The sequence below is a fragment of the Homo sapiens genome, chromosome 20 (assembly GCF_000001405.40).
Source record: "Homo sapiens chromosome 20, GRCh38.p14 Primary Assembly".
Classification (NCBI taxonomy): Eukaryota; Metazoa; Chordata; class Mammalia; order Primates; family Hominidae; genus Homo; species Homo sapiens.
This window is the reverse complement of record NC_000020.11, coordinates 759676-1040822: the sequence shown is the minus strand read 5'-3', so window position 1 is coordinate 1040822 and position 281147 is coordinate 759676. Positions and strand designations below refer to the sequence as shown.

The window sequence follows — 281147 nt, the reverse complement described above, 5'->3', positions numbered from 1 at the left end:
GCTTTCAAGTGGGAAAATGAGAAGATCTATTGGATGCCAGGTAGGTGGGACCACAGGAGGCACCTGGGCAAGAGATGCTGCACATTAGGCCTCTTCCCCACACCCAATCCTTTAATCCCCCCATTTGTACACACCTTGTGATGGGAACTCAGTACCTTGGAATATAATCCCCTCCATTGTTGGATAGTTTGAGCTGATGGAACATTATCCCTTTTATCAGTGACCCTCAAATGTTTTCATCTCAGCACACTTTATATCCTTAAAAATTATTGAGGACCCCAACAAGCTTCTGTTGATGTGGATTATATCCACAGCCAGGACTAGAGTGAGTTAAACGAGGCACTTGCCTCAGGTTTAAAATTTGTGTGCCAAAAATATCAGTAATTAGGACATTTTAATGCAATATTTTGAAAAATTCACACTGAAGCCTGAGATGAAAGGAAAAATCAGTAGTATTAGTCTTCTCTTTATTTACAGTTTTAGTATTTTGTTCATCATGAATGTTTTTGCATTAATTTTTTTCATTGCTATCAGAGTGATGGTGGCATCACATGTCATATCAACTTTGGACAACCCCACTGAGGGTTAGAAGAACAAATAATGTCTTAGTGTTGTTGTGAATATAGTTTTGACCATGTGGATGCCCTGGAATGGTCTCAGGAACCCCACAGATTCTGGACTGTACTGTACTTTGAGAACCATTGCTTTTTTTTTTTTTTTTTTTTTAGACAGGCTCTTGCTCTATTGCCCAGGCTGGAGTGCAGTGGTGCAATCTCGGCTCACTGGAACCTCTGCTTCCCATGTTCATGCAATTCTCCTACCTCAGCCTCCTGAGCAGCTGGGACTACAGGTGTCTGATGCCACACCCAGCTAATTTTTGTATTTTTAGTAGAGATGGGGTTTCACCATGTTGGCCAGGCTGGTCTTGAACTCCTGATCTCAAGTGACCTGCCCGCCTCAGGATTACAGGTGTGAGCCACCATGCCCAGCCTGAGAACCACTGATTTTGATAAAACCAAAATCTTCATGGAGTTTCCACCATTCAATCTTAGGTCTATACCCCAGGGCTCCACCCATGTCTGTCTTCAAGGGGGCAGTAGCTGAGAGGCTGAACTTTAGAATTCATGCTTCTTTCCATCTAGTCCACGCTCAAGGTCTCCCAGAGCATGGGATTCCCACCCATCTCTCCCCATCCCTCCTCTAAACAAACCCCATTTGGTTAATGTTTCTGAAAGACTGAAGGCCCCCAAATTCCCAGGTGTGGCCTGAGCAGTACGGAGGTCCCTGTGGACCTGTCACCTCCCCCTTGAGACACGCCATTTCTATTCCCACCTCTGGGTCTATCTAAGCCCCCAGCCACCTGTCCCATAGTTCCTGTCCCTCATCCCTCCTGGCGTTGTGATTTGAGTGTGCAAAACCTCTCTGGGCTCCTGAAGAGCAGGCATCCTACCAAGAAATAGCAATGCAGGCAAAGAAAACCTCCAACGTATTAAGCTGGCTTCGTTAGGAGGCCAACTTCTGAAAATTCAATTTGCTGGTGGTAGAAACAGGATATTGAGTCTGGCCAGGATGGGCTCTGAGGAGGGCATCTGAGGGGGAAGAAAGGAGGCAGCAACCTGCGGGGGTAACGGTAACGTTGGGTACATTCCTCGGCAACACTAAAACCCACTGCTAATCACAAACAGATTCCTGCCTGCCCAGGGGCTTTCTTTGTTCACTCCGATTTCTCCCTCCAAACATGACACTGAATCCACCAGGCTCTGCCTCTCTTGGACTTCTGTCACTTCTGTGGGCCTCAGTTTCCCTGTGCTATATGAGAGGACTGGGCTAGGGTCTGTAATCCAAGCCTAATATCCCAGGATCTAAACTTCTCTGACTTAAAAGTCCCCAAGAATCTGGAATTCCAGGATTATAACATGCCCAGATTTTATGACGGCAGAATTTGATGAGTCAATGATGGCAGGTTCTAAAGTGCTATGATTTTAAGACTCTGTGGCTTGAAGATCCTGACCTTGTGACTTTCTACGATTCTAAAATTTGAAGAGTGTAAGTCTCAACGACTTTAAGTGTCTGTGAGGCAGTGCTGTGTGCTTTAGAGCCAGGCGGCCAGTGACCCTGGGCAAGTTACACCTTTCAGTGCCTCCGTCTTCACATCTGTGAAGTGGGGGGTCACATTGTTACTACCTTCTGGGGTGGTTGTGAGGATTAAAGGCGTTGATATTTGTAAACAATGTCTGGAGTAGTAAGTACTCAGTAAATGTTTTGTACCTATCATTATTCTAAAATGAACAGTTTCTACAGCCTCAGAATCTGAGATGGACCTCAAAGGCCCCAGAGTTGTAAGTTTCAAAGAATCCATTGTTGAAAGATTCAATGACATACGAATTCTGTCAGCTGGCTATGGACATACCATGTTTGGGCGTCCTTGACCCAGGATCATGGGATTTACCATGGGCAAGCTGAAGAGGCTGGCTGGCCAGCCTGAACCTGCCACTCTCAGCCACAAAACCAATGAGCATGACAAGTTTGGGACCCTCAACTCCTGAGAAGTGCCCTCCTCTTCCCCCAACACTTACCACTGGGGATAACTTGACCTTCTGGCTAAAGGCTCATTGACCTTGACTAGCTCCTGGAATCCATAAAGACACAGGAAGACCATCACTCCCCTAGCTTGGAACTCCATTCCTGAAGGACCTGCTGTGGCTCCCTACTGTCTTTCAAACCAAGTTCTATTTCTCAGTTCTTTTGGAGCCCCTTAATATCTTGTTCACTTCCAGGTAAGTAAAGATAATCCGGAATGGGGAAGGGAGAACTGGGATGGTTCATCGGAAGTTACTTCTAGGTCCAGGTGCATTTGTTCATTCTTATTCACAACACAGATATTAAATATCTATTATATGCCAGTCTCTCTTCTGGGCTCTGAGGACACACAAGTGAATAAGACAGACAAGGTCCCTGTTCTTGAGACCTCACAAGACTCCCTGACTCACTGTAGAGCATTATTCTCAGGGTAGAAGAGTACAGGCCATTTCCCAGCTGCACAACCTTGAACCAATGCTCTGGGCGTCGTTTGTAAAATGGGTCAATAACACTACCTACCAGATAAAGTTATTGCAAAGATTAAAAGAGATGGTAAAGAGCTTGGCACAGTGCACGGCACATAGTCTACAATCCATGAAAGCTGCTTATTATTATTATTGTTGTTACTTCATTTCTACCTCCAGCTCCTTTTACAGCACTTAGTGTGGTGGCTAAAAGCCCGACAGACCTGGACTCAAGTCCTGGGATATTAAAGATGGATAATCATCGTGCCTGCTTCCCAAGGCTGCTTACCTGGCATGTTGGCCATACCCAGCCAGGGCTCAGATGGTAACAGAGACACATTCTCACTTTCCTCCACTCTTTCCCCGAGAACCCATCCCAACCAGCCTCACTACCTGCATCAGGTCCCACACAATGCACAACCTGAGCAACTTCCTTTCCTCTTTGGGTTCCAGTGTCTTCCACATAGGGCCTGAGTAAAACTGGCTCTAAGACATGGGCTGAGACATTTGGGCATGACACAAAGGGCAATAGGGAGCCAAAGCTGGCGCTAGAGAGAGGGAGTGTCCATCTAAAGGGTGTCCCCTGTCTTCCAGTGGTTCCTCTATACCCTTTGCATCTCATCCTCACAGCTGCCAGGGGCTTGCTCCTGCCAATGCTGGCCATGAGTCCCTGGCCTGTTTGGGGGTTAGGTTATTTTTTCATTAAGTTTGTAATTATTTTTAAAATGCAAGTCAAATAGTGATGTGCTGAGCTGAGCAGCGGGGAGGTTAAAGCTTTTTCCCTGCCTGCGGCCTGCTTGGCCCCTATGCTGTTCTGGGTAATGGGGAACATTTTCGGGAAAATAAACAAGGAGGCCTTGATTCTTTGGGGACTTTATGAACTTGACCCCACCCCGACTCCATACCCCACCCCGTTAGCAGGCCTGGTCGCCCTCCCTGTTAATTAAAGGGGAGACTAGTTTCCAGGGCAATTTCAGCTCTGGCCGGGCCTGTGCCCACATCCTTAAGAGGGAGGCCATGGTGATGGGCCGGCTGGGCGGCTGGTGGCCTTGGAGGTAACAATTTGTCTTGAGATGGAATCCACTCCCCTGAATAAAGGGACTTTGTGTTCTCTCCCATTCTCATGCCCCCCTGGTCCCCATGGAGGGATTAGAGGGGAAACATCTGTGGTTCCCCAAGAACAGTGACCGCCATGGTAGGCAGCTCTTAGGCCACTGCCTGGGCCAGCAGGACTTTCTCATGCACACTGGGCCTCTGTCTGTCCTCAGAGCTCTGCCTTCTCATAGAAAACATGGATCCACGCAATCACTGGCTCATTCATTTGTTCACTCAACAACTCTTTATTGAGCATCTACTGATGTACCAGGTGCTCACAGGCACCGAGTGTATGGAGGTGAAAAAGCAAAGCTCCCCCTGGTCATGGAGCCCATGATCTAGTGGGGTCGACAAACCTAAAGATAAATAAGTCAATCAAATCCATTGGCAGGCAGTCAGACATAAAACAAGTTAGTAGAGAGAAAGTGACAGGTGGGTGGGGATCCTCCAAGGAGGTGGCATCTGAGCAGGGACCTGCAGGTGGAAAGGGGTGAGCTGAAAACAGTGGCACTTAGCAGGGACAGGTCAACCTCATGCCTCCACCCCACTTTTCCTCCTCTAAGCTTTTTGGTCAAGGCTGCTCTCCACTCTCTGCCAAGCCAGCAATGACTTATCTGTATTCTCCTTAATACATAATTTGCTATTTTATTAACTGTATCAAATGCATTTGTAAAACTAGAACATGAAGCCACCTTGGCGTATAATGTAGGCTCTTACTCCAGTAAGAGTCACAAAACCCACATTGCTGACACACTTCTGTCCAATATAAGAGGGTGCTTTTTCCATTTAAAACTCTAATGAAATGGTGGCTTTAAGATAGTAGACTAAAGACATTTCTATTCCTTTTCTCTTCTTAAAAAAGAAAAAAACAAACAAAAAACTTCCCCAAAACAAGAATAAGGAGCAGAAACAAAAACTCTGTCTTTGAGGAAATCGAGAGACATTTGTAACCCTGAACTACAAAGGAGGGAAATGGATGAAGTGGCCAGTGACATAACCGAGAGGAAGAAAGTCAAAGCTAAATGGATGGGGTAGGTGACTGCTGTGTGGGTGGATTGCTGCATAGAGAAACAAGCCAATTTGCCTAAAGGCCTCAAAAATTGAAGCTACTAGGTCTTGGAGGAGCTGCTGGTGAAGTGGGGATTGAAAGCAATCTGTACAAGGAGCATGGGACCTCCACGTCCCCAACCCCCATCCTGCCCAGCCAGGTAGTAACCCCACTCACTTCTGGGCAAGCAAAGGGAGGTTTATTCTCTGAAAAAAAGGCAACAAAGAAACTCCAAAACTAGAAACATCAGGCCCAGAGAAGGTGAGATCTTCAGCCCCCTTCACCCGTCTCATTCTAGAATGTCCAACCCCAGGCAGAAAATTATCTGGAGAACCACTTCCAGGACAAAGACCTAAAGATACGGTAATTGGGGGTGGGAGGAGAGTGCATCACAGAAAAAGCCAACCAGCCCCTTTGCACCAGCCCTATGCAACCACCCTGCATGGACCCTACACAAAAGCCTACCAGTCCACCCTCCCCACCCAGTTTCCAGCCAGAGTGGTAATGTGAGTAGACAGCCAAGGATCATTAGAAATTTCTATCATGAAGTGCAGAGATCAAAGCAAACCATGAGGGCGGGGTAAAAGGTCTTCAAGAAAAGAATCCAGGGAACAAGAGAAAACTTAAAATAAATCCTACAATTAATATCCCTTGAGTGATAAAGATATTGCAGCAGTAAAATGTGAACAAGAAGCTCTCTGGAAGGAACAGAGAGTAAGAAACCAGAGATTAAAAATCTGTGCAGTAGATTGCACAAATGACCCCAAGTTTTTTCTGTCCCAGAATGCCTGCCACTTCCCAATGAAACTGCAGAACTTCCCATCATGGCATAGAATCTGGTTATCTATTGTTGCATGACAAACCATCACCAAAATTAGTGGATTAATTTTGTGGGTTAAAAACTGAGGGAGGGTGCAACTGGGTGATGATTCTGTTCCACGTGGTGTTGATGGAGCTCACTTAGTGGTCTTCAGCTGGTGGATGAGCTGGTCTGGAGGGCCCAAGATGACATCACTCACCAGTCTGGCTCCTTTGGCCCAGATGGCTGGAAGGCTGTCTCGACTGGATTGTTGAGTGGTGTGTTGACATGTAGCTTTTCCAGCACGGTGATCTCATACCTCTTCCTCAATGGCTGGCTTACCCCGGAGTGAGTGTCCCAGGAGAACCAGGTGGAAACTGTAGGGCCTTTTCTAACTTATCTTCAGAAGTTATGCCATGTCACTTTTGCTGCATTACTAAGGTACAGGCCCAAGCAAGGGAAGGTGTCATGAACCCTATCTGCTGATGGGACAAGTGTCAAAGGATTGGTGCACATGTTTTAAAACTTCCATGCTACCAGGGGCTGTGCTCCACCAAAAAGAGGAACTAAACCAAGAAGAGGAACCATGAGCTTTTCCTGTGTAACAAATTGCCTGAAAACGGCCACCATTTATTCCCTTATGAACCTATAGCCCAGTAGTGGCGTGGGCTGGGCTCCATGTGGTCTTGGCTGGCTTCTCTCCTGTGTCTGCCGTCAGCTGGTCGTCAATGGCCTCACTCACATATATATGCTGGTTGGCTTGGCACAGCTGGGGTAACAGAGATGATTTAGCCATCGGTCTCTTATACTTCAGCAAACCAGCCTGGGTTTGCTGCCAGCCTGGTTGTGGTCACAGGGTTCCCCAGAGCTGAAAGGGCAAAGGCTCATATGCACAAGTAATTTTCCAGCTGCTGCTTGTGTCATGTTTGCCATTATGCCATTGGCCAAAGCAAGTCACGTGACCAAGCCCAGAGTCAATGTGAGAGGGGCTTGGACAAGAGCTTAGACACAGGCAGGGGAATGAATCTCTGTGGCTTTTATTTTGTAAATTTTCTATGATGAACTGAGATATAGCAGTCTGTGGTTTCAACACAGGAGAGACAAAGGAATTCCTAATGGTATCTGTGCCCCAAGTCTAGAGCAAAACTAGTCCAGATAGGCATCAAAGTTCAGAGCTCCAGAAAAAAAAATGGCAGCAGCATTAAATTATCAGACAGGTTTGTCTGTGAGGAAATCATGTTGAGGGATGTTTTACAGAGTGGTTTTCTGAGTGAGGGAAGACTTGGGTCAAATGTTCAAAGAAAGCTAAACAAACAAAAAGCACTTTTTAAAAGGGTATTGCTAAAGATGGTTTCTTTTTCTTTTTTCTTTTATTTTTTAATCATGCAATAGTTGGCCATATTTGGGGGGTATATGTGATATTTTGATACCTGTATACAACGCTTAAGAATTAAATCTGGGTGATTGGGATATTCATTACCTTAAAGATGTATCTTCATATGTAACATGGGGCAACACATCGGGTTCTCAGTCACGCATGGTGGCTCATGCCCGTAATCCCAGAGCTTTGGGAGGCTGAGGCAGGAAGAACATTTGAGCCCAGGAGTTCAAGGCTGCAGTGAGCCATCACTGTACCACTGCATCCCAGCCTGAGTGACATAGCAAACTCTGTCTCTAAAAACAACAAAAAAAATCTGGTCCTCAGGAGTGTCATGAGGGCCAGATGGGATCATGTGATCAGGCGACCAATGGGTCTTTAAAGATTTAGGTGTCCCATTCTTGTCAGTGAACATTGCCCCCAATATATTTAATATGTACATTTACAAAGTAAAAACATAATATATTATCAATCAATATATTATCATCTTATATGATATACACAAAATGAAAATTTTTAAAAGATGAGATCAAATATACAGATAGAATTACTAATTGTTTTTCTTGCAACCCAGTGGAGTATACTCTGCAATACATGGACTCCACTGAAAAAGGCTGGTCTAGGAGATAGTAAGTATTTAATAAACGTAAGCACTTAAAAATACAATTATTATTGTTAGATAAAACTCTTGTTCTTCTCCTAGACCACAAGCTCAGTGGAAGTAGAGACCAGATAAAGTTTCCCTGAAGTATACAGAATAGGAGTTCAACAAATGTTGTTGGTGGATGTGCCCAGGGTGAGAGAAGTGTAGCGGAAAGAGCACTGGGTTTGGGATTAAACAATCTTGGGCCCAAATTCTAGATTGGTCAAAAGCTCACTGTGTAGGCTGGGCACAGTGGCTCATGCCTATAATCCCAGCACTTTGGGAGACCGAGGCAGGTGGATTGCTTGAGGTCAGGAGTTCAAGACCAGCCTGGCCAACATGGCAAAACCTCTCTCTACTAAGAAAAAAAAAATAGCTGGGCATGGTGGCGGGCACCTGTAATCCCAGCTACTTGGGAGGCTGAGGCAGAGAATTGCTTGAACCTGGGAGGCGGAGGCTGCAGTGAGCCAAGATCATGCCACTGCACTCCAGCCTGGGCAACACAGTGAGACTCCATCTCAAAAAAAAAAAAAAAAAAAGCTCGTTGTGTGACTCTGAGCAGGTCAGTGCGATTCTCTGGACCTCAGTTTCCTCATCTGTTAGAGGAAACTAACAAACCCTCCCTGGTGGGACTGAAGTGAGAGTGACAGGTGTTAATGGCGTGAATGTGCCCTGTTCCCTGTAAGAATGCTATTCCACGGGTATTACCATCACTCACCCAACAAACATCCTCTGTCGCCAAATTGTGTTGAGGAGTGTTAGAGTGCTTTTCGCTACAAGTAACAGAATACTCGATTAAATGTGCCTTAAACCATAGAGATTATTCATTTTTTAATGTTTTAGATTGCTGTATTGCATAAATAAAGCACACGAATCTTGAGCTGTAATGGCTGAAGGAATTTTTTGCAAGTATATGATCTAGATCAAGATGTAGAACATTCTTGACATCCCATTTGGCATCCCCATACCTCCTTCCCAGCTACTGCTCCCCACTGCTCCACCTGCCATTGCAAAGGGTAACCACTAACCAACTTCTAACAGCATAGAATGGTTTTGCCCATTCTTAAACTTCATAGAAATGAATCATGCTGTATGTACTCTTTTGTGTCTAGCTTCTTTTGCACAATATAATTTTAAGATTCATCCATATTGCTACGTGTCAGTAGTTTATTCTTTTTCACTGCTATGTAGTTTAAAAAGTAACTATTTTATCCATGTAGTATTTCCAATATATCCATTTTATATATTCATAAAATAACATATACATCCATTGTATGGATATATCACAACTTACTTTTCTGTTCTTTTGTTGACAGGCGTTGGCGGTGTTTCTTGTGTTTTGCTGTTCTGAATAAAGCTGCTATGATCATCTACATACACATCTTCTTGTGGACATGTTTTTATTTTTCTTGGGTAAATACCTGGTCATCAGGTAAGTCTGTGTTTAGTTTTAGTAGCTATTGCTTAGCAGTTTTCCAAAGCAACTGTCCAAATTTACACTCCTATTATTAGTATTACTAGAGTATGAGAGTTCCAGTTTCTCCACATCCTCACCGACACTTTGTATTTTCAGTGTTTTTAATTTTAGCCACTCTGGTAAGTGTGAGATTGTATCCCATTGTATTTTTTTTTTTTAGATGGAGTTTTGCTCTTGTTACCCAGGCTGGAGTGCAATGGTGAGATCTCAGCTCACTGCAACCTCTGCCTCCCGAGTTCAAGTGATTCCCCTGCCTCAGCCTCCCAAGTAGCTGGGATTACAGGCATGTGCCACCACGCCCAGCTAATTTTGTATTTTTAGTAGAGACAGGGTTTCTCCAAGTTGGTCGGGCTGGTCTCAAACTCCCAACCTCAGGTGATATGCCTGCTTCGGCCTCCCAAAGTGCTGGTATTACAGGCATGAGCCAACAGGCCCGGGCCCCACTGTAGTTTTAATTTGCATTTCCCTGATGAATAATGATGTTCAGACCTTTTTGTGTGCTTTGCTTATTGGCCATTTTAATTTTCTCTTTTCTAGAGTTTCTTTTCAAGTTTTGCCCCAATTTTTAACAACTGAGTTATCTATCATTGAGTATTCTGTATACGAGTCCTTTTCAAGGAGAGATTTCAAATATCATCTCCCAGCACAGAGGCTGCCTTTTTGTTATTCTAATGATGTCTTTTGATAAACAACATGTAACATTTTAATGTTGTTCAAGTCCTAGGGTCGTTCAGAGGATCAACAATGTCATCAAAGTGTCGAGCTTTTACTGTCCTTCGTTTTACCCCTCAGAGTGTGGTAAGGATGTTTCCTTGTGGTCACAAGATGGCTGTCACAGCTCTAATCATCACATTCTCACGACCGAAAGCAGGAAGAAAGAGGGGGTGAAGGTAGATAGAGAGAAAAAACCCCTTCCCAGAAGTTCCCAGCAGACTTTCCCTTTTGTCTCATTGGCCAAAACTCGGTCACATGGCAACCCCTCACCACAAGAGAGGCTGGGAAACTATCTTCCGTTTTCAGCCTCTGTCCTAAGAGATGGGCTCTGCCAGCCTGGGAAAGGGGGAGGAAGGAGAAGCGTAATATACAATCAGTGAGTAATTACAATGTCTACTATGAGAATCAATTAGTAACTAAGGTAGCATGACCAACTGCCCTGGTTTACCTGGGAAATGGGACGTTTTAGAACTCAAACCAGGAAAGTCCTGAGCAGACCAGGAAAAGCTGGTCACCCCTACCTTAAAGAGCTTTCACTCAGCCTGTAGGCAGGATCGGCTAGACCTCGTCTCAAACCTAGATGGAGAAAGTAATCAGATAAGGTTCTAGGAAGGGAGTGTGAGGCTTGCCTGCGTCTTTAGTTACCCCAACCTTAGGCACCAGCCCCCGACATTCTACCATTAGCTCTACTCTAGCCAGTCAGTCTGGCTCAGAATATTGATGTGTGCCTCAGATGCGCCAGACTCTGCCCTAAGAGCTGAAATTCCTGGTTGCATCAGATACAGTTCCTTCCCAAAGGAGCACCAGACCAGTGGGGGAGATGTCAGGTAGACAGACAGTCAGATATGAGCATTGTGCTGGAGGCAGCAGGATGGGAGGACAGAGTGCAGCCTGGCAGGGCTTTCTGGGGAAGGCACTGCCTCCTCTGGGATGTGTAGGAGGCTGACTGGTAGAGGAATAAAAAAAACATTTCAGGTATGAGCACTGTCCACTCTGCAGTCTTCTTTTAAAGATGCTGGGCAGCTCATTCTTGGGAATTTATTTTCTCCTTAATAAGATTTTATTTCTCCCTTATAAAGGTCCACCTTCCATCTGCAGGGTTCTCTGCAAGCCCTTTTACATCCACTTATTTGACCCTCACAATGGCACTTTGTGGGTGCAGAGCTGCAAAGATGACTGCCTCATTTTATGGAGGAGGAAACTCAGGCCCAGAGAGGAAGAGGAGGAGTCACCTACACAAGGTCACATGGCTACTAAGTGCCCAGTGGGCATTTAAACTCAGCTCCATTTCCCTACAGCTGCCTTTTTCTGGGCAGGGCCAAGGTTGCTCCAGTGCTTGGGAGGGGAGAGCAGGTCTCCTCGTGGTAGACTCCTCTCTGCAGTGTCCCCCTGGCAAGAGCACCATTAAAGATAATGGGGGTCTGTGCCCAGATGTGGCCCCAGGACCATCCCATTGTACATCAGCCTGCCACAGGGAACGACTATCCTGTCCCCATTGCCAGAACCCTGCTTAGTCCTTTTGGAAGCAAGAAGCCCTCCTCCCCCTCTCAGAGAAATGGCAGTTTTAGGAGTCCAGGAGAGAAGGTAGCGGAGTCCCATGGGGTCAGCAGAGGTGCTGATGCGATTGGTCACTCACCAGACAGCATCAACTAACCCCACCCCCTGGGAGGAATGGGGTGGCTCCAGGCTCCTTGGTCTCTTAGAAGTGGCTCGGCACCAGCAGGGTCTGTGAAGTGGATTCCTTTCCCCAGAATCTAAACCCTGAAAGCCCTTCTGAAACTGCCATGCACATGGGGCGTCATCACCCACAGACCTCATAAGCAACAGTGTGGATTCACTCATTTATCGACTCACTCATTCATTCTGATGCTTTTTAGCATCTTACCTCAAGGAGCCTGTTAACATTAATCTAGTTCACTGTAGCAATCTTTTCTTGTATAATAGTTCTTTTCTTTTATGATAGTGCTCGCTTCTCAGAGCTGGGGAGACAATGATGGACTAGATTGCCTCACTAAGCCAATGGTGGAGTGAAAGAGACCTTAAAGGGTTAATCCCATCAATATGCAATTTGAGTGTGATAACACTCATAGGAAGAGCGTAGAGATAGACAAAGCCAGATGACTGATTTATTTGGGAGGTGTGGGAGGTTGGCTCACCATAGGCCCCTGGCACTCTTTGTTTGGGATCCCCACCTTGTATCAAATATTTTTAAATGTACCACATTAAATATATTTTTAGCTGTAAAGATTTTAAAATTTTTACCTTTTGTATATACAGGCTCTGAGTGATTTCTTTAATTAACACTTGTCTAGATTATATGACAATCAGCCCACAAGCTGGAAATGCTTTGCAAAGAGAGAAAAATAGAACCCACAAAGGATTTCAGCTCCACCTTGAAATGTTGAATGGGCTGGGGTTCTGTGTAGGGCTTTATTTGAGCAAAGAGATCTGTGGCTAAAATACCTTGAAACCTCATTTCCCTAGAGGCCACCACATGCACCTGGCTTGTGAGGTTTGGGCTGGGTGGGAAAGGTGGTATGGGACAATCTTGAGTGGTGGGGACAGCACTGGGAGCTCAAGGCCATCGTGAATGGGCAGGAGGTCCCTGGTTCTGGAGCTGAGTTCAGTATCCGGGGTATGGAATGGACAGAGAGACTCCCCTGGGTTGGGGATAGGGGGTGATTTGTGGGTGATAACTATAGGATAAAGGCCGGCTGTAATCTTGGCTTGGACCACCTCCAGCTGGCAGCTTATGACAGCTGGAGACCCCTGGGAGTGACAGGAAGCATTTCTGTTCCTTCCCGTGGGCACGGTATATGGGAGGAAGCTCCCTGGCTGCCATCAGAGAAGGAAGGCCAAGCCTATTCCTGGGTTGAGACACAGGTGAATTTTCAAACGAATCCTTCTTAAAGGTGCTAGAGCAATGAAGATTAAAAAATCATTATTATTAAAATCATGGTTCAAGAACTATAGGGCTAAGCTTAAACCATTCAGTTTTTAAAAATTAAACCTTTAAATTTTAGTGAGAAAAAATGATTATCAAAATTCATCAAAAAGGAAAACCGGTGACTCAGGAGCACAGGAATAAATGCTTCCCATTACTCTCAATTAAGAAATTCACATTTTATAAAACACAAACTATAAAAATCCTGGAAAACAACTTAGGCAATACCATTCAGGACATAGGCACGGGCAAGTATTTCATGATGAAGACACCAAAAGCAGTTGCAATGAAAGCAAAAATTGACAAATGGGACATAATTAAACTAAAGAGCTTCTGCATAGCAAAAGAAACTATCAACAAAGTGACAACCTACAGAATGGGAGAAAAATTTTGCAAATTATGCATCTGACCACAGTCTAATACCCAGCATCTATGAGGATCTTAAATTTACAAGAAAACTACCCCATTAAAAAAGTGAGCAAAGAAGATGAACAGACATTTTTCAAAAGAAGACATACATGCAGCCAACAATTATATGAAAAAAAGCTCAACATCATTGCTCATTAGAGAAATGCAAATCAAAACCACAATGAGATACCATCTCACACCAGTCAGGATGGTTACTATTAAAAAATCAAATAATAACAGATGCTAGCAGGGTTGTGAAGAAAAAGGAATGCTCAGTACACTGTTGGTGGGAGTATAAATTAGTTCAACCATTATGGAAGACAGTGTGGCGATTCCTCAAAGACCTAAAGACAGAAAGATCATTCGACCCAGCAATCCCATTACTAGGTATATACCCAAAGGAATGTAAAGGCCAGGTGCGGTGGCTCACGCCTGTAATCCTAACACTTTGGGAGGCCAAGGCAGGCAGATCACTTGAGGTTAGGAATTTGAGACTAGCCTGGCCAACATGGTGAAACCCCGTTTCTGCTAAAAATACAAAAATTAGCCGGAAGTGCTGGTGGGCACCTGTAATCCCAGCTACTTGGGAGGGTGGTGCAGGAGAATCACTTGAACCCAAGAGGCAGAGGTTGCAGTGAGCTGAGATTGTGCCATTGCACTCCAGCCTGGGCAACAGAGCAAGACTCTGTCTCAAACAAAAAAAAAGAAGAAATATAAATTGTTCTATGATGAAGACACATGCAACTGTATGTTCATTGCAGCACTAATATCAAAGACATGGAATCAACCTAAATGCCCATCAATGATAGACTAGATAAATAAAATGTGGTACATATACACCATGGAATACTATGCAGCCATAAAAAAGGGGAGATCCTGTCCTTTGCAGGGACATGGATGGAGCTGGAGGCCGTTATCCTTAGCAAACTAATGCAGGAACAGAAAACCAAATACCACAAGTTCTCACTCATAAGTGGGAGGTAAATTATGAGAACACATGGACACACAGAGGAGAATGACACACACTGGGGCCTACTGGAGGGTGGAGCGTGGGATGAGGGAGAGGATCAGGAAAAATAACTAATGGGTACTAGGCTTAATACCTGGGCAATGAAATAATCTGTACAACAAACCCCCATGGCACATGTTTACCTGTGTAACAAATCTGCACATGTACCCCTGAACTTAGAAAGAAATTCACATTTTAAACATACCATGGCTTTGACAAGGAAAAGGATATTTAATAGATAAAGATATTAAAGTAGCTTCCTAAAATTACTTTTTAATTACAAAAGAAAAAGTAAACAACTTTACAGTGGAGAAACTGGATGTCACCTTAACCAAATGATCAGTTAACACTAATAAAGGGACAAATTGACATTGTGTACCTCTTAATGTGATAGACTGAGAAGAACACAGCATCATTTACAAGATATTCCTGCCCAAAATGCATAACCTCAGTCTAATCATGAGGAGACATCACACAAACCCAAAGTGAGGGATGTGACATTCCATAAAACAACTAACCTATATTTTTCTTAAAGGCCAACATCATGAAAGACAAAGAAAGGCTGAGAAACTGTTCCAGATTAAAGGATACTAAAGAGACATGACAACTACATGCAACATGTAATCCCAAACTAGAAAAAAAGCTGTAAAGGACATTACTGGGACTGAACAAAATACAGACTACAGGTTAGTTAAAATGTATTGGGTGGCTGCATGGGGGGAACAGGCCTTCTGCCACACTGGTTGGAGTGTCAGGCCATTTGGCAATATTCACATAAACAGAATATTGCACCAAAGATGAAAGATACAAAATTGTATCCACTTTTTGATTCTATTTATATAAAGTCCAAAAATTAGCAAAACTAGTCTAGGGTGATAAAAGTAATAGAAGGGCAGTGATAGTTTTCCTTGAGAGGATAACAGTAGGGCTGCTGGGGTGCTGGTCATATCTCTTTCTTCATCTGAGTGATGCTGACAGGGATAAATACAGTTTGTAAAGCTTTATCATTTGCCAACCTATCTATGCACATTAAGTGCATATTATACTGAAATATATTTTTAAAGTAAAAATAGCCCTTTGTGTAAACCTCCACATTTTATTCCCTTGTTCTGAAGAACTGTTAACAGCTTGGTATTTCCTTCTAGATATGTTTCTATTTGTTTATACTGATAGGTTGACCAATGTAAGCGAGTGGATGGATGGATAGATAGATGGATAGATAGTAGCTAGCTAACCAGACAGACTGAGTTTGTTTGTTTGTGGTGTTTTTTGTTTGTTTGTTTTTGTTTGTTTGTTTGAGATGGAGTCTCTCTCTGTCGCCCAGGCTGGGGTGCAGTGGCGTGATCTCGACTCACTGCAACCTCCGCCTCCCGAGTTCAAGTGATTTTCCTGCCTCAGCCTCCCGAGTAGCTGGGATTACAGGTGCGTGCCACCACACTTGGCTGATATTCTGTGTTTTTAGTAGAGACAGGTTTCACCGTGTTAGCCAGGATAGTCTCAATCTCCTGACCTCGTGATCCACCCGCCTCAGCCTCCCAAAGTGTTAGGATTACAGGCGTGAGCCACTGCGCCTGGAAAGTTTGTTTTGTTTTTACCGTAAATGTTACATATTATTGTTCTGTGACTTGCTATTTTCTTTTGATAATGTATCTTGGAGATCTGACCACATCAGTATGAAAACACTATTTTTTTAAAGAAGAACACACAATATTTCACAGTCAGAATAAACCATAACTTTATTAGTGTAGTATTGTTTGGCATTTAGGTCATTTCCAACTTTTGCCATTTAAACAGCACTACAAAAACACTCTTTGACCCATTCCTTTGAATATTTGTATGTCTCAGTCGAGCGTATGGCTAAAGGAGGAATGTCTGCATCAGTGTTTGTGCATTTTCATTCTAATAAATGTTGCCAAATTGCCTGCCAAATATATGACCCCAGTTTACACACTGTCCATTCATTCACTCATTTATTTATTGACTCACATACTTGATAAATATTTATCAAGGATCTACTCTGTTCTGGGCACACTGTTCTAGGTTCTGGGAATTCAGCAGTGATGAGGAGGTAGTCCTTACTCTCATGGAACTTGCAATCTGGTCAGAGAGAGAGATCCCCAACACGTAGAGACGTATATATATGGTGTGTCAGGTGACGAGAAACGCTAAAAGTAAGTTAAGGTGTCTGAGCATGCCTATTTCCCCACACTGTGACCAACACTGATATTACCCATTCTTCTGATATTTTTTTCTAATTTGATAGCTATTTCCCCTATTGTGAATTGTGTTCTTATCCCTTTTTGCCCATTTTATTGATGGAGTGTTTTTTTCCTTTGTCCTTATTGATTTGTGGGAGCTCTTATTTTATTGTGGATTTTAATCCTCCGACTATTAAATATGTTGCAACTATTTACCCCAGCCTGTTAAATGTTGAGCACCTGTAATTTGAAAATCTGAAATTGAAAATGCTCCAAAATCCAAAATTTTTGAGTACCAACATGATGCCACAAGTAGAGAACTCTATACCTGACCTCACGTGACAGGTTGCAGTCAAAATGCAGGTGCACAACACACAGAAAAATAAAATTACCTTCAGGTAACTTGTATAAGGTATACACGAAACATGAATGAATTCTGTGTTTAGACTTGGGTCCTATACCCGAGGTAGGACTGTATATGCAAATATTCCATAATCCAAAAGAATCTGTTATCTGAAACACTTCTGGTTCCAAGCATTCCAGATAAGGGATACTCAACCTGTCTGGTTTTTATATTTGCTCATGGTATTTCACAAAGTCCTTTTGATGGGGAACCACAAGGAAAATTGTTTCAGACTTTTATTCTAAGAAAAGTTGGGCTTCTTCTCAGGAACCGGGTTGTTTTTTTTTTTTTTCCTACAAATCCACGTAACTGCATTTTCTTTTTCTTGCTTTGGCTACAAAGAATCTCAGAACAAACTTGTCTGTTCACCTTTAGCAACTGTCCAGAACTTTACAGCAGGCATTCAATAACCTAACCTCATCCTTGAGTTCACCTTTTCTCCCCCTTCTCACAATTTCATTATCTCTTTCTTTTCCTAATCTCTGGCTTTAATACATTTGTAAGCTGTCTTAAATCATTTTTGCAACAAGGTTGGGCATAAATAAATGATTTTGTTTCCCACTCACTGCAGCCCATTTCACAGATGATAAAACTGAGTCCCAGAGAAGGGCAGCAACCTGATCCAGGGCTGCAGTGAGTCAATGGGGAAGAAGAGACTCTCATTCAACCTCTCCATGCTTGGTGGGTTCCTTTCCTGCTCTGTCCATTTCTGAAGAGATCACTTGTCTCTCATTTGCCAACTGTATTAATCAGAAGTCTGTATTAATCAGAATTGCCAAGTGACAGAAATCCTGTTGAATAAACAAAGAGAATTACTTATTCCCTTATTGCCCCATAAGGTGCAAACCAAATGGAGTTCAGGCATGGTTTGATCCAAGTACATGGACAGGATCAGAAGCAGGCCTCCGTCCACACTCAGCTTTGCATCTCTTTTTGCTTGGTAATATCATCCTTTCCTGCTTCAGACAGCTTCATTCCATGTGGCATAAATATGACACCAGCAGCCCCAAGGCTACATCCTGACACATGAAGATGGAGACCCTCCCCTATAGCCCCAGCAGAAAAACAGGGCCCCACTTGGAAAGCTCTCCCCTGGTAGGCAAAGTGACAGACATCTTGATTGACAACTCCATCCTGTCTCTCGGAGTCAGGGAGGAGTTCCCCAGAGACAGGAACATGGGAAAGTGTGGAGGACAGACACACTCTTCAGTGACCAGTGCCTATTGTCCCAGGGAAACAAAAGACTCCCAATCAGCAGGGGAAAGAGATGCTCCTCCCAAGCACAAATCAGCCAGTGAGTGACTTTGGTCTTTCTTCAACAGAAACTCATCTTCTTCCCTCCTGCTCTTGAGCTCTTGGTGGCTTTCAGGGATAAACTACCACCATCGCCTTCAATAACAGCATCTTTCAACTCATTCTGCCTCCACATCCTGCCTTTTGCTGTTTCCTGTCCCCTTCCTATCACCTAGCCAAATGCTAGCATCTCTTCTTCAGGGATCCTTGCTTGAATAACCCAACCAGGAATGTCTTTCTCTTCTGAACTTCATACCCCATCCAAATACATTTTTTAAAACTAACAATGACTATGTGCTTGGCTTTACTGGAAAAGACAAAAAAAAAAAAGTCTCAGAAGGTGCATCAGATTTGACCGGAAATACCATTTCAGAGGATTGGCTGAGTAGTTTCTGGGAGGCTGTTTTCATGCTAGAGAAAGCAAACAACATACCTATCATGGTCCCCAAGGTTGTTTAGAAGACCAAATAAGAAAATAAATGGGAAGAGAAGGCAGTTAATATTTATTAAACACCTATTATGTACTAACACTGGCAAGCTTGTTATGTACATAATCTAGTTGAGACCTTCCCCAAACCTTGCCAGGTAAATATCAATTTAAAGACAAGAAAACTGATGTTCAGAGAGGTGAAGTGGCTCACCCAAGATCACACAGCCAGAGACTTGAAGAACTGGGATTTGAATTATCCAGCTGTCCTGTTCTCTTTCCACTCATTCCCTAATAAACACCCCCCATTATTAAATGATGACTCACACTACAGAAATGTCTCCTAATTAAATTTGAAAATAGGAAAAGCATTTGGAATTACTCTGAGGAGGCTAGCCTTAGCAGAATTACTTCCATACCAAGAATTTGTTCCCCAGCTATGTAGCAGCTGGATTTTTTTTTCATTTTTTGATGTTCCCAATGAGTGGAATGTAAGAAGCACAGAAGATGACCAGTTTCCACACTTCACTTCCTTCCCAGGCTGCCTCAAACCCTTTGTCCAACAGGGACATATAAATCAATTGATCAATCAAGAAACGAATCAATGAATTAATAAGTCCCCACTTTTGCAAGATATGCTTGTTTGGGGGCATTTATTGACCCACGGTGGACACACCAAAGTCCTAGGCTTTGTCTCCCAAAACACGGTGACAGTCAGTGGGGAAAGCTGGTTTGTCTTATAGCCAACAGTCCAAGAACACATCTGTTGCCAGGCTCCACGTCAAGCCACTGAAATTGTATGGGCGCTTTTCTCTTTCCTACCATATAGAGTTGTAGTAAAATAAGCTGGGTTTGAATATCCTGGCTTCATCCTCTCTGTGATCTGAAAGGCATTCCTTCACTGAGCCTCTGTTTCCTCACAAGTAGAAAGATGGGCTGTGCTGGGTGATTGTGAAGCTGGCCTCCAAAACTGGCCCTGAGTGAATCTGCAACTGCCTCTCACTCTGAGTCTGGTGCCTAGTAGGTACTCAAACAAATAATTTCTTGGGAGGTTGAATCTGAGTGGAGTGAAACGTTAGACTATGGGACTTGAGAGTTGGGCAAATCTGGTGCCACCTCTCAGCCATGTGACCTCAAGCACACACCACATGACCTCTCTGGGCCTCCGCTTACTCTTCAGCAAAAGGGAGCTGCTGATGGCACCTTCAGAGGGTGGTGAAGCTGAACCGGCTAAGGTATGTGAATGGTGCTCACTGACGGTTCGCCCCTTCCTTTCTTTACCTAAGGAAGGACAGGCTTATCACCTATAGAAGCTGAGGCATGGATCTCAGCTGTTTAACCCACAAGTTTTCACAGGTGTAATTGAAAACTGTTGCCAGGGTTGGGTGGCTGATGAAGGAGAGATCGGCAAGTATTGATGTCCAGAGCTCTGTGCCCCTTTTCTGGCAGACGAGCAATCACTCTACTACTGGGGAGACACTGTTGGCCAACTCACTTGAAATAAAGTCTGGTTACTCACAGTGACTGACAAAGCCTGCCATGATCAAGCCCGAGCTGGCTTGGGTTTCCTCCCTCATTCTGCTTCATCCATAATGACCTTTTTGTTGATTCTTAATCCCATCAAGCTGTTTCTATTCCTACCACTGGGCCTTTGTACAACTGTTCTCTCTGCCTGAAATTCTCTTCTCCCAAGTTGTCAGGGAGCTCACTTCCTTCAGGCTTCTGCTCAAATGTCCCGTTTCAGAGACGACCTCCCTGACTACCATCCTGCCTTAGTTACTCCTGACATCACTCCCCTGCTTTATTTTTTCTTTGCAGTACCTCACGTAAACTACGTATTTATTTGTCTGTTGCTGCCATTCACAGCCAAAATGTGAGCTCCATGAAGCAAGACTTTGTCTAGCTCAAAGTCATATCTCAGTGCCTGGAATAGTGATTGGTGGTTAGTAGGCTCTCAGCAACTGTCAAATAAATGGGTGGAGGGTGGATGGTGGATGGGAGGATGGGAGGATGAGTGAATGAAAGAAAGGGTGAGTGGTGGATAGGTGGGTAGATGGTGGATGGTTGGGACAGTGGATGATTGGATGGGAGGGTGGGTGGAGGGTGGATGGTGGATGGGAGGATGGGAGGATGAGTGAATGAAAGAAAGGGTGAGTGGTGGATAGATGGGTAGATGGTGGATGGTTGGGACAGTGGATGATTGGATGGGAGGGTGGGTGGATGGTTGAATGGATGGATAGGAGGGTGGGGGTGAATAGCAGATGGGAAAATGAGTAGGTGATAGACAGTAGATGGATGGATGGGAGGGTGGGTGAATATGTGGATGGGTAAATGAATGGATGGGAAGGTCTGTGGGTGGTGGATTGGAGGGTTGATGGATGGGAGGATGGGTGAATGGAAATGTGGTTGGATGGTAGATGGGAGTGTAGGTACGTGGTGGATGGTAGATGGATGGAAGGTGGGTGAATGGGTGAATGCATGAATGGGAAGGTGGGTGGATGGGAGTATGGGTGTATGATGCGTGAGAGGATGGGTCAGTGGGTAGAGCAGAAAGAGCACTGGGTTCTTGTTCCAGTTCTCTCCCACCTGCTGTGTGACCTGAGCTGAGTTACTCATGCTCTCACCTACTGTTCCCGTATCTGCAAAACACACAAAATTAATTCTGCCTCATGGAGCTGCTGTGAAAACAAATAATAAGATGAACTTTTTCTTTGGTTATTCCTGGATTGTTCACTATTTGATTAGAAGAAGAGCTTTCCATTGGACCATCTTGGGGCCATGTTAGCCATGCATTCTATAATGCTGAACATCTTTGCTTCCCTTATAAGCATGCGGACTGACTGCTCTTTGCATCATGGTTCTAGCAAGTATTATGTACCAAGTGTGAAAACAAGCAAATTACAATGCAATGTCCTTTAACCCCCTCTAGCAATCCTGAGATGAGGAGGCTGAGGCCAAAGGAAAGACTAAGACCTGCCCATGGACACATGTTGGCAAAGACCAAGCAGGAACTCGAGCCAGTTTACCTGAAACCAAGGTCCAGGCATTTGTGAAGGTAGAAGGCTGAATAAATGAAATTGTATAATTATATTAATTCTATTGATTGATTAGCAGCAGGGCTTGATCAGGAGGTATCATCTGCAGTACTTTGGGATGCATTTGGGGCCTTCCTATGGCTCTGGGGTCATTTTTTGCATATCCATCTTCTGAGAGGATGGGCAGAGGAGAGCTGAAAGTGAATCAGGTGGAAAAAATCAAGGAATATCAGCAGAAAGCATCACCTCCCCTGACTTTGTCTCTAGATGGGAGCCCAGACGGCCAGAGGTAAGACCGAAGCAGTGGGGCTGGAAAAGAGTGGGGGTGGATGGCAAAGATATTGGGAAGGAATTGGACAGTACCATTGACTCACTTGATAGAGGGTCTGAAAGAAGGTGGACCCCACCTGTGGAGCAGGTAACTGGAGGGAGAGTAGGACCATATCCCTGGCAAAGGGACATCTGAGTCAAATCACAATGATCCTGGATCCCCAGCCACAGATCATTTGCTGGGACCCCGTGGTGCTCAGAAGGACAGCCCAGTGGTTAGGAGCGGGGCTTTGGAGGCAGAGGAACCTGAGCTCCAGTCCTAGGTCTGTCCTTGCCTTAGGGAAATAACTTCCTCTCTCTGAGCTCTGGTTTCCTCAGCTGAGAAATGTAGGTAATAATCATAGCTGTCCTTTAAGGATGTTTATGAGGATTAAATGAGGCTGTGTGTGAGGTGCCTAGCATGGAAGTCTTCACTGGGGAAACCAGCTGCTGTGTTATGATGAGACTCAGACAGCCCTGCGGACTGCAACCTCCTGAGACACCCTCAGCCAGAACCACCCAGCTAAACCACTCCCAAATTTCTGGCCTTCAGAAACTGTGTGAAATAATAAACAAGTATTAGTGTTTCAAGCCAGGGCCAGGGAACTTCTATAAGGGTCCAAACAGTAAATATTTTAGTGTTTGTGGTCCACGTGGTCTCTTTCACAATTACTCGTACATTGTAGTGTAAAGGCCATAGGTGATACATGAAGAAATATAGTTGTGTTTCAATAAAACTTTATTTATAAAAACAGATGGTGGGCCAGAGTCAGTCTCTTGTCCACCCCCTGTTTTAAGCTAAGAAAATAAATGATTCACTCATTTCTCATAGTGAATTAAAATCATCCCTTTCCTCGTAGAGTTGATGGTCTTGCCTGGAATGCCCAACCCCATGTCCTGGACGTCTTTCGACTGGACTGCCCAGACCTCAGAGCAGGGTCTGTGTTGACTCACCTCATGTCTCCAGCTCTCCCAGCTCTCAGGGCCTTGCACAGAGAAAATGCTAACTTAACCTTGGTTTGCTGAAGGAACAAACCAGGTAAGACCCAAGGCACTATTTGTGCCACATGTGGGGAGCAGATTCTTGGGGCTGTGGGGAACACTCGAAGGATTAATGTGGTCTGAAAGGCTTCCCGGAGGAAGTGAACTTGAGCTGAGTCTTGAAGGATAGGTGCAACTCAGACAAGCATTAAGCAAAGTGATGAATATTTCAGGCAGGAGGGAAGAGCATGAGCAAAGCATGGAAGGGTAGACACATGGTGGAGTCAGCAGGTTGACCTTGAATGCCAGGTAAGGGGTATAGATGTCATCCTGGAGACCAGTGCTTCTCAAACAGAGGTAAAGTGGCTTCATAGATGGACTTTAGAGAGAAGGGCTGTGACTTCCATAAAATTATGTGGCCCAGAGACAATGAAGACACTGCAGTAAACCACTGAAGCCACTGATGCATAATAAGTGAATTGCTAATATGGGCAACGGGAGCTCAGCCCCATTGAGGTCCTCTTGAGACAGTGAAGAGCACACCTCAGGTCTCCCAACTCAGGGCAGGGGGCTGGTATTTATCCACCACCTCCCATCGGTCATTGGCTGAGGGCTGCTTGGGGACTCTCTCTTAGTTCTCCAGCACCTTGGCTTCAGACAGTTGCAGATGTTTGCAGAAGACTCCTTGGACATGGAAAGGTGAGTGCTGAGAGGACATGGGCAGGACAATGACCAGGTGGGGTGACACAATGCAGTATGTGAGGACTAGCAATTGAGCAACTGTATGTGCATTGGGGTGGGGAAGGGTGGGGAAGTGGGGAAGGAGGCTGGGGCCAGGGGAAGAGAGGAGGGGCCTGAGAGGAAGGCCTGGCTCACAGACCCAGCGGGTAGGTGGTTGGGCCCTTTCCAGAGTTGGAAGCCTGCAGGGGAAGAGGCTGAGTTCTATTTTAGACACCCTGGGTTTGAGATGTCCACAGGACTTCAAGTGGAGGTGTCCAGCCAGGTAGATGAAGTGTGGCAACATGTCAGAGCTGGGAAAAGGATTTGGGAGAGCTGGCTGGATGTGGTATCTCATGCCTGTAATCCCAGCACTTTGGGAAGCTGAGGCGAGTGGATCACCTGAGGTTAGGAGTTAGAGACCAGCCTGGCCAACATGATGAAACCCTGTCTCTACTAAAAATACAGTAATTAGCTGAGCAGGGTGGTGTGCGCCTGTAATCCCAGCTACTTGGGAGGCTGAGGCAGAAGAATCACTTGAACCCAAGAGGTGGAGGTTTCAGTGAGCCGAGATCATGCTATTGCACTCCAGTCTGGGCAACAAGAGTGAAACTCAGTCTCAAAATAAATACATACATAAATAAATAAAAATTTAAAAAAGAATTTGGGAAAGCTGCAGAGATGAGGAGAGAACAGAGCCAAAAATGGACTCAAGAAAGAAGCAACAAAAGGGAAGTTAAGCAAAAAAGGAGAAAAGAGTGCAGGCGGGGCCATGGGAGGGGCCACATTTCTGAGCTGACGTGCTGAAGAGCTTAGCACTCAGTAAGAGCTAGGCACTCCCAGTAGTATTATTGATTGTATTATCACTGCCTTCAGATGTGCTCATATGGGCTTACTTAAATGCATGGTATGTCATGGCTGCAAATAAAAATTTGTTTCAATTAGTTAGTGGACATTCTTCACACCATTTTACAGATGAGATCATTGAGGCTGAGAAAGGGGAAGCATCTTCATTTCTGTCCTGCCTGATTGCAGAGCCCACATTCTTTGATTCCAGCAGGTGGTCAAATGTCACAGAGAGTGTCAGGAGGGATGTTGACAGGACAGAGGCCCACAGGGAGGTTGGAGAGAAAAAGTGGATCTCATGACAGAGAGGGACTGGTCCTCGCTGAGTGAGCTACAGAACAGAGCAGGAAGTTGGGGAGAGGCCAGGCTTCCAGAGGGGATGGAGAGAAGAGTGGGACAGCAGCTGCCACATTTGTAGGCAGAACTTCCAAGACAGTCTATGATGAGAGGGAGAAATGGAGTGAAGGAGGGCTGGAGACACTGTAGGAGATACAGGGCAGAAACGGGGGAAAGGAGGGAATTACCAGAGGGTGTGGGAACCCAGAAGTGGAATCAGGCTCATTCAGGACCATCTTTTTTTCCATCACACACAGCCATCTTTCCCTCCATCACACACAGGAAGGACCAAATAACAGACATGCAGAAACAGGGAAGTGGGGGCTGGTGGTTTCCTGCTGATGCTTATGGCAAGGATCATCAGTCATCCCCCACACTCTGTCTCCCTTTCTCTTGAATAATATTCTCTTTATTTTTATCTGAGCACATGGGTGGCCTGCAGAATATTACATTTCCCAGCCTCCCTTGCAGCTGGACATGGCCATGTGGCTGTGGGCTGACCAGTCCCATTCACTGGAATATGATGTGTTTGGAACTCTCTTGGGCCATCCCCTAGAAGCCATGGAGACATTCCACCAAGCTGTATAGCTTACACCTGGGCTGCCCTGGGAGGCAAATGCAGCCGCACTTTATTTTATTTATTTATTTATTTATTTATTTATTTATTTATTTATTTGAGATAGAGTTTCACTCTTGTCACCCAGGCTGGAGGGCAGCGGCATGATCGCGGCTCACTGCAACCTCTGCCTTCTAGGTTCAAGCGATTCTCCTGCCTCAGTCTCCCGTGTAGCTGGGATCACAGGCGTGCCCCACCACGCCTAGCTAATGTTTTTGTAGTTTTAGTGGAGACGGGGTTTCACCATGTTGGCCAGGGTGGTCTTGAACTCCTGACCTCAAGTGATCTGCCCACCTTGGTAGGTCCCTGTTCTTACACAGAATCCACCCACCCAAGTGAGTGTGCCCTCCCACTCTCCCTGCAGCCGGTTACTCCTCTTCCTTTGTGGCATTTTCCACAACTGGTTCATCCCTCCAGCCCCTGTCCAACCAGACGGTCAACTGCAGCAGGGCAAGAACATAGCCGATCTCACAGCTCAACACCCGCAGCCAGCCAGATGCCCAGTGTGTGCAGACAAGTTCTCTGCTTTGGGGGGCTCAATCGTCATCACAACAAACAAACAAGGCTAGTTCAGATCATGGGAAACAGTTCAAAGGAGAGGAAGCAAAGCTAAGAGGGCTAAGCCAAGCGTAGTGGTGAAGGATGGGAGTTTCCATCGCATGGTCAGGGAAGGCCTCTTTGAGGAGGTGACATTTGAACTGAAGCCTGGAATGAGCTAACCATGGGAGACTGGGAGTGTTCCATCCAGAGGAGACAGCAAGTGCAAAGGCCCTGAGAAGGTGATAAGTAGATGTGTTTGAAAAATGGGAAGGTGACCAGTGTGGCTTGGGGCAGAGATGTAGAGAAACGGTTAGGTGGGCTGCCTGTGGGCCTTGCAGGGGTGCTGTTTAGCCTGAGAACAGCAGGCAGCCATGGTCAGGTTTTCCTTAAAACCCAACCCCTTTGGCTCCTTGGGAGGGAGGAGGGGTAGACTGCAAGGGCAAAACAAGAGGACAGCTTGGGGGGCCTTTACACGAGTACAAACAGAGATGCAGGAGGCTGCGGCAGACCTGGCAGTCACAGAGGCAAGGGTTGGAGAGCTATTTTGCAGGTAGAATGGACTAGGCTTGGCAGTTATCTTGGCAGACCTGGAAACAAGAATTCCCGTCCAAATAGATTCCCTGGAAGCCAGTCCCAAAGAAGCAAGCACAGGTGTGATAAGGATCAAGTTGGCAACTGGGCATCCCTCCCACTGGGAACTCTGGCAACAGAACTGTCCCACCCAAGGGGCGAGGGGACTGAAATGTTTTTCCACCAACTCCCATCCTCATCCACTCAGGGGTGCTCCTGGGGGGCATTAACTCATCAGCACTCAGCCTGCCCCCGAGTCAGCAAGCACCTGGATGGTGAATGCAATCCTGGTGTGGGCAGGGCACCCACTGAGGGAATGAGAGGAGAGCCACGAGCCAGGGACCTGGGCCTGGATAACTTTGCCCAGGACATCCCAGGAGCTGAATGATCAGAAGTTTCAAGGGGCTGCAGGGAGGCAGTGAGGACCCCTAGATGGGGACTGGTCCTAGGAATAAGGGGCTGAGGAAGGCCAGAAGGTGGGTGCCCACCACTTCTTCCTCAGTCTGATTTTGGCTGAGCCCTCCAGGAAGGAGGTGGCTGAGGACTTCGTGGGCCAGGGGGAGGCCATGGATGCTGAGGGCTGGGAGTTCTTGGGCCCAGAGGCAGAGGCCAGGGAAGACAGCAGGGAACTCAAGGAGCAGGGGGAGCTGGAGGCAGCCAGATCTGTGTCCTTTCAGAGTGACCTGGAGCAAGTCACTGAACCTCTCTGGGACCTCTATTTTCCCCACCTGTGAAATGGGTTCTTGTAAGAATTAAGGGAGAGAGCATGAAGGACCCAGAACTCCAGCCTTTCTAATGCCAGGGTCTGATCTCATCCCTTCCCTGTCTAATGTCACTCGGTGGTTGCCTGTGGCTTGTGAAGGTTGGAACACCTCCCCCAGCCTTCTCCCGTTCCAGTAAGCAGGGCTTGCAGGGCCCCTGCCCACCAGTCCTGGCCCTGCATCCCCCTCCCCACCCACCTCTGCTTCTCTTCTCAGTGCTTCTCAAAAGTGGCAGCTCCTGCTTCCTCTCCTTTACCCCTCTGCTCGCCTCTCCTTCCCATCTCCTTGGGAATACATGCAGGCGAGTCACTGTGCTCCCACTCCTGCCCTGCTTCCCTCCTACACATACCCTTGCTCCCTCCACTCCCTCCCTCCCTCTGCCTCCCTCGTTAGCCCATGGAGAGGCCTCTGGGCCTCTGCATTTACTGCCCCTCCACCTGGAATGCCCTCCCCAGACCTCCACAGGACTCGTTCCCCCACTTTATCCAAATCTCTGCTCACCTTGCAGAGAAGCCTCCCCTGACCATGTCTGTCATTCTCTATCCCCTCCCCTGGCTTTGGTTTTCATCGCGGCACTCACCATCACCACCATCATGTTATCTAAGTGTGTGTGTCTTCATTGTTCCTGTCTCCCCGGCTAGGCTGCAAGCTCCAGGAAGGCCAGATGTGGACCTGTGGTGGTGGTGGCTGAATCCTCAGCCTTGGGCCAGTGCTCAGTAGATACTTGTTGAATGAATGAATGTTTAACTCCTGTGAACCCTTCTCTGGCCTTGCCCCTAGGCTCCCACAGCTCCTCCCCTGTGCCTGGATTTTAGAACTTACTTGACCTTGTCATCATTGCCTTCTTTCCTTCTCAGTCTCCCACCAGGCGATGAGGGCCTTGATAGAAGCTACTGTGTCTTCGGTTCTCACTGCTCTCTGGCACACAGTTAGTGCTTAGTAATGAAAAAAGAATCAATCAATTCACAACCTGCAAGTAGTAGGTATGCATGAAATATTTTTGAGCAGATAGTAGTAGCTGACACTTGGCACTGACTATGCACTAGGCACAGTTCTAAGTGCTTTGCATGCAGTCATGCATTCGATCCTCACAACAACTCAGTTACTATCCCCATTTTATGGATGAGAAAACCAAAGGTCAGAGAGGCTCAGCAACTTGCCGGAGGTCACATAAGTAGTAAGTGGCACAACTGGGGCTTGAATCCAGGTTGTCTGACTCAGGCTTCCCTGTACCACCAGGTTCTACAGCCTCTGGGCTGGCAAACCATGAATACAAATAATAATGATGGCATCAACTACTATTACTTGTACACCTCAGTGTCAGGCCTTGTGCTGGGTGCTTTGCAGCCACCTTGTCTTTTAATTTCAAGAGTCCTCCTTGGGCAGGTGTTATTGAATCCATTTCACAGATGAAAAAAGTGAGGCCCAGAATTAAGGGCACACAGAGAAAAATAGGCTCCGGGTCCTAACTCCCTCCAGAGTGGGACATTTAGAGGCCTGACCTTGGCTTTTCTCATCCACTGTCCTGGGTCCAGCTCCCAATCCCTATCTCCCCCAGCCCATTACCACCTTTGTGTAGACTGAGACCCAAGGCTGGCCCCCACCCTGCTGTCCCCCAGCCCACCAGAGAACTGCTGTCCCTTCATTATGAAAAATCTCTCTTTGTCCTTCCCTTCTCTTCCCCAGCCAATTACCAAGAAATTAACTTGATTGTGAACATATTTTGAAAATATTTTCACTGTTGTTTTTAAAATTTTTCCTTTGTTTGAAATAGTGTTACAACTTCAACCACAGGAAGAAGAAAAACCCTATCCCAGCTGACCAAAGCTGTGAATATAAAACCAGAAATGACTGTATTAAATAATCAAAACCGAAAACCACCTAAACAATAGAACTCCTCAGAGTTCTGGCGTCAGGAGGACTGGGGTCTTTGAGGCTGTCCCAGCTGGGGTGGAGTTGGAGGAAGTTGCAAACACAGGAGATGAGATGAGGGTCTTGCTTCCTGTGGTGGATTGTAAATTCTGCTCTGGTGCCTGGGCCTTCTCCAAAGGGTGCTGAGCACTTTCTTCCCTACTCTGTTTTTCAGGTAGATGGACCAAAGCCTGGGGAAGATGGGCAATTGGATTTATACAAAAGATTCAAGATGGGGTTAGAGATGGAGTTCCAAGTTAGAGGCTCCCACTGGGGGCTCAGTCTGGGGCCAGAGTTAGGGCACAGTGTGGAATCACGATCATGAGTCAATATGGGACCTGGATTAGGACTCAGCCTATAACAAAGATCAGGAATCAGTCTGAGGCTGGAGTCAGGGCCTAGTGTGAAGCGAGATTCAGAGTTCTGACTCAAACCGATACTGAGGCTTAATCTGGGCTTCAGTCTGTGGTCAAGCATGGGGTCAGAGCCCCACCTGAGACCAGGGTTATGTTGTGGTCTAGGATGAGGTTCAAGCTTCAGTGTGCGATGCAGGATCAGGAGGGCTCTGACCTGCTTTCAGTGTGTGACAAGAATCAAGATGCGTCCCGGATCCTCAAGCTACAGAAATGGGGTCCTGGCTCTACCCCTTCTTGAGATCATGAGCAAGTCAATTCACCTACTGGGCCTCAGTTTCCTCTTCTGTAAACTAGGGGTAATGGGGATAATCACAACCTCTGTCCTAACTCCTTCCATGGCTTAAATGTTGATCCAAATGAGATAGCAGATGTAGCAAGCTTTGCAAACTGCAGAGTGTTGGACAGGCATTTATGTAAACACCCTGAAGGAAACTCCAGAGAAAGCTTATTGTGGGAAAATCAAAATGTCACTAGGCCTCCTGCTGTAGCTTCCATCCTAGTTTTTCTTCCTCCTGGACGACTAATAATAGCTAACAGTTATACAGCATGGTCTTGTGCCATGTCCTAAGAACTTCATGTATATTTAACTAATTTAATCCACAAACAATCCTATGAAGTAGGTACTACTATTATCAGCATTATCAGTTGGGGAAACTGAGGCAGAGATAGATTAAGTAACTTGCTTGAAGTCACACTGAATAAGTGGAAATCTCTGATTCAAATCCAGGCAGTTTGGCTCCCAAGTCTATGCTGAGTGTAGGAGCTGGGGGATGAGGGATGAGTCTGGGGGATTCTTCATGGAGCAGACAGATACGGTTGAGAAGTACAAGTCAGCCCCAAAGACCTAGGGGTGACTTGTGGCCCCCAGCAGCCTGCCTTTGCCCAGGAGGCCAAATCTCCCGGCAGACCCCACTGCCACATGGGGACATAAAAGTTTGGGATTGGCGGGTGGCATCAGGCATCTCTTTAAACTTGTTTGTTTATGGAAAGAAATTTCAGGCCAGCTGCTGAAAACCTGTATTTTATGGGTAATTTTTCAATTTATTTCACACTGGTATTATAAAAAACAACAACCCAACTGACTGTGGAGGCTGGGATTCCACTGGGGTTGGTGAGGGAGGGGCGCTGGCTTGAAGCAGCTCCTTTGTCTGCCTGAGCATCCTACAGGGAGAAGGCTGTTTGCCTTCCCTTGGGAAAGAACAGGTAAAACAAAGAACAAAGGTGGGTTTGCAGAGATTTTGATTTAAGAGGAGAACAAGAAGAAGTCCAGAGGAAGAGGGTGAGGGGTTCGATGCCTCTGTCTTATACATAACAAAACTGAGGCACCAATCATGAAAGTTACCAGTGAGAACTTACTCTGGGTTAGGTGCTGTTCCATGTTTTACCTGTAATACCTTATAGGTTGTCATGAGAATTAGTAAGAATTAGTCTTGGTTTGGGGTTGCCAGAAGCCAACCCTGAGACAAGGATTTGAGTTCAAGAAATTGATTTGAGAATTGATCCCAAGAAGCATAGCATGGAGCATAAGGAGTGAAACAGGAAGGGCAGGCAGCCCATGAAGGACAGGTTACCCAGACAGCACCGTGGGCAACTGAAGCTCAGTCCCTCTGAAGTCAGCATGGCAGGGCTGGGGAATTGTGGCAGGAGACAGCGTGGCATGTTTTATGTGTCCGGCCATCCTGCCCATTCAATAGAGAGTTGGGGTATTTGTCCATCACTGAACTTCTCCACTGTACTAATGAGTCCATTAGCAAAGTTTTTTCCCCCAGTTATGGTATTTTTCATTTCTAAAATTTCTGTTTGATCCTTTTATATAACTTCCATTTCTTTGCTGAGATTTTCTGTTTTCATTTGTTTCAAGAGATTTCATAATTCCTTGCCAAAGCATTTTTATGATGACTGCTTTAAAATCCTTGTCAGACAATTTCAACATCTGAGTCATTTTAGTATTAGCATCAGTTGGAACTTCAGGTCTTATTTCATACTTTAGTTTAGCAGGCAGCAGTTTCCCTGTTTAAATGTAGCATGTGAGTTCTCGTTTACTTTTGTGGGCTTTAGGTCCAATGACAGTAAACTTGTTGGAACCCTTGCAATTATTTATTTATTTTTTTTTTTTGAGAGGAGTCTTGCTCTTGTCACCCAGACTGGAGTGCAATGGCACGATCTTGGCTCACTGCAACCTCTGCCTCCAGGGCTCAAGTGATTCTCCTGCCTCAGCCTCCCAAGTAGCTGGGATTACTGGCATGCACCACCACACGTGGCTAATTTTTGTATTTTTAATAGAGATGGGGTTTCACCATGTTGGCCAGGCTGGTCTCGAACTCCTGACCTCAAGTGATCCGCCCACCTCAGCCTCCCAAAATGCTGGGATTACAGGCATAGGCCACCGCACTTGGCCTGGAACCCTTGCAATTCTATTCTAGTAAGCCTTGTTCTTCTGGTGCTACTGGGGCTGGCATTACCCTGCTACCAAAACCAGACAAAGACAGAACAAAAAAGAGAAATATAGACCAATATTCTTAATGGATTTAGACACAAAAATCCTCAGCAAAATATTAGTAGGTAGAATTCAGCAGTATATAATGGAGAATGGTACACCATGGCCAAGTGGGGCTTATTCCATTGAAGAAAGGTTGGTTTTATACTTAAAAATCAATCAATGTAATACATCGTATCAGTAGACTAAAGAATAAACATTAAATGATTATACCAATGTGCAGGAAAAACATTTGACAAAATTCAACAGCCATTCATAATTTTAAAAAATGCTCAGAAAAGTAGCAATAGAGAGGATCTTCCTCAAGGTGATATAGAGTGTCTACAAAAGTCCTACAGTCTAATGTCATAGTGAATGACTGAATGCTTTCCCACTAAGATTGGGAACCAGGCAAGATTGAGAACAAGGATGTCTATGCTCATCACACTTACTCGGCATATGGCTGGAAGTTCTAGCAAGTTTGATAAAGCAGGTAAAGGAAACAAAAGGCACAAGATCAGAAGGAAAGAAAACTGTCGCTATTTGCAGTTGATATGATTGTCAATGTTGCAAAACCCAAAAAAATCTACAAAAATACTCCTAGAACTAATATATGAGTTCAGCAAGGTGCTAGGATACAAGATCAACACACGAACATCAGTTGTATTTCTATCTGCTAGCAATGAACACACGGACAGCAAAATTTAAAATAGAATACCATGTATAATTTCTAAGGGAGAAAAAAGGAAATAGGTATAAATCTAACAAAACATGCACAGGAGTTGTATGCTGAAAATGACAAAACATTTATTTAAAAAAGTCAAAGAAGATCTAAACAAATGGAGAGACATACTATGTTTTTGGATTGAAAGACTCAATATAGTAAAGATGTGAATTCTTCCCAAATTCATATACATGTTTAATGCAATTCTAATCAAACTCACAGCAAGATTCTTGGTAGATATAAACAAGATTATTCTAAAATATATATGAAAAGGCAGAGGAACTAGAATAGCTAAAATAATTTTGAAAAAGAAGAATAAAGTGGGAAGGATCCATCTACCCAATTTCAAGATTTATTATATAGTTACAGTAATCAGTACAGTGTAGTATTGGTAGACAGAAAGACACATAGCCCATGGAATACAGGAGACAGCCCCAAAATAAATCCATGCCAATATGCCCAATTAATTTTTGATAAAGCTTTTACATCAAAGCATACTGGAGCAATTGGACATCCGCAGACGAAAAATAAAAAATGAACCTCGAAATAAACAAAAATTAAAAACGAACATAAAAATAAACAAACAAAAACATAAAAAAATAAACAAAAATACAAAATGAACCTTGACATAAATCTCACGCTTTGCAAATCACGTAACCAACAAAGAACTTCTATATAGAATATATACATAGAACTCTTAAAACACAATAGTAATGTAAAAATCCAATTTAAAATGTGTGAAAGATATGCACAGACATTTCACCAAAGAGGATACACAGAAACCTATACACAAGTGAGCATGGCACCTTTATTCTTAATAATGAAAAACTAGAAAATACCCAAATGTCCTTCAGTGGGTGAATGGTTAAACAAACTATATTACATTCATACGGTGGAATACTACTCAGCAGTAAAAAGCAAATAACTAATACATGCAAAACTAAAATGAATCTCCAAACAAATTGTGCTGAGTGAAGAAAGCCAAATCTCAAAAAGATGCATACTGCATGACTCCATTATACAATATTTATGTAAAAACAGTTATAGAGATGGGAGGCCAGGCGTGGTGATTCACACCTATAATCCCAGCACTTTGGGAAGCCGAGGTGGAAGAATCACTTGAGCCCAGGAGTTCAAGACCAGCCTGGGAAATATGGCGAAACCTCACCTCTGCAAAAAATAAAAAATTAGCCAGCCATGGTGGCATGCACCTGTAGTCCAGGCTACACAGCTGAGGCAGGAGAAGCTTTAGCCCAGGAGGTCAAGGCTGCAGTGAGCCATGATCGTGCCACTGCACTTCAGCCTGGGTGACACAGCAAGACCCTGTCTCAAAAAATAAAACATTACAGAGATGGAGAACAGATTAGCGGTTGCTAGGGATTAGGACTGGAAGTGGAGAGGGAGGGTGGAGCCATAAATGGATACCATGAAGGAGTCTTGTGATGATGTTTTAGTATCTTGTTTAAGTATGTTTAAATATCTTGATTGTGGTTGTATTATACAAGGCTACACACAGGTCAACGTTGCATCCTAGGAAGCCCCTCAATCCCTGGCAAACCAGACAGCTGGTCACCCTAGCAGATGGCCCCCTAGTAGGGGCCATCACGTAGCCCTTGCATCTCTGAGGAGAAATTTGGTCTTCACCCGATGAATAATACATGTCCTCTGGCTGCTTAAGAAGAGCTTGTAGGGGTCAGAGCAGACACAGGAAGGAGCTACTGCATGACTGGGGCAAGAAATGAGGGTGGCCCAACGTTGGTCAATGGGCCAGATGTTCACCAAATTCTTGCTTTTCCTCCTGTGTGTTGTCTGGCACATGGCTGGACTACATTTCCCAGTCACCCTTGCAGGTAGGTGTGGCCGTGTGTCTGAGTTCTGGCCAATGGGACATAGGTAGACAGGCTCTGTACTTCCCATAAGCCCTGCCCTTCTCGGTGAGCTTTAAACCAGGTACTGAACAGGGCAGAACACAAGCTGAAAGGAATCTGAGTTCCTGCTATCCCACAGAGAAGGATCTGCTGATCAGGAACACATGCTGTGAGCTTAGTGTGTTTCAGCCATTATACCTGTCTTCATCTATTTGTGACAATGGTGCCTTAACTGACACCCTTGGGTGCACCCCTCCCCGCCCCCCGCCAGAGCATGCCATCAGCATCACTAGCCTCCCTGGGCACCTGTATTGGGGTAGGGGAACTGGATAACAGGCCAAGATGCCCAGACAGCCCCCATAGTTAGAGAACCAAACACCCTCTGAGCATCTTGGGGTATGAAGGGCCCTGAGTTCTGGGCCTTAGAACCCTAGAAATATCCAATTCTGGAAGCACTAAAGGGGCTCTCACAGAACACAAAATCCCATCTGTGCCATTGAACAACTGGGGAAATTGAGCCTAAGAGAACAGAAAGTACTTGAGGTCCCACAATGAATCTATGGATGAATGAGTGCTTATTCATTCACTCATTTTTTAAAAAAATCCATTCCACAAGTATGTCTTAATCACTGCAGTGTAAGGCACATAGGGACAAAATAGAAGATTCCTGTCCTCATGGAACTCACAAACAAGCAAACAGGAACTGACAGACATGAACAGGTACTACGGAGGGTAAAGCAAGACAAGAGGATAAAGTGCATGGTGGTGCGTTTTACTGGAGTGGTCACAGGGGGCCTCTCTGAGGAGGCAACATCGAGGGGAGACAAGCCCCAAATCTGGGGAAAGACTTTCCAGGCAGAGAGAACAGCAAAAACCGCAGGATGAGTGACAAGAGTCTGAGAAACACGAGGCTAGCTAGAGCAGAGGCAGTGGGGAATAAATAGGGGAAAAAATTCAAGAAGGGGTAAGCAGCTTCATCCTGCAGAGCCGTGTGGCTGGCTGTCAATTCACAATGCACATTGGACCTCTCTGGCCCTGCTCACATGGAAGCTGTCCCCTTTGGACTTTGGAGACTCCAGTACTGGGGGTAGTGGGGAAGGGAATGACCTCCGCTTTCCTAAGGCTTGATCTTCTGGGGTCACCTCATTTCTCCAAGTACCTGCATTCCATGTACAGGCTGGGAGACTTGTGCATCTGGAGAATTCATTCATTCACCATTCATTTATTTATGCACTCATTATGCAAACATTCTGAGCACCGCTGTGTGTCTGGCTCTGGCTTGAAAGAGATGGCAGTTTGGAAGGAGAACAGACACATCCATTGTTACCACCTGATGTGATCAGAGCTGTGATAAAGAGATTGTGGATGCCCAGAGGAGGCACTGGACCTGGCCTGAGAATCAGGGAAGGCTTCCTGGAGCAGAGGCAGTGAAGAAGGAGGTAGGATATAGGATGGTATTCCATGGAGAGGCCCCACAACATGAAAAGCTCAGAGGTGTGAGAGGCCTGTGGTGTTTGTGAAATATTCAAGGGCTGAAATCTCTAAGGCTAAAGAGAGAGGGGTGGGGCAGTGGGAAAGACTGAGATCAGAGATATCAGAACAAGAGGTCCTTGCAGGCCATGGTGATGACCACAATGGGACACCTGGATGCCCATGTCAGCTCAGTCCTTGACTCACTGGGTGGCCTAATCTAGGCACCCCCCAGTCCTGAAGGCTCAGTGGCCTCATCTGTGAAATGGAGCACTTTGGGTGGGCTGTCTCTGACATTCCACCAAGTTCTCCGTGTTGTCTGCCAGCGTTCTTGGGGCCCCACAGAAAGAATGGCCAGGCCAGGGCTGTACCTTCAGCTGCCACACTCTCTGTGTGTTTCCCCTGCCCCTGCCATGCCTTCAAGTGTCCCTCATTGCACTGGGAGAAGGAGCTGGAGGAGATACCAGCATTTACCTTCCATTTCTTTTGGAGCAAGCTCCACATGTAGGAAAAAAGAGGACAGGCTGGGTGGGGTGGCTCACGTCTGTAGTCCCAGCACTTTGGGAGGCTGAGGCAGGTGGATCACTTGAGGTCAGGAGTTCAAGACCAGCCTGGCCAACATGGTGAAACCCCGTCTCTACTAAAAACTACAAAAATTAGCTGGGTGTGGTGGCAGGTGCCTGTAATCCCAGCTACTTGGGAGGCTGAGGCAGGAGAATCACTTGAACCCAGGAGGCAGAGGTTGCAGTGAGCCGAGATGGCGCCATTGCACTCCAGCCTGGGTGACAGAGTGAAAACCCATCTCAAAAAAAAGAAAAAAAAAAGAAAAGAAAAAGGAAGGACAATTGTTCAGCAAGAGAGTGTCAACTGTAAGTTTCTCTAGGCCTCCCTCCAAGGCCTCTTCCATTCTGATGAGTCTGTGCCTGAGAAGTGGCTAAGAGGGGCAGGCACTGGACCAGAATGGCCACTGACCTGCTGTGTGGCCTTGGGCAAGTCACTTGGCCTCTCTGAGCTTCCCTTTGCTCCCCAGAAAAGTGGAATTACTCAGAATACAAACCCAAACCATTGGGTTGTTTTGAAGACTCTAGTATATGTCAAGTTCTTAGCAATGCCCACCATATATGCCTCACAAATGATAGCTAGCATGATTGTTGTTGTTTTTGGTGGTTATAGTGACAGGAGAGGTGAGCATGCTGTCGGGTTGAAGGAGGAATTTTGCTCTGAAAGGGTTAAACTTGAACCAGCTGCTCCCAGTCCTGGTGATAAGGTTGGAGGAAACACAGTCCAGGTCCCCAGCCCTGTCACAAGTGGATTTATGAGGTGCTGGTCACTTTGAGTCGGAGTAGATGATCCCCGCAGACTGCACAGGAAACATTCAGGGTTAGTGGCCAGAAGGGGCTCAGGCCTCTGTTAAAAGAATGAGACAGAGTAGAGAGAAAAAGAGAAAGCCAGGCAGCAGGAGCCCCGCAAACACCCCACCCTGCAGGAGGGGAGAAGGGGAGAGATGGGGTTGAAGGGAGAGACAGAGAAAAGGGAGAACCAGAGGCCCAGCCAGGAGGACACAGACAGTGAGCCTGAGAGAGAGACGGCCGGCAAGAGTAAAGGATGCAGGAACAGCCAGGCAGGGTCGGGGGCAGAGCAGGGGAGCGCGGGCCGCGGAAAGACCGAGAAAGCAGGAGACAAGGAGTTGTCCTTAAGGGCCAGAAGGAGGAACAGACAGAGAAAGGGGACTGGGGGGAGGGAAAGAAAATCACAGGCGCTGAGAGGGCGCGGGGGACCGTACGGGTCTCCGGGTGTCCGCGCATCTGTACCTGCGCGCGCGTGCGTACCTGTGGCTGGCGGTGGGCACGTGCACGTGCTCGGGGGCAGTGCTGGGGGCGGGAAAGACGCAAGACCGCCGGCTGCGGGACAGATCGAACTCGAGGGCCCCGACCCGGGTGACCCCCGCCCCCTCCCCGCGCGCGCTCCCGGGCCCCGAGCTGGTTAACGCGCCGCCCCCGCCGCGCCGGCTCCTCCCCGCCAGGGCAGTGCCCCGGCTCCGCCAACGCCCTCACTAGACCTGGCGGCCGGACCGACCCGCGCCTGGCGGATGCGCCCGGCGCGCCCACAGCAGCCCCCGCGCCCGCCGTGCCGCCGCCGGGACGTGGGGCCCTTGGGCCGTCGGGCCGCCTGGGGAGCGCCAGCCCGGATCCGGCTGCCCAGATGCGGGCGCCACTCTGCCTGCTCCTGCTCGTCGCCCACGCCGTGGACATGCTCGCCCTGAACCGAAGGAAGAAGCAAGGTACAAGGGGTGGCTGGGCAGGGCGGCCGGGCAGGCGCTGCGGGGCAGACCGGGGGCCGGAGGACCGGGGGCGGCGGCTCTGGGGGCATCTGCCTGGTGCCTGGCGCCCTGGGTCCTTCGCTCCTCCAGACGAGTCTCAACCTCACTTAAGATGGGGAGATTGAGGCTCCAGGGCACCCAGTGAGCGAGCCATTGAGTAGGGTGGGCCAAGGAGACTCACCCAGAAGGGAGAGGGTAGCAGGGCTCTCTGTAGTAGCCGCATGGTCAGCAGAAAGGAGGATGGCTTCGTGCAGAGACAGAAGACTCAAGAGCCAGCCTGCGGGGCACAGGGACTAGGAGACAGACTCAGTGGCGTAGAAGCCATTCCAAGCATCCATGCTCGGCCAGGAAGTGACATAGAGAGCCTTGGGCTGGGCGTCCAGAGGCCCCAGTCCCAGCCTCATCACTCACCCTGACTCCTGGTGTCACCTCCCAGAGGGCAGTGATCCTCCATGGCCCCCCTATGTTGAGTTCAGCCAGACCTGAGACCTGAGTTCAGGTTCACTTATTCTAATAGGGGATGACCTAGAAGAAGTCCAGCCCCTCAGAGAGCCTCAGCTTTTCCATCTTCACCTCTCAGGCCACTAGGAAGATGAGCCAAGGTTCAGATTATAAATGTACCAGGGGCCGCATGCGCTCTCACCTGGGAGTCCTATGCCACAGCCTCGCTGTGAGAGTCAGAACATCCTCAGAAGGTGGGTTGGAGGCTGTCCCTGCAGAGCAGGAGTTGGTAGAGCCTGTGCCTCAGAGAAGGGTAAGCGGGTGAGCAAGTGAGCAAATCGCCTGCCTGAGCTGGGCAGCCCTTTGGCCTCCAGGTGCCACTCTTAAGATCAGCAGCCGAATGCCAGCCACTATGCCACGGGTTTTTCATGTCCTAGCTCATCAAATCCCAACTATATGCTCATGACATAGGGGTCGTCCAGTTTTAATAAAGCCTGGGATTCCAAGGCTCAGACTGGTTTAAATAACTGCTGAATTGTCCAGCTGGTGTCTTCTCTCTTTCCAGCCCTGGCATCGGGTCTGAGCAAGGATAAAGGGGAAGGAAAATGAGAGAGGATGGGTTGCCCTCTGGGGCCTTCCATTTGTGTGAAAGCCCTACAGCGACACAGTCACTCCTGGAACGGAGCAGGAAGCAGACAGAGGCTGTGGGAGAATTGGGAGGTGGGATTGGATGGGGTTGGGGAGACTGTGGCCCAAGAGGCTCCAGTTCTTGCTGTGACAGTGGGACAAGGGACTAGAGAGGCGTGTGGTTTTCAGCTGAGCTGGGGTGAGTTTGGGACTCTATGGGGACACTCCTTTGTGAATGGCCTTTGTTTAGTAGTTAGGGGCATGGGCTCTGGAGCCAGGTCAACTGAGTTCAAATCCCAGCTTCCCCAGTTACCAACTGAGTGACTTTGGATAAGTCACTTTGCCTGTCCAATCCTCACTTTACCCATCTGAGGGTCCTTTAGAAGATCTCTGAGATCTTTCTCCATTCTAAACAATACCAAAAAATCAAACAAACCCCCTTTCCCTTCATCAACCCATCTTTTACTTAAGTATCCTGCTCATAAGGAGGATTGTGGGCAAGATGAGTAGCTAAGGACACAGGCTCCTAATGGGTGCTCGTAAGTATTAATCATTCTCATTTCCTGTCCACTGTGTCTTTGGCTACTCACAGTGGCTTAGTGGAGGGAGGGGAGAGATGCTTGTTTTCTGGATGAGGGAACTGAGGTTCAGAGAAGGAAACTGACTTGTCCAAGGTCGCACAGCAGGTGAGTAGCAAAGCAGGCTCGAATCCCAATCTGCCTGACATAATGCTGAGAAGATATCTTCTGAGGTGTGCTGGTCTTCCCTTCTCAGAGCCTCAGTTTCCTCATCTAAAGAGGAGCTGGTTTAGGCCAGGTGTGGTGGCTCACGCCTGTAATACCAGCACTTTGGGAGGCCAAGGCAGGCGGATCATTTGAGATCAGGAGTTTGAGACCAGCCTGGCTAACATGATGAAACCCTGTCTTTACTAAAAATACAATGATTAGCTGGGTGTGGTGGCGGGCGCCTGTAATTCCAGCTACTTGGGAGGCTGAGGCAGGAGAGTCGCTTGAACCCAGGAGGCAGAGGTTGCAGTGAGCCGAGATCATGCCACTGCACTCCAGCCTGGGTGTCAGAGTGAGACTCTGTCTCAACAACAACAACAACAACAAAAAGGAGCTGGTTTAGAAGACTTTAAGATGCTTCTCAGCTCAAAAAAGACAAAAAAATTAAAGAAAAATGAAAAATTCCTATCCTGCCCCTTTTGCCCCCCGCCCCATCTACAGCTCACCACCACCTCCCCAGGAGCTCAGTGAGGAGGTAGGGATATGGCCGCAATTTGGTGAGGGGCTCTCAGCATCCCTCCTCCAGTACCTGATCTCTTGCCTCTGGGACACACACCTGCCTAGCATCTTCAGAAGAGGCTTAGGGCTCCATTTATTTGTTGGGGTACAATGGAGATAGCCTTGGATTTCAGTCACACCCCTGACCCAGTTGTATCATGTGACCTTGGGTGAGTGGATTTTCTCTGTCCCCCGCCCATAGCCTCAGTTTCCCACTGGCACTGCAGTGGGGACCAGAGCTAGATAAACCCTTCCTGTAGCATATTTTGCAAGGCAGCCACAGGAGTTCTGGTCAAATAGATTGGGAAATGCTGGGTTTAGCAGATTTCTTGGCTGTGAGACTTATCAGAGCATGCTGAAGAGGTGGAGACAGACAGTGTAACCCAGGTGCGATGGCTCAAGCCTATAATCCTGGCACTTTGGGAGGCCAAGATGGGAGGATAGCTTGAGCTCAGGAGTTCGAGACCAGCCTGGGCAACATGGCAAAACTCTACAAAAAATACATTTTTTGTCTCTATAAAAAAATACAAAAAATAGCCAGGCATGTTGGTGGTGGTGCACACCTGTAGTCCCAGCTACTTAGGAAGCCGAAGTGGGAGGATCGCTTCAGCCCAGGAAAGACATCAAGGCTGCAGTGAGCCGTGATTGTGCCACTGCACCCCAGCCTGGGCGACAGAGCAGACCCTGTCTCAAAAAAAAAAAAAAAAAAAGAGAGCGAGAGAGAGTGACCTTTCCCAAACATATTACACATCAGAGACCATTTCTCATAAGGCATCTGCTTGGAAAATTCTGTACACAATCCCTCAGGGTCCTACCAGCTTTGACCTTATCTAACTTTGGCAGGAGAATGTGTCCTGAAAACACCTGGGTATTGGCAGTGCTTCATTCATTCACTTGTTCATTTCACAGGGCAGCCTCTGTGCCAGGCTCTGTGTTGGGGACCTTGGAGATACCCAGGTGAGCAGCCCTGGGCCTGTCCTTGGGGAGCTGCCAACATAGAGGGATGACCCTTTCCCACCTTTCTCCAGCCTCCCCCATGCCTGAGTCTTTGGCCTTAGCGTTTGGCCAGGTCTGCACAATCCCGAGGAATGAGGTGCTGGGCTGGCATCTGCCCTCTCTGAGCCTGCTTGAGGCCTGGTTCCCACAGGCCCATCCTTCCTCAGGCTCCGGCGTCACTGCGTCTTAATGAAGCCCAATTTTTCTGTTTCTAAGAAAGAATGAAGTAAAAGACTTGAGAAAGATTCTTGGATCTCAAGTGTCTCTTACAAAACAGCATGTTGATTAATGAAGTGTAAATGAATCAGAACCAGATGGGGACATTTTTTTGAAACATGCTGGGGTGTCCTGGCAATGGGACAGTAGGGCAGAGTGAGGGGGCCCTGGTTCGCATCCCTAGATCTGGAGGTCCATTTGGGCAAGGAGGAGATGCCAGCCTGTGACTGACTTTCCCTGACATCCAAGGCCTTCTGGGGAGGGACCCCCACATTCACATGGAGCTTCTGGATCTTTCTAGACCTGAGCAAGCAAGGGGCAAAGTGAAGAGCCCTGGGATCAAACCTTGAGCCCTCTCCTGCCCTAGATATGTGACATTAAGCAGGCCACATGCCTTCTCCCGTCCGTGCTTCCCCATCTGTGAAATGGGAAAACTTACACCTACCTCTCTGAGCAATTGGGAAGATTTACTGCAGTCCAAGAGGGAAGGGGGCCAAAGGCACACAGTAGGGGCTTCATAAGGATTTGACCACTTTCCCTTCCCATTTTACAGCAGAGCAGACATGCCCTGGACCGGAAGGGAGTGGGGTCTCACGTGGGTTAAGCTCACCTCTGCCTCTTGCTTGTGGTGCATCCGGAGCAAACCTTCTCCTCTCTCTGAGCTTGTTTTTCTTTATTGTAAATTGACTGTGGCAGTGCCCACTCCAGAGGCCTGTTATGTGGAGTGAATATGATGCTTCCGTTTAAATTGCAAAGCCCCTTGTGGAGGGCCAGGCAGACAGCACTGTCTCCTGTACACAGACAGATGCACCAGGCCCTGGGCAAGCAGGCGCCATCGCTGGGCACGAACAAAGTATGTCCCCTGAGTGCTGGCATCCAGGTGAAGCCAGGTTTAGATGCAGGGGTAGTTCTGAAAGGGATTCCTACAGGGCAGGGGTGGGTAATGACTGGACATTGAGGGCTGAGGGAATGGCGCTGAGTCTTAATAGAATGTAACCTTGGGTCTCTCGGCTTCGGTTTCTTCATAGCATAGGGGCTGGTTGAGAAATGGAAATCTGAATGCTTGGCAGATAGTAGGTGGTCAATCAATTGAGCTCCATTTGCCATCCTTCTTCCACTCAGCGTTCTGAAGCCAAGCCTGGGTGCAAAAGAGATGCTGCTTTTCCATCCCATTGCCCCACCACGGGGGGCCCCACCTCCCTCTCCTGTGGACGGAAACCATCCAACCCCCCTGCCCAGCCACTGAAGGAGATTCAGGCCACTGAGATTGAGGCCACTGAGGAAGGAGGGAGGCGGGCCATGTGCCAGGAGCTGTGCAGGTGGGGCTGCGCGTCCTCACTCTGCCACTGCCTTGTGTTATGCCTATTTCCCAGACACGGGAACTGAGGCTCAGAAAGCATCAATGGCCTGCCAAAGAGCTCACAGCTGCTGAGCCAGGACCTGGACCCAGAGTTTTGGAGGCTCCGAAGCCCGTGCAATAGATATAGAAATGAATCATGCCAGTGATTTGCCAGGGCTGCAAGGTGTAAGTGTCTGAGAGGAACCCCATCGGGGGGAGTAGGATTTAGGATTTTGTCAGGCAGAGGTGGCAGTAAGGTGAGGACCTCTGCAGGATGAGGAGAGAGTGTGGCCAGGTGGAGGGGACAAGGGACTGCGTGGCCGAAGGAAGTGAAGTTCTGATTGCAGATTGGGCCAGAGTCCCGTCATGGAGGGCCTTGGGTGCCACTCTCCAGTCACCATCACCATGAAGAAATACTTATTGGGTCCTTCCTGTGGGCCAGGCCCTGGGCTGGGTATTGAAAAGGACAGCAGAGATGGGTGTTCCTCCATTTCTGCCGCCACAGGACTATTTTTGTATGGCCTTCAAGCTAAGAATACTGGAATAGGCAACAGATCGTATGTGGTGCAAAAAGCCTAAAGTATTTACTATTGGGCTCTTGAGATCCGTCAATGAGAACATCATGGACAAGACCTCTGAGGCTGCACCTCAACACACCCTTGAGAGCAGGCTGGTGGTGGTGGTCTCAGCCTCAGCCGAGGAATCCAAGACAAAGAGGGGAGGTTGCTTGGCTAAGGTGTCACATGGATACGGTTTGTTCATCCATCCTCCCATCTGGTGAAAAAACTGAAGCTCCCATTAGTTTAAAGTTTTCCAAGCTGAGGTTTACAATGCATCAGCAGGTGAGGACAATAAATTTAGCAATAGCCAGCATTTTCTAATGAAATGGAATGGAATGGTAACGGAATGGAATGGAACGGAACAGAACGGAATGGAATAGCACTGACTAAAATAGAGTGGGGTCAGCAAACATTTTTTGCGAAGGGTCAGATAGTAAATACTTTAGGCCTTGCAAACCACATACAATCTGTCATGTACTCCACTCTTCTTAGCTCACAGGCAACACAAAAACATCCAAATTTGGTCCAGAGGCTGCGATTTTTGCCAACCTCCTTTTTAGAATATATCAGAGTGCATTGCAAGTGTGAAAACTATTATTTTGAGAAATGTGTTTCAGTTTACACATATATGTGAATGGGTGTATGAGTGGGTGAGTGTGCATGCACATATATGTGGATGTATGTGAGTGTGTGCATGCATGTGCACGTGTGTACTACTGTGTCTACTGATACCATTGTCAAAATAGTGTGGAGGCTGCTGGACCAGCTGAGCCCATCTTCTGTGCTCAGCCCCTTTCAGTCATGGCCTAATGGAGGCCCTCCTGACAGCTGTAAGGGGCAGATTCCAGGAGGATCTTTATATTATAGATGAGGAGACTGAGGCCCAGTGGGTGGTATAGCAACAGACAGGGGTGCTGGGATGTAAGCCCAGAGAGTCTGTCTCTGGAGCTCCAAACAATTGCCTTAGTTCAGATGCTTGTTTCTAATCGCCCTGAATCTGACAGCTACATCATTCCCCAGGTGTGTGGATTTTAGCTCCTGGAAGGTGGAATGATGTGTCGGGGCCCTAAATCTCCTCCTGCATCAAACACCTCTGCTCGGCCAGGGCGTGGCAGACATTGCACGCTCCTTTCCTTTGGTCCTCACCCCAGTCCTGCCTGGTGGATATGCCTCTACCGCCAGCTTACAGAAGAGGGAAGTTGGTTCAGAGAGGGGAACTGGCTTATCCAAAGTAACGTCGCAAATACATGTGTGAGCTGGGTCTTCTTAATTCCAAAACCCACAGCAAATCCTGCCTACGGTAGACTTCTGAAAACCCATCTAATGCTGCCATTAACCACCTTCTTGTTTGTGTAGCACTTTATAGTTTGCAGAGCAATTCAGCTTTCATTTTCTCTCTGAAATTCTGGAGAAGGGTTCTAGAATAATGAAGTGATAAGGCCAAAAAGGCCAAGTGAGACCTTTGAGACCAATCCTTGTAAAATTGGAGACTCAAGCAGGGAAGTACCTTACTCAAGGTCACCCAGCTGTGAGTAGAAGTGAGGGTTCAGGAGACTAGCGGTGAAGGCAAAACTTGAATTGGTAGAGGAAGGCAGCCTGCTCCAGAGCCTGATAGGTTGAGAGCCTCTCAGAGCCTCAGTTTCCCCCCGCGTGACTTGGAAATGCTCAGTGTGCTTTGCCTTTTTTCCCAGGGCTGGGACAAATGTCAGAAGACAGGATGGAGCCAGGCGCAGTGGCTCACGCCTGTAATCCCAGCACTTTGGAAGGCTGAGGCAGGCAGATCACCTGAGGCCAGGAGTTCGAGACCAGCCTGGCCAACATGGTGAAACCCCATCTCTACTAAAAATACAAAAATTAGCTGGGTGTGTTAGTGCACACCTGTAATCCCAACTACCAACTACTCAGGAGGCTGAGGCATGAGAATCACTTGAACCTGGAAAGCAAAGGTTGCAGTGAGCTGAGATTGCACTGCTGCACTCTAGCCTGGGTGACAGAACAAGACTTCGTCTAAAAAAAAATTAAGACAGGATGGAAGCTGGAGGGCTTTCGCACATCCAAGGCTGTCTGCAGGAATTTCTTAATAATCAGAGGCCAGCCCAGGGCTGGGTGCCTCTTAAGGGCCTCTAGAGTTACCTAGGCAAGTGGAGCCTCTCCATAGGGTCTGAGGTTTGGCTGTGTGATTTTGTGAAAGAGACCAAGCCACGGGGCCATCATGGCCTCAAGGCTAGTCCTGTCCTCAGAGTCTTGGGCTATAGGCACCATCAGGACATAGAACAGCCCTGGGGGTGGACCCTGGGGAGCACACTCCTCACCTACATCTCTACACACATGTATGTTCCCCAAAACATATTTTTTCTTTAAAAATACTTAACTTTCATTGGCATCAAAGGTTTACAAAAGTCACTTTGGATTTTGTTTCGTGGTTGAGCATTTATGTGAGTAGACATGAGGGTGCAGGAGATGCCAGATGTTACCTGCATTCTTTTATGTAACAATTTCAGACACTGTTCTATGTACTTTGTATGTATTAATTGATTAAATTACCTTAATAAACCTGTGCAGTGGGCAGTAGCATTCCTATTTTACAGACAAGAAAACTGAGGCACAGGAAGGTTAAGTAACTTTGCCCAAGGCCACTCAGCCAAGGTTCAAATCCTTCCTTGCCCCAGAGCCCAGCTCTAACTACTGAACTTAATTGCCTCCCAGCCTTATTTCATCCTCACAGCACCCCTCTGAGGGGCCTGTTATTACCCACATTTTACAGAGGAGGAAGCAGTTAAAAGAGAGGCACATTCATTGAAGTATATGCAGTTGCCATTTTTCTAGGTCATAAACAGCCAAATATTAGCAATTTCATGTTTCTACCCCACAGCTTGGCAGAGTAAGTTTGGCAAAAACCAGGATTCCATCCAGACAATTGATTCCAAAGCCTGAGTCCATAACCACCATGCCAGCCCTCCTCCCAGGCTACCCACATTATAGCCCCATGAAGTGGCTTGACCCTATTATTCTCCCTCTTCTACAGATGAGGCCTTCCACATTCAGGGAGGGGAATCAACTTGCCAAGGACACACAGCCAGGCTGGGGAAAGGTCGTGATGTGCTCCCAGGTCTCTGTGGGCTGGAGCTTTTTTTCCTAGCCCGGTGGAACAGCAGCATCCAGGACACATTTGCCCTCAGCCCCGCCCTCGGAGATTCTTCCAGATCCCTTCGGGAATGGTCTGCTTCCCATCTCCGGATGGGTGACGCCAACTCCACCCGGACACTGCTGTCCCATGCTGGGCCGCCACTGCCTGCCCTGGAATGATTTCTTGCAGTAATGCAGCATGATTCATAGGGCCCTTGCTCTGTGGCCCATAGTGGGGGCTCTGATGTGCCATTGCGGAGGGGGTGGGAAATTCTGTTTCACCAGCTCAAAACAGAGGCATTCCCAAGCCCAGAGGACCCAGGCCACATGGGGAAACCACTCCCTTTCACTGGAAGCCTCCACTTTCCCTGGAGCCCGATGGCAGAGCCCACATCCGCCAGGGTGGAGACATGAAGAGAAGGAATGTCACAGTTGCCCTTCTGAGCCTGATCTGGGGTTGGCCAGTGGGCACAGCTGTCTCTAGCAAGTCCCGGATGAGCACTGGGGGCTTGGCAGGCTGTCACGAAGGCTGTGGGCTCTGCCACTTACTGGCTGAGTGACCTTGGGCAGGTCATCTCTCCCTTCTGTGCCCCCGTTGGCTAATTTGCAAAATGAGGCATGAAACATAGACAAACGCATTGCTGGTACATAGGGAGTGCTCATCAATGACGGTTAAAAGGGCCTGGTGCCACGCAGGGAGTGTGAGATTTGGGCTGTGGACAGTCCTGGGCTCAGCTCCCAGTTCTGTTACTGCCATGCTTGGGTGACAGTATTTGACTCCTGAATCTCGATGTTGTCTGTCAATACAATGGGGACAATAAGAGCATCTACCTCATATGGTTTTCAAGATGACTATGCATGTGACGCCCCTGGAAGACAGTCAGTGTTTCTTTAATGGTGATAACTGTCATGCGTCATGGGGGGAGAGGTTGGGCTCTTCCTAGTGTACAGAACGTTCGAGCCTGATGTCAGAGATGGCCCTGCCTCTGTTTGAAAGTGCTCAGCAGACCTAACTCATCCAAAGAAGGTCATTTTGAGCATGCCAGATTCAGAGGATAGGGTGGTCCTAAGTGCTGTGTGACTGTGGCACAGTGACCCACCCTCTCTGAGTCTCTGTTCACTCCTCTATGAAAGTGGACCTCAGAGCCTGGGCAACAAGAGCGAAACTCCGTCTCAAAAAAAAAAAAAAAAAAAAGAAAGTGGACCTCAGAGGACAGCAGTGAGGATGGGGCAGTGAGGATGGGATGATGTAACATGCATCCGTGTGCGTGTGCGTATGTTGCCAGCACATTACAAATGCATAAATGATGTGATGGCTATTTTGGGGGGAAGCCATGATGGGGCCTGACTTCCTGCCCTCTGCCCACAGCGGGCTGGAAAAACCGAATCAGATGCTGCCTGCGGGCATGCTTTTACTTCCTCGTCCCCTCTCACTCCCTACACCACCCCCGTCATTCACTTCCCCCGCCTCCCTGCAGGCATTTGAGCCAATCGGACTCCTTAATTCACAGCACATCATCAGCATCCATCTAGCAAGACCTTGCTCTCCTTTGATGTTTCTATTAGTTTTTCTTTATTCTTTAGATTGTTAAAAATAGCTGATTTTTTATTTTACTCGTAAAAATTCTTTCATGTATTCTTACATTTTTAAATTTTATTTCACTTAAACATTTTACTTTTATTTTTAACATTTTTGTTTTTATTAATTTTAATGTATTTAAATTATTTTACAAATGTATTTTTTATTTGAATGGATTTTTACACTTTATTTTTATACCTTATTTTTAAATTTTTATTTTGTTACTTAATTTCGTTTTTGAATGTTATTTTAACTGTTTAAATTTGTTTTAATCATGTAATTCTTATTCACCTGATTTTTAATTTTAAATTTTATTTTTTCACTTTTTAAACATTTTATTTTTATTTTTCCCACTTTTAAAATTGGAATTCCTGAATTTTTCTTGTCAATTTGTAGGGCTTCCTTGTATTACCTAGATATCAATCCCATGTTCATTTTGACACAAAAAAAATCTTTTTTAATCTGACTTTGTAGAGTCCTCACCTTTGGAGAGTAGAAATCATTGCTTACCATGCTGTCAGTGTGGTCAAATCCATTGGTTTTTGAGTGGGGAGAGGGGGCTTGTTCTGCCTTATGGTCTGGGTTTTCTGATCTTATTAAAAAGTCTGTATGAGAAGGTCTTACAAGAAGTCACCCCAGAGCCAGGTGCATTGACTCTCGCCTGAAATCCCAGCTACTCACGGGGCTGAGGTGGGAGGATGGCTTGAGCCCAGGAGTTCGAGGCCAGCCCGGGCAATGTGGTGAGACCCCTTCTTTTAAAATAAACAAGCAAAGTCACACTCCAGAGTGTGAGCTTGGATCTGCTACTCCTCAACATTGGACCACCCTTCCCGCGAGGGATTCTTCCAAGTGTTAGTGCTGCTGCAGCAGCCCTCGGGCCTTCCTGAGGACGCTAGTGGGACGCTCAGTTGCGACAATGCTCCTCTGTCCACGCCCCTTCCTGACTGTGCCCTAGGATCACAGCCTGCAGTTGGCACGCATCTGCGGAGCATGTGCTGCTAGCCAGACCCTGTCCTTGGGGTCCCCTTTCCCCTACTCTGATGGAGGTAGTAAGCTCAACAGCAGTGAATTTTCCTCTAAGAGAGACATCAGCTGGAGACTCCCTGCCCCTGGAGGCGAGTGACATTGGCTTGAACAACACCCCACAGGGGCTCAAAATCCCCCACAAGGAGAATCCTCAGCCAACAGCTTACACTTCCCGCTCGCCCCTGGCTGAGGGCTGCTTTGGCTGAACCAGTTCAGTTTGTGGATCATCTCATTCTCTTGCATCAACAACTCCCCACCCCAGGAAGAGAGAGAGGGAAAGAGAGAGAGAGACTGAGAAAGAAAGAAGAAAGAAAAAGAAAGGAAGGAAGGAGGGAGGGAGGGAGGAAGGAAAGAAGGAGGGAAGGAAGGAAAGAAGGAAGGAAGGAAGGAAAAAGAAAAGAGAAAGAGAAAGAATGAAGGAAAACATACACTTGGGATGTTTGTGTGCAAAGCCAGCTTTTTTGACTGTCTGGAGGTTGCTACTAAGGGCTCCATCCCTGCAATGCAAACAGTTCCAGACTAAAGGCACTTGGAGTAGCCTTCCCCTCCTGCCTTCACTTGGCTGATATAACTCCTGTCTGCCCCCACAAACAGTTTAGGGTCCATCCCTGGTGTGCCTCGGGACCTGAGAGACGTATGACTTTAAATAGCATTTGTCGGCCTTTGGAAGCCCAGCTGGCAGGGGTTGGCAGGGAGGGGTGACGGACCACAAGGCAGGCTCCTCTCCAGTAGTTAGGAGCTGGGCTCAGTTTTGCATTCCTCCTGGCTCCTCCTGTGAATGCTTGGGCCAAGCCCTTTACCTCTCCGAGCCTCAGTTTTCTCATCCCTGCCAATGGAGTAAGTGTAGCCCCCACCTTGTGGGGTTATGGCAAGTTTTAATGATTTAGTACAAGGACCTGGGTGGCACAGGTCCTGGCACACTGTGAACACTCAGCCAGCATTAGCCTAGTTCTGTTTTTTGCAGTTCTGGTCCCTTTGAAAATCGGCCAGAGCTCCCAGAGGCCCGCGTCTCCAGCTGGGGGTGGGGTAGGACAGCCTGTAGCTGCTTATCTTGGTTCCAGCCCAGAATCCAGGTTATAACTGGGTAAGAAGGGTTATGGTTTCCACTTCGCGGATGAGGAAACTGAGGCCCACTAACAGTGAGTGCAGAATTTCCATGCCTGTGCAGGCCCAGGTCCCTCTAGCTGCCTGGATTTGGGTTTGGTGGAGATAGTGCCCCCAGGGCCAGGAGAGGTTTCCAAGGTGGAGCCCCCAACTCCCTGTGTTCCTGCCACCCCCACCATGCACTGGGTCTCTTTCCCCTTTTCTCATTCAACTCCTCCCTACTGGCATCCTACCATTTATTGAGCACCTACAATGCACCAGAGGCTTTGTATGCATTGCCCACAACCTTAGGATCCTCCTACCTGGTGAGTGTTTGCCATATGAGCTGGGCACACAGCCAGGTGCTCCGCAGGTTATTACCTCACTTTACCCTGCAAGCAATTCTTTAATATCATCATTCCTATTTTGCAGAAGAGGTGCAGAGACTCAGAGAGGTCAAAGGGCCTTCCTAGGGTCAAGGTGGCAGAGCTGGGACTCAAACCTGGGTTCCCTGCTGCCTGGTGCTGCCTCCCATCTCTCTACTTCCAGGGGCTGGGCAGTTAGTCTGGGAGCCTGGACTGGGTGGAATGTCACGGTTGTGAGAATAGGTGACTCTACTACCTATTCTCAACTTGGAAAACGACTTAGGGAGCCACCCAGATACTGCCTTGGGTTTCACACCAGCTTGGGAGATGGGGGCCGGAGGGTATGCAGTCTGCTTAAAATAGCAACTAGAGGAACTCAGAACAAGTACTTCATCCCAGCAGCTGCAAAAGTCAAGAGGCAACAAGAGGTCAAGGAATCACATTTTGAACCAATGACCAGGAGAGGCAGAAGCGATTTGGGGCATTTATGGAGGAGGCTGTGGGGTAGACACAGTCATGGGATTCTAGGTCTAGGCCTCTTAAAAGCTGAGATCTGGCTGGGCGCAGTGGCTCTCGCCTGTTATCCCAGCACTTTGGGAGGCTGAGTCGGGTGGATCACTTGAGGTCAGGAGTTCAAGACCAGCCTGACTAACATGGTGAAACCCCATCTCTACTAAAATTACAAAAATTAGCCAGGCATGGTGGTGGGTGCCTGTAATCCCAGCTACTAGGGAAGCTGAGGCAGGAGAATTGCTTGAACCTGGGAGGCAGAGGTTGCACTGAGTCGAGATCACACCACTGCACTCCAGCCTGAGTGACAGAGCAAGACTGTGTCTCAAAAATAAATAAATACATAAATAAAACAGCTAAGATCTGTCTAGCATGTGCTATGTGCTGCACTGTGGACTGAGTCACTTACCCTTTAATCTTCATGATAACCCATGAGCAGAGCTTGTCTGTCCACCCTCCCTGGATCCACCCACTTCTCATAGCTGCCAGCCTCGTCCAGGCCACCAGAATGACCACAGCCCATACACCCTGAGCTCCCAGCTTCTACTCCTGCCCCACAGTCCATTCCCCTCAGCACCAGAGAAGCTTTCAAGGTGGCAGACACTCCTCGGCTTGCAACCCACAGTGGCTTCCCAACTCACTTCCAGGAAAATCCAGCACCATCCAAACTCATCCATGTGTCCTGGGGGTCTGGCCCCTCTGCCTCCAGACCTCACCACCCACCACTCTCCCCTCAGTCACTGCACTCTGGCCTTGCTGCTCTCTTCCACACCACGTTCTTTGCCGCTTCTGGGCTTTTGTACCCACTGGTCCCTCCGCCAAGAGTGCTTTCTTGTGTATCTCAGAGATGCCCTTCCAGGCAGCCCAGGCCCTCCCTCCTGCCACTCTGTGTACCCAAATTCAATTCCCTGTCGTTCTCTGAAATGATCTCCCTCTCCCACTTAGGATGTAAACTTCATGAGGGGAAGGTCTGTCTCATTCACTGATGTATCTGCAGTGCCTTGAAAAGTGCCTGGCACATAGTAGGCCCTCAATAAATATCTGTGGAAGGAACAAGCTTTTCAGTGGGTGGGTGATTGTGTCCATTTTAATCTTGTTTGTTTTTGAGACAGGGTCTCTCTCTGTCACCCAGACTGGAGGGCAATAGCACGATCTTAGCTCATTGCAGCCTTGACCTCTTGGGCTCAAGCAGTCCTCCCACCTCAGCCTCCTGAGTAGCTGGGACTATAGGCACGCATCACCATGCCTGGCTAATTTTTTTTTTTTATTTTCATAGAGATAAGGGTCTCACTATGTTGCCCAGGCTGGTCTCAAATTCCTGGCCTTAAGTAATCCTCCCACCTCAGCCTCCCAAAGTGCTGGGATTACAGGTGTGAGCCACCGCACCTGGACAGTGTTCCTTTTACAAATGAGCAAACTGAGGTTAAGTAACTGTCCCAGGGAGTAAAGGTGGGGCTGGGATTTGAGAACAGGTTTGTCTCATCCCAAACCTTGGAGTCCTACCTCTACCCTCTAAGGCTGCTGCCCAGCAGGACTAATTGAAAGCTTCCTGTCTAGGAAGGACAGGGTAATCATAAGAGATGTGTCATTTGGAATAGCAGTGCCCCAACCATCCTCAGGCCCAGAGCAGGGTGCAGCAATGGATGTAGCAGACCTGGGCTACCCAGACAGGGGCCAGGGGCCAGGCTGTGCACTAGCCCAGACAGAGAGGACCAGCTGGCTGGAGATAAAGAATCAAAGGTGCCCATCCAGAGGTCTGAGTTCTAGCTCCTCCCCTCCCATGACTCACTGTGTGGCTTCTAACAAGTGCCTACCCCTCTCTCAACTCAGGACACTTCCTGTAAAATGCTGTTACTACCTCAGGCTACAGATAATAGACTCTGCCTAATTGCCTTCTCAAAAGAGGGTGCCGGAGTCTTTTACAGTTTCCGTATCTTGTAGGTCATGGTGGTATTTCATTCTTGTTCTCATCTTCAATTTGAAAATTCTTAGGGAAGTAGAACAGCTTTGCGTATGGTTATTGTCCTATTTGTCTTTCTTTTTTAAATTCCTTGTAATGTCTTTGCCCATTCTCCCTCCACACACTTGGATCATTCCCCTTTTTCTTATTGATTTATAGGAGCTCGTTGTGTATTAAGGATATTCTTGGCTTACTTTGTGTGTAACTGGCTTAATGATGATACTGAAGTTGTAACAGAGGGTTACAAACATGGCATGCTTTCCATGCACCCCCCACCCCCCACCCCCAATGCACAGTCGTATTTTTAAACTCCAATCCTTAATAACTTTGGGCAGATCTCAAAGCTTTCTGGTAACTTTCAGCTATTAAAAAGCCTAGTCCAGTGCTGAATTTTTAAAATACAGGTCTGATTTGAAGCTCTCCTTTCCCATCACTGCTTCCCCATCACTGCCTGACTCAGCTTCTGACTCCACTGATTTGCCCTGTAGGGAGATATGTCATGCTGTCTCATTCTCTTCTCTCCTCCCTCTGGGTTGATTTCTCCCCTGTATGTTGGGGAGCAGAAGAAGGAATGGGGATAGAGACAGCTGTCACTACCCTGATGCTGCTGTGGCCTCCACAATTCCCGGTGTTAGAAAACTCTGGGGCCATCACCAGTGAGCAGCAGGGAGGGACTGGGACTAAATGTTCCTCTGCCTCCATCCATGCCCTCCCCTTTCTCCCACGTGTGGCAGGTGCCTAATTGGTACACAGGTGTGATTACTGAGCAAGGAGCACGAGCTTGACCTCTTCAGATCACCCTAGCTTCCTCACTACCCCATCCCCACTTCAACAGCCTCATGCCCCTTTGGGCTGGAAAACCATGGCTTAGATTAAGCTCAAGAGCCTCCTTCAATGTCCACTTGACCAAATATAGGAAATTGACAGGAAATTGGTCAAATGGTGGCAATGCAGGCTGCCTCTGCCAGACCCCACCCCTTTTGCATTTCTCATTCATTCTCCACTCACTCCCAATGGACACAGGGCAGATCAACAAGAGTGAGTTCAATCAAGGGATGGAATGCCTGTTTCCCTCTGGTTCATAGCTTCTCCCCTCCAAACCATGAGCCCACCTGGGCTTGGGAGTTGGGGGCATGCCGTGCCCTACCCTGCCCCAGTCACTGCTGGCCAATCCTCCTTAGATCCTCTTTAGAAACTGGCTTATATGGGCTGGGGAGGCAGTGGGGCAGGTCAGGGATGGGGGTGACAAAGATAGTTGGCCCCCTCTCAATAAGTCCTAGAGAGGATGTCTGACTCCAATCTCAGACTCGGAGGCAGCTCTCTTTAGAACAGCAAAATATGTCCTATTCATTCTTACATCCAATAAACATTTTACAGAGCACCTAGTAGACATGTGGCCCCATGCATGGCATTGGAGAGTCACTGGTGAACAAAAGTCCTGGGGAAATTTACATTTCCAATCCAGTATGATTTTGTATGTCTTTCTAAAATGTTTCTACAGGTCTGTGATTTGTCTTTTAACTTTAATAAATAAAGGATCCTGGCACATAGATGATATTCAAGAAATATCTGCTGAATGGATGGATGGACGGATAGATGGTTGGGTGGATGATGGGTGGGTGGGTGGATAGATGGATGGATGGATGGATAGATGAGTGGGTGGGTGGATGGATGGATAGATGGGTGGGTGAGTGGATGGATATATGGGTGGGTGGATGGATGGATGGATGGATGGGGATGGATAGATGGGTGGGCAGATGGGTAGGTGGGTGGGTGGATGGATGGATGGATGGATGGATAGATGAGTGGGTGGGTGGATGGATGGATGGATAGATGGGTGGGTGAGTGGATGGATAGATGGGTTGGTGGATGGATAGATGGGTGGGTGATTGGATGGATAGATGGGTTGGTGGATGGATGGATGGGTGGATGGATGGATGGATAGATGGGTGGGTGAGTGGATGGATAGATGGGTGGGTGGGTGGATGGATGGATGGATGGATGGATGGATGGGGATGGATGGATGGATGGATGGGGATGGATAGATGGGTGGGCAGATGGGTAGGTGGGTGGGTGGATGGATGGATGGATGGGTGAACAGTGGGCCTTTAGAAACACTGAGTTTAACCATCCATTTGACAGATGGAGAAACTGAAGCCCAGAGACAGGGAGACACTTGCCTGAGGACACACAGAACTGGACAAGAGTCCACATCTGGGGCTCTCTCCCTTGTACTACTAGGATTTGAGTGTTGAAGAAGGCCCATGGGGAGAGACCAGACCCAGAATAGGGTCCTTGAAGATGCTCACTTTGTGCCAGGTGTGATTACTGGGCAAGGAGCATGGAGCATTGGGCTGGAGGCCCAAACTGCATTCCCAACTCTCTGCCACCCCTTGGAAGCTCCAGGTACCCAGGGTGCTGGCTGAGAAGAACTGGGGCTTTCCCAGGAACACTGGCAGGGACACACTGACCAAGGACCTGCCTCAGTCAGCGCTGACTTTTAGACCTGGCCCCCTTTCCTGATGCTCACTGGCAGTGGGGCCCCAAGTCTTCTCAGCACTGGGAGCTGATTATATTTCTCAGCTTTCTTTTTTTCTGAGACAGAGTCTCACTCTGTCGCCCAGGGTGGAGTGTAGTGGCATGATCTCGGCTCACTGCAACCTCTGCTGCCCAGGTTCAAGTGATTCTCCTGCCTCAGCCTCCCAAGTAGCTGGGATTACAGGTGCGCACCACCACACCTGGTGCAGGTGTTTTGTGTTTTTAGTAGAGACGGGGTTTCACCGTCTTGGTCAGGCTGGTCTTGAACTCCTGACCTCATGATCCACCCGCCTCAGCCTCCCAAAGTGCTGGGATTACAGGTGTGAACCACCGTGCCTGGCCTATTTCTAAGCTTTCTTAGAGCTTAATTATGTAAGGTGAGGAGGGTATTTATTTTGGACCTATTCTGGGGCCTAGACTCTCCCCAGTACTTAAAATAATAATAACTATCTGTTACTAAGACTGCCTGGCTTTGAGTTTGCCACTCACCAGCTATGGGATCTGGGCAACTTACTTACCTTCTCTGTGCCTTAGCTTCCTTGTCCGCAAGACCAGATAATACTACCCATCTTGCAGGATTGTTGAGGCAGTCTGGCCTGTGAAAGAAGAGATCCACAACTGCTAGCAGCTCCCACATTGCTGTGCACCCCATGTCAGCCAAACCCTGTTTTGGCATGCCACACACAAAACCAGCTTACCACACTGTCACAACATGTGAGCATAGTCGTTATCCCCATTTACAGACGGGAAAACCAATGCTCAGAGAAGCTAGTGTGGGAATGAACCCAGGCTCCAGAGTCCCACAAAATTATATCACCTGCCTTGCAGCCATTAGCACTGTGGAACTCTGGGGTTCAAAGGTTCCTTAGGGGGTATCCAAGCTCTCAGAGGCTGCCTCTAGAAGTAGGCAAAGGAAACCAAAAAGACAGCTCAAGATGCTCACCCTCACCCCCATCCTGGCCTCAGCCAAAGCAGCTCAACTCATTCATTTTAGGAATCGATCTCTCATGTCACATTTCATCTTGCAAAAAGGAAGGCTCCCTTGGCTAAGAAAAAGTTCAAAAGTTCTTTATCAAGACCAAGGCTCTGCTTTTCCGATAGGAAACTGCATTCCCAACTCTCTGCCACCCCTTGGAAGCTCCAGGTGCTCTGCCAAAGGTCATACAATGAGTCTGAGTCCAAGGTGGGACAGGAGCAAAGGTCCTAATTCCTAGCCCTGAGCTCTGTTGATTGCAGGACTTCACAAAAAAGTGAAGAAGGTCGTTTGCAGAACAAACTTCAAAACCTGGTACCTTTCTCACTCGGGCTCATCTTAGGAATCAACGAGCTTTCAGCTCCCCTTAGAAGGTTTCCTCCCACCCTTCCTGGAATCCTGGAGCTCACATCCTCCCCAGAGGAGGCCTCCTGGGTTTGTAGCGGTGGGCGTTGCCCCCAATCCCTGTGACACTGAGCATCCTGATTGGCTGGAGGTGTCCTGCCACTGCAGACGTCCTACTCAGCCAAAGCTGAAGCTTCCACAGCCTCCCAAAGAGCCACGAGAGGCCTCTGCTACCATCAAGAGCCCTGAGGAATCATAAACCCCCGACAAGAGGGAGAGGGAATTAGCAGCCAGCATTTATTGTCCCCAGTATTGCTGGGCACGTCATACACAGGCCTCAGGGCACTTTACAACAACCAAAGTAGGCTCAGAGAGGATGCGAGAGGCAACAGACCTACCCGAGGTCACATCAGACCAGCCCACTACGGGACAAAGCCAGCACCTGAAAGAACCAGAACCTGTCTGAGTCTACTTTGCAGCCCTGAGGAGACATTCGGCAAGTACTCACTGAGCACCTACTGGGTGCCGGGCGCTGTTATTACAGGAGCAGCAGCCAAGCACAGTGCCTGTCAGCAACTTTTTCAAAGTCACCCACACAGCAAACCTGTCCCTCATACATGAAAAGAAAAGAAACTCTTCTCCAGTAGTTTTTCAAATGAGTGGCAACTGCATATGCTTGACAACTTCATGGCAGTTTTACCTATAGGACAATTGCATGACAATTTCTTATACAAGGTCACATACTTGACAACATTGTGACACCTTCACACACAAGACAGTTTTGTAACAACTCCACGGACAGATTGGTTGGTAACAGTTTCATGCTCAGGACAGCTTTGTGACAGTTCTGTGTTCCTGGCTAACAGGGCACTAGCTCTGGGCAGGTGGGTCTGGAGAAGCCAGCTGGAGGGTAGACTCTCTGCCCCGGTCCCGAACTCATCTGGCTGCTCTACCCCCAGCACAGCTTGCCGAATGATGAGGAATCCAAAAACAACCCTTTTTTCTTTAATATGATTTTTCTGAAGGTCACCAGTGGTTGCTCTGGGCTGCTCAGCACCCCCAGGGCTCCCACCAGAAACACAAATGTAACTTCTCTTAATGAGTAGCTAATGGAGGGCAGAATAGATGTGGTCCAGGGCAGGTCCAGGAGAATGGGGAAGCAGAGATTTGGTTGATGTGGGGTGGGAAGTGGGGGATGCCAGGCACCAGCAGCCTGTTCTCACTGTGTCAACCCCTGATTTGGGCCCCAGCCGAGCCCTGCAGGACCAGCATAGGGCAGGGGCTCAGGCCTTCTCTATGCTTTAATGTGGGGACAGGCAGATCCTTTAGACAGGGGTCTCGTGTGTCGGCACATACCTGCCCCTGTCCCCCAAACACACACATGTCGGGCACACATGAACCCAGCCCTTCCTTTTTCTGCCATGCTGGGCCTGGCAGGGACTGTCCCCAACTCAGGCTGCTTGGGGAAATGCCCCTCCTATGAGTGGCGAAAGGAGTCAGGTTGCCCATTTGATATTTTATTTTTATTTTATTTTATTTTATATCTTATCTTTTTTGAGACAGCGTCTCACTCTGTCGCCCAGGCTGGAGTGCAGTGGTGCAATCTTGGCTCATGCAACCTCCGCATCCTGGATTCAAGCGTTTCTCATGCCTCAGCCACCTGAGTAGCTGGGATTACAGGTGTGCACCACCACGCCCAGCTGATTTTTGTATTTTTAGTAGAGACGGGGTTTTGCCATGTTGGCCAGGCTGGTCTCGAACTCCGGGCCTCCTATGATCTACCTGCCTCAGCCTCCCTAAGTGCTGGGATTACAGGCGTGAGCCACTGTGCCTGGCCAGGTTGCCCCTTTTGAGTATCACTCCCATTTTCCCGCTCCACGTTCATCATCAGACCAACAGGGTAAGGCAGTGTGACACAGTAGAATGAGTCTGGGGTTTCATCAGCTGTGGGTTTAAATCTAATGCCACCACCTATAATTGTTGGTCTTTGAGCCTTCACTTCCTGAACCGTAAAATGAGGAATGATAACAGCATCTCCCGCCTCGCTTCTTAAAGTGAGTTCTCGGGCCAGCACCTCTGGCCCCATTCCAGAACTTTAGCATCAAAATCTACATTTTAACCCAAGATCCCTGAGTTAAATCCCTTTGTGTGCATATTACAGTTTGGGAAGCCCTGGCTGATCTCACAGGACAGTTTTTGAAGATCTCTGAGTTCATGCACGTACAACCCTGGGCACACCATAAACGTTAAAACAACCGCATGTGTCGAGAGGCGACAGCACCTCTTGTTTTTAATAAGCAGCCTCAGGTGATTCTGATGGGGATTGAAATCTGAGATCACCACTGGCCATGAAATCAACAAATGTGAGTTTGAACCCCGGTTTTACCACCACCCTCTCCACCCCTGCAACCAGCCCATATAGGTCAACGTCTAAAAAGGATTCTGGCCAGAATGTCCAGCAGAGGCTGCAACTTAGCAGGTAATTTTTCTTCATCCTCCCCAAGTCCCAGCTGCGAGGCAGGAGACTCACTCCTGGAGAATTTGAGAGACGGAGTGGGCATTTCACCCCTTGATTGAACACACACCTATTGATCTGCTCACTCTCTACTGGGGGTGAGGGGAGGATGGATGAGGAATGCAGAGGGGGCATGTTCAGTCCTGGGGCAGCCTGCACTGCCACCATTTGGCCAATTTCCTGTCTCAGGTGAGGTCAAGCGGACACCGAAGAAGGCCTCAGCACAGCACTGGGAACTTAGCAAGGCGTCAGTAGGTAAGGGACTCTGCATGGAGGACTGAGGAGGCGCACAGGGATATGTTGAGTAGCCAGGCTGCAGTGTGGCAACCTGAGGATAACCCTCAGGTTCAGAGTCACACTGCCTGGGTTTGAATATCTGCTCCACTTATTAAGTGACCTCGGGCAAGCAGCATCATTGCTCTGAACCTCAGTTTCCTCCTTTCTGAAATGGGTGTGATAATAGCACCTAAATGAGTTTTGCAGCCCCTCTATGCGGAATGGTAAGCAGCTATAAAACAAAGAATTGGTTAAGTGAGAAGGCAGGTGCTGCATAAGTGAGAAGGTCCAGTGTGCCGTGGCTCATCCCTGCCTTCCTGGAACTCATCTTTCACTGGTGGGAAAGAGACAACAGCACTTGCCAAATTTAGAACCTATCAGGTGGGAATAAATGGCATGAAGAACATAGCGACGTGGGAGAGGAATAGGGTGTAGGTGTGGTGCTGCTGCAGGCAAGAGGTCTGGGGGCATCACAGGGAAGGGGTGTTCTGTGAAAGGGCCGTATACATAAAGCGACCCCAAATGCAGAAGGAGCTGGGAAACCAAAGAATGAGGCAGCCAATTCCAATTTGTTGGTAAAGGGTTATTAGTTGGGGAACTTTTGAACAGAGCAAGATTTGGGCAGCCTCAAGATAGGTAGATCTCCAAGCTGTAACTCTCCAGACCCAGGGCTTACATATCTTGGGGAGAAAGGTCTGCGTGCTCTGGGAGGAGTGCACAGGTGACTGACATTGTGCTATGGGTGTCATAGCCTATGCTTCCTGCAGCAGCATCAAGGTTTGTTTTGGAGGAAAAGTGAAACCCGCAGCAAATAAGTGTTTCTACGTAGAGAGTAATGCTTCAGCTAGACATCTTGGAGGCATTACTGGACTCAGGGTTAGTCAGGAGTTGACGTGGCAAATTAGTATCTAAGAAGGAATCACTCTTGTCCCCACAAGGAGACATTTGAGGGAGGGAGCCTTGCGGGTGAATGTGGGAAGGGCATTCCAGACAAAAGGAAGAGCAAGTGCAAAGGTCCTGTGGTGGGAGTGGTCTTGGCAGATGGGGAACATGGAGGATGAGGCCAGCATGGCCAGGGAAGGTGAGTGGTGGGGAAACAGGGCAGGAGCAGGGAACGGGGTAGGGACAGGAAAGGTGGAGAAATTATTCCCAGACATATTTCAGAAGTGGAACTGACCGGATTCCTGATGGGCCAATAGTAGGATATGAGGGAGAGAGAAGAGACAAGGATGCCGCTGAAGTCTTTGGCCCTGAGTGGAGTAGCCATTGACTGAAATGGACAGGAGAAGCAGGTTTGGAGGGCAAAGGATGAAAAGTTTCCATTTTGGATGTGTGCCTATTCTTACTGTATTTTGAGGGTCTTATCCATTAGCCCCTTAGGTGTCCTGTATTGGCACCTTAGCGGGGATTTGCCATCTGCTCCTTGCTCAAGCCCCTCCCTTTCTACCAAATGAGTACAATATCATCTTGTACTCACCTCTCTTAGAAACCTTTCTTCCATCTACACAAACTAGTCCTGCTCCTGGCCTCAGCTTCTGTCCCCACATCTGCCTCCCTAGAAAACCACCCCTGATGTCTCCAGTCTCTGGACTTTCACTCCCACCTTGCCTGGGTCCTTCACTTGTCTCTGAGCCCTGCTGGGCAGAGGTCATCAGCTTTCTCCACATTCGTATGGGCCTGGTCCTCCCAAATAGGCTGTGAGCCCCCTGAGAGCAGTTTTTGAGAACCTTTATTGAGCCACCGTTCATGCATTCATTTAAGAAATAATGAATGGGCATAATGGGTATAATCACAAATGGGTAGTCAGTGGGCACCTACAATGTGCAGGGCCGTGGGGATTTAAAGGTGAGCAAGCCAAGCTGGGCCCAGCCCTCAAAGGAGCATCTCTCATGAATCAAGTAGTAATGGAGTGCTCATTCATCTGCCGTGAGCTGTGCTAAGCACTTTGCGCAGATGAGTTCATGGCATCCCCACAACTGCCTGGGAGGTGGTTGCTACTATCGTCCCCATTTTACAGAAGAGAAGACCAAGGCTCAGAACAGTAAAGCCACTTGCCCAATATCACCCAGCTAGGAAGTGGTGGTTTGTCAGGCCCCAAAGCCAAGGCAACCTCAACATTCTGCTGAATGTTCTGCCCTGCTGGTCCCCCCACCTCCTGAGTGCTGAGAAGGGTCCAGTGGGCTAGCGACCTCTAGCCCTGATCCCAGGGAGTCTCTAAGCTGGGAGTCATCTCCAGGGCCCACCCCCTTGCTAGAGATGGTGCAATCTACCCCTAGGCAGAAATGTGCTGGGGGATCTTCTGAGCAAGCCTCCAGCAGTGGCGACTGCCTCCCATATGTGGAGGCCTGAGTGGGCAGGCGGGTGCCCAGATGTTTTTTATTTCCCTTGGTCATCGGTGACATGCGTCCTGCACTGCCAGGCGGGCATCGGAGGATGCGCTGCCCAGCACTGTCTGTGTAGGGCCCTCCTGCATGGTTCTGGGTCCTCCCCAAGGACAGAGCAGGGACCTCAGCAGGGGCAGTGGTGTCTTTCTCTCTTTCCCCATCCTTCTTAGCCCTGGGGAGTCCTCCAGGACAGCTGTATTAAATCCTTAGTTCACCATGACATGATGTTCTCATGCAAGACACACTTCCCAGGGCACACCCCAATTATGAAGAAACTCTACCCCCAAAAATGTTGGCATCAAAACCAAAAACTCTGCACTGATTGTCAAAGCAGTTCCAGGATCACAAATGCCAACACAGGCAGGGCAGGTGGTGATAATAATGGTAGTAACAGTGATGTCATGGAGACCCGCTTGACTGTCAGCCCTGCCAGGCCCCCACAGCACACCTGTGAGGTCAGCCAGGAGGATTCTTGTTTTACAGATGAGAAAACTGAAGCACAGTGAGGTTAAGGCACTGGGTCAAGGTCACATGGCAAAGGTAAGGGGCAGAGCTGAAATTTCAATCCAACCAGTCTGGCTCTTAACCCTGTTCCACACTAGTAGTTCTCAAAGTGTGGGCCCAGGACCAGCAAAGGTCAGCATCACCTGGGAACCTGTTAGCAATGCGGATTCTCAGGCCCTGCCCAGACCTAATGAATCAGCAACTCTAGGGTAAGGCCCAGCAGCCTGTGTTTTTAACAGGCTCTCTAGGTGAATCTGATGCATGCCCAAGTTTGAGAACCCCTGCTCTACATTGTTTTCTATTGTGAGTGAGTGAAGTGGGTGTTAAGATGTAGCTCAAGGATGATAACATAGGGCAGCTGACCTTTTCCCTCAGTATCTGAAATACAATAGGGAGGGGTAGGGTCTGCAGTAACCTGGGGAACATATGCCTTATTTATGTAACTCTAACCACTCACTGCCCTGTGACAGCAGACCCAGTGTTGGTAGATGTTCTGACTTTTTCCAGAGAAGTTCAAATTCCAGCTTTTTAATGTGAAATCTCTTGATTTTTTAAATGCTAGAAATCTATCCAAATTAGTCTTGTTTTTTTTAAAAAAAATGTATGGGGCTAGGCTTTCTGGCTTGGGTATTAAGGAAATTTCAATGACAGATTCACTGGGCTACTGAGGAGACGAGCTTGCCTAGGAGAACATGACATTTTCAGCGTCCCAGATGTCACCCTGCATTTTTGACCCCTCAGGGAAGTTCTGCAGAGTGAAGGCAGATGGAAGGCATGATATGGCAGAGATGACCCTAAGTTCACTCAAAACCCTGAAATGGAAAAAAAAAATACAGCGATCACTTGCACATGTTGAGCCGTTGACTCCTGTTGAAACAAGGTGCTTGGGGCAGTTCTCAGGATGTGGGTGAACCTGAGCTTAGGGACCCTTATTTGAAGGGCACAGGTTATTCCCTATTCCCAAAAGAAGGAATAAGCCTGCCCTTCACCTAGGACCAAAGCTGCTGGCTAGTATCTCTGCCCTGAGCACTTCACCATCCAGAGGGCAAAAGACCATGTCCCTGGACCCTGCTGGCCTCCTTCCAGCCTCACCAACATCTCTGGCTTTTGTTTGCTCACCTGGGAAAGAGGACAAGGGTCCAGATGTTGGTTGACAGTCCCACTGTGTGTCATGATGGTGAGGGAACAGGGAGGGAACCTAGGTTTACAGAGGAGCACCTACTGTGTGCCAGTGCTTGCTGGTTTGCACATCCCTCATAACAAATCACGTGGAGGTAGGAATTGCTGCCACAATTTTTCAGATGGGGAAACTGAGGCCCACAGAGACGAGGGATCTCATTCAATGAGTGATGGGGCCAGGATATCAACCTGGGAACCTGCATTGTTACACGTCTTTAGATTTTTAAGTCCCTTGAGGGCAGAAAACACATCATTCTCAATATAATAATGGTAGCTTCAGTTTATCAGATGCCTGCTGCAGGTGGTCTGAGCTAACAGTTTTTCACGTACCATCTCCTTTAATCACAACAGCCCTGCAAGATAAGCATTATTATCCCCATTTACAGCTGGAAAAACTGAGGCTTGTAGAGGTAAAGTACCTTGCCCAAGGTCACACAACTGCCCCAAAGCTCATAACCATTGAGTCCTAGCACTGGACCTTACCCAGAATAGGGGCTCAGTAATTGTTGAATGAATGGGTCGATGAATGAATGAATGGATCACTCAACCCTGGGTTAATGCACGCATTCAGAGTTGTCATAAGCCTTTATCACTTTGCAAACTGTCAAATCTGGTGTGTTTGATTCCACTCTCATTCTCCATAAAATGGACATCCAAATCTGGACTCATCCCTCGGGTGCTTGGGGAAACATGGAGTGACTCAGATTTCATTCTAAGCCTCTCCAGCTGCTGGAGCAACACAGGGCCATGCTTTTGTGGCCTACTGGTGTTTTGACTGAGGGAGGATGGTCTTGATTATGGGAGACAGTTGTTAATGGAAGTTACATGGGGTGCCTGCCATCCACTGTGATGGCCCAAGAAAACTTGGGGAGGTTGCAACTAGAGCTTGAATGCTTTTAAAATGTGCATCTCAGCTGGGAGAGGACAGCGACAGAGGCCAAGATGTGTAGAAGGACCCAGGGGGTTTCAAAGTGTGCTCCCTGGAACCTCAGTGTCCCCTGGAGCACCAGGGTGATCAGGTTGGATAGGTGGTGCTCCAGGTTCCTCATCCGCGCCAAAGCAGCGCTGCTCCACCGTGATCTGTTCGCTGTCTAGTGAGCTACATCCATTTTTATTGTAATTTGACAGAAGAAAACCAGCTCAAGTGAAAAAGTCACTGGATTTGGAGCTATGGGACAAGCCAAGCTTTGGGAAGGACTGGGAGGCAGTCAGAAATTTTTTCTGTCTCAAGGAGCCCGTGAGGTTCTGGTTGCTGCTTCTCTCTCTGCATCTGATTTATTTTTCTCTCTCTACTTCTGTATTAGTCGGGAATCATCTGGTTGCAAGTGACAGAAAACCTAACTCAATGTGACCTGAGAAAAAAAGAGAATTTATGGATCCCCAGGGTGGATCCACATGCACAGATGACTCTTTTTGGTCTTTGTCTGTGTCTCTTGGCTCTGTTTCTGCTGTATGGCCTCCATTCTCCAGAGGCTCTTCCCTCATGTGGCACCCACCAGCTCTGATCTATATCCTCCTAGATCCAAAGAGAGGAAAGGAAAACACACACATCTCCACACACATCCATTGACCTCAGCAAAAACCCCAAGACTAGCTCTTGTGGGGATGTGAGCCTGTGTCTGAACCTACAACCACTGTAGTCAAGGGGACCTGATGCTCTGATTGGCCAAGCCCAGGTTAAGTGCATCTGGGTGGATATGGCAGCACACGAACCTCAATGCCAGAGAGTGCAGAGGAGCAGAGCCTCTGTTAGCTAGTGCCCACCAAGGCTTCTCACACATGTGCATTGGAACAGGCTACCCTCCCACCTGCAGATCGCCTTAGGTCAAGGCCAGCGCAGACCATTGTCCATCAGCCCAGAGAGAGATGGTCTAATTGGCCCATCCTGGAAGAGACAGCCATTGGTTAGGGTCAGAGTCATGCCCTACAAACAGGATTACTGGGGCCAGTTCTCAGGGAAAGGAAACTGTGAACAGGGAAGACACTTCCAAAATTCTGTTACATTTATTTTGGACTTGTTAAAGTGCACATTCCTGGCCCACAGCAGACGCTTTACAAGCCTCTCTGGAGATTGTTATCACAGTCAAGTTTAAGAACCTTCAAGTTTGGATCTTTCTAGAGCAGCACTCTACAGACTCTTGTCATCACTGATGATTCACAGAATGAACATTCAAGCGCCTGCACCCGTGACTTTAGGGCAGGGGGTAGAGAGAGGCAGTAGCACTGCTTTTTCTAATGAGTTACAGAGACATGACGAAACACCAGACAGGCTACCGGAAGTCAAAAAGCAAGAGGTGCCATTACAACATAGAGGCACAAGAGGGCATCCTAGCCAACTGCCAGGGTCGAGGATGAGGCCAGAAACAGCCACTACCCTTCAAAGACCAGGGTATTGACCTTCAAAGACCAGGGTATTGAAGGATGCTAAGCACCATCCAGTGGGCCAGCACTCTATGAGGCCTGGGAGGGGCTTGTTGGGTTCTTTGGCCTTCAGCATATACTGTAGCTTTTTGAGGTCAGGAGGTCGAGACCAGCCTGGCCAACATGGCGAAACCCCGTCTCTACTAAAAATACAAAAAAATTTAGCTAGGCTTGGTGGGGGTGCCTGTAATCCCAGCTGCTCGGGAGACTGAGGCACGAGAATCGTTTGAACCTGGGAGACGGAGTTTGCAGTGAGCTGAGATCGCACCACTACACTCCAGTCTGGGCAACAGAGTGAGGCTCCATCTCAAAAACAAACAAACAAACAAACAAACAAACAATAAAACAAACAAAAAACAAATAGTGCTATAACTCTAACTGAGGACTGAGGCTTCTTTGCAGTTGGCTGCCTGACTTTGGGGAAAGCTCCACCCCTTCTGGCCTCAGTGTCCCCAGTGAAACTGCAGGAGTTGTGCTGAGTGACCTCTAAGCTCTTCTAAGAGTGGTAAGAGCTTTGCTTTGTCTCCATCTTGACCCCTTATCTCATCCTGCTTTGCTGTCACTTCTGTGGGCTTCAATTCCTCCCACCAGGCTGTTTGTCCTATAGGGGTAGGGGCCATGCGTGGCTCACCCCCATGGCCCCAGGCTCTGCCTGACACAGGAGGCCCTGGACAGATGCTCTAAGAGGGCAGCGTGGGGCAGAGTGATGTGGGTCCACCCCTGCCAATTCTGTGTGACCCTGGACATGTCGTTTCACCTCCTTGATTCTCGGTTTTTCTCAGCTGCAAAATGGGCAGCAACGCCATGTCAGGGTGTGAGTCTGTGTCCACAGATTCGTTTTTCAGGAAATGCTACTTTGTTTTTCTGTAATTTAAATTAATTTGTAATTTGAAGTCCTATTCTGCCAGGTGATAAAGATCACCACAAGTCAACTGAGGGTCCCCTTGCTCTTTGGTAGTGGGGTCGCCTCTCAGGCCCAGTGGGCTTACACAGCGCCAAGGCACAGCGCAGGGCAACTTGGTCTCCACTGATATGACTCTGTGCTGCCTTGCATGGCGGAAAACCCGACATCATCAGTCAATGTGTGCGTCAGAAAGGCCCAGTGACCTAAACAAGATGGGCAATGCTTTCCTCCCTTCCCCAGGAAAGAATCTCGGCGGTGGGCAGCCCTGGGTTAATACAGCCACGCCAAGCTGTCTTTCTATAAGATCCCTCTGCCTCCTGGATCTGCCATGGCTCCACTCTTAAGCCTGCACTCCTGCAGGCATAAGGGAAAATGGGAGGAGAACAGTGCCAGCGTTTCCTAAGGGGCTGTACAGGGCATGCCCGCTCATATCCCATTGGTCAGGGCATAAGCACATGACCACATATAGCTGCAAAGGGCCTGGGAAATATAGTCTTAGAGGACATAAACTCCGCTTAATATCAGGGTTCCAGCCGGGCGCTGTGGCTCAGGCCTGTAATCCCAGCACTTTGGGAGTCTGAGACAGGAGGATTGCTTGAGCCCAGGAGTTTTAGACCGGCCTGGGAAACATGGTGAAACCATTTCTCTACAAAAAAATACACAGATTAGCTGGGCATGGTGGTGCACGCCTGTAGTCCTAGCTACTAGGGAGGCTGAGGAGGGAGGATTGCTTGAGCCCGGGAAGTCTAGGCTGCAGTGAGCCAAGGTCGTGCCACTGCACTTCAGCCTGGGGGGCAGAGCAAGACCTTGCCTCAAAAAATAAAATAAAAATCAGGATTCCACTACTGAGGATGAGGGGAGAGTGGACGAGGGGCAAAGTGTGCAGAGGCACGAGTCTCCACTGCTCTTGGAACCCGGGTCCCACGTCTTCAGAATTTGTCACCTTCCCCTGCTCAAGACCTCAGCTTGAGGATGGGACAGGGCTTGGGAGGGGAGCTAGTGGAGAAGGAGAAGAAAGAATGTAGGCCTCCTCCTGCCCCAGGACACAGTAGAGGCTAAATTCTTTTGTTCTTTATGCATTTTTAGGGTGAACTATTTCAAACCTACAGTCAAGAATTTAAAATAATATAATAAACATTTGTGTGCCATGATCCTGAATTCAGTGTTGGTTAGTCCCATGTCTTCTGCTCTGAATGCATATTTACAAGTCACAAATGCTACAAAATATTGCTTTGCAGGTCCTTGAACTTTATATAAATGGCTCTTACTATATGATTCATCGTGCACCTTGCTTTTTTCCTCTCAGCCCCGTCTTTGAGCTGTGCCCACAATGATAACTGTAGCTACCTCAGTCATTTATCATGGCTGGGTTGTGTATGTGGTATCTGGCTGTGGTGTATGAATATACCACAATGTATTTATCTATTCCTTTGGCAGAGGGTTAGCTTTTTGCAGTTGTTTGCTATTAAATAATGCTGCAATAAATATCTTTGTCTCTTTCTACACATATACAAGGGTTTCTCTAGGTCAGTGTTTCTGAGAGCATGGTCCCTGGACCAGCAGCATCAGCATCACCTGGGAACCTGTTAGAAATACAAATTCTCAGACCTACTGAATCAGACGTACCAGGGGTGGAACCCAGGGACCTATATTCTAACAAGCTCTCTAGGAGCTGCTGTTGTGCGCCAGAGTTTGAGAACTGCCGCTCTAGGGTATATACCAGAAGCTAAATTGTTACATTTAGAAGAGACATCAGGCCAGTCGTGGTGGCTCATGCCTATAATCCCAACACTTTGGGACCCTGAGGCAGGAAGATCACTTGAGGCCAGAGTTCAAGACCAGCCTGGGAAACAGAGAGAGACCATCTGTACAAAAGTTTTTAAAAAATTATCTTGGTGTGGTGGGACATGCCTGTAGTCCCAGCTACTTAGGAGGCTGAGGCAGGAGGATTGCTTGAGCCCAGGAATTTGAGGCTGCAGTGAGCTTAGGATCATGCCACTGCACTGGAGCCTGGGTGACAGAGCAAGATCCTGTCTTAACAAAACAAAACAAACAAAAAAACTTTTTAACACAAAAAGAAAAGAGACATCTCCAAATTTATTAGGTACTGCTAGATTTTTCCCCGAAGTTTACACTCCTATCTAAGGTGAAAAAGCGAAGGTTTCCTCTCATTCTTGCCAGCTCTGGGTAGTATCAGAATCTGAATCTTTTGCTGAGTGAGAAGTCCGGACTCTGCTAAATTCTCAGTGGATGTTCTTATTTCTCTGGCTCTGGGAATCTCCCTTACAACATCACACTTGCTCTCTGCCCTCAGATCCCTGCCAGGTATACAGCTCCAGAGGCACAAAAATCTTTATTCTGCTCTCCTGTTGCAGTTTCTTATCCCAGGGCAAGAAAATTGAGGGCAATGCCAACTTTGCTTGGGAACAGCATCCCAGGGTACACTTTAGTTACTGTGTGCTTCCGTACGACCCTGGATCAGTAAGCCTCCTGAGTTATAAGCAACAGAAAGAGGGTTATCAGCAGGATGTGGGGCCTCACCGAATCTAAGGAACAGAAGGTGAGGACTGGGGAAGTAGCAGTACTCATCCGAGAGCTGGAGCAGGGAGGAAGGAACAGAGGGACTGAGGGATGGAAGGGAGAGAGAAAGGCCTCAGCCAGGGCTGGGCAGAGAGCCTGCCCTGCCTCCACCATGAACCCCATTTCTGTGTGACCCTCACTCTTGTGTCCCACTCCCAGGACTGGAGTCACCAGAATGTGTATCTGACCGGGCTTTCGTTAGCTCTCACCTGCTGCCAACTTAAAGGAGGGCCAGAACTCTTTTGGTTTCTGTTCCAGGGGGAAGGTGCCAGGATGTGTTTCATCAGGACCTTGCACAATGGGGAATTCCTCTAAAAGGGAGATGGGGCACCAATAGGAAGAGGGGAGCATCTGAGAGCTGGAGAGCCAAGAATGTTTCCTGCCGGGTGGTCTTGGGGCTCAGGTGAATCAAGGTGTATAACCGGATTATTAACCAGTCTGACCCTAATGACATATAAACATGAAACCATTTACTGTTTCCCCAATTGCTGCCTCTCAAAAGCTGCCCTATCCTTTCCTGTCACTTAGTGACACCTGGTCATTTTCTGACTCTCCCCCACCTCCTACTCCCAGTGGTCTCCCCTGCTGCCTCTTACTGCTGGGGCACCTCCCAGCAACCAGCCTTCTTGTGCCAGGCAGCAGGAATACCACCTAAGCCTGGCTGCTCCCAAGGTGCCCCTTACCACTGAGAACTCCCTCACACGTGCCGGGAAGGATGTGCAGGCTCTTCTATCACACTCTTCCCCTCAGCTCTGCCCTTCTGTCTCCTGGTCTCCTTTCTCTGTTCAAAGAGGAATGGGAAGGGGGCAGATTCGCAGGGCTATGGACATGAGTTTATGTCCAAGCAGGGCATGAGATGCTGGCACCTTCTTGCAGGCACCCCCTGTCTTTGTGAGTTTCTCTGGCATCTCCTCACTTCGTTGGCAGGGTTGGGAACAGAGGAAAAGTCACAGCACCACAACTCACTTCCCTAGGCTGTCCACTTCTTTTTATTTTCTTCTTTATTGGAAACATGGCTTCACTCTGTCTCTCCGACTGGAGTACAGTGGCACAAACACAGCTCACTGCAGCCTTCCCCGCTCAGGCGATCCTCCCACCTTAGCCTCCCAAGTAGCTGGGACTACAGGTGTGTGCCACCATACCCGGCTAATTTTTGTATTTTTTGTAGAGACAGGGCCTCGCCATATTGTCCAGGCTGGTCTCAAACTCCTGGACTCAAGCAATTCTCCCATCTTGGCCTCCCAAAATGCTGGGATGACAGGCATGAGCCACTGTGCCTGGCCAGGCTGACAATCCCTAACTCCCATGAGTCCCTCCCTGCAAGTGTTCAGCTTAATCAGGGTCCTGGGGTGATGGTCAGGGTAACAGAGACTCCTTATGAGCCTGGGAGAGGCTCACTTAAGATTCTAGAGCATTTTCCACCTCTTTTTTCCCCAGCTTTGGCTCCTGGGTGCCAATTCTGGGGTAACAAAAAATTTTCTCCTTAAAAAAATTTCTCCCATTGCTATTCCTGATGATGGTGGGAGCCCTTGCTGATGGTGACAGTGAGAAATGGAGTATTGCTGAGTATTGTTCAGGAACCCAGCAGGAGGGTGAGGGTCTCACCCCACCCCACTCATCATGTGCACCCACACACACTCAAAAATTCACATTACTTTGGTAAAGATTAAGTTTGCTTGTGAGTGATGGAAAACTTCAAATAACAGTGATTTAAGCAAGATAGATGTTGATTTCTCTCTCATGTAACAGTCTACACAGGCAGGCTAGAGCTGGTACAGCAGTTCTGCCTTCCTCAGGCACCCAGGTGCTTTTTATCTGATTTTTCCACCGCCTCACGGGACATAGTTTCCACCTCATGATCTGAAATGGCTGCTTGTGCTCCAGCCATCGTTCACATTCCACCCAACAGAAAGGATGAGGGGACGACAAGGGGCACACCCCTGCCCTTTAAGGCAGCTTTCTTGAAGTGTCACATGCTGCTTTACCTTACATCTGATTGGCCAGATGTTGGTCACATGACCATATCTAGTTGTAAGGGAAGGTGGGAAATGTAGTCTTTTGTTTGGGTGGCCATGTGCCCAGTTACTATCCCAATGAGACCATCTCAGCTGCTCGCATATATGGTTTGACCATCTCTCTCTCCCTTTCCCCCTCCTTCTGCCCTGGTCTTGTGGGCAGTGGGCACTGGCCTGGGGGGCAACTGCACAGGCTGTATCATCTGCTCAGAGGAGAACGGCTGTTCCACCTGCCAGCAGAGGCTCTTCCTGTTCATCCGCCGGGAAGGCATCCGCCAGTACGGCAAGTGCCTGCACGACTGTCCCCCTGGGTACTTCGGCATCCGCGGCCAGGAGGTCAACAGGTGCAAAAGTACGTGGCTTCTCCCTTGTTCTATGCTAGTGCTGGGCTCCTAGACACCATGGGCTTAGATCCCACCCTTTCACCCCAGCACAGACAGAGGGGAAGTAGGTGCATGTCTAAGCCCAGACTCTGAGATACCTGCCTGTGTCCAGGCTGACTCCGCAGCCCGAGGCAAGTCAGTCCGCTCTCAGCCTTAATTAGCACTAATAGAACAGGCAACTTTCACTTCTACCCTAGTTTGTGGTGTGGCCTTAGGCATGTAACTCACCTTCTCTGGTCTTAGCTCAAATAGGAAAAGGAGTCCTAATTCCAAGCTCTAATTTTTGCTGTAACTTTGGGCAAATTATCACTATTTCTGAGGTGAAAAAGAAGCAGGGAGTCCTCACTCCAGCCCTGGTTTGCGGGTGACTTCAAGCAAGTCACTCGCTCTCTCTGAGCCTCCCCTCAAATGAGAAAGGGAGTGTTCTCTTCACATGCAGCCCAGTTTGACCTTGGCCAAGTCTGGGCTTCAAAGGAGACACTGAGTCCTGACCCAAATGCTACCAAGCCTGGAGCTACCCAGAGGGCCTTCCACCTCGGGCAGACCCAGTGGGCCCCATCCTTGGCAGTCTCCCTCACCTGGGGTGTCCCTGGCTCTATTACAGAATGTGGGGCCACTTGTGAGAGCTGCTTCAGCCAGGACTTCTGCATCCGGTGCAAGAGGCAGTTTTACTTGTACAAGGGGAAGTGTCTGCCCACCTGCCCGCCGGGCACTTTGGCCCACCAGAACACACGGGAGTGCCAGGGTGAGTGGGGACCTCCCCGCCCTGCCCCTGCCCCTCCCCTCTCCCTGGAGCGGGGGCTTGGTGAGAGATGTTAGGGGCCCTGGAAGAAATTACAGTAGAATGCCATATGGTGAGGGAAGGCCCAGCACCACCATGTCAGGTACACTGGGTACCTCCACATAGTAACTGCAAAACACTAGAGCCAACATAACCGCCATTACTATGATTACTACTACAACCAACACTGGCATTGTTATTAATGCCAAGGGAATCAGCAGAGTGCAGAAGAAGAGCGCTGATGTTTATTTGTTTGTTTGTTTGCTTGTTTGCTTGTTTTGTTTGAGATAGGGTCTCACTCTGTTGCCCAGCTGGAGTGCAGTGGCATGATCATAGCTCACTGCAGCCTCAAACTCCTAGGCTCAGAGAATCCTCCCGCCTCAGCCTCCCGAGTAACTGGGACCACAGGCATGTACCACAACAGCTGGCTATGCGTTTATGTTTTTGTAAAGACAGGCTCTTGCTATGTTGCCCAGGCTGCCCCTGGGCTCAAGCGGTCTTCCCACCTCAGCCTCCCAAAGCATTGGGAGTATAGGTATGAGCCACCACACCTGGCTGAGCACTGATTTTGGAATAGGACAGGCCTGGGGTCCAATCCTAGCTCTAAACCTTACCCTTTAGTGATCTTAAGCAAACCACCTCAGCTCTCTGTCCTTCGGTTTCTCCAAACGTTAGAAAAAAAAAAAGACAATAGAACATAGAGCCTACCTCATGGGGAGGAATTGTTATGAGGATAAAGTGAATTAGTACAATTTAAAGTGCTCAGTACAGCAGCCAGCACACAGTAGATGCTCAGTACGTGTCAGTATCAGTGTTATTACTGCTCTGATTATTTCCTAACAGCTCCTTGTCACACTCCTGCCTGTGAGCCCTCCCGTTCCTGCACTAGGCTGCTCCTTGGCATTCTCATCTACACTGTGCCTCTCTGCCCACGCATTCCCTCCGGGCTCACATTCATGGTCATTCCAGCTGCTGATGGCCCCTGACTCCGTGTCTCCAGCCTCCCTGAGCAGCTGATCCTCACCTCCACTGCCCTCTGGGTGCCTTCTTTCCACTCCCACTGCCACCATCCCCCACCTAACGCTCCCTCTGGGTTTCCTCTGGGTTTCAATAACCAGCTCCCTGATCCCTGGGTGGCATGCGCGAGATGCAGACATCGCTGTTGACTCTTCTCTCTCCCTCACCCTATATTCAATCCAATCTGTTCATTTATTCACTCTGAAAATATCTACTAGAGCATCTGCTATGGCCAGGCACTTTCCTAGGTGCTGGAGACACATTACAGAACAAAACAGACAAAGCCTCTGCACTCAAGGACATGACATTTCAGTGGAGAGACAGAAGCGACACCTGAGAACAAATGCATAATATTTTGGGTGGTAGGAAGAACTTTGGGGTGAAAATGAAGCAGCACGAAGCTCCCAAACCCACACCATTCAGCTCATCCCTTTCTCCCCACCCATTTGTTTCTGTCCTCTGTGCCGCCCTCTTCCCACCCTCTTGCCACCCCCTGCCTATCGCCAGGGTTCTGGCCACAGCTCCTGCCCGTCTCCCGCCTTGGTTCTCAGTCCCTCCAGCCCAGTCTCCACTCAACAGCAGAGGGAGTATTTCACAATGATAGTCTGCTCAATTTCTTTTCCTCCCAGGACCCTTCAGTGGCTCCCACTGCCCTTGGGCGGAGCCCACCCAGGCCCTGGGCAATCTGTCCCATCTGCCAGCCTTTCCACCCCCATCATTTTTTTCCTCCTCAGTTTGAGCTTATTCTCCGGCTTGCCCAGTTCCAGGCCAAATCATCCTGGGGACTCTGCTGGGGTTATGCCCTCACTTGGAGCACCTCCCGTCCCTCCCTGAGCCTGGCTAGGCTCCCCTTCCCCGCCATCCCACCCCCACTTCAAGACCCAGTCCAGGGGTTTCCTCCCCTACAACCCAACCCATGCTGCTTCTGGGCTCCCACGGTGCCTGCACTTCCCTCATCACGGCGGTGTCCAGATGGTGAATTCCAGGAGGCCTGCAGACCCTGGGCTGTCTTGTCTGCTGCTGCTCCCTCAGCACCCAGAATAGCACCTGGCATACACTGGGTGCTCAGTCTTTACTTGTCAAATGTGTGTATCTAGCAAGGTCTGGGTCCCACTGTGTCTTGAGCTTGCTGTGTCTGCTGTGTGAGCCTCTTGCTGCGTTCCCTTAGCAAACCTCTGCTCTAGGTCTCAGTGTCCAAATCTACAAAATAGGAGTATTCATAGCTACCCATATTCTGTGCCTACTTCTCATGGACTTTTAAAATAATCAAAGTATATATATATATATATGTGTGTGTGTGTGTGTGTGTGTGTGTATGTGTGTATATATGTGTATATATATATGTGTGTGTGTGTGTATATATATGTGTATATATATGTGTGTGTGTGTATATATATGTGTATATATATATGTGTGTGTGTGTGTATATATATATATACATGTATATATGTATTTTTATTACCCCCTATGAAGAACTTTTATGTCCATGGCCTCCTTTTTCTTCCTTCCAAAGTTGATCAAAGACACATGATCAAGTTTAAAACCTGTGTCCTGGTCCTGAGGGCTTCCCAGGCAACCTTCCAGCCTCCTCTCCTGTCCCCGCCTTCCTGAGACTTGACTCCCAACTCAGGCTGCCCCATCTCCCAAACATGGTGGGCCGGGCTCCCAAGGCTTTGCACACCTGCCTGGAATGGGCTTCCTTCTTCTCACCTGACGAGCTCCCCTCTCTCCCTTTAACTCATACATCACCTCCTCCAGGAAGCCTTTCCTTTAAAGCTAGACAGTCGGCCGCTCTGGCTTCAGGCCCATATTAGTCTGTGCATGCATTCGTTTCGCTCTCATTCCAGGCTCTTATAAATAACTCTGCTCCTAGCAGGTGGAAGTGGTGTCTTCAGTCTTCAGAGGACTGAACCCCTCAAACCCTGCCCTTGGATCTGAAGGACCCTCACTGCCGGCTGACCCTGTCTGTCTGTCTGTCTGTCTCTCCTTTCACCCCACAGGGGAGTGTGAACTGGGTCCCTGGGGCGGCTGGAGCCCCTGCACACACAATGGAAAGACCTGCGGCTCGGCTTGGGGCCTGGAGAGCCGGGTACGAGAGGCTGGCCGGGCTGGGCATGAGGAGGCAGCCACCTGCCAGGTGCTTTCTGAGTCAAGGAAATGTCCCATCCAGAGGCCCTGCCCAGGAGGTGAGCCCCAGGACAGGCACACGAGGCTGCGGTGGGAAAGGCCCACAGGGACAGGGCGGACTCAGATCACTGCCCCACAAATAGTATCTATGAGACTGCCTGAAAGGCCACCATTAGCCATACTATCATGTGGAGTACACATCACCTTCCCTGGTGTCCTTTCAAAGGAGGGCCTTCCTTGCTGGGTTCAGTCCCAAATACATTAGGAAAATTGAGCTGGCCAGGAGTTCCCAACCCTCTCAAACTGAACACCCCCCTTTTAATAAGAAGGATTTGGGAATACCCTCTTTATCATTCTTAATGAAGTTCATGGAGAATGTGGCCTACTTGCAAAGGTAATTTTTTTTTATCAGTATAGTGTCCTAACTGTAATATAGAGGAGAAAGAAAAGAAATTTCTTGATGGAAGCGCTTGGCCCAACATACCAACAGACACTTAGGGAAGTACAATCCCAGTGAGGACCGCGGCCGTGGTCAGCGCCCCAAGTACGTGGCCACATCGCCATCAGAGATGCGATTTCCCAACAGTGACCAATGATTAGTAAGGTCCAACCCAATTGATCTCTGATTGACACCACACTCACAGTGCCCTAGAATCTTCAGTGAATGGAAGTGTTCGAAACCAATTGGTATTCATGAGTCAAACAGAATTCAGCTCCCAGCAAGCAGACTTTTCAGCTACGTGAGGGTGGGGCACGATGTGAGAGAACTGGATGGAACAGGGGGACAGCTCGTCTTTGCGGGGGACTGTCCCACGCTGGATCCCGATTGCCGTCCACTGAATGCCACAGGAACCCCCTTCACTGTGCCATTCAAGACCACTACACGTATTTCCAAAATGTTTCTGGGGGCTATGAAGGACCACTGATTTACATAGAAGAGAGGCCACAGGGTGTGCTTGGTAAGATGTGAACGGTGAGTAGTATTGGCAGTGTTGACTGGGCACTGTGCCGAATTCTCTATAATCGTTAACTCATGTAATCTTCGCAGTGATGCTATGCGGTAGGTGTTATTAGCACTATCCCCATTTTACAGATGAGGGGACTGAGGCCCAGAAAGGTTGAGTCACTCACCTAAGGGTCACAAAGCCAGGGAGCTGTAGACCTAGAATTCAAACGTAACTCGTCATGCAAAGAGGAATCTAAAGTCATGATGAAGGATGAGGGACCTGGAACCAGGCCACCCGGGGCACCCAGCTGGGACATAGTGGAGCCAGGATTTGAACTCAGGGACACTCCTCTTTCAGAAGGACTTGTGCTATTTGGGTTGGGAGTGCAGCTAGCAGAGATAGGAGCCTTTGGGAGTCATGTTGGGCAGGTGAGGACAGAGTGAGGTTGAGGTGGAACCAGAGAACCTAAGAGACCCCAGAGCCAGAGCAGGACTCACACAGGAGGCAGACAGTTCTTCTGCACTCATTACCACATGGCACCTCTCATGGCTCCAAGAGCTGGGGGTGAATGGCTGTTGGGGAATCATGAGGGGAAAGCTTTTCCCCTGGATAATAATAATCACAATAACTGCAAACATTCATAAAGCATCTACCATGTGCTGGCTGTGCTTAGTGCTGTGAAACATGACTCTAATCCTCGCAACAACCCCGCTGTAGCTCCCTGCATCACCCAGGTCTTGGCTGCAGTGGCTCCTCCTCAGAGAGGCTTCCCAGGAGTCCCCCTCCCCGGAGTCATTTTCCATCATATCACATGGTAGCACTTGCACCCTTCTGAAATGAGCCTTCTCATTCTCGTGTTTGCTTGTTCAGCGTCTGTTTTCCTTACTGGAGTGTGATCTCCAGTGACGGCAAGGGCTTTATCTGCCTTGTTCACAGCTGTCTCTCTAGTGCCTCTAACACAGTCTGGCACATAGTCGGTATCCAGTTAATATTTGTTGGATGAGTGGATGGATGGCTGAATGCACAGGTGGGTGAGTGGGTAGGTAGATGGGTGGATAGGAGGGTAGATGGGAGGGTAGGTGGGTGGATGAGTAGGTAGGTGGATGATTAGGTGGGTGGGTAGGTAGGTAGATAGGTGAACAGGTGGATGGATAGGTGATGGGTGGGTGCCTAGGTGGATGGATGGGTCATTGGGTATGGAGGTGGGTGAGTAGATGGGTGAATAGGTGGGTGAGTGTGTAGGTGGGTAAATAGGTGGAGGGATGGGTGGGTGACTGGATGGGTACATGAGCAGCTGGCAGGCAGGCCTAGGGAAGGGGTAGGGACACAAAGCCACTGGCCCCCACACCCCCACATCAGAGCCGGCAGGGCCACTCAGGCAGCACCCACACCCCATCTCCAGATGCTGTCCTACCTGAGGCCTGCACAGTCAGCTCTGCAGCTCAGAGTGGGAGTTGGCCTCAGTGCTCCCCAAGAGCTCAGAGTGGGCGTGGGGAGCCCCAGAGGTGGGTAGCCTGGTCTTAGCTCCTTGACTCTGCTCTGCAGAGGAAGGAGCCAGGACTGGAGCCACAGCCCTGACTCTTGGGGAGACGGGCACATAGTTGACACCCAAGGAATAAAACTGCCCTCCCCTTGCCACTAGGCTCAGAGGGTCTCTAACAGCCTCGCTGCGCACCTTCAGAAAGTGACTCATGGAGCCTCAGGTTCATCGTGTTCAAATGGACACACAGCTCCTTGCGGGGAACTGAATGGGGCCCAAGCAATGTAGGAGAATGTCCTGGGTGTGGAGACACTTTGTAAAGCAGAAACTTAGGGCTGGCCTTGCTCCCAACCATGCTGTGGTCTTCTCACCTGTCCATAACAATGACAGGCAACTGCTCAGAAGAACTCCCTGGGCAGCGGGCACAGCCAGAGTGGAGGTGGAAGGAATAAAGGAAATAAAGAAGAAAAAGAAAGGAAAGGTAGCCTGGCACAGAAAAATGATAGAAGGGTGGAGAGAAAGAGAGGACAATTGGAGAAGACGGGACTGGGTGTGGCTCAGACCCTACCTGCCTCTCTCGGCTGTTGTGAGTTTCGTATACATAAAGCACTTGGGGCTGTGGCCTGCATACAGTGAGCGCTTGCTAAATGCTGAAGTATTGTTGCCACAGTGTTATGCAGAAGTTGGTGCAGGGACACAGATGAAAGGTGTCCAGCGTCCAGCACAGAGCCTGCTCAGCTATGGAAGGAGTGTGCCGGGGAAAGCCATGGGGACTCCCATGAGGCCACCCGACATGCTGATTGGGGGGCCCCAGGTGAACCTGCAGGCCTGGCCGAGCCAGATGTCCAGCACAAGAAGGCCCTGAACAAGTTAGTGGCCCTCGCCACTCCCTGAAGACCTAGAGAGAAAGGTTCAGTTTGGGGTACCTTAGCCCACGGTCCAAACTCTCAACAGGAGGGACTGCAAGGTCAGTGCCCAAATGTTCTGAGCCCCGTTGTTGGGGAGTGGGTGGGGCACCCTTGTCTTTCAGGACTGAGGAGGCTCCCAGGACCTAACTGGCCCTGCAGCCTTGGTCACCGGGCTCTGTCCTCTCATTGCAGAGAGGAGCCCCGGCCAGAAGAAGGGCAGGAAGGACCGGCGCCCACGCAAGGACAGGAAGCTGGACCGCAGGCTGGACGTGAGGCCGCGCCAGCCCGGCCTGCAGCCCTGACCGCCGGCTCTCCCGACTCTCTGGTCCTAGTCCTCGGCCCCTGCACACCTCCTCCTGCTCCTTCTCCTCCTCTCCTCTTACTCTTTCTCCTCTGTCTTCTCCATTTGTCCTCTCTTTCTTTCCACCCTTCTATCATTTTTCTGTCAGTCTACCTTCCCTTTCTTTTTCTTTTTTATTTCCTTTATTTCTTCCACCTCCATTCTCCTCTCCTTTCTCCCTCCCTCCTTCCCTTCCTTCCTCTTCTTTCTCACTTATCTTTTATCTTTCCTTTTCTTTCTTCCTGTGTTTCTTCCTGTCCTTCACCGCATCCTTCTCTCTCTCCCTCCTCTTGTCTCCCTCTCACACACACTTTAAGAGGGACCATGAGCCTGTGCCCTCCCCTGCAGCTTTCTCTATCTACAACTTAAAGAAAGCAAACATCTTTTCCCAGGCCTTTCCCTGACCCCATCTTTGCAGAGAAAGGGTTTCCAGAGGGCAAAGCTGGGACACAGCACAGGTGAATCCTGAAGGCCCTGCTTCTGCTCTGGGGGAGGCTCCAGGACCCTGAGCTGTGAGCACCTGGTTCTCTGGACAGTCCCCAGAGGCCATTTCCACAGCCTTCAGCCACCAGCCACCCCGAGGAGCTGGCTGGACAAGGCTCCAGGGCTTCCAGAGGCCTGGCTTGGACACCTCCCCCAGCTGGCCGTGGAGGGTCACAACCTGGCCTCTGGGTGGGCAGCCAGCCCTGGAGGGCATCCTCTGCAAGCTGCCTGCCACCCTCATCGGCACTCCCCCACAGGCCTCCCTCTCATGGGTTCCATGCCCCTTTTTCCCAAGCCGGATCAGGTGAGCTGTCACTGCTGGGGGATCCACCTGCCCAGCCCAGAAGAGGCCACTGAAACGGAAAGGAAAGCTGAGATTATCCAGCAGCTCTGTTCCCCACCTCAGCGCTTCCTGCCCATGTGGGGAAACAGGTCTGAGAAGGAAGGGGCTTGCCCAGGGTCACACAGGAAGCCTTCAGGCTCTGCTTCTGCCTGATGGCTCTGCTCAGCACATTCACGGTGGAGAGGAGAATTTGGGGGTCACTTGAGGGGGGAAATGTAGGGAATTGTGGGTGGGGAGCAAGGGAAGATCCGTGCACTCGTCCACACCCACCACCACACTCGCTGACACCCACCCCCACACGCTGACACCCACCCCCACACTTGCCCACACCCATCACCGCACTCGCCCACACCCACCACCACACTGCCCCACACCCACCACCACACTCCCCCACACCCACCACCACACTCGCCCACACCCACCACCAGTGACTTGAGCATCTGTGCTTCGCTGTGACGCCCCTCGCCCTAGGCAGGAACGACGCTGGGAGGAGTCTCCAGGTCAGACCCAGCTTGGAAGCAAGTCTGTCCTCACTGCCTATCCTTCTGCCATCATAACACCCCCTTCCTGCTCTGCTCCCCGGAATCCTCAGAAACGGGATTTGTATTTGCCGTGACTGGTTGGCCTGAACACGTAGGGCTCCGTGACTGGGACAGGAATGGGCAGGAGAAGCAAGAGTCGGAGCTCCAAGGGGCCCAGGGGTGGCCTGGGGAAGGAAGATGGTCAGCAGGCTGGGGGAGAGGCTCTAGGTGATGAAATATTACATTCCCGACCCCAAGAGAGCACCCACCCTCAGACCTGCCCTCCACCTGGCAGCTGGGGAGCCCTGGCCTGAACCCCCCCCTCCCAGCAGGCCCACCCTCTCTCTGACTTCCCTGCTCTCACCTCCCCGAGAACAGCTAGAGCCCCCTCCTCCGCCTGGCCAGGCCACCAGCTTCTCTTCTGCAAACGTTTGTGCCTCTGAAATGCTCCGTTGTTATTGTTTCAAGACCCTAACTTTTTTTTAAAACTTTCTTAATAAAGGGAAAAGAAACTTGTAAATGCTTCTTGAGCATCAAGAGGGTGTTGCAAAACCATGATACTGCTGAGTTTGGAGTAGCAGAATTTAAAACATGTGGAGTGGTTTTCACAGGAATGCTTGGGGCTGAGAGGGGTCAGAGTGTATTGGGGATTGGGGTGGGGTTTCAGCTTGGGGGGAGCTGATAAAAGAGGAGGGGCCCTCAGCCCCTCCAGGCTACTCTCAAGAAGCAGACTCAGCCAGAGGCAGAAGAGGGTGACACCTCGATCCCCAGAACCTCGCAGTTTCACGAACCAGATGTCTCAGGGACCAGGGGTACCTAGGAGGTTGACAGTCCCACGGGGCCATCTAAACACCCTGGGCTGCTGGTGAGAGTGGCCTTGGCATTGGGAGGCACAGGTGGGAGCTCCAGCCTGTCACCAGCTATCTGATGGGGTCCAGGTCAAGTCACTTCCCCTTCCGGGGCCTCAGTTTTCCCATGTGATGAATGTGATGAAGAGGAAGCCTGGCTAAATTAAATCTATTGCCGAAATCTGGAAGACCCAACAACAGAATCCCCTGGGGAGCCTTTTAGAAATTCAGGTTTTGGGGCCCTCCCCCAGATCTATTCATTGCAAACAAGTTTAGGAGCAGGCAGTGAGAGCAAACATTCTTTCCAGGACAAGCTGAGGGGAGAGGTGGCTCTCAGATGACTTCCAGCTCAGAGGGCTGAGTCTAGATTTGCAGCTGCAATTCTGATTCTGACCTCAAGGCTCAATGATCTGATTCTACAGAGTTTAGTCTGTATGTGTGTGTGTATGTGTGTGTATCTTTTTAATTTTTTTTTTTTTTTGGCAGGGTCTTGATCTGTCACCCAGGTTGGAGTGCAGTGGTACGATCACAACTCACTGCAGCCTCAAACTCCTGGCCTCAAGCAATCCTCTTGCCTCAGCCTCCCAAGTAGCTGGGACTACAGGTGTACACCACCACACCCAGCTAATTTTTTATTTTTTGTAGAGATGGGGGTCTCAATATGTTACCCAGGCTAGTTTTGAACTCCTGGCCTCAAATGATCCTCCCACCTCAGCCTCCCAAAGTGCTGGGATTACAGGCATGAGCCACTGTACCCAGCCCCTATATAAATAAATATATATATAAATATATATATATATACACACACACACACACACACACATACATACACTATATAGTGTTTTCTGTTAAGATTCCAGTTTTAGGATGCTGAACGTTCTAATTTTCACAATTCTAAAAGACCAACATAAGGGTAGAAGTTTCCAGTACTGCAATTCCCTGGCCATGTTCTTTCTTCTTGGGGGGCCTGGTCCTCTGTCCTCAGCTGGGGGCTGTGGTGGTTTTTTAATATTTTCAAATTACAGGATGAAATTTCTTCAGGGCCTAAGCCCCTCCTATAACCTTTCCATCTCAGACGTTCCCTGCCCCCAGCTCCAATCCTTTCAAATCCCAGCCTCTCCCACATTCTCTGGAGGATTGAGGGGCCTCTCTGGGAAGGAGACTCTGCTGTCAGGTGGGCATCGCCCACTCCCTTCTTACAAGCCAAGCTTGGAGAAGTTCACAGAGAAGCTCAGAAACAGGGTGAGGTCACACAGCCAAAGAGAGGCAGTCTGGGCAGAGCCCAGGGGGAGGTTCCGCTGCTATTGGCCTTCTGGATGCTATGCCAGAGGGAGAGAACAACCCCTTGGCCAGAGCTGAGGAATCCCTGGTGGGTTCTTCCTGTCACCGCTTCCAACTGGGCCACACTAGGGCCCTCTCTGCAGTTCCCCCCACCCGCTCACTCCATCCTCATCCTCACCACAGCCCTGCATGTCATTCCCACATGCTGCCACCGGATGACGGCAGTCAACCAGGAACAGGTCGCAGCCAGGCTTGTCAAGGAGCGCATTTCTGAAACGGGGTCGTGTTGCGGTTCTCTCCTAGCAGGACTGGAGCAGGGTGGAGGGTAGCCGAGGGCAAGGGACAGGCTGCCTCAGACCGAAGGACTGACTGCCTCAGGCTGAAGGACAACAGTTGCAATGGGGACTTCAGCTGAATGGCCTTCTCAGCTGTGCAGAGAGTGTCAGACTCAGAGGTCCCTGTCCCAGGTCCTTCCTTGCACAGAAGGGAAATCTGACTCAGAGCATGACCTCCTGCCCAGACATCTGGCCCAGGTGACCTATGGGGATTACACCTCTCCATTTTCGCTTGGAAGAAAATTTCTTTTTTCTGTCTTTGTTTGTTTGTTTTTTAAGATGGGTAATAGCTCTATCGCCCAGACTGGAGGTCGGTGACATGATCCCGGCTCACTGCAGCCTCGACCTGCAGGGATCAGTTGATCCTCCCACCTCAGCCTCCCAAGTAACTGGGACTACAGATGCACACCACAATACCCAGCTATGTTTAAAATTATCTGTAGAGAAAGAGTCTTGCTATGTTGCCCAGACTGGTCTTGAACTCCTGGGCTCAAGCGATCCTCCTGCCTCAGTCTCCCAAAGTACTGGGATGACAGGTGTGAGCGACCGCACCCAGCCCAGAGGAAAATTTCAAGCCATCGTATGTGGACCTTCTAACTCAGGAAATGTGCATTCTTATAATACAAATAATAGTAATGATGAGGATGAGGATGATGACGTCATCTTATATTTATGGAGCACCTATTCTGCACCAAACATAGCTAAGCATTTCAGGTGCAATATCTAATTTCCTTTGCTTTTCTCTCTTCAGCATAAATCATAACTACCATTTTTCTACCAATTCCTCTTACTAACCTCGCATTTCCCACCTATCTCCTGCCACCTTCACAGCTACGTTGCCAGCTAACTTCTAGGAGGAAAAACTGAGGCTCAAGTTCAAGTCATTCAAAATCCATCAGTCTCACCCATTCATTCATTCCGTGAATATGCATAAAGTGCCTACTGTGTGCCTGGTACTGTCCTGGGTGCTGGTGATAAAGACCCTGCCTTGTCCTCCAAGCGTTCAGTCTGCAGACAGTCAATTCCAACAATGTGATAAGACCTTCCATGAGGACAGGATCTAGCATATCCTGTCTAAGGCATACAGGGGTTAGGGAGCTCCTCCTCCAGGACCAGATAGCCAAGCTGAGAATTAAAGAGTGCGAGGTGTTAATGAGATGGGTGGGGAGGGGGAGGAAACAGCACTTGCAAAATCCTGGAGAAGCTATTCATGGGGGCGCCAGCCCTGGAATTGCTAAGCCTCCTAAGCTGTCAGATCCTGGAACATGTGGACTCAGCCCTGGGGTCTGATGGCTCCCACTCAGCCCCCCATGACTCCCACCCTCACCCATAGCCATAGCCAACCTACCATCCACAAGGTGGAATGGATCCTCCAGCCAGACTTGTAGCTGAAGAAGCCTTCTCGCAAGTGGGTCTTCTAGTCCTTGCTGTTTTACCCGCTGCCCCTCCTTACCCCCCACTGCAGAACCCTCCCAGCCACAGAGTCCTCCCATCGAAGGCCCAGCAGAGAGAAGCTGTCCACCTTATCCTGCCTGAACTCCTGATCCACAGAACCCAGGAACATGATAAAATGGTTGTTTGTTTATGCCTCTGAGGTTGAGGAGGTTGTTTCATGCAATGGACAGCTGGAATGGGGTTTATGGTGGCACCTCTCTCCTAGAGTGGGAGGCAGGGAAGTGAGGTGGGTAAGAGCAGACAGAAGATCACGAATCCCGTCGCCGCCAGTGACGCCAGCTATGAGCCTTTAGGCAAGATCCTGTATCTCTCCCTGTGCCTCAGTTTTCTCATCTTCTTTTTTTTTTTTTTTTTTTTTTTGAGACGGAATCTCGCTCTGTCGCCCAGGCTGGAGTGCAGTGGCGCGATCTCGGCTCACTGCAAGCTCCGCCTCCCGGGTTCATGCCATTCTCCTGCCTCAGCCTCCCGAGTAGCTGGGACTACAGGTGCCCACCACCACGCCCGGCTAATTTTTTCTATTTTTTGGTAGAGACGGGGTTTCACCGTGTTAGCCAGACTGGTCTCAATCTGACCTCGTGATCGCCTGCCTTGGCCTCCCAAAGTGCTGGGATTACAGGCGTGAGCCACCGCACCCGGCCCAGTTTTCTTGTCTTTAAAGGGGGATAATAAAAGTACCCCTCTTGGTGTCACTGTGAAGTTAAAATACGTGAATACATGAGAAAGGCTTCATAATAAGTACTCAATACAATTTTTAAGATGATTATATCTCTTTCATTTCTTCATTCAACAAACATTTCCTAAGCACTAACTCTGAGCCAGGAACTGTGCCAAGCATTTCACATTAAAAACTTAAATTCATCCTCCTCAGAGCCATCTGAAGTGGGTTCTATTATTCTTTCCACTTTTTACAGAGGGGGAATCCGAGGCTCAGAAAGTAAGTAGTGGAATGGGAACTCAAAACCCTTGCCCTCCACCAGGCGACTACTCCATGAGCGGGCATCCACAGGCACAGTCCCACTCAGCCTGAGAAGATGAGCCTCAGGGAGAATCAGCGTGTCCAGAGCGGCACTGCCGTGTCGTCGGCTCAGCGCTGTCCCCGTGTGGCAAAAATGCCTCATCCAGAAAAGGAACTCCAAACACCCTTACTCAAATTAGATGACAATAAAGCCACACAGAGCTACCATTTTCCACCTATCTGATTGGCTAAGAGCCATAAAAAAGAAAAAAAAAGAAAATGAAACCACAGGGCCTGGGCTGGGTGGGGGTAAGCCGCCACCCTCCCCTACCTTCCTCAGGAGAGGGTGACTTGACCCAGCCTCTACAGAAGGTGAGTTGACATCTATTCAAATCACAGCGCACATGTCCCCTGACCCAGCAATCCACCTCTAGGGATTCATCCTCCAATTAGCCTGGCCCAGGGCCAGGCGCAGTGGCTCACGCCTGTAATCCCAGCACTTTGGGAGGCCGAGGCAGGCGGATCACGAGGTCAGGAGATCGAGACCATCCTGGCTAACATGGTGAAACCCCGTCTTTATTAAAAAATACAAAAAAATTAGCCGGGCACGGTGGCGGGCACCTGTAGTCCCAGCTACTCAGAAGGCTGACGCAGGAGAATGGCGTGAACCTGGGAGGCAGAGCTTGCAGTGAGCTGAGATAGCGCCACTGCACTCCCGCCTAGGCGAAAGAGTGAGATTCTGTCTCAAAAATAAATAAATAAATAAATAACAATTAGCCTGGCCCACATGCTGCAGAACAAGTGTACCTGCTTACACAGCTGTTCCCTGCAGTCCTGTGTATGATCACAAAATGCTGGAAACATCCTAAATATCTAGAGGACAGGCATTGCGATACAATGTCACAGCACTCAGTGCAACACCGCATGGCCGAGAAGCACCACGAGGAAGGATTTGACACAATGACGGGGCAGTCCCTGAGACGAATTGCCAAGTGAAAAAAGCAAGTTGCAGAACAGCGCGCATAGTAAGCCCCCACGCGGGGGGACGGGAAGGAGGGAAAATACACGTGTGTACGATTCATGAATGCACAAAACCTACAGGTGACAAAACACTCTAGAAACCAGTAACAGTGATGGCTCTGGGTGGGGAGAGGTTAGAGTGGATGGAAAGAGAGGAGGCTTACCTTTATCTTTGGTCCCTTTTGAATTTTTAGCCATGGGAATATACTACCAAGTCGAGAAAAACAAAAATGAAATACTTAGGAGACATTTTGAAAACTGATCTTTAAATACTCTTAATAAGGATTTAAATGGCTTTGACATAAATTCCAAAATGAGGCATTTTTCGGAGAGTGCCTTGAAGACAGACACATCCTTTAGCTTAAGAAGTGAGTCTCCACATTTAACCCCTGGGTGTGGTGCCCCAGCTGCCTGCCAAAGAGTGAGGGTCCAGCCCTGGGGTGAGCCGCTGCATGCTGTAGCTGTCCCAAGATCCACTTCCTCTCGTCCACACAGGTCCCACCCATCTCCACCTGCTGCACAGGTGTAGTATTAAACTTCTGCTAACACATGGTCCAGACAGACTCAGGGGTGGTCTGTACCTATGCTCACTGGGGTCCCTCAGTCCACCCCAAAGTGGAGAAGATAGAGTCCCCCAGCAAGTCACACGACCTGGGTGTGTATCAGAGCTCTATGTGCAGCTGGCGGCTTGACTTTGGATGAGTCGCTAACCCACTGAGCCTCCCTTTTTGCAGCTGCAAAGGAGACAGAAGCAATAAGTCGCCTTCCCAGGGGTGGTAGAGGACGAAATGATATGAGGCATGTAAAGCCTTGGCACACAGTAGGGCTAAGTAATGCTCATGCTCAATATTCTAACTCCATTCATTCTTTCATTTGCTCATCAATCCCCTTGACCCCCAGTCGAATCTGTCCTTCAGCCTAGACATTCCTTCTCCAGGAGGCCTTATCTGATCCGCCATCTCTTCCCCAATCGGAAGTCACTCTTCCTCCTGTGACCCCATCTCCCTCCTGTGATCCCATCTGCCTCTGGTGATCCTATCTCCCCCATGTGACTCCCTCCCTTCCCTCCTCCGAAGCGCCATCAGATACCTTGGACCATGGCAGATCTCTATTCAGTCTAAGTCCTGTCACTGTATGGGCCACAAGAGAGCGGCACTGACCAGGAAGCAGAAGGAGCCAGGCCTGAATTCAAGGCTGGAGAGAATACACGCACCGCTCACAGCTGGGCGGCCCTGCTGTGCACCGGACACCTTGCTGCGTGCCAGGCACCTGGCTGAGCACTCTGCATGGTTTCGCTCATCGGAGCCTCGAGGGTTCCCCATGAGAAAGGCACTACTATCGCCACCCTTCCATCATCCCCCATTTTACCTGCTGTATCGTATTTATTTTTTTACTTGGACTTAGGGTGCCAAGACCTGGGTTAAACATCCTCATCAATTCTGCAAACTGTCTGTTGCACAGTTGGATTGAATTGGATTTCGCTCTTGATGCTCTTCTGCCCTTTCCCCTCCCCCTCCCCCCAGGCATCTGCTCCTGTGAGTCTGTTCTCTGGGCTTGAATGTGTGTGAATCCTTTTAACGCGTGTAGGGATGTTCTGTAGCTTGTGAGTTTTTTTCATTCATAGAAATGGGCCGGGCCTGGTGGCTCACGCTTGTCATCCCAGCACTTTGAAAGGCTGAGGCGGGTGGATCACCGGAGGTCGGGAGTTCGAGTTCAGCCTGGCCAACATGGCGAAACCCCGTTTTTACTAAAAATACAAACATTAGCTGGGCGTGGTGGTGCATGCCTGTAATCTCAACTACTCCGGAGGCTGAGGCAGGAGAATCGCTTGAACCCAGGAGGCGGAGGTTGCAGTGAGCCGAGATTGCGCCACTGCACTGCAGCCTGGGCGAAAAAGTGAGACTCTGTCGCAAAAAAAAAAAAAAAAAAAAAAAAAAAAAAAAAAAATCACAGAAATGGTCGTGTGCTACAGATTTCCCCGTCTTCTATTTTTTTTTTCTCTCATGCACCTGGTGTTTTTTATTTTTACTTTTTGGTTTTCTTTTTCATCTGGTTTTTTATTCATTTTATTCTTGTATTTATTTATTTATTTATTTTTATTATTTTTTTGAGATGGAGTCTCACTCTGTCGCCCAGGCTGGAGTGCAGTGGTGTGATCTTGGCTCACAGCAGCCTCAGTCTCCCAGATTCAAGCAATTCTCCTGCCTCAGCCTCCTCAGTAGCTGGGATAATAGGTGCGCACCACCACACCTGGCTAATTTTTGTATTTTTAGTAGAAATTGGGTCTCATCGTGTTGGCCAGGTTGGTCTTGAATTCCTGACCTCAAATGATGCACCTGCCTCAGCCTCCCAAAGTGCTGGGATTCAGGCATGAGCCACCGCACTCATCCCTTATCTGGTATTTTTTAGAGGCCCCTGCAGTTTGCTTTTCCTGGCATCTACATGGATTCTCACCTACTGCTCACATCCTCAAACACCATCACAGTGACCCATGACCTCGAATGGGCTCCTTCTGGAGCTGCAGGAGAATTTCTCTGGGGTATACACTCAAGAGGAAAATGCCTGGGTCATCAGATATACTCTTTCTTAGGCTCTTAGGTACTAAACCAGTCCAAACACCCAGCAGCAGAACATGGAATTCCCATCGCCCACACCCTCATGAATACTTGGAAGTTCCTGACTCTACTATTTGCTAATCCAGGGAATGGAGGTAAAGGGTGTGCCTCACTGCTATTTAGCTCTTGTTTCTCCGACTACTACTGAGGTTGAGCATCTTGTTGCTTGCTTGTTTGCCGCATTTTACAGGTGAGGCAACTGAGGCTCAGGGCCCTAGGTCGTAGGAGGTGGAGCCAAGCACACAGCCAGGTCTGTGAGAGGCCGAGACCCTGCTCTGAGTCCTCACACTGGGGAGCCTCCTCCACATCAACAGTGATGCATTCATCATCCAACAGTTCAAGTATGATTGCTCGCACCTTCATGATCTTAGGGGACTGTGGTAGGGGGCAATGGCTTTGAAAAAGCAGAAGCAATTCCTGCCCATTAATCCAATGACAAGCAAGAGGAGCTGTTCAGGAGGCTGGACCTCACTGTCGGGCGGGGCAGGGAAGGTACTGGGGCATCAAGAGGGGTCTGCGGATGGCCAAGCCCACCCATCATGTTGAGTGGACACAAAGGAGGAAGCAGGAGCCGCCAGGACCGAGGGCATAGAGGGTGTCTCGTCCCATGTCAGGGCTGGTGCAAGCTAGACTTTCCCCATTCCTTCTCTGACCTTACCTCCTGCCCTCTCCTCCTTGCCCCACCCACTGGCCTTTTTCTTTCATTAAAAACACCAAACTCATTCTGGCCTCAGGGCCCTTGCACTTGCTATCCCCTCTGCCTGGAATGCTCCTCCCCCAGATCTCCACATGGCTAGTTCCTTCTCTCCCTCTACATCTCAGTTCAAATGTTACCTCTTCAGATGCACTTGCTATCCCCTCTGCCTGGAATGCTCCTCCCCCAGATCTCCACATGGCTAGTTCCTTCTCTCCCTCTACATCTCAGTTCAAATGTTACCTCTTCAGAGAGGCTTTCCCTGATAACCTTCTTTAAATATCGTACCCCCTCCAAATCATTCTCTATTTAGTGCCTTGAAAATGTTTTCTTCCTAACTCTTATCATGATCTAAAATTATTTTCTTTACCTGTTTACCTCTTTTTTTTTTCTTTTGAGACAGTCTCACTCTGTCTGCAGGCTGCAGAGTAGTGGCACGATCTCAGCTCACTGCAACCTCTGCCTCCTGGGTTCAAGTGATCCTCCTGCCTCACCCAAATCTCATCTCAAATTGTAATCCCCATAATTCCCACATGTCAAGGGTGGAACCTGGCGGGAGGTGATTGGATCATGGAGGCAGTTTCCTCCATGCTATTCTCAAGATAGTGAGTGAGTTCTCACAAGATCTGATGGTTTTAAAAGGGACTCTTTCCCCTTCACCTCCTTCACACGCTCTCTCACCTGCTGCCATGTAAGACGTGCCTGCTTCCCCTGCTTCCCCCTTCTGCCATGATTGTAAGCTTCTTGATGCCCCCCCAGCCATGCAGAACTATGAGTCAATTAAACCTCTTTACTTTATAAATTAGCCCATCTCGAGTAGTCTCTTTATAGCTGTGTGAGACTAGACTCATACAGCAGTTATTTCCAGTTTTTGGTGATTATGAGAAAAGCTGCTGTAAATATTTGCCTACAGTTTTTCTTTTTAAAACACAAACTTCTCTTGCATTACTCTTTGTACCTAAGAGTAGGACAGCTGGGTCATTTTATAAGAAATTACCAAACTGTTTTTCTAAGTTCCAGTTGTTAGATACCCTCTCCAGGTATTATCAGTTATTTTTCATGTTAGTCTTCTAACAGGTATGTAGTGGTAGCCCGTTGTGGTTTTAATATATGTTTCCCTGATGACTGATAACATTGAGTATCTTTTCATGTGTGTTTTTGCCATCAATATCTGTTTTTGGGTGAAATGTCTTTTTAAACCTTTTTCTCATTTGTTATTGGATTATTTGTTCTTATTATTGAGTTGTGAAAGCACTCAATATATATTCTGGATATGAGTCTTTTATCAGATATGACTTTTGCAAATATCTTCACCTAATCTGTGGCTTGTCTTTTCATTTTCTTGATAGCATCATTTGAAGAGCAGAAGTTTTGAATTTTGATTAAGTCAAATTTATCTTTTTTTCTTTTACGGTTTATGCTTTTTGTGTAGTACCTAAAAAAATCTTTGCCTAACTCAAGGTCACAAAGATTTCCCTTCCATGTTGCTGTCTGGAAGTTTTACAGTTTTAAGTTTTACGTTTAGATTTATGGTAGATTTCAAGTTAATTCTTGTATATGGCAGGGGGTGGAAATTGATATTTTTTTAAACATATGGATGTAAAATGCAATTTCACTTCTAGAAAGTTATTCTACATATATTCTCCTACAAATGTACAAAATGGGTATGTATTGCAACCTTCCTTTAAAGAGCAAAATGTTGGAAACAGCCCCTGCTCATCTCTTGAAGACTGGTTAAGGGGCTCTTCCCCCTTTGCTTCTTCACACACTCTCTCGCCTGCTGCCATGTAAGATGTGCCTGCTTCCCCTTCTGCCATGATTGTAGGTTTCCTGAGGCCTCCCCAGTTACAAGGAACTGTGAGTCAATTAAAACTCTTTCCTTTATAAATTACCCATCCCTGCAATTGGCCCATCTATGCAATGGTGAACCATAAAGACACAGAGCTGGCATCCAGCTAGCAGCCATATACTACTGTAGGGTTGTGCACTGCTCGGGCCCATCCTGATTGGTCAGTTGAAAGTTGTGTAATATTCTGAAACCATCTTCGCCAAGCATCCAAAAAAAAAAAAGAAGCACTTTATGGAGTGACATAGGAAGATCTCTAAAGGGTATTGTTAAAGTAACAAAAGGACAGTGTGAAATACTGTGTGTGAAGTTTGTCATCACTGGGTAAAAAATTCCTATGTGTGCATACCGTATCTCTGGGCAGATTCTCAAGAAATTGGTGACAGGGTTTTTGCCTCGGGGAAGAGGGGTCTGGGTGTCTGGAGGGCAGGGGTGGGAGACAGGCTTACTGTTACCTATGACCCCTTTTGTACCTTTGAAATTTTATGCTATGGATATGTACTATACATTCAGAAAGTAAATACAAAAAGAAAATAAAACCAAAGAAACCCTACTTTCCTGGGGGTTCCTGGTCCTCCTTCATGTTTCTCTTTAGCTATCACAGGACACAGTGGCTCTGCCAAGCCAGCTTGATGGAGAATGCCTGTTTCTCAGATGGGGAAACTGAGGCTCGGAGCAGGGCTGGCATTCCCAAGGTCACCTGGCCTGAACCCAGCTACCTCAGGTATCCCCCAGGGCCAGGGGGGTTGAGAACCAAGGAAGAGGCCCTAAGTCCCACCTCTCAGGGACTCAGAGGGAGTCATTTAAGGCCCCACTAAGAGCCAAGCCCATCTGGAAGCTATCGCCACCCCAACCCTGGGCTGTGGAGGAGGGGAGGGCGGCGACCCCAGACTGTGAGTGCATCTGTTCCTCATCAAGGCTCGTGCTCTGGACTGAGTGCCAGCCTTGGAAATCCCACTTCACATCCAGGCCAGGCCACCCTCATACCAGCCACCCTCCCCAGTGGGACCCGAACAACCCCACGGTGCATGTGGAGAAACAGCCCAGAGAGCTGCAGGCGGCAGTGGGTTTCTAGTTCCAGTTGGCACGTTCCTTTACCTCTCAAAGCTCCAGGTTCCCTGAAGCTCTCTGCACACTCAGTACAGCCTCCAATGAGCAACATCTGATATCTCCCAACATCCCTCCTAGTCTCTTTATTATTATTTGGGCTGGAGGTGCCCAAATAATACCAACAGCTAATGTGCCCAGCACCCTTTCCAGCACTGAGCATATATCAACTCATCTGAACTTTACAGCAGCCTTCTGAGCTACGTGCTCTTACTAGCTTGGCTTTTCTGATGACCCAGCTTATGCTCAGAGACATCAAGTAATTTATCCGAAGTCACACAACCGGCAGGGGACACAGCCAGGATTTGAATCAGGGCACAAGGCTCCAAAGCCCTCACTGCAAAGCACTCCTCCATGCACCCAAACCTCTTCCCCGTCGATCGCTGATTCTTGCGGGTGCCTGTGATGGTGTCCACCGACATGAAGATAAACACTGATCCCAGCCAGAGCTGACCGACTGAGAGACACGCATCTATTGCACGGCTGTGAGATGAGTCTCGACCCTCTGGCCACCTGGAACTGATCGGAACAAGAAAACAAGAGAGGCAAGGAGGCTGGGGACTGCCAGGATGGAAGAGTGAGGGCAACAGGCATCCTCTCACATGGGGGCTGGAGTCTAGAACAGCCTGCGGGAGAGGAGGGGATTGACAGGACCCCCAAATGTAAGGAGCACATGCTGCCCGTCAGTCTCATGTCCAGAAACCTGCCTTAGAGAAATGTGCCATGCGCACAAAGAGGCGCTGAGGAGGACTTTCCCTGAAGCCCTGTTAGGAGGAATCTGGCTGCAGCCCAGATGTCCATCAGAGGCAGTTGGCTGTACTGATGGCGGCCCAGCCACACGGTGCAAAGCGATGCAGCGATGACGAAGCTTGATGTAGGGCTCACTCATTGCGCCAACAGGGCTCCGTCCAGAGCCCATTGTGCAGCAGACAAAGGAAGCTGCAGGGCAGTGTGCATAGCGCAGCCATGCGTGGGAGCAGAGCCGTGAGTGAATGGACGGAACACAACCTAATTCTTTGCCTTATATCCTTCTAGAACTTTTTTCACAGAATTAATCATTGCGGTATCAAAATTAGAAAGAGAGCAGGCATGCCATGCCGTGCCTGGCACATGGTAGGGGCTCCGTGTTTTGAACCTCTGATGACTTGTTTGGTGCTGGGTACAGCTGTGAAGAGGGATGTCAGGGTCCTCGTTCCCAGATTGTGGCTCCCAAGGCCTGACTGAGAGCAACTTTGAGGGAAGTGGCAGGAGAGGTGCAGGGAAGCTGGGGCAAGGGAACAGTGGGAGTCTGGGGGCTGAAGTCTTACAGTGGATTCACTGAGGGCTTACGATGGCTCAGGCGCCATTCTAAGTAGGACATCTTCCAATATCAGTCCCATTTTACAAATGGAGAAACTGAAACCCAGAGGGCTTAACTCACAGATAGTAAATAACAAAGTTAGGCTGCAACCCCAGGCCATCTGACATCAAACCCCATGCTCCTAATCACTATTTCCGTCCAGCCCTGAGGAGTGGCTGACGGGCTGCCCAACTCACCTTCCACCCACAAACCTCCTGCCCAGTCTGAATGCTGGCCCGGGAGCCTGAAGACCGGCTGGTGACCCACTCGTTCTTCTGCTCCTCCGTCACTTCCAATGTGGGATGACAGCAGCCAGCAGCGGGTGGCCACTCAGCCAAGGGGGCTGGGAGTGATTAGGGCCAAGCCAAGTCTTCTGGATAGAGGTGCCTTCTACATTTTAATCAAGCGGAGCACAGAAAGACCAGCTCAAGTTGCTGTTCTTCAGTAGGGCTGGGCTGGACTGGAGGAGAGAAGGGCACGCAGTTAGGAAAGGGGAGAGAAGTGGTGGGGGGATGGGGCAGGAGCTACGATGAGATAGGGAGGCAGAAGGAATGCGGAGGGCCCCTGGGTTCTGAAGACCAGTCCTCCTGGAGTTAGCAGACAGTCCTGGGGTTTCGTCTCCTTCCTGTCTGCTTCCTCCTCTCTCCGGCTTTCAAAATATCTACCCTAGTAGACATGTAGGCTCAGGGACAATTTCAGGTCCTGTCTTCTCCTACTGATGGAAACTTTCTTTTTCAGGGGAGTAAAACTGGGGTCCCTGCAGAAGGGTGTCTGGGTGAGGAGCACTGGAAGGCTTGAGCAGAGAGGGCCTGGCTGCATCCCATGGCGAGAGGTCCAGTCCCATTTCCCACCCCCACTCCAGGCAGAACATCCGTGGGGTAGATGAATGCTGATCCCCAACACTGACAGAGAGGTGACCAGATGGGAAGCAACCAGGCCAGTCTGAAAGCCAGAAGGGGCCTCAGAACTGTAAACCAAAAATAAAATTACAAGCCCCCTAACTGACTGAATGGACCTCCCTCTCGGCCAACGGGACCCAACAAACCCTGAAAATCTAGTTCAGGCCATGATGGAAAGTGGGGATCAGGCATGCCTCATACCCTCCTCCCTTTGGAATTCAGGCACAGTTGACCAGCATTATCATGAAAACAGAGAGCTTGGCAGGTCGTGGTGGCTCACGCCTGGAAGGCCAAGACGGCGGCAGATCACCTAAGGTCGGAGTTCAAGACCAGCCTGGCCAACATGGTGAAACCCCATCTCTACTAAAAATACACAAATTAGCCAGGCGAGGTGGCACACGCCTGTAATCCCAGCTACTCAGGAGGCTGAGGCAGGAGTATCACTGGAACCTGGGAGGCGGAGGCTGCAGTGAGCCAAGGTAGTGCCACTGCACTCCAGCCTGGGCAACAGAGAGAGACACTGTCTCAAAAAAAAAAAAAAAAAAAAAGAGAGAGAGAGCTTAAGACTGACAAAGCATGCTCTTTGTAGCAATAAGATACCAAATTCCTCATATAGCATCACACAACAGATAGCAGGACCTGAAAGAAATTGAAGTATTTTACCCCAAAATATATTTCTTTGACATATTTTTGAAATGGCCCTACAACTCTGTCTCTTGTAGAGAAAATCTACATCCTGTAGAGAATCCTTTTCCCTTTCCAGGTCTTTTCCTGATGCAGGAGAGATTTAACAAAGAGTCTGGGACCTTTACCCTCTATTCTCTCTGAAGGCTGCTACCTGCAGACTTCATTTGCATAATAAGAACTTTGGTCTCCAAAACCCCTTATCTTAACCCAGACATTCCTTTTTATTGATTCCAGGTCTTTAGATAATAACTTAACTCTTTCAACCAATTGCTGATCAGAAAATCTTTGAATTCACCTATAACCTGGAAGCCGCCCACTTTTCAAGCTTCCTGCCTTTCCCGACAAAACCAATGTACACCCTACATGGATTGATTAATGTCTGCCTGTAACTTCTGTACCCATAAAATGTATAAAACCAAGCTATAACCCAACCACCTTGGGCACATTTTCTCAGGATCTCTTAGGGCTGTGTCACGGGTCTTGATCACTTACATTTGGCTCAGAATAAACCTCTTTAAACAGCGTCTCACTCTGTCCCCCAGGCTGTAGTGCAGTGGCACGATCACAGCTCACTACAGCCTCAACCCCCCTGAGTTCAGGTAAGGTCTACAGGTACGTGCCACCATGCCTGGCTAATTTTTGTATTTTTTTTTTTGTAGAGATCAGGTTTCACCGTGTTGCCCAGGCTGGTCTTGAACCCCTGGGCGATCCTCTAACCTCTGCCTCCCAAAGTGCTGAGATTACAGGCATGAGCCACTGCACCCAGCCACCAATCTGCATTTTGAATACTAATAGCAACACTGGCAATAGCAATAGAATGGCAAAACAACAGTAATGATGGTAATTCCCAGCAGCCACTGAGACCAGGCACTGTGCATTTAATCCTCACCGTAAGCCTGGAACTGGGCCATCCTCATTTCATGGATGAGGAAACTGAGGTACAGGGATGCTGAATAATTTGCCTAAGGACAGACAGCTGGAAAATGGTGGCACCAGACCAGCTCCCTCCTCAAACAGAGGAGAAAAGGGAAGCCCAGAGCGAATGATCAGCTCCAGGTCACACAGCAAGTTAGAGGCCGGGCAGGGGCTGTGAGGGCACTGACTCTCAGGGACAAAGGCATCCTAACCAGACTGACTCCATATTGAATAAAGGCAGAAAAGCCAAACCTGCTGGGTTACATTTCCAGGGGCGTGGACGTGCTTGGTTACAAGATGTTCATGGTTGAGGGAACGAGTTAATGATGTTACTTAAAGACGCAGAACTTATGAAAATGTCCCAATATCTTAAGAACAAAAAAAAATTCTTAGTTTAAGAACAGGTTTCGGCCGGACGCGGTGGCTCACACCTGTAATTCCAGCACTTTGGGAGGCCGAGGCAGGCAGATGGTGAGGTCGGGAGATCGAGAACATCCTGGCTAACACGGTGAAACCCCGTCTCTACTAAAAATACAAAAAAAACTAGCCAGGTGTGGTGGTAGGTGCCTGTAGTCCCAGCTTCTCGGGAGGCTGAGGCAGGAGAATGGCGTGAACCCGGGAGGTGGAGCTTGCAGCGAGCCGAGAGCGCGCCACTGCACTCCAGCCTGGGTGATGGAGCAAGACTCCATCTCAAAAAATAAATAAATAAATAAATAAAAATAAAATAATAGGTTTTGCTTTAAAGATAATAGTACACTCATAAATTCTTGCTAAAATCAATAGTAACATAGGAAAGTAGCAATACTAGTAGCCTGTCACAAGCTGATCATAAGCCTTTGTAACAGAATACACTACTCTTCTTTTTTTTTTTTTTTTTTTTGAGACAGAGTCTCACTCTGTCACCCAGGCTGGAGTGCAGTGGCACCATCTCACTGCAACCTGGACCTTCGGGGCTCCAGCGATCCTCCTGCCTCAGCCTCCTGGGTAGCTAAGACCACAGGCTCAGGCCACCATGCCCAGCTAGTTTTTTGTATTTTTAGTAGAGACAGGGTTTCATTATGTTGGTCAGGCTGGTCCCAAACTCCTAGCCTCAAGTGATCCGCCCGCCTTGGCCGCTCAACATGCTGGGATTACAGGGGTGAGCCCAGAGTACACTACTCTTAACTGCCTATATAAGCAAGCACTGGTACTTGAAATGGGTACGTTCTCCTCTTGCTTTCTGAGGATGCCCTACTCTGTCATTGATTAGTCTCTAATCCTATCTTAACTTCACTATGCTCTGCAACTCACCCTGAATTCTTTCCCATGTGAGATCCAAGAACCCACTCTTGCGATATGGGATAAGACCCTTTTTCCGGTGATATCAGGACCATTCTTTTCCTCTGCTCCACATCAGACCTTCGGGAGGGTGGGAACGCGCTCTTGTTGGTGCCTGGACTCAAGCCCGGGCCTCATCCTCCCTAGGGATCCAGCTTCCACTTGGAGAGAGAGAAAAAGAGAGAGGGAATGAGAGAAAGGAAGGGAGAGGGGAGCAGCTTAAGTCAAGTGGAGAGTGGGGAGGCAAATTTGGGCTGAAACCCCTGTCTCCTCTCCTCATTGGAATACCCTCCTTGCACCCCCCAGAGCTGGCATCCAGATGAGTCTTTTTGGAGGATCATCTACCCCTGCCACCATTGCCCACCAAAACTTGCCACTTGTCCCAACCCACTCCCTCTGCAGCCTCATCCCTCCCCACCCCCCATCACTCCACTCCAGCCACACTGCTCTCTCCTTTCTGTTCCTGAACATGACAAGCTCCTTCCAGCCTCAGGGCCGTAGCACTTGCACTTTGCACTTGCTGTTCCCTCTGCCAGGAACAGCCTGCCCCAGATCTTCACGTGGCTCACTCGTTTGCTGCAGCACTTTCAGCTCCATGTCAGAGAGGTTTCCTCCAACCTCAAGATGCACAGCACCACCTCCTCCCTTCACCCACCGCAGCATCCTGACCTGCTGTCTTCATGTCACTCATCCTTCACCAAACTCCTTTTGTATATTTACGTGTTTGTGTGTTTATTGCCCATTTTCTCCCACTAGAGTCGCAGCCCCTCGAGGTCCAGATTTCTATCTACTTTGTTCACTTCTGTGTCCTCAGCCTATGAATAATGCTGGACATATAATGGGATGAAGGTCCAAGCCCTGATGAAAGGCTGTGCTGGAAGGAAGCTGAGCTCAAGAACATGCCCTTTGGAGAATGTCCTCCGACGCCTCATGGGCCTCTGTATTCTTGTCTGTAAAATGGGACTGACATCAGTAGGGCCTTCATTGCTGGGCCATGGTGAGGATTAAATGAGATCAGGCCTAGGAAGAAACCAGCCCGCAGCTGGTGAGTGGTAAGTTCTCTTGAATATTGGCAGAGCCTCCTATTATTACTGTTGTTAGTATTGTTATTAATCTCTTACCCTGCCTGCAGGCTTGATGTGATGGTGATCATGGGCTGCTCTCTGGCAGTCAAGGCGGGAGGACTGAAGGACAATCTGGTTCCAACACCACAGTGTGGCTGCCGTTGGCTCTTCAGGCCTCCTCACCTCCCACCCTCTGCCTTTGCTGGTGCCCACATGGAATGTCCTCCCGGGCTGACCGTCCTGCAGACTTTTACAGGTGCCCCCCAAGCGGTGCATGTGGGTAACGTTCGTAAGCCCAAGAGGCACCATGCACCAAATACCAAAGAGGTTTTTTCCTTACTCACCAAAAGCCCAACATGGGTGCCCCTGGTAAGTGAGCAGCTCTAGCGCACAAAGATTTCAGGACCCAAGCTCCTGGTGTCCTGCAGCTCTGCCATCTTCCACTGTGGCTGCTGAGGTCTTCAGACCTGTGTGCATCAAACCCATCAAAGGGGAAGGAGTGCAGTGGATTGGAACTAAGGCACGTGGCCACTCCTGACTGCAAGGGAGGCTGTGGAATATGGCCTAGCCACATGGCAGGAGGAAATGGCAGTGGGTTCACTCACTGCTGGATGGTTCCTGCTTCAGATGGGAGCAGATTTTCTCCCTGGGACTCTGGGATTATCAGGGAAGGGTTCACAGAGAAAGCACTCTGGGTGTTGCTGCTGGTCAAAGGGCCACCATGGGGGAGGCACTTGGTCCACTCTTTCTTGAAGACTGGGTCCTTGAAGTGGGTCCTTCCACCCCCGGTTCTAGAGACGCAGGTGCAGAGAGGTGAGGTGACATGGCGAGGCTGCCCACGCACTTGCATGATGGAGACGGGTTTGAACTCAGGTCTGTCTGGCTCAAGAACTCATGCAGGGAGACTGTCTTGGGGCACAGAAAGGACATTGTGCACACTGGCATTCAATGCAGTTTTTATGACTTGTCCTTTTTTCCCAGGAAGATCCCCTATTTGGACTGTTCACTGAATTATCCTCCCCTCACATTCCAAATAAAAATCCTGGAGGATAAATAAGTCAATATCTTCATGTTCCTGGAAACGATGGAAGAAACTTTAAGCCAAGAACAGGGAATTTATTGCCTCCACTGATTCAGAGGTATAGGGAGTGTAGCCACCACTTCCCTACTCTACTAACTTTTGTGCTGGAGAACAACCCTACCCACTCGAAGCCTATGTGGTAAGGGTGGCCACTGGAGTGGTCAATTGGCACATCCCATCTCTGCTGGCCACCACAGTCCATTGCAGAATGACAGCATGACCCCATTAGAACCAATATGATGCCTTCCCAGGGTTTTTATAGGGACCTGAGACAGAGAGTTGTATTAGTCAGGAATGCTTTCAGCTACAAGTAACAAGGAATTTAATGCAGTGGCTTGAACATTGGAAGTTTATTTTTCTCTTAGGAAGAAGTCTGAAGTTAGGAGTCCAGCAACTTAACAATGTCATGGCTAAAAAATAGTGAGGACTTTTTTTTTCTCAGCCTTTCCTCCTGGTTGCAAGATGGTCTGTGCTTCAAATATCATGTCTGTGATCAAGGCAACATGGGAAGGGGCAGCTCTGGCCACAACTGCTCCTGTTATCAGAGGAGCAAAAGCTCTCCCTCACCACAAACTTCAGCTTATGTCTCATTGACCAGAACTGTGTCCTGTGGCCACCCAGCTGCAGGAGGGTCAGAAAGGTGGACGTTTGGCTGCACAGCCTTTGTAGCAGGAAGAGGCTGATGGGAATGGGTGCCAGATTAGCCAACCTCAACGGCCTGCTATGAGGCATTCTTTTTCCCTCTGGACTTGGTCTTTTGGGAGTAGGGGAGGGGAGGCTGGCATGGCAGGCAGCCGTCTTGTCACTTTGACTTGAGAGCCTCTCTAAGAATGGAGCAGTTCTAGTGATAGTGTTTGAGACCCTAGATCCAGCCATGCCTGAAGGCTTCTACTTTTTGATGTATCTGTTACATGAGAAAAAAATAGTAATAACAATGATAATAATTACATATCTATATCTTCTTTGCTTGAGCTCACTTTAGCTGGACTTTATTCTTTCTCTTGGGCAAGAGAGGCCTTGTGGTAGAGGAGGTAACACACAATGTTTGGAATTAGGCCTCCCTGGTCCCAGTCTTCATTCTGCCATGAGTTTGCTTTTGGTCAAGTCACTTCACCTCTCTGAGTTCCCAATGCCTAATCTGTAAAATGGGCTAGTGTGTGGATCGAGCCAGAGGTGGCAAGTGCACCATCCTGTCGTAGAGCAAACCCTCGACACAGCAGCCACCTCTCTCCTTCCTTTCACTCATCCCCATGAATGCTTGCAGTAGCTGGAGGTGAATGTGTTAGGCTGTTCTTGCATTGCCAGAAAGAAATACCTGAGACTGGGTCATTTATAAAGAAAAGAGGTTTAATTGGCTCACGGTTCTGTAGGCTGCACAGCAAACATGGTGGCATCAGCTTCTGGGGAGGTCTCAGGAAGTTTCCAATCCTGGTGGAAGGCAGAGGGGGAACAGGCACATCACCTGGTGAAGCAGGAGCAAGAGAAAGAGGCGGTGGGGGCCTCACACTTTTAAATGACCAGCTTTTACAAGAACTCCCTCCCTATCATGGGGACAGTACCAAGGAGATGGTGTGAAACCATTCATTAGAAATCCTCCTCCATGAGAAATAGGAACGCTTTTACACTGTTGGTGGGGGTGTAAATTAGTTCAACCATTGTGGAAGACACCGTGGCAAATCCTCAAGGATCTAGAACTAGAAATACCATTTGACCCAGCAATCCCATTACTGAGTATATACCCAAAGGATTATAAATCATGCTACTATAAAGACACATGCACACATATGCTTAGTGTGGCACTATTCACAATAGCAAAGACTTGGAACCAACCCAAATGTCCATCAATAATAGACTGGATAAAGAAAATGTGGCACATATACACCATGGAATACTATGCAGCCATAAAAAGGGATGAGTTCAAGTCCTTTGCAGGGACATGGATGAAGCTGGAAACCACCATTCTCAGCAAACTATCACAAGGACAGAAAACCAAACACCACATGTTCTCACTCATAAGTGGGAGTTGAACAATGAGAACACATGGACACAGGGAGGGGAACATTACACACTGGGGCCTGTCAGGGGGTGGGGGGCTGGGGGAGGGATAGCATTAGGAGAAATACCTAATGTAAATGACAAGTTGATGGGTGCAGCAAACCAACATGGCACATGTATACCTATGTAACAAACCTACACATTCTGCACATGTATCCCAGAATTTAAAGTATAATTTTAAAAAATCATAAAAAGATGTTTAATTCTATCATATGCTTTTTCTGCAACTGGTGAGAGAATCGTATGGCTTTTCTTGTCTTAGTCTGTGAATTATAGTAATTTTCGATTATTAAATTAATTTTGCATTCCTGATAGATATAAAAAAAGAAATCCTCCTCCATTATCCAATCACCTCCCACCAGGCCCTACCTCCAACACTGCAGATTACATTTCAATATATGATTTGAGCAGAGACACACCTCCAAACTACATCAGTGAATTTCCCAGCTGTGTTTGCTATGGCACTTGTTGCAATTTCTCTTTTTTCTTCAGACCAATGGCCTTAGGGCTGAGGACTCTCACTGATGTATTTCTGTATATACAGCCCATAGCACAGGCCCTGGTGCACAGTAGGTGCTCAGAAAATGCTTGAATTAGAAAGTACAATATTTCATTCACCCATTTTTCAAACATTTATTAAGCACCTACTGTATGCTAGGTATATAGTGGGCAACAGGGATATAGAAGTGAATGGCTTAGATATAGTCCTTATCCTCACAATCTAATGGGAAAGTGCTATGTTCTGAATGTTTGCGTCTTCCCAACATTTATATGTTGAAACTTAATTCCCATGTCATAGTGTTAGGATGTGGGGACTTTGGGAGGGAACCACGTCATGGGAGTGGAGCCCTCATGAATGGAATTAGTGCCCTTATGAAAGAGGCCCCAGAGCAGCCCCTTACCCATTCCACCATATGCAGACACAGCTAAAAGTCTCCCAGAGCCAGAAAGCAGGCCCTCAGTAGGCATCTAATCTACCCATGACCTGATTTAGACTTTCCAGCTTCCAGAACTGTGAAAATAAATTTATTTTTAAATTTTTTTTTTTGAGATGGAGTCTCGCTCAGTTGCCCAGGCTGGAGTGCAGTGGCTCGATCTTGGCTCACTGCAACCTCCACCTCCCGGGTTCAAGCCATTCAACTGCCTCACCCTCCCAAGTAGCTGGGACCCCAGGTGTGCACCACTACACCTGGCTAATTTTTGTATTCTAGTGGAGATAGAGTTTCACCATGTTGGCCAGGCTGGTCTCAAACTCGTGACCTCAAGCCTTGTCCTCTCAAAGTGCTGGGATTACAGGCTTGAGCCACTGTGCCCAGCCCAAATTTCTGTTGTTTATATACTACCCAGTTCATGACAATTTGTTATACCAACCTGAATAGGCTAAGACAAGAAGGCAGTCAACAAACAGATAAACAAATAAATTTAGAATATGATGCCAGATAGTAAAAGCAGCATGAATAAACAAAGTAGGGAAAAGGAGAAAGAGTTTATGTGAAGGATGCATTTTTATAGGGTGCCCAGGGAAGATCTCTTGAAGGGCAAATAGTTAAGCCTAGACTAGAATGTTAGGAAGAGACCCACTGGGGAAACAGTGATCCAGGCAGAGGGAGCAGCAAATACAAAGACCCTGAGGTTGGGCTTAGATGAACCAACGCATAGTAAATGCATGAACCTATGTATAGCAATCCCTGGGCTAAGAACATTCCTCCGCCCCAATGTGGAATTTTTTAAATGTCCACTTTAAGAAAATAGGCAAATTTGAGAATTTCTGTCATCCATACAACTTCTTCTTGCTGCCAACTCTCAGAAACGGATTCTGCCAAGGTCATGTTTGTGGGGAACCTGTGCCTGCCCTTTAGAATTTCTAGGCCTGGGCTTGCATGATTCTACCTTCCTGAGCAGCCCACTGTGCATAGGCTCTGGGCTCAAGCTTTCCATCCACTTACCCATCTAATCCTCCCCCACCCCCTGCATGGTAGAGACCATTATTTCACCTTCCAAAGGCAAAAACTGAGCTCAAGAAGGTTAAGTGATGTTCCCGGGTTCACTCAGCTAGAAGGTGGAAGGATTAGCCCAGGTTGTCCGAGGCCAGAGCCCCAAGACTGGCTGTCCTCCTGCAGCCAGGTTGTGCAGCAGTGTGAACTAGGCTGGGATCTCCACCCTCAGGGCTCAGAGTCTGCTCTGTTAGGGTCCAAGCCTTGTGTCACCCACATCTTTAGTGCATTGCTGGCTTTTCAGGTCCCAACTGTGGTACCTTGAACCCATCTCCTCACTTTGATGGAACTCAGTTTTTCTCAACCACAAAATGGGTATCATAGCACCCTGTTCCTTTGGGTGTGAATCTGGAAGAGTGGGGGCACAGTTAGTGGCCCACAGGAAGGCCTTGGCAAGTGTTCCCTGTAGTAGCAGCAACAATAATAATAATAATAACCACAATTGTCCCCAGGGACTGAGCCCTCTGAGTGCTGATGGTGATATATATTGATCTAATTTTATCTGCCAGCAGCTACACAAGGCTGGTAGATGCTACACTGACCCCATTTCACAGGTGAGAAAACTCAGGCTCAGATGAGCCAGATCCAATCACTGCAGAGTCTGTTTTTCTCAACCTCTTGCTCTCCCATAGTTGACCCTGTGATTGTTGTCAGTGCTGTTATTCCTTGTATTACCAACAGTGACAACATCCTCAGTGATTGGGGCAGTATGTGTTAAATGCCAGGTGCAGAACAGGAGGGAGGACGCTGTGAAGTGAGGGGCCAGAGATGGTTTCCTGGAAGGAGGGAACTTGAAGGATGTTGCTGCCACCTTGGGGTTGGGTGGGAGGCCTCAGCACTGCTGCCCCCGACTCTGATAGCCGGAGTAGCAGCATCACAAGGAAACGTGAATGTGAAAAGCCAACTAAGGACAGGGCAGAATTCACCCTGGCTGGAGGGAGGAAGCGCTTGCATCAGGAAGTCTTTGGCTTGAGGAGGACCTGAAACAAAGGCTGGGCCCAGGACGGGTTTCCAGGGGAAAGTTTCTGATTAGTGTGGGAGCAGGATGGCCACGGTAGGCGAGGCCAGGGTCCAGGGAGAGAAGAGGGTAGGCATGCCCTGTGGCTGGGATGGTCAAATGTTTGCTGCTTCCAATCCAGGCTGGGCTTCCCATGCTGTCTTCCCTACCTCCAGGTCCCGCTGGTTGGGGCTTGGGGTGTGGAGGGAAGGGGCATTCCTTTGTTAGGGAAACAGAAGCATAGGAGAGCCAGGGTGATGCCATTTTAAAATCAACTCTATCTTAAAGTTAGCAAGGCACATTCCTTCCCAATCACAACCCATGATCATAAGATATTCACAGCTAAGGAAGCCACTTAATAATACCTGCAAGGACAAACTCCTAGACAGCAAAATGTCCAGATGTTTCCATGTCACATAACAATGTGTGCTTTTAAAATAATTATAGTCATGCTTTGGTGTACTTACACATTAAAATGCCAAGGATAACTTTCTTTAAATCAACAGAGTCATGGATTTTGTCACACTGTCAGTCCACTCACATAGAAATAGCTTAGCTTTTACATGAATAAGACTCATATATAAGAAGAGTTTAAAACAAAGACAATGTGTTCCTCCTCTTGCTTTCTGAGAACACCCTTCTCTGTAACTGAGTAGCTTTCAATAAACTATCTGTTCTCAATGCACTTTGAGACTCGCCTTGACTTCCATCTTGTGTGAGGCCTAAGAACCCTTTTTTAAGGTTTGAATCATGGCCCCTTTTCTGGCAACATCTTCCTAGCGACCATGAAGGAAGCATAAGACGAGACCCTATGCAAAAGAAATTCAGTCTGCAGCACCAATTGGCCGCTTCTGGTAAGTGAGGTCCATCTTGGTGTACTATGTCAGGCTTAGGCAAGGACACTTGCCTAGAAACTCAGGCTAGAGGCCTGGCCCATGGAGTCAGAGGCCCAACTCACAGGGTTGGAGGCCCTGGGGTATAATACTCAGATCAGAGGCCCAAAGACCCATGGGGTTAGAGCCCCTGGGGTATATTTGGAAAAATGGAAGTAGCTTTGCAAGATGTTTGCTATGAACTAATCCATATTGTCCCCTTTGCCAGGTATGGGAATGCTGTAATTCTCATCGTTTCCCAGCTTGTTACCTTTGCTTTACTGCAGGCTTATGACAGCTCTGTATGGCCAGCCCAGAAGTTTGCTACTTTCACTTTCCATGCTTGCCTCTGATTATTGCTTCTAAAGCTCTCTTATCTATTTCTCCCTTTTCTTTTCTGCCTGCTTTAAATCTGCTGTTATTAAGCTGCTGGTGTTGAGATAAGACTCACTGTTTATGTATTACTAATTCAAGTCTACTTGGAGATTTTATTTTTCTTAACGCAGTTCAGTCAGTTCTAGATGAAATGGAAACATTAGAAGTTCATTTGACACTGAAGGAAAAAAAGTGGAAAAGGCTTTTTTAAAATTTAATTTCATGTATTCTTTTATTTATTCTTTATTTCTCTTTTTTTTTAGACAGGGTTTTGCTTTGTCACCCAAGCTGGAATGCGGTGGCACAATCACAGCTCACTGCAGCCTCAACCTCCTGGGCTCAAGTGATCCTCCTACCTCAGCCTCCCAAGTATTCGGGACCACAGGTGCACACCACCACACCCAGCTAATTTTTTTAATTTTTTATAGAGACAGAGTCTCACTATGTTCCCCATACTGCTCTCAAATTCCTGGTCTCAAGAGATCCACCTGCCTCGGCCTCCCAAAGTGCTGGGATTACAGGCAGGAGCCATCATGCCCAGCCAGGCTTTAAAAAAAAAATCTTTAAATCTTTTTTTAAATCTTTTTTTTTTTAACTTCCATAAAGACCACTTTACCCAAAATTTTGGTCCACAGCTTTCCTTAGATTACTCATCAGATGTCTGGGTTATTTCCAATTAAGAAAAGTTTATGATATGGGAAAGCATGTTTCTAAAATTATAGAATGGCTTTATCTATAAAATGCTAACATCTGACAAACAGCTCAGGATTTCTTGCTTTTTCCAGTTTTGGATTCACAGGCAGGTGAGTGCCCTTCCCTTTGTTGTCACTTTTCAGCCTAGCCTTCTGAGCCCCAGGAGACACAGGGACACTCATGTTCCTTTATATTCTCAGGGCCCAGGGGTTGGAGCCCCCCACTCAGAGTTGTTGGATCCTTTGGGCTGTGTCTGCTAGGGAGCCTGGAGTTGTGGGATCCTTCTGGTCAGCTGCCACCCTGTTGTGTGGCGTTTTTCTGCCATTAGGGGCCCAGGGTTGCAGTGTCACCCTGATGCATAAACTGTTTGAGGCTCAGAGGGATATTTTCCAGCACCTACTGCTTCTTGATCCCCTTGTCCCTTTTGATGACTACATATTTGCTGTCTGTGCCTCAGTAGTGACACATGTCGCCCTACGCTCACATGCTTTGAAGTTTACACTTAACATTTTCCTTCTGGTCTTGATGATTTTTGCTTCTTAGGTTGTTTAATTTGGCTTCTCTCTGGGTGATGTTAGAGGCCAAAAGCCTGCCAAGATCTAGTATTACTGAGAAAAAAATAATTTTGTCTAATTCAGAAGTTATCTGAATTGAAGGTCAATTCAAATTACGAACTTGAAAATGTTTACTTATGAAACAAGGTAGAAAGGGACCAGTAGGTAGGGGAGAGAGAGAGATGTAAAGAAAGTTATAAATATGAAGATGTATTTATGGTAAGAAAGGTTATAAAGAAAAGAGAATAATTTTATATGAAAAAGAGTCTTATATGGTAAATTTTTGTCCTAAAGTAAAATGACTGATTGTTTAGCAAAGAGGGAAGTTCAGGACAAGTCAGAGAGTCCAAGCATGTCGTAGATGGTCTATGTAAGTCATAAAGGGGAATTTGTAAAAGGGATTTTGCATATCATTAGTTATAAAAAAATTATTTATAATAATTTGTCTAAAAATTGGTCCCTTACATCAAAACAAGGTTTTCTTAAGATATTGATATGCTCTTTAAATAAATTATAGGAAATCTTACCTTTAATTTTATAACCTTTTTCTTTTTAAAACTTCTCAGAATCATATCTCAAAAGTTCAACTGTTGCTGTGCTGTTGAAAAAAACAGCTTTCAGCTGTTTCTCCCTTTGAGAATGCTTGAGATAACAACTCTCTCCTTTAATTTTTCTGTCAGCTTCTATAACTTTCTCCCTGCTCTGGTTCTAACTGTTATTATGGCCAAATGCTAACATATTGCATCTTGGAGGTCTAGAAAAGCAATGTTTTCCTCTAGTATAACTGCATTCTGTACACTGGCTTTTCTTGATATGTCTAAATTTTTGATGCAATCAGAAAACTTCTCATGCTGTTCCTAGGAGTCGTGTATTCCCCTGCTATATTCATAACCTTGAAAACAGTCTTCCTGTGTCTGATTAAATTCAAGCACTTTTTTCATCAAGTTTGACTTCCTGGTTATCTAAATGAGCTTCCAATAAGTAAAAGTAGTCACAATGCAGTAGGGCTTTTTTGCTTTTTTAGTAGATGGCTTAAAAAACTGAGATTTTATGTATTATCAAGATAATTTCTATGCTGTCTTTATTAGGTTTTTCATTGCTAAAGAAACTGAGATTTTAAAAGGGTTAAGGTTTTTACATCCATGTAACCTTCTGTATTGCCTTTAAAGTATTTCGATGATCACTTTGGGTAAATGAGTAAATGCTATTTTACCATGATCTGTGCTTCTGTTTTGATCAAATGTTTTGAGCCTTTTAACATCTTTAACAAACATCTTCAAAATCAAAATCCTAAATTAAGTCTCTGACTTAGTCATATTGCTGGGGCTTACTAAAGCCATAAAAATTAAGCACTGAAGATTGTAAGTCTTCACAGCTTCCAGTCAGACCATGAACTCCAGGATCACCACCTCCAGCCTGATAATTACATATATTGGAAGAACATCAATTAAAGGGCTCACTCTATCCCCCTCAAAAGTATCCTTATCAGGTGCTATTAACTAATCCTTGTGCTGTTAAGTTACAGGGCTTTGACTTCTGGGTCCAATATCTCATCTAAGGAAGGCACTGACTGCCAGGCACAGTGTCTCATGCCTATAATCCTATCACTTTGGGAGGCTGAGGCAGACAGATCACTTGAGGCCAGGAGTTTGAGACCAGCCTGGCCAACGTGGTGAAACCCTATTTCTACTAAAAATACAAAAATCAGCCAGGTGTGGTGGTACGTGCACATCTGTAATCCCAGCTGCTTGCGTGGCTGAGACATGAGAATTGCTTAAAGCTGGTAAGTGGAGGTTGCAGTGAGCCAGGATCATGCCACTGCACTCCAGCCTGGGTGACAGAGTGAGACTCTGTCCCAAAAAAGAAGAAGGCACTGACTTCTGCCAGTATCTGACACCAAACTCAAGTTGACCAAAGTCTCATCTTTAGACCTAGACAAAAGTGACAATCAAAATAAACTGCTTCCATAAGACACAGAGGCAGTCCTGTATTCAAAAACATTAAGACTCATTTAATAATTTTGCCTTTATCTGAAATAATATAATTTATTCTATGTCTTGATACTAAATAATTTAAATGTTTAGCTACCTGTGAACTTCCTTTCCTGTCACTCTCAAAACTAGGCAGGGCTTATGACCTTTTGTTTAAAATGTTGTTAATGCCTTATGTTTTGTTTTACCTCCAAAATTTGAAACTATTCAATTCCTCCATGCCCAGGGACTATCACATGAGATTGTAAGGGCCAGTTTTGAGGAATAAAATTAATTCTGACACTCCAAATCAAGGACAGGCACACAGATCCCTAAATAGCTAAACATAATTCTTGAGTTTGTATAGCTAATTGCCACAAACCAAGATTATAGTAGCTCTTGCATAGAATTTCTAAATAAGCCAATTTTATACCTTGCCTTCTGGCTTTTGATTTTTGGCTCTTATGTTGCTTAAAGAGGCTTTAAGGTTAATGAGTGCCTGCTCACCTCCATTCCCATCTGGCCTAGAACATTTGATTGGCTATAAGTCTTTTGACTCTAAGTTCCTTGACCATAAGTGTTCCACCAAGGGAGGTAATGGACCAGGGCAAGTAGGACACCACCCCAGCATTGATATGGGACACAATAAAAGCTTAGCCTTCAATACTGCCTCTGGCACCTCGACAAAATGGGATACCATAAACTAAACTAATAAATAAACAAATATCCTAAGCCACCCAACAGAATGGACCTCTCTCTTGGCAAAAGGAAATAATAATTTTTTAAAAATCCTGAACAACTGGTTCTGGCCATGATGGGAAGAGGGACTGGGGGGTCAAACACACCTTGCTGTACAATTCTCCCTCTTGGAATTCGGGCACAACCAACCAGCATTAACATTAAAACAGAGATCATAAGACTGATAGAATAGAAACTTTATAGCAAGAAGATTTCAAATTATAAACAGGATCTAAGACCATGCCTGGCAAGGATTAAGTCTCCACCTTAAGGTGAACAGAGTCATATGTTACATGCATGTTTGTTCAGTATACATGTGTCAGGACCATCTTCATAAATATTCTCTCCTGTTTGACCAGGAGATTTCATGCTATTGAAACCTTGGAAGGAGGGATCCCCTGCAGATCAGCTTTCCCCAAAATAGAAAGAGCCCTACCATGTACTTCCAGGCACTCCTACTACAGTTAAACTTAAGGGATTACATATTTGGGTACATTTATCCCAAGTTAAACCTGTCTCTCATGAAGTCCCACAGGCATCTGGTGCAGGGATCACCATTCCAGAATACTCCTGTGAGCCAATAGTGGATCTACGGCTTCTCTTCCAGAAAAAGCTATCCAGTGGATAAGTGATGCTCTGAAAATAAGACCACTGGTTTTAATGTTGAGCTTGCTCTATTATAGAGTTGGAGGATATCTGTTTGCAGAATGGGTACAAACTTTGTCAACCTCGGGCTTACCTTGGCATATCCAATCAGCTAATTTGAGTACAGAAAATATGTACTCTCCTTTTTCCAAAAGGACACACACCACTCTTTCTTCCCTTCCTCCACCGAAACCAAGAAATTCCTTCTTCATTTAATCCCAAATAACTTAATAGCATCCCTACCTTAGGCTATACCATACATGATGGACTCAGTTGGTTGACAGGTATCCAAATTCAGTTATCAGGCAAAGTACCCTTATGCCTTGGAAGGCATAATGGTTATGAGGACTAGGCTCTGATTTTTTTTTTTCTTGTCCAAATTCCTATCTAAGGGGTCTGGGAGTCATGCCCTACAAACCATAAATTCTCCTCAGATGGGTTTTATTTAACCCTACATATTGTGACTTACTTTCCGACCTGACCCTGGCATAATGTTATGAGACAAGGAAGAAAATTAAAATATTTTACCCGAAAACATGTTTCTTTGCTATATTTTGAAATGGTCTTGCAAAGCTGTCCTTTGTGGGGACAAATGTGCATCTGTAAAGAATCTCTATTAACATAGCTACATCTTTTTCTTCCAGGCCCTCCCAATCCTGAAGAGGTTAAGTAAGAGTCTAGCACCTTTTTAAAGGTCTAAATAGGAAATATTTGTCATCTATTGTCCCTGAGGGCAGCTACTATGAGACTTCAAAAGAACCTTGGTCTCCACAATCTTTTATCTTAACCTAAACATTTCCTTTCTATTGATCGTAGGTCTTTAGACAAACTCAACCAATTGTCAACCAGAAAATGTTTAAGTTCACCTATAGCCTGGAAGCCTCTCCTTCCCCCCACCGCTTTGAGTTGTCCCGCCTTTCTGAACTAAATCAATGTACTTCTTAAATGTATTTGATTGATGTCTCATGCCTCCCTAAAATGTATAAAATCAAGCTGTGCCCCAACCACCTTGGGCACATGTTCTCAGGACCTCCTGACGGCTGTGTCACAGGCCATGGTCACTCATATTTGGCTCAGAATAAGTCTCTTCAAATATTTTACAGAGTTCGACTCTTTTCATCAACAGTAACCACCCCCAAACCAACATCTATAGTATCGGATGGCTGCCACCCCAACAATGCAATCAGACTCTCCTTTCAATTGACCAAATGTGGATGGGATGGCAAAATGAATCTCTATGGTTAGGTGACTATCCTTCCCCTTGGGAATGGTTATGGGCATGTGGGTCTCATAGTTGGCCATACTCACCTTACAATTTGACTGGATGATGCACTTGGGGTCATCCCTACCTTCTAGGATGTATCCTTACACATCTGGATTCCCTCTCCACCAACTGGGAAGTAGTCAAGGTCTGTGATAGGCAACAGAAACAAACTTTTTGGTGGTTATATCCTGTGCCCATATTCTGTCTTTAAGCAACATCTATAGACGTTGAATCGCAGGTGGGAGCCCTAGCAAAACATACTGCTGTGGCTTTCAACAACACTCATCTGGTGATCACCCGTCTGACAGAAGAAACGTCCCGAATAAGACAAATGTCCTTACAAAGCCATATGGCTTTAAACATATTAACAGCAGCCCTGGGAAAATCTGTGCATTGATCAAGACTGAACACTGTGTCTATATTCCTGGTCACTCTCATAATATATCTCAGGCCATGAACTCCCTAGAGACTCATACCTCAGCAATTGACTTCCTGTCATAACAGCACAGTTTGGCCAGCTCCCCAGCACTTGGAAGGCATTCCTTTTTAGCATGCTTCGTGTTGTCACACTTATTGCTATTGGTTATTGTGCTTTTTACTTCTGTTGCACTTATTGCATGGGATTACGGAGATAAAATAGTCTGGCAGCTTATCTGCCCCTACACTTACTAAACCAAATCATCGGGATGTCATTCAAGTGAAGAGTTTCCCCGGCTCCCTACAAGGCTCTCTGCAAACTCTTATGAGAGAACTCTCTCCCAAAGGTCAACAACGTCCACTGTCAGCAGGAATAAGTTACAGAAAAATGACCTTCACCTTTCATCTCCCCTTAAGATTTAGGGTTCTCTCTTAAGTAGAGGGGGGATTATGTTTGGGAAACAGGAGCATAGGAGAGCTAGGGTGACACCATTTTAAAATCAACTCTATCTTAAAACTAGCAAGACACATTCCTTGCTAATCACAGCCCACAGTCATAAGATGTTTATGGCTAAGGAAGCTGCTCAATAATGCCTGCAAGAGTAAACTCTTACGACAGCAAAATGCCCAGATGTTCCAATATCACATAACAATTTATGCTTTCAAAACAATTACTGTCGTGATCTGATGTACTTACTAAAATGCCAAGGATAACTTTCTTTAAGTCAACGGTAATGGATTCTGTCACACTGTCGGTCTGTCTGCACAAAGACATAACTTAGCTTTTACTTAGATAAGACTCCTACATTAGAAGAGTTTAAAACAAAGACAGTGCGTTCTTCCTCTTGCTTTCTGAGGACATCCTTCTCTGTAACTGAGTAGCTTTCAATAAACTATCTCTTCTCAGTGCACTCTGCAACTCACCTTGAATTCTTTCCTGTGCAAGATCCACGAAACCCTCTCTTGGGGTCTGGATGGAGACTCCTTTTCTTTTCTTTTTCTTTTCCTTACTTTTTTTTTTTTTTTGAGACCGGGTCTTGCTGGAGTGTGGAGTGCAGTGGTGCCATCTTGGCTCACTGAAACCTCCGCCTCCCAGACTCAAGCGATTCTCATGCCTCCGCCTCCTGAGTAGCTGGGATTACAGGCATGCACCACCACGCTCGGTGAATTTTTGTATTTTTAGTAGAGACAAAGTTTCGCCCTGTTGGCCAGGCTGATCTCCAACTCCTGGCCTCATGGGATCGGCCTGCTTCGGCCTCCCAAAGTGCTTGTATTACAGGCATGAGCCACTGCACACAGCCACTATGCCTAATTTCAAGAGGGAAGGCCCTGGAAGGAGGAGATACCTGCAAGTCTTGGAGAGCACTAGGGATTGTGATTTACACTTACATGTTGATACTCTCCAGAAAACTTGGAAGGATGAGTACATTTTTGAGAAAGAGGCAGCAGGGAGAACCAAGAAGCAATAAGAAAGGTCACAGGTCACATCTAAGACCACCGTGATGTGAAAGAGGAACCCCTGGTTATGGGGTCCCCGCCATGTGATACTGACAGGTGCCATCTCATCCAATCTTCACAACGACTTTGAGGAGTGCGTATGTAATCCCCCATTGTACTGAGGAGAAAACTAAGGCTCAGCAACTTGCCCAAGGTTCCCAGCCAGTAACTGGTTGAGCAAAGAAAATGCTGGGTGGAACTGTATCAGGCTTGCTGTCTAACAGACCACCTCTAAAATTTAGTGGCTTAAAACATTTATTTTTCACATCTCTGCAGGCCAACTGGACTTTGCTTCTGGTCCGCACCAGTTTGGCTGGGCTAGATAGATGGTCTAGGATGGCCTCACTCACAAATCTGGTGGATGGTTTAGTATCAGCTGGGATGACAGGATGACTTGGCCAAGTGTGTCTCATCATCCCTCAGGCTAGCCAGGACTCATTCACATGGTGGTCTCAGGGCCCCAGGTGCAGCAAGAGAGCAAGCCCCAGAGCACAAGCCCTTTTCAAGCCTCTGCTTGAAAATGTCCCATTGGCCAAAGCAAGTCACATGGCCCAAGTCAGCATTAAGGGAGTGGAGAAGTGAACTTTGCCTCTTAATAGGGAGAACTGCAGAGTCACACTGCAAAGGAGCATGCTTATAGGGGTGGGTAGCATCTGTGGTCAGTTTTGCAATCCTACCACAAAAACAAACCCTGTTGTCCAACAATAGGGAATTGGTTAAGAAAATCCCAGCAACACCCCAATGGAGGCTTTCAGCTTATGCCACCTTGAAACACCCACATATAGAACAATATTCTGCACAGGAAAATAGTTCCGTAATATACTATTAAGTAGGGAAAGCAGGCTATGTAATTACATGTACGATTTCACAGCCATCAGATTGGAACAAAGGTAAAGCATGACCATCTCAAGGGATGGCAGGGGTGCGGAGCGATGGAGACCCCGGCACCCTACTGGAATTAACTCGACAGAGAGACTTGGAGCACAATTTGGCAACTGCCTCAGGCTGGCAGCACATATATTCCACGACCCAGGAGGAGCATGCCTGGATTAGTTCCCCAGAGGAGCCCTTGCTTGTAAGCACAAGTATTCCCATATAAGATGGTAATAGCAGTATTGTCAGGAATAACAAGATAACTGAATTAATTTAAATATCCATCTGCCAAAAACTGGATAAAGAGTTAAAAATTACATAATGCAATGCTGCACAGCAGTGAAAAGAAAATGTCCTTGGTCACAAGATCTATATGTGTCATTTATATCAATCTGGAAAATATAATATAAGCAGGACGTCGCATTCAGTATAACAGCATATACTTAAGTTTTGAGAACACAAAAATATTATACATTATTTATATACCTAGATATGAACCTATGGGCAGGGTGGGAGAGAAAATGAGACCAAGAAGGAGTTATAAGGAATACTGACATTTCCTGTAATATTTCATTGTTTTAACAATCGAAGACAAATATGCAAAATGTTAACATGGGCCCACTTGGAGTGATGACTATATGGGGGTGTATTTTGTTATCCTGTGCACTTGTCTGATTTTTTTTTTTTTTTTTTTGAGAAATAGTTTCCCTCTGTCTCCCAGGCTGGAGTGCAATGGCATGATCTCGGCTCACTGCAACCTCCGCCTCCTGGGCTCAAGCATTTCTCGTGTCTCAGTCTTCTGAGTCGCTGGGATTATAGGCGTGTACCACCAAGCCTGGCTAATTTTGTATTTTTAGTAGAGATAGGGTTGCACCATGTTGGCCAGGCTGGTCTTGAACTCCTGGCTTCAATAGATCCACCTGCCTCGGCCTCCCAAAGTGCTGGGATTACAGACATGAGCCACCACACCCGGCCAACATAAATTCCAATTGGAAGTCTGGAGATTTCAGTATTTTTTTTTTAAGAGACAGGGTTTTGCCATGTTGGCCAGAATGGTCTCGAACTCCTGAGCTCAAGCGATCCTCCCACCTCGGCCTCCCAAAGTGCTGGGATTCCAAGCATGAGCCACCGTGCCTGGCTCTAAATTTTTTTCCAGAAGAAAAATCCAAAGTAAGTAAAAGAAAATTAAAAAATTGTTGAGACAATATTCCTTTGTTTGTTGATTTTTTTTTTTTTTTGCTAGAAAATCTACCAAAAAAAATATGCATCTATATGCAGAGGAAAATTATTTGGGGGGAAAAAACTCCAAAATGTTAGCTATGGTTTTTGCCTCTGGCTGGTGAGAGCACAGGCAACATTTATTTTCGCTTTCTTGCCAATATGTATTTTCTGGCTTTTCTATGAGGGACATGTTGTGCTTGTTTAATGAAAACAAAACACAGAGGGGCCTGTTGGTTTTCTCGGTCACAGGGTCCTCTGGGTCTTTATGGGGTCCCAGGTTCCAAAATAGATCTGCCCTCTGACCTGGCAGGCTTATTCTTCATATCCTGGAGGGAGTGCCAGATGTGGGTTCAGAGGCAACCGAGCTCCCCAGGCCTGAGAAAGAACAGGCATGGCTGGTGGCCCAGACTGGGCACAGCCAAGAGAATGCATGTCCTCCGCCCTTATCCCCTCAGCCTCTGAGGAGGCAGAGCCAGGATGCTCTCATGGTTCAGAGAGGAAGCTGAGGCCAAGGAAGATACCCCAGGAAGTAGTAACAGCGTTACTAACAGAAGAAGCAGCTATGTCCCAGGCCAGTCTTGCTCAGACTGGGTGCTGCTGATACACTGGGTGACTTGGGACAAATCCAGTGGGTTTCTGGGCCAATTTCTCCAGCAGCCCTGATGGAAATTATCCTGCTTCCTCCTGCACCTTTAGCTCTCACAGGTTCTGAAGGATATTTTTATGCAAAGAGATGCTGGGTCTTTCCAATAATCGCAAAGATAATAATAACAGCTACCAACTATCAAGCACTTACATGCTAAACACTTAAATGGCATTTTCTCATCCGACCCTCCCATGGCCAGTTGTATTTTCTAAAAATGGCCATAACAGGCCGGTCACTATGGCTCATACCTGTAACCCCAGCACTTTGGGAGGCCGAGGCAGGTGGATCACTTGAGGTCAGGAGTTCGAGACCAGCCTGGCCAATGCGGTGAAACCCTGTCTCTACTAAAAATACAAAAATTAGCCAGACTTGGTGGCATGTGCCTGTAATCCCAACTACTTGGGAGGCTGAGGCACGGGCATTGCTTGAACCCGGGAGGCAGAGGTTAGAGTGAGCTGAGATCACACCACTGCCCTCCAGCCTGGGCAACAGAGGGAGACTCTTTCTCAAAAATAAATAAATAAATAAAAATTTAAAAATAAACAAAATAAATAAATAAAAATGGCCACAACACTATCCCCCATCCTATACCTTCTTCTGAAACCTTGATCCTCCTCATCAAGAGGTAGAGTCTGTTCTTCCTCCCCTGGAACTTGAGTGGGACTTTGTGGTTGCTTCTTTGACTAGATACAGAGGACTTGGCCCTGCATGATCCATGAGGCTAGGTCATAAAGATCACCTACCTTCTGCCCAAATCTCTCTCCTGAGATGCTTGCTCTGGGAAGCAGCCACCATGCCATGAGGAAGCCCCTAGCCACATGAAGAGGCCATATGCAGTTGTCCTTGCTGAGTGCCCCAGCTGAGGTTTCAGATATGTGAGTGGATGAGTTTTGGATGCAAACCCCAGCCTGCAAGTTGCTCCAGCTGACACGGAATGGAGCACAGTTGAGCTTTTCCCAGGGAACCTGGCCACAATTGCAGATTTGTGAGTAAAGTAGATGTTGCCACTGCTTTAAACCACTAGATGTGGGGATACTTTGTTACACAGTATCAGTAACTGGAAGACCCCACCACCACCGCCTTCCCAGTGAGGGATTATTTTCTCCATGTTATAGATGAGGAAACTGAGTCTCATCTACTGAAGGGAAGTCAAGATTGAGCATCAGGAATGTGGGGCTCTTAACAGCTGGGCCTGGGTCACAGGGTGACCTCAAAACCCACCCTAGGCCCCTTGTGATCCAGGAATTCTGTTTGGCTCTAGGTCTGGGTTGGTAGAAAGTGGAGGAGGGCAGTCAACCGACTTCTGTCTTGGGTGGAAAGGCTCACGGGGCCACCATGATGTCTGCTGCACAAGATTCACCACCAGACCTTCTGAGGACACACAGACCATCCCCCGGGGTTGTCGATGGCCCCACAGCTTCCCACCAGGCTCTTGCCATGTTGCCATCAGTAGCTCTGGGAGATGCCCAGGCAGTGTCCTCAGGGGCATGAGCAGCACAGGACCAGAGGCCTGGGGTCTGTTTCAGCTGCCCCACGTGCAACCCTCAATGATCATCCAGGGTGTTGAAATGCAAGGAGTTGCCAAGGGAGGGGCTGGCAGAAGGGCTGGATTGTGGGAACAACCCAGGAGTGACCCTCTCCCCAGAGTGGGAGATTCAGACTGGGGACAGTCTTCTTCTTTTGGATCCAGGTACTTCAGGACCCCAAATTGGCAAGTGGTCCTCCCGGAATGACCCTGTTTTCCCACCCTTCACTCCTAGGAGCAGGAAGTTCTGTTCTTCCAGGAAAATAGATTCCAGCATGTAACACTGGGCAAGTGGCCTCCCTCTCTGAGTATCAGTTTCCTCATGAGTGAAATGCAAGGTAAGGGTCCATGGCATCTCTAGTTACTCCAAGAGTCCATCAGCTCTGAGCGGGAGGTGGGTTCACTTGGTGGGTGGCGGGATGGAGAGTCAGGGTGCAGGCAGGCAGGTGCTTTATGCCCAACAACTCCACCCGCCTCCTGATCATTCTACTCCAGGTTTTCTTGAGCGTCACTGTACCCCACCCTTAGTCCCTTCCGATCCTGTGAGGTTGACCTGCTCCAAGGCTCCAGGCCTGGACACAGGATCCAGCCTGACCATCCACAGTAGCTCCTTCCTCTGGCTATAATAGTTGGTTCAGGAATGACTGTACGGCTCAAGCTGGAACTTTTCCAAGAACTATTAGGAAAGAGGCACTCTTAAAAGAGGTTACTGAGTTGATAGATTGGAGCTGCTGTTGCCAGTAGTGGTGGTGATTATGGTGGGAACTCTTACAGAATGAACCCAAAGGAAAATAAGGAAATGAAGGAAAATAAGAGCCTGGAGTTGGAGGAAAAAAAAAAAATCTAATATCATTTGAGCACCTGGATCCAGCCATGCCTGAAGCTCGATACCCCTAAAATTTTCAGTTAAATTGGCCAATAAATTCCCTTTTTACCCAAGCTATTTGAACAAAAGCCAAAGTATCCAGGTGGATATAAGTTTATTCTCCGTTCTCTACCTCCATGGTAGCAGCAGACAATGGGAAAATCAACATGGGTTGGTTTGTTTTTAGGATTTGGAGGCCAGACACTCAGAACAACTCACACAGAACTTCCTGCTGCCCCTGCTGGAGAGGAAAGGGGACTGCCTTCCTCTCTGCTTTGGGCCTGCAGCTCCTATTCATTCAACATAACACTCATGAGGACCCACTGTGAGCCTAACCTTAGGACAGGCAACAAACACAGAAATGGAAAGTGTGACAGCAAACCTAGAAGAGTGTTCAGTCTAGACGGTGACCAAGGCCTGCAAACAAGCCTTTCTAATGCAGGATGAGTGCTTTGGTGAGGGACAGGCAGGCAGGGGCCTTTGAGCTCCCAGAGGCAGAAGGCCTACTCCCATTGAAGTGGGAGGGACAGATGCAGAAAGCCTTCCCAGAGGAGGTGATCCCTGAGATAAGATCAAAAGACAGGCAGAACGAAGCTGGGACAATACAGGTGGGGGGAAGTTTTTAAGCAGAAGTTTCCTGCTAGGAGCATAGACACTGAGGCCTCAGAAGGCGGAAAGCATGCGGGGGAGTAAAACCAATTCCAAATGATAAGGTATAAAGTGCCAGGGAAACAGTGATGAGAATGGAGGCCACATCCGGCAGGGGCTTGTAAACCACAGAAAGAGTTGGAGTTCAAAACTGAAGAATTTTAAACAAAGAAGTCAGGGCTGGATTGTGTCTTAGAAAAATCACTCTGGGCTGGGCATGGTGACTCACACCTGCAATCCTAGAACTTTGGGAGGCCGAGGTGCGTGGATCACCTGAGGTCAGGAGTTTGAGACCAGCCTGGGCAACATAGTGAAACACCGTCTCTACTAAAAATACAAAAATTAGTTGGGCATGGTGGCGTATGCCTGTAATCCCAGCTACTGGGGAAGCTGAGGCAGGAGAATCACGCGAACCGGGGAGATGGAGGTTGCAGTGAGCCAAGATCATGCCACTGCACTATAGCCTGGACAACAGAGCAAGACTCTGTCAAAAAAAAGGAGAAAGAAAGAAAGAAAGAGAAGAAGGAAAGAAAGAAAGAAAAAAGGAAGGAAGGAAGGAAGGAAGGTCACTCTGGTTGCAATAGCAAAGGCCAATTAACCAGAGTTCACTTCTGAGGCTGTTGTTCTCCCTACAAGAGAGGAAGCACCCCGGTCTAAGAGAGTGATGGTGGGGTGTCTTAGCCCATTCAGGTTGCTATAACAAAATGCACTAAGCTGGGGGGCTTATAAACAACAGAAACTTATTTCTCACAGTTCTGGAGGCTGGGAATTCCAAGATCAAGGCACCAGCCGATCTGGTGTCTGGTGAGAGCTCCCTGCTTCATAGACGGTGCTTTCTTACTGCAACGTCACCTAGCAAAAGGGAAGGCCAGCTGTCTAGGACATGTTTGATAGGAGCGTTAATCTCATTCCCAAGGCAGAGTCCTCACGAGCTATTCACTCCCAAAGGCCCCACCTTCTAATACCATCACCTTGTTGACTAAGTTTCAATAGATCAATTTGGGGGCACACAAACATTCATATCATAGCAGGGAGTAATGATGACAGCTGTCACTGGTTGAGCATGTATTATGTGAAAGGCTCTGTGTTAACCTCACTGCAGGAATCGGTCTTTTAGCCACTGTAACATCACTATTTTGACAGAAGAGGAAACTGAGAGACAGGTTAGGCAACTTGGCAAAAGGCACACAAATAGGGGGTCAGGAAAGCCAAGATTCCGATCCAGATGTGCTGGCTCCAGCATTCTGAGTAGTGAAGAGGTGACAGAGGGGGAAATATCTAAAGGATCATGTTGGAAGAACAGGTCTGATTGGATGGTAAGGTCAGGAGCAGAGTGAGGGATGAGGGAAGCCTCATGTTTCCCAGGCAGGGCCTGCTACCTAATTTGTGGAACTCAATGAAGAATGCAAGTGCTGAGTACTTTGTTCCAAATGTATTAAGAATTTCAAGACAGTGCTGGCAGAGTGTAAACCAAGCATGGGGCCCATCTAAGCTTGGGGCCTGGTGTAACTGCCTCGTTGGGATTATCAAGCAGCTCAGTCAAGACAATCATAATGACGACCACCATTCACACTGCCCTTCTCTGCACCCAGAGCTGTGATAAGCTATCAGTCCACATTACTCTCACATGGTCAGGGTGCTATGACCCCATTTACAGCTGAGGCAACTGGGGCCAAGCGGGGCACGCAGAGCTCAGAGCATGTGGGAAGGCTCAGGGGAGGCTGGAGGCTGATAACCAGCTGCTTTTCCTTTGCCTGCAAAAGCCCCACACCTGGTATAATGTTCTCAGTCCCCAGATGAGACCACAGTTCACAGCTGCCCAGAAGCAGCCTGCCCCAATTCAAAACTCTATCGGGATTTGAGAGAACAAAAAGGAAAATACTAAACAGCCAGACTGGCCCCTACTCTGAGGAAACAAGCAGGGAGAGAGGAAAAGCCCAAACAGCTGGCAGAACATAAAGGCAGCCCATGCAGGAAAGGCCCCACCAACTCCTGGGCACCTTCTGCCTGGAGACCATGTCCCCCAGGGACAAATCCCTGCCCTAGAGGAGTTTATGCTCCAGTGGGTCGTGGGAGGGGAGGTGCAATGACAACTATAACATTGACAACGGAAAATATTTATTTAGTGCTCGCTCTGTGCCAACCTTGCTCTAACTCACCTAATTTTCATGCCATGTGAAGTAGGTGGTATTATTTTCCTCATTCAGGAGGAAATGAAGGCACAGAGAGGTTAAGTGACTTACTCAAAGTCATACAGCTGGTAGATGGTAGAGCCAGGATTTGAACCCAGAAGCTGAAAACTTCTCCATCCCCATGCTGAGGACTCACACGCATTCCTCCTGCAAGAGATAAGGTTTACCCAGTTTACAGATCAGGGTGTGGAGGCCCAGAGAGGCACAGCTGCCCACCCTAGGTCTCGTGGCCAGCTGTCGGGGAGCGAGATCTAGGGTTAGCCTCCTGGCACTCCAACCTCCTCTCCCCACTGCCTCCTCTCCACATCCCCACTCCAGCAGCCCCAGGACAATCTGCCCCAGGACATGACAACTTCTCATTACTGTTACAAGCAACCAAGCCAGGGCCATCCTGGGGCATACCACTTTCCCCTGGCCCTGAGGGAGAAGAGAGGACAGGAAGCAACTCCCAGCTGGGTTGCTCACTTGCCCCACCTTGGAAGGATTTTCTGTGTCTCCAGAGGCAAAGTGGATTCGCTGGGCCCTCCCCAGCCTCACCCCTCTGCCTCCTCCCCTCCCTCTGCTCTCTCCGGGGGTCACTTGTACTCCAAGCGCTAACATGGAACCAGAGGGAGGAAGGTGCAGCGGGGAGAGAAGGGGATGGCAGCGGGACTGAAACTTGAGATCTTAGACTTGGGGGGCAGGGGATGGGGGTGGAGGGAAAGAGGGAGACCAAGACAGAGACAGGAAGGGAGAGTTAAGTTGCATTTGGTTTTCCAAAGCGGGCAGCATTGGAGCTTGGCGTTTGTGTGTACATGAATGTGTGTGCGTGTCAGCGTGCGTGTGAGTGTGTGCTCGTGAGTGTGTGCATGAGTGTGTGCGCGTGTCTGTGTGCTGTTTTCTTCCCTCCCCTCCAGCAGGGAAGCCAGGCCTCACTGGATAATCAGAGGGCTCAGAGGTGAGGCAGACAGAGCAAGGTTGGTGCACGCTTAGGGTAAGGGCGACGTGCCACCAAGACTGAGGAAGGAGGAAGGGAAGGAGTGAAGAATAGAGGTGAGAGGGTGTCGGGTGGGGCCGGAGGGAGGCGGTGAGAGGAAGCAAGCAGAGCAGCCGTGGTATTCAGAGCAAGTATAAATAGCTGCCTGGACAGAGCTCGGCCAGACAGAGGTTTGTAGCTGCAGCTGCAGGCAAGCCTGGCCACTGTTGGCTGCAGCAGGACATCCCAGGCACAGCCCCTAGGGCTCTGAGCAGACATCCCTCGCCATTGACACATCTTCAGATGCTCTCCCAGCTAGCCATGCTGCAGGGCAGCCTCCTCCTTGTGGTTGCCACCATGTCTGTGGCTCAACAGACAAGGCAGGAGGCGGATAGGGGCTGCGAGACACTTGTAGTCCAGCACGGCCACTGTAGCTACACCTTCTTGCTGCCCAAGTCTGAGCCCTGCCCTCCGGGGCCTGAGGTCTCCAGGGACTCCAACACCCTCCAGAGAGAATCACTGGCCAACCCACTGCACCTGGGGAAGTTGCCCACCCAGCAGGTGAAACAGCTGGAGCAGGCACTGCAGAACAACACGCAGTGGCTGAAGAAGGTACGGGGCATGGGAGGTTTGCAGGGGGCAGAGGGCGGCTTTGGGGTCTGTCACAATCAGCAGGTGGAGTGTCCATCCAAGAGGCCTTCCCTGAGCACAGAGGGCTGTCTCTGAGCTGCACAAAGAGGGGCAGGGGTGGGTCTGAGGCCACACAGCAAGATTGGGCAATGTCAGCTGGCAACCTGGCTCTTTAACTGCCGTCCCTTCATTCATCCAACAGAAATCCATTCAGCCCTGACCAAGGGCTGAACGGACCAAGCCTTCCTGGGTGCTGGGGATACGACAGTATAGTATGTCTCCCTCTGGACTAGTAGGGGAAAGAGGCAGTAAGAGATAATCTACTATGTCAGATGGTGAAGCAAAATGAAGAAGAAAGAGGGCAAGTGGCGGCCCTGGGTGGCTGCTTGAGGTCAGATCATTAGAGAGTACTTCTCAGAGGAGGTGACATTTGAACCCAGAGAACAAGGGAAATGATAGAGTGGGCCAGGCAGGTATTTGAGGGAACGTTCTGCAAAGGGAGCTGCATGTATTTTGACCGTGAGGAGGGAATGCATCCGCAGCGGTGTGTGCCTGGAGAACCATGGGGCGAAGGCCTGTGTAGCTGGAGCAGAGGAGAGGGAGCAAGGGTGCGGGGAGGTCTGAGAGGTGACAGCAGGGCAGGCCATGCAGCTGGGGGGGGGGCCACTGGAAGGACTTCAGCTTTTGTTCTGAGTGTCATGGGAGCCACTGCAAGGTTGTGAGCAGAGACAGACACCCGTGATTCGATTTCAACAGCATAGACTGTAGGAGGCAGGGTGGAAGGAAGAAGCCCAAAGAGGTGGCCGCTGCAGCCATCAGGTGCAAGGTACCGGAGGCCTGGAGCAGAACGGGGCTAGGAGGGGGTGTGGCCAGTAAGATTCTGGTGGGTTCTGGAGGTAGAGCCCATCAGCTCTGCTGGTGAATTGGATGCGGAGTGGGAGGAAGCAAGGAGCTGAGGATGCCACTGTGGTTTTGGCCCAAGACCAGGGCTGCTGTAGAATGCCCTGTCATGCTTTCGTCTTTCAGCAGTGTGAGCACCTATTGTGTACCCTCGGAGAAGCACTGACTACAGAGGTGTGCAAAGCAGGCTTGGCCCTGGCGGGGCATGAGGGTACAGGAGACATCCTGGGGGGTCTGAGATGGGACTCTTCAGAGTCCCTAAGTGAGAGCTACCAAGGAAAGGGAGAGGGACCCAGGAGACAGTCTGGGCGATGACTGAGGAATGAAGGATGCGAACTAATTCCTGGAGTTTTAGAAGGTATTAAACAGCAGACAAGCTTGACAACCACCTCTGGCTCCAGGCAGGATAGCTGTCCTGGCTGCCCCCCTGGCTCCCTGCTAACACTCGGCCCCCACCTCCTGTTCTCCATGCAGCAGACCAAAGAATCCCCATCAAAACCTAAGTTACATCCTCTCCCTCCTCCCAGGGCTAACCATGCATCCGAATAAAAGCAAGAACCCTTACTCCCTGGAGTTCCCTCTCCCAGACTCCCACTTTGCTTACCCCAGCCTCCTATCCTCTCCAGCGCCATCTCCCCAGAGGCCCTCCTTGTCCTCCCCGTACGAAATAACCACCTTCCTCTTCCACCCTTTGTCCCTCTGCTGGCTTTGTTGTGTTTTTTTTTCTTAGAACTTATCCCTACCTAATGTTCTTAAAAACATTTCTTTTGGTGTGTGAGCTCCCAGAGGGCAGGCGCCATGTCTCTTTTGCTCACTTCTGGGTTCCCAGGGCCTAGAATAGTGCCGAACACACAGTAGGTACTCAATAAATGTCTGTAGCATGAGTGAATGCATGAATGCATAAATGTCCTTCCAATCTCTCAGGTCCCAGGTCTCCATCCTGCTCCGTGATGACACAAAATTGGCATTGATGGGATCCTGAGCCCAAAACCCATGACCTGGATCTCCCCCAACACCTCCCTGAGGGTCCATGGGTGTCTCAACTCCAAAGCTGCCTGAGACGACTCCCTGCTCTTCTCCAAACACCCTCCTCCTGCCTGTCTGTCTCTGTTTAGGGTGACACCACCACCCAGCCACAGGCTGTGCCCTGGGGGCTTCCTGTGGCTCCCACCTATCCCCCAGGCAGCTGGCCCAGCCCATCCTGTGGCCTAGGCTTCTCTCATGGTCCATCTTTCTGGCTTAGGCCTCGTCATCTTTCCCAGGATGCTGTCATCACCTCCCACTGGGCCTCCTACCCCAAGTCTCACCTCTCACTCTCATCCATCTTTGAATCCCCTGGGTGTCGGATGCTTGGGAAACATTGGCTGAGAGCTGATGGCTTGAACTGATGGCTTGCAGGATCAGAAGGTCACCTGGTCCAGTGCCTCAGCTTGGGGTGGAATGTCCTCTCCAGGCATCCATTCACCTAGCCTGAAAATTCTGAGCTAGGGTCAGTCAGGTCACCGTAGAGTGCCGTAGGGCCTAAGATCTCTGATATGGGAGTTCAGCTGACCTGGCTGCAGGTACTTCCTTACCAAATGGCTACAGATGAGCAGGTTTCGGTCTCCCTTGGTTCATGTAAACAATAATTTCTCTCTGCCCCCTCTGACACTCCTGGTCCCCAGTGGGGAGTGCTTGCTACCTTCTGTGGCTGTGGCTGTGACCTTCCTCTGGTTCTTCTCTTGGTCCAGGCATATCTCAGATCTTCTGAAACTCAAAGCCTTTTTTTGGCTTTTTCTCTAACATCTCAGAAAAGTTAAAAAAAGAGTTTTAAAATACTCATCTAATGGCACCATCAGCATCATCATCACCATCATCACCATTGCCATTAGGGATGAACAAGCTCTCAGCAAGATTCTGTTCATCTAGACAGACACAGGGGAGATCCTTCCTGTCGCGAATCCCAGAAGCCATCATCTGCTCAGCCTGTGCCCCCAACTCCCCTCCTGTTCCCCCAGTGTACAGGTGAGGAAACAGGCCAGAGAGGGAAAGTGACTTGCCAGAGCCATGTAGCAGTGAAAGCCAATCTGGATTCTCACTACAAACTGCAGGTACTTTTTCCTGACTCTGGAAGGTGTCAAGGAGGCAAGGGAAGCAAGATCTAGAGAGGATGGGATGCTCTTGGTGCTCCCTTCTACTGCAGAGTTTCCAAGTCCCCAGATACGCACTCTTTCCTAGCATACAGCTTGCTGTGTCCTACTGCCAGTGCTCATCAGGCATGGGGAGAGCCCCGGCCTCACCTCTTCTCTCTCTCTCCTCTTTCATACTCTCCTCCTCCCCTGCACTCCCCTTCCCTTTCTTCTCCCTGCTCTCCCCCTCCTTCTGCCTCCCTCTCTCTCCTCCTCCTCGCTCCTGGAAAGCCCCTGCCCCAGTAACTCCCATCTGGAGCCAGCTCCTGGGGCTGCACGTCAGCTCTGGGCTCTGCTCCACCCCGCTCATATGGATGAGAAGCTGCAGGCAGGAATATTGAGGAGGTTGGGGGACAGAGCCGGCTGCAGTGCAGGCATCTCTAGCTGGGCTGGGCAGCTCAGTGGCTAGTCACATGACCTCCTCTGTCCACCATGCCCTCCCTCTAGGACCCAGTGCTGGCCCTTCCCTCTCAGTGCCTAATCCGGAGGCTGGGAGGAGAATGACAGCACCTACCCCTGACCTTTGATGTGGGGTCAAGAGAAGCAGAGCAGAGAAAGCCTCTGCACACAGCAGGTGCTCAATAAGGGCTCCCGTGTGTGACTGCCATTCCCCCAGTTGCCCCAGGTGTCCCATCCAAGAAGTGCCATACTCTGCCTTCTCTTCATGGCCCCACAGAATGATCCATTATACAGATGAGGAGAATGAGGAAAACCAGGGCCAGACACAAGCCCCAGCCTCTCTGGCCCACCCCCACCACCTGAGGGCAGCACATCTTCCCCAGTCTCTGAGCTCCCAGAGGCAGGGCTGACCCCACCTGGAAACTGCAGGTGAGAACTACTTTCTCACCTTTAGGGAGCAGCCAGCAGCTGCTGGCCTGGGGTCCATGGCAGCCCTCTCTCTGCCTATCTCCCTGTCTATCTCTGTCTGTCTCTGTCTCTTTCTCCCTCTCTCTGTCTCTCTCTCCCTCTCTCTGTCCCTCTCTCCCTCTCTCTGTCTCTCTCCTAAAGACAAGGTCTGACTCTCTCAACCACACTGGGGTGCAATGGTGCAATCACAGCTCACTGCAGCCTTGAACTCCTGAGCTCAAGCGATCCTCCCGCCTCAGTCTTCCAAGTAGCTGGGACGGCGGACACGAGCCACTGTGGTCAGCCTGTCTCTATTTCTGAGTCTCTCTGCCTCTGTGGATCTCTCCTGGGGCTCTCGCGGTGGCCCTGACTCACTGTTGCTAACTCTGTGGGTGTCTCTGTCTCTGATTCTCTCTCCTGGTTGGCTATCAAAGTGACTCCCTGCATCTTTTCCTGTCTCTTTCTCAGCTCCTCCTTTTCTCACCCCAAGGCCATCCCTCCCACCTCTACCTCCCCGAGTGTCCACACTGAAGACCCAGGGCACATCTGCCAAATGACCAATGCCCACCCTGCAGCTGGCTGCTCAGCCGAGGCCTCTTTCTCTTCCTCCTCTGCACCCAAAGCCAAGCAGAGAGGGGTCAGGGGCTGGGCAGGGGCCTCCCAACCTGGCACTGCCCCAGCCTCTGCTGTTTGCTCCAGGTCTCTGACATCAAACCTCAGAATAACTGGGCCCCTCGGCCTGGCAGTTGTGAGGCCCTGCCTAACTGGGTGTGGGTCAAGAGAGCACCAAGGAGGAACCCAGGGTGGGGTCCTTGCCCAGCCTGAGACCCTCCCAAACTGACCTGGTTTGGGAGTCAGGGTTCCAGTTGCCCCAGCCTTCCCAGGCTGCCCACAAATTCTTGGCATTTTCAGCCTTCAGTTATCCAAACAAGAAATGAGTCTCGGTGCCGAACAAAATATCTTGGGGTTTGATTTCCTAACCTCACTGCTGGCTCCTTTCTAAGCAGTTTGGGACTGGGGGATGGGGGAAACAGCATCTGCTTCTTAGAGGAATGGGATGATTTTTCCAAGAAGGGGGCCTGGAAACAGCTGGCACAGATACCCTCGGCCTGGGGATGACCAGCTGGCTCATGCCTGGGATGAGGTGGGGGTGCAGGGCAGGCACCAGCAGCAGCAGACCCCCTGACGACTTCCCCCAAAAGGACGGGTTTATTTGTTCAACTGGCTTGGCCAGCCATCCCACAGAGGGCAGGGCCACATGTTTCTAGTTCTCTCCTCCCTGGCCTTAGAGCTCAGCCAGGCTGGGATGTACACAGACCTTCTTCTCCTTCTCCTTGGGCAGGAAATGTTAGAAAACGGGCCCCAGGTCTGCCCCCTAAGCCTGCACCTCCAGTCAGACTCTGGCCGCAGTTTGTTTGCATAACCTCAGAGCCAGCTCTGAAATGTCAGGAATGAACCCTGAGAGTTGGCTGTGGGGTCTGGGGAGGACCAAGTTGGGGTCAGGAGGTCAAGTCCCAGGGGTACCACTCAAAGCTATGGGAACCCGGGGAAGCCACATATATCAATTGGCTCCTCTCTAAAGTGGAACTCAAAATACTCGTGCCTCCCAGAATGAGTGGAGGATGAAAAAGCAGTTATGACGTAATGAGTAAGCACTCATTTAGTGAGCATTTACTGTATGCCACACACTGTCCTAGGTGCTTTATGTTACGGCATTTAATTCTCACCATGACCCAGTGAAGTAAGATTGCTTGTCCACTAACAGATGAGGAAACTGAGGCACCAAGAGATTAGGTGACTTGCCCAAGATCTTACAGCCAAGAAGGGCAAAGTCAGATTCAGCCATCTGATGCCGGAACCTATTATCTCAGAACTTAAGCCAGTTTTCTGTCCAATAAATAAGCCATGTCCATGGTGGATGGGTCCCTGGGCATTAGCTGGGACCTGGAAAATATAGAGGACCCTGGTCCCCAAAGGGGAGATCCATAGCTACTAGATTTTTCTTCCCCCAGGAACCCTTGGCCCAAGGCTCCCTAGGGCTTTTCTGCCAGGGATGATTCAGGTAGGGCCTCAGGCAGCTGTGGCCGTTCTGAAAAGCTAAGGGGCTCCAGAAGCTCAGTCTGGGTGTCCCCACAATTACACACCCCATTCTTGGCCCAGGGCCTGGGGGCAAATCCCACAGAAGCCGAGTGTAGGCCCTGAGTCCCAGTTGACTCAGTCTGAATCCCAGCTCCACTGCTTACTGGCTGTGCCTTCTCAGACCATTGCTTTTCCACTCTGTGACTCGGTTTCCTTATCTGTGAAGTGAGGACACTAACAGAAGCTACTTTGCAGGTTATTGAGGAGATTAAATGAGGCAATGCACATGTGGGGCTCAGTACAGGGCCTGGCAGAGAGTAAGTGCTCAGTAAACGTCAAGACTCCAGGATTCACGGTGCAAGGAAGGAATCCTGTCGTACCATCCATATCTTACTATAGTTTCCTTTTGTTCCCTCAACTTTACATCTGTGAGATTATTAGCTGTGTAACTATGAGAAAGACCTGAGCTTCAGTTTTTCAATCTATAAAATTGAGGTGATGATACACACATCGCCTGGGTTTGCTGTGAGGCTCAAATGGCTGGTCAGGGGATGTGCCTGGCACTGCTCCAGCACAGAGAACCAGGAGATGCTACTATTGTTTCCTCTGTCTTCTGGGATAAGTGCTTTGCTGGGGTGAATTCACATATGGGACTTTCTCTGGGCCAGGCACTTTATATGTGTCTTATAAACATTGACTCATAAACCTCGTGGCATCCTAAAAGGTGGGGACTGTTATGATCCCCATTTATTGCGGGGAAACGGAGGCCCAGGGAGTTTACACAGCTAAGAAGTGAGGGAGGTGAGTTCGTACCCGGGCAGACTGGCTCCAGAACCCACAGTCTTAACCACTACACAGACCACCTCTCTGTGCCCACCATTTACAGATGGGAACACTAAGCCTGGGCAAGGGAGTGACTCAATCACATTCACCCAAGGGTCGGTGGCAGGAGTTGGCCCAGAACCCAGGGTTCCTGACACCCAGCTGAGACCCCTGTTTCTCCTCTCCAGAGGCAACAAGATACATAGCATGCCATAAATGTCATGAAAAAATCATGCATCCTTTCAATTCTGGGACTATGTGTAGATGTGCAACCCCCGACTCCTGCCCCCCACCACACACAAACACAAATGTGTATACACAACTCTGAACTTAGTTTGTCAGGTAAGAATATTCATTCCTGCATTCATTTAATTGTCCCTTCCACCACTGTTTATTGAGGGCTTACAATGCGCCAGGCGCCATGCAAGTGACAAGGATTTAGTAGTGAGCAAGGAAGACCATCCTTCCCCCTTGCCCCTGGAGCAGTGGGTGTAACTAACCTAGTGATTTCCCATGTGCAACGATCAATCATGATATGTGCCATGAAGGAGGGACCGAGAGATGCTAGGGGTGGATAATGGGTGCCTGACCTTGAGGGAGGGAGGCACTAGGAAGAAGGACAGAGCTGAGATCTAAAGGCTGGGTTGGCAGTGGCGAGACAGGGAAAGGAAGCAAAAGCATTCCAGGCACACGGGACAGCAAGTGCAAAGGCCCTGGGGGTAGAATGGGCCAAAAGCAAAAGGCATTCAGTGTGTCTACAGTGCAGAGAGCGAGGAGAGCATGGCCAAGATGAGACTGGAGTGCTCACCAGGAGCCAGACAGATGTCCCTGGTCCTGACCCTGTTCTCCGTGGAGGACCATGGAGACTGGGAAGAGATGTGGCCACTTTTCTGTCCTGTCCTCACTGAGGATCATTCTCTGATAGACTGTGGACCTCTGAGCCAGCTTCCACCATCTTTGTCTGACCCTAATCTTATCCCTGTCACCCCATCTGCAGGATCAGCCTCAGCCACCAAGAAGGCAAGACAGGCACATAGAAAGAGCTCAGCCATTAAGTTAAAAATCTTCCTTTACCAGCTGTGAGTAATGCTCGGCCTTTGTGGGCCTTAGTTTACTCATTTGTGTGGGGAACAATCACCCTTTTCCTCCAGGCTGCTGGGGATCCAATAAGAGAAGAGGTACACACTGGAGTCGTACAGGCAGAAAGGCCTGGTGCCACGTGGGGAGATACCCCAGCAAAGCCTCCCTGTGTCTAGAACATACTTTGCCCTATTTTCCCAAAGTTGAGGTGAGGTTGGGGGGTGGGCAGGGGCGCTGTCACATGATCACTCTAGCCAAGAGGCCTTGCAGAAGCACCGCCTGGTTACACCTGTGAAGAGCTACCTGTCCTTGGACAAGTTGTTTAACCTCTCTGTGCCTCGTCTGTAAAATAGGTCGATAACAGGTCCTACCTTGGAGGGTGGCTGCAAGGACTTCATATACCTAGTGGTTAGAACAGTGCTGACCACATAATAACTGTTCAATAAGCATGTTGCCAAGCAAAATGGACACACCTCTCCATTCTGTGACTTTCAAGTGTCAGGGAGGTGAGCGATCGCAAACACCTCCCAAGATCAAGGTTGAAATATAGACGACCACCAAAGGCATACCTGAGCCTGAGGAGGCAGGGACCCTGGCAGCCCCTCCCAAGTCCAGATGGCAGAGGCAGGCCCTGCTCCCCTCCCTCTGCAGCCCTTTCCGCCACACTCCTCATCTTCTCCTTGTGGCCTTTCACCTGGGATGAACACTGGACCTGCCACCCCATGAAAGGTGAGGCTCAGGAGCCAGGGAAGTCCCAAATATTCCACAAATATGGGAGGCACTACTGTGTGCCAGGCACTGTGCTAGGCCTCATGAACCAGACAGACAAGAATCCTAGCCCAGATCCACAGAACACAGGTCCCAGTGGCCATTTCCCTATTCCTTCCAGGCGCTCTGCAAGGAGGAAACAATGAGGCCACTGAGGTTCAGAGAAACTCATCACTGGCAGAGAAAGGAAATGGCAAAGCTATTGAGCAAGCTTGCTGACTCTCAGTGCAGTGCTCCAGGCCCAGACCACACTGGATGTTTGGAGACGCTGGGCCTGTGTCAAAGAATTGAGGGTTGAGCTAGGGTTGAGAAGCTCATCCCTCCGTGAGAGCCCGTTGGTCCCCAAGTCTCTCTACCCCTGGCTCTCAGCCCACTGGCTGTGCTTGCCCAGAGCCTGACCCAGAAGAAAAGCAATAGTATGTCTTGCAGAGAGGAAAACAATGAGGAAGGCTTGGGCCCAGCTGCTCAGACAGGACAAGACAAACCATTTCAGTCTGCATTGAGCCACAGGGTGAGGGCCTGGTGCAGGCCCAGGGGACAGAAGCAAGGCAGAGGAGGAGGGGCCAACCCTCATAAATCACAAGTCAGCCCATTGTCAAAATGAGGAAACTGAGGCCTGGGGATGGCAGAGAAGAGAAGCAAGAGGGTTAAACCTCTATAAGCTCTGGAAAAGCAGTATATTAGTTATCTATTGTGGCATAACAAATTACCCTAAAACATTTAGCAGCTTAAAATAACAACAAACATTTCTTATCTTTCATAGTTTCTGAGGGTCAGGAATTCTGAAGCAACTTAACAAGGTAGTTCCGACTTGGGGTTTTTTTCATGTGGTTGCACTCAGGTATCAGCTAGGGCTGCACTCATCTGAAGGCTTGACCTGGGCTGGGGCTCGGCCTCCTGTGGCTGGTGAGCTGGCGCTGGCTGTGAGTAGAAGGCCTCAGTTCCCCTCCAGATGGCTTCCTCCCAAGGGCTGCTTAAGGGTCCTCAGGCCATAGTGGCCTACTTCCTCTAAAGCGTGTGGTCCAAGAGAGGGCAAGACAGAAGACACAATGCAATGGTTTAGCCAAGGAAGTCACACTAACGTTTCTACAATATCTAATTAGTCATGCCAGCCAGTCCTGACTTGTTGAGAGAGGGGACTACACAAGGGCATGAGCACCAGGATCCCTGGGGTCATCCTGAAGGCTAGCTGCCACAAGCAGCCCACCGAGTGGCTAAGGGTGTGGTCTCTGGAGACCAAAGGCCTATATTTAAATCCAGTCTTTGCCACTTAGGCAAGATGCTCATCTTCTCAATGCCTTCCTTTCCTCATCTGTAAAATGGTGACAATGGGAGCACCAAGGACTAAATGAGCTGTATTTGTAGGGCCTTGGGGTCATGCCTGGGACAGAGTAGCCCTTTAGATATCTTCCTTGGGAGACCGCAGCAGCAGTGCAGAGCCTGGCCTGTTCTGGTAGCTGCTCTATCCCCAGCACCATGCCCAGGTCTCGGCACATCTGAATGAGTTGGTTGGAGGAAGGAAATGAGCACCAAGACTATGTCTTGTTCATTTCTAGAACATTCCTCCTGCAGATACCCCAAGCTGACTCCCTCCCTTGCCATGGGCCTCCCTCCTGGGAACCCTCCTTCCTGCCCCTCCCATCTCTGTGCTGGTGTTTCTTCCCCTTTCTTTCTGCCCTGGCACCAGTTAGCTCTCTGTTCTCTGGTCTCTGTGGTCTCCACTGCCTTTGCCTCTCACAGGCTCCAGCAGTGGCTGGGCCTGGGCTCGAGGCTCCTAACTTGCTTCTAGCTGCCAAACAACTATTCAGTGGAAATCTCGTGCCCCTTACACAAAACTGACCCATCTGCTCTTTCCACAAATATTTATCGAGGACCTCTCATATGCCTAGCCCTATTCTAGGCATAGAGGATGTGCTCATGAACAGGGCAGACAAACCTCTGCACTCCTGGGGCTCTTCTCGTGGGGGAATTGGACAAATGACAAATGACTAAAGTGATTTCAGATGGCATGAAGTACTGTGTAGAAGCCAGAGTGCACACTGTGATAAACAGGTGGAGTAGAGTGGGGGTGGTCAGGGAATGCTTCTCAGAGGAGGTGACATTTTCAGGGAGACCTAGAAGTCAGAAGGAAGCTGGTGGGAGATGCTTTGGTGCTACTGAGATTGGGAGGTGTGGATGCGTATTGGGAGGGGGTGCAATAAGCAACTCTGTGGCTCCTGTGGCCACCTCTGCAGACCCTAGGGCCTCTCCTCCAAAGGGGCAGAAACCACTAGGCATAACCTCTGCCAAGGGCAGTTTGTTAACGATAGTCAAAATCACAACTGTTTTGGGAGGCTGAGGTGAGGTGGGAGGATCACTCGAGCTCAGGAGTTTGAGACCAGCCTGAGGCAACAAAGCAAGACCCTGGTCTCTACAAAAAAATACTGAAAAATTGGCTGGGCCTGGTGGCACATGCCTATAGTCCCAGATACTTGGGAGGCTGAGGTGGGAAGATCGCTTGAGCCTGGGAATTCAAGGCTGCAGTGAGCCATGATCACACCATTGCACTCCAGCCTGGGTGATAAAGCAAGACTCTGCCTCAAAAAACAAAGGACCAAAAAAACGTGTGATTTCACTCTACTTTGAAGCAATTCTACTTCAGAGGATTTATTCCCCACATAGACTTGTGGGAATGTTAAGTGACAGGTGTACAAGGATATTTGTAGCAGCCCTGTTTTTGATGTTAAAGCCTGGAAACATCCTACAGGCCCAGCTAGAGGGGACTAGATGAGCAAACAATGGAGGCCCATAGATGGAATTTCAAGCAGCTTACAATGCTGAGGCAAGTCTACCTGGATGAATGTGGAACATGCTATGAACAATGTTAAGCAAAAGGAAGCCAGGTGTGGAATGGCAAGCTGAGGTTTTTGTAGCCTGAAGGGCAGGTGGTGGGATGGAAACACAGTTACTGCAGATGTAGAAGTATGCATAGCGTTTCTCTGGAAGGAAACCCAGGAACCTCCCTCAGTGGCCTGTAGGGAGGGAACTGTGGGTTGAGGCAGGGACAGAAAAATTTGTTTTTCACTTCACTCCTTTTTGTTCCTTGGAATTTTGAACAATGTGTTTATATCACCCATTCGAAAAATAAAATTACAAAGATTTACATTTAAGTTGAAACACACACACACAGCTAGGTAAGATCTGACCCTCCAGATTTTCATACGTCTGCACCAGATCTGGCCATTAGCTCCTGTGTACAGCCTCTGGCACTTTATTTTCCTGATTGGGACCTCAGTTTTCCCATCTGTGAAATGGAGGGGATGGGAGCTGAGAGGTCCCTGAGAGCATCATTTAGGTCTCCCCCTCACTAAGTCTTTGCTCCCCAGATGTCTCCCTGCCTGGGCTCCTACCCCTGGGGCATCCCTGCTAAAGCCCGTTTCCTTTTACCGTCAGGCCGGGCTCAAATCTCCACACCCTGCACCACCCCAGCCATGGGGCTTTGGTTCAGCCTAGGACCTAGAACAGGCTTCATCCCAATTCCCACACCATCCCAGTACAGCCTGGTTTGGACTCTGTTCACTGGGGACTGTTTTACCTGTTTCCAAAGCAAAGAATTTTGTTCTTCACTAAAGGAATCTGCAAGGAGTCCTGGTCCTCTCTAAGCCACACGGGACCCAAGGCAGGGTTTAGAGCAGAGGGGGTCATAATCTGACAGGTTGACCAGGACGTCACTGGCTATGTGTGGAGCATAGCCTGGGGGCCCAGGGAGCAATGACAGATGCTGACAGTATCAAGGAAGCTTTGATCCCTGCTAGAGACAATGGGGGCTGGGACTGGGGTGGAAGTGGCAAGGTTGGGCAGAAGTGGTCAGATTCTGCATGCGCCCGAGGGTAGAGACAACAGATTGGATGCAGGATGTGAGAGAGACAAAGGAAAGCAGGGCAGCTCTGAGAGGCTGGGTCTGAACAACTAGAAGGGTAAGTTTCCTTAATGCCACCCCCATTCACAGAAACCTTGGTGCTTTGGGTCTGGTTCTGGAACAAGTCTGGGCAGAGACCCAGGAACTGGGTCAACAGGCAGAAGCCAGCAGCAGGGTTCACCCCATCCTCTGGGCTCACTGGCTGCAAGGCTAAAGCCTGGGTCGTACCCTGGGTGAGGGAAGCACCACTTTCACCCGCCCAGCCCCCGCCTTGACCCTCTTACACCCACAAGACCTGACCTCCCAGCCTTCCAAATCAGTAGACATGAGGAGGAATCTAGCATCTGCAACTTGATGGGTGACCTCAGGGAAGTGACTCTGAGCCTGAACCTCCATTTGCCCATCTATAATTGGGGTCAACAGCAGAGCCTACAAATATCCAGACAGTCTTCCAGGCCCCAGAAGGCAGGCAAAGTCCTTGCACTCTCAGAGTTGGTAGCCTACTGGGGACACCAGTGAGGAACCTTGTGTGGGACAGGCCTTCAGGGGTCTTAACCTTTCCTGTACCTTGGGGTCCTTTGGCATCCGGTGACCCTCTCTCAGAAAAAAAAATTTTTTTTTGAAATGTAAAATTAAATGCATAGATTTATAAAGGAAACAAATTGCCTTGAGATGCAAATGTCAACATAACAGAAAACAGGTTTCTGATATAGTCCTATATTATTTCTGTATTAATGCACAAAATAACAAGACTGAGTGGTGGGTCAAGTACCTTCCATAATTTTGAGGCTGAGGTGAGTATACACAATGTGTCGTAGATATCCGCAATCACTGCAATGAGATATTAGAGTATCTGCGGTTTCTACTAGTGACAAAGCTGCAGGCCCTGCTATCACCACTGTAATAGCCTGTGGCATATACTCACTACCACAGGAAAAGTTAATATCAGTTAGAGACTAGTGGGAAAAGCATGTCCTTTTTTTTTTAATGCAAGTTTACAGGTTCCTTGAATTCTATTCACAGATCCCTGGGGGTCCAGGACATCAGTTAGGGACTCCTAGTGTTTATATACTAGTTGTTAAATATTCTATTAATTATACCTGTATACACTCTCATTCTACTTTTAAAATCCAAACAATTTCAATATAGGTAATGTAAAAAGAAAACGCCATCACCATCACCCTATTGAAACCCCCTCCCCTGAAGCAAATCGCTACTGTTAATAGTTTGATCTTCTCGGTTTTTGTATAAAAATACATCATTTGGATCATTCTTACACACAAATGGATCCACATTGTATATAGTGTTCTGCCTCTTGGTTTCTTTTTTTACTCATAAGCATGACAGGGACATCTTTTCAGATCAGCATCTGATGTAGCTCAACCTCATTCTTGCTTGTTTGTTTGTTTTGTTTTAAGATAGGGTTTTGCTCTGTCGCCCAGGCTGGAGAGCAGTGGCATGATCAGAGCTCACTGCAACCACCTCCTAGGCTAAAGCCATCCTCCTGCCTCAGCCCCGCAAGTAGCTGAGACTAGAGGCATGCACCACCACCTTCAGCTAATTTTGTTCTGATTTTAGTAGACACAAGGTTTCACCATGTTACCCAGGCTGGTCTCCAAATCCTGAGCTTAAGCGATCCACCCACCTTGGCCTCCCAAAGTCATGGGATTACAGGTGTGAGCCACCATGCCCAGCCATCAACCTCATTGTTTTTAACAGCTACATAGTGTCACGTGCGTCCGTGTGAAGAGACCACCAAACAGGCTTTGTGTGAGCAATAAAGCTTTTTAATCACCTGAGTGCAGGTGGACTGAGTCCGAAAAAGGAGTCAGCAAAGGGAGATGGGGTGGGGCAGTTTTATAGGATTTGGGTAGGTAATGGAAAATTACGTTAAAGGGGGTTGTTCTCTTGTGGGCAGGGGCAGGGGTCACAAGGTGCTCAGTGGGGGAGCTTCTGAGACTCATTGTCCAGGAGAAGGAATGTCACAAGGTAATGTCATCAGTTAAGGCAGGAACCAGCCATTTTCACTTCTTTTGTGGTTCTCCAGTTGCATCAGGCCATCTGGATGTACACGTGCAGGCTTGGGCTCAGAGGCCTGACATTCCTGTCTTCTTATATTAATAAGAAAAACAAAACAAAATAGTGGTGAAGTGTTGGGACAAAACAAAATAGAGGTGAAGTGTTGGGGTGGCGAAAATTTTTGGAGGTGGTATGGAGAGATAATGGGTGATGTTTCTCAGGGCTTCTTCGAGCAGGATTAGGAGCAATGTCGGAACCTAGAGTGGGAGAGAGTAAACTGAAGAAAGATTTTGGGGTAAAGGGTGACATTGTGGGGTTGTTAGAAGGAGCATTTGTCGTATAGAATGATTGGTGATGGCCTGGATGCAGTTTTGTGTGAATTGAGAAACTAAATGGAAGTCACAAGGTCCGAATAAGAGAAGGAGAAAAACAGGTATTAAAGGACCAAGAATTGAGAGGACCTAGGACATCCAATTAGAGAGTGTCCAAGGGGGTTCAGTGTAATTATTTGCTTGACTGGCAAGTTTTTGGGCTCTGTCCTTGAGTTTTTTTATGTTGTCATATACCAGGCCAGATTGATTTAGGTGAAAACAACCTTCTTCATTTGGAAATATTCAGAGTCCTCCTTTTTCAGCAGTGAGTAAGTCAAGGCCTATTCCTGTCTTTTTATATTAATAATAAGAAAAACAAAACAAAATAGTAGTGAACTGTTGGTGTCATGAGGGGAACAGGGAACTCTTCGGTCTCATTTGCAAATTGAATTTTGGGAGTAAGGAAAACTTGTGTGCATGTGCCTGTCCAATTAGCAGGTAGACACATGTAGGTAGAGGATCCACAGAGGAAGAAGAGACCTTGTGCGAGGCAAAACTGGAAATGCAAAGTAAAAAGATGAGAAGGAGTACTAAAGGTTTCTTGTACCCAGACTCCTAGGGATCCAGCTAGGGTGGCAGCCGTCAGAGGTTGTAATGGAGACTGATGGGGTAACTTCCTAGAGGAGGAGGTTCAATTTTCATGGTGCATGAAAAAACGTCGAGTATCTACAAGCAACCATTCACTGTTATTTACAGGGCTGGGTATAAGCAAACAAGAAGAGGGCCTGGGAGGAGAGTCTGAAGAGCAAGGGGAAGGTAGCCAAGGATGGAGTGAAATACAAGGTAAATGTCTTAAAGGAAATGAGAGGTTTTAAGAGGTGGGCTGGTGGCTTGTAACCCACATAGAAGAGGTTATGAAAGGACGATAGAATGGAATGGGCCTGTGAGGCTGGAAGGAGGAATTTTCCTTAGTCCAAGAACCATTTGCCTTGTGTGGGAAGAGATTGATAGGTGGAAGTTTCAGTGGGAGAGTAGGTGGGAGTGATGGAAAGAAAGTAAATCATGAGAAAGGGCTTGACTGAAGTAATAGGGGCTGTCCCTGAAGCCTTGTGGCAGTACAGCCCAGGTAAGTTGCTGAGGCTGATGGGTGTCAGGGTCAGTCCAAGTGAAACCGAAGAGAGGCTGGGATGAAGGATGCAAAGGAATAGTAAAGAAAGCATCTTTGAGATCCAGAACAGATTAATGGGTTGTGGAGGGGCGTATTGAGGATAGGAGAGTATATGGGTTTGGCACCACAGGGTGGATAGGCAAGACAATTTGGTTGATAAGGCGAAGATCTTGGACCAGCCTGTAAGACTTGTCCGGGTTAAAATGTCTTGGCCTAATAAGGGTACTGGGCAGGTGGGGATAATTAAAAAAGAGTGCATAAAAGAATGTTGTCCCAGGCCGGGGGCGGTGGTTCATGCCTGTAATCCCAGCACTTTGGGAGGCCGAGGCGGGCAAATCACGAGGTCAGGAAATCGAGAATATCCTGGCTAACACGGTGAAACCCCGTCTCTACTAAAAAAAAAATACAAAAAAATTAGCTAGGCGTGGTGGCAGGCACCTGTAGTCCCAGCTACTCGGGAGGCTGAGGCAGGAGAATGGCATGAACCTGGGAGATGGAGCTTGCAGTGAGCCGAGATCGCGCCACTGCACTCCAGCCTGGGCAATAGAGAGAGACTCCATCTCAAAAAAAAAAAAAATTTTGTCCCAGTTGGCACCAAAGCTGGGGAGTTTTAAGGAGTCTAGCAGCCTGGCCGTCAATACCCGCAACAGTTATGGAGGCAAGGGAAACAGGCCCTTGAAAAGTAGGTAATGTGGAGTGGGTAGCCTCTGTATTGATTAAAAAGGGGACAGACTTACCCTCCACTGTAAGAGTTACCTAAAGCATCTGTGATGGTCCAGGAGGCTTCTGAGGCAATCAGGCAGTGTCAGTCTTCAGCAGCTAAGAAGAGAAGATCTGGGAAGGAGTCAGTCAGACAGCCTTGGGCCAGATTTCCAGGGGCTCTGGGTGTGGTTGGTGGGCGAGTGGGACAGTTGGATTTCCAGTGGGGTCCCGCAAAGATGGGACACGGCTTAGGAGGAATCCCAGGCTGTGGACATTTCTTGGCCCAGTGGCCAGATTTCCAGCACTTGAAGCAAGATCCTGTGGGAGGAGGTCCTGGAGGAACAACTGTCTGCTGCGGCTTAGGCGTTTTGAAGTTCTTGTGTGCTGGATGTGGCTGGGGTTTCTCTTACAGCAGAGGCGAGTAATTGCAACTCAGAAATATGTTGCCACTTGGCTGCCTCTTCTCTATTATTGTACACCTTGAAGGCAAGGTTCATTAAGTCCTGTTGTGGGGTTTGAGGGCCGGAATCTCATTTTTGGAGCTTTTTCTAATGTTGGGAGCAGATTGGGTAATAAAATACATATTAAGGATAAGGTGGCCTTCTGGCCCCTCTGGGTCTAGGGCTGTGAAGCATCTAATGGTAGCTGCTAAGTGGGCCATGAACGGGGCTGGGTTTTTATATTTGATGAAAAAGAGCCTAAATGCTAACTGATCTGGGAGAGGTCAGATAAAGAAAAAGGAGCATTAACCTTGACTGTGCCTTCAGCTCAAGCCACCTTTTTAAGAGGAAATTTTTGGGCAGGTGAGGAGGGCTAGTTGCAGAACGAAACTGTAAGCCAGACTGGGTGTGAGCAGGGGAGGTGATAGAAGGATTATAGGGTAGGGGAGCAGATGCTGAGGAAGAATTGGGACCTGGCTCAGCCTGGCGAGGAGCAGCGTCAGGGAGGAGGGGAGAGGTCAGATGAGTCCGTAGAAAAGAAGGATTCAAAGGACTCAGAGCTTGGGGTGGAGATGGAAGGAAACAGACAGGAGAGAAAAAAAAAGATTTGGGATGAGTCGCTTTGGGAGCAGAGACTAGGGAGGGACCAATGTGTGAAAGAATGCCTGGACATCAGGCACCTCAGACCATTTGCCCATTTTTTGACAAAAAATCATCCAGGTCTTGTAAGATGGAGAAATCAAAAGTGCTGTTTTCTGGCCATTTAGAACAATTGTCGAGTTTGTACTGGGGCCTAGCAGTATTGCAGAAGAAAATAAGGCATTTAGGTTTTAGTTCAGGTGTGAGTTGAAGAGGTTTTAAGTTCTTGAGAACACAGGCTAAGGGAGAAGAAGGGGGAATGCAGGGTGGAAGGTTGACCACAGTGAAGAGGTAAGTTTAAAGAGAAAGCTAGAGACACGGAGAAGCGGGCGGTGAGCAGCCCTGGGCTGTAATATGGGTGAGCAGCCAAAGCAGGTGTCCCTGCAATTGACATGCCACCAAGGGAATGTGGGTGAATGACCAAGGCAGGTGTCCCCCCGGTGATCAGACACCAATGGAATGTGGGTGAATGATCAGGGCAGGCATCCCTGCAGTGATTAAACACCAAGGGAAGACTGTCTTCCTGAGTCCATGACCGGTGCTGCAGTTTTGGGTCCATGGATAAAATGTGTCTCCTTTGTCTCTACTAGAGAGAAAAAGGAACCCGAATTGGAAGGACAGGGAGATTGAAGGGTAGTGAGAGAGGCTGAAGAAGAGAGTGAAAAGACCGTTTACTCAATTTGAAATTGGTGAGATGTTCCTTGGGCTGTTTGATCTGAGGATCGGAGGTCATAGGTGGATCTCCTCATGGAATGAGGGCAAGGACAGGGGACCGGTCTCCTGAAGGAGTCCTCCTGTCCCGGGTCTTCAGCACCAAATATCATGCACGTCCATGTGAACCAAACAGGCTTTGTGTGAGCAATAAAGCTTTTTAATCACCTGGGTGCAGGTGGACTGAGTCTGAAAAAGGAGATGGGGTGGGCAGTTTTATAGGATTTGGGTAGGTAGTGGAAAATTACAGTTAAAGGGGGTTGTTCTCTGGCGGGCAGGGGCAGGGGTCACAAGGTGCTTGGTGGGGAGCTACGGAGACTTATTGTCCAGGAGAAGGAATGTCACAAGGTAATGTCATCCGTTAAGGCAGGAACCAGCCATTTTCACTTCTTTTGTGGTTCTCCAGTTGCATCAGGCCATCTGGATGTATACGCGCAGGCTTGGGCTCAGAGTCCTGACACATAGTAAGATATGGCCCAGACATACCAGAATTTATCATGCGTTCATTATGTAACTACAACCAGAGTTATCTCAGGAATGCTCCCTACAACCCAGGGGAAGGAGCTATGATTATCTTCATTTTAGAGAAAAGGCTCAGACACCAGTAGAGGCCCCAGCCTAAGGTCACACAGCCAGTAAGCTAAGAGCTGTGATTCACACACAGCTTCATCCATACAAAGCACTACTCTCTCTGCATTGATTTTTATCTGCAGTTGACAAGATGCATTTCCCAAACAGGAACCTCATGCACCATTTTCCATGGAAGAGAGATAGCTGCAGGGCATATCATTGTTACCATCTTCATTTTGATCCTCAAATACCAGACACGCTCCCACTTCAAGGCCTCTGCACTTGCCTTTTCCTCTGCCTGGAATTCCCTCCCTCCTGACTCTCCCAGACCTTGCTTCTTCTCAGCCTCTCAGCCCAGATGGCCCTCTCTGGTGGGGCTTTCTCCATCATACTGGCTAAACTTGCCTCCAACCCCACATATTACCCTGTCTTATTTTCTTCATAGCATTCATCAAGATTTCAATGCAACTGATATATTTAGTAGAAGTGCCCTGGAATCAGAAACTTTACGAATTTTGCTCATTTCTGATTATCTAATACCTAATACAGGATGAGCACATAGTAGGTGCTCAAGAAATAATTCCTGAATGAACACATGAATGAAACTCAGAGAGGGTGAGGGGGTTCACTGGAGGAGATCTATTTAATGTTACATATGTATATCTGCGGCATTTTATAGAACCTTGTGTTGGGGGCGTTGTTTTTTACTGAGGTATGACCCACGTACAGCAAAATCTACCCTTTTCACATATAGTTCCATGAGTTTTGACAGACATATACAGTTATGTAACCACCAGCAAAATCATGACATAGAACATTGCCAATATCCCAAAAAGCTCCCCTGTGTCCTTTAACAATCAATCCCCACCCCCTCCCCGGACCCAGGCCCTGGCAATCACAGATTCTGACATTTTTAGAGAGTCATACAAATAGACTCCTACAGTATGGAACCATTGGAGTTGCATATTTTTCACTCATGATCCATCTGAGGTTCATCTGTGTGTTTGCACACATCAATGGTTCTTTCCTTTTTATTGCTCAATGGAGTCCACTGCATGGATGGACTGCAGTTTCTCCATTCACCAATTGATGTCCATTTTATATAAATAATGCAGGAGAGAAGCAGGCTTGAGCAGATCTCCTCGGCCACGGAGGCTGCTCATCCACGGATCTGCACCTGTTATTTGTCTGAATCACCCCCTCTCCCCCAGCCCCTGCCTGTGAAAATTTCTTTCTTTTCCTTCAAGACCCTTTGCAAATGCCCTCTCCCCAGCAAGGAGCAGGGTGTGCTGACCCATGACCCAGATCTGTAAAGTGGGGCTCAGAGAAACACAGTAGTCTCCAAGGGCCCACAATGAAAGTGTGGCAGAGCCAGAACTCAAACCCAGGGCCAAGGGGATGGGGCAGTAGACCAGGGACCAAAACTCAGTCTCTTTGCCAGCTGGAAGGGTGACAAAAGGTCAGGCCTTTGTACCCCATCATAGGCCTGAGAATTCGGCAGCCTGAGAGTGATGGAGAAGGGGCAGGTCTAATCCTGGAGTCGGTGCACGGCATAGAGAGAAGTAGATCCAAAAAAACAAGAGAAGTAGATCCCACGCTGGGTGAGTTCCTCCACTGGGATCCATTCCCTGCCCTTCCAGCTGGTGCCTCAGCCATGGGCCAGACCTAGCTCCCACCACCCAGGCCAATATTAGTCTCCAGAGCCCAGCCCAGCCTAACTGAGCCCATCTGGCCCAGATTATCCATCCCAGGGCCTGTGCTGGTGGGCGGGTGTGGCAAACTGGGTGATGGGATCCAGCTGTGGGTAACCTTTGCCCTGCCCAGCCACTTGCAACCACAGGACAAGTGGGGGACCAGTGAGGTGCTTGGGGAGCTCCAGTCACTTGAGGGGACCCTGAGCTGCCCTGAATCACCAGCTCAGCTCTGCAGCCCTCAGGCAAGGAGTCTTAGAGCCTAGCCTGCCAGATGGTGACCTTGGGCAAGACTTCTGGGCCTCAGTTTGTCTATGTTCAGGCAAATGAGAAGCTTGGGGAAGATGCCTGGGAAAGTCTCACCTCAGGCATGAATATGCTGTTTGACTACTTGGAGCAGGTGCTCAGTACCTGGATGTCTGCTTTTTAATTTAGGTTCTAGGAGGTCAATGATGCATGAAAAAGTCTGAGACCAAACTCGATACAGCTATATTTGTCCTCATCCATGCTGGTGGGCCCAGCCAGCCACACATTAGAATCTCCTGGGAGCTCACATGCAGTCCATGACTAAGATTTACCACGGACCCCCGGACCAGCCTGCTAGCCCATGCTCTGATGTTAATGACATCGAAGGCACCCCTCCCGAGGAAATCTCAACTGCACCACCCCTACTACTCCCTAATTCAGCAGGAAGCAGTTAGTGCGGTCATCAGCTGACCTCCCCAACAGCACTTGGGTTTTCCTGTTGAGAGGGGGACTGAGAGACAGGGCTAGCTGGATTTCCTAGGCCAACTTAGAATCCCTAAGCCTAGCTGGGAAGGTGACCGCATCCACCTTTAAACACGGGGCTTGCAACTTAGCTCACACCCAACCAATCAGAGAGCTCACTAAAATGCTAATTAGGCAAAAATGGGAGGTAAAGAAATAGCCAATCATCTATTGCCTGAGAGCACAGTGGGAGAGACAAGGATTGGCATATAAACCCAGGCATTCGAGCCAGCAACAGCAACCCCCTTTGGGTCCCCTCCCTTTGTATGGGAGCTCTGTTTTCACTCTATTTCATGCTATTAAATCTTGCAACTGCAAAAAAAAAAAAGAATCTCCTGGGAGCTGACAGAGGGGTTAAAGACAGGAAGGCACAAAAGGCAGACCCATGGAGAGGAGGGCAGCCTGGCCCAGAATAAGGCGAGTAAACAGATTTGAAATCCAAATTGGGATCACAGTGGGCAGTACTTACTAGTGGGTTGAGTGTGGCCGCTAAGAAAAAGAGAAGTTAAGATTGAGGTCTGGGTTTGGGGCTTCAGAACTGGGTGGAGCCATTTCCTGAGATGGGAAAGATTTCGAAGCATGGGGTGGGAGTTACAGGGACAGGGGCGATGGGAGCTGAGGAATGAAGAGTTTCACACTGGGCTTGAGATGCTCATTGGAAACCATGCAGAGATGGCGAGTTGGGGACATGCAGGGGAGAAGTCTGGGTGGGAGATGGTGATGGCTCCATTAGCACAGAGGGATGTGGAAGTCCAAAGACCGATCTCAGCCCCTGGGGCAGGGCCCTGATGCATTTGGATCCTCAGACCTCTTGGCATCTGGTCCTGGTGAAGCTTAATAATCCTTTCTCAGAAATGCATAAAATCAAAGCATAAGAACACTCAGTAATATGGAAATCATAAGCAAAATATGAAAAATAAAATCTGTGATCAGGCATAGCATTATCCAGTGGTGGGTGTGATGTCTATAATTCCAAAGTCCCGGTGAGTAAAAACAATGTTTTAAGATACCGTAAGAGTGTGTTGTGATATGAAAATATTTGGGATTTCTATTGGTAATGACTCTCAGGACCTGCTAGTATGGCTGTGGTTTGTGACCTAGGCTCATAATTGAAGGAAATGCCAAATTTTAATTGCAGATTAGTGGACAAAAAATGTGATCTTTTTTTCTCACTCAAGTTCATGGAGCCTGTGGCTTCTTCATTAAGGACCCCTGACCTAGAGAGTGAATGTACATAGAGACAAGGACCCAGGACTGGGCCATGGGGGCCCTGCCGTGTAGGAGTCTGTAAAGGAGGAGTCAGAGAGTGGGTGGTTAGGGGCTAGGAGGAAACCAGGATTGGGGGGAAGTCGTCCAGCAACAGGGAGTGGCCATCCAGGTGATTGCTCCTGAGATGTCAAGCAAGATGGAGTGTCCCTTGAGGGCAGTGTCAAGGAGGGCTATCTATGACAAGGTGAATTAAAGAGCGAAGGGGGGAACTGCGCGTGGTGGTGCTCGCCTGTCGTCCCAGCTATTTGGGAGGTGGGAGGATTGTTTGAAGCCAGTAGTTTCAGGCTGCAGTGAGCCGTGATCACATCACTGCACTCCAGCCTGGGCAACAGTGAGACGCCAAAAGGCAAAGGGACCTCCCAGGATGGAGAGACATGACTGGAGGTATACAGGAGGATGAGCACTATGGGCTATATTTATTCTCTATACTTTTTTTTTTTTTTTGAGACACGGTCTCACTCTGTTACCCAGGCTGGAGTGCAGTGGTGCATCTCAGCTCACCGCAACCTCCACCTCCCAGGCTCCAGCGATCCTCCTGCCTCAGTCTCCTGGGTAGCTAAGACCACAGGCTTATGCCACCATGGCTGGCTAATTTTTGTATTTTTAGTAGAGATGGAGTTTCACCATGTTGCCCAGGCTGGTCTCAAACTCCTGGGCTCAAATGATCCACTCTCCTTAGCCTTCCAAAGTACTGGGATTATAGGTGTGAGCCACCGCACCTGGCCTCTATGCTTTTTTGTATGTGTGAAACGTAACATCATTTTATTATTAACGTTATGTTGTTGTTGTTGTTTTTTAAGTGAGGGTGGGTATGAAGGTGAGAAAATGGAGACAACTTGTAGAAGTTTTGTGTTGATGAGATCAGAGAAACTGGAGAAGCAGCCAGAGAGGCTGTGGAGTTAGTTTTTAGATGGAAGCTGTTAGCGCATGTTTGTGTGCTGCAGGGAGGGGGTGGGCTGATGATGCAGGGAAAGAAGGAGGGGGGTCTCTCTGGTCTTCAGTCCCTGCTGCTACTCTGCATCAAGGGCTCTCACACTTGAGCAGGCATCTGACTCAGCCAGGGGTGTTGTTAACCACAGTTGGCTGGGCACCATTAAGAGTTTCTGGTTCAGGAGGTCTGCGGTGGGACCTGGAAATTCACATTTTTAATGAGCTCAGCTGATGCTGACGGAAGAACCACACTTGGAGAAACACAGCTCTAACCAGTACTACTACCGCCCACAAGCACCCGCTCCAGGATGTGATAATGGAACTTGCTCCCTTTGAAACACTCCAGGGTGAGGAAGGGATGGGAGTGAACAGTCAAGATGGAAGAAGGGAGAAGAGATGAAGGAGGAAGTGGCTGGAGCCTGGCCCGAGCCAAGGTCACCACCTCTCCTGGGGAGCACCCATCTTCCCAAGGACCCTGAGAGCTGTCCAGCTGGCTTCTGAAAGACTGAGTGAGAGGGCAAGGGAAGGAGCCAGGGACAGGGGTGGGGGGCATGGTGAGAGGCCAGCATGTGTGCCGAATGGAGAGGCAATGGTGGAGGGGAGCTGGCTCTCTGCCTGCAGGCACCGAGCCCTGAGAACACACTGTTCACCTTTACAACAGCATACTGGTGTCATGCCAGACCAGCTCTCCTGCCCTTGGGAAAGAGAGCAGCCCTGTCAAAGAAATGAACATTTGCATGTGGGATCCCAGAACATCAGAGCTGGGAGAACCCTTGGAGACTGGCCAGTCCAGCCCCATTTGGCAGATAGAGGGGATCTGAAGATAGAAAACACAGCTTGGCCAATGGACCTGCAAACTCTTTGTACAAGGGAGAGATGCATTCCCACTCCCTGCTGGCTGACTCACCCTGAGGAAGCTGGTGAAGGGGCATGTGATTGGGCGCTGTGCTCTGACCCTTGCTGTTTCCCCTTTTTCATCAATTCATTGAACGCGCATTTATGAGCACTCACTGTGCACCATGCATTGTGCTAAACATAGAAACAAGGCAGTGAGCAAAACCAAGTCCCTGGCTTCATGGAATTGACATTCTAGAGAGAGAAACAGACAACAGACAGATAAAAAGAGAGATAGTGATTTTAAAAAGTCAGGTGGTGATAAGTGGTATGAAGAAAGCTGAAACAGCATGAGGAGGTGTGCCACGCAGATGCGGATCAGGGTTGGGGGAGGATTCCAGAGGGAACAGTGAGGGAACAGCTGTGGGCACATGCTTGCTTCGTTAGAGGGATGTCATGGAGCCATTGCATCGGGATTGAAGTGAGTGAGGGAGAGGGGAATAGGAGAGGAATGAGAGTGTGGTGGCAGGCCCAGTCACGGAGGAACCTGCAGTCATGGCTTTTCCTCTGCGTGAGATAGGAACCCTGGAAAGATTTTGAGCAAAGGAGGAGTGTGACTTGACTTAGGTTTAGCAGGATCCCTCTGGCTGCCTAGTGGGGGATGGACTGTGCAGGGGACAAAGATGGAAGCAGAGAGGCAGACAAAACAGGCATATAAATCCCTCCCAGGGAAAAATCTACTGGGATAGTCCAGGCAAGACGTAATGGTGGCCTGACCTGGCCCGGCATGTTCTGAGCCAGGGAGGCCTCAAGTGGCTGCTCAGTGCCCTCCCATGGTGACACGTGGGAGGGACAGGGGGCTTCCCCCGCCCCTCCCCCGTGACCCCAGCCCATGGTCTCCCACAGCTAGAGAGGGCCATCAAGACGATCTTGAGGTCGAAGCTGGAGCAGGTCCAGCAGCAAATGGCCCAGAATCAGACGGCCCCCATGCTAGAGCTGGGCACCAGCCTCCTGAACCAGACCACTGCCCAGATCCGCAAGCTGACCGACATGGAGGCTCAGGTAACAGAGGGTGACTGAGTGGGCACTGAGGGCCTGTGGCTGGCCAGGCTGGTTCGTAGCCCCAGTCATCTTACCTTGATCTCTGACCCTGAGTAGGGTCAAGGCCTCCTCTGGGCCTGTAGCCCCCCGGGTCCCTCCTCCCTGATGAACTTGTCATAAAACTATCTCTCTCCAAGCTATGAGCCCTGGGGGGTGGATGCTGGGCTTGGCTTTTCTGCCTCTGTAACTTCAGTGCCTGGGTCTGTGCTGGGCACTGGAATGAGGGGTATAGTAGCACAGCTCCCTTGCCCTCAGAGGACTTACAATGTGCCAGGGGAAGATGGATAAGAAACAATTCACTGGGCCTCTGGGGCCAAGGACTTGGAGAGAAGAGGTATCTGAGCAGCAAAGAGCAGGGAAGGAACTAGTGAATAAATGAAGGGTAGGGAAGTCAGTGGATGAAAAAGTGAATAACAAATAGACACAAGTTTGTGCCCATTTGTTTGTTTGATCCCCCGTGTGCCAGGCACTGCTTGAGAAGACTGGTGTCTAGTATACAGCAGGAAACAAAGCAGGCATACATTCCTACTCCTGTGAAGCTTCCCCTGAAAATGAAAAGATAAGTGACATATATGGTTATGCACTGCTTAATGTTCCAGTCAACAACTTGCCACATAGACAACAGCAGTCCCATAAGAGTATCGTATGCTGTTTTTATTGTACCTTTTCTGTGTTTAGATATGCATACACAAATACTTCCCACTGTGTTATAACTGCCTACAGTATTGGGTGCAGTCACATGCTGTATGGATTTGTAGCTTAGGAGCAATAGGCTGTCTCATATAGCCTAGGTATGCAGGCGGCTATACCATCTAGATTTGTGTAAGTACACACTATGATGTTTGCACAATGACGAAATTGCATGATGACGACTTTCTTACAACATCTTTCCGTCATTAAGCAACACATGTCTGCATATGTTAGCCAGTGACAGCGCTAAGGAGAAAATAGCATGGAAGAGAGAGCAAGAGAGGGGGTGCATTGGGAGTGGTGGGGGGGGATGAGAGCTGCAAGCTCATACAGCAAGGCCAGGAAGGGCCATGGAGAAGGTAGGGCTGCAGCCAGGCTTACTGCAGAGAGTGCTCCAGACAAGGGATGCAGCATGTGCAAAGGCCCGGAGGGAGGATGGACGTGCTGGCAGGTTCAAGAACATCAGGAGACCACTATGCTGGAGTGACCAGGAGGAGAGTGGCAGGCAAGGAGCTGGAGAAGTGATAGGGACAGATCACACCATAGGGCCTTGCAGGCCATGGTGAGAACTGGGGCATTTCCGCTACATGAGATGGGAGCCACAGGAAGCTTTTGAACAGAGCAAACATGTTTTAAGAGGCAGCCCCAGGCTACTGAGTAGAGAATAGATTGCAAGCAATGAGGGAGCAGTCCAGGGCCAGAGTGAGGGCCACAGAGCAGGAGAGAGGTGGTCAGGGGCCACCTGGAAGGCAAGGCTGACAGGACCTGCAGATGAGTTGGATGTGGGGGACAGGGTTGACAGCTCCTGGGGCCTAAGCATCAGGGAGAATGGAGCTGCCATTGCAGTGATGGAGAAAGGCAAATTTAGGAAGCAGGTAATAAGCTTAAGTCAGGGCCTGTGAGTGAGTAACCACAGGAACTACGACTGGGAGAGTGGAAATGGGTAAGTTTCTGGAGTGGCAGGGCCTGTGGGCAGGTGGGTGGTTGGGCAGGGCTCCTGTAGCGCTTACGCAGCCCCCTACCTGCTTCTGCTTGCTGGGGCAGCTCCTGAACCAGACATCAAGAATGGATGCCCAGATGCCAGAGACCTTTCTGTCCACCAACAAGCTGGAGAACCAGCTGCTGCTACAGAGGCAGAAGCTCCAGCAGCTTCAGGGCCAAAACAGGTGGGTGTGGCACCTGGCACCAGACTAGGACAGGGGCTGGGGCTGGAGTCAAGTTTAGGACCTAGGGCAGGCACCAGAGCCAGGGCTAGGACTGGGGCTGGAGCCAGGACCGGAAGCTGGACGTGGGCTGGTGTCTGGGATAGGGCCTGCAGCCAGACCTAGGAGCTTGGATTAGGATTGGGGCAAGGAGGTATCCTGGGAGTTAGGGCTGAAACTAGAGCTGGGAATAGCCCCTGCTGGGGAAGGACTGAAACCAGGGTTGGAGTCTAGACTGAGGCTGGAAATGAGAGTGGATACGGGGCTGGGCTAGGAGCCAGGCAAACACATTGCCTGGCCCCTGCACTGGGTGGGACAGGGGATAGGCATCTTCCTGGGGCCCAGGACACCCTGATTCTTTCTTTCCCTTTCCTTCCTTCCTTCCTTCCTTCCTCCTTCTTTTATTTATCTCGTAAATTTTAACAGCTTTATTGAGATCTAATTCACCCACCATACTATTCATCCGGTAAACTTTATTGGCTTTACTTCTTTGCAAATAAATAAATCTGGTGCTATCTACGATTCCTTTCCCAGAAACAACCACAGTTACCAGGTTCTTGTCCACACTATCAGAGAGTCTTTGCATTTATAAGCAAATGGGCATCAGGGGAACACCCTTTAAATTACAAAAAAAAAAAAAAAAAAGCGGTCATGAGGTTTAGATAAAGCAGAAAAATCTGGCAGCTAAGGCTGATTTCACCTCAGTTTCAAGCTGAGTGAAGAAAAAAAGCTGCCAAAGTCAGGGTTCTGGAGAAGGCAAAATCTACCCACTGAACAAGCCACAGGCCTGTGAATCAGGCAAGATGTTGTTGTTCACATGCCGGTTCAGGATAAGGCCATAAGATCCCCCAGCTCTCTCTAATCTGGGTGCAATTAATGACAATCTGCCCATCTTCTTATTCTCCCAACCCAAGGTCTCAGTGGCAAGGACTGGGACACTTTCAATGACTCTAAATTAACACTAGGTGTCTAGAAATCAGTGAGGATGGAGGATGTCATCGGTAAACTCTTGGCCCATGAAGACAGGGCAGGAATTCTAGAATTTCAGTGTGCCCCAATTCTCTCTTTTCCTGCAGCATAATTGGGAGTCCAGAGGAAATTTCTTCTGCCCTAGCTGGACTCAATTTCTTAGTCTGCAGAATGAGTTGGCACAAGTGGATATACAGTAAAATGTCTCCCTCCCAGCCCTGTCTCTCAGCCACCCACCCAAGCCAGAGGTAGCCACTGTTCCTAGTTTCTTGTGTATCCTTCCATTCATTCAACCAACAATTATTTTTCAAACTCTTTTCATGTGTCAGGCACTATTGTAGACACTGTGGATACAGAAGTGAACAAAGAGACAAAAGCCCCTGTCCTCGTGAAGCTGACATCCTATAAGCTGACATTCCAGGGTTTCTTATGAATATGCAAACACATACATACAGAAGATTGCTAACTTACAATGGTTGGGCTTACAATTTTGTGACTTAACAGTGGTATGAAAGTGATACACATGCAGTAGAAACCGTACTTTGAGTACCCATACAACCATTCGGTTTTTCTCTTTCAGTACAATATCAATACCTTACATAAGCTACTCAACATTTTGTTATAAAATAGGTTTTGTGCTAGATGATCGTGCCCAATCACAGGCTAATGTAAGTGTTCTAAGCATGTTTAAGATGGTCTAGGCTAAGCTAGGATGTTCAGCAGGTTAGGTGTATTAAATGAGTTTTTGACTTAGGACATTTTCAACTTACGATGGCTTTATTAGGACATAGCCCCATCATACATTTTGGAGCATCTGTACATTCCCATTTTTATCCTTTTTAAGCCCAAATGTAGCCTACTACTTGTTTATACCTTGTTTCTACAAATTATTATTCAGTTACCTTGGAAAGATTCTATAACTGCATGACATGCTTGCTCATTTTTTTCTCCACCTTTATAATGCTCCACCATATGTGGTCCCTGCTTTTATTCCTCCAGTCCCCAGTTAATGGATATTGAGGTTGCTTCCAGCCTTTTACTAATCCAACCAGTGATACGATGAGTAACATTTCCATATCTCATTTCACACACATGTGAGTAAATCTGGAGGATAAAATGTCCAAAAAGAAAGAGCTGAGTCTAAGGCTTTCTTTTGAAAAACTCCTCTTTGCTTCTAAATCCATTACAAAAAATGTCTCTTGATTATTATAATATCATCGGACAACAGGAACCTGTACAAAATAAAAGTGAAAGTTGGGCCCTCCATCCTGCCCCCATCTTCCTCCTCTCCATCTTCATCCACTCAAACCTGCTCTGCAGAAGTCACAGCACTTGAGGGAATTTCTTTCATATTCTTCCCAAACACAGGCACCACTGCGGTCTTTCCAGCCTTCTCCTATATGTTCACCCCATTTCTCTTTATTTACATTAATACTTTCTTTCTTCTCTTGCCACACATGGGGTTAGGCTTGATGTGCCCCAAGTCCTGGGCATCTTTCCAATTCTGTGCAAATGCCTCCTCCTTCATGACTGCGGAACATTTCCAGGGACGCCAAAACGCAACGGATTCAGCCAGTCCTGGCTTTTGGGCATCTAGGCTATATCTTTTTTGGTTGGTTGGTTAGTTTGTTTTTCTATTACAAGCAAGTCCCCAGGGCCATTCTTGACCATGCTCCCTAGAGGATAACTCCTGAGAGTAGACTGCTGGGTCAAAAAGCAAGCACAGTTGGGATTTGATAATAGCTACCCAGTTGCTGGTGTCCCTCCCACACCACCTCTTTCTTCCACTAAACCTCAATCTATATTACTCCAGGGCCGGGTATCTCTTTTCTCCCCTCCTCAATCTGTGCCTACAGTGGGCACAGGACGTTCCACCACACTTGAGTCTCATCGTCGGGCTGCAGGGACTCCAGGGCCGGGGAGGCGCGCGGGGGTGCGTGCTTCGCGAGGATGCCAGGCTCACCTCTGTGCGCCCCCTACCCCGCAGCGCGCTCGAGAAGCGGTTGCAGGCCCTGGAGACCAAGCAGCAGGAGGAGCTGGCCAGCATCCTCAGCAAGAAGGCGAAGCTGCTGAACACGCTGAGCCGCCAGAGCGCCGCCCTCACCAACATCGAGCGCGGCCTGCGCGGTGTCAGGCACAACTCCAGCCTCCTGCAGGACCAGCAGCACAGCCTGCGCCAGCTGCTGGTGTTGTTGCGGCACCTGGTGCAAGAAAGGGCTAACGCCTCGGCCCCGGGTGAGTGAGCGGTGTGCGCCCCAGTGTGGCTAAAGACGGGCAGGAGAGGGGAGGGGAGACCCTGCTCACCCTCCAGGGTCTCTGGGCGCCTGGGAGCCATTGCGGGCCCCACCCTCCCCGACCATCTGTGAAATAGAAACAACAATAAACAGTAATAATGGCGTCAACAACAATCCCAATCCAGGCCCTGTCCCCTGATTCCATGGGTGACCTTGGGCATGCCCCTGCCCCTCTCTTGGCCTCAGTTTACCCATGGGTTTTGGAGGCGAGGATGAGGGCAACAGCAATCCAGACTGACAAGTTTGGTCTCCAGGATTCATTCTCCAGCCCCACTTTCTTGGGCTTGTCCTACCCCTCCCTGGGCCTCAGTTTTCCTGGCTGTAGAATGGGAGGAACTGGGAGGTTAGACTCAATGCACCCCAAGGACCTCTCTCATCTTAATGCCCCTGCCCCTAAGCCCAAGAGGGCCAAACAGAAGTGAAGAGGCATCCCTGGCCCTGGCTTCTGGGTCAAGAAAACAATTCTGGGCTGGGCTCCCAGGCTCTCACTGACTCCTTCTAACACGGCCTACTTGGGGTGTCCAAGGCATTCTTGGCCCCAGCTGCAATCACTCAGTCAACAAACATTTACTAAGCACTTACTGTGTGGCAGGCCCAGTGCTGGGTGCTGGGGATACAGCAGTGAATGCACAGTCACAGCTCCTGTCTCTTGCAAAAATGTCCAGTCCCTGGTTTACGGGTCCCAAAGGGAAGGAGAAAGAAATACATGGTTTTTGAGTGCATAATATGTGCCAGATGCTCAGCTATCAGTGTTCCTGAAGTTTCCAGACCATAAAAATAGACAGGTCCAAAGGCTGTGCGAAGGAGAAGGGCTCTTAGCCTGAGGCTAGCAGGGGGCATGGGAGGCTTTTGAACAGAGTGGGACTACTTTCAAGAAGCTCTGACTGGAACCATGAGTGGAGATGTCCTGATGAGAGAGAAAGACCAAAGGGGCTACTGCTGCTCCTGGATCCATAGTGGAAGGCTGGAAAGCCTTTAAGACCCAATAGTGATGGCGCTCCCGGCACCACCAGGGCTGACAGGGATTTGAGGGCAGAAGATTCCACCCTGGCTCCATCTCAGTCTGGCAGACCCAGCTGAGTAGGGGTTTGAGGCCTAAGGAAGCTACAGGTAGGAAAAGTAGACACCTTCCAAATCGCGACATGTGGATTAACCTGAACCTATTACTGGCGTATGCACAGACCTGGCCTTGAGCTGCCTGAATTCATCCCATGTGTGGGTTTCTTGTAGCTCAGCCCAAGGCACAGGGCCTGGGCCCAATGCCTCCCACTAACCCACTGGTAACCCAGTCCCCAGATGAGGCTGAATGTCTGCTCAATCGTCTGAGTAGGAGGTTGTGTTGGGCACCTCACCTTGGGCACCTTTTGCCCAAACACCCTGTCCCCCGTGCTCCACTATCACCAGGGAAGGACACTAGGCAGTTGCTTTCACCCCCTTCTGGATGGAGAAACTGAAGGAGAGGCTCAGTCACCAGGTGTAGAAGAGAGGGCTGGATGGAGATGGGGCACAGGAACCAGGCATCCTTGAAGTCTAGCAGGAAGGGAGCACTAGCTCTCTGCATGGCTTTGTCCCAGTCAGGTGGAGGCTAGTGAAAGGAGAAGAGAGTCAAGTCTTCTGATGTTCCCAGGCACTGGGGAGTTTGGTTCAGAAGGTTACAAGGACATGGGCACAGGCAGAAAAGACCAAACTTGTGCATGATATAAAAGCAGCGATTGTTCATGCAGGCTGTTTGCCCAACCTTACATATGCTCAGTGGTGGAAATCCAAAGGAAGATGTGTAGGAGGAAGGGCACTGGCTTTGCAGTCAGATGGGCCGGAGTTCAAGCCCTGGCTCCTTCACTTATTAATTAGCACTGGAACTTCATACAAGTCATTTATTTAACTTCTCAGAGCCTCAATTTTTCTTACTTGTAAAACGGGAATAATAATCTCATAGAGTTCTTGCACAGAGAATCGGATGAGTTCATGCATACAAAAGGGTTCAGCACAGTGCCTATGCACAAAAGCGAGGGAAACTGGTACAAATTACCAGCCCAGATATTCAGAGGAGGACCAGATCAAACTGTTGCATATCAATATCAGTCCATCCTATTCTTATGCCTCCCAAAAATATTTTTCCTGGCCCCAAACTACCCCTGGCATTACATGACACCTTGGAAACACTACAATACATGGTGAGTATTTCACTTTTTGTGTTGATATTATTGTTGTTATTGTTATTGATATTGTTGTAGACTAAGGAAAATAACAGTGAGCAGAGCCTTGGAAAGGGTGGCTGGAAATCTCAGGCCAACCCTGGCTCTGTCCTTGCCTTACTGGGTGAGGTTCAGCCCATCCCTGCTCACCTTGAGGCCAACAGCCTCCTCATGCTTGGCTGGACTCCAATTCCCTGTGGGGAGCTGAGGGGGTGCCAACAGGTGGGGCAGGGGTCTCCACTGCCCAGGAAATGCTTGTGAGTGAACTGGAATTGATTTGGGGGTCTTAGTCATCTCATTTGTGACATGAGAGCAATAGCCTTCTCTGGACAAGTGCCCCAGATCCAGGATCTGGGATCCCTGAAGTTCAGATGTAAAGCCAAACCAGGAAGTCCCACCCTGTGGTAGCCTCCTGGTTCCTCACTGGTGTTGACAACCTATCCATCTGGAATTTTAGCCCCATCCTGGGTACCTGGCTACCCAGAGAGATTGGATTCTGGTAGAATCATAGTTCAAACCTCTAACTGGATTCCACTAATTGAGACAGAGGAGATTTTAAATCTCTGCACTTTGTTTGTCAACAGTCACTTTTTCCAGGCCAGGCCTAGAAACCCCTGGTAGGTTTTAGTCATTAATACTATCCCGATCTCATGTAGTCCAGAGGGAAGAAACAGGGGCCCTTTAAGGCCAGCAGTCAGCTTCAAGGGAGGACAGAATAAGGGAGCATATGCCCAGGGCAGCAGGGAGATACAGCCAAAAGGGTGGGCTATGAAGGGGAGCCCACAGCTTCCCACCCAAGGGAGCTCCAAAGAAGGAAGGTTCTGCCTTACCTGGCTGTGTGCCCTTGGGCCAGTTGCCTCACTCTTGGGCCTCAGTTTCCTGGTCTGTGAAATGGGAAGTGCCTCACTGGAGTTCAGGCCCCAGTAACTCTCTCCCAGAAAACTCTAGCAGCCTCCTCTCTGGCCTCCCAGCTTTGAGTCTCATCCCCTCCAGGCCCCCCTCCACACTCTGGACAGAGTGCTCTTTCTCAGCCCAGAGAATCTGGGCTCCGCAGCCTGGCACTCACGGCTGACTTGGCCCTGCTGAAATCTCAGCTTCGTCTCTCCTTTTCCTTCCCCACCTTCTCTGTGCCAGCCTTGTTCTACCCTCTCAGTTGCATCATACAGCAAGCAGCCTCCCTGGTCTCAACTCCTCTCTCACGGTGTGAGTCATTTCCTCTCCTTGGCCTCAGCCTTAGTTCCCCTCCCCATGCCCTGTCCTCTGCACACACTAGGGCCCTTCCTACCTTGGGGCCTTTGCATATGCTGTTTCTTCCGCCTGGAACACCTTCCCCTTCTCCACTGGGCAACTCCTGCTCATTACACAGGTTCCAGCTTACTGTCACCTCCTCTACGAAATCTTCCCAGGTCTGACTCATCTCCCTGTCCCCAGCACCTCCCAACCCAGAACCTGGCACAAAGCAGGCAGGCATGCCCACTTGGCCCCTTCTCTCTTTCCTTGCCCACCTCCAACTGACTTTTGTGTTGTCCCTTTGCAGCCTTCATAATGGCAGGTGAGCAGGTGTTCCAGGACTGTGCAGAGATCCAGCGCTCTGGGGCCAGTGCCAGTGGTGTCTACACCATCCAGGTGTCCAATGCAACGAAGCCCAGGAAGGTTAGGGGGCTCCCTGGGAACTGTGGCTGTTAGAGGGTGCTGAGCCAAGGGCTTCCCAAACAGACACCCCGCACCCCATCGGGATCAGGCTTTGTCCAGTATCTGAAATACCAGAGGTGTAGGGGTGGCTTTGACTTCCCAGCAGTCAGGGATCAGATTGTGGGGATAAGCAGAAGTTCCCAAAGTTGGAAGTGCATCCTTAACCAGCATCACTTCAGAGGTGCTTTAACTGGAACAGCACAAAATAGTTCAGTGTTGGTTAAGATGATGATAGCTGATATTACAAACAACCCCCAAAATTCCAGGGCCTTAGCCCAAAGACGTTTCTTTCTAGTTTACATATAGTCCAGTTGAAGGCAGGAGTTGGGGTTCTGCTCCATGTGGGAAATTAGAAACCAGGGCTAATAGAGGTGCCACCATTTTCAATCAGTGGCTCCCAAGGTTGTCCTAAAATTTAAGGTCAAGTCATCCGATAAGAAGGGTGACAGAGAAGAGCACGGATGTCAGGAGGGAGGGTCTGAGAGCCAGGCCTAGAAGGGAAACAACTAGCAGATTCCTACTTCATAATTCCCTTTTTTTTTTTGAGACAGGGTCTTGCTCTGGTGCCCAGGCTGGAGTGCAATGGCATGATCACAGCTCACTGCAGCCTTGACCTCCTGGGCTCGAGTGATCCTCCTGCCTCAGCCTCCCAAGTAGCTGGGACCACAGACACATGCCACCATGGCCTGGCTAATATTTTTAAACATTTTGTAGGGACAAAGTCTCCCTGTGTTTCCCAGGCTGGTCTGAAACTCCTGAGCTCAAGCGATCCTCCCTCCTCGGCCCTCAAATTGCTAGTATTACCATTGCTCTATTTCCTTTCACCCCCTCTTAATATACTAAGGAGAATGCCTCTGTTTGTCTCCAGGTTGTCTTTTACACTTCTCACACACCTGCTAACCTCTCCTTTCAACAAAAAGAGGTCGAGCTTCCGTTTACCTAGTACTGCCAGGCACTGTTCTAAACACTTTACGTGACTCATCTCGTTTAATTTTCACAACCCCAGTTGGTAGATGAGAGACTGAGGCACAAAGAGGTTAAGGTATGAATCTCCATTTTACAAATGAGAGGAAGGCTCTGAGAGGTCATTCCTTACCCACCACTTTAGAAAAATGATGACAATGGGTGGGGAATTTAAGCCTGGATCTTTCTGATGCCCAGGACCCCCAGGCTCACCTGTTGCTCTGTGGGGGTCTGTCTGCTTAGCCACATTTGGGCTAGCACAGGCCTGGCCTCTGGCTACCTCCAAGGGCTCCCAGCTGTGCCTTGCCCACCCCCTCCAGGTGTTCTGTGACCTGCAGAGCAGTGGAGGCAGGTGGACCCTCATCCAGCGCCGTGAGAATGGCACCGTGAATTTTCAGCGGAACTGGAAGGATTACAAACAGGTAGCCCTGCTGCCTTGGGGAGGGGCCATTCTGCTCTGAAACCTGGGGCTGGGGCTGGGCTGTTGGAAGGGGACTGCTTTGCCCTCATTCCTCCCCCAGAAAAAATCAACTCATCTAAAGCTGACAGTGCACATCTGCTTTATGGGACCCCATCACCTGAATTTGAATGTTCTTTCTGAAAGTTCTGACATATGTTCTAAGAAAAAAAGTTTAGCTTTATTTTTGTTTTAATTTTTTTTAAAAAAATACATATACATTTCTAATTTTTTAAAGAATACAAAGGAGGAGACAGAATAAAAATCCCCCCAGTCAACCCTGACTGCGTTGCTTTAATGAAGTTTCTTGTCTTTTCATACGTCTATGATCATATCTGCAGGAGAGATTCATTAACGAGGAATTGCAGGCCCAAAGATCACATGTATTTTATCAGATGAGAAGCCCGATTGTTTTCCAATTTTTTAATTAGGTTTTGAATAAAGGATTTTTTGCCAAGCTGACTTAAAATACTTAAAAGCTCTTAAAGTTTTCAAAGCCAAAGAAATAGAAAAAGATACCCACAAAGTGATACAGCAGTTCTATTATTTGCGTCTGCTTGCTGTTCATTTAAGGAATACTTAAAAATAAATACCAAATTAAGTTATGAGTGTTTTGAACTAATTGGGCTTTAAACAACCATTAAAATGGCAAGGAGGAATAGGGTGTCCAGGTGCAGAAATACACAAAAGAACCCTGAATATTAACCATCAGGCTAACCCGCATTGCATCGTGACTAAATTGGGGAGCGGGCCTTGGGTGTGCCCCTGTCCTTGGTGCTGAATTCTTGTTCTGTCCAAGGGCATTGGGACATGACATTCCCCACACTCTCAGTTTTACATTTCTGTGTTGCTGAAATCTTGCAGTGGCTGCGCTGTCACTGAACAAAGTTTGCTCTACTATTTATGTAGCTGATTGAAATATTTTATTTAATTTTTGTTGAGGTTTAACGTACATGTGTCTAAGCGCACAAATAAAGTGTAAGGCTCAGTGAGCCTTTAGATATGTATTTAACCACGTGACCACCATTCAGTGCTAGATGTACAACACTCCCAGCACCCCAGAAGCCCACTTTGTGCCCCCTCCCAGTCAATACTCCACCAAAGGTAGTCACCAAATATTACTTTTTCCTGTTCTTGAACTTCAGAGGAATGTGATTTCAATAACTTTTAACAGGCTTTTACACTTACAAAAGCCTTAGTCTTTTCCCTCTAGCAGGTGGAGGGCTCCTACTCCCAGTCCTGCCTACACTGTACTTATGAACTCGATCATTAAGCACAGTGGTTTTGTATAAGTAGCCCTGGAGCCTGGCCCAGCCCAGCTCCTCAGCCAGGGACATGGCCTCCTCCTCAGCATGAGTCTCACCCCACGCTCCCCTCCCTATAGGGCTTCGGAGACCCAGCTGGGGAGCACTGGCTGGGCAATGAAGTGGTGCACCAGCTCACCAGAAGGGCAGCCTACTCTCTGCGTGTGGAGCTGCAAGACTGGGAAGGCCACGAGGCCTATGCCCAGTACGAACATTTCCACCTGGGCAGTGAGAACCAGCTATACAGGTGGGTTCGGGGCCCAGGCCGTTGTGGGGGCTGGGGTCTTCAGCTAGTGGGCGGGCTGGGGTCCCCAGGCTAGTGTCTACAGAGTCTGCTCCAACGGTCAGTCTCTGGGTGTCTCCTGTTCCTACCATCTGTCCCCCATTTGGGTGCACGTCATGGGATCTGGAGGTGGCTGGTTAGCACTCAGCATGTCCTAGCCACTGGGTGGAGTGGAAAGAATGTCATTGGTGCTGCCATCCGAGGAGCAAGAAGGGGTCTTCCAAGGTCAGTCACCCCAAGTCAGCCTTTTTACAGAGACCCAGAAGCAAAAGGAGGTGACTTGCCCAGCCTGTCCTATGCCCTGGGGCTGGGTGGAAGGGTCCCTGGGCCAGAAGTTGAAATTCCTGCACTCATTGTGGCCTTGCTCCAGCTTGCTTTGGGAACTTGGACAAGTCAGTCTGGCTTCTCTGAGCTTCTGCTTCTTCAATAGCAGGATGAGCTTAAACATGACGATCTTGTAAGATCATCAAGGTTTCTCACCCCTTCCTCAGCCTGGTTCTTGGTATATTTGGGAAAAGGAACTAGCATTTATTGAGCACCTACTGTGTTCCAGGCACCATTATTCCATTTAATCTTCCCCACAACACTTTGAAGTAGGCATTACTGTACCTACTTTAGTAATATGGAAACTGAGATGCCAAGTTTAAGTATCCTGCCCAAAGTTACAAGTTAAATGAGCTGGAATTTGAACTCAGATCTCCCTGCTGTCAAAACTCATGATGTCTCCACAACATGATATTGCCTCTCAGAGAAATTTAAGGATCTTTTAGATAAGCCTGGGTCCTGGCTATCTCTGAACCAGGATTCACACTCACAGGGCTGCAAAAAATCTCACGTGTCATCTGGTTCTTCATAGATTCCCTCCATAGTTGCAATCATCATCCAGCCGTGCTGGAATACCTCCACTGGTGGGAAGGTCGCTTCCCCACAAGGAATCTCTGAATGACTCTCTGTCCTCCTGAACTTTATGCCTGATTCCACTTCTGGGAACTTCTCAGTGATATGCCCCCACTGTTTCCTCCAGCTGAGTCCCATTTAAGCCACTGGCCACCAAAGCAAAGGCTTTTTTGAGGCAGGGTCTCACTCTGTTGCCCAGGCTGGAGTGCAGTGGCATGATCACAGCTCACTGTAGCCTTGACCTCCCAGACCTCCCAGGCTCCAGTGACCTTCCCACCTCAGCCTCCCAAGTAGCTGGGATTACAGGCATGCACTACCATGCCCAGCTGATTTTTGTATTTTTTATAGAAACAGGGTTTCCCTATGTTGCCCAGGTTCTGACATCCCTCCTTATGGGATCCATACCAACCTGATAATGCAAGGTCCAGAGCTGAATGAAAAATTCCCTGGATGTCCCCCTACTCCTCACACCTGACCAGTGAGTAGCTACAACACTATGCTGAGTCCCATTTAAGCCACTGGCCACTAAAGCAAAGGCTTAAATCCCGACTCCATCCCTACTTCCCTGAGTGACCCTGAGCAAGTCCCTTCACGGTTTCATCTGTAGAATGGGTGCTTTAGGCATACCTACCTCAAAAAGGGTGTGATGAGGCCTGAATGAGATACTGCACATGAAGCATTAACACAGTGCCTGGCATGTAGTAAACGCTCAGCAAACAATATTACGATCACTGTCTCGTGGCAGCCTTTCACACCCTTGACTGGACTGCTTTCTGGGAGCACGGCTGTTCCCATCCCCAGACATAGTAAGTGCCTAAAAGGAAGCTGAGGGAGCCTCCCAAGTCTTTTCTACACAGAGAATAATTAAGTCTCATTTCCCTGGCGACAGACACAATCTATGACTGGAGGTGTGGGGACTGAGCCAACCATATACCCAGGCTCTGTATTCCCTCTGAATTCCCACTGGGGAATTTCTCAGGCCCTGCCCTGAGGGTACAAGAGCTTCCTTGAGCTGCCCTGGCCACATCTGCCACCCACTTGCCTCCACCCAGCAAGACCTTCTTTTTTTTTTTTTTTTTTTTTGAGACAGGGCTTACTCTGTTGCCCAGGCTGGAGTGCAGTGGCATGATCACAGCTCACTGCAGCCCTGACCTCCCAGACCTCCCAGGCTCCAGTGACCAGTGACCTTCCCACCTCAGCCTCCCAAGTAGCTGGAATTACAGGCATGCACCACCATGCCCAGCTAATTTTTGTATTTTTTATAGAAACAGGGTTTCCCTATGTTGCCCAGGCTGATCTCGAACTCCTGGGCTCAAGCAATCAGCCTGCCTCAGCCTCCCAAAGTGCGGGGATTACAGGCGTGAGCCACCCTACCCAGCCTCAGCAGGACCTTCTTAATTGCTCCCAAATTGGCTCCCTACTTCAGCTGCCAGTGCAGCCTCCCCCAACCCTGCCATACAAACACCCCGCATTCTCTCCAACCAGGCCCAGCCATCTGCCAAGGGCCAAATAATAACAAGCACTGAATGTTGAGCACTCACCCCGTGACACTGCTCTGCACACTTCACACACTGACATCACCAAATCAATAATAAACGAGGGCAGCACTGCTAATTTCACTATCATTACCACTGGAACAGATGAAGAAACTGAGGCTCAGTGGGGTGAGCCAATCCTCCAAGGCCATGCAGCTCTAAGTGGTAGAGCTGGAATTTGAATCCAGGCTTTCTGCCCCCAGATCTCATGGTCTTCATCACCAGGCAGGCTTGGACATGCCCACCAAGGCCACAGAGCCTGGCAAAGAAATAGAAATCCTCACCTGGCTGGCAGCAGATGTCGAAGCTGCAGAGCTGGGGTGCCCTGGAGCCCAGATCCATGGGGGCTGGTGTAGTCAGGGAAGGCTTCTTGGAAGAGGTGGGTGAATGTGAGGAGGTGCGATGGGGCTGGGGTTGCCAGATCATCATCAGCTGGGGAACAAAATGCACGTAGACTCCCAAGTCAGGCCACACTAGGCTGGCATGTGGCTCTGACCCTCATTCATTCTGAGACTTGAGCAGGTTTCTTTGGCTCTTGGGATTTCTGTTTTCGCATGTGTAAAATGGAAATAGGGTGTTGTGAGGATTAAAGGAGAATGAGTTAACCTATGCAAAGCACTTTGAACACATAGTAGATGCAAAGAATAGAAAAAAAAGAAAGAAAAAGAAACGTTGCCGGGCACGGTGGCTCACATCTGTAATCCCAGTGCTTTGGGAGGCCAAGGCAGGCAGACTGCTTGAGCTCAGGTGTTCAAGACCAGCCTGGGCAACATAGTGAGACCCTATGTTTGTATTTTACAAAAAATACAAACATTAGCTGGGCATGGTGGCCCGTGCCTATTGTCCCATTTACTCAGGAGACTGAGGTGGGAGGATTGCTTGAGCCCAAGAGGTCAAGGTTGTAATGAGCCGTGATTGTGCCACTGCACTCCAGCCTGGCAACAGAGCAAGTTGCTGTCTCTAAAGAAAAAAATGTATATGTATTAGCCATTATTATCATTATTGTGACCATTATCACTTCTCTCCAAGACTCAGGTTCAGTGAGATAGGGGAGGCCTGGCATACAGTAAGTGCTTTGTCCCTGGGAGGCAGCAGGCAGGGAAGGCAATCCAGGAAGGGAAACAGCCCAAGCACTCCACCCAGGCTGGGGCTGTCCCTCCAAGAACACCTGGAGGGGAAGCCCAGCCTGGGACAAAGCCACTGGGGAAGTTCTTGCTCGACACAGCCCCAACCTGACTCTGGGCCCTTCTGCCACCACCACCTCTGGGTGGCCTCCAGGCTTTCTGTGGTCGGGTACAGCGGCTCAGCAGGGCGCCAGAGCAGCCTGGTCCTGCAGAACACCAGCTTTAGCACCCTTGACTCAGACAACGACCACTGTCTCTGCAAGTGTGCCCAAGTGATGTCTGGAGGTAGGTGCAGGGTGGGGTGAAGCTCCGCCCACCCACAGGCTCACCCAGATTGACACTCCCATTCCCTCCCCAGGTTCTTGTGCGCCCAGGTGCTGTCAGGAGGATGGGTGCAGGTCTGGGCCTTGCCCACCCATAAGCTCACCTGGCTGTGCCCCTTCGGTGCCTTCCCCCATTGAGTCCTTGAAGTCCCCTCCAGGTCTCACCTCCTCCTAAAGCTGGCACCACCAGTTTTCCTCAGAGACAAGGCTAAAGAAACACTGAGTGCAGGGCCCCGGGGGGGAGGCACCCTATACCCTATCAGTCCCAACCCCAGGCAAGCCGAACCAGGATCAGGAGACCAGAGGGAGGCAGAGGGGCAGCTCCACACCAGCTGTGGCTCAGGCAGTGTTCCTTGGTAGGCACAGAGGTCAGAGAACAGGAAGTGGGGTGAATGGGAGACAGAGACAAAGTAAGAAGAACAGAGACAGGGGGAGAGACCTTCTGAGACACAGAGGACAGATGGAGAAAGAGAGAGACACCAAGGCTGTCAGAGTCATTGAGCAGCAGATGGAGAGCTATACTGGGGCAGAGAAGTACAGAGGGAGATGGGGGAGAAAGACTTAGCCCAAGGAGAGGCCGGGAGACAAACACAGCATGTGAAAGATGGGGGCCCAGAGGAAGGGAGGGCCAGAGACACGAAAGGCAGAGAGGGACAAAGACCATCAGAGAAAGATGAACACAATGGGACACACAGAGACAGACCCACGCACAGAGACCATAAGAGAGAAAGAGATGAACCTGGAGAGTGAGAGACTCAGAGAGAGTGACAGAGACCACTAGAAAGCAGTGAGCAGAGCGATGAGGGGAGGTTGGGGAGCTGGAAAGACAGGTTCAGTGAGGGAGGAAGACAGGGACGCCAAGGGCTCAGGGAGAAGGCCGGGAGGAGCAAGGGGGCTCGAGGAGTGGCCAGAGCCCCTTGCTGCCCTCTAGAGGCCCCGGCTGAGCAGAGGGTCTGTTGTCCACCCCACCCCCACTCCCACCCAGCCCCATCCCCAGCCAGCTGGCTTCCCAGAGGAGGCAACAGCCCCGATTAGTCTTTGTTCTCTTTGGGACACAGGGGCTGCCCTCTTGCCACTGGCTGGGCTCCCACCTCCACCAAGCGCCTGTCCTCCCTCTTCCACCAGGGTGGTGGTTTGACGCCTGTGGCCTGTCAAACCTCAACGGCGTCTACTACCACGCTCCCGACAACAAGTACAAGATGGACGGCATCCGCTGGCACTACTTCAAGGGCCCCAGCTACTCACTGCGTGCCTCTCGCATGATGATACGGCCTTTGGACATCTAACGAGCAGCTGTGCCAGAGGCTGGACCACACAGGAGAAGCTCGGACTTGGCACTCCTGGACAACCTGGACCCAGATGCAAGACACTGTGCCACCGCCTTCCCTGACACCCTGGGCTTCCTGAGCCAGCCCTCCTTGACCCAGAAGTCCAGAAGGGTCATCTGCCCCCCAACTCCCCTCCGTCTGTGACATGGAGGGTGTTCGGGGCCCATCCCTCTGATGTAGTCCTCGCCCCTCTTCTCTCCCTCCCCCTTCAGGGGCTCCCTGCCTGAGGGTCACAGTACCTTGAATGGGCTGAGAACAGACCAAACTTGATTCCCATGACCAATGGTGGGGTTGCAGGCAGGTGGGAATGTATTTGCACATCGGAAGCTGCCCAGATGGCCCAGGTTCTCTCCCTTGGATTGGCAAGAAGGCCATCTCCCATTCTAAGCTCCTGTTCCAAGATTTTCTAGTCTTGAGATGTCCTTGAACTTTCTTTTCAAGTCTGAAGGGGCTGCATCCACCCCTTAGTGGGTGGGTTAATCATTATTTCCCCTTCACACTTCACCACTTCTAGGTTCTAATGACCCTAGATCTCAGGGTCTTTAGACTTCACCACTTCTAGGCTTTACCACTTCACCACTTCTAGGCTCCAATGTTTGGAGCTCAGGGTCTTTAGGAGACCCAAAAGGACATGCTCCTTCACCTCCAGCATGTCCTAGAGGATGTGTCACAGGGAATAACTATGGCTTGTCTCTAAAAGTACCTATGAGCAATGAGAAAAGGAAACAGCAGGTTAAGTCAAAGTGAACAGGCACTCTTCACTGCAGGACTGATCAGAGCCTTTAATATGGCCAAGTGCCTTGTGACTACCCATGAAGGGGCTAGAGTGGGCAGCTTTCTCCAAATTTACTTATTTGAAAATGGGCTCGGTTTGTCCCAGAGCATCTCACAGGACTGTAGATGCTCTTGGACAAAGCTAGTGCTCCCCTGGCATAAGGAGGAGCCCTACGACCCCATCCCCACCCCAGCTATACTCACCCTTTTTGGCTACAAGGGCCACAGTGACAGCCTCAAACAACCTCTAAAAACAACTGGAAATAACCTTTCAGTTAAAACAGATACCATCCCTGAAGAAGGGTCTAGAACTAGGTCCCTGTCTGTGTTATAGGCTCATGTCCTCCAAGGCTCCTTCAAGTCCCAGGAAGCTGATCTCTACCTGGGTGGCTTCCCTTAGGACTCCCTGTAACCTCAACTCCCCCAGGCTCAATTACAGGGACTGTTAGGCAGGACATCTGTCTCCAAGTCCAGATCCTCTCTGCCTCCAAGCCCTAACCCCTAGCCTCCCTCCCTTCCCCATCCAGCAGTGATGCTGCCTCTGTGGTGGTAGGTGGGGAGCTGCAGGGGAGGAGATAAGGCCTCTGCCTGAGTTTGGGAGACCAGGGCCCTCATAGCTTCTTTCAGAGGATGGAGTCAGAAAGGATCCACAGCTACTCTGTCACCTGCCCCCATCACTGTGTCATGCTGTCTGCCCTGTTGTCATCAGCCAACACCCAGGCATAGCCAGGAGCCCACCTGCCCTACCGCCAGGATACACCTCTGTCCTCAGAAGGTTTTCTCCTGGATGAGACTGAGCCAATGGGAATGGGACCCCTTCATCCCCCTGGCTCGCCCCAGCCCTGAGTCCCACTCTCAGCCGATCCCTGAGTAAACCCAGCACAGACTGACTTTGATCTCATTCCTGGGAATTAGCACTCTTCCCCTTCAAGACTCAAAGGACATGGTTGCTAATGGTGGCATTTCAGGCATGATGGGAAATCTTTAGGGGCAGATTGCTGCCCAGAGAGCTCAAATCGCCTTAAGCAGCATTTGCCCAGCAGACCTTTATTTAGCCTCTACTGTGTGCAGTGTGGTGTGGTGGGCAGGGCTTTGGAGTCGGACAAACCTGCTCCAGCTCTGACACTTTGGTCCAGTGGCTCAGCCTCTCAAGGCACCAGTTATCTTCACATCATCAAAGCCTCAGTTTTCCCATCTGTAAAATGGAGATGATAATATTCCTTCCTGGCTGGGCTATGGCAAGGAGGAAATGAGACCATGTATGTCATCTTCTTAATAGAGCCTGGCATGAAGCAGGTGCCTAATAAATGTTTGTCCTCAAAGAGGAGAATGGGGTGAGGAAGGCATTCCCCAGCACATGCCGCCCCTTCTCCTGCACTCAGGTGAGGAAAAGGCATTTTATTTTTGTATCCACATCATTTATTTTTCTATTGTAGTTTCTAGGCTGACTGCAAGCTAGAGAGGAGACAGGGCAAAGCTGTGAGGCCCAGGGACAGAACTCCTCTGGGTGGGTTGAAGGCCCAAGTCCCTCTCTACTCCCATTTTATAAGGGGGCAGGAAGCTGATTTGAGTTATCCTCAGACACCTGTTCTTTATGTAATTTTATTTTATTTTTTTGAGACAGAGTCTCACTCTGTCACCCAGGCTGGAGTGCAGTGGCATGATCTCAGATCACTGCAATCTCTGCCTCCTGGTTCAAGTGATTCTCCTACCTCAGCCTCCTGAGTAATGGGATTACAGACGCCTACCACCACGCCCGGAAAACTTTTGTATTTTTAGTAGAAACGGGTTTTCACCATGTTGGCCAGGCTGGTCTCAAACTCCTGGCCTCATGTGATCCACCTGCCTCAGCCTCCCAAAGTGCTGGGATTACAGGCATGAGCCACCATACCCAGCCTCAGACACCTGTTCTTAAATATTCATCCTTCTTTCTTACCTTCCTTCCTCTTCCATGCCAGGACTCAGGTATAAGGGATAGAAATTCTAGCCCTAAGGAATAAATTGACTCACATAACTGGAAAGTCTAAGGGTAAAGGCAAGTGAGGTTAGATCCAGAGGCTCAAATGATGTCAGCTCCACCTCTCAGCCCCTCCATCTGCCCCGTTGACTTCATTCTCAGCCAGGATCTTTCCTCACAAGAAGGCTCTGGCAGCCCCAGGCTCATGTCCTCCCAGCTCAGCATCCCTGACCCGGGGAGCTCCCTCGTCTCCATGATTCCAGTAAAGGAATGATTTTCTGCAGCCAGGATTGGTCTTGTGTCCATCCCTATGCTTATCACTCTTACTCTGCTTGACCAGACCTCGGTCTCATGATCATGCCTGGCACCAGCAGTGGGGTCAGTGACACCCAAGTCATGACTTCAGGAAACAGGGATGCTAGGCAGCCTTCCCTCGTTCCCTGTCCCTGGCTCTCATCTCTCTTCTCTCCACCTCTGTGCCCTCTCTCGGCCTCCCTGTCCCCAGGTCCTGACCCCAGGATCCAGTTCATCCCAGATTGCCTCTGACTATCAAGGGCACAGCTGTGTCCTGCCCAGGAATATTAGACCCTGTTATCAGTCTGGCTCTGCCATTGGATCAGAGCCCCTGGCCCTCTCTGAACCTCAGTTTCCCATGGACAGAGCACCTAGCAACCTCTGAAAGCCCTTCTGACAGTGAGGCTGACTCACAATGGCTGCAGACAAGACCAACCTGAGGATCCTGGGCAGCACAAGGCACTGTAGAGGGCACGGCTGGTGTGGTCTCGAGCCTAGACTGGGTCTCCTGGGGGCCACAGCTCATAGGTGCCAGCCTCTAGGATACCTGCATCTGCGGGTTCCTATGGAAAACACTTGTCACCTCTCCCTGCACCAGGTTAGTTTTCTTCCCATTTCAGTGATGAAGAAATTAGGCACCGGGCACAGTGGCTCCTAGTCTGTAATCCTAGCACTTTGGGAGGCCAAGGCTGGTGGGTTGCCTGAGCTCAGAAGTTCAAGACCACCCTGGGCAACATGGTGAAACCCCATCTCTACTAAAGATACAAAAACTAGCTGGGCATGGTGACACATGCCTGTAGCCCCAGCTCCTCAGGAGCCTGAGGCAGAAGAATTGCTTGAACCGGGAGGCGGAGGTTGCACTGAGCCGACATCTTGTCACTGCACTCCAGCCTGGGCGATAGAACCAGACTCTGTCTCAAAAAAAAAAAAAAAAAAGAAAAAGAAAAAGAAAAAAGAAATTAGGGCTCAGAGAGGGAAAGGGTCTCATCCAAGGCAGCACAGCCAAGCACCACCTCCAGCGCATTTGCATTTGTGAGCTGCCTTCCTCTCCCAGAGCACTCTGGGCATCTGGGCATCTACCACCAAACTCGTGTACCAAGGGCAGGAGGAACTTCCTGGAAAGGCCTCCAAGACCACTCAGTCTCTCCCACTGGCACTTGATGGATCCATCATTTCTGAGATCTCTGCGTTGTTCCCAGCAAAGGCAGTTTCCACACTGGGGAGAGAGTTCCCTGAGTACACCCCAGAGACAACCACCACAGGTGAGGTAGAAAGTGGCCATGTGCGGGGGGTGAGGGATGGTCCCCACCAGGATGGTTTGTCTCTGCGGCCGAGGGATTTGAGCCTTTTTTCTGAGTTTTCCTCCGCCTCGATCTGTGTGGGCCTTCGCCTCTCCCATTTAAAGATGCTTCCGAAAGCTGACAGCGTCGCCTTGGCAACACCAGTATCAGCATCCTTAAATGAGAAGATGAGGTGAAGTGACTTGCCATGATTTGTTCACTCTACTTCCCCTCCTTAATAAAGCAGCTCACAAAGCTGTAATAATTAATCCAACATGGCACAGGTATAAGGATTAGCAAATGATGACCACAAATAATCCATGCAATATATGTGTATTATTTTTCTTGATCTCACTTAACCTTGAGAAAGAAAATAATTGACCAGACTTGCTTTCTGATGTGACACAAAGGACAAGCCCACATCAGCCCATAGGCTATAAAAACAACTGACAGATATAATAATGCACAACCACTCGATATCTATGTGACCTTAAACAAGTTGCACAACCTCCCTGTGCCTCAGGTTCCCCTCTGTAGCAAACTGGTAACACTGCTGCTTCATGGGGTCATTGAAGGATTGATCAATGAATTTTTCTTTGCTGTGGCATGGGCGTCTTTGGCATCTGGTGAAGCCATGGACCCCTCCTCAGAATGGTGTCTTCACATGCTTAAAATAAAATTAAATGCATTGGATTATGAATGAAACAAATTATATTAAAAACACAGTCATTGGCCGGGCGCGGTGGCTCACGCCTATAATCCCAGCAATTTAGGAGACCGAGGCGGGCGGATCACGAGGTCAGGAGATCGAGACCATCCTGGCTAACACGGTGAAACCCCGTCTCTAGTAAAAATACAAAAAAAGGTTAGCCAGGCATGGTGGCGGGCAACTGTAGTCCCAGCTACTCGGGAGGCTGAGGCAGGAGAATGGCATGAACCCAGGAGGCAGAGCTTGCAGTGAACTGAGATTGTGCCACTGCACTCCAGCCTGGGTGACAGAGCGAGACTCTGTCTCAAAAAATATATATATACTGTCATCAAAATATTTTAAGCTGGGTCCCAGTTACTTGGGAGGCTGAAGTGAGAGGATCACTTGAGCCCAGGGGGTCAAGGCCACCTTGGGCAACATAGCAAGACTTCATCACACACACACACACACACACACACACACACACACACACACACACATATACATATATATATATATACTTTTTTTTTTTTTAAAGAACACAGTTTTGATATTGTACTATATATGCTTCTTTGCTAATACATTAAATAACAAGATCAGTGGTAGGTCAAAACAAATGATGACTGTTAATATTTTGAGATATCTATAATCATTATAACAAGATACAAAAATAGCTATGATTTCTAATGGTGACAAAGTTCCAGGCACTCCTGACACTACTGTGGCTTGTGCCCTACATTCACAATTGAAAGAATGAATTTGTGAATTTGTGAATGCCCTACATTCACAAATGAAGAATGAAACAACCGAATTTAATTAAAGGTGAGTGAAGATACACTTCATCCATGGACCCCAAAAAGACACTAGGTTATGTATCCTTAAAGTAATACATATATTAATTTAGAACATATGTGCTTAGAATAGTACCTGGCATATAGCAAGTACTTGACAAACATTGTTTTTATTAATATATCTTAGGCATAATATAACTCATATATAGTTAATACTCTAAAATGATTGATTTATTAATATATAAATATGCCATTATGCCATATACATCTATCCAGATATTGCATATATGCACATATATGAACATATATGCATATTTGAAACACTGTATGGTTACACTGTACAGTATACCTACTGTGTGGTAGCCACGTACATTGACATGTGCATGAACATGTATGTGCATTTCATACTTGTTGCTACAGACGCAAACATGGAGGTAAAAATACATCTTCCATGTACACATGCAGGTCTGTGAGGCACTTGCTCATGCACACAAGTGGTCACAGGCAGAGAGCCAGATCCACTAGAGATGCTGCCACTCAACTCAGCCTGTCAACAGGCTGACTCTAGAGACCCATTTGGACTCTAGATAGAAACCCCAGAAGTCTTCAGGATCCCTGTTCAAGTCTTGTCCTTGTAGGAGGGGTCCTTTCTAGCGATGGCCAACACCCTGTCTGACCCACATCTCAGAAGAGATGCTACACAGCAAGACCCTGAGCAGTGAGGGACATGAATCATGCCCTTTCCCTTTCCCTTCCTAATATCAGTCCCCAGCTGCAGGGCTAGGTCCTTTAGTCTGAAGGGGTCCCCCAGCCACTGATGTGTTCAGGGACCAAAACTGCAGCCAGTCAGCACATGATATTCCCCTGGCCATGGTTCCTACTGCCAGGGCTGGTCATGTGACTTCAATTAGTTCACTCATACTAAAGAGGAAGACTTAGCGTTTCAGGGATACAGAAAAGTTACCTCTTCTGCTGGCTGGGCGTGGTGGCTCATGCCTGTAATCTCAGCACTTTGGGAGGCTGAGGCGGGTGGATCACCTGAGGTCAGGAGTTTGAGACCAGCCTGGTCAACACGATGAAACCCTGTCTCTACTAAAAATACAAAAATCAGCCAGGAGTGGTGGCAGGCACCCATAATCCCAGCTACTTGGGAGACTGAAGCACAAGAATTGCTTGAATACAGGAGGCAGAGGTTATAGTGAGCTGAGATCGCACCACTGCACTCCAGCCTAGAAGACAGAGCAAGACTCTGTCTAAAAAAAAAAGAAAGAAGAAAGAAAAGAAAAACAAAGATTCTCTCTTCTGTTGATGGAGAAGACACTACACAGCATGGATGCTACTCCAGTGTGGACCACCAGGAGAACCACATTTGGGACCAATCTGACAGGGAGGTGGGAGAGTGAGTGGTTGAGTGGAGGGTCAGAAGGGGCCTGGAGCTTTACTGACATCATTGAGGTCCTGAGTCCTGTCTCTAGATGATCAATTTCTTTTTCATTTAAGCCAGTGGAGTTGGTGTTCTGTTACTTGCAGCCCAGAGCATTCCGAATGATGCAATGCTTACATTTCTGTTTCCTCACTGAACTCCATCCTTACTCTGAGAGAAGAGAACCATATTATATTGCAGAAAACTGAGTCTTAGAGAGGTCAATCAATTTGCTCAAGGTCACATAGACAGTAAACAGAGAAGACAGACCTTTTATATCCAAAACACATCTACCTTCGCCTTTCCACCTTCCATCAGCTGGAAGTTATCAATAAGGGCAGCCAGTTTGGAGTTTGACTCTTGATCCTTTTGTAGCATGCATGTGTTCCTGCTCTGTGCATACAAGCTCTGTGCACAGGTGCCCAGATGCGCATGTGTGTGCTGAGGTTCAACACTGGAACTTATTCAGCTACAACAGATGTGTCCTCTGGGCCCTCGCAGCAACCTGGTATAACACACGTGCCTACAGAGGATGTGTTTGGCATCGCATTCTGCTGCTTTTCTGCTGCTTTTCTGCTTCTTCGACCACATGAATTGGCTTAGGATGCTTAATGTAAGATTTTATATTTTCTTCTTTTCCCCAATTTCTACACTCCATCCCACAAAAAAAGAGCCAAACAGTATTTTCCGTCAAACTGGAAGAAAGGGACTCTGCCAGTCAGGTAAGGGAGGGCAGTTGATAATTGGAATGGCACACCTTGGGACCCAACACAGAGCCCTTCCCTCCTGGGTCTCAGTTCCCCCATCTGGATAATGGGGGCTGGACACCCTCTGGTGACCCTTAGGTGTGGCCTTTGGGAATCTTCAAATCCTCACCATCCGAGCCCAGGCCTCAGTGATCCACATGTGCCACCTTTCCCAGGATCCCACTGCAGATCTCTCACCTTCATTACTTCTTCCTGAGACCAGCTCAAGACCAAATAATGGGAAAGGAAAACTTCTGGGAGCAGAAAAGAATCTAAAAATGCCTGCCCAGTTTGAGCAGGAATGAGCTTGTTGCTCCAACTTAATATATGGAGAGCTTTAAAAGGAGGAAGGGATCCTCTCAGACCCACTAATGTTGACTGAAATTGAGAAAGAGGAAAGCAGCCCTGACATCCAGGGGCCATCCTGGATAGTCATCAGCTAGGACTGGGTGTTGCTGCAAGTCAGCCCAACATGCACAGAGAACAGCTTATGTCCTGTCCAATGTTAATGATTCCCCAGAACACCAACATCAGATGAGGTCCTCAGTGATTGATGAATCAAGACGAAAAGTGGAACACTCTGTAATCATGTCTGAACAAAGACAAATCATGCACATTTCCAAGCCACGAAAATGACCAAACACCCCTCAGTCCCAGCTAATACAAGTGACCGCTGCTTCTTTCCCAATGACAGCATTAGCCTTGCCAGAGTCTGCCTTCTCTATAGACAAGACTTGTTAAGATCGCAACTGCATAATTACCCTCACTTCCTGAGAGCATCCAATCTGAAGAAAAACCCCACATCCTCAAACCCTATTCAAGTCACCTAACACGAGACCAATCCTATAATAAGCCTTTTCTAACACTCTCACTAAGACATTCCAAGGTTCCCCATGCTGTGCACTTTCTTGTCCCAGTGAGTAATAGAACCACTTGTTTAACTACAGGTGCATTCCTGTTGATCTTAGGCCCTTAGGAGGGCATTGACGGTAAACTACTTATTTGTGTGCATTCATGAAGTGAGCTATCAACTCCTTAGGCTTATAGTTCCCAAACAACTAAAAAGACTGAAACAAAATTATCAATCAAATACTAATGCACTATAAAACTAATAATAATTATTATTATTTATAATTAAGTTATTAATAATCATGATTTTTTTTTTTGAGACAGATTCTCACTCTGTCACCCAGGCTGGAGTGCAGTGATGCAATCATAGCTCACTGTAACCTCTGCCTTCCAGGCTCAATAGATCCTCCCACCTCAGCCTCCCAAGTAGCTGGGACTAGAGACATGTGCCACCATGCCCAGGTAACTTTTGTATTTTTTGTAGAGACAGGGTTTTGCCAAGTTGCCCAGGCTGGTCTCAAACTCCTGGGCTCAAGTAGTCCACTGGCTTTGGCCTCCCAAAGGGCTGGGATTATAGGCATGAGCCACCACACCTGGCCAACGATGATTATTGTTACTGTTTATTCACCCAAACACTGCTGTAGGTACTGTCCCTGCCTCTCTGATTCAATTATCACAACCTCCCTGAGAAATAAATTCTGCATCCATTTAAAATTGGGTTTGACTGCATGTAATAGAAAACCCAAATAACATAGATCTACGAAACAAAAGGGTTTGTTTATCTGTTAGCTTTTGCTACATAAAAAATACTTATTAGCTTAAGTAGCTTAAGTGCGTCACCCTCCAGGAGGTGGAACATAACTCCCACTCCTTAAGCACGGGCTGCATGGAGTGACTTTCTTCCAAAGAGTATGGCGTTGAATGGAGGACAGAAACAGTGATTTTGCAGTGGAGAAACGTGCCAGCAATCAAGGTCAACATCCACAGTGAGAAGTCGTATTGATAGAATGTCCCCCCATCTGAAGCGATGACATTGACACTTCACCTCTGCGGTCTTCCTCCCTAAACACATCACCCCTGTCTAATCACAAGAAAATCACCAGAAAAATCCCTATTGAGGAACATGTTACAAAATACCTGACCAGTTGTCCTCAAAACTATGAGGTTCATCAAAAACAAGGAAAGTCTTTGAAACCGTCACAACCAGGTGGAGCCTAAGGAGACACAACTAAATGTAATGTGGGAGCCTGGATGGGATCCTGGAACAGAAAAGGGGTATTAGGGAGAAACTGAGGAAATCTGAATGAAGTATGGGCTTTTCAGTTAATAATGACAGTATGGCTCATTCATTGTGACATATGTACCATGCCCTAATATAAGATTTTTTGGTTTTAATATGTATCATACCCTAATATAAGATTTTCTGGTTTTGGTTTTCGGGTTTTTTTACAGACAGGGTCTTGCTCTGTCACCCACACTGGAGTACAGTGGTGTGATCATAGCTCACTGAAGCCCCAAACTCCTGGGCTCAAGTAATCCTTCCACCTCAGCCTCCTGAGTAACTAGGACTACTGGTATGCCATGACACCCAGCTCAATTTTTTATTTTTATTTTTGTAGGAAGAGGGCCTTGCTCTGTTGCCCAGGCTGGTCTCAAACTCTTGGCCTTAAGTGATCCTCCTACCTTGGACTCCCAAAGTGCTGGGATTACAGGTGTAAGCCACCTCGCCTGGCCTATAAGATGTTAATAATAGGAGAAACTGGGTGTGGGGTATGCAGGCACTCTCTGTACTATCTTTGCAATGATTCTTACATCTAAAATTGTCCTAAAATAAAAGGCTGACTTAAAAAAAAAAAAAAAAAAAAAAAAAAGTCAGGGAAGAGTCAGCCCAGGGCTGCTGCAGTCTCTATGGTATCATCAATGTTTCAGGTTCCTTCCAGCCTCATGTTGCTTCATCCTTATCATGTGTCTTCATCCTGAAGGTCACTTCTTGATCCTAGATGGCTGCTGGGGCTGCTGCCATAATGCCTGAGTTCCATATAGGAAGAAGGAGAAAGAAGAGTATATGGGCTTTCCTCCCAGATGCATTGGCCCCCTCTAGGGATAGTCCTCAGAAGTCTCTCACTGAATAACTTCCACTCGCTGGCCACCAGTAGCTGTAAGAGAGGCTGGGAATAAAGTCTTACTTAGCTAGATATATCACCATCGGGAATAAAATCAGGGTTTGGTCAACAAAAAACAGGAAAAGAAGGGAATTGCATAGGCAATCAGCAGTCTATCAGGTGCTATTACAATTCCATTTTAAAGATGAACAAAACTGAGGCTTAGAGAGGTTGAGTGATTTGCCCATAGTCTGAGGACTAGGCCAAGAGGAAAACACATTTGAAGTCAGAAATTATGAGTTTTAAGCCTGCATCCCTAAGCATTAAGCTATGCTGCCATATCATCAATGCAACAATATTAATTAATTAATGATATGGTTGATGTTGCTTTGCTAAACCAGAGTTGCCACCAGCAGTGTGAATGTGGGACACTCAATTGCGATGCCATTTTGTTTGGGTTTGTCACGCACTTCCACCCAACTCTGCATGCTGATGATGGCTTTGTTCTCCCACCATTTGGCACCATTTCACCCATGGTGAAATTTCTCCCCACCCTGTACTTCTGCATCACTGGCCTTCACTTAGCAGGAATTCATCTTTACATATCAAAGCCACCTCTGCCATTTTCTCCTCCGATTACAATGGTAAAGTGTAGTGGGCAAGATCACAGGCTCGCTGTTAACATTGCTTCAAGTTACTTAACCTTAACCTCTCTGCACCTTGACTGCCTGATCTGTGAAATGGGGATGCTGATGGCATTTATCTTATAGGGTTGTTGTGAGGATTAAATAAAATTTTAAAAAATAGATAAAAAATGCAAAGCGTAGTGCCTGGGCCATAGTTAGTTCTCAACAAATGCTATTATTTGCTGCCAGTGTGATCCCAAGTCCAAACGCAAGCTCAGGCAGGACTTACCTGTGGCTCTGCAGATGATTCATGATATGCTTGAGTTACATGTTTAGGATTATCATCAAAATGAAAGCAAACAGTTTAAAAATTCCTCTGGAGAACTCATTAGCCACTACCCCCAATTCACCCTCCTTAAATTTAGAGCAAAAAGCAACACTTTTTTAGATCTGGCCCAGACTCTAGTTCTGCCATGAACTTGTGGTATGACCCTGCACAAGACTCTGTCCCTCTCTGGGCTCAGTTTACTCAGCCCCCTCCTGGGCCATTGATGCTGTTGCCAAGGCCAAATGTGACAATTGGTTGGGAAAGAAATCTGTGATCTGCCAAGTGCCTGGGGACCCTGTTCACCTGGGGTAAACAGGTCCTGGTGATAATTAGAAATAAGCTTCCTAACCCAGGAAATTTTCCCTCTGAGGGCTGGGATTTGCAGGGCCCAGCTCTCCCGGGTCTGTCCTAAACCTGTTGTGTGGCTTTAAGTAAAGCCTTTCCTCTCTCTGATCCTTAGTGTCCCCATCTGCTTACTAAGGTGCCCCCTGGTTCCATCCCAGACAGAGAAGTTAAGTGATTTGCCCAAGGTCACATGGCAGTACATCATGAAGAACCAGACTCTGGGTCCAGTGCTCTTTCTGCCCAGAACTACTCCACAGAGGGCCACTGCTCCATTGCACAGTCTCCCCTTAACCCCCAGCAGTGCTGTCTCCCTAGTCACCACATTGGCCAAGGTGAACTGGGTGGCAAACACCGAAAAACTGACTAACCAAGGAGCCCAGCAGTGGATTTATTGAAAGGCATTTCCAGGATGAGGGAAGAGCAAACCCCCAAAACGAGTACTCTTGTGGGAAGAACAGGAAAAGGCATCTCTGGGGAGCTCAGGGGCAGGGCCTGTGGCTTTCCTCTCTAGGGTGCTGGCCAGGAATGATGCATCTCCAGCCACTCTCTGTCTGTGTGCCCCATTCAAGTTTCAAATTTCCAATAGAGACTGTTGAGTGCCCAGCCTGCCGTCAGGTGTCTGTTAACACCAGTGAATCAGCTATGGTCAGAGGATTGCGTGCACAATTCAGACATGGCCAGTGGGAACATCACAGTGATAACCACCCCAGTTTGTGTCCATGACACACATTCCCACCTCCAGGCATGTGCACAAGCCATTGCCTTCCTCTAGAGGGAAACAGGAAGTAGTTCTCAGAACTGGGAACAGAAATAAATGCATATTTTCATTTTCACAAACCTGCCTGTGGGTTTACCACTTATAAGCACTGTGATACTCAGAGCCTGGCTTTAGGTGGTTGCACAGGCAGGGATTTGGAGGGAAATGAACTAATTTTGTTTTCCCAGAAATGCACGCATGCCTTGCTCAGCCTACAAACGTCTGTCTCTAAGAAAACCAAACTTTCTCACCCTGGGAGGCTCGGCCCTGTTGCCCCTTCCAGCAGGCACAACCAAACTCACACACTAGAAATGGTGATCATGATGATAACACAACTAGCTAACATTTTCTCAGTCACTCTACTAGGTATCTGACCTGCATCTCTCCTGTAATAGGAGGTATTATTAATAGCCCCGTTTTATGGGTGAGAAAACTGGGACTCAGAGAGCTTGAGTAACATATTCAAGGTCACACAGCTAGTGAGAAGCAGAGCCGGAATTTGAATCCTCATATAGTTAGAGCTGCAAGGGCCCCCCCAAACACATCAAGAACACAAGACCCTTTAGCAGATGGGGAAGCTGAGGCCCATGCAGAGGAAGAGGTTGGATACATGCATTTACAGTGCTCCCGCCAAGAGTTTCACCTTCATTAGCTCATTGACCATTGGAGGAAAGCATCCCTACTCCCATCTTATACATGTGGACACTGCAGCTCAGCAAAGGGGAGTCCCTCAACCAGGGTCACATAGCTGGTGAGTGGCAGAGTTGGGATTCTAGCCAGGCCCAAGGTTGTGATTTTTCCTCTCTTCCCTGGGGTCTCAGATTCAGGCCTGGCTCGTGCACCCTTGGCCCATGCTCTGCTGTGGGGGTGAGGGCCTGCACCAGTGGGGAGCCTGCCTGAACTCGCTGCTTGGGGAGCCGAGGGTAGATAGTGGGTAGCCAGGAGCTGGCTCTCTGGGAGTCCTGATGAGCAGGGGTTGGCAGAGGGGCAGGTACTACAGCCTCCTAAGAGAGGAGAGGCTGGGACTCGCGACACCTCCAGAGCTGGGACAGTTTCTGCCTGATGTCGCCTCCCTTCAGGAACCACGCCTCAAGTCCTCTGTGCTCTCTGAGCCTCAGTTTCCCCATATGTACATGGGGGGGGTGGGCTTAGTGGTTGCTAAGCACTCTTTTAGCTCTCACACTGTAGGATTCTAGTATGCCCGTATCAGTCATCTATTGCTACATAACAAATTATCACAAACTTAGTGACTTAGCACCCATTTATTTTCTTACAGTTTCTGCAGGTCAGAAGTCCTGGCATGAAATGATTGGCTTCTCTGCTTAGGTCTCACCAGGCTGAAATCACCGTGTCAGCTAGGCTGTGATCCTTTGTGCGGCTCAGGGTCCACTCTAAGTTCCTTTGGTTGTCAGCACAGTTCAACTTCTTGTGGTTGCCGGTCTGAGATGCATGTTTCCTTGCCAGCTGGGAGCTGGAGGGCCACTCTCAGTTCCTAGAGGTCACCTTGGGTCCTAGCCTTCTTTCATGTCCCTACTTTCCCCACATCCCACGTCCAATACATCCCCTGTTGGCTCCACATTCGGGGTAGATCCAGAAAGATCCAGAATCCCACACCCCTCAGCCCCCACCGCCTCCACCCCAGTCCAACTCCTTCATCTCCTGCCAGGACTATTACAGTAGCCTCCTCCCTGCAGCCCTGCAGCCCATTCTCCACTTGGTAGCTGGAGATGGGGGAAGGTGTTAAAATGCAAGTCTGATCCTGTCCCACCTCTGCTCAGATTCCTCCCACGGGTTCTCAGAGGAAAAACCAATGTCCTCAGCCAGGTGCAGTGGCTCTCACCTGTAATCCCAACACTTCAGGAGGCTGAGGTGGGCGGATCACCTGACGTCAGGCATTTGAGACCAGCCTGGACAACATGGCAAAACCCCATCTCTACAAAAATATAAAATGGGCGTGGGGGCACGTGCCTGTAGTCCCAGCTACTTGGGAGGCTAAGCCGGGGAATTACTTTAATGCAGGAGGCGGAGGTTGCAGTGAGCCGAGATTGTGTCACTGCACTCCAGCCTGGGTGACAGAGCGAGACTCCATGTCAAAAGAAAAAAATACCAATGTCCTCACCATGATGTATGTGACCCTATACCATCTAGCCTCATTCCACATGGAGCACACCTCCTAGCCCTCTCCCCTCACGTCCTTCACTCCCTCCTTGATGGCCTCCATGCTGTTCCTCAAACACTCCAGGCACATACTGACTCTGTTTCCTCAGCCCAGAACACTCTTCCCTGCAGACACCCCTTACCTCCTTCTGGCCTCTCCTGAAATATCACCGAGCCGGTGACACCTTATCTGACCATCCTGTTTAAAAGCATGAGATCTGCTTCTAATAAAGCTACCCTTACCACGAGGTCCAGCAATTCCACTCCGTGGTAGTTACCCAAGAGAAATGAAAATATGCATCCACACAAAGAGTTGTTCACAAATGTTTATAGTAGCTTTATTTGTAATAGCCAAGAAATGGGAACAACCTGTATGTCCGTCAACAAGTTGGATGAATAAACAAAATACAGTGCATCCACACTGTGGAATACTACTCGTCAGTAAAAAGGAACAAGCTACAGATACACTCAGCAACACGGGCGAATCTCAACCAAGTCCATGATGCTGACTGAGAGAAGCCAGATTCCATTTGCATGAACTCTGGGAAAGACAAAGCTGATCTACAGTGAAAGAAAACTGATCTGTAGTTTCTTCGGGTGGGAGCGGGTGGGAGTCAGGGGCTGACTGTGGGGGGCGTGAAGGAACATGGTGGGATGATACAGGAATTCTAGCACTTGTCTGTAGTGCCATACAACTGTCAAAATGCATCCAACTGTACACCTAAAATGGGCCAATTTTATTGTTTATCAATTCAACCTCAATAAAAAAAGGAAAAAAAATCTCTAGTTCCCCATCCTTCCCTGCTTCATTTTTCTCCTTAGCATTTTCACTCTGGCAAGTATTGTCTGTGTCCCCTCTGGAATGTCAGCTCCTCGAGGGCAGGGATTTTTATCTGTTTTGTTTTCTGTTGCATCTTCAGTTCCTAGAAGAGTGTTTGGCACACAGTAGGTGCTCAATGGATATTGATGAATGAAGGAATGAATTCAGTCCCTGCAGGCTGATTCATTGACAGGGATGGCTGTTTTGGAGTGTCCATACACCCACCTGGAGGCTGCAGAACAAAGGCGAGATGGGAGGGCCTGTGAGACTGTGGGCAGTGGCATCATTCCATCTGAGGCCGTGTCATTGCTCAGGCATTTGGACGACGCCATTCCCGGGGCGGTGTCATGCCCACCAACCACCTTGGCGGGTGGCCCAGCCCAGAACCTGATGTGCGTTAGCTGGGATTTCCTTTGGGTGCTGTGTGTGTGGAAACCCAAATATGACCGTAGAGGGTGGAGCCACAAAACCAAGCTGGGCAGAGCCCACAGTGTGGCATGAGGTTGCCCGGGGGCGGTAGCTGGCTGGGCCTGCAGGCTTGCTTGTCCGTCTCTGTTTCAGGTTTCTTGTCTACTTTCACTTTACTTTAAATGTATTTTTATTTTTTCTGCACAGATAACACATTCACATGATTCAAAATTCAAAAGGTGTGCAAAGTAGTGAGTCTTGCCTCCCACCCTTGAGCCCAACCCTCGGGTTCCCCTCCCCAGGGGCAGCCAGCATGCAGGGTTCCCAGGATAATTCTCCAGGGTTCTGTGCCAGTACAAGAGTACATGGACATGTGTTCCTGCTTCCACAAGCAGCAGCACACTGTGGGTATCATGCCACAACTTGTTTTGTTCACTGACCTGTGTTGTGTATCTTGTGATTCCACATCAGGTGTTTGCAGGACATCTTTTGAGGGCTGCCTAGGATTCCCTTGCGTACCTGGGCCTGAGTTTCTTTAGCCATTTCTCAAATAATTTCCAATTATTTGCTATTGTAAGCAATGATATAATAAATAACTTAAATGCTTGGTATATGGGGGTAATTTTACATGTAAGTTGTTACTTGCCCACATTTAAACGGTGAGAGAATAACATGCCAAACATTTTTTGCAGCCTCACTAATCAGGAGAACTTGGAAGCTTTGGCCCCACTAAGTCCGAGATCCTGGATTACAGCAGACTGGGCAGGGCCTCTCCATTTACCTCCGTCCCACCCCTGATTTGCCAACAGGAACACTGGAGACACAGACAGGGAGTGACACACCTACCCAGGGACACAACACATGCCAGCGGGGCTTGGACCCCAGAGGGGTGAGTGCCGGGGGCCTCTGCCCTCCCTGGCTGTAACCTCAGTCACATGGCTTCCCGCTTCTGAGACTACGCTGGAGGAAATGGGAACCACGCCCACTTCATCATGATGCCCCCTCCCAGGAACGAACTCCCCTGGAGCAGCTGGCTCTGTACTGGACATACAGTTGGTGCTTGGGGCTTGGTAGGTGTTCATTAGCTAGTTTATATATACATTATTCTTCCAATGGTTTAGATGTGTAAATATTGACAACAAATTACCTTTTTTTTGAGACGGAGTCTTGCTCTATTGCCCAGGCTGGAGAGCAGTGGCACAATCTCGGCTCAGTGCAACCTCAGCTTCTGGGCTCAAGCGATTCTCCTGCCTCAGCCTCCCGAGTAGCTGGGACTACAGGTGCCCGCCACCATGCCTGGTGAATTTTTGGATTTTTAGTAGTGACGGGGTTTCACCATGTTGGCCAGGCTGGTCTTGAGCTCCTGACCTCATGATCCACCCACCTGGGCCTCCCAAAATGCTGGGATTACAGGTGTAAGCCACTGTGCCCAGCCTACAGATTACATTTTTTAAAACCTGTGCAATGTATACAATGCTAGTCCTGATAGTGCCCCAGTGCCCAGGATTAAGGGATTTGTCCTATTAGCAGACACTGAGGTGGGGGTGGCCCAGCAATCCACACAGTATAGAAGTAGCAAAGGTGGGATTTGAACCCAGGCCACCTGGCTCCAGGTGCTCATAGTCATCACATCTTATCAGAGACCCGGGGCACTGGTGGTTAAGGGAGGGCACTGTTTGATAGTGAGACCACACACACACACACACACACACACAAACACAAACACACACACGTGCACGCGGTGACAGGACAGGGCTGGGCAAGACTTGGGCCTGAATCATAACTGCAACGTAACCTCAGTGAGGCAGTTGTCATCTCTGAGCCTCAGTGTCCTCACCAGTAAAGTAGCTACTGAGCAGGGGTGAAATTAGAAACAAACCAAGAAAAAGATTTGCAAGCTGCAAGGGCTGCAGGCCTGTAGAGGATGAAGGGATTTATCCTGCCGGTGGACACTGAGGGAGGAGGGACAATAGGTGGGGAGGGAGGTCTGGGACATCCAGCATGCCCTGTTTGCCCTTAAGAACCTTCCAGGACTGCCTGGCCCAGCTGTCAGGTGGCCTTGATCCCAGCCCGGCACCAGGCTGGCAGGCTCCAGACAGAGCCCCCTGGCTCCAGCTTGGCACCCCAGGGAGGGTAGGGGCCCAAGCTAGGGGCTGAGCTAGGCTATTTTCAAACGCCAGAAGGCCAAAGGGAAGGCCCCAGCTCCCTTCTTCCTACATAGGCCCCCTCCACAGCCTGGAGTACTCCTTTCCTGTCCTAGAACCTCCCTAGAGACCACAAATGCCTCACAGCTCAACTGGAGAAACCAAGGAACAGAAAGGATCGCCCAGCTAGAACTTGAACCCAGACCTCCTAATTTCCAGGAGCTAGTTCTTTCCAGCATTCACTCACTCATTTTCACTCATTTCTTTATTCACAAATGTTTATGGAATGCCTACTCTTCCCCTGAGGCTGAGGACACAGCCTAGAGCAAGGCCAAGTCCCTGCCTGCTGAGCTGCACTCTGGTGAGAGATCCAGAAGAGAAACAGACAATGTGGCCTCTGGTTAATATAAGCCAGGAGGTGATATGTGCTAGGAAGAGAAATAAACCAGGCCAGGGAAGTAGAGACTGCTGGATGCTGACTGCTTAGCTGGAGGGGCAGGGGGGTTGTGGTGGGTTGGTAGGGAAGGCCCCTTTGAAGAGGCAGAGATGGAAATGAAGTGACAGAATGAGTCATCAGAATATCTGGGTAGGGTCGATACTAGTAAAGGCAATGGCAAGTGCAAAGGCCCTGAGGTGGGAATGTGTCCAGGGTGTTCCTGGAACAGGAAGGAGGCAGCATGGCTGCAGCAGAGTAGGTAAAGGGGAGACTGGAGGAGTAACAAGGTCCCCGATCATGAGGGCCTTGTGGAGCAGTTAGGCCTTTCGGTTTTATTTTAGGCTGCCTGGCAAGACAGACCCTCACATTGTTCAAAGGCTCCAGCAGCCCCACACCATCTGGCCCTGGTGCTTCAGGCCCAGCCCCACCCACCTTCTCTGTGTTCCTGGAATCTACTCCTCCCACCACAGGGCCTTTGCACATGCCCTCCATCTAGAATCATTTTCCACTCCTATCTTTCTTCTCCTCGTTGTCTCCTACCTACCCTTCACATCTCAGCTTAAATATCTTTGGCTTCTCAGATCAACCTGGCCAGGTCAGCAATCTCTCCTTCCGGAATCTACTCTCAATGGTCATACAATTATTAGGATGATCAATTAACATCTGTCTACAACCTAGGCTGTGAGCTTCACAAGAGCAGGTGTTTTGGTCCATTTTGTTCACTGCAATATCCTCGGGGTGGGACCAGTAGTTGGTATATAGGAGGCCTCAATAAATATGTGCTGCGTTTGTAAACAAATGAGTAGCACAAGCACTTTATAAAGATCATCTCGTTTCATTCAATTTTATCCAATTTACGGAAGCTCAGAGAATGAGACAACTTGACTAAGGTCAGACAGCAAGGACGGAAGAGCCAGGACTGCAGCCCAGAGTTTTTTTTATTTCCAAAACTGAGAACTGTCCCTAGTTCTTTACCTGCACACACAGGTAAGTTGTTTGAAAATCAGCTACAATAATTCCTCCATATCTGTACTCATGCCCTGTGTAATGTGACTAAGAGATGGATTCTAAGCCAGGCGCGGTGCCTCATGCCTATAATCCCAGCACTCTGGGAGGCCAAGGCGGGCAGATCATGAGGTCAAGAGATCGAGACCAGTCTGGCCAATATGGTGAAACCCCATCTCTACTAAAAATACAAAAATTAGCTGGGCGTGGTGACACGCACCTGTAGTCCCAACTACTCAGGAGGCTGAGGCAGGAGAATTGCTTGAACCAGGAAGCGGAGGTTGCACCGAGCCAAGATCGCGCCACTGCACTCCAGCCTGGGCGATGGAGCCAGGCAAGCCGGGCTTGTTTTCAAAGAACAAAAACACAACCGAGAGAGAGAGAGAGAGAGTCTATTTCTCCATCCTTTGAATCTGACTTGACATGTCACTTGGGCTATTAGGACATTTATAATCTTGACACAAGTAGAGGCTCAAAATGCACTGTGCGTTGGAGCTTATCTTCTCTTGCTGAATGTGGAACCCTGAGGTCACCATAAGCATGAGCCCAAGCCAGCCTCATCAAAGCAAATGGAGGCACCCCAGCAAACAGCCTGCCAACTGCTAAGCATGTGAGTGAAGCCCTCCCAGAGCCCCCACCCTCAGCTGACTGCAGCAAGGCAAGTGAACCCAGGTAAAACCAGAACTGCCCAGCTAAGCCCAGGCCAGACTGCCACTTCACACAGGCTAATAAGTGGTTTTAGGCTTCTGGGCTTAGAGTGGTTTGTTATGCAGCAGAGCCTCACTGATCCACATACCTGGTGGACACACCCTCTGCAGACAACACACTCTCAAGGGTACACAGATATGCCTTCATAAATGGCCTCCACAGAAAGTCTGTTGCTGCCACACTGACACACACCCCTTGCAGGCCACACACACACACACATACACACAGCCATCACTCAACCCCAAACACCCCTTTATTTAGACAACTTTCCTGGCCGCTTGCATGTCAATGTCAATGCCTATCTGGGAATGGGTGAGTCAATACTGCCCAAGCTCTATGTCCCTGGCACTGCCCAGCCCAGGGTTGGGCGTGGAAAAGGCGCCCAGTAGATTTGTGTTGAATGAATGGATGAATAAAGCGAAGGGCATGGAATGAGCCAGAGGTTAGCACCAGTGGGTAGACAGGAGAGGACGAGGCAGATACAGGATGAGGTGGGGACAGGAGCTGGGCATCTGGATGTGAGAGACAGTGCAGTGTGTGGTTAAGAACCCAACTGCATAGGTTCAAATACTGCCTCTGCCGCTTATTAGCTGTGTGACCCTGGCCTTGGACTCTCCTGGCCTTAGTTTCCCCATCTATGAAATTGTGATAAAAATATGACCCCTTTCAATGGGTCTTTGGGAGGATTTGATGGGACAATACATGGAAGTTCTTCGCACAGCCCTTGGAACATAACAGCCGTTTACTGCCCTTACCCACCAAGACCCTCTTCGTCCTATGGTACTTCCTCTGGGAAACCCGCTCCCCAGCTCCCATTGCTCCGCTGCAATCCACAGCCTCCGCTCTATCCCACAGCTCTTGTGAGCCCCTCAAGGGATGGGGAGATCATTGCTCTATACCCAGCAGCCACAACACAGCCCCAGACAACATGGTTAAGGAGTGATTGCAGAATGACAAAATGATCCTCATTTTACAAATAAGTAAATCTGGGCTCCCTGAGGTCCTGAGATTCCTAGAGGTGCTGAGGTGTTCCCCGGTAAATGCAGAGGCTGGGGGTGTGGAGCTTCAGTTTTCATCCCTCTTGGAAACCCACATGGGCAGGGATATCCCCTATTTGGCTACCTTCCCACTCTGCCTAGCACAGCTCCTGGCACATAGTGGATGCTCACAAATCTTTATTTTACAGATTGTATTTGAGATTCTATTTTAAAAATTGGCTCCAGTTTTTTTTAAATGGATGGGGATGCTTCTTTAAAAGCACTTGAAGAGTTTCAGGATGTGTAATGTTAACTATGGGGAGACTGAGGGTGTCAAAGAATTAAGAGAATTAAGGATGGGTTAAGAGGAAACAGCAAATGAAAAAAAGCAAAGCGAGTAGTAACTCCAGGAAGAACAAAGAGTTGTACAAGAAAGGAAATGTAACCAAAATATATGACTTGGCTTGAAAGGAAACAGTATTTACATAGTCATAATATAAATAACACTAAAATCCACTTCACAAAAAATTGTGATAAATGCCAATTGAAAGGGGGGAACCAAAAGCTAAATCTTTCTTGATAATAATGATTATGAGAAGAAAAAGTTTGACTACTCACTGGGTGATGTTCATTATTCTCAGCCTTTTACATCTTGAATCCGTATAACAATCCAATAACCTCAGCACTATTATTATCACCCTCATTTTACAAATGAGAAAACTGAGGCCCAAGGAGGTTAAGTTACTGCCCAAGGTCATACAGCCAGAAAGAGGAAGGGCTGGGATCCAAAGCCAGGCAGCCAGGCAGTGGAGGCCACACTATGAAAACATCAGACCAGAAAGTCAGTCAATATGTGCCTAAAATTGGTCAGACACACTGGCTCACGCCTGTAATCCCAGCACTGTGGGAAGCCAAGGTGGGTGGATCACTTGAGGTCAGGAATTCAAGACCAGCCTGGTCAACATGGTGAAACCCCATCTCTACAAAAAATACAAAAATTAGCCAGGCGTGGTGGCACACACCTGTAGTCCCAGCTACTTAGGTGGCTGAGGCAGGAGAATCGCTTGAACCTGGGAGGCAGGGGTTACAGTGAGCCAAGATCACACCACTGCACTCCAGCCGGGGCAACAGAGCAAGATTCTGTCTCAAAAAAAAAATAAATATATATGTGTGTGTGTGTGTGTGTGTGTGTGTGTGTGTGTGTGTGTATGCCTAAAATTGATCAAGAAAACAGCAGGAAAAGCAAGTTATTTAAAAATATGGAGGAAAGTACCAGAAGAAATAGTTTAAGAAGTTGTAAGTGGTTGCTTTTGGGGAGCGAGGCTGATGTAGAGGAAAGGACAAGGGATGCTGCTTGTTAGTACTGATATATATGGATATAAAAATATGTCCATGGTGGGCAGGCAGCAATCGGCAGGAGAGCGATGCAAGGAAACTTTCTGAGGTGATAATGCTTGATACCCTGATAGGGGTTTGGGGTACAGTATGCATTTGTCTAAATTCAGCAAATGGCACCTTTAAGATCTGTGCATTTCATTCCATGTAAATGTTACCTAGAGAGGAACAAGACAAACAAATATTGAATTCTAGCTAATGGCATGCACACTAAAGTGACTTTAAGGGAAGTGTACTGATATATGCAACTTAATTTGAAAAGCTTTATTAAAAAATAAGTTGTATTAAAAAAATAAGTTGTATTAATGGATGGAGAGATGGGTAGATTCCTGATAGAGCAAATATAGTGAAATATTAACAAGTGTGCATTAGTAGGTGGGTATATGAATGTTCACTGTCTAATTCTTTCAACTCTATGTTTGAAATTTTTCTTAATAAAATGTTGGAAGAAATATATGAGTGAATTATCTGAAAAATAATATTACCTTTTATTTTATTTTTATTCTACTTTAAGTTCTGAGATACATGTGCAGAATGTGCAGGTTTGTTACATAGATATGTATGTGCCACGGTGGTTTGCTGTACCCATCAACCAATATTACCTTTTTAAAAACCTGGATGGGGTGTTCACTCCTTTTTTTTTTTTTTTGAGAGGGAGTCTTTCTTTGTCACCCAGGCTGGAGGGCAGTGCTATGATATTGGCTCACTGCAACCTCCACCTCCAGGGTTCAAGCGAATCTCATGCCTCAGCCTCCCAAGTAGCTGGGATTATAGGTGTCCGCCACTATGCCTAGCTAATTTTTGTATTTTTAGTAGAGACGGGATTTCACCACGTTGTCCAGGCTGGTCTCAAACTCCTGGTTTCAAGTGATCCGCCTGCCTTGGCCTCCCAAAGTGCTGGGATTACAGACGTGAGCCACCGCACCCGGCCGGGTGTTCAGGCCACCCAGATGGACCAGCACAACTGTAAGCCCTCCTATATGCACATCTAATTGGCAGCCAGCTGCAGCCATGCTCTCATCTATATCCTATGACCCTACCCTGGGGTCCTAGAGTCAAGGACCTATAGCCAAATTCCTCAACCCTTTCCTGGTCCCCTGTACACAGGATATCAGGTAAGATGGGGGTGGGGGGTCTCCTTAAATGTTTCAGTAGCAGGAACAGAACTATTTAACCAAGGACAGGGAACAGGCCTCTGCAGCTACACTCCATCCTCTGCCAAAAGGGTAAACTGAGGTCTGTGGGGGGGGGGCTGCCTTTCCCAGGGCCCATCCACCTTCATGATAGAAGTGAGCAGCCAGGTTGCCTGGTTCCCAAATCCACGTGTATATAATTAGCTGGTGGGAAATGGATCAGAGAGCAGATCCCATCTCTGCCTAATTAGGGGCTAGGCAGCTGGGGCCAGGCTGGCCTGGGGGAGCTGCTTCGGAGGGCTGGGCAGCCCCAGGAGACAGGGCAGCAGCTGCAGGCCCTCCGAGGGCTCACACTCCAACTGGAGGCAGAACAATAGAGGGGCTGTTTCCACAGATCCCCAAGGCTGCAGGGTTGGGGGAGGGAGGAGTGCAAAAGCCCCCCGCCCTGCTCCCTCCACAGAGGCCTGCAGGGAAGGCGGGAGGCTCCAGAATCCTGGAACAGGGGGAGCCCTCCCAAGACCAAGCCATAACCATTGGAGAAGACTCAATCTGGCACCTTCCCCACTTCCAAGAATCCCTCCCTGCTCTCTCCCCAACAGACCCTCCCAGTGGATTTATGGAAAGGCGTTCTCTTTTCAGCTATCCCCTGGTCCAGCTCCTGGGAACAGCTCTGGTTTTAGGGCAGAAGTCCCTAAGTATACCTGCTTTACATTCTATGATTATTTATGTGCTGAATGTTTAGTTGCCCATTCTCTTCTCCAGACTAGGACAGGGGCCATGTCTGTCTTATCCACTGCTGGGCACCCAGTAGATGCTCAGTAATAAAGTGACCAGAAGAAAAGGCTGCCAAGATGAGGAAGAGTGGTGGGGTACATGCTGGGAGAACCAGGAATCCAGACTGCGATGTGTCTGGCAGGCAAGAGTGTGACCCCAGGCTGTCCTGCAGACCTGCTATGTGACAGTATACAAGTCGCTATCCTTCCCTGAGCTCAACCTCCTGCTCTGACAATATATCTGGTCCTCAAAAGGCTACCTTGAGGATTCAAGCACTGTACCCTCCTTCAGAAACAAGGTGTCACCCACCAGTCCTGTGACCTGAACCTCAATTTCTTCACATGTAAAATGCAGCCAGCCCATCCACCTTCTTGGGTTACTCGGAGGCTGCCAGGTCACAGCAAGGGGCAATGACTAGCCCTGAATTCTAGCAGGGTTGCCTAGGAAATCTAGTCTTTGACACCTCAAAGGGCACCACGTCTGCAGATCCTGCCTGGATTCTCTCTCCTGACACCATCACTCCTTCAGCATGGGGACCCTGGAGGCCCAGCTCCTGCATTGTCAAAACTGCTGGGCACCATGGGGGGTTGTGGGTAGGTCACCACCCTCCTCATGCTTGTCTCCCCACCAGTATCATGAGCTCCAGTCTCATGAGCTGGAACACCATCTTCTTCTAGAACCCAATTTTCCCTTCCTTCCCCAAACTGCCCAGGCCCATCCCAGGCCCCTGGGGGCTAGTTGTAGACAGGCAGACAGACAGAGAGATGGACAGCTGGGCTGATGTGGATGTTTGTCAACAGTCCAACGGAAATCTCCTCTTTATGCTTAAAATAAAACCTACATCAAACCTGTCACCAGGGCCCCCATTAGAGCTTCCTGTTTCTGAGTGCTGCAGCCAAGGCAGCCTGTGAAAGGAAGCGCCACCCACCCCCTCTCCACGCCCACCGTGGGGCACCAGAGAGGCCACCCCCGCTTTCGCCCTTTGTAGGCCCAGCTCTAGCCCTAGCTGCTCCACTAGCCAAGGTGGGGTGTCCTAGTAGGTAACTGACCTGGAGGGAGACTGGAAGAAGCTGAGGCCTCGAAGCCCAGTGCCAGCCCCTTCCTTCCCCTCTCCCCAGGTATTGGAATATAGCATGAAGGGCCCAGAATGCACCAGTGCCCCAACCCAAGGAGGACTGTGCTGCCTAACTCTCCCACTGAGGCCCAGAGGGAAACTGGCTTGTCCAAGATCGCCAGGGAGGCCACTCATTTTGTGCCGTCCACCCCAAGTCTCTCTTCCTCCAAAACTCCCACTTCTCATCCTCACTCTATGGTCTGTGTGACCTCAAGTTCAGGATTTGCCCTCTCCGAGCTTCCTGCCCCCTTGGGAACTGGGCAGGGCTTGGATGGAACACTCCTGGTTGGGGAGAGTCTATGCACCCCATCGGCCTTTCCCCTGCAGGCTCCCTTTCTGGTGCAGGGGAAAGACCCCATTCCTACTCCCAGCTCTATTCCAGCTCACTCATGGCTGGATCTCAGTTTCCTCCTCGATGAGGCAGGCCTGCTAGCCTTCCAGGAGAGTTATGAGAACCCACCACGGGGACATGTCTCCAGCCAGGCCAGCCGCTATCATCATGCCCCACCACTAGACCTCGGGGTGAACAATTACTGTTTTGATGGCCCCACCCCAAGACTTCTCTCACCCTTTCTCTTGTGAACACAGAAGAGTCTGAAGGCCCAGCCCTTGAGAAACAAGCATTTGTGTTTATTAACCAAGGAGAGGGAAGTCAAAGCAATGCAGACTCCTAACCAGTCCCTCCTATAGTCTGCCCACCTAGGCCAGCTGCCAAGGACTAGGAAGAGCAGTGGATAGGCCCCTCCCCACTGCCCCGACCCCAGGGTGAGTTCTGCTGGGTAAGGAAGAGGAAGTCAGCAAAGGACAGAGGCCAAGGAAGGAAGGAGGAAACAGAGCCGCTGGGGAGACAGGATTGAGGAGATCCCTTGGCCCCTCACTCACAGTGGGGAGGGCAAAGCACCGCAAATGCAGCCCCACAAGAGGAACTAAGCAGGAGTACACTCATGTCAAAAACCTTGTATTGGGGGAGGGGAGGAGGGGGTTCTCAGGTGTCCAAAGCCAAGAACAAAACCCTTGGAGAGTCAGTCCTTGCCCAACAATGCTGGTCCAGCCTCTAAGCCTTTGCCTCCATACCAAGTTCACAACAGGGTGGAGCCTCTGACACGGCCGTCTAGAGAATGGATGCAAGAGAGGTCCAGGGACCACTTGCCTCTGTAAGATCCGTCCTGTGGCGAATTCCAGGCCCAGTGGCGCCTAGCCTTCAGCTGCTGGGCTCTCCCGAGCCTGCCTTAGCCCATACAACCACTTGATCACGCGGGCATTGCGCTCCACCACCGACACGCCATAGGGAACGCGCTCCCGGGCCCGCTCCTCAACAGTCACCGAGCTGCGGCGGGAGCAGCCCCCTTCAGAGCTGCCCGGCCCAGCACTGGGCCCTGCCAGGGACACGATATCCGAGCTGGCCCGTGCCAGGTGGGCCACACCCAACCCTCTCGCCTCCTCCGGGTCCAGGCCGCAGAAGTTAAAAAAGCGCTCGAGATCAGCGGCTGCCCTAGAAAAGCGCTCGCTCAAGTCCGACTTGGAGCGTTGCAAACCCGGCGGCCGGGCTGGGCTGGAGGCGGCGGCAGGGCCGGGTGATGGGCAGGGCCGGGCAGGCGAGGCGGGCAGGGGGCGGACGTCCACCCGGCGGACCGCAGAGGTACTGGGCGGCGGTCGCGGAGGGGTGGCTGGGGGAGGACGGCCGGCTCCCTCGGCCCGTCCAGGAGTGCGGCTGGCCTCGGCAGGGGACACGGGGCTGTCACACAAGTCGATGAGGCTGCTGAGGATGTCCAGGTCCAGCTGGGGCCGTCGGCAGGGGCCAGGCAGGGCTCGGCGGCTGGGCGTGAGCACTGTGCGGCGAGTCTCAGGGCTAAAGAGCGGCTGTTTGGACAGCAGGGGCTGCACAGGCTCCTGGCGGGTGTTGGCCACGTGCAGGCTCTTGACGTACTTGGCCTTGTCGGCCTCCAGGCGCTCCACAGCGCTCGGTTTCCGGGCTCCACCATCTGCCGGCCCCCGTAGCAGGTAGCCAGGGACCCTGGTCCGCAGGCGGCAAGGTAGGGCGGGGGCGGACGGGGCTCCGGGGCTCAGCGTGTGCACAGGCATGGCTGCTGCATATCCCGAGGGCTTTAGTCTGCGGAGACCGGAGAGATGAGGAGCCAGAGATCCGGGCAGAAAGTAGGCAGCTGGACACCGGCCACTGCTGCAGGGAAGGAGAGAGAAAAAAAAAAAAAAGCCGAGCGCGCTCAGACAAAGAGGCTCAGCCGCGGCTGAGAGGATAAGACGCCCTCCCTATTATAAGGTAGAGACCACGCCCCTCCACAAGGAGCCAATCAGCAGGCACAAGGCAGCAGCTGCGGGGCCTCAGGCCCCACCCACACCCCCTCCCTCCTGCCCCGGGAGAACCAGGCCCAGCTGAGACCAAGAGAGGAAAAAAGGTGCTAGAGAAAAAAGACCTGGGCGACCTGGGCAACCTGAGCAGAAAAGACAGGGCAAGGCACGCGCTAAAGGGAGCAAGGGAGGCTCCAGGCTCTGTGCTACGCACCAGTCAACTCAACCTCAGGTCCTCTCAACAGCCCCGTTTTTTGGATGGAGAAACTGAAGCCCAGAGAGGCAAACAACTTGCTTAAGTTAACCCAGCGAGTAGGTGGCTCTGCCCCTGACCACCAAAAAGGAAGGTGCTGGCACCGGGGCGTAGGGTTAAATGACCAAGAAAAAGGGCTCCAGCCCCACACCCCACCTGGACTCCCCACAGGGAGCCTGGTACCACCTCTACCCCTCACCCATCCAGGCAGGAAGCTGCCCTGTGCCATCCACCCGCCTAGACATGCCAGGCCCCAGGCAAAGGGCAGAGCTTATAGGGAAGGAGCAAAGAAAATCTCCACCCGCGCCCCAGTGGAGTCCAGACATCCGTCAGCTTCCTGCATGGAACTGGATGGCCCACGGTGATCCACAAATGCCTGTCACGTGGAAACATCAGCCCTGAGCTATGCTGTGCTGAGAGAAGCTGGAAATGTCCAAAATCACACAGCCCTGCATGGAGGCATCCGGCAGACCCTCGATCTGCCTGCAGCCATGGAATGGGTACTCACCTGGGAGGAGGGCATACACCTGGATGCACAAGTGTCTACGTGGTCACCCAAGTGTCAGGACCTGATGCCCCAGACATCAAGCCAACCCTGACCCTGTTTCCAAGGAAGGGCCAAGCCCACAGAGTCACCCCACAAGGCCCCTTGGAGATGGGACAGAAGAAAACCCACATACCAAGTCCCAAACATTCTCATCTGTAAAATGGAGGGGGCGGGTACTTAATCTGGGTGTTCCCCAAGAAGGCTTACAGTTCAAGCCATCTAGACCCGTGCTGTCCAGCTCAATAGCCAGCAGCCACATGTGGCTATTCAACCTTAACTTTAAATTTAAATGAAATAAAAACATAAAATTCAGTTCCTGAGCTACACTAGTGGCATTTCAAGTTCTCAATAGCCACATGTGGCCAGTTGCCACTGTGTTTGGCAGCACAGAGTACAGCATTTCCATCCATGGTAGGAAGCTACATTGGACAGCCCCACCTAGACATCCAAAAATCCAGAAGGGAGTGAGTCTGGATTGGGGTGGGGAGGCAGGGATCTCTGCTGGGTGCCATCCTCCCTATAACCTCCCACAAGCCTGTGGGTCGTTGTGCAGATGGAGAAACTGAGACTCAGAGAAGTGGCTTTCCCAGGTCCCAGAATAGATAAATAAGGCACTGATCTCAATACCACGTCCTGTTTCTCCCCGGCACTCCTGACCCCCTCCCGGCACTATTCCTTTTCTCCTTATCCCCTGCACAAGTACTCTATTTGTGTATGGTTGTTTTACTCTTTGTTGTCTCTATCCCCCTAAAATATCAGCTCCATGAGGGCAGGCGTGTGTGTGTAGGGGCGGGGGTTGGCTATTTTGTTCACTATACCCCAGTTTCAAGATACTGCCCTAGACACATACTAGGGCAGAATATTCAATAAAAATTTATTGAACTGAAATATTTATGGGAGCCAGATGTGAACTGGGTGATCAGGGATGAACTAGACATCTAGGTACCCTGCCTGCTGCAGGCATATGGGTCCAAGGTGGTAGGTGTATTGTTCCAGGAAGCTGGAAATCCAGGAGTACATAAAAACTCTAGATTCTTAACTGTCAGCATATTCGATAATAATGATTAAAACATTGCATATACAGCAAACAAAATATGTCTGCGAACATATCTGTCCCCTCCTCCTCCATCTGGCCCCCAACCACCAGCTGGAGACCTCTGCAGCAGCCATGAGTTGGGAATAGATCCTTGGGTGCTGCTCCCAAGGCAGGAGAGATGGAGTGGATGGGAAAGGAAGCCTCGCTCCACCAGGGCCGACCCCCAGGAGACCTCAGGTGGGAAGGACCTGACAGGAAAGGAGCACAGCAGAGCCAGCCAAACTCTGCCCCACCCCCAGGCCGCCACCTCCCAAACCAGTCCAACCCGTCCGCAGTGGCAGTTCCCTTGCGGGCACCATCCGGATAAAGAGGGAGAAGGAGGTCAGACGGGCGGGGCCGGGGCAGAAACCCCGTGCACGACCCCGATCGGGCCCCCAGCCCCTCTGGCCCCATCTGCTGGCCCTGAGGTCCCCTCTGGCGGGGCCGGGACAGATGCGAGAGCCAACCCCGGGTTTGGCGCCGCGGGCCCGCCGGCCTTCGGCTCGCCCACCCGCCCGCTGTGCGCCTTGCGCAAGCAGCTTCGCCTCTTTACAGACTCGGTTACCTTATCCGTGAAACGAGGTTAAAAATAGACCTTCCTGAGCCTCCAGGTCACGATAAGGATGGAGAGATCAAACAGGTCGAGGGCTTTCCTCGGCATCTGGCAAAAAGGCGGAGCCACGAACCAGGCTCCTGGTCTTCAAGAAGATTTCGACTAACCAAGTCCACAGACCACCCCCACGCAGGGGTCTCTAAGCAAGCCCCACGAGGGTCTGTCCCAGCCCACACCGCGGACAAAGCAGGCCCAAGACAGAGGCTGATCGGTGAGCTGACCTCAACAGCCCCACGTCACGGGTGGGCAAACGGAGGTGCAGCGGCTCCCGCCAGGTGAAGCCAGGGTCCCAAGTCCCCAAGCGCGACTCAATGTCCCCTCTGAGGCCTCCTCTCACCGCCCAATGCCCCACCCACGGATTCAAATGCCTCCCACGGATGCCCCCAACCGCCGGCCCTTCTGGCTTGCATCCCGGGGGCGCGCATCCCCACCTGGCCCCCTCCCCACTAGCTCCCCAGCGTCAGCCTCCAGAGGCCGCGGGGCAGGGCTGGGGGGAACTCAGATCCCCAGGCTGGCTTTTGCTCTCCCTCAATTCCGGAAAAGCTTGAGGACTCCCGGTGGCGGGGGATGGGGGGTCGGCTAGCAGGGCGCTGTGTGACCCTTGCCCCTCGCCGCCCCTCCTGGCTCTCAAATGAGGGAGAGAGCGGCACCATCCCCGCGGTCCTCTTGAAGCCGAAAGGTAGATCCCTGCCCCGTTCCCGCCGTCCTGGGGTGGAGGGGTGCTCGGGCCGCCCCCTACCCCGGCTGGGCGCCCCCCGCCGCGGTCCGCACGTACCCGGCTGCGCCCGCGCCGCTGGCCTGCGCTCCTCCGGCCCGGCCCACCTGGGGCTCCGGCAAGCTGAGTTTGCGCAACTTCCGGCGGCCGCGGGCAAGTGAACCCGCTGGTCCAGGTACTACCCGAAAAGGGTAAGGAAAGCCAGGCAGGGGCCAGAACCCGAGCCCCGGCCGCCGGCAGCTGGCCTGGCTCAGGAACTGGGTCCGACCCGCTCCAGGACCACCCAGGGAAGTTCTTCCGGGAGCCGAGACCCGCCCACCGCACACCTGGCGCGCGGGGTCCCCGTGGCTCTGGCAGGCAAGCGCACCCACCTTAGAGATGGACAAACTGAGCCCCGCTCCCTGACACTCAGAACGACCGCCAGGTGATGTTCACTGTGCCAGGCACGGGAAAGTGTTTTTCTTGGTATCGGGTAACCCATTTTAATCTTCCCAACAATCACTATCTGGTGAGTTCTATTGTTACCCCATTTGACTAATGGTAAACTGAGGCTGAGAGAGGCTGAGTCACTAGCCCAAAATCACTCTGGGGAGTCCAGCCTGCGCACTTTCCCTCCAGACCAAGGCTTAACGCCACCACTTTCTAGCTGTGTGTCCCTGACCAGGCTGCGGGACCCTCCTGGTGCTCCATGCTGTCACGTGTAGAGTCCATCCCTCTGGAACAGGCTGAGCCTGAGCATGCCTCAGCTGCCTTGTGAAAACGGTTAACATCGGCAACAACAGCCGTCATAGTAACAACAATAACTAGAATTTTGGGGTGCCAGGCACCATACTCATTTAAATCCCCAGAGCCCCCTCATTTAATCCCATGAGACTGCAGCCCTGCAGGAAGGAATTCCCAGAGGGAGGTGACTGTCACCTCTTCCACCCCAAGTCCTATAACTCACTGCAGGTAGGAACATTTGATAGGCCATTTTTTCATGGGAATCCTGAGGCCCAGAGAAGGAGCTGTCCCCCAGGCCTCAGCCCCAGCCCTCTGCCACACTCAGGCTGAAGAGGCTCCTGTTCCATGTCTGTGCCTGTGGGAGCTGGGCCAGGACTAGGGTACAGGGCATGAGGAGACCGGCAGTGATGCACATCAGCTTTCCTTCCCCCTCAGCACTGCAGCCTCCTCCAGTCCCTGACTTTACAGGGGACGGGGCAACAAGTCCTTCATCCTCCAAATGGCCTGCTGAGCCCTGCCTAGCCCTCCACGGAGGCAGAAATGGGGGATGGGGAGGGAAGGCTCCTTCAGGCGCTAATAGTAGTAACAGCAAAGCAACAATAATGATTTTCGTAATAGCAAAGAAAAGAACAGTCCTTCCTTTCCAGCCCCAGCCCCGGACCCTACAGCTGCCAAGATGCTGATGCCTAAGAAGAACCGGATTGCCATTCATGAACTCCTTTTTAAGGAGGGAGTCATGGTGGCCAAGAAGGATGTCCACATGCCTAAGCACCCGGAGCTGGCAGACAAGAATGTGCCCAACCTTCACGTCATGAAGGCCATGCAGTCTCTCAAGTCCCGGGGCTGCGTGAAGGAACAGTTTGCCTGGAGACATTTCTACTGGTACCTTACCAATGAGGGTAGCCAGTATCTCCGTGATTACCTTCATCTGCCCCCAGAGATTGTTCCTGCCACCCTACATCTGCCCCCGGAGATTGTTCCTGCCACCCTACACCGCAGCCGTCCAGAGACTGGCAGGCCTCGGCCTAAAGGTCTGGAGGGTAAGCGACCTGCAAGACTCACAAGACGGGAAGCTGACAGAGATACCTACAGACGGTGTTCTGTGCCCCCTGGTGCTGACAAGAAAGCCGAGGCTGGGGCTGGGTCAGCAACCGAATTCCAGTTTAGAGGCAGATGTGGTCGTGGACGTGGTCAGCCACCTCAATAAAATTGGAGAGGATTATTTCACATTGAATAAACTTACAGCCAAAAAAGAAAAGAACAAATCTCATCTGAGCACTTTCTTTGTACCAGACACTGTTCTAAGCTCTACAAAATGTTAACTAATTTAATCCTCACACCTACCCTGTGAGGGCTACTATTATTATGCCCATTTTCAGATGAGAAAACTGAGGCTCCAAGAGGTAAGGCCACGTGCCCAAAATTACACAGCTGATTAATGGTAGAGCCAGGATTGGAACCCAGGCTCACATCTGGGGAGGGGAGGTGGAAGAGACGGTGTTTTCAGTGTTGGGCTTTGGCCACTCACCAGATGTGCCCCCCAAGGAAGTCCCAAGGAATCTACTGCCTCGTCGGCTGGACCCCAGAGGGAGAAACCACCTTAGGAAGCACTCCCTGGTCATGGTTCTGAGTCTCGGTTTCCTCTGCTGTAAAATGGGGGCAATAACGGCAATGTTTTCCCAGCAGAAATAAAGTCTCATTACTGCTGTGTTTAAACCCTCCTGTGGCTCCCTTACAATAAAATCCAAGCTCCCTGCAGTGAGCTGAGATTGAGCCACTGCACTCCAGCCTGGACAACAGAGCAAGACTCTGTCTCAAAAAAAAAAAAAAAAAAAATCCAAGCTCCCCACTTGGCCCTCAGGCCTTCCAGGACTCAGTCCTTGTCCAAATCTCCCATCTTATCTCCAACCTCTTTCCTGCTCTGGCCACAAAGCCCTCCCTGCTGTTCCTGAACATAAGGTCTTTCCTGCCTCAGGGCTTTTGCACCAGCTGTTCTCTGTCTGGAACCTCTTCCCTCACCCCCTTCAGATCTCATTTCAAATGTCATCTCCTCCAAGAGACCCCCTCAGCAATTTCACCCATTTTATTCCCTTCCGAGCACTCATTACATCCTGTCATTTTAGATACTCTTATCTAGGATAGGAAATATAACTCGTTTCCTGTCTCTCCCACTGGACCATGAGCTCCATCACACCCTTCCAATTTTCTTCCTTCAGGGACCAAACACGAGGAAATACCGTTGAACAACCGGCTGTTCTGGACCCAGCCCACCTCAAAGGCCAAGGCCACTCATCAAGAGGTATATATTAAATGTATAAAGCTTTTTCTTATATCAGTAAGAAAGAGAGAAGAAAGAAAGAGAGGAAGAAAGAAAGGAGAGAAAGTTAAACATATCTGTCAAGAATAACACAAAAGTGATGTTGTGTCCTTCTTAGTACATGGTATCAGAAGGCTTCTTTTTTCTTTTTTTAGAAATGAGGTCTCACTGTGTTGCCCAGGTTGGAGTGCACTCCATAGCTCACTGCAGCCTCAAATAGATGGGCTGAAGCAATCCTGCCACCTCAGCCTCCTGAGTGGCTGGGACTATAGGTACATTACCACACCCACTCATAACAACAGTTTGTCTTAATCTTAGTGATCAGCCAATTCCTTGGTTAAGGCAGTATCTGCCAAATTTCTCCACTGTACAGTTATTATTTTCCCTTTGTAATTAATAAATATCTTGTGAGAAGAGAAAAAAAAAAAAGGACAGGGTCCCTAAGCACCAAGCCTCCTCCCCAAACCCTCACCGTGCTCCTGGCCTTTCCAGACCTGTCCTACTCTTCCTCCAACTTCAAGTCACCCCCATTCAAGCTGGGCTCTGACCACTTCTACCCAAGTCCTGTTCTTTCTCCAAAGCCACCATATACAAACCTCTGCACACACTGGTTCTGCTGCCTGCAGTGGTCTTCACTACTCCATCCCCCTGGCCATATCTGTAAGGTATAGCATGGACTCCAGAACCCATTCAAATCCTAGCTCCACCAATGATTAGCTATGAGACCTTGGATAAAATACTCAACTTCTCCATATCTCAGTTTCCCTAACTGCAAAACAGGACTCACAACAGTGCCTCCCTCTCTGCATGAGGTCCATGCATGACAAATGTCACCAAAGTGCAGGCTATGATAACTATTCAACCAAATAGATCATCCAGTGCCCAGCTCCTGAGGGAGGGCTTCATCAGCCCAGAAAGCTGATCCACTATTCTCAGAGGTTACAAATCTAAGAGAAGCACAGGTAATGGTTAAGAATGCAGAGTCATGACTGGGTGCAGTGGCTCAAGCCTGTAATCCCAGCACTTTGGAGGCTGAGGCAGGTGGTTCACAAGGTCAGGAGTTCAAGACCAGACTGGCCAAGATGATGAAACCCCGTCTCTACTAAAAATATAAAAATTAGCCCAGCATGGTGGCGGGGGCCTATAATCCCAGCTACTCAGGAGGCTGAAGCAGGAGAATCATTTGAACCCGGGACACAGAGGTTGCAGTGAGCCGAGATGGCGCCACTGCACTCCAGCCTGGGCGACAGAGCGAAACTCTTGTCTCAAAAAAAAAAAAAAAAAAAAAAAACAATGCAGAGTCACTTGAACAGACATTTCTCCAAAGATAACAAATGGCCAACAGGCACAGGAAAAGATGCTCAACACCATTAGTCATTAGGGAAATGTAAATTAAAACCACAATGAGACACCACATCACACCCCTGAAGATGGCCATTACCAAAAAAAAAATACAAACAGAAAATAACAAGTGTTGGTGAAGATGTTGAGAAATTAGCACTTTGTGCACTGCTGATGGACACATAAAATGGTGCAGTCACTGTGAAACACAGTAAAGTAGTTCCTCAAAAAATTAAACAGAATTGCCATAGGATCACCCAGCAATTCCACTTCTGAGTGTATACCCAAAACAATTAAAAACAGGAACTCAAACAGATATTTGTACATTCATGCTCAAAGCAGCATTAGTCACAACAGCCAAAAGCAATCCAAGTGTCCATCAAGGAATGAATGGATAAACAGAATGTGGCATATACATAGAATATTAGAATAGATTATTCCGCCATAAAAAAGAAAATTCTAACACATACAACAACATGGGTGAAACTTAAAGGCATTATGCTAAGTGAAATAAGCCAGACACAACAAGACAAATACTGTTATGATTCCATTTATAATACCTAGAGGTACCCAAAGTAGTCAAATTCACTCAAACAGAAAGTAGAATGGTGATTGCCAGGCACTGGGGGGAGAGGCAATGGGGAATGTACTTAATGCCACTGAACTGTATACTTAAAAGTGGTTACAATGGTAAATTTTATTTTATATACATTTTAATTCATTCACTGCCCCACCCCACCCCCCCCCCCAAAAAATGTAAAATTTAGAGCCAGACTCTCTGGGTTCAAACTCCACCTCTAGGTTATCTTATGCAAATTATTAAACCTCTCTTGTGCTCAGTTTCCCCTCTGCAAGATGGAAATAAGAACAGCAGTAATTACCTTATATCACAGAGTTGAGGGAATTAAATGAGTTCATACTTGTAAAGTACTTAGAACATAGTAAATGCTCAAGAGGTGTTAGTGATTTTTATTCTTTGGTGAGGGGGTGGGAGGTGTGGTTTCCAAAGGTTATAATTTTCATGACATTCTACACCCAACCCGCCCCCTTCCTCCCACCTGCTTCTTTCTTTCCCTTCAGCAGAAGCCTGGCCTAGATTTGGGGAGGCCCTTGCCTGCCCCAGAGGAGATTGGGAAGGCTCCAGGCAGTGGCAAGGGGCCAGCCAGCAGGGCAGCCCCAGCTCAATTTCAGCCCAGCTGTCCAGGTCAGGGACACCCAGCTGGGCCACCTCCAGAGCCACACCAGGCCCTGAGCTATTTCTGGAGGCCTCCCAGACGCTGGTGCCCTGGCCTGCCCAGGAGTCAGCCTTGCTCAGGGTGGCCTTGCACTAACATTAGGAAGGGAGAAGGGAGTAGGCTGTGGAATGGGTGTGGATGTGGACATCTAGGCCCACTGATACCAAGTTGATCTTCTAGGCCTAGGTCTGCACTTGAGGTTGCAAAATGGGGATGAAGGATTTTGCAGTGAGGACAGAATGGAAGATAACACATGCAAGGTCTTGGGGAAGGGCCTGGCACGCAGGATTAGAAAGGGGAGGGGGAGGCAGATCCACAGCCAAGCCCACTTCCTATCCTAGACTGCCCTCTGCCCAGGCCTGAGTGCACCATCATGACTTCTTAGCTCAGCCCAGAGACTGAAGAAACTTACTCAATGTCACAGAGCAACTCAGGGACAGGGCAGTGGTTTCATGATTTATAAATATGCATATATATACACATATATACATATATACACACATACATATATATACATATATGTGTGTGTGTATATATGTGTGTGTGTATATATATATATAGAGAGAGAGAGAGAGAGAGAGAGAGAGAGAGAGAGATGGGAGGACTGCACTTCATGAAGGCTGTGTGAGTTAACCTCCTGCCTGCAGAACACACAAATGGTCCATGAACGTTAGTTTCAGTCTTGATTACTGAGGTTTTGGGCATCCCTAAATTTTGCACTGGCTCAATTGCCTCAGCCCCTGCCTTGCATCACAGTGGGAGAAGATGATACATTTGCTAATAAGTAAAAAAACCAAAACATGCAAGAACCAGAGCAGGGCTTATGAAGTCAATAAATAATATTTGTTGAAAGAATAAAAGAAAGCCTTGTTTTCTTTCTGAGTCCTCGGAGATCCTGTCCCCCAAAGCCAGGGGCAGGCTCCAGAGGAGAGAGGATATGTAACTCCCTTATGAAGAGATTGAAGACTCTCAAAATGCATGATTCTGTGTGTCAAGGATTCTAAGATTGAAGCCAGAGGGACTAGGAGCTAACCACTGCATTGTCTGACTGTGACTTCGAAAAGGGGCTTAACTTCTTAGAACCTCCGTTTCCCCACCTACAAAAGGAGACTGACAATAGCAACCTAGGGGGCAGGGGGTGTCCCCAGGAGACACAGCAGGGTCTGGCCTAGGTCAGCTGCTCCACCTGGGGGGATTCCGGCCCCACTCCCAATTCCAAAGTCTCTGGTGACTAGTGGCTTTGGTTTAGGGACTGGCTCTATTCCCTTCCCCAAACTGGGGATGATTCCCAAGAGGCCAGCAGCGGCTCTGGGGGCTGGAGAATCTGCTGCCCCTGCATCCAGCCCAGAAATGTCAGTCCCGTCCGATCCCCAAAGAGTGGTCCTCTGTCCCCGTAGACAGAAAGGCGCCAAATGAGCCGAGTCCAACCCCGGACTGCGGAGAAGGAAAGACAGACGCCCAAAGGGGGTATCCCGAGGACAGTGTGGGGCGCGGGGATATGTGATCCAGCCAGGGGTCTACAGGTCCCTGCCGATAAAACGCTGGGAAAATGACTACCAGTTGCCCGTCTGGGCCTCTCAAGGCAAGTCCAGATGTGACTAGACTAGGGGGCTGCGAGGTGGGGCAGAAAGACTTGAACTGGATTCTCCGCCAGAGCTCGCCGGGCCGGGACACTTGCCTCTCTGAGCCTCAGAGTCCTCATCTGTGAAATGACACGCAGGTACGACGCGGGGAGAAAGCAGACAGCAGACGCTCGGGGAACGGGGCCCCCAGACCCGGGGTCGCACCCGGACCCACCCGCGCCCTCACCTGGAGCCCGCGCTAGGCGTGTCCCGGCTCCTCTCGCGCAGGCTTTGGAGAGGCTGACAGCTCGGACCCGGGCCGGTAGTGGCCGCTCCCAACGACGCCCAGGAGGCCCCAGCCCCGCGTGGGCACCTTTGGGGTCCCCTTTGGAGCTGCCCTCCGCGGTCGAGCTGAGCGGGTGGCCCTCACTGTCGAAGGCCCCCACCGCAGGGAAAGTCCCTGGGGCGCCGTGGAAGGGGAAGTGAGCACGCCGCCCCCCTTCACACCAGAATGGTTCGCCCCGGACTTCCTGATTGGTTCCTCGCTTCCGTTCGAACGGCGCGCCGCCAGGGTTGCCAGGCGACCGCTTAGCTTCCCCCGCCCGAAGGAGAGGCGCTGCTCAGCAGCTCCGCCCGCTCCTCCCAGCCGGCCCCACCTTCTTCCTGCCGCCGCTTCAGCCCCGGCGCCTGGTTCTTTCCCTTCCTCCTCCTCCCTCCCGCGGCCAGCTGGGACTTCCTCTAGGACCCCAGCTGGAAGAGCTCCAGTTAGAGGGCCCTGGCTGGTTCCTAGTCCTGACTTTGACGCTAACTCCCTATGTGACCCGGTGCAAGCCCCTTCCTTTCTCTGTTCTCCTAACTGCATGATGATGAGTGAGTTAATTTTAAAATGTGCATACCCAGCAGTCCCGAAATTTACAAAGGAAATGACCAAAGATATGAGCAAAGATTAATATTGCTCAGCCTTATTCATCATAGCAAAATAATGGAAACAACTTCAATGCCTCTTGAAAGGGATTGGTTATATAATTCCATCCTGTGGAGGAGCTAACTTAATTGAGCTTTTTGCATGCCGGGTAGCTTTACAGAACAAGTCTTGTCAAGGCTTATGACATAACCCTCTAAAAGTACTTTTAATTATTAACACTTTATTTATTTCTTTATCTTTTTCTTTTCTTTTTTTTTTTTTTTTTTTGAGATGGAGTCTCACTCTGTCGCCCAGGCTGGAGTGCAGTGGCAGGATCTCAGCTCACAGCAGCCTCAATCTCCTGGGGTCAAGCAATCTTCCCACCTCAGCCTCCCAAGTAGCTGGGACTACAGGTGTGCACCACCACACCCGGTATTTTCTGTATTTTTTGTAGGGATGGGGTTTTGCCATGTTGCCCAGACTGATCTTAAACTCCTGAGCTCTAGCAATTCTACCAACTCAGCCTCCCAAAGTACTAGGATTACAGGCATGAGCCACGCCACCTAGCCTAATTTTTCCCACTTTCTGATGAGGAATATTATGCAGCCATTAAAAGTGAAGTAGCTACCAGGAGCAGTGGCTCACACCTGTAATCCCAGCACTTTGGGAGGCTGAGGCGACCAGATCACCTGAAGTCAGGAGTTCAAGACCAGCCTGGCCAACGTGGTGAAACCTCGTCTCTACTAAAAATACAAAAATTAGCCAGGCGTGGTGCCACATGCCTGTAATCCCAGCTACTCAGGAGGCTGAGGCAGGAGAATAGATTGAACCTGGGATGTGGGGGATGCAGTAAGCTGAGATCATGCCACTGCACCCCAACCTGGGCAAGAGATCATCTCAAAAAGATAAAAATAAAAGTGAAGTAGCTAGAAGATATTTAAAGATAGGGGGAAATGCTAAGTATTAAACATTGGTTTATTTATGTTTTTTAGAGACAGGGTCTAGCTCTGTTGCCCAGGGTGGAGTGCAGTGGTGCAATCATAGCTCACTGTAACCTAGGTTGAAGCAATCCTCACACCTCAGCCTCCAGAGTAACTAAGACTACAGGCCCGCATCACCATGTCAAGCTACGGGTCTCGCTATGTTGCCCCAGGCCAGTCTAGAACTCCTGGCCTCAAGTGATCCTCCTGCTTTGGCCTCCTGAATTTCTAGGATTACAGGCATAAGCCAATGCACCCCTCCCAAATTTTTTTGAAGTACAGTATGCTTCAAAACACTATGTACAGCATAAATATGTATTAAATACATATGTATATGTGTATAATCATCTATAATCACAGCAGTTAATTTCTTCTTTGTGTTTTTGTGAATTTTCCAAATTTCCAATACTTGAACATGTCAAAAAAGTATATTTTTAGGGGGATTAGAATGAATTAACTCTAAGGGCCTTTAAGGTGAGGAAATTTTATAGCAGTCAGTCTGAATTGCTCAATTTGGAACCAGCTTCTCTGTTTCATTCCAGCTGGTGTCTTTTATTCTTTGTTTGGATTGCCAATAATTGAGAACTTACTGCGTAAACCCCTGGGTGGGCAGGGGAGGGAGCTAATAATATATCAATAGCTAATAATGATTGTACACTCTGGCATGGACACCAACCAAATCAGAGCCAACCACTGTCATAAACAGGGAGTCTGCTGTATCCGTGAGGACCAGCTAAATATCAATCCTGGCCCTGTGCCCTCTGCTACATTGTGTTAGGGCTTTATACACATCATCTCATTGGACTTCATGACTATCTAAGGCGAGAGATCCTGCTATTATTCCCATTATATAGATGAGAAAACTAAGGTCGGTCTGGATCCAGAATGAATTCTCTGATCCACTCTGTTACATTCCCTTGTAAACATGTGAGAACTGTTTGGGAGTAACAGTGAGGTAAGGCAAGGGGGATCCTGTGATCCTATAAGACACAAGAGAAGATTGAGCAGGTAGCTTCAGCCTAGGGAGACTTCTTTTTTTTTTTTTTTTTTTTTTTTTGAGACAGAGTTTCACTCTTATCGCCCAGGCTGGAATGCAATGGCACGATCTCAGCTCCCTGCAACCTCTGCCTCCCAAGTTCAAGTGATTTTCCTGTCTTAGCCTCCTGAGTAGCTGGGATTACAGGTGCCCGCCACCATACCCGCTAATTTTTTGTATTTTTAGTAGAGACAGGGTTTCAGTATGTTGGTCAGGCTGGTCTTGAACTCCTGACCTCAGGCGATCCACCCACCTCGGCCTCCCAAAGTGCTGGGATTACAGGCGTGAGCCACCACGTCCAGCCCTAGGGAGACCTCTTTAAGAAAAAATTACAGATATGAAATTAAGTAATAAAGTGAAGATTTGGTTAGAAAGAGACAAGAAACCACAATAAGGTGGCTCATGCCTGTAATCCCACCACTTTGGGAGGTCGAGGTGGAAGGAGTGCCTGAGCCCAGGGGCTTCAGACCAGCCTGGGCAACAAAGCGAGATCCCCAGCTCTACAAAAAAATTTTAAAAAGAAATTAGCTGGCCAGGCATGGTGGCTCATACCTGTAATCCTAGCACTTTGGGAGGCCGAGGCTGGTGGATCACCTGAGCTCAGGAGTTTGAGACCAATCTAGACAACATGGCAGAACCTCATCTCTACTAAAAATACAAAAAATTAGCTGGACGTGGTAGTGGGCACCTGTAATCCCAGCTACTTGGGAGGCTCAGCCAGGAGAATCACTTGAATCTGGGAGGCAGAGGTTGCAGTGAGTCAAGATTGTGCCACTGCACTCCAAGCTGGACGACAGTGAGACTCCGTCTCAAAAAAAAAAAAAAAAAAGGAAAAAAGAAATTAGTCAGGCATGGTGGCACGTGCCTATAGTCCCAGCTACTCAGGAGGCTGAGAGGGAGGATTGCTTGAGACCAGGAGGTTGAGGCTGCAGTAAGCCATGATTTCACCACTGCATTCCAGCCTAGATGACAGAGCAAGACCTTGTCTCCAAAAAAAAAAAAAAAAAAAAGAGAAATTGCACAAACGTTACAAAACGCAGAAAAATAACATTCTTTTTATTAGCTGCCTGTCTCAAACACATCTGTAATACTTTCCATAAACTAGCTGCTGGCTCCGTGTATACATTCAAACCTCTCCTTCACAGTCTTGTGGAACTGAGTGCTGTAGGACCATTCATATATCTTGAGATATAACCTCTGATCCTGAATCTTGATGCCACGACAAGTTGAGTCAGCTCAGTATGCTCGGTATGGATATATTCCTGGAAGCCATTTCAATACCAGGTCAGTTAGTAATAATTTTTCACAAAAGTGACTGGAAACAATATAAATATATCCCACTAAACCCAAAGTAAATGTTAAGGTCCTTTTAGCAAGATGCCCAAACTGCTCACACCAACCCCAACATCATCTGATGCAAAGGGAAGTTGGAATGAAAGGAGATAGTGGTTTTAACAGAATGAGGTTAAGATGCCTTACATTGGTAAATTTTACAGAAGCACATGGCCATGTGAACACATCACTAGGGTGCTTCCCAGACCTCAACTTCCCTGTTATTAACCAGGAATGACAACAATGGTGTTGACCAAATTCTTCTCTGAGATATGTAACTTTAATCAGGGTTGGGAGATATTTGAGATACCTGGATAAAGGCCCTGCTCACTGACCCTTGCGTCTTCAAGTTTGCCTCTGCCATGCACAGCCGAGAGCTTAAAATTAGACAAAACAAAAACCGAGAGGCCCATTCCTAGATTGAGAAAGTGAGGCAGAGGGCAGAAGGAACTTGTCAGGATCCCAAATTAGGCCATGTAAAGAGAGATCATCTGGGCGCACTCAGATTCTAGAATTGTGGGCATCTTTATGTGCCAACAGCATATTGGTCTTCTATTTTCAGGACTATATTAAGCACCTGGTGCCAATTCAGAGTATTCAAGTCCTCCCAGTCCTTCTCCTCCCCCACCATGGGGAGTGGTGAGAGAGAAGAAAAAGGCGGATAAACTGTCATTAACTACACCCAGATCAGAGAGAACTGGGCGGTCTGTATGGCCTTATCCTGACCCAGCACATGAGCAATGATAACATCTCGCCTTGTTGACAGGCCTATGGCTGGTTCTGCGTGTGGGTTTTGCCTCCTTCAGAACGTTGACCTTAGCAGTATTTTTGCCACTCAGCTCGAAACCAAGATGCAATCAGCCCCAGATGTCAGCTCTCTGTCTCCTGTGCACCTATGGCTCTGTTTTCTTTAGTTTCATTTAATTTAAAGGGTGTTCTCTCTATGTGTGTTTACTTGCACCTGAACTTTTCTGGATTTATCCACCAGAAACTGGTCCCAGTGGTGGCTACTTGTGCTGACTGAGGGGAAAGGGGTGGGGGAAAGACTTTTATAAAATATTTTTGGCCGGGCGTGGTGGCTTATGCCTGTGATCCCAGTACTTTGGGAGGCCAAGGTGGGTGGATCACCTGAAGTCAGGAGGTCAAAACCAGCCTGGCCAACATGGTGAAACCCCATCTCTACTAATAATACAAAAATTAGCAGGGCATGGTGGTGGGCACCTGTAATTCCAGCTACTCAGGAGGCTGAGGCAGGAGAATCACCTAAACCCGGGAGGCGGAGGTTTCAGCGAGCCAAGATCGCACCATTGCACTCCAGCCTGGGCGACAAGAGCGAAACTCTGTCTCCAAAAAAAAAAAGAAAACATTTTTATACCTTTTGGATTTTGTACCTTGTAAAGGTATTATCTATTTTTTTAAAGTAACATTTTAAAGGCATTCTATGAAAGAACAAAATAAGGTAGTGAAGTAAAAGAAAACTCATCCCAAAATATGTCCTTCCAAACACTGTGCATGAGAAGGTAAATTGAGATGTTGCTACTGAAGGAGAATATAGTTACATTTATTTATTTTTTAAATTTTTTTGAGACAAGGCCTCACTCTGTTGCCCAGGCTGGAGTGCGGTGGTGCAAACACAGCTCACTACAGCCTCGACTTCCCAGGCTCAGGTGATGCTCCCACCTCAGCCTCCCACGTAGCTGGGACTACAGGTGTCTGCCCCCATGCGCAGCTAATTTTTCTGTAGAGACAGGGTTTTGCCATGTTTCCCAGGCTGGTCTGAAACTCCTTGACTCAAGCAATCTGACCATCTTGCCTCCCACAGTGCTGGGATTACAGGCATGAGCCACCACGGCCAGCTATAGTCACATTCTTTTTTTTTTTTTTTTCTTTTTGAGACGGAGTTTCACTCTTGTTGCCCAAGCTGGCACCCTCTCAGCTCACCGCAACCTCTGCCTCCCGGGTTCAAGCAATTCTCCTGCCTCAGCCTCCCGTGTAGCTGGGATTACACGCATGCACCACCATGCCCAGCTAATTTTGTATTTTTAGTAGAGACGGGGTTTCTCCATGTTGGTCAGACTGGTCTCCAACTCCCAACCTCAGGTGATCCGCCCGCCTTGGCCTCCCAAAGTGCTGGGATTATAGGCATGAGCCACCGTGCCCGGCCCAGTCACAATTCTTTGAAAAAATTAAATGCTGTATCAGTGGACTTGTACTCTGATCCAGCAACTGTGCATTTAGAAATTGACCCTAAGCAAATAATTAAGCTGATTCAGAAGGGCTTAATTAGAAGAATACTTACTATGGCATTGCTACTTTTTTTTTTTTTTTTGAGATAGTCTCACTCTGTCGCCCAGGCTGAAGTGCAGTGGCACAAACACCGCTCACTGCAGCCTCAGCCTCCCGGGTTCAAGTGATTCTCATGCCTCAGCATGAGGCATGAGAAGAATCACGCCCTTCTACTTGGGAGAAGTAGCTAGGATTACAGGCGCACACCATCACACCTGGCTAATTTTTGTATTTTTAATAGAGACAGGGTTTCACCATGTTAGCCAGGCTTGTCTCAAACTTCTGACCTCAGGTGATCCACCCACCTCGGCCTCCCAAAGTGCTGGGATTACAGGCATGAGCCACTGAGCCCAGCCTGGCATTGCTATTAATGGCAAAAAGAAAAAAGAAATGAAAACCACCACAAGCTGATTAGCTGGCCACAGGGCAACAGGAATGGTGAACGGGACAATAAGACTCTCTCAGGGCCTCTCATGAGGTGTCATCTGAAGGCTGGACAAGGGTAGTTCACTAACATGACTGGCAAGTTGGGACAGATGTTGCCTGGGGGCCTCAGTCCCTCCCCAAATGGCCTACTCCACAGGGCTTCTTGAGTAACCTCAGGACATGGCAGCTGGCTTCCCTCAGAACTAGCAATCCCAGAGATCACGGTGGGGTTGCGATGGCTATTATGGCCTAGCTTTAGAAGTAACCCACAGTCACATCTGTCATATGCTATTGGCCAAGCATGTGGGATGTGAGATGTATTGGTGTGGCCATCCTGGGGAGACACAGTCTGCCACCCCAGGTTATTCCAGTGTGTAGCAGCCAGGGTTGAGGACCATGGAGCCTGCAAGCTTCATAAACAAGGAAACAGAGCAGGTAGGAACAATGCATCAGCCAGAGGGAACGTTCGGGGTCACAAGCAAATTCTTTCATCTTTCTAAGCTTCAGCTTCCTCGCCTGTAAAATGGGAGTTAACCGTGCTGTATTAGTTCGTTTTCACGCTGTTGATAAAAACATACCCGAGACTGGGCAATTTACAAATGAAAGAAGTTTAATGGACTTCCACAAGGCTGTGGAGGCCTCACAATCATGACCGAAGGCAAGGAGGAGTAAGTCACATCTTACGTGGATGGCGGCAGGCAAAAAAGAGAGCCTGTGCAGGGAAACTCCGATTTTTATAACCATCAGATCTCGTGAGACCCATTTTCACTATCACAAGAACAGCGCAGGAAAGACCTGCCCCCACAGTTCAATCACCCCCTACCGGGTTCCTCCCACGACACATGGGAATTGAAGCAGTTACAAAACAAGATGAGATTTGGGTGGGGACACAGCCAAACCATATCACATGCCTACTTCCCAGGCTTGTGAGAGGCACCCTGAATGACCCTCTGCACCCTGTGGCTGTTGTTTCTGCTGCTATTTTGGGTGGTTTGTTTGGTCAGTATGAGCTCATGAGGCTGTGTGTCCCAAGGTATCACTGTCTGTCCAAACCCACTAAGGGCTCTCCAGTATGCTCTGAATTCCATGGCCTTTGGGAGCGGACCGTGGTCAACCTCATCCATTATCACCCTCCCACTCGGCCCAGCTAGCTCCAGCCAATGGCGCTGGTCTGCTTGTCAAATGCACCAAGCAACCTTGAGCCTCAGAACCTTTGTGCTTGCTGTTCCCTCTGCTTGGGTTTCTCTTCCCCCAGACAGTCATACAGCTCTCCCTTACCTCCTTCCACACTTCCTTTGCATCTTTGTTCAAATGTCATCTCCTCTGGGAAATCCCTCCCCACTTCCCCCATGGTTCCTGTGGTCTCTCTGCATAGCGTTCCAACCTCCAGACATGTGGTGTGGCCCCTGCTTGCATGTTGGCTGTCTCCTCCACCAACTGTGAGTGCCCAGAAGGCAGCATCCACACTTCTCTTGCCCACTTGTCCCGCAGTGAGAGATTCGCCATGCCTATCTCCACATTAAAGTCTCTGAGAAGTATTAGAGTGGAAACTTCTTTCTCTTTGCTTACACCACATTTCCCAAACACATTTAACCCTGGAGCCCTATGTCCACACAACACTTATGAAACGGTCCATAGAAATAGTGAAAACATGGCCAGGCATGATGGCTCATGCCTGTAATCCCAGCACTTTGGGAGGCCAAAGCAAGCAGATCATTTGAGGTCAGGAGTTTGACACCAGCCTGGCCAACGTGGTGAAACCCTGTCTCTACGAAAAATAAAAAAATAAAAATGAGCTGGGCGTGGTGGCGGGTGCCTGTAATCCCAGCTACTCAGGAGGCTGAGGTAGGAGAATTACTTGAACCTAGAAGGCAGAGGTTGCAGTGAGCTGAGATCGTGCCACTGCACTCTAGCCTGGGTGACAGAGTGAGACCCTGTCTGAAAAAAAAAAGAAAGAAAAGAAATCGTGAAAACACTGTCTCCAGAGGGTGGGTCTCCAGGATGTGATGAGGGACACTTCCTTCTCTGCCAGTGCCCCCCTTGAAAGCACAGAGTGCTTCCCCTGGGACACAGGGACTGCCCTCAGTATCCAGTTCCCCACAGCCCGTGCCTCTCAAACCACCATCACTGCCTCCAGCTCACACCTTCAGAAAGAATCGGGCCCAGCTTCCTATGGGAGCACTCCAGGTCTGAGGACATGCCCCACTGGCTTAGCCACACTGTGGGCCCATCTTTAATGGGAACAATAATTTCCCCTACGATGTAAGATGTCACATCAAGTCTCTGAAATGATGCTGGCAAAGCTTTTAGCACAGAGCCTGCCCACAGCATGGTTCTATAAACAGGCATTATGCTAATGATGAGATCAGAGGGCATGAGTCTGCTCCGGCTGCCAAAACAAAATATCAGAGACTATGTGGCTCAAACAGCACACATCTATTTCTCACAGCTCTGGAGCCTAGAGGTACCAGATGGAGGTGCCAGCTGATTCAGTCCCTGGTGAAGGCTCTCTTCTTGGCCTGTGGCTGGCCACCTTCTCCTATGTCCTCACATAGCTTTTCCTTGGTGCATGGAACTAGGGAGGGTTAGAGAGTTGGTGAGAGACAGAGAGAGAAATCCCTCTTTCTCTTCCTTGTTTGTTTGTTTGTTTTTTGAGATGGAGTCTCTTGCTCTGTTACTCAGGGTGGAGTGCGGTGGTGCAATCTCGGCTCACTGCAACCGCCTCCCAGGTTCAAGCAATTCTCCTGCCTCAGCCTCCTGAGTAGCTGGAATTACAAGCATGCGCCACCACGCCCAGCTAATTTTTGTATTTTTTGTAGAGACAGGATTTCACCATGTTGGCCATGGCTGGTCTTGAACTCCTGACCTCAAGTGATCCTCCTGCCTCAGCCTCCCAAAGTGCTGGGATTACAGGCATGAGCCACCATGCCTGGCCTTCTATTTGCTAATTTGTTTAACAGAGAGGAAGCCTCAGACTTGGGGCTAAACCGGCATTTTTCTTTGTTTTCTTCTCTAAAATTTGTCTTTTTGAGGTGGTTTATACATAAAATAAAACTCACCAACTTTGAATGTACACTTTGGTGATTTTTGGCAAATGTATACAATCTGTAACCACCATCATCATCAAAAAACAGTTTGGATCACCCTAAAAAGTTTCTGCACCCCTTGATATTGTCAGCTCCCTCTCCCCAACCCTGGCAACCAGTGGTCTGTTTTCTTTCTCTCTAGTTTTGCATTTTCTAGACAATCATATAAATGTAACCTTTTGTGTCTGACTTTTTTCACTTGAGGCTAGACTAGAGTAACATTGTTTTATTTCCATTTCATTATTTTTTCCTATTATGTTTCTACTTGTGGCAGATGAAACTGGTTTTCCATTTACAGAGCTGGTATAACATTTCTTTTTAAATTAAATCTATTTAAGTGAAGGAGAGTAAGTTCACTTAAGAAATAGTAAGTGGAGTTGGCTACAATTACAAAAGTGGACTGACACAAGTCACTGGTATTTGGGAAACCCACATTGGACACGTGGGGGAACCAAGGCCCAGAAAGCGGAGGTGACCTGGCCTGGATCACACGGAGCAGGTGGCAGAAGCCGAAGGGGACAGATGGAGAAGGCTGGGGGGAGAGGTTTGGGTCTCCCCTAGGGTTGGGGGTGGGGACCCTCCCCTCCCCAACACTGCAGCCTGTGCTGACAGAGAGGTCGAAGGTCAGAGGCTGAGCCTGACAGATGGGATTTTGCTGGGGAAGGAGGTTCCCGAGGGTGGGGATTTGGCCTTTGTCCTCATAGCATGCAGACCTCTCCTAAAAGGAAACGACCTTGTCCCCGTGGGCACTGCCCAGCCCCAGATGGCAGGGCCAGGCCAGAGGGGCGTTGGAGGCAAGGGAAGGCAGAGCCCCTCCTGAACAGGAAGGTCATGGCCTGGGACAGAGTCTTTGTGGGAACTAACACCCAAGACCCTCTACCCAGGGCTGGCACAGGCCTTCCCAGCTTTCAACCTGACTCTCTGCTTCACATGCAAATCAGATGCAAATGAGTCAACAGGCACTGGGAGCCCCGCCTCCCTTCCTCTCTGCTGGGGCCCCACAGGCAGGCGGGTCCAGACACCCAGGACTTCCAAAGCCAGGGCCTGTCTGCTCAACACCCTCAGACCCTCCACAGGGGCCGGATATGAAATGGGCTCCCCTGGTCCATCTCTGCCTGGAGGCTGCATCAGAGCCTGGGCTGCTCCTGCCTGTCCCCACCCATCCTCCACCCAGCACAGGCGGACCTTTCAGAATATAACTCCTATCCCATCCTCTTCCCACTCAGAACCTTCCACTGGCCTTCTGCGGCTCAGGCCTGCCCTCCCATCCTTCCCCTCTCTTGTCTCCTCTGGGACCTCAGACCTCCTCTAACCGAGCCTGTGCCTGGTTCTGTCCCTCAGCGCCCAGCTGGTGCTCACTTTGGGGCCTTAGCACAGGCTGTTGCTCCATCAGGAACACCCTTCCCCTGGTTCTTCTTCCCCTGCAGGTGCCTTCTCATCCACCTCTCAGCTGAAATAAAGTCACCCCTCAGCAAGGCCCTCCTAATGCTCTCTTCCACAGCAGCTCCTGTCAGTCCCTCCCACCACGAGTGGCATCTTAAATTATTTCATATGTATGTTTGCTTGTTTTTCTTTGCCTCCCACACCCCAGTATAAGTTCCACAGAGGCAGCAGCCTTGCCCCATTTCCAGTGCCTAGAATACTGCTTGGGACATAGTAGGTGCTCAGTAAATATTTGTGAGTAAATGAGCCAGGCACGGTGGCTCATGCCTGTAATCCCAGCACTTTGGGAGGCTGAGGTGGGTGAATCACCTGAGAGGTCAGGAGTTCGAGACCAGCCTGGCCAACATGGTGAAACCCCATCTCTACTAAAAATACAAAAATTAGCCAGGCATGGTGGCTAGCGCCTGTAATCCCAGCTACTCGGGAGGCTGAGGCAGGAGAATCGCTTGAACCTGAGAGGCAGAGGTTGCAGTGAGCCGAGATCACACCATTGCACTCCAGCCTGGGCGACAAGAGTGAAACTCCGTCTCAAAAAAAAAAAAAAAAAAAAAATTGTGAGTAAATGAGTTAATGAAGGACCAAATGTGCATTCTGAGCCCCCCGAAGAGGCAGACATTTATGAGTGGGAAGCGTAGTAGTAATGATCCCTTATTCATTCAACAAGTGTGCCGCACTACTGCTATGTGCCAGGTGCTGCAGTAGGGGATGGGGGTACAGTGGTGAGCAAGACAGATTCGCTGTCTGCTTTGTACGTCCACAGCTGGAGGGAGGCAAAGGCCAACAGGGCACTACAGTGCTGAGTGATCCTGGGCAGCTGTGGGGCCCAGGAGAGAGTCCCTTAATCCATTCCAGGGACCAAGGCAGGCTTCTAGGAGGAGGTAACATCCTGGCTGAGGCTCAAAGATCAAGCAGGAGGGAGGGAGGGGAACAAAAACAGGCTTGGGGCTGGGGTAGGAGGGAAGCTGGGTCATGGAGGTCGCGAGAGTCCTCAAGGCCCTGTTTGGCGTGGGAGTGGGGACAGAGTAGGAGACCCTGTCCTGGCCTCACATATCCCCTTCTTACAGGCAAAAGTGCAGTGCCCAAAATCAGAGCAGGGACAGGCCCACACCCTCCAGCCCCACTGTCTAGTGCCCTTCCCCCTGCCACTGGCCTTGTAGGAACACCAGATCTTTCTCTGGAAACTTCTGGAGCCTCAGCCACCTCCATCACCTAGGGAAGGGGTCACCCTCTGGCTCCCCACGCTGCAGATGAACCCTGGCTTAAATAACAGTTACCCCAACCTGGAGAAAGTGACCCCCTTTCTGAGTCCCTTTCAAGTCTCATCACATCCGTGAGAAAATGTTCTTTGCTGCTGCCCTGTCTTCAGATTTAGTAGCCACTGATCTCCTATTTATGTCAAACAGAGAGCAGGTCTCCACCCACAGCTCTGGGCCTGACACTGTGTCCATTTCCAGGGATCCTTTCTATTTATAACAGAAGATAACTTGCTTGTCACTTGGTATATCGAGTTTCCTTTTACAATAAATCCACTGTCAACTGTAAAACACAATTTAGGGGAATTGCCACTGGGGAAATCCATTGTGGATTAAATATTAGATATCTTTGACTGATGCAGACTAAAGTATTTGGGGATGAAAATTCATGATATCTGTAATTTACATTAAAATATTTCAGAAAGAAATAGATGAAGCAAATATGGCAAAATGCTAATGTTATATCTGAGTGTTGGGTATATAATTCAAAATTATATAGACACACTCTTCTGTGTGTCTAAAATTATTCTAATTCAACCTAAGTGAGTTGATTTAAATAAAACATTGGCCAGGTGTGCTGCTCCTGCTTGTAATCCCAACACTCTGGAAGGCCAAGGCGGGAGGATCACTTGAGCCCAGCAGTTTAAGACCAACCAGAGCAACACAGTGAGACCCCCATCTCTACAAAAAATTAAAAAATCAGCTGGGCATGGTGGTGCATACCTGTGGTCCCAGCTACTCAGGAGGCTGAGGCGGGAGGATCACTTGAGCCCAGGAGGTCAAGGCTGCAGTGAGCAGTGATCGTGCCAATGCACTACAGCCTGGGTGACATAGTGAGACTCTGTTTCAAAAAAAGAAAGAAGAAAGAAAGAAAAGAAGGAAGGAAGGAAGGAGAGAGAGAGAGAGAAAGAAAGAGAGAGAAAGAAGAAAAGAAAAAAAGAAAGAGAAGAAAGAAAAAGAAAGGAAAGAAAGAAAGGAAGAAAGAAAGAAAAGAAAGAGAAAGGAAGGAAGAAAGAAAACATTCTGAGAACAATCTTCATGGCTGACCCTGGGTATGGCCAAAAGTGTGAACATGAAATGAGAATGGAAGAAGACTGGGAAAGGCAGAAAGAACCTTCTGGGCTGGGAAAGCCAGCCCTGTATCTGGGAGGCACACAGGCCCTCCGTATCTATCTCCTCCCTCATCTGCAGCCCCTTCCCCTGGGCCCCCCTGATTCTCCACCGCAGCCCTGGCACCTGGTGCTCTAAGAAGCTCTTCTCCGGTACATCTGCTCTTGGGTTTGGGGCCAGGGGTCCAGGCATTTGTCCTCTCACTGTCCACCTCATGGGACAGGCAGGGAATGTGAGGTCCAGGCCTGACCCAACTTCCCTGTCCTGGGGCCTGGACTCTTCCTAAGGACCCAGGACAGAGTCCTGCAGAGGGAAGAGGAAGGAGAAGGCTGAGGGTGCAGAAAGAGCCAACAGCAAGCCTTCAGCCCTCAGCCAGCTAGGGTCATACACAGAGGTAGGGGACAGGGCCCCAGAAGTCTGAGGTCCCTGAGATCAGAGAATCGCAGTGCAGGCTGTAACCCGCAGCCCCGGCAGGAGAGGGTTCTCCCCTCTGTAGCTGTGTCCCCTCCGTCAGTGCTGCCCCAGTTTCCCCAGCTCAGGAGAGGCACCCTCCACTCATTGCTCAAGCAGAAGCCTCAAAGTCACTCTCAACTCCACCTTCACCCCCAAATCCAGTCGGGTCCCCCTCTTCAATGTCTCCCCTTTTATTCACTTAGTCAACAAATGAATCTTAGTTTGGGAGGCCGAGGCAGGCAGATCACTTGAGGTCAGGAGTTTGAGACCAGCCTGGCCAACATGGCAAAACCCCGTCTCTACTAAAAATACAAAAATTAGCCGGGCGTGGTGGCGGGCGCCTGTAATCCCAGCTACTCGGGAGGCTGAGGCATGAGAATCACGAACCCCGGGAGGCAGAGGTTGCAGTGAGTGGAGATCGTGCCACTGCACTCCAGCCTGGGTGACAGAGTGAAACTTTGTCTCAAAGAAAGAGACAGAGAGGGAGGAAGGGAGGGAGGGAGGGGGAGAGGGGGAGGGGGGAGAGAGCGGGAGGGAGGGAGGGAGAGACAGAGAGAGGGAGGGAGGGAGGAGTAGGAGGAGAGAGGGAGGGAGGGAGAGAGAGAGAGGGGGGGAGAGAAAGAGAGAGGGAGAGAGGGGGAGAGAGAGAGAATCGCAGGCGCAGGTTCCCCTTTCCCACCGGAATGGATTTTTTGGTCAAATCCGTCAGAAGGCGACCTCTGCTGGCGAGTTTTTAAAACTGCAATCCCTCCGGTCGCCTTAAAGGACCAAGAACAAGATCCCGCCAGCTGCATAAAATCAGAAGCTGGGCCCGGCGCGGTGGCTCACGCCTGTGATCCCGGCACTTTGGGAGGCCGAGGCGGGCGGATCACGAGGTCGGGAGATCGAGACCGTCCTGGCTAACACGGTGAAACCCCGTCTCTATTGAAAATAAAAATAAAAAAAGATACTAGCCGGGCGTGGTGGCGGCGCCTGTGGTCCCAGGCCCGGGAATGGCGTGAACCCGGGAGGCGGAGCTTGCAGGGAGCCGAGATCGCGCCACTGCACTTCGCCCGGGCGACAGAGCGGGACTCCGTCTCAAAAAAAAAAAAAAAAGAAAATCAGTCAGAAACTGGTGGGGCACGGTGGCTGACGCCTGTAATCCCAGCACTTTGGGAGGCCAAGGCGGGCGGATCAAGAGTTCAAGACCAGCCTGACCAACATGGAGAAACCCCGTCTCTACTAAAAATACAAAATTAGCCGGGCATGGTGGCACATGGCTGTAATCCCAGCTACTCAGGAGGCTGAGGCAGGAGAGTCGCTTGAACCCGGGAGGCGGAGGTTGCGGTGAGCCGAGATTGCGCCATTGCGCTCCAGCCTGGGCAACAGGAGCGAAACTACGTGTCAAAAAAAAAAAAAAAATCTGAAACTACGCCCCACCCCTCACTCATTCTACAGATGAGGCTATTGTGACTCACCTAGAATTAAGCTCTGGTCTCCTCCACCACTGCCCCTGCCGGCCTCCCAGCAATTGTTTTCCACAGCTGCACAACACCCTCTGGAAGGATGCTGCCATGCTGCCTGGCTTGCGCCTACCTCAGGCTTCGGCACTCCTGACACCCCAGAGTAGCCCCTACCCTCCCTCCCTAGCTGGGTGGGAAAACTATGCCCCATCCTGGGCTGGACTTTCCATCCGCTGCACCCCTGGATTCCTATCCTAAAGTCTGGCATCCATTTGCCATCCACACACCTGGAAGCTGCTCACCTGCCCAGTTTCTCCCGCTTGGGTAAAGGGACTATTCCTGGATCTGTATCATGTGCAGATGGCCCCAGCCTCCCCCCATCTCCAACCCCCAGCATGCCTTAGGCTGTCATTATTCTTCTCACGGGACAGGGCCAAGAAGAGGAAAGGAGGTCCCAGGTGTGGTCTGAGCAGAGCAGAGGGGGCTGTCACCTCCCTTGAGCTGCACGTAAGACTTCTATTGATGCAACACAAGATAGCATTTAATTTTTGTTGTTGTTATTGTTCCTTTTTTTTTCTCTTTTCCTTTTTTTTTTTTCTTTGAGCCGGAGTCTTGCTCTGTTGCCCAGGCTGGAGTGCAATGGCGCAGTCTAGGCTCACTGCAACCTCTGCCTCCCAAGTTCAAGCGATTCTCCTGCCTCAGCCTCCTGAGTAGTTGGAACTGCAGGCACGTGCCACCACACTCTGCTAATTTTTGTCTTTTTAGTAGAGGCAGGGTTTCACCGTTTTGGCCAGGCTGGTCTCAAACCCCTGACCTCGTGATCCTCCTGCCTCAGCCTCCCAAAGTGCTGGGATTACAGGTGTGAGCCACCGCTCCCAGCCTTTTTTTTTTTTTTTTTTTTTTCATTTTTTAAAGTAATTTTTAATTTGTGGTTATATAATAGCAGGGTTACAGATTCCTGGAAAGTTAAAATGTTTCAGTTTAGTCTAAAGTCCCCTTTGGGGGCCCGGTGCAGTGACTCACGCCTGTAATCCCAGCACTTTGGGAGGCCGCAGCAGGCAGATCACCTGAGGTCAGGAGTTTGAGACCAGCCTGGCCAACATGGTGAAACCGAAACCCTGTCTCTACTAAAATAAAATACAAAAATTAGCTAGGCGTGGTGGCGGGTGCCTGTAATCCCAGCTACCTGGGAGGCTGAGGCAGGAGAATCACTTGAACCTGGGAGACAGAGGTTGCAGTGAGCTGAGACTCTGTCTCAAAAAAAAAAAAGAAAATTAAAGTCCCCTTTGATCACTCCTCATTTTCCTTTTTGTCCCCTGCCCCTCTCTACACACACAATAACAAAAGTAACCACTGTTGTCAATTCGACATTTACCTTTCCAGATTTTCCCTGTAGATGTGTATGTGGTAAATACACACTCCCCAAACTAATATGTAGAATTTATGGGAGGCTGAGGCGGGCAGATCACGAGGTCAGGAGTTCGAGACCAGCCTGACCAACATGGTGAAACCCCGTCTCTACCACAAATACAAAAATTAGCTGGGTGTGGTGTCACACGCCTGTAATCCCAGATACTCAGGAGGCTGAGGCAGGAGAATTGCTTGAACCTGGGAGCCGGAGGTTGCAGTGAGCCGAGAACGTGCCACTGCACTTCAGCCTGGGCGACAGACTGAGACTCCGTCACACACAAACACACACACACACACACACACACACACGCACAAAGGAATTTATTTGTGGAGATTTTTTTTTTCACATAAATGGGATTATACTGTACATATTTATCCTGGAAATTCCTTTTCTTATTTTTTTTTTTTAGATAGAGTTTCCCCTGTCAGCCTCCCAAAGTACTTGGGATTACTTGACCTCGCCAAGTTTTGGGATTACAGGCGTAAGCCACTTCACCTGGCCTATCCTGAAATTTATTTTTCCCCTCTGTTCTGGGCTTTTGGGCTCAACTGTGGGCATAAGGGGGTTTTGGCTTTGCTGGGATCTGCATCAATGCTGCAGGCTCTTAGGGGAGCTAAACGGTCCTTACCTGGCGTGGAGGCCCCCTCAGAAGGCCCTCTCTCTGCCTTCTTCTCCCACATGTCCTTTTACCCACTCCCCTTTCTTCCATCTCCCACCTTTTTCTCACCCTAGCATTAAGGCCCCACACAAGCCATTGGTGAAAAGGTCGTTAAGTCACCAGATGCTTTTTTTAAAAGGTTTGTCTCCAGAATGTGGGCTCCCTGCGCCTCCTGGTGGCTCCTTTGAGTAACTGCAGCGGCACTGTCAGCCCCTAATCCATTCATTCATCCTTCAATCCCTCCACCCATCAATGCCTTCACCAAGCACTGCCCACCTACTGACTACCGCGTGAACCCTCTCTGTGCGAGCCCTGGGAGAAAAGACACGGAATGGAATATCTCTGCCCTGGACACTCTCCCGCTAGAATGTGAGCTCCACCGTGACCTGCCAGAAGAGTCTACAAGTTGGAGGGAGCAGCACTTTGTGCTGAAACCCATGGTCCAGGCACAGCTCCTTTGGAAGGCAATTGGGTGATCTCTCTCAAGTTCACTGCCGGGAATTAATTCTGCAGATATTCTGTCCATGGGCAAAATGACAGACTGACAGAATGTTTATTGCAGTATTGTTTTTGTTTGTTTTTTGAGACAGATTTTTGCTCTTGCCCAGTTGGAGTGCAATGGCGAAATCTAGGCTCACTGCAACCTCTGCCTCCTGGGTTCAATAGATTCTCCTGCCTCAGCCTCCCAAGTAGCTGGGTTTACAGGAGTGCGCCTCCACGCTAGGCTAATTTTAGATTTCTAGTCGAGACCAGGTTTCACCATGTTAGCCAGGCTGGTCTCGAACTCCTGACCTCAAGTGATCCACCCATCTTGGCCTCCCAAAATGCTGGGATTACAGGCGTGAGCCACCGCACCCGGCCTGCGGTATTGTTCTTGATGGCACATGGTAAGCACCTAGTAATGGCAGTGGGCGACATTTGTCCTGGTGCATCTGGATAATGGAACACCATGCGCTAGCGGAAGGAGCCCCACCTGCCCTGCAGGTTCACCTCTGACCTCGCCTTTCCCTCACTCTACTCCAGCTATCCTGCTCTCAGAGCCAGCACCAGAGACAGCTTGCCACCTTTAGGTCTTGCCAGTCATCCTCCTGTGATCCACTCCTCCTCAGAGGGGCTCTACTGGCTGCCCCCACCCTGCACCTGTCCCCACTCGGTCCTCCCTCCACTCCAGGTCCCTCTCACTTTTTTCCTACAGAAAGCATCTTATAACATACTAAACCATGTATTTATTTATTTGTTGTATTTATTATCTATTGTCTATCTCCTTACACTAGAATGTCATCTCTCCAATGGAAAGGACTTTGTTTATTTTGTTCAGTTTTATATCCCAAGCACTTCTCATAGTGCCTGACATAGAGCTGACGATAAATATCTGTTGAACAAAGGAATGAATTCAAATGAATGAGTGAAGCCAATGAATGAGTGTCTCAATGTACAGAACACAGAAAGATCTGTAAGACATATAAGAGGAGAAAGGAAGCTGCAAAGTGATGTGTGTGGTGTGCTCCCCTGCATAAATAACATGGGTGGAATGCTGTTCTGTAAACCTAAGGCCGGGCTCAGTAGCTCACGCATGTAATTCCAGAACTTTGGGAGGCCAAGGCAGGCAGATTGCTTGAGCTCAGGAGTTCAGGATCAGCCTGAGCAACATGGCAAAACCCCATCTGCACTAAAAATATAAAAATAGTAGCCCAGCGTGGTGGTGCACATCTGTGGTCCCAACTACTCAGGAGGCTGAGGTGGCAGGATCACTTGACTCTGGGAGGCAGAGGTTGCAGTGAGCTAACATCGTGCCACTGCACTCCAGCCTGGGCAAGAGGTGACAATGAGACCCTGTCTCAAAAATAAATAAATAAATAAATAAATAAATAAAAATAAACTTATAATCGCTCAAAAAAATAAAGTATATTAAATAAATAGCAACAGGCCGGGCACGGTGGCTCACGCCTGTAATCCCAGCACTTTGGGAGGCCAAGGCGGGTGGATCACCTGAGGTCAGGAGTTTGAGACCAGCCTGACCAACATGGTGAAACCCCATTTCTACTAAAACCACAAAAATTAGCTGGGCATGGTAGTGCACACCTGTAATCCCAGCTACTCGGGAGGCTGAGACAGGAGAATCACTTGAACCCAGGAGGCAGAGGTTGTGGTGAGCCGAGATCGCGCCATTACACTCCCGCCTGGGTGACAAGAACAAAACTCCATCTCAAAATAAAAATAAAAATAAAACAAACAAATAAACAACAACAAAGTTTATAAACATTTCTGGAGATTACAAGGAAGGGAGAAATACATTGGTTTGGGGTTCATTCATTGATGTATGCAACAAGCATTTCTTAGGCTCCCAATATATACTGTTTGTATTAGATAAAGATATAAGGATAGGTTTCTTTGGAAAAGGTGGCATTTGAGACTGGCTTTGAAATATGGATCAGATCCTGCCAGAAAGAGACAGGCAGAAAGGATATTCTAATGGAAGGATCAGTATGGAAATTTTGGTGGCTCAGACGTACTACAAATACTTACAGAATTATTACCAGAAAGGGGTACCAAACCAGACCCCAAGACAGGGTTTCTGGACCTCACACAAGAAGGAATTTGGGGTGAATCCATAGAGTAAAGTGAAAGCAAGTTTATTTAAGAAAGTAAAGGAATAAAATAATGGCTACTCCATAGGCAGGGCAGTGGCATGGGCTGCTCAGCTGAACATACTTATAGTTACTCCTTGATCGTATGCTAAACAAGGGGTGGATTATTCATTGTTTTACCAGGAAAGGGATGGGCAATTCCCAGAACTGAGGGTTCGTCCCCTTTTTAGACCATGTAGGGTAACTTCCTGACGTTGCCATGGCATTGGTAAATTCTCATGGTGCTGGTGGGAGTGTCTTTTAGCATGCGAATGCATTATAATTCCTATATAATGAGCAGTGAGGACGAATCGAGGTCACTTTCATCCCCATCGTAGTTTTGGTGGATTTTGGCCGGCTTCTTTTACTGCATCCTGTTTTATCAGCAGGGTCTTTGTGACCTGTACTTGTGATACCAGTCCTGCCAAACTCCTATCCCATCCTGTGACTAAGAATGTCTGACCTTCTGGGAAAGCAGTTCAGTGGGTCTCAGCCTTATTTTACCCAGCCCCTATTCAAGATGGAGTTGCCCTGGTTGGAAGGCTTCTGACAGAATGGTAAGCAGTTCTGGTTGTAAGTAGCAAAGCCTAAAGTACAAGAAAAACATGGGCCAGGCATGGTGGCTCATTCATATGATCCCAGTAATTTGGGAGGCTGAGGTAGGTGGATCACTTGAGGTCAGGAGTTCGAGACCAGCCTGGCCAAGATGGTGAAACCCGTCTCTACTGAAAATACAAAAATTAGCTGGGCGTCATGGTGCATGCCTGTAATCCCAGCTGCTCGGGAGGCTGAGGCACGAGAATCACTTGAACCTGGGAGGCAGAGTTTGCAGTGAGCTGAGATTACGCCACTGCACTCCAGCCTGGGCAACAAAGCGAGACTCCATCTCAAAAAAGAAAAGAAAGAAAGAAAGAAAGAACACGTGAGAAAGTGTGGGGAAAAGAAAGAGAAATCAGATTGTTACTGTGTCTATGTAGAAAAGGAAACATAAGAAACTCCATTTTGATCTGTATTAAGAAAAATTGTTTCTGCTTTGAGATGCTGTTAACTTGTAACTTTATCCCCAACCCTGTGCTCACAGAAACATGTGCTGTATTGGATCAAAGTTTAATGGATTTAGGACTGTGCAGGATGTGCCTTGTTAATATGTTTGCAGGCAGTATGCTTGGTAAAAGTCATCGCCATTCTCCATTCTCTGTTAACCAAGGACACAATGCACTGTGGAAAGCCACAGGGACCTCTGCCCAAGAAAGCCTGGGTATTGTCCAACGTTTCCCCCAACTGAGACAGCCTGAGATATGGCCTCATGGGAAAGGAAAGACCTTACCATCCCCCAGCCCGACACCCATAAAGGGTCTGTGCTGAGGAGGAGGAGTGAAAGAGGGAGGCCTCTTTGCAGTTGAGATAAGAGGAAGGCTTCTCTGCTCATCCCTGGGAATGGAATGTCTCTGTGTAAAGCCGACCATTCCCATTCATTCTATTCTGAGATAGGAGAAAACCGCCCTGTGGCTGGAGGCGAGATATGCTGGCAGCAATACTGCTCTGTTGCTCTTTGCTACACTGAGATACTTGGGTAAAGAGAAACATAAATCTAGCCTTCGTGCACATCCGGGCACAGTATCTTTCCTTGAACTTACTCATGATACAGATTCCTTTGCTCACATGTTTCCCTGCTGACCTTCTCCCCACCTGTTGCCCTGCTACACTCCCCTTGCTAAGATAGTAAAGATCATGATCAATAAATACTGAGGGAACTCAGAGGCTGGCGCCGGTGCGGGTCCTTCGTATGCTGAGCGCCAGTGCCCTGGGCCCACTGTTCTTTCTCTGTACTTTGTCCCTGTGTCTATTTCTTTTCTCAGTCTCTCATCCCACCTGACGAGAAATACCCACAGGTGTGAAGGGGCTGGCCCCCTTCAATAAAGCTGTCACGGTTTATTGGTCCCAGTTGAGAAAGGAATTATATGTGAGGTTTAAGTAGTTTTCTTAACTTGGTAAGCAACAGGGAGTCTTTGAAGGTTGATATTAAGAATGTATTCTTAAATTTAAAATTAAAATAATATAAGACCAGGCACGGTGGCTCACACCTGTAATCCCAGCACTTTGGGAGGCTGAGGCAGGCAGAACACTTGAGGCCAGGATTTCGAGACCAGCCTGGTCAACATGGCAAAACCCTGTCTCTACTAAAAATACAAAAATTAGCCAGGCATGGTGGCGGATGCCTGTAATCCCAGCTACTCAGGTGGCTGAGGCAGGAGAATCACTTGAACCTGGGAGGCAGAAGTTGCAGTGAGCCAAGATCACACCACCGCACTCCAGCCTGGGCGATAAGAGCGAGACTCCATCTAAAAAAAAAAAATTAATTTAATTTAATTAAAATTAAAATTAAAATAATATAAGAGGCCCCTGTGAGACTATGACCTGCAGTGAGACCACAGCATCAGGGCTGTGGGTCTGACCTAAGGAGGAACTTCCTGCTGTGGTTTGGAGGGGAGCATCCCTGGGAGTCAGGGATTGGGGACAGGAGAGGCCTCCCTACTAGGGGCCTGATGGAGAACAAGCAATCCCTACTAGACCTCCAGCTCCCCTAAGGAGCAAGTTCTTGTGTCCCTGAGCCCTGACAACCCAAAATAATCAAAAGTGGCTGCCCAGCGAGGTGTCAGAGCCTCAGCATTGGAAAGTGGTCCACTCGTGGATTAGTAAGGAGAATTTACTGCTGGGCATGGTGGCTCATACCTATAATCCCAGCACTTTGGGAGGCCAAGGCAGGTGGATCATTTGAGGTCAGGAGTTCAAAACCAGCCTGGCCAACATGGTGAAACCTCATCTCTACTAAAAATACAAAAATTAGCTGGACGTGGTGGTGGACGTCTGTAATCCCAGCTACTCTGGAGGCTGAGGCAGGAGACTCACTTGAGCCCAGGAGGTGGAGGTTGCAGTGAGCCAAGATCATGCTACTGCACTCCAGCCTGGGCAACAAAGTGAGATTCCGTTTCAAAAAAACAAAAAAAGAAGAAGAATTTATGGATAATAGTATTGGTTTGAAAAAAGGAAAGTTTTATTAGAAAGAAAGAACTCTGTAGAAGAGTGCAGGCAAGAATCTCAGCAAGATAGGATGGAGAGTGCCAAGGTGGATTTTTCCTCAGGGGCATTTATGCACCTTAAAGCAGGAGCTTAAGGATAATTTGGTCCACATTAGCCACATAGGTCACGCTAAATGATTACATTTGTAGACATTTTCCTGCCTTGATGTCAGCAAGGGTTGCATAATGAGTTTCAATATGCATGCATTCCAGAGATGTTTAGAAATGCTACTTACTGCAAATCAAGAGTTATCTGAGACAAGTCTCAATCAATTTAGAAAATTTATTCTACCAAGGTCAAGGACACACCAGTGACACAGCCATAGGAGGTCCTGATAACATGTGCCCAAGGTAGTTGGGGCACAGCTAGGTTTTATACATTTTAGGGAGACATGAGACATCAGTCAGCAAATACGTAAGATGTACATCAATTCCATCCAGAAAGGTGAGACAACCTGAAGTGGGGAGGGGTTTTCCAGGTCATAGGTAGATAAAGGACAAATTGTTACATTCTTTTGAGTTTCTGATTAGCCCTCCACTGAATATGCAACTTGCAGGAATAGTCACTTATGCCTTAGTCTGGCTTAGCGAAGCAATAGGGCAAAGGAAGCCATCAGATGTGCATTTGTCTCCCATGAGCAGAGGGATGACTTTGAGTTCTGTCTGTTCTAGGTACACAAGGAATTTCCTTGTGGGAAAATTGTGAGGGAGGTATGTAGCTTTTTAAAATCTTTGTAGCTATCTTATTTAGCTATCCCATTAGAATGGGAGGCAGGTTTGCCCGATGCCGTTCCCAGCTTGACTTTTCGTTTTGGCTTAGTGATTTGAGGGTCCCAAGTTTATTTTCCTTTCACATTTCCCCCCTTTTCTTTTTAAAAGCATTTTAGAAGAAAATTAGCCTCTGGTCTCAGGTTTTGTCTGATCTCTCATGACTAGGACAGTTTATTCATAGACAGGTAGGTTCCACATTATTAGGAAAGCTCGCTTTAGCAGGTTGTGAAGTCTCACGTCCTAAGAGAAAATGGGGGAGGAAAGGAGAAAAACAACAACAACAACAATAATCCTGGGAAATCAATATAGGCCATATTACTCTGAAGTTCATACACCAGTAGGCAGGTATGAAAGTAGCTTATGTATGTAAATAGATTGTCTAGCTTTAGTTCACAGGGCTTTAGGAAAGCACAGTTTAATGTTTGGTGATTTCTAATCAGGAAAAAATGTGGGGGGAAAAGGAAAGGAAAAAAGAAAAAAAATGAAAAAAATTATTTTGGGGACTTGTGACCAGGAAAAATTTTAGAGTTTAGTCCAAACTATAGAAAATAATAAAAATTTAAAAACACTAAGTGAGACTAAAATCTAACAACAGGTGTACTATAGGTGATTTTGAAACATAATTTTTTCTCTCTCCAGTCCCCTTTCACTGAGGACAAATTATAGAACAAAATTCATTTGCAAAATAAGTTTCTGTCTTATTATATTTGGCTGGAGTATTTGCATAAAATCATCAAGAATAATTATTTGCCATATAGGCTCCTTGTTTTTTTTTTAATTGGCTTTGCTGGAACTTTATTCCATAAGTAATCTCACATTCGACTTTAATGTCTTAAGCCCGGCCTGTGCCTGCAAATACCTGTATTAATTGGATGAATTCCTCACCTCAGGAAGACTTTGGGCTCCTGGGCCTGTTAGAAAGTGACACTCTTTACTTACCACAGGTCAGGAACCTGTACAGGGACTGTGTAGACAAGATAGGAGGCCAGCTTTCCCAAGATGCTTTTATTAGCTCTGTAAGTCAACTTTGATTCCTTAAAGGAGTCTGCATCTGATAGCATGTTGTTCCAGTCAAAACCTTGGTAAAATCACCACTGTCCCCAATTATGTCCTCTTACAAAAGAAAACAGATTCTTATTGTACTTGTGCAGATAACTATATTGCTATAAGTTAAGAATACTCCCAACTAGTTTCCAAATTTTAGAGAAACCAGATAGAGAGAAATATGCTCCAAATTTTGTTTATAGGAGTATAATTTCCTCAATTGTTAAAAGCTATAAATACAGAACTTGCCCTGCAGAGAAAGATAAAAGAAAAAAAGAAAGAAGATTATTTATTTGTTAATAATAATAATAATAATAAATTTTTTAAAAGCTCAAAATAAATGTTTTCTTGGCTCTGAAAAACAAAGAAAGGATTAGCAATGTTTTAAGCAAAAAGTCATAGAAGGATTATTTCAGTCTTCTATTAGTTCAGTCCATGCAGTTAACTCCTCTTCTGCTTGCTATTCATGTATATTTCAGCTCTCTATGGGAGTGTTGGATTTTTTTTCTCTATTTTAGTGTCACTATCTCCAAAACCTGTATTCAACAGCAACTGTCAGAGTCCTATGCTGATTGTAAAATCATCCTTTTGAAAAGGATAAAAGTAAAACAACTGTGGATGACAAAAGTTTTAGAAAAGTCATACTTAAAGACACAATTGACAAAGAAACTTGGTTACTTCTGTAGCATACAATAATTTTACATAATAATGATAATGATTAATAACATATACTAAGTCATTCATAATTATAGGATTTTCCCATAATTTTGGAACATATGCCAATAACATATTTATACAAATACAGCCCAAAGAAAGCCAAACACTATTACATATTTGACAATGCTTCCTGTATGATTTTTATGCCAAATAAGCTGACTGTGTCTCTTTTGGACTTCAGGGGACTAATATCAAAAAATCATTGAGGAACCAAGTTAGAATTTGACTTTGGAAAGTTTGTCAAATATAAAAAGTTTAAAGGCCAGGCACAGTGGCCTTTAAACACCTTTCACACCTGTAATCTCAGCACTTTGGGAGGCCAAGGCAAGTGGATCACCTGAGGTTAGGAGTTCAAGACCAGCCTGGCCAACATGGTGAAACCCTGTCACTACTAAAAATAGAAAAATTAGCTGGGTGTGGTGGCAAGTGCCTGTAATCCCAGCTATTCATGAGGCTGAGGCATGAGAATTGCTTGAACCTGGGAGGCAGAGGTTGCAGTGAGCCAAGATTGCACCACTGCACTCCAGCCTGAGTGACAGAGAGAGACTCCATCTCAAAATATTAAAATTTTAAAAATAAAAATAAAAAGTTTAAAATGCTTGATTTGGCTGGGCACAGTGGTTCATACCTGTAATCCCAAAACTTTGGGAGGCCAAGGTGGGTGGATCGCCTGAGGTCAGGAGTTCTAGACCAGCCTGGCCAACATGGTAAATGCTGTCTCTATGAAAAATACAAAAATTAGCCGGGTGTGGTGGCAGGCACCTGTAATCTCAGCTACTCGGGAGGCTGAGGCAGGAGAATCGCTTGAACCCAGGAGGTGGAGGTTGCAGTGAGCCAAGATCATAGCACTGCACTCCAGCCTGGGCAACAGAGTAAGACTCCATCTCAAAAATAAATAAATAAATAAATAAAATGCTTGATATCACAAAATAGGATCACAGATCAAGTCATTGTAAAATAAGTCTTTCATTTACTCAACTTGATAACTCAAAGATTTCAAAAAAAAGGCAAAAACCTTGATTCTTTGAGAGAGAAGACTTAATTGCCTAAACAATAAGCCCTAATAAAAACGAGGCCAATTAAATTTGTTTTTCAAAATGTATAAACAATCTATAAAATTTTAATCATCCTGACCACAAGATAAAAATTCCACAAGCCTTTTTTATAACCTTTATAACCTCTTTTATAACCTTTTATTAAGGAGTGGGTTAATTCTCCAAGAAAACCTTGTTAACGTGACACAGCAGCCCATATGCTAGTCTTGCATCAGTGTGCCTTTGAGATTAATGGTTAATTTATAGAGAAACTCAATTATTTTATCTCTCAAAATTGGCCTTATAATCATTTGATCTCTCAAAATCGGCCCTTACAATCTCATGCACCCACCTCTTCTTTGATAGTCTCCAGACCTTGAGGAGTTGAATCGTTTTAATTTCCGGCCTTCTGTCTCATGAACACAGTTTATTTTGATTGGCATCTTCTACCAGGTCAGAAAATGAGGTTTTAACTGCTGTCAGTGTTTAATATTTAGCAGGACTTGGTGTTCTTTTTAGACCAAGGACTCAAAGCTCTGTAACTTAATGGCACAAGGACTTTAAAAGCACATACAGAGGGTTACATGTATGTAATAATCTTAATTAAAAAAAATTTAATCTCGGGTTTTTTTCTAAACAAACCAAAACTTAGTAATAATGACATAGGAATTATTTCAATAAAGCATAAACTCTGTTTATTAGGCCAATTTCCCAAAGGGAAAACAAAACACCTTCTGCATTTCAACCGCTGTTCCCTACAGGAAATATTATGTTGGAAGGAATGTTTCCTTTAGACCACAAAGATAAAACATTTATTAGCGTCAGGCCACAACAGTTAGAACACAAAGGAGAAAATAAAAAAACTTACAGGAGCTAAAAATGAGTTGAAAGATAGAGTTATTATTTCAGGTACTTTAAAAGGGGAGAGAAAGCTGAAAACAGTGAGATGCAATAAAAGTTGAACTTTGCAGGAAAAAATATATTATATATATAGTCTTGTAATTTATTAAAAGTAAATCAATACCTTAAGAAAATGTTGTTCTAATGAATTCTTTAGTGTATAAATGTTTTTTAATATCAAAACCCAATCTCTCAAAAGATCATTATAAATAATTTCCCTTTAATTATAGACAACTTGATTATATGAAAGTTTGTGGGTCTTTTTCCATAAATGCTCTTATTATAACTTAAACAGACCATTCACGACATGCTTGGACTTTCTGGTTTGTATGAACATTCCTCTTTCTTAAACAACCAGTCATTTTATTCTAGGACAAAAATGTACCATACAAGGTTCTTTCTCATGTAAAATTATTTTTCTTTAAGCTTTCTTACCAAAAATTCTTTTTTATTTCTATAACTTCTTTATATATTTTCTTGTTTCTTTTTACCTTATTTTATATATAACCTTTAAATAAGCTTTGAATTAGACAAAAATTATCCTCCTTTTAACAAGAACACATTTTTTAGAAAAAAAATGATTTCCTGCAATATCTTTTTTAATTAAAAAAACCCAGTTAATGAAATATCTATTGTTTAATTTAACATAACTTTAGATCCTAAATTATGACAACTTTGTCTACAAGTATTTATCCCATTACATTTACCTAAATATTTTATTTTAATAGTTTACCCAGGTTAGTTATGAAAACTGTGATAGTCATCATTTAAAGTTATTTCCCTGTCAAACATTTGATAGCCTGTGAATTTCAGGTGTTTGCTAAGTAAAAACCTTAAGATTAAATATATTGTTATTTCACTAAATAATTCATGATTTAGCTGTTTTCATTAAACCAATATCAATGTCTTATTTATCAAAAATTACAAAAGCAAAAATCATTCTGTTTTGAACGGTTTTGTAGTTTTACAAACCCTATGCCAAATTTTGACACCTTACAGTATTTGGCAGTATATGAAGTCCCTTGATCAATAAATGCAAACAAAAATTTATGCTAACAATTTTTAAGACATTTCTAATATTACTTTACCAATAATTTTAAAGCTAGCTTATTAAAGATTTTACTTAAGTCACATGAACTTGAAAAGCATTTAGGCTTATTAATTTATGAATATTCTTTAACTTTAAGCCAATTCAGTACCTGTGGCTAGAAAACACAATGAAATAAGTGTATGTATGCATAAACACACACATACATACTCATACAACCAAAGATCCTATAGCTATTATCTCAGAACTCTAGCCATGAGATATTAATAGAAACTCGTTGGTTTGCTGAGATCATGCCATTGCACTCCAGCCTGGGCAACAGAGCAAGACTCTGTCTCAAAAAAAAAAAAAAATTAGCCAAGAGTGGTGGCACATGCCTGTAGTCCCAGCTATTCAGGAGGCTGAGGTGGGAGGACTGCTTGAACCTGGGAGGCAGAGGTTGTAGTGAGCTGAGATTGCACCACTGCACTCCAACCTGGGCACAGAGCAAGACTCTGTCTCAAAAAAAGAAAGAAAAATAATAGCAGACTTAAAACAGGCAGAAAAGAAAGCAGAGAGATAGAGAACTTAGGAACTTTACAGCTGGAGGTCAACCTTCAAGCTCTAAATTGTCTTTGACATAATTGTGCACAAAGAGACCATAATATGTCCATTTACACAAACACTTGCAAAGTAGAGATGCCGTAAAATCAATGGGGTACCTAAAAGAGGGTCATTCTCTTGTGAGAAGACTAAGCTCTGATTTTTTCTATCTTGCCTAAATTCCTATCTAAGGGGTCTGGGGAGTCATGCCCTACAAATCATAAATTCTCATCAGATGGATTTTATTTAACATTATATATGATGACTACTTTCCAATCTGACTCTGGCATAACATTACATGACCAAGAAGAAAGTCAATTGTTTTACCCCAAAACATGTTTCTTTGCCATATTTTGAAATGGTCCTGCCAAACTGTACTTTGTGGGGGAAAATTTGCAACTGTAAAGAATCTCTATTAGCATAGCTAGATCTTTTTATTTTAGGCCCTCCCAATCCTGAAGAGATTAACTAATAGTCTAGCACATTTTCAAAGGTCTGAATAAGAAACATTTGTCACCTATTGTCTCTAAGGGCAGCCAATATAAGACCTCAAAAGAACCTTGGACTCCACAGTCTTTTATCTTAACCTAAACATTTACTTTCTATTGATCCCGGGTCTTTAGACAAACTCAACCAATTGTCAATCAGAAAATGTTTAAATTTAGACCAGGCAAGGTGGCTCACACCCATAATCCTAGCACTTTGGGAGGCCGAGGCCGGTGGATCACCTGAAGTCAGGAGTTCAAGATCACTCTGGCCAACATGGGGAAACCCTGCCTCTACTAAAAATACAAAAATTAGCCAGGCGTGGTGGTGGGTGCCTGTAATCCCAGCTACTCAGGAGGCTGAGGCAGGAGAATTACTTGAAACCCATGGGGGCGGAGGTTGCAGTGAGTTGAGATTGTGCCACTTCACTCCAGCCTGGGTGGAAGAGTGAGTCTCTGTCTCAAAACAAAAAAACAAAACAAAACAAAAAGTTTAAATTTACCGATTTACCTATAGCCTATAGCCTGGAAGCCACCCTCACCCTGACCCCTGCTTTGAATTGTCCCGCCTTTCTGAATCAAACCAATGTGTTTCTTAAATGTATTTGATTGATGTCTCATGCCTTCCTAAAATATACAAAACCAAGCTGAGCCCCGACCACCTTAGGCACGTGTTCTCAGGACCTCCTAAGGGCTATGTCACGGGCCATAGTCACTCATATTGGGCTCTGAATAAATATCTTCAACTATTTTACACAGTTTAACTCTTTTCGTCAACACCTTGTTTTTCCTTATTCTTAGATTATTTGTTTCCCACTTTCTTTTAAGGAGTAACTGAGCTGTGGCCTAGGGTTTTTGTGGAGTAGGTCGAAGTGTAATGGTTGCAGATGAGACTCCACAGTGTGTCACCACTGAATCCTTGCCACCACCCTCTTAGGTGTCTCAGTGTTTTCTCCGGAGGTCTAGCACCTCCAAGAGGGCTCAAAACTCAGAGTGACCAGTTCCTATATGTGCTTCCTGGACGAGCCTTTTTAAAACTAATTTTGTTGTGAGTTCCCTGCAGAATCACTTCATGTCGCTGGGGGCTCAACCCCCCAACACTCCCGCAAGGCCCCCCAGTCACTCGGGTACCTTTCTGCTGGGAGGAGCAAAATGCCCTTTCTCTTTGGAGCTAAGGAAACTCAGTCTCTTATTTATCTATGAAAATGACAGTTCAGTTCCTCACGTGAATGCACACACAAGCCAACGTGTGAGATTAATTTTGGGGGGAAAGGCAATGGAGAAGACTATTTAGAATGCACCTCTGAACTAGAATTAGGATCCTAAACAACAACTTCCCAGGAGGGAAAAAGCCAGCTAAGACCACACTCTGTTTACTGTCCTCAGCCACCCCTAGCTTTGTAGCTTGGTACTGAAGACGGCAAAGGGGGAAGGAGGAATCAGGGTGAAAGAAAAGCAAACAAAAGAACAATTTTTTTTTTTTTGAGACAGCGTTTCACTCTTGTTGCCAGGGCTGGAGTGCAATGGCACTATCTTGGCTCACTGCAATCTCCACCTCCGAGGTTCAAGTGATTCCCCTGCCTCAGCCTCCTGAGTAGCTGGGATTACAGGTGTGTGCCACCATGCCCAGCTAATTTTTGTATTTTTAGTAGGGATGGGGTTTCGCCATATTGACCAGGCTGGTCTCAAACTCCTGACCTCAAGTGATCCACCCGCCTTGGCCTCCCAAAGTGCTGGGATTACAGGCGTGAGCCACTGCGCCTGGCCGGCACTTGTTTTAAAATGTGATGTTCTATAGACTGCAGCAACTTTTTTGGTGAAGTGTGAGTTAATTACAGCTAGAATGTGAGGTCTTAACTGTAAATTCGCTTGTAATTTTGTGAGCAAATTGTGACCTAATAAAGAAACAGGGCAGCTTGGCAGGACTGAAGAGTGGGTAAAGGAATAGCCTTTCATTTTATAAGGGAGTGGCAGTGTGAAACAGCCTCACTGAAGTTTATCAATACCCGTAATGAAATGGAGGACTAGCACATTGGGCTGTAATAAACACTTAAAGCTGAATAACTGGTCCCTGTATCTATTAGGAACATTATCTCTTGTTCAGCCACAATCAGATTTAACAGAGGCTCATCCACAGAGATGGAAAAAATAGGGGCTTGAACGGCCTCAAAGCCCTAGAGGATGACTTTATTTATTTATTTATTTATTTATTTATTTATTTATTTATTTATTTATTTGAGGCAGAGTCTCTCTCTGTCACCCAGGCTGGAGCATAGTGGCACAGTCTCAGCTCATTGCGACCTCCGCCTCCCAGGTTCAAGTGATTCTCCTGCCTCAGCCACCCAAGTAGGTGGGATTACAGGCACCTGCCACCATGCCTAGCTAATTTTTTTTGTATTTTAGTAGAGTTAGGTTTTCACCATGTTGGCCAGGCTGGTCTCGAACTCCTGACATCAGGTGATCCACCCGCCTCAGCCTCCCAAAGTGCTGGGATTACAGGCATGAGCCACTGTGCCCGGCTCCAGGATGACTTTTAGAGACTTGATTATTATCCAGGAATAGAGTTAGAGGTGCTTCTCCCTGCCCTTGCCCTTGTTCTGCCAGACTCCCTTGTCAGGTAGGTTGGTGAGGTTGGGGCTGTGACAGCCCAGAAGGAAGAGATGTCTCCCCACCACGAGAGAGAGAGGGACACTTGCTCTTCCAACTGAAACAGGAGAGTTCCCTGATTCTCCTTGCAGGACATGCAACAGGGGGTGTGGCTCGTCTGTTTGGTCACCCCACTGCTCAAACCCCTGAGGGAAGGGGGAACACACAGATGGACAGGTGCTGGAGCCCAAGTGGGCATATGTTACAGTGTGCTCCTTTAGCCTTGCCATCCAGGGATGCCTGAATGTTAACTTCCCCAGATTCTTGTCTGGCATCCTGGATTAATCAGGTCACATGAACTGTTTGAAAAGTGATACATGCGGAGACTTTATTGAGGAGTGGAGGTGTCTTCCAAAGTTCAGACGCCTCTTCCCTCCCTCTCTGCCATGCTGCTCTGCCACTCTCCAGCGCTCTCTGCCATTCTCTGCCACTCCGTTCCTCCACTCCTCTTGACATTCAGCTGCTTGTGTGTGTGCCCGCCAAGGTCTCGGGTTTATATTGTTATATATAAAGTTTCTGTGCCTCAAAATAAATAGCACTCGAATATAAAATTTTCTGTTCAATTCTCAGCAAGGCAAGGTACTTCTATAAAAGGGTGCAACCTCACAGATGGAGCAATGGTGAGCACACATCTGGACAAGGGAAGGAAAGGGGTTCTTATCCCTGAAGGATGTGGCCCCTGCTGCTATGTCATTCCCCTATTGGCTAGGGTTAGACCACACAGGCTAAACTAATTCCGATTGGCTAATTTAAAGAGAGTGATGGGGTGAGTGCTTTGGCGGGAAAATAATGGTTATGCAGGGCAGAGAATAATGAGTCAGGGTGGAGCAGGTAATCGGAATGAGTCAGGGTGGAGCAGGTAATCGGAGTGAGTCAGGGTGGAGCAGGTAATCGGAGTGAGTCAGGGTGGAGCAGGTAATCGGAGTGAGTCAGGGTGGAGCAGGTAATCGAAAAAGGTTGCTTTATGAGGAAATTAAGTTTAAAAGTAGAAGGCAAAGAATTGAACATACAGACATACTAATTCTTTGAAGAGAAATTTAGAATTCATATTTAACAACTTCCTCCTCTTGCATTTTTCTTACGGCTTTCTCTTCAAACTTATTTAACATGTCTTGACTTAGTTGTTCTGCTTGATTTTCCAAAAGAAGAAGCTTCTCTGGATAAGGTGGAGGATAGTTAAGGGAGGTTTTAGCAAGTGCCGTTTCTACGAGCCTCTGCACCAACCCACGGATGCATGGTATGACACAGCACCCGACAAGAATAAGTACACCTATTACAGCTACGAGGGAGGTAAGAATTGAGGCTATTATTCCTTTCCATTTACCGAACCATTTTTCTAGCCATCCTGTAAAGGGATCATTTACCCCTGAGCTGCTGGCTAACTCACTGGATAGAGCAGTGAGACCTTGCAATGCCTTTGTTATACTTCCATTAGGGGCAATGTTGTTTGGGATGAAGGTGTAACATTGAGTTTTAGTCACGATGCAAACCCCTCCTCTTTCTGCTAATATCATGTCTAAGGCTGTCCTATTTTCCCAAGCCATCTGGCCTGTAGCCCCTACTTGCTCAGCTATTCCTCTAACAGTATCTCTAGTGTAGTTACTAAATCACTGTTGGTTGTAATAGATGTAGTTTATCCAATCTACATGTTTATTAATTGTCACCCACCAAGATATTGACTCAAATCCTGCAGCTATTTGATTCCAGACTTTAAATTGATCTTGTATTCTCCATGGGACCCCAATTGCGTCTAAACAGAAGTGAGAGTCTAAAGACCCATAAGGGGCTTCTCTCACTTTACGATGTCTTATTTTTCCTTCCTCTGGTTGATGAAATGCCAGGGTGAAAGGGATAGCTAGTTGGACTAAAGCACAAGTGCCAATCCAGTTATTCGGCAGAGTGTCCAGTAAAGGTCCACCACAATACCACCACACTTCTGCTAGGGGATGAACAAGGGCTGGCTGATTGGTAAGCTTTTGAAAGTTCTTTTTCTTTTTTTTCGAGAGAGAGTCTCGCTCTGTCGCCCAGGCTGGAGTGCAGTGGCACGATCTCGGCTCACTGCAAGCTCCACCTCCTGGGTTCACGCCATCCTCCTGCCTCAGCCTCCCAAGTAGCTGAGACTACAGGCGCATGACGCCACGCCTGGCTAATTTTTTTTTTTTTTTTTGTATTTTTAGTAGAGATGGGGTTTCATCGTGTTAGCCAGGATGGTCTCGATTTCCTGACCTTGTGATCCGCCTGCCTCGGCCTCCCAAAGTGCTGGGATTACAGGCATGAGCCACCGCGCCTGGCCAAAAGTTCTTAAGCTCACTGCATCCCTTCAGGTCTCCAAGGAACACTAAGTTTCCTCCCTGTCATGAGAGACACGAAGTAAACTTAGTGTTGGGAGATGGAAGCTGGATGGCCCTTGGGGGCTGACCCACAAGGTGTCAAACTTCGGGATATAGCAGAGAGAGAGCTTGGCACAACTTCTTACCCCAGGCTATAGAATCCTGGAAAAGAGCTACCATGCAGCCCATGCCCGGTCAACTGGAGGACCACCCTAGTGGAAAGGGGACAATCTGGGCCTCTGGCCTGCTGTGCGCACAAGCATAACAATTGCTTTTGTTTAACGTGTGGATGAAATATTTGATCCATTCCAACCAAACATTTACATCTTGGTATCCTGTCTCAATTGCCAGTTTGTTTTAAGTCTTTAACTTCTACCATCGCTATCTTGGCCTTGTCGTTAGATAGAGGAGGAACAATGGTTCCGTTGTGAGAGGTTTTGGAAAAAGGCTCAGAGGCAGGTGCAGACAGCAGGGGATCAAAGAAGTGCATTTCAAAGAATCCAATAGGGTCTGTCCCTGAAACTTCAGCCCCCATACCATAAAACTGGCTTAAAGAAGGGAACCAGCTTAGAAAAGAGGAAGAATTTTGTGGGCTCAAAATAATAACCTGTATAGGGTTGCACTGGTTTAGCTGAGAGTTAGTGGGCACTGTCCCTTTAGTAAAACGAATGTATGAATTTAGGAAATTACAAAAACTGGTTGGGGCAATCCATCCTTGCTCTTTAATGGTCCACAGAACTTTGGACCAACTATGGCTTAAAAGCTCTACATCACTGGGGGAAGACTCCTGGTTGCCACTGGGATCTTTATAGAAATCTCCCCAGATTAAATGGTCCCGATTCACTAATGCCTAGTCTGAGGAGAGCCAGGAGGGACAGAGGTATCTGAAGTAGAGAGCTTTCTTTGGCTTGACAAATCCCCACAGGATATAACAAGGCAAGCATCAAATGCAATAGTTGAGGTGAAATTGACTTGGTTATGTTAATAACTATATGGTCAGCAATAGAGTGAGGAAAGAAAAAAGAGTAATAGAATAGATGAAAGGGAGTTAAATTCTTCTTAGCTTTAGTTTAGTAGGGTTTTCCCCTGGGACTATGGCCCACGACTCTGGAGGGGGCGGTGCTTTCTTGACTTGGGTGTGGTGAGTCCATCCTCTCTCTGCTGTGCGGACTGCGGTTTCAGTAGTTAGGAGCACCAAGTAAGGACCTTCCCAGGCTGGCTCAAGCTTCTCCTCTTTCCAGCTCTTGATGAGGACGTGATCCCCAGGCTAATGTTGATGCACCAGGAACTCCAAGGGTGGTGCCTGTGCTAATAGACCTTTAGTTTTAAGAGAGGAGAAAGTAGAACATAGACCAAGTATATAATTTTTAAGGAATTGATCATTTGTTTCAAAGGTAGGAATATCAACAGTGGAGTGCAAATAAGGTAATCCATAGAGCATCTCATAAGGAGAAAGACCAATGTCTTTCCATGGTGCAGTTCAAATTCTCAGCAGGGTGATAGGAAGATACTTGGTCCATGGCAACCAAGTCTGTAAGACTAATTTGGTTAAGTGGTTCTTTAGAGTCTAATTCATTCTTTCTACTCTCCCTGATGAGGGTGGGTGCCAGGGAGTATGGTGTTCCCATCTAATGTCTAATATTTTGGAATAGCTTTTTAATAATGTGTGTGGTGAAATGAGTTCCATTGTCTGAGTCAGTATTTTCCGTTAGTCGAAACCTGGGTACTATATTTTCAATTAGGGCCTCAACTACATTACTGGCTGTTGCATTTGAAAAGGGGATAGCTTCGACCCAGGGAGTGAGGTGGCCTACTATCACTAGTAAATATTTTAGATGATCTATCAGAGGCATTTCTGTGTAATCAACTTAGATACTTTGGAATGGCCTTTAGCCTGGATTCCTTCCCCTGAGAGGTAATCATTTTATAGTATGTCTATTAGTTTTCTTACATACTAAGCAACTATCTGTAACCTGTTTTGCCAGGGTATAAATTCCTATACAACCATAAACTCTGAGAACTGCGTCACACATGGCCTGGGGCCCAAAATGGGTCCCCTGATGTAGTTGGGATACGACTTCCCTCATAAAGGGTTTAGACAACATTTCTCTCTGGTCTGGCAGTATCTACTTTCCTTCTGAATTCTCTTTAGCACCTATTTTTATTAGTTTCTCTTTTTCGGTGGAAGAGAAAATGGGGATTATGGTAGGAGGAGGGAGGTAGGGAGTTAAGTGAAAAACACGCATTTCAGAAGACACAGCAGCCTGCTTGGCTACCTGATCTGCTAGGTTATTTCCTCAACTTTCAAAAGAAAGGCTTTTCTGGTGTCCGGGAACATGGACAATAGCTATTTCTTCCGGCAACTGAAGATTATTCAATGCTTGGGTGAACAGCTCCTTGTGAACAAGGTCTTGACCTTTACTATTAATGAGACCTCGTTCAGTCCAAATTTTCCCAAATGTATGGGCCACTCCAAAGGCATACCTGGAATCTGTATAGATGTGGTTCTGTAAGTACTTTAAGGCTTGGCTGAGTGCAAACAGCTCACACGTTTGAGCAGATCAACTGTTGGGCAATTTTCCTGACTTTATTTCTACAAGAGTTTCTCCAACAATCACTGAATACCCATTGTGTCTTTTTCCCTCAATCACCTGGGAGGAACCATCTATGAGTAAGTGCCGTCCAGTCCAGAAGGGGGTTTCTCCCAGGTCTGGTCAAACCTTTGTATGGTAATCAATTAAATCTAAACATGTGTGTTCCCTCCTTAGATGTGGATTCCCTGTTAGGAAACCTGCTGGGTTGAGTGAATTATCAGTGGTCAATGTTAAATCATCCTTTTCTAACAGAATGGCCTCACACTTTAAGATTCTCAAGTCAGTAAGCCATCTCACTGCTCTCTGGTTTAAGATAGTTCTAACTTGGTGAGGCGTGTTTAATGTCAATTTTCCTCCGAAGGTTAATTTTCTGCTTTCCTCACCTAGTATTGCCATAGCAGCGATGGACTGGATGCGTTGAGGCCATCCACAAGTGACTGGGTCTAAGACCTTTGATGGGAAGGCTACGGGCTGCTGGCGGCCTCTGTGTTCTTGAGTCAGCACTCCCGAAGGTACCCTACTGTCCACATTAGCAAAAAGGTGGAATGGCTTTTCTAGGGAGGGTAAGCCTAAAACAGGGGCAGTTATGAGCCTTTCCTCCAACCTCTCGATTTGATCAACTTCCTCAGAAGTCCACAGGAGACGGTTAGGCTTCTCCTGGGCAAGTTTTTGATAGAACAGTTTACGGGGCAGTGTATATGAGTCAATCCATTAGCGACAGTGTCTGACTGACCCTAAAAATTTCCTGAGTTCTTGTTTAGTTTGAGGCAAGGGTAGGGACACGATTCCCTCAATTCATTCAGGCCCTATTATTCGCTTGCCTACACTTATTAAGTGGCCTAAATATTTAACTTCAGGCTCTACATACTGAAGCTTTCTTTTTGAGACTCATAGCCCCTCAAACTGCAGATGGTTAAGAATATGTGTAGAGAAGTCAGTTACCTTCTCTAGATCTTCACCAGATATAAGAATGTCATCCAGGTACTGAAGAAGGCATATTTGTTCTGGGATGACAACTTTTTCTAGTACTTCTTCTAAAATTTGGCCAAAAAGTTTAGGGGAGTCTGTGAACCCTTGGGGCAAGACGGTCCATCGATATTGTTGTTTCCACCCTGAGTATGGATCCTCCCACTCAAAAGCAAATATATCTCAGCTATCTTCAGCCAGGGGACATGCCCAAAAAGCATCCTTCAAATTTATTATAGTAAACCATTGATGATTATATGGAATCTTGCTAAGAATGGTGTAAGGATTGGTGACAACAGGGTGGGTACTCTGGACTATTTGGTTGATAGCTCTAAGGTCCTGTACTAGCTGGTATGACCCATCTAATTTCTTGACTGGCTGGTAGCAGTCTTGATTTCTTGATTCTTGATTGGGATGTTATAAGGAGACATACAGGGCTCAAGAAGCCCATCCTAAATAAGGCCTTCAATTATAGGTTTCAACACTATCCTACCTTCTAGGGGAATAGGGTATTGCTTCCTTCTTACTACTTCCCCTGGGTTTTTTAGCTTGATGTGGATCGGAGGGACTTAGAGTTTCCCTTGGTTTCCTTCTTTGGTCAAGACATGAGGATTAATATATTTTTCATCTGCGGTGGTGAGTAGGTTTAATGAGGTGAGGAATCCTCTTGGGCTGACTTGTAGACCTATGCCCAACTTTAACATTAAATTCCTCCCCAGTAAATTAGTTCCTGCTTCAGGGATAAACAAGAACTGAATATAAGCTGAGCGATCCTGGTATCTAACTTCAGTGCTTTCTAAAATTTTTGCTCTTAATCCTACACCTTTTACCCTGGAGACTAAAAGTTCCTCTAAGAAGGAGACAACATTAGATGGGGGGAAACAGAGGAGCGAGCAGCCCCCGAATCAACTAAAAAGGTGATAAGCTCATGTTTAGGTCCCACCCCCAAATTTATCAAGGGCTCCTGGTGGGACTCAAGATAAAAGAGACAGAGCCCCTGACCCCGCTATTCTTCCTTGAAAGTCATGAGTGAAAGGGCTTCTTTCTCCTTTCTTAGTTCAGAACATCCTCTCCTGAAGTGGTCTGCTCTTCCACATCTATAGCACCTATTTTGTCCTTCCTCCCCTTAGTTCTGGGATTCTTTAACCCTTCTCCCCCATACTCTTTAGGGGGCTTGGTAGACAAGGACCCTGGTCCTCCAGATGGAGGCTGGGGTTCTTTAAAAGAGGATTCGGACCCTTTATAGTTTCTGGCTCCCTGGAAACTCTATCTAGAAGTACCTGGGTTTGGAGCCATCTGTTGGAAGGTGAAAAACATAAGTTTTGTCTTTTGTTTCGTTTTACTTTGTCCCTTTTCACATACACTTTCTGAGCTTCCCTGAGAAGCTCACTTAAGGGATGGTCTTCCCAATTGTCTATCTTTTGTAACTTTTTTTTTCAAATGTCTGGCCAACTTTTAGTGAAAAATTGGAGTTTCAACATTCCTTGCCCAAGGGGATCATCCAAATTGAGGCCTGCATATTGCCTCATTTGCTCCCTCAGTCTGTCTAGGAATCTCATAGGCCCTTCATCTTTTTCCTGTTGTATATCAAATGCTTTAGAAAGATTTTGGGTTCAGGGTACTGATTCCTGAATTCCTTTTATTATCTCCCTTAGGTCCTGCATATTTTCCCGGTGATCTGCATTGTTATTTTCCCATGGGGGGTCCTGGGCGGGGAATTTCTGGTCCGTGGTAGGAACGTTTTCATTGGGAGGGTGCTCACATTCCCAAACTACCATAGCAGACCTAAGAATCATACTCCTTTCTTACCCTGAAAAGAGGATGCCCAAGATGGACATTAACTTGACCCAAGTGTATAACTGAGGTTCTAAGAATTGGTCAATTTGGTCTGCCACTCTGTAAGGGTCGTCCAGCAGCAGTTTAAGCTCCTTTGTAAAATTCTGGACTTCTGAACTGATTAAGGGAGCATTTACAAAGTCAATGCCCCCCCCCCCGCCCCCAACTTGTGGTACCTCTTTCAAAGGGAAGAGGGTAGGGGCTGACCTCTTAGGTACGGAGGGAAATAGGAAATTCTGAATATCTTTTTTACATTGTTCTACCTCACGCTGGAGTCTTTTTAGAGAGGGGTCTTTAGGTTGGGAGAGAACAGGCTGGTGGGATGGTAATTCCCAACAGTCAGGGTTATAAGGAGGAGGGATAGCGTGAGTAGAGGGGGAATTTGGAACAGGATCTGAGGTGGCAGTGGTGATCTGAGGTGGCAGTGGCTGTCTGAGGGGAAAGTTTGGGGACACTGAGTGGGGGAAGATGGTCTAGGGGATACCATGCAGCACTGGAGTCTTTAGGCATGAGAGCTGGCTCCTCTGACTTTTCATTTTGAGGTGCCAGATTGGGTTCTTCCCTATTTATTTTTAAGAGAAATAGGAGGGCAGGTCCTTGCCTCCAACAAAGGGCATAGCCTAGTTCTTCTTGAGACACTGGACTTTTATCATTAACGTATCGGATTAGAAGCTGACACATTACATTCTCATTTGACCCAAACTTTGACCAGAAGATTGAGGGACTGAGGATGGGTCCCTGACTCCAAATAAAACAGCAATATTTTACCATTTGTTGCTTTTTCCTATGTGTATCCTTTCATTATCCTTCCAGTGTTTTAGCATGAGACCTAGGGGGCCATCTGGAGGGATATCTTTGTTACCATGTTTATCCCCCTTGCTCCCTGTCTTGCTTGGGATATTTCCCATCTTGATGGTTTTGGGATAAGGTTCAAGGTTCACTTTCCCTTACTGGAAATTTCTTACCTTTTGGGGTGAGGCTCAATTTCCCCACTGGAAATTTCTTGCCTTTTCTACTACTGGAGGTTTGTGTGAGGTTCAATCTCCGCCAATGGGGATGTCTCACCTCTTTTTAACCTCTAAGCCACCCTGACCAAGGAGTACTTCACCGCCCACCACCCCCGTGGCTTTCTTACCTTGGTCCCGACCACCAAGGAAATACTTTACCAGCTCCCGCGGCTTCTCCTTCCTTGCTCTGTGCGCAGAGTCGTCGCTGCAGTATGTGAGGATTCTTTAAGCTAGGTTGCCGGCCAGTTTTCTTCCCCCCTGTTGCTGACAGCTCGGGTTGTTCCTCGCACTGGGTGGGTTCTGATTTCTCCCGGCTGAGGCCGCCACAGGGGGCGGAGCGCTCCTCACAAGAGAGAACCAGAGACTGCCCCAGAGGGAAATGTAATCAGGGCGAGCCCCCAAATTGTTACATATAAAGTTTCAGTGCCGCAAAAGAAATAGCACTCGAATATAAAATTTTCTTTTTAATTCTCAGCAAGGCAAGGTACTTCTATAGAAGGGTGCACCCTCACAGGTAGAGCAATGGTGAGTGTACACCTGGACAAGGGAGGGAAAGGGGTTCTTATCCCTAATGCACAAGGCTCCTGCTGCTGTGTCGTTCCCCTATTGGCTAGGGTTAGACTGCACAGGCTAAACTAATTCCAATTGGCAGATTTAAAGAGTGTGACAGGATGAGTGCTTTGGCGGGAAAAAAAAATGGTTATGCAGGGTGGAGAATAATTAGTCAGGGTGGAGCAGGTAGCAAGTAACCTGCAAGAGTCAGGGTGGAGCAGGTAATCGGAATGAGTCAGGGTGGAGCAGGTAATCGAAAAAGGTTGCTTTACGAGGAAGTTAAATTTAAAAGCAGAAGTCAAAGAATTGAACATACTGACATATTAATTCTTTGAAGAGAAATTTAGAATTCATATTTAACAATATGGACACAGGAAGGGGATGTGGTGGGCCAGAGTGGTCTTGGAAAATACAACATTCAGGCATGAAAACAGGAGTGCCTGTTCTTACTTAGGTCTGTGGGCACAGGCCCAAGGGTGGAGCCCTCACCAGGAACCCTGCATTTCTGTACCCAGCACTCCCCTGCCCCCCTTCCATATCACAATGACCCTCTTGTTTGCAATGAGGACAAGGTCCTGGGGGTGGCTTGTAACCCAAAGGTATGGAACATCCTCTACTCCAGTGTCCTGGATTCCTGCAATGATGCTGTCTGTAATAATTTTGCAAAGGTGGTTTCAATGCCTTAATATCAGCAAGAGACTCATGTTCAGGTTATGATAAAAGATTGTGGAGACCAAGGTTCTTTTGAAGTCTTATGTTCGCTGCCCTTAGAGACAACAGATGGCAAATGTTTCCTATTCAGACCATCAAAAGGTGTTAGACTCTTAGTTAATCTCTTCAGGATTGGGAGGGCCTGGAAGAAAAAGATCCAGCTATGTTAATAGAGATTCTTTACAGATGCAAATTTTCAGCACCGTGAGTTTTGATATGCATGCATTCCAGAGATGCATAGAAATTCTAGTTACTTATAAATTTGGGGGAAAGAAGCCTGGAATGAGATGCCTGCTTTAGATAATAGGGAAGTCTAATTGCTTCTGAATAAGGAGTTCTGATAAGGAGTTTTGTCTCTGAATGGTCTGCTTGATGGTCACCAGGTATAACTTTGCTCTCCCCAGTGGCCAAATCTGAGAGTTGTGTACATAGGCAAAAACAGAGAAGCTGAACAAAGGGGTGAGGAGAGCAAAAATCACCTGGTGACCCTGAAGCAGCCCGAGACAAAAACTCCTTATCTGAGGAATTTAGAAGTATAATCGTTACCGGAAAGGGGTCCCAATCCAGACCCCACAAGAGGGTTCTTGGATCTCACACAAGAAAGAATCCAGGGCAAGTTCACAGTGCAAAGCAAAAGAAAATTTATTAGTAAAGTAAAGGAATAAAAGAATGGCTACTCCATAGGGTTGCCCATTTTTATGGTTATTTCTTGATTATGAGGACTAAGCTCTGATCTTTTTATTTTGCTGAAATTCCTATCTAAGGGGTCTGGGGAGTCATGCCCTACAAACCATAAATTCTCATCAGATGGGTTTTATTTAAACCTATATATCTGACTTGCTTTCCAATCTGACTCTGGCATAACATTATGTGACAAAGAAGAAAGCAAAAATATTTTACCCAAAAACATGTTTCTTTGCCATATCTTGAAATGGCCCTGCAAAGCTGTCCTTTGTGGGGGGAAATCTGCATCTGTAAATAATCTCTATTAATATAGCTAGATCTTTTTCTTCCAGGCCCTCTGAGATTAACTAAGAGTCTGGCAGCCTTTTTTTTTTTTTTTTTTTTTTTTTTTTTGAGTCTAGCAGCTTTTAAAAGTCTGAATAGGAAACATTTGTCATCTATTGTCTCTAAGGACAGCCACTATAAGACTTCAAAAGAACCTTGGTCTCCACAATGTTTTATCTTAACCTAAACATTTCCCTCCTATTGATCCCAGGTCTTTAGACAAATTCAACCAATTGTCAACCAGAAAATGTTTAAATTTACCTATAGTCTGGAAGTTCCCACTTTGAGTTGTCCCACCTTTCTGGACCAAACCAATGTGTTTCTTAAATGTATTTGATTGATGCCTCGTGCCTCTCTAAAATGTATAAAACCAAGCTGCGCCCGAACCACCTTGGGCACATGTTCTCAGGATCTCCTAAGTGCTGTGTCATGGGCCATGGTCACTCGTATTTCGCCCAAAATAAATCTCTTCAAATATTTTACAGAGTTTGACTCTTCATCGACATATCTAAAGTTGGCATCTGGTTCCAGGGGTCTTTCAAAAATTTTGTAGTAACCAGAATTTCTATGCGAAACTCACTGTGCAATCCTTGCTGACATTAAGGCACCAAAATAACTACAAATGTAACCATTTATCATAACCTACGTGGCTAGTATGCTCCAAATTACCCTCAAGCTTTTGCCTTAAGGTTCATATATGCGCCTAAGGAATATCCACCACAGCCCTCTCAGTCCCCTCTTGCTGAGGCACCTCGCTGCACTCTTCTGCAATGTTCTTTCTTTCTAATAAAACTTTACTTTTCAAACCTATACTGTTGTTGGTAAATTCTTCTTATCAGCCCTTGAGTTGACCACTTTCTGATGCCGGGGCTCTGACATTTCAACCGGCAAAGGCTGAAATGTAGTTACAAAGATTTGATTTGCTACTCCCTACTTTCTGAGGGGTTGCTTAACATTCCATTGTAAAGAGGTAACAGTCACAAGAGGCTCTTTTTCACATACCGTTATGTCCAAGTTTGAATGAGAAATAGGGAACAATGGTTAAAGGTGTAGAGATAGAGTTAGGAAAATTGCCTAATAATTGGTCTGCTCAAACGTGTGAGCTGTTTGCACTCAGCCAAGCCTTAAAGTACTTACAGAACCAGGAAGGAACCATCTATACCAATTTTCAGTGTGCCTTTGGAGTGGCTCATGCATGTGGAAAAATTTGGACTGAACCAGGTCTTATTAATAGCAAAGGTCAAGACCCGGTCCACGAGGAATTAATCACCCAAGTATTAAATAACCTTCAGTTGCCAAAAAAATAACTATTGTCCATGTCCCCGGACACCAAAAAAGCCTTCCTTTAATTAAAATTCCAAACTTACAAGGTTTTCAACAGAAGTAAAATTTGCTAAAAGTTAACAGTGTAACATGTATTATCCTAACTTCTAATCTTGTGGCCTTAGGCAGTCTAGTCCACAGACATGAGGGAAGTTTGCTTTGGGAAAAAACAATTATCATCTTTGACATTAAGAAAAAAGGAGAATTTATGTAAAAAGAATCTTATACGGTAAATTCTCATCCTAAAATAAATTAACTGGTTGTTTAAAGAAAGGAATGTTCACAAGTCAGAAATTTAAGTCATGTCAAAGATGGTCTGTGAAAGTCGTGGAAAATGTTATAAAAGGGAATTTATGCAAGAAATGTTGTATAATTTAAAAGTAATTAGGCCTCCTGAATGTAAAACTATTGAAGAAACAGTTTATGTTCAAGGCGTGTAAGGAAAGTAAAATATACTTTTGGTAAAAGGATTATAAGAAGGCATAAGAATGTGGATTTTTACCTACATTAAAAGGTTAAAAAATTGTTTTGAAGGTTTAAGCAAGTTTTGAAATGTTAATTGTAAAGGAATTTCTGTGTGTAAACATATTGGCTAAAGTTAAAGGGGTGTCATCCAGTTTTTCTGTGAACTGGACATTAAAATAAAAGCACAACAGGTTTTTCTTAAAGTACTAACCTGCTCTTTAACAAAAATTATGAAGCGTTAGAAAGAGTCTATAACAATTTTACCTTATGGTCAGACATTAAAATTGAATAAATATGTCTACAAGATTTTATTAAAATTGAGTTTAACATTAATAGCACACTAATATAAAGGTGAAATTTAGCTTATCTGGTATAAAATCACACAGGAAGCATTATCAAATATAAAATGGTGTTTGGCTTTCTTTGGTTTAAAAACTAATAAAAATAGGTGCTAAAGAGAATTCAGAAGGAAAATGGATATTGCTAGACCAGAGAGAAATGTTATCCAAACCCCTTATGAGGGAAGTCTTATTCCAACTGCATTAAAGGACCCATTGGAGGCCCCAAGCCTCGTGTGACACATTCATCAGAGTTTATGGGTGCATAGGATTTATACCCTGGCCAAACAGGTTACAGACAGTTGTTTAGTAAAACATTACCCCTTGGGGGAAGGAGTCCAGGCTTAAGGCCATTCCAAAGTATCCAGACTGACTACACAGAGATGCCTCCAACTGATCATCTGAAGTATTTATTAGTATAGTAGATCACCTTACTCATTGGATAGAAGCTATTTCCTTTTCAAGTACAACTGATAATAACATAGACAGGGCATTAGTTGAAAATCTTATACTCAAGTTTAGATTAATAGAAAACATTGATTCAGATAATAAGACTCATTTCACTGTACATGTCATTAAGAAATTAGCCCAGATACTGGATATAACATGGGAATATCATACTCCCTGGCACCTACCTTCATCAAGAAGAGTGGAAAGAATGAACCAAACTATTTTTTAAAAAAGCCCTTTGGCAGGAGAATGGCGTGAACCCGGGAGGCGGTGCTTGCAGTGAGCCGAGATCGCGCCACTGCGCTCCAGCCTGGGCTACGGAGAGAGACCCTGTCAAAAAAAAAAAAAAAAAGCCCTTTGGGAGGCCAAGGCGGGTGGATCACGAGGTCAGGAGTTCGAGACCAGCCTGGCCAATATGGTGAAACCCCATCTCTACTAAAAATACAAAAATTAGCCAGGCATGGTGGCGCGTGCCTGTAGTCCCAGCTACTAGGGAGGCTGAGGCAGAAGAATCACTTGAACCCGGGAGGTGGAGGTTGCAGTGAGCTCAGATGGCACCATTGCACTCCAGCCTGGGCGACAGAGCGAGACTCCCTCTCAAAAAAAAAAAAAAAAAAAAAAAAAAGGCCACCTAACCAAATTAGTCTTAGAGACTCGGTTGCCATGGATAGATGCTCTCCCATTGCCCTCTTGAGAGTCTGAACTGCTCCTCAGAGAGATGTTGGCTTATCCCCTTATGAAATGTTGTGTAGGTTGCCCTGTTTACACTCCACTGCTGACATTCCTATGTTCAAAACAAAAGATGAGTTTCTCAGAAATTATATACTTGGTTTATTTTCCACTTTCTCTTCCCTCAGAACTAAAGGTCTTTTAGAACAGGTACCACCCCTACAGTTTCCAGTACACCAACATCAGCTTAAGGACTGTGTCCTTGTCAAAAGTTGGAGGGAAGGGAAACTCGAACTGGCTTGGGAAGGACCCTACCTGTTGCTTCTAACCACCGAGACCACAGTTCAAACAGCAGAAAGAGGATGGACTCATCACACCTAGGTCAAAAGAGCACCACCCCCTCCAGAATCATGGACAGCTATTCCAGGGCCAACTCCAACCAAGCTAAAGCTAAAACGGGTTTGATCCTCTTACATTCCATCTCTTTCTTTTCCCCTTCTATTGCTAGTCTTCTCGTTCTTTATGTAACAAGTTCGCCCCAAACTATTACTTTTGATGCTTGCCTTGGGATGACCTGTGGAGATCTGCCAAACCAGAGGCAACTCTCCCCTTCAGAAAAGTATCTTTGTCCTTCCTGGCTCTCCTCAGACTGAAAATCTGTTAACTGGGATCAGTTAGTCTGGGAAGATATTGATGATGGTCCCAGTATGAACTAGGAATCTTGCCCTCCTAGAACAGAACTTTTAGCTGGTCTAATGGCTTATGGACTACCAAGGAGCAAGGATGGACCACCCCATTGTCAGATGAACCAATGTAATCCAGTACAGATTACCACCTCTGCTCCCCAGAGTACCGTTTCTATGGTATAGGAGCAGAAGTCTCAGGGAAGGACCCCAGAGGATCCTTTGAAATGTGCTTCATTGCCTCCTCAACTCCTGCACCCCCTTCTCCCACTCCTAAGTTCTCCACTAACCAGATCTTCTTTCGTTATATACCCAATGATAAAACCAAAGTAGCTGTTGTAGAAGTTATAGATTTAAAACAAACTATAGCAATTGAAACAGAGTACCAGGATGTAAATGCTTGGCTGAAATGGATTAAATATTCTGTTCGCATGCTAAACAAAAGTGACTGCTTGTGCGACAGGCAGGCCAGAGACCCAAATTGTCCCCTTTCCCCTCGAGTGGTCCTCTCATGGACAGGGCATGAGCTGTATGGTAGCTCTCTTCCAGAACCCCACAGCCGGGGCAATGAGTCAGGCAAAACTCTTTCACTGCTGTTCGCTTTCACTGCTCTTCCCCGAGGTCAAGAGCCCTGTGGGTCAGCCCGGAGGGCCATCCAGCCTCCAGCCCCTGATGTTAAGTTCACCTGTCCCTTTCACGGCAGGGGGAAAAGTTAGCATTCCTTGGAGACTTAACAGGGTGCGGTGAAACCAAGCCTTTTCAAGAGCTTACCCATCAGTCTGCCCTTGTTCATCCCTGAGCAGGTGTGTGGTGGCATTGAGGGGCACTATTGCTGGATACTCTGCCAAGCAATTAGAGCAGCACTCGTGCTCTAGTCCAATTGGCCATCCCTTTCACTCTAGCATTCCGTCAACATGATAAAAAAGAAAATTGTAAAAGAAGTGCCTTACATGAGTCGTTTGACCCCCATGTTTATATAAACATTACTGGAGTTCCACTAGGAGTACCAGATGAATTTAAAGCCCGAGATCAAATAGCTGCAGGATTTAAGTCAATATTTTCATGGGTGACGATTAATAAAAATGTAGACTGGATAAATTACATCTATTATAATCAGCAGCAGTTTATTAATTACACCAGGGATGCTGTCAAAGGGATAGCAGAACAATTGGGGCCCACTAGCCAGATGGCCTGGGAAAACAGAATGGCACCAGATATGATATTAGCAGAAAAAGTGGTGTTTGTATTATGATTAAAACTCAGTGTTGTACCTTTATCCCAAATAACACTGCCCACACTGGGAACATAACAAGGGCCTTATAAAGACTTACCACTCTATCCAATGAACTAGCTAAAATTCTGGAGTCGATAACCCTTTCTCAGGGTGGCTAGAAAGGGGGTTCAGTAAATGGAAAGAAATCACAGCCTCAATTCTTACTTCTCTTGCAGCCGTAATAGCTGTACTCATTCTTGTTAGGTGTTATGTCATACCATGCATCTGTGGGCTAGTGCAAAGACTTATAAAAGCAGCACTTACTAAAATCTTCCTTAACTCACCTCCACCTTATTCAGATAAGCTTTTTCTTTTAGAGGATTAAGTCGAGCAGCTAAGCCAAGACATGTTTAAAAAGTTTGAAGAGGAAGTACTATGAAAATTGAAAGGGGGAAATTGTAGGATATAACAAATTCCTTTTCAAATGTTTCAGCCTGTAAATTGTTAAGTACAATGAGTTCTGAGATCCTCTCCAAGGAACCAATGTATGAGTATATTCAGGTCCCCTGTTCTTTGTTCTCCATTTTAAAGTTTAACTTTCTCATTCTCTTTGCCTCCTTGCCCCTAGTTTCAGTAAACAACCTTTTCCACCAGTTCTAATCAGTAGTTCACATCTATTCCCCTGATCACCTGCTCCTTCTTGAGTCACCCCTGGTCACCTGCACTGACCTGAGTCACCTTTAGTCACCTGTTCCTAACTGTCCTTCCCGCCAAACTACTCACTCCGCTACTCCGACTCGTACCCCTGCTCTCTTTAAAACAGCCAATCGGAATTAGCTTAGACTGTGTGGTCCAATCCTAGTCAACAGGGGAACCACACAGCAGTAGGGGCTACCTGCATCAGGAATAAAAACCCCTTCCCCTCCCTTGTTCAGGTGTGCTCTCACCATTGTTCCATCCACAAGTCACACCCTTCTATAGAAGTAAAATTGCCTTGCTGAGAAAATTAAATTTATGTTCGAGTGCTATTTCTTTTGCAGCACTGAAAATTTGCGCCTAACAAAGGTGTTGTAAGAGTTCAAGAAAGAGGAAAGAAACATGAAAAGAGGCTCAACAGTCAAAGACAGGTTTATTTTGAAGAATAAACCTGAGAGGGGCCTCTGTCCAATTTCAGTCAGGAATGCTCTCTCTTACATACTAAGGGTATTTACTGGTTTCTGGGTAAGAGAGCTTATCACAGGCTTGGAATGTTCCTGTGTAGGGGAGAAGTCTATTGAGGGTTGGAATGTCTCTGGTTGGAAGGGACGGTATCTTGGGGCTGACATCTCTCCACCTGGAGGGGAGGTTATCTTGGGGCTGGCACGTCTCTGGTCGGGGAGGGCTTTAACTTATGGTTGGAATGTTTCTGGTCAGAGATGTCATTTGTGGTTTATGGTCATGCTGACCTTAGCCATTAGGCTGATGCCCTTTGGATTTAGGTGGTTTTTGATCAAGGGGAACTTTAGAATGGCAGTGCTTGTCCAAGATGGCAATGCTCCTGCTCTGTCAATCCAGACCTTATAGTTATAAAAAGGATGAAAGGCAGGGTGTTCTTTCTGGCTACTTCCTGCTGATGAGGGGACAGAGTTTTCTGGTCTTGGATTAACTGTAGCAGTAACGCTGTCTGTGGATGTTTTTGGGTAGTTGTCTGTGAAATGGCCATGATCCTGTCAGTTAAAAATCTTTGAAAAAGGTTAATTAGGCAGGGTAAGAACATTAGTCCTAGGCATATTATTAGGAAAGGTCCCAGGAATGGGATGACCCATGCTATGATTTTGTTCCTAAACCAAGAATCTATTTGGTTGTTTTGGTATAGCCCTTTCCTTAAGTTTTTCAACAGCACCTCTTACTAGGCCTAATTGGTTGATATAGAAACAACATTCCTCACCCAATGACAGGCAGAGGCACATGTCTGGAAAGGCCCATGTGTTATTTGCTGTTAGTAACTGTTATTCCTGCTATGAGGATAATAATTAAGCAAAATGGTACCATAATTGAGATTCTCTGTCTGATATTCCATCCTGAGGGTGCTGTAGTACATAGTCCCACTGCAAATAATAGAGTGTGTAAAGCAGTTCCCACAATGGTGGTGTAGTGAATAATTTCCATTAAAAAGTTTTAATATTTGTCTTAAAAGGAGAGGTAGGAACATCTAAAAGTATTTGGTGAGGTAGGGGTGAGACTGAGTAAGATAAGTAGTTCTCACTCAGTTACTTACCTTTTATGAGCTTAAAATTTCCTATTTCTTTACACTGATATTTAGGATGTTCCTTTGGCTATCAGGGGTTGCTTCCTCAGCTTTCCAGGCTTTGACTCGAGTGTAATGTATCCAGATGTTGATTCCTGTTTTTTTGTTTTGTTTCGTTTTTTAAGATGGAGTCTCGCTCTGTCGCCAGTCTGGAGTGCAATGGCGCGATCTCGGCTCACCACAACTTCCACCTCCTGGGTTCAAGTGATTATCATGCCTCAGCCTCCCGAATAACTGGGATTACAGGCATGCACCACCATGCCCAGCTAACTTTTTTATATTTTTGGTAGAGATGGGGTTTCACCATGTTGGCCAGGCTGGTCTCAGACTCCTGACCTCAAGTGATCCACTCACCTTGGCCTCCCAAAGTGTTGGGATTACAGGCGTGAGCCACCGCACCTGACCCAGAAGTTGATTCTTGTAAGAGATGCCATCTCAATTACCCTGGGTTCCATGGACTTATTAGATGTGGGGGCAAAGGATTCCAGGCACGCTCAGTTATTAGTTGTCAGCTCCAGCAGTGAAGAGGTTTCCTCCTGTGATGGCTGGGGGGCGTTTAGAGGCAGTGCCTGCTGAAACGTCTAGTTTTCAGTTCATAGGGCTTTAAGAAAACAAAGCTTATTTTGGAAACTCGTAGTCAGAAAAATTAGAATTTAATTTAAAGTAATAAAAATTGAACAACATTAGGCAACACTGGAATTTAATAACAGGTGTGTTATAGTTTCTGAAATGTAATTTTCTCTCTCCAGTTTCCCATTTTTTCCCCCCCAAGATGGAGTCTCGCTCTTGTCACCCAGGCTGGAGTGCAGTGGTGCAATCTAAGCTCACCGCAACCTCTGCCTCCCGGGTTCAAGTGATTCTCCTGCCTCAGCCTCCCGAGTAGGTGGGATTGCAAGCACCCACCACCACGCCCAGCTAATTTTTGTATTTTTGTAGAGACAGGGTTTTGCCATGTTGGCAAGGCTTGTCTCAAACTCCTGACCTCAGGTGATCTACCTGCCTCGGCCTCCCAAAGTGCTGGGACTACAGGCGTGAGCCACCACACCCAGCCAAGAATAATTATTTGTTACGTAGGCCTTAAAAAAAAAAGTTAACAGTGTAACATGTATTTAAGACTATTGAAAAAACAGTTTACATATACTTTTGGTAAAAAGATTATAAGGAGGCATGAGAATGTGGATTTTTACCTAGATTAAAAGGTTAAAGAATTGTTTTAAGTTGAATAAAATAAAAATGAAGGTTTAAGCAACTTTTGGAAGGTTAATTGTAAAGGAAATACTGTGTGTAAACATCTTGGCTAAAGTTAAAGGTGTATCATCCAGTTTTTCTGTAAATTGAGTATTAAAATAAAAGCACAATGGGTTTTTCTTAAAGCACTAACCTGCTCTTTGACAAAAATTATAAAGGGTTAAAAATGGTCTATAGGCCAGCCGCAATGGCTCACGCCTGTAATCCCAGCACTTTGGGAGGCCGAGGCAGGCGGATCACGAGGTCAGGAGATGAAGACCATCCTGGCTAACACGGTGAAACCCCATCTCTACTAAAAACACAAAAAATTAGCCAGGCATGGTGGTGGGCACCTGTAGTCCCAGCTACTCAGGAGGCTGAGGCAGAAGAATAGCTTGAACCCAGGAGGTGGAGGTTGCAGTGAGCCAAGATTGCTCCACTGCACTCTGTCGCCCACGACAGAGCGAGACTCTGTCTCAAAAAAAAAAAAGGGTCCATGAAAATCTGACCTTATGATCAAAACATTAAAATTGAGTTTAACATTAATAACACACTAATATAAAGGTAAAATTTGGCTTATTTGGTATGAAGTCATACAGGAAGCATTGTCAAATATAAAATAATGTTTGGCTTTCTTTGGGCCATATTTGTATAAATATGTTATTGGTATGTGTTCCAAAGTTATGGGAGACTCCTATAATTCTGATATGTCTTAGTGTGTGTTATCAGTAGTAATTATAATTGTTATGTTAAAATTATTGTGTGCCACAGAAGTAACAGATTTCCTTGTCAATTGTGTCTTTAACTATGGCTACCCTAAAACTTTTGGTCATCCATAAACAATTGTTGTCTTGTTTTGATCCTCTTTAGAAGGGTTTTATACTCAGCTATAAAGCTCTAACAGGTGTTCTTGAATGCAGGTTTCTGATAAATTTGGAGATTGTGACATCAGAATACAGGAAAAATGGTTAGGACTCTTAGCTAAAATGTTCATTAATATCAAGCAGGACAGGAATTAACTGCACGAACTGAACTAATAGGAGACTGGAGTGATCTTTTTGATATTTTGCTTAAAATATTGCTAATACTTTGTTTTGCTTTTCAAAGTCAAAGAAACTTTTCTTTATTTTATTTTATTTTTAGACGGAGTTTCGCTCTTGTTGCCCAGGCCAGAGTGCAATGGTGCAGTCTCGGCTCACCACAACCTCCTCCTCCTGGGTTCAAGCGATTCTCCTGCCTCAGCCTCCTGAGTAGCTGGGATTACAGGCATGTGCCACCACCACACCCAGCCAATTTTGCATTTTTAGTAGAGATGGGGTTTCTCCATGTTGGTCAGGCTGGTCTCTAACTCCCGACCTCAGGCGATCCGCCCGCCTCGGCCTCCCAAAGTGCTGGGATTACAGGCATGAGCCACTGCATCCGGCCTCGAAATTTTTCTTTTGAGCTATTAACAGCTTTTAACAATTTAGTATACTCCCATGAACAAAATTTGTAGCATACTTGTTTCTCTCTCCCTGATTTTCTCCAGAATTTGGAAACTATCTGTGAGTATTCTTAAGTTATGGCGATATAGTTATTTGCACAAGTGTAATAAGAATCTGTTTTCTTTTGTAACAGGACACAATTGGAAAAACTGGTTTTTTTACCAAGGCCTTGACTGGAATGGTATGCTTTCCTTTAAGGAATCAAACTTGATTTACGAAGCCAAGAAAGCCCTTGGAAACTGGCCTTATATTTTGTGTACACAGTCCCTGTATAGGGCTTCTGATCTGTGGTAAGCAAAGAATGCCCTTTCTGAGAGGCCGGGAACCCTAGGTTATCTTGCAACCTCAAGAGGAAACTCATAGGTATTTAATGGTACAATTCCACGGCTAGCCTCAGCTTTACAGTCTTATCTTAGATTCTTTCTATGGAACAATACATGTTACACTGTTAACTTTTAGCAACTTTTACTTTTGTTAGTCAGTTTGAGATTGTAATTATGTACTAGATGTAGAGCCTAGGACCTAGACAGAAGTGCAGATAAGGTCTGACTTATTCCAGCATTTAACTCCATGTGTGCTAGGTCTTACCCAGCTACAAAGCAGGCAAGTTGTACAGTTAAGAGTTATGGTGGCATTTTATAAAGCATTCAGGAGGCCTAGTCGCTCTTGTTTTTGTTTTCTTTAGATGGAATGTCACTCTTGTCGCCCAGCCTGGAGTGCAGTGGTGCAATCTCAGCTTACTGCAACCTCTGCCTCTGGGTTCAAGCTATTCTGCCTCAGCCTCCCGAGTAGCTGGGATTACAGGCACCCACCACCATGCCCAGCCAATTTTTTGTATTTTTAGTAGAGACAGGGTTTCATCTTGTTGGCCAGGCTGGTCTCCAACTCCTGACCTGAGGTGATCCACCCGCGTTGGCCTCCCAAAGTGCTGGGATTACAGGCGTGAGCCACCGTGCCCGGCCCCCTCATCACTTTTAAACTGTACAACATTTCTTGCATAAATTCCCTTTTATAAAATTTTTACAATTTACACAATCTCTGACATGCCTCAACTTTCTGACTCGTTGTAAACATCCTTCTTTTTAAACAACCAATTCATTTACTTTAGAACAAGAATTTACCATATAAGATTATTTTTATATAAATTCTCTTTTCTTTAATATCAAAGATGATAAGTCCTTTCCCTAAAGAAACTTCCTTCACGTCTGTAGACTAGACTTCCTAAGGCCACAGGATTAGAAGTTAGGGTATTTAACTAAATAGTTCAAGATATAGCTGCCTTTATTAAACCAATATTGATGTTTCATTATTAAAAAATTATACAAGCAAAGATTATTCTGTTTGGATTGAGTTATAGTTTTGTACCCTCTATGCCAAATTTTGACACCTTATAGTATTTGGCAGAGATAAGTATGAAATTGTGGCCAGGCACAGTGGCTCATGCCTGTAATCCCAGCACTTTGGGAGACCAAGGCAGGCAGATCACCTGAGGTCAGGAGTTCGAGACCAGCCTGGCCGCTGCACTCCAGCCTGGGCGACAGAGTGAGACTCCGTCTCAAAAAAAAAAAAAAAGAAGAAGAAAGTGGCCATCCTGCAAGCCACATAACTCACACTCTGCAAGGCTTAACTTCTCCCTTGGCATCATAAATTTAGAGTCCTGCAATTTTTTTTTAACAGATCCAAAGTATTTGGTACTATAGAGAAGGGAAACATGGCTTCCCTCCACCTTTCATGGTTCTTTGGCTGGGCTATGAATTAAATTGACATGAAACTGAGTAACAGGAGAGAAACCATATTTAATTACATATCTGTGCGTGGAAATCCCACAAAATATGAGACTCAAAGAAGGGTCAGATGATTGAAGTTTAAGGAATAGGGTCTTAGGGCTTTGGGGGATTGGCGGAGACACAGTTATGGGAGGGTGAGGGGAAGAATTATTGTATGGTAAATAATGGTTGTCTTCCTGTGCAGATAAAAGTCTGTCTGGTGGCCAGTGTAGTGGCTCAAGCCTGTAATCCCAGCACTTTGGGAGGCAGAGGCAAGAAGATCACCTGAGGTCAGGAGTTCGGGACCAGCCTGGCCAACATGGTGAAACCTTGTCTCTACTACAAATACAAAATTAGCTGGGCATGGTGGCGTGCGCCTATAATCCCAGTTACTTGGGAGGCTGTGGCAGGAGAATCACTTGAACCCGGGAGGCGGAGGCTGCAGTGAGCCGAGATTGCAGCATTGCACTCCAGCCTGGGCAAAAAAAAGTGAAATTGTATCTTAAAAAAAAAAAAAAAAAAGAAAGTCTCTAGGGTAATTCTTCTGGAGCAGCCTTTTTCCTGATACAGGCACCTTTACTAATGTAGATTTCCTTGATAGATGTAAATTTCTTTTACCAAAGAATAGCTTTCCAGAGCTACTCCTGTGTCTGCAGTTTCTCTGAATAACCAGCTCAAAGTATGTCAAAGAGGTGTATTTGGGGGTGGCACATTCTGGTTTCCCAGAGTCATATTTTGGGGGTGTGTATGTCCTGAGCCCCAACAGTGGCAACACTTCCTGAACACCTGCCTGCTAAGCGAGGGGTCTGGCCCCTTCCCTAGTGCCTGCTCACCTCTCGCCCCAAGCATTAGCCTGGAGAGTGATTGATTGCTTGTTAAGTAAATGAATGTCTTGGAAAATAACACAACAGGCAGGCCAGAATTATTTGTAGAAGTCAATATGCACTGAGCATTTACTAGGTGTCAGAATCTGTGCAATATGTTTTACATCCATGGAGGCACCAATTTGAGTCTGCATTCACATCCTGGCCCTGCACTTACAGGCCGTAGCACTGTGAGCAACCACTTTTGTAAAGTTAATGAGAGGCCATCAGGCTGGGGAAAGAAGAGGAGCCTGGGTCCTCCTAAGGTGTAGACATAAATGATTGCCAGCCATTATTCTGGAGGTTATAAGATATGCAACTTCCCCAATTACTCCTGCAAATAACACCACTGTTGCAGGTTGGCCTTTTGAGATATCTTTCCAGTTGGTGTTTTTTTTTTGTTTTTTGTTTGTTTGTTTGTTTGTTTTTGTTTTATTGAGACAGAGTCTTGCTCTATTGTCCAGGCTGGAGTGCAACGGCGCGATCTCGGCTCACTGCAACCTCCGCCTCCCGGGCTCAAGCAATTCTCCTGCCTCAGTCTCTCCAGTAGCTGGGATTACAGGTGTCCGCCATCATGCCCGGCTAATTTTTGTATTTTTAGTGGAGACAGGGTTTCGCCATTTTGGTCAGGCTGGTCCTGAATTCCTGACCTCAGGTAATCCACCCGCCTCGGCCTCCCAAAGTGCTGGGATTACAGGCATGACCCACCACGCCCCGCCATCTTTCCAGGTTTTTTGCAGATTTGACACCCATGGCTCCACCTAAACCTGATGTCTCCACCAGGACCGCCAACCCTGCTCCTGTGGCCCCCCCCCCAAAAGCGATTCAGCCTGTAGGAGCACAGCTTCAACCCCCTATGATTTCATCTCCACCCCAACCAATCAGCAGCAAGCACCTGTTACCTGGCCACCCCCAACTCTTCCCCTATACTGCCTTTGAAAAACCCCTCACCTACAAGCTTTGAAGATGATTTGGGAACAAACTCATTTCCCCTGTGGCATGGCCAGCCTCATGGTCTTTCTTTATGCAGTGGGCAGAAAGAACCCCTCAGGTGGTTACAGTATTTGTCAGGGTAGCTCAGTGTGCATCAGAGACCAGTTCTGCCATATACAAGGTGTGTGACCTACACAAGGCTCTCGACTTCTCTGGGCCTGTTTCTTCATCTGGAAAATAGGGATAGTAATAGCATCTCTCCAAAAGGCCATGAAGATTAAATGCATTAATTTCTCTCAAGCCCCAAGAACATGCCTGACACTGAGTCAGCTCAGTGCACACTGGCAGTTAGGATTTCTGTCCTATGAAGAGGGCACTATTATTATCCCCGCTTTCCACATGACTTACTGAAGCACCAGTATTTGAACTGTTTTTGCTCCAGGGAACTCTCTTCCTGTGTGAAAGGAATTATGGAGATCTCAGGGTGATGCCAGAACCAACTGTTTGCACATAGCTTTTGTCAACTGGGGATCAACCCTCATGAAATCTGGGTGGCAGAGAGCCTCAATAAAGCAAGCCCTTTATTATACAGTTCTACCATCTGGATCCTCCTCCTAGCTGGGCTGTAGGGCAGATCAGAGACACATAGTAGGCGCCTGGTCTTGCCGGGAGCCACACCCACCCTCCGCCTGCCTTTCCCCGAGCTCTGGGCGGGGACAGCTTTATACAAAACGAGCTGCCTCTGGCCCCTCCCATGCAGAGCGGCTGGGGAACTGGACCAGCAGGTAAGTGGGCAAAGCGGGGCGGCTCAGGCCTGTGAGGGTGCAGCTGCAGCTACCAAGGCTGCCTGCTAGCTAGGAGCATGGGACACTGACCAGGATATGGCAGGGGCACTTATCTGGAGCCAGCAGGTGTCCCGTGGCCTTTCCCCTAGTTTCAGGCTGCCATGTCGGGAGAGTCCAAAGAGATAGGAGGGAAGAAAGGTTTCCTCCTCAGCTGGCATGTGGAGTCAGGACAGGCTGAGCCATCCAGGTGAAAGATCAAAGGGACAGGAGGGAAGAAAGGTTTCCTCCTCAGCTGGCATGTTGGAGTCGGGACAGGCTGAGCCATCCAGGTGAATTCCAGACCCCTGGTGCCTCCAGACCAAAAGGCTGGGCCCATGCTGGGTGTCATGGCTCACGCCTGTAATCCCAGCACTTCTGGAGACTGAGGCAGGTGAATCGCTTGAGCTCAGGGAGTTCAAGACCAGCCTGGGCAACGTGGCGAAACTCCATCTATACAAAAAATACAAAAATTACCCAGGTCGGACGTGGTGGCATGGGTTAATAGTCCCAGCTACTCAGAGGCTGAGGTGGGAGAATCGCATGAGCCAGGAAGGTTGAGGCTGCAGTGAGCTCAGATCATGCCACAGCACTTCAGCCTGGGTGACAGAGCGACATCCTGTCTTAAAAAAAAAAAAAAAAAAAAAAAAGACTGGGCCCCCACTGACTTTACCCAGGGCCATCTCCATGCTATCTCGGAACAACTTGACCAGGCTGAAGCCGCAGGAGCCTGGGAAGGAGGCTGGGAGTTGGGATGGACGTGGAGGGGAGGGGAACTGGCCTGGGGGAGGCTGCTCCACCAAGGTCAGCCCCATGGGAGGCCTGAAGCCCTTCCTGGCCTTGGGAGGGAGGAGAAGGGGGAAGAGAACTCACTGTCCGCTTCTACTGGCCAGGCTGAGCGCCTGTTATCTCATTCCCTTTTTCCTGGTCTGCTGAGCCCAGAAAGGCTGGGCATTCCCAGACCCTTTCACAGATGGAGAAACCAAGGCCTAGAGAGGGTGAGCAGCTGACCTGAGGTTGCACAGCCGGTGAGCACAGGCCTGAATGTCTGCCACAGCCTGAGATCAGGGGTGGGGCAGGGTTCGGGGAAGCACTATCTCCTCTCTGGGCCTTGGTTTCCCCACCTGTGCAATAGGGACATTGAGTTGGGATGAGTTTCAGGGGAACTCTGAGGTCCCAGCAACAAGAGGTAGAGATGGCCTTCTGCTACATGTGGCTGTGAACAGTGAGGGTGGCTGAGGCCAGGCTCCCAGCGCCCCAGCTGCCTCCTGCCTCCTGGCACCTCCCTGCCTCCCTCTCAGCCGCAGCTTCTCATTTTTCCCTGTCTCTGTGCCTCTGTTGTCCTTTCTCCCCATTTCTGCTTCTAGCTTTCGGTTCTTTCTGTCTCTTTGTCTCAGTCTCTTCTCTCTCACTCCCCTTCATCTCCCCCATCTCTCCCTGTGGGTTTTGTGGTTTTGACCTCTCAGCCTCCCTTCTTCATGGGCTCAAAGTCAGTCCATTCCTACCCACTCTCATGAGGGTGAGGCCAGGCCCTAAGTAGACGCCTACAGGCCTCACTAAGTTCTCCAGGAGCCTGGAACCCAGGAAAGAATTGGCTCAGACCCTTGCCCAGGAGTGAGATGTATCCAGTGTCAGGCTGCCACCTGGCACTGCCCCAGGGGTCACCCTGGCCAACACAACCCTCATAGCTGAGGCGGGTTTCCTCCAGTCTGGCCCACAGGGCTAGGTGCCTACCAGCTGGCAGATTATCCCTGCAGAGCGAGAACCCAGCCATGGTGCCAGGAGCTCAGGTGGCCCAGCCCGTGGCAAGCCAGATGGTCACCTGGGCACTGGGGGAGAGGACAAGCCCCCGCTCACATGGAGATTACACTCCAATGGGAGAGACCAGCGCTCAACAGATAGACACAGATAAACTCCCGTAACTGAGCTGGTGTCAGTAATACTTTGATGGAGGAAAACAGAGGGCAGGAGAATGTGGAGGGGGGCGGGGGACATTGGGTGGGATGGAAGCTGCCTGAGCTCCCTGGAGGAGATGGCCCAGCCCACACAATGACGGTGCACTGGCCCTGGTCAGAACCCCACTCCCAATTCTCTTCACTTTCTTGGGCTGGGGGCTCACAGCTTTTGATGCAAGAATGCAAAAGAGAAACCTTTGCCTGGAACTGATCCTTCTAGCTTCTCTATCTGTCGCCCACGCATTATGGGGCATCTTAACTGTCTCATGCGAAGCCTTAGGTTTCTGGTCTCTGGTGATCACATAAGGGGTCCTGGATCCTTGGGAAGCAGATATGTCTCAGAGCCTCTCTCAGCTTCTCCTGAGCCTGTACCCCATTTCTCTCTTTCTCTGGCCCAAGTCTTGGGAGGCCATCTGTGAGCAGAAAGAGATCCTGCTCAGCTTGACCCCCATGGCCCCTTCAGAACCCCTTCACCCTGAGGCCTTTCTCAGGGCTGGGTCCACAGTCAAGCATGCCTGGATGTAAAGCTCAGCTCCCAGCTGTATGACCCTAGGCAAATTTATTTCCCTTTTAAACCTCAGTTTCCTCATCTGTAAAATGGAGATAATCATAATGCCAGCCTCAGGATTGTGGAACAAGATTTGACAGGTAATGTGTTCAAAGAGCTTAGCACAGGGTCTGGCACAATAAATAGCTGAGGAGTGGCAGCTATGGTTGTCACTGTTGTCATGGTGATTGTTAGCTCTTTTGCTACAGCTTCCTAACCCTCCGAAGGTTTACTCCTGCTTCCTCCCTGGCGCCTCATGTTTCTCCTCACAACAGCCAGCACGATCCTGTTAAAAACTAGATTAGAGCTGGTCTCTTCTGCCCACTCACGGAGCTTTTTGCTCTAGAGAAAACACCCAAGCTGTCACCACAGGGCCACAGGGGACCTGCCCTGTCTCCTCCCCTCCAACCTGGCTCCCGCTGCTGCGGCCACACTGGCCTCCTAGCTGTCCTTTGAACAGCAAAATCCACTTCTGGGACAGAGCAGGTGTGGCCGCACCCCAGGGCCTTTTCACTTGCTGTTTTCTCCCCTGGACCGTGCTTTCTGCAGACAGCTCACTCCCACACTCCCTTCATGTCCTCTCCTTGACAGCGGCACATTCCCCATTCAGGAGCTTTGCTTTCCTCCGGAGTCCTTGCCACCATCTGACCTGCTCTATGTTTCTGTTTTTTATTCTGCTTCGTGAATGCTTCCTCCAACTTCCTGAGAGCAGGGATTGTGGTTGAGCACACAGTTGGTGCCCAAGAAATACTGGTTAAAATGAATAAATAAGAACTGCAAGGTCACTGTAAAATAAACAAACAAACAACAACAACAAAAAAAAAAAAAACAGAAAATACAGATATGCATCTTTTAAAAGTATCCCAACACATTCCGAACACCAGCCATTCTGAGTCTCTCCTTTTCTCTGGGGCCTTTTTGCACATGTAGTTCCCTCTGCCTAAGACATCCCCTTCATTGACATTAATGACTGTTCCTCACTGTGTCCCCGAGGTCCAAAAGCACACCTCACTTTTGAGGAAGGAGATAATTTGGGAGTGGGCCAGGGCCATAGGGCAGATGGGTCACGTGGGGACACACCCCCACTGTGCCTGGTTTCCAGACAAGGAAACAGACCCCCGGAGCCAAATCCCATCCCTCAAGTGACACAGCCGTGGTAGCACCTGGGTCAAAACCAGAGAATTCGTCTTTGTGGGGAGCAGGGATTTAGGCGTTCAGAGCTTAGGAGTTGTCGAACATACAAGAAAGTGAGGCTACTTCTGCCCTGTCTGCCCTCATCTCCCCATCCAGCCCTCTGTGGGAAAGCTACTGATGTTTGTAAATGTTTAACTGGACACTCTCATTAGTTTAATAGCTTTTCATATGGCAAAGGTCACCATCATCTGCAAATTCGCCTACTCCCCTTAACTACTGACTTAGCCCTCTTTACTAGGTATATCATTTATTGCTTTTGCTATATCCTTGTTTATTTTGCACCTTCGTCTGCTGTCTTGACCTGGAAGGGTGAGTCAGGCCTGTACTGCTGGACTGTGCTTCTGTCCATTTCTCCTGGAATGTCTGAGGCTATTTCAGGAAATATTCAGAATACAGATAGTCACTACAATTTTGACTCCTTTATGAATTAGAGTTTTGATATATGAAATGACTCTTGGTCTCAATTTATACTTTTGGTACCAAATGCTATATGGAGGGTTCTGTGTTCCTCTGTTCCTCCCTCTTTCTCTCTTCTCCTTTTTTTTTTTTTTTTCATATCTCTGCAAGACATTTGCCCCCAAGGGTCTAAACAACTACTTTTGTTAAATTTTGATTTTTGATCAAATCCTGGTTGGGACAGGACCTAAGTTTCAGAGTCAGAAAGTAGGTGGTAAAGGAGATAAATGTATTCATTAGTTTTTGGTTACTATAATCTTTCAATATATATCCTGGAATGTGTATCTCTGTGCACTTAGTATGGAGTAGTTTTTGTCTGTTTGTTTCTTTTAGTTTTTTGAGACAAGAGTCTTGCTTTGTCGCCGAGGCTAGAGTGCACTGGCGTGCTCTTGGCTCACTACAACCTCCACATCCCGAGTTCAAGCAATTCTCCTGCTTCAGCCTCCCGAGTAGCTAGAATTACAGGTGCCCACCACCATACCTGGCTAATTTTTTGTGTTTTTGGTAAAGACAGGGTTTTACCATGTTGACCAGTTGGAGGCTGGTCTTGAACTCCTGACCTCAAGTGATCTGCCAACATCAGCCTCCCAAAGTGCTGGAATTATACGAGTGAGCCACTGCACCCAGCCTCTGAGTACTTTTGTTGTACATAAAATAAGAGTGACTTAAACAACATAGAAGTTTCTTTTACAATTTAACAACAACATTAAACAAACAAACAAAACAGTTCAACACAGGCAAAACAGGGCTGGTATGGGTGCTCTCTGCCACAAAATCCCAAAGGAGCCTAGTATGCATCTAACCCCCACCACATGCCTCATAGCACAAAATCGTTGCTGGAGTTCTGGCCATCACATCTGATTCCAGACAGCCAAATGGAGGAAGAGCAGAAGGGCACACTCCCTTATTGTTAACTCTTTCCCTGTTTGCCAGAAGGAATACCCACTTGTGACTGCAGTGTTTACCCCAAGATAACTTTGCCACAAAATACCTCGCTTTTATTATTATTTTTGCCTTGCTCTAGTATATTGACTTTGGAAACAAAAGACATCACTCTATTTGTAGCATTCTGGTTTTAGTCGTGGTATTTCCATTTACAAAACAAAGTAATTCTCGATCGCTGAAAATAGCAAATCCTAGCATTCCTATGTGTGATGTTAACATTGTTCTTGAACAGTTGTTGACCAAAGATTCGTTTGATGAATCCAGTTTTTCTGAAATAGATGAGTCTGATGTTAGTTCTGGTTAGAAATAACTTCAAAAACAGTTTTTACATGTTATTTTCACATTGAAAATCAGTCAGATTTAGGGCTGGGCTTGGTGGCTCACGCCTGCAATCCCAGCACTCTGGGAGGCTGAGGCGTGGGGATCACTTGAACCCAGGAGTTCGAGACCAGCCTGGCAACATGGAGAAACCCCGTCTCTACTAAGAAATATAAAAAATTAGCCGGACATTGTGGTGCACGCCTGTAATCCCAGCTACTAAGGAGACTGAGGCACGAGAACTGCTTGAACTCGGGAGGCGGAGGTTGCTGTGAGCCGAGATCAAGCCACTGTAGTCCAGCCTGGGCTACACAGTAAGACTCTGTCTCAAAAGAAAAAAAAAAAAAACAGCAGTCAGAATCAGATTTGCTTCAGCCTCAAATAGCACGTTTACATAAAATTAAATGAGTGCTGGCAACGAGCTGCACTTTTTTTTCTAAACAGGAAACGGGCTAAGGAGACTACTCAAAGTCGCATTTGAATTCATTGGCCTGTGCTTGATGACATGGCCATGTGCAGCTACAAAGAAGGCTGGGAAATGTAGTCCTTTAGTTGAGTGGCCATTTGTCTAACAAAAACTGCGCCTTTTTTTTATTTTTTCTTTTTTAAGATGGAGTCTCGCTCTGTTGCCCAGGCTGGAGTGCAGTGGCATGATCTCGGCTCACTGCAACCTCCACCTCCCAGGTTGGAGCCGTTCTCCGGCCTCAGCCTCCTGAGTAGCTGGGATTACAGGTGTGCGCCACCATGCTGGGCTAATTTTTGTATTTTTAGTAGAGACGGGGTTTTGCCATGTTGGCCAGGCCAGTCTCGGACTCATGACCTCAAGGGATCCGCCCGCCTCATCCTCCCAAAGTGCTAGGATTACAGACGTGAGCCACCGCGCCTGGCCAATAACTACATGTTTTTGAATGCAACTGATACGTTTGCTGAAATAGTAATCTTATAATGATGGTTCATTGAGCCCTCACTATGTGGCAGGCACAGTTTTAGCACTTTAGTGCATGTTCCTAGCAACAGTTCTGATGTTGGTACTGACAGCCTATAGCTGTTTTGCAAGAGAAGACTCTGAAGCACAGGAGGTTAGGTCACTTGCTCAGCTTGTAAGGGTTGAAGCTGGGATTTGAACCCAGGCAACTGGTTCCAGATGTTACCGCAGGGGAGAGCTCCAAGATGGCCCGAGTCTAGAACAGAGAAAGAGGCCAAAGTGGGGGGCCACTTCTTCCAAAATATTCCTGAGAAGCCAGAAATGCTGAAGGTTGCTTGCCATCCCCTCCACTGCTGATTACAGTAACAAATTGTTAAACACACTGGGCAAACCAAAGTAATATATCTGCTGTCTGGCAGTGGCCAGTGAGTTAACAATTTACAAATCCTAAGCTAAGTCATTGAGAAAGGCCCTTCCACCTTCAAAATGTCAGATTCCCAAGCAGCCCCTGCCCTCAAAAAGCTTCAGTCTCAAGGTATGTGCCTGCATGCACCCACACAAGAACAACCTGAAATGAAGGGGTCATGGGCCCTGGTGAGGACGCCTGAGAAGGTGAGGCAGCCAGAGGTCTCCTGGAGGACGGAGTCTTGTAGAAAGCTTGGATGTGGACAGCAGAGGGGGCTGGTGCTCCAGGCTGGGAGGACAGCACAGGCAAAGGTGTGCCACTGCTGTCTGGGAGCTTCCCCTCCCTCCTTGGGTCCTCTTGGCACGCCTGGAGTGGGCCTCACCTGTGCTATTAGTCAAGTCAGCTTCCTAAGGGAGGGAATGGAGTCTGAGGCCCCCAGAAGGGAGGGGGCAGAGCGGGACTGCTAGGGGATCTGACTGCGTTACACCCCAGGAGTGGCTCCTCCCAGAGAGGAAAAGGAGGTGACCAGAAAGGCCACTGAGCATTGGGTTCGCTCAGTGAAGGTATGAGGAAGGAAGTCCCAGCCCTGTGAGGGAATTCCGTGTGTGGGAACCGTGGGGAGGAGCTGCCAGGATTCAGGAGTTTCCTGGGTGAGGCGTGGCCACAACGGACACTCCTGCTTTGTACTAGAAGGAAGAAGTATGGAGTTAAAGACTGCAGCGTGAACTGAGGAGTCCCGGACAGGCCGCTTGCTGCAGAGGATCCAGTCCAGATCCCAGGAGAGCCCCTCTGCCCCTTCGGACCTCGTCTCCCATCTACAAAACGTGAAGATTGGCCCAGTTAGCGTGTCTCTACAAAAAGGTGCATATACCACTGGTGAGTTCACTTGATACCTAGTAGGGGAATCTTTTCCTTTTTTAAATTTTCATAGTCATGTATTAATTCTCATGTGAATTAGACAAAAATAACGATGTCACCAAACCTGCCATTTCACGATAATGATCAGTAACCCTTAGAGGTGCTTACCCTATGCTGGGACTGTTGGAAACAGCATAAACTCACCAGCATCCTTATATCTCACAACAAACCACGGAGTTCATACTATCACTATCCCCTACTTACAGATGAGGAGATGAGGCAGAGAGAGGCAAAGCCACTTGCCCAGGGTCACCCAGATTGTAAGCAGCAGAGCCAGGGTCAAACTCAAACAGCTGGCTCCAGAGCCTCACTCCTGGCATCTCCCATATTACTGCTCAGACTAAGGATAGATAGAAGAAAGTTGTTAGTAACAGCACAGGTGGGCTGCCACTGGTAGCTGACAAAGGGGTAAACAGATGGCAGAATGGCTCTGGAGGGCTAGAGGAAGTGGTCTCCAAAGGCCACGTAGAGAGTGATATAATTTCAGGAGGAAAAAAAGCCAGATTGAAATCTTATTTCAGGTAACCATATATTTGCATCAGGTAATATGTTTACATGGTTCACAAATCAAAACTCTTATTAAAAGATATACAGAGGCAGGGCCAGGAGCGGTGGCTCATGCCTGTAATCCCAGCACTTTGGGAGGCTGAGGAGGGTGGATCACAAGATCAGGAGATTGAGACCATCCTGGCTAACACGGAGAAACCCCATCTCTAATAAAAATACAAAAAATTAGCTGGGCGTAGTGGTGGGCGCCTGTAGTCCCAGCTACTTGGGAGGCTGAGGCAGGAGAATCACTTGAACCCGGGAGGTAGAGGTTGCAGTGAGCTGAGATTGTGCCACTTCACTCCAGCCTGGTGACAGAGTAAGACTCTGTCACAAGAAAAAAAAAAAAGATATACAGAGGCATCACCAACATCCCTGCAGTCCCTGTGTGTCCTTCAAGGGTTGCTTTGTGCAAGTACAAGCAAAGAAAACATGTTTTTCCTCCTCTTCTATGACCAAAAGGCAGTACACTTTTTCCTGGTTCCATTTACCTGCCTTGATTTTGTTTCAAGATTATTATTATAGCCTGGAGACCTTTCCTTATCAGTCACCAAGATCTGCTTTCCTTATTTCTTATTCCTTTAAACAGGTATGTGGTATTCCAGCAGGTCCCTTTAATTAGCCCCCTCTCTGTTGGTAGCCACCCAGGAGAAAATTTCCCATAACTTGCTATTACCAACAAGATCGCAATCTATAATAACCTTGAACATGAGTCATTTTGTCAGGCTTTGGGACAATCTCATGGTGAGAAATGGCACCTGGAGTAGTTTTCCTATTGTGAATGAAGGTGATAATATTTTCATGTGTTTAAAGCTTATTTGTACCTTTTTCTCTGAATTGTTCATATCCTTGGCCCTCTTCTATATGGGGTCTCTTTGTTCTTGATTTTTAAAAACTCTTTATATATTAGGAATGTCACGCGCGTCCATGTGAAGAGACCATCAAACAGGCTTTGTGTGAGCAACAAGGCTGTTTATTTCACCTGGGTGCAGGCGGGCTGAGTCCGAAAAGAGAGTCAGCGAAGGGAGATAGGGGTGGGGCAGTTTTATAGGATTTGGGTAGGTAGTGGAAAATTACAGTCAAAGGGGGTTGTTCCCTGGCGGGCAGGGGTGGGGGTCACAAGGTGCTCAGTAGGGGAGCTTCTGAGCCAGGAGAAGGAATTTCACAAGGTAATATCATCAGTTAAGGCAGGAACCGGCCATTTTCACTTCTTTTGTGATTCTTCAGTTACTTCAGGCCATCTGGATGTACACGCGCAGGCTTGGGCTCAGAGGCCTGACAAGGAAGATGAGCCCTTTGTCTGTGATTTATGTGGCAAATGTTTTCCCCGTGTTTTCATTTAACTTTTGACCTTGCTGTTGGTATCTTTTGCAGAAGCTGCTTTGTTTGCTTTTGTGTGTCGGATTGAACTTTTCTTTCATGAATCACGGTTAGGAAAGGCTTCTCTTGTTTTCTGCTAATAAAAAGACAGCTTGGGCCAGGCGTGGTGGCTCACACTGTAATCCCAGCACTTTGGGAGGCCGAGGCAGGCGGATCACCTGAGGCCAGGAGTTCGAGACCAGCCTGACCAACGTGGGGAAACCCTGTTTCCACTAAAAATACAAAATTAGCTGGCATGGTGGCATGCACCTGTAATCCCAGCTATTTGGGAAACTGAGGCAGGAGAATCACTTGAGCCCAGGAGGCAGAGGGTCACTGAGCCGAGATCATCCCATTGCACTCCAGCCTGGACTAAAAGAGTGAAACTATGTCTCAAAGGAAAAAAAAAAAAGCCAGCTTGTTCACAGGAAGGGGAGTAATAAGAGAAAACTCTGGGCCCCAGGTCCCAGCATCTTGCTAGGTGGTGAAGCTGGAATTACTCACCTGGTGTCCTTCTCTGCCAGCCCCGCTGCAGGCTGATCTGAGAAAGCCTCTGGCCCAGGGCAGATACCGCCATGGCCTTCCTGATGCACCTGCTGGTCTGCGTCTTCGGAATGGGCTCCTGGGTGACCATCAATGGGCTCTGGGTAGAGCTGCCCCTGCTGGTGATGGAGCTGCCCGAGGGCTGGTACCTGCCCTCCTACCTCACGGTGGTCATCCAGCTGGCCAACATCGGGCCCCTCCTGGTCACCCTGCTCCATCACTTCCGGCCCAGCTGCCTTTCCGAAGTGCCCATCATCTTCACCCTGCTGGGCGTGGGAACCGTCACCTGCATCATCTTTGCCTTCCTCTGGAATATGACCTCCTGGGTGCTGGACGGCCACCACAGCATCGCCTTCTTGGTCCTCACCTTCTTCCTGGCCCTGGTGGACTGCACCTCTTCAGTGACCTTCCTGCCGTTCATGAGCCGGCTGCCCACCTACTACCTCACCACCTTCTTTGTGGGTGAAGGACTCAGCGGCCTCTTGCCCGCCCTGGTGGCTCTTGCCCAGGGCTCCGGTCTCACTACCTGCGTCAATGTCACTGAGATATCAGACAGCGTACCAAGCCCTGTACCCACGAGGGAGACTGACATCGCACAGGTACCCAGCATCACCCGGAGCCATCTCAGCACTTGGCTTTATCACAAATGTAGGGGAGGGAAAAACTGCTCACCTCCATCCTTCTAGGTTCTTTGGTCGGCCTATGAGTTAAACTGACATAAGGCAGATCAACAGCAGGAAACTCATTTTAATTACTTACATACATACGCATGGGAGTCCCCAAAAAATATGAGACTCAAAAAAGGGCCAGATGATTTCAGCTTCTATAGCATCCTGAGCTACAAAAGGGAATAGGGGCTTGAGGCTACTGCAGGATGGTGGAGACAAATTATGGGAGAGTGAAGGGAGGAAACTTATGGTGAATAAACATTGCACTGTTATGCAGATAAAAGTTCCTCGGGTGATAAAGGCCATCACCTTTCTCTTCCTGGTTCAGATACCCCTTCGTGGTACAGATACCTTTTCTTGGTACAGATAAGATAGCTTTACTAATAAAAATTTCCTTTAGATGTAAATTTATCTTACAAAATGGCAACTTTTCAGAGCTACTCCTTAGCCTGCAATTTTTCAAAATAACCAGCTAGAAATAAAAAATATGCCAATAGGTCAATTTTGGGGTGGCATATTCTGGCCTCCTACAGTCATATTTTGGGATGGCATGTCCTGAAGGCCCTTATTTCCTAGACGATGGGTGGAGCAGTGTTCTTCCTTAGGTGGGGGCTCTCCCCTTAGGTGGGGGATTCTCCCCTTAGGTGGGGGCTCTCCCCTTAGGTGGGGGATTCTCCCCTTAGGTGGGGGCTCTCCTCTTAGGTGGGCGGCTCCACTGCTCAGTCTCCAGCTAGCTCCTCCTCTGAACATGTTTGTGGTTGCCACTGCTGTGGGGTGATAAAAGGTGTAGCTTCCAAGTCAGAAAGCACCAGGTGGAGTCTGGCTTTGCCACATTCTCCCTGTGACCCTCAGGTAAGGGACGAAGCATTCTGATACCTCAGTTCCCTCTAAAATGGGGGATGATGGTGCCCACTGTGCAGCCCTGTTAGGAGGCATAGGGGCTTATCCATGCACAGTGCCCGTGCTCAGTGGGCAGTCAGTATGAGCAGTCATTATTGCCACCTTGTTAGTTATGTTTATTTATTCATTATCCATTAATAATAACAGGTGATCTGTATTCTGTTATCACTGTCATGATTGTTGTTCTGCAGCCTGATCCCCTCCCCTGACCAGGGATCTGTCTTGTCCTTTGCAGGGAGTTCCCAGAGCTTTGGTGTCCGCCCTCCCCGGAATGGAAGCACCCTTGTCCCACCTGGAGAGCCGCTACCTTCCCGCCCACTTCTCACCCCTGGTCTTCTTCCTCCTCCTATCCATCATGATGGCCTGCTGCCTCGTGGCGTTCTTTGTCCTCCAGCGTCAACCCAGGTGCTGGGAGGCTTCCGTGGAAGACCTCCTCAATGACCAGGTCACCCTCCACTCCATCCGGCCGCGGGAAGAGAATGACTTGGGCCCTGCAGGCACGGTGGACAGCAGCCAGGGCCAGGGGTATCTAGAGGAGAAAGCAGCCCCCTGCTGCCCGGCGCACCTGGCCTTCATCTATACCCTGGTGGCCTTCGTCAACGCGCTCACCAACGGCATGCTGCCCTCTGTGCAGACCTACTCCTGCCTGTCCTATGGGCCAGTTGCCTACCACCTGGCTGCCACCCTCAGCATTGTGGCCAACCCTCTTGCCTCGTTGGTCTCCATGTTCCTGCCTAACAGGTGTGCCCTCATCTGGTCCTAGGGAATCCTAGTGGGGGAACACTTCATTTCAGAACCCAGAATTCCAAACGCACCTACTGGGCTGTACATGTAGTGGTTAAGAACATGTTTGGGGAGCACCCTGGTCCAAATCCCAGCTCTGCCACCTGTCAGCTGTGTGTAAGACAAGTCACTTCAGTTCTCTGTGCCTCAGGGATATTTATCGGAAAATGGGAGTGTAACATTCCACCTCCTAGGACTGCTGGAAGCATGATATGAGCTGATTCTATAAAGCTCTTGGAGCGGTGCCTGGCACGTGGCAGGTCCAGCCTAAGCGTTGACCATCATTGTCATCAGTCCATGAGGAGGAGCAGATAGCCACTGAGGTTCCCGTTTATAAGGGGAAACCCTGAGGCTTGGAGAAAGAGCTTGACCTGGTCTAATTCCCAGGATTTCGGCCCTGCCTTCCTGCCTCTAACCTCCTGCTGGTTCCCTTAGAGCCACAGTTCTAGAAGAATGGCTGGGCAAGTTGATAAAATGCAGATTGAACCAGCCTAGACTGGGACCTGGGATTTCAATTTTTAGTAAGGAAACCAGACGGTTCTGAGGCAGGGGCTTCAGACCCCTGTAGGAGAACTACCACCTTGGGATCTTGACATTTGAGGTGGGTCCTACAGCCTCGTATCCACGCTGGCCTGCCTGTCCTCACTGGCCTGCTTACACCCACTCTCCCAGCCCAGAAGAAGGACAGTGAGGACAGAAGAGCTTGACAGAAAGCTTGCCAGGAAGCTGGATTTTCTACCTTGGGACCTAGAAACTGGAAAGAGGATGGAGGATTTGAGGGAAGCAGGACCAAAGGCTCAGACCTGCAAATCCAAGAAACCCCAAATGTTAGAATTACAGAATCTGAGTCATGGAATCCAAGAATCTTGGAGCAGAAAGAGTCTTTAAGGGTATAGGCAGACCTCTGTCTGTTCTTACCCAGGGCGTGGACCAGTCTTGGGGTTCTAGAGATTGGGACCCCAGGGACAAGGACCTGTGAGGAAGGACAGTGGTCCCAGATGTAGGTTTGCATGGAAGGCCACCTGTAGAGAGATGCTCCTAGCAGCAACAAGCCAGCTGCCAGGACCCCTGGAGATCAGCACACTCCACATTGCAGAGGCAGGTAGCTGAGGCCAGAAGGGGAGGGGTCTCCTGAGGAGGCACAGCAAACCCTACTGTGCCAATGCCCGATCCAGCCATCTTCACTTCAACTCAGCTTCCTGGCTGAGGCTGAGGGTGTGTTGCAGGAGGAAATGCCAGCAGGTAAACACCAGGTGGGCCCACAGCGGCGCCAGGCCTGCATGCTCTGCTCCTGGAGGTCATGCAGCCTTGCAAAACTCCGATTTGGAGGCTCAGAGGCGAGTCTCAGCTTAAACAGTAGAACTGGGATTTGAACCAGGACCATCCGGTGCCAGAGTCCATTATGTTTTTCTTGCCGGGGTGCCAGGCCCTGCCGTTAATGCTGGGGATGACTCAGGCCAGCCCTGCCTGCTCAGGAGCCTCCCTGACCCACTTGAGCCAGGCAACCTGGAATTTTCCACATGGGTCTAAACTAACTATGGAGACACTGGCCATCCACATGCCGCCCAGTGGGGCGGGGGGGTCAGAGGTCAGGCTTCTCACCTCCACTCACCTCCCCTACTTTCCTCTAGGTCTCTGCTGTTCCTGGGGGTCCTCTCCGTGCTTGGGACCTGCTTTGGGGGCTACAACATGGCCATGGCGGTGATGAGCCCCTGCCCCCTCTTGCAGGGCCACTGGGGTGGGGAAGTCCTCATTGTGAGTATCCGGCCGGTGGGGCTGCTCCCGCTGCGTACCCCTCACCCCTAGCCAAGGCCTGGGAGAGCTTGGGCGCGGCCCTTTCCAGCGAGCGGGGTCTGTGGGACCCTCCCGGGAAGCCCCAGGTGGGGGAAGCGCCCCTTCCTCATTTGGGAGTGGAGGCTTAGGGAATCGAGGTGACTGGTAGGCCTCTTCCCACCATGTGTACCTCAGCAGGGGCCTTCTCTCAAGGGCCCTTGCCCTGATCATGGGCACGTGAACCCAGAAAAGCCACTGGATTCTCCTTCGCCCCCGGGCGGCCAACTCATGGGACCCGTCGGCCCCGCAGGCTCACTCCCAGAAGGCGCTCCTCGCACCTAGAGAGTATTCCGTGGGTTCCCCTGAGCCCTGTGAGAGTTCTTTGCTCCGGCGCTCGCCCCGCAAGCCCCGTGACTCTGCACCTCTTCCCTCCCGGCCCCGCAGGTGGCCTCGTGGGTGCTTTTCAGCGGCTGCCTCAGTTACGTCAAGGTGATGCTGGGCGTGGTCCTGCGCGACCTCAGCCGCAGCGCCCTCTTGTGGTGCGGGGCGGCGGTGCAGCTGGGCTCGCTGCTCGGAGCGCTGCTCATGTTCCCTCTGGTCAACGTGCTGCGGCTCTTCTCGTCCGCGGACTTCTGCAATCTGCACTGTCCAGCCTAGGCAGGCCGCCGACCCCGCCCCCATCGCTCACGGACGGAACTGGGGTCCAGAGAGGCCAGGTCACAGAGCAAGGGGCAGGAACAGAGAGACAGAGCCTGAGTAATTGAATCATGAACGCAAGTGCCCACTGGGGACTGTGGGGAAGATGGCACCTGGAAATGCAAGGTGCGGCTCTATCCCCAACTCTGTGTCACACTACCTGTGACGACCAGCTCAGATCTCCTTTGCTTTGACTCTCAAGAGAGGACTGATTTGCAGCATCTAGCTGGAGGCAGGCCCAAGGGTGTTAGAAGGGAAACAGCTGGGACAGCCGGCTGTCCCTTCAGGCTGTGTGACCTTGGGAAAGTCATTTGGCTTCTCTGTGCCTGTTTCTTCATGCATGCAGTGGGGATTCCAGTAAGTACCAACTACCTCACAGGCATGGCACGGAGGCAAAAGGAAAAAGCAGCCCGCATCAAGCAAGCCCTCCTGGGCCACCTGCTGATCTGACAGTCCATCGTAGTAACAAGAGTGGCAGTCTGCACAACCTAGAAGTGGCCAGAAGGGTTGAGACACGCCCCTGCCCTCTCTCCTTTGCCCCTCAGTCTCACAGAGGGGCTTCTACAAGACAAGCAGATAACGATAGAATCTTGGGCATCTTGGCTTTCGGATTCTCAGTGTGGAGGGACGTAGTACCCCACACACCCCTTCCTGTCATCCTTCCTGGCCCATAAAGCCCACTAGTTGGAGAGTAAGTACCCTCCTGGAAGCCGGGAGAGATGATTTGCTGGTGGGGCTGGGGAAGGCCCATCCCTGAGCCTCTGAAAGTGAACTCCCCGACCAGGTTGGGGACCAGACATGCAGAGCCCCTGGAAGTATTCTCTCAAATGGAGGCAACAGAGGTGATTGTTATTTTGTTTTAGTTTCTGTTTTTCATTTTTTTAAATAAAGGCATTCCCTGCTTTTACACTCAGATCTTCCTTCAAAGGAGAAGTTCAGGCATGGCACAGTGGCTCACACCTGTAATCCCAGCACTTTGGGAGGCCAAGGCGGGCAGATCACTTGAGGCCAGGAGTTTGAGATCAGCCTGGCCAACATGGCAAAAACCCATCTCTACTAAAAATACAAAAAATTGCTGGTCATGGTGGCACATGCTTGTAGTCCCAGCTACTCAGGAGACTGAGAATTGCTTGAACCCCAGAGGTGGAGGCTGCAGTGAGCTGAGATCGTGCCACTGCCCTCCAGCCTGGGTGACAGAGCAAGATTCTGTCTCAAAAATAATAATTTTAAAAAGAAGAAGTTTAATGTGAACTCCGAAAATGTGTAATTAGTTTTCACTTGGTTCTAAGCTCAAGGCTGAGCTCAGAAATG

The 281147-nt window shown here is 48.2% G+C and overlaps 4 protein-coding genes, 2 long non-coding RNA genes and 1 pseudogene across 22 annotated transcripts, besides 25 other annotated features; 4 read left to right on the top strand and 3 right to left on the bottom strand.

Moving 5' to 3' along the window:
- Window positions 6697-6746: an enhancer, noted in NCBI's record as "active region_17449". NCBI's record gives its function as "activates an Ori minimal core promoter by ATAC-STARR-seq in GM12878 lymphoblastoid cells {active_cell/tissue: GM12878}" and the evidence as "EXISTENCE:reporter gene assay evidence [ECO:0000049][PMID:35858748]".
- Window positions 34883-35177: an enhancer, noted in NCBI's record as "tiled region #1111; HepG2 Activating DNase unmatched - State 4:PromP, and K562 Activating DNase unmatched - State 8:EnhW". NCBI's record gives its function as "activates a minimal TATA promoter and a strong SV40 promoter by Sharpr-MPRA in HepG2 and K562 cells {active_cell/tissue: HepG2 | K562}" and the evidence as "EXISTENCE:reporter gene assay evidence [ECO:0000049][PMID:27701403]".
- Window positions 34908-35088: a silencer, noted in NCBI's record as "fragment chr20:986378-986558 (GRCh37/hg19 assembly coordinates)". NCBI's record gives its function as "represses an EF-1alpha promoter that drives an FKBP-Casp9 reporter gene in an ReSE screen in phorbol 12-myristate 13-acetate-treated (for megakaryocytic differentiation) K562 erythroleukemia cells {active_cell/tissue: K562(+PMA)}" and the evidence as "EXISTENCE:reporter gene assay evidence [ECO:0000049][PMID:32094911]".
- On the top strand, window positions 38512-82371 carry RSPO4 (R-spondin 4). 3 transcript variants are annotated; one of them, NM_001029871.4, is made up of 5 exons: window positions 38512-38737; window positions 72685-72873; window positions 73509-73649; window positions 76703-76888; window positions 80357-82371. In NM_001029871.4, exons 1-5 carry the CDS (start codon window positions 38659-38661, stop codon window positions 80464-80466), a joined length of 705 nt encoding a protein of 234 aa, NP_001025042.2. In that variant the 5' UTR covers window positions 38512-38658; the 3' UTR covers window positions 80467-82371. The 3 variants fall into 3 exon arrangements, with proteins under 3 accessions (NP_001025042.2, NP_001035096.1, XP_016883328.1); NM_001040007.3 differs by lacking the exon at window positions 76703-76888; XM_017027839.2 differs by lacking the exon at window positions 80357-82371 and having other exon boundaries at window positions 76703-78832.
- Window positions 68222-68939: an enhancer, noted in NCBI's record as "H3K27ac hESC enhancer chr20:952527-953244 (GRCh37/hg19 assembly coordinates)". NCBI's record gives its function as "activates a minimal SCP1, AML or CMV promoter by ChIP-STARR-seq in primed H9 embryonic stem cells {active_cell/tissue: H9 hESC(primed)}" and the evidence as "EXISTENCE:reporter gene assay evidence [ECO:0000049][PMID:30033119]".
- Window positions 88501-89001: an enhancer, noted in NCBI's record as "H3K4me1 hESC enhancer chr20:932465-932965 (GRCh37/hg19 assembly coordinates)". NCBI's record gives its function as "activates a minimal SCP1, AML or CMV promoter by ChIP-STARR-seq in primed H9 embryonic stem cells {active_cell/tissue: H9 hESC(primed)}" and the evidence as "EXISTENCE:reporter gene assay evidence [ECO:0000049][PMID:30033119]".
- Window positions 94968-95577: an enhancer, noted in NCBI's record as "H3K4me1 hESC enhancer chr20:925889-926498 (GRCh37/hg19 assembly coordinates)". NCBI's record gives its function as "activates a minimal SCP1, AML or CMV promoter by ChIP-STARR-seq in naive H9 embryonic stem cells {active_cell/tissue: H9 hESC(naive)}" and the evidence as "EXISTENCE:reporter gene assay evidence [ECO:0000049][PMID:30033119]".
- Window positions 102607-127384, bottom strand: LOC105372492 (uncharacterized). Its single transcript, XR_937185.3, has 3 exons — window positions 127143-127384; window positions 123402-123497; window positions 102607-102737 (listed from the first exon to the last, which is right to left on the bottom strand). It is a non-coding gene; the product is annotated as an uncharacterized LOC105372492 (long non-coding RNA).
- Window positions 124489-170923, top strand: ANGPT4 (angiopoietin 4). 3 transcript variants are annotated; one of them, NM_015985.4, is made up of 9 exons: window positions 124489-124917; window positions 150455-150610; window positions 152384-152505; window positions 155498-155745; window positions 159537-159652; window positions 160975-161076; window positions 162496-162662; window positions 166409-166539; window positions 167703-170923. In NM_015985.4, exons 1-9 carry the CDS (start codon window positions 124609-124611, stop codon window positions 167861-167863), a joined length of 1512 nt encoding a protein of 503 aa, NP_057069.1. In that variant the 5' UTR covers window positions 124489-124608; the 3' UTR covers window positions 167864-170923. The 3 variants fall into 3 exon arrangements, with proteins under 3 accessions (NP_057069.1, XP_011527541.1, NP_001309738.1); XM_011529239.4 differs by lacking the exon at window positions 150455-150610; NM_001322809.2 differs by lacking the exon at window positions 166409-166539.
- Window positions 155036-155535: an enhancer, noted in NCBI's record as "H3K4me1 hESC enhancer chr20:865931-866430 (GRCh37/hg19 assembly coordinates)". NCBI's record gives its function as "activates a minimal SCP1, AML or CMV promoter by ChIP-STARR-seq in primed H9 embryonic stem cells {active_cell/tissue: H9 hESC(primed)}" and the evidence as "EXISTENCE:reporter gene assay evidence [ECO:0000049][PMID:30033119]".
- Window positions 161780-161980: a silencer, noted in NCBI's record as "peak4114 fragment used in MPRA reporter construct". NCBI's record gives its function as "represses an SCP1 promoter by STARR-seq MPRAs in K562 erythroleukemia cells {active_cell/tissue: K562}" and the evidence as "EXISTENCE:reporter gene assay evidence [ECO:0000049][PMID:32103011]".
- Window positions 164658-169871, bottom strand: LOC124904854 (uncharacterized). The gene is made up of 3 exons (XR_007067485.1): window positions 169788-169871; window positions 166682-167926; window positions 164658-165674 (listed from the first exon to the last, which is right to left on the bottom strand). It is a non-coding gene; the product is annotated as an uncharacterized LOC124904854 (long non-coding RNA).
- Window positions 166233-166302: an enhancer, noted in NCBI's record as "active region_17448". NCBI's record gives its function as "activates an Ori minimal core promoter by ATAC-STARR-seq in GM12878 lymphoblastoid cells {active_cell/tissue: GM12878}" and the evidence as "EXISTENCE:reporter gene assay evidence [ECO:0000049][PMID:35858748]".
- Window positions 167303-167803: an enhancer, noted in NCBI's record as "H3K4me1 hESC enhancer chr20:853663-854163 (GRCh37/hg19 assembly coordinates)". NCBI's record gives its function as "activates a minimal SCP1, AML or CMV promoter by ChIP-STARR-seq in naive H9 embryonic stem cells {active_cell/tissue: H9 hESC(naive)}" and the evidence as "EXISTENCE:reporter gene assay evidence [ECO:0000049][PMID:30033119]".
- Window positions 167804-168304: an enhancer, noted in NCBI's record as "H3K4me1 hESC enhancer chr20:853162-853662 (GRCh37/hg19 assembly coordinates)". NCBI's record gives its function as "activates a minimal SCP1, AML or CMV promoter by ChIP-STARR-seq in naive H9 embryonic stem cells {active_cell/tissue: H9 hESC(naive)}" and the evidence as "EXISTENCE:reporter gene assay evidence [ECO:0000049][PMID:30033119]".
- Window positions 183687-184673: an enhancer, noted in NCBI's record as "H3K27ac-H3K4me1 hESC enhancer chr20:836793-837779 (GRCh37/hg19 assembly coordinates)". NCBI's record gives its function as "activates a minimal SCP1, AML or CMV promoter by ChIP-STARR-seq in naive H9 embryonic stem cells {active_cell/tissue: H9 hESC(naive)}" and the evidence as "EXISTENCE:reporter gene assay evidence [ECO:0000049][PMID:30033119]".
- Window positions 194220-194279: an enhancer, noted in NCBI's record as "active region_17447". NCBI's record gives its function as "activates an Ori minimal core promoter by ATAC-STARR-seq in GM12878 lymphoblastoid cells {active_cell/tissue: GM12878}" and the evidence as "EXISTENCE:reporter gene assay evidence [ECO:0000049][PMID:35858748]".
- Window positions 194546-207108, bottom strand: FAM110A (family with sequence similarity 110 member A). Of its 8 annotated transcripts, NM_001289145.2 has the most exons (3): window positions 206872-207108; window positions 201260-201368; window positions 194546-196115 (listed from the first exon to the last, which is right to left on the bottom strand). In NM_001289145.2, the coding sequence occupies exon 3, from the start codon at window positions 196016-196018 to the stop codon at window positions 195131-195133; it is 888 nt and encodes a 295-aa protein (NP_001276074.1). In that variant the 5' UTR covers window positions 196019-196115; window positions 201260-201368; window positions 206872-207108; the 3' UTR covers window positions 194546-195130. The 8 variants fall into 8 exon arrangements, with proteins under 8 accessions (NP_001276074.1, NP_001035812.1, NP_001276075.1 ...); NM_001042353.3 differs by lacking the exon at window positions 201260-201368; NM_001289146.2 differs by lacking the exon at window positions 201260-201368 and having other exon boundaries at window positions 194546-196112.
- Window positions 195508-196321: an enhancer, noted in NCBI's record as "H3K4me1 hESC enhancer chr20:825145-825958 (GRCh37/hg19 assembly coordinates)". NCBI's record gives its function as "activates a minimal SCP1, AML or CMV promoter by ChIP-STARR-seq in naive H9 embryonic stem cells {active_cell/tissue: H9 hESC(naive)}" and the evidence as "EXISTENCE:reporter gene assay evidence [ECO:0000049][PMID:30033119]".
- Window positions 196427-196526: an enhancer, noted in NCBI's record as "active region_17446". NCBI's record gives its function as "activates an Ori minimal core promoter by ATAC-STARR-seq in GM12878 lymphoblastoid cells {active_cell/tissue: GM12878}" and the evidence as "EXISTENCE:reporter gene assay evidence [ECO:0000049][PMID:35858748]".
- Window positions 197875-198857: an enhancer, noted in NCBI's record as "H3K27ac-H3K4me1 hESC enhancer chr20:822609-823591 (GRCh37/hg19 assembly coordinates)". NCBI's record gives its function as "activates a minimal SCP1, AML or CMV promoter by ChIP-STARR-seq in primed H9 embryonic stem cells {active_cell/tissue: H9 hESC(primed)}" and the evidence as "EXISTENCE:reporter gene assay evidence [ECO:0000049][PMID:30033119]".
- Window positions 199454-199543: a silencer, noted in NCBI's record as "silent region_12585". NCBI's record gives its function as "represses an Ori minimal core promoter by ATAC-STARR-seq in GM12878 lymphoblastoid cells {active_cell/tissue: GM12878}" and the evidence as "EXISTENCE:reporter gene assay evidence [ECO:0000049][PMID:35858748]".
- RPS10P5 (ribosomal protein S10 pseudogene 5) lies at window positions 200808-201422 on the top strand (annotated as a pseudogene).
- Window positions 205092-205191: an enhancer, noted in NCBI's record as "active region_17445". NCBI's record gives its function as "activates an Ori minimal core promoter by ATAC-STARR-seq in GM12878 lymphoblastoid cells {active_cell/tissue: GM12878}" and the evidence as "EXISTENCE:reporter gene assay evidence [ECO:0000049][PMID:35858748]".
- Window positions 206708-206857: a silencer, noted in NCBI's record as "silent region_12584". NCBI's record gives its function as "represses an Ori minimal core promoter by ATAC-STARR-seq in GM12878 lymphoblastoid cells {active_cell/tissue: GM12878}" and the evidence as "EXISTENCE:reporter gene assay evidence [ECO:0000049][PMID:35858748]".
- Window positions 211327-211890: a transcriptional cis regulatory region, noted in NCBI's record as "candidate enhancer chr20.80 targeted for multiplex CRISPR interference". NCBI's record gives its function as "positively regulates FAM110A gene expression in K562 cells {active_cell/tissue: K562}" and the evidence as "EXISTENCE:mutant phenotype evidence [ECO:0000015][PMID:30612741]".
- Window positions 217046-217577: an enhancer, noted in NCBI's record as "H3K4me1 hESC enhancer chr20:803889-804420 (GRCh37/hg19 assembly coordinates)". NCBI's record gives its function as "activates a minimal SCP1, AML or CMV promoter by ChIP-STARR-seq in naive H9 embryonic stem cells {active_cell/tissue: H9 hESC(naive)}" and the evidence as "EXISTENCE:reporter gene assay evidence [ECO:0000049][PMID:30033119]".
- Window positions 223064-223240: a silencer, noted in NCBI's record as "fragment chr20:798226-798402 (GRCh37/hg19 assembly coordinates)". NCBI's record gives its function as "represses an EF-1alpha promoter that drives an FKBP-Casp9 reporter gene in an ReSE screen in phorbol 12-myristate 13-acetate-treated (for megakaryocytic differentiation) K562 erythroleukemia cells {active_cell/tissue: K562(+PMA)}" and the evidence as "EXISTENCE:reporter gene assay evidence [ECO:0000049][PMID:32094911]".
- Window positions 249153-249904: an enhancer, noted in NCBI's record as "OCT4-NANOG hESC enhancer chr20:771562-772313 (GRCh37/hg19 assembly coordinates)". NCBI's record gives its function as "activates a minimal SCP1, AML or CMV promoter by ChIP-STARR-seq in primed H9 embryonic stem cells {active_cell/tissue: H9 hESC(primed)}" and the evidence as "EXISTENCE:reporter gene assay evidence [ECO:0000049][PMID:30033119]".
- On the top strand, window positions 260790-280743 carry SLC52A3 (solute carrier family 52 member 3). Of its 6 annotated transcripts, none has more exons than XM_047439868.1 (6): window positions 260790-260811; window positions 272341-272526; window positions 274998-275615; window positions 276820-277325; window positions 278999-279122; window positions 279585-280743. In XM_047439868.1, the coding sequence occupies exons 3-6, from the start codon at window positions 275049-275051 to the stop codon at window positions 279795-279797; spliced, it is 1410 nt and encodes a 469-aa protein (XP_047295824.1). In that variant the 5' UTR covers window positions 260790-260811; window positions 272341-272526; window positions 274998-275048; the 3' UTR covers window positions 279798-280743. The 6 variants fall into 6 exon arrangements, with proteins under 6 accessions (XP_047295824.1, NP_001357014.1, NP_001357015.1 ...); NM_001370085.1 differs by lacking the exon at window positions 260790-260811 and adding an exon at window positions 264838-264868; NM_001370086.1 differs by lacking the exon at window positions 260790-260811 and adding an exon at window positions 264838-264868 and having other exon boundaries at window positions 274489-275615.
- Window positions 264364-265066: an enhancer, noted in NCBI's record as "H3K27ac-H3K4me1 hESC enhancer chr20:756400-757102 (GRCh37/hg19 assembly coordinates)". NCBI's record gives its function as "activates a minimal SCP1, AML or CMV promoter by ChIP-STARR-seq in naive H9 embryonic stem cells {active_cell/tissue: H9 hESC(naive)}" and the evidence as "EXISTENCE:reporter gene assay evidence [ECO:0000049][PMID:30033119]".
- Window positions 271649-272148: an enhancer, noted in NCBI's record as "H3K4me1 hESC enhancer chr20:749319-749818 (GRCh37/hg19 assembly coordinates)". NCBI's record gives its function as "activates a minimal SCP1, AML or CMV promoter by ChIP-STARR-seq in primed H9 embryonic stem cells {active_cell/tissue: H9 hESC(primed)}" and the evidence as "EXISTENCE:reporter gene assay evidence [ECO:0000049][PMID:30033119]".

What these genes read in the sequence shown, in the direction of transcription:
- FAM110A (NM_001289145.2), bottom strand. Translation starts at nt 196,018, where the DNA reads ATGCCTGTGCACACGCTGAGCCCCGGAGCCCCGTCCGCCCCCGCCCTA.
- ANGPT4 (NM_015985.4), top strand. Translation starts at nt 124,609, where the DNA reads ATGCTCTCCCAGCTAGCCATGCTGCAGGGCAGCCTCCTCCTTGTGGTT. An exon ending in GGCTAACGCCTCGGCCCCGG is followed by an intron (nt 155,746 to 159,536) that starts GTGAGTGAGCGG and finishes GTCCCTTTGCAG; the next exon opens with CCTTCATAATGGCAGGTGAG. An exon ending in ATGCAACGAAGCCCAGGAAG is followed by an intron (nt 159,653 to 160,974) that starts GTTAGGGGGCTC and finishes CACCCCCTCCAG; the next exon opens with GTGTTCTGTGACCTGCAGAG.
- RSPO4 (XM_017027839.2), top strand. Translation starts at nt 38,659, where the DNA reads ATGCGGGCGCCACTCTGCCTGCTCCTGCTCGTCGCCCACGCCGTGGAC. An exon ending in GGAGGTCAACAGGTGCAAAA is followed by an intron (nt 72,874 to 73,508) that starts GTACGTGGCTTC and finishes GCTCTATTACAG; the next exon opens with AATGTGGGGCCACTTGTGAG. An exon ending in GAACACACGGGAGTGCCAGG is followed by an intron (nt 73,650 to 76,702) that starts GTGAGTGGGGAC and finishes TTCACCCCACAG; the next exon opens with GGGAGTGTGAACTGGGTCCC.
- SLC52A3 (XM_047439868.1), top strand. Translation starts at nt 275,049, where the DNA reads ATGGCCTTCCTGATGCACCTGCTGGTCTGCGTCTTCGGAATGGGCTCC. An exon ending in GGGAGACTGACATCGCACAG is followed by an intron (nt 275,616 to 276,819) that starts GTACCCAGCATC and finishes TGTCCTTTGCAG; the next exon opens with GGAGTTCCCAGAGCTTTGGT. An exon ending in GGGGTGGGGAAGTCCTCATT is followed by an intron (nt 279,123 to 279,584) that starts GTGAGTATCCGG and finishes CCGGCCCCGCAG; the next exon opens with GTGGCCTCGTGGGTGCTTTT.